The 277,101-nt window shown below is 41.9% G+C and overlaps 31 protein-coding genes, 2 long non-coding RNA genes and 2 other non-coding genes across 66 annotated transcripts; 13 read left to right on the top strand and 22 right to left on the bottom strand.

Annotated features, from left to right (window-relative positions):
* Positions 1-16,144: 16,144 nt before the first annotated feature.
* Positions 16,145-18,285, bottom strand: LOC108605950. Its single transcript, XM_017995771.1, has 2 exons — positions 18,038-18,285; positions 16,145-16,936 (listed from the first exon to the last, which is right to left on the bottom strand). Exon 2 carries the CDS (start codon positions 16,898-16,900, stop codon positions 16,259-16,261), a length of 642 nt encoding a protein of 213 aa, XP_017851260.1. The 5' UTR covers positions 16,901-16,936; positions 18,038-18,285; the 3' UTR covers positions 16,145-16,258.
* A 4,187-nt stretch (positions 18,286-22,472) lies between these two features.
* On the top strand, positions 22,473-90,390 carry LOC108605671 (neurotrimin). Of its 9 annotated transcripts, none has more exons than XM_033294303.1 (10): positions 22,473-22,488; positions 75,312-75,637; positions 76,085-76,254; positions 80,660-80,845; positions 83,241-83,433; positions 83,502-83,630; positions 86,347-86,466; positions 87,110-87,280; positions 88,465-88,547; positions 88,706-90,390. In XM_033294303.1, the coding sequence occupies exons 2-10, from the start codon at positions 75,346-75,348 to the stop codon at positions 89,096-89,098; spliced, it is 1,737 nt and encodes a 578-aa protein (XP_033150194.1). In that variant the 5' UTR covers positions 22,473-22,488; positions 75,312-75,345; the 3' UTR covers positions 89,099-90,390. The 9 variants fall into 9 exon arrangements, with proteins under 9 accessions (XP_033150194.1, XP_033150200.1, XP_033150198.1 ...); XM_033294309.1 differs by lacking the exon at positions 22,473-22,488 and adding an exon at positions 55,994-56,074 and having other exon boundaries at positions 76,115-76,221; positions 88,477-88,547; positions 88,709-90,390; XM_033294307.1 differs by lacking the exon at positions 22,473-22,488 and adding an exon at positions 55,994-56,074 and having other exon boundaries at positions 76,115-76,254.
* A 25,270-nt stretch (positions 90,391-115,660) lies between these two features.
* LOC108607074 (protein misato) lies at positions 115,661-117,867 on the bottom strand. Its single transcript, XM_017997693.1, has 3 exons — positions 117,747-117,867; positions 116,950-117,673; positions 115,661-116,889 (listed from the first exon to the last, which is right to left on the bottom strand). The coding sequence occupies exons 1-3, from the start codon at positions 117,825-117,827 to the stop codon at positions 115,976-115,978; spliced, it is 1,719 nt and encodes a 572-aa protein (XP_017853182.1). The 5' UTR covers positions 117,828-117,867; the 3' UTR covers positions 115,661-115,975.
* A 177-nt stretch (positions 117,868-118,044) lies between these two features.
* Positions 118,045-118,687, bottom strand: LOC108607076 (mpv17-like protein). The gene has a single exon (XM_017997697.1). The coding sequence runs from the start codon at positions 118,592-118,594 to the stop codon at positions 118,085-118,087; it is 510 nt and encodes a 169-aa protein (XP_017853186.1). The 5' UTR covers positions 118,595-118,687; the 3' UTR covers positions 118,045-118,084.
* A 7-nt stretch (positions 118,688-118,694) lies between these two features.
* Positions 118,695-120,106, bottom strand: LOC108607075. Of its 2 annotated transcripts, XM_017997695.1 has the most exons (3): positions 120,090-120,106; positions 119,966-120,025; positions 118,695-119,903 (listed from the first exon to the last, which is right to left on the bottom strand). In XM_017997695.1, exons 2-3 carry the CDS (start codon positions 119,981-119,983, stop codon positions 118,998-119,000), a joined length of 924 nt encoding a protein of 307 aa, XP_017853184.1. In that variant the 5' UTR covers positions 119,984-120,025; positions 120,090-120,106; the 3' UTR covers positions 118,695-118,997. The 2 variants fall into 2 exon arrangements, with proteins under 2 accessions (XP_017853184.1, XP_017853185.1); XM_017997696.1 differs by lacking the exon at positions 120,090-120,106 and having other exon boundaries at positions 119,966-120,043.
* Positions 120,107-120,262: 156 nt separating this feature from the next.
* On the top strand, positions 120,263-122,546 carry LOC108605632 (probable ATP-dependent RNA helicase DDX56). The gene is made up of 4 exons (XM_017995415.2): positions 120,263-120,374; positions 120,440-121,194; positions 121,396-121,947; positions 122,010-122,546. Exons 1-4 carry the CDS (start codon positions 120,312-120,314, stop codon positions 122,431-122,433), a joined length of 1,794 nt encoding a protein of 597 aa, XP_017850904.1. The 5' UTR covers positions 120,263-120,311; the 3' UTR covers positions 122,434-122,546.
* LOC117134968 lies at positions 121,235-121,322 on the top strand. The gene has a single exon (XR_004458936.1). It is a non-coding gene; the product is annotated as a small nucleolar RNA Z30a (small nucleolar RNA).
* Positions 122,547-123,843: 1,297 nt separating the features above from the next.
* Positions 123,844-133,257, bottom strand: LOC108606315 (proline dehydrogenase 1, mitochondrial). Of its 5 annotated transcripts, none has more exons than XM_017996321.1 (13): positions 133,123-133,257; positions 130,106-131,076; positions 128,136-128,257; positions 127,385-127,471; positions 127,138-127,322; positions 126,212-126,250; positions 125,723-125,787; positions 125,479-125,657; positions 125,241-125,415; positions 125,018-125,179; positions 124,769-124,960; positions 124,516-124,693; positions 123,844-124,412 (listed from the first exon to the last, which is right to left on the bottom strand). In XM_017996321.1, the coding sequence occupies exons 2-13, from the start codon at positions 130,664-130,666 to the stop codon at positions 124,207-124,209; spliced, it is 2,151 nt and encodes a 716-aa protein (XP_017851810.1). In that variant the 5' UTR covers positions 130,667-131,076; positions 133,123-133,257; the 3' UTR covers positions 123,844-124,206. The 5 variants fall into 5 exon arrangements, with proteins under 5 accessions (XP_017851810.1, XP_017851811.1, XP_017851809.1 ...); XM_017996322.2 differs by lacking the exons at positions 128,136-128,257; positions 133,123-133,257 and adding exons at positions 127,743-127,864; positions 132,626-132,956; XM_017996320.2 differs by lacking the exon at positions 133,123-133,257 and adding an exon at positions 132,626-132,954.
* Positions 133,258-134,262: 1,005 nt separating this feature from the next.
* On the bottom strand, positions 134,263-137,634 carry LOC108606314 (putative mediator of RNA polymerase II transcription subunit 26). The gene is made up of 3 exons (XM_017996319.1): positions 136,731-137,634; positions 136,579-136,660; positions 134,263-136,078 (listed from the first exon to the last, which is right to left on the bottom strand). The coding sequence occupies exons 1-3, from the start codon at positions 137,573-137,575 to the stop codon at positions 134,723-134,725; spliced, it is 2,283 nt and encodes a 760-aa protein (XP_017851808.1). The 5' UTR covers positions 137,576-137,634; the 3' UTR covers positions 134,263-134,722.
* Positions 137,635-137,670: 36 nt separating this feature from the next.
* Positions 137,671-144,405, bottom strand: LOC108606316 (translation factor waclaw, mitochondrial). Of its 2 annotated transcripts, none has more exons than XM_017996325.1 (4): positions 143,932-144,405; positions 142,452-143,873; positions 142,193-142,392; positions 137,671-138,031 (listed from the first exon to the last, which is right to left on the bottom strand). In XM_017996325.1, the coding sequence occupies exons 1-3, from the start codon at positions 144,343-144,345 to the stop codon at positions 142,267-142,269; spliced, it is 1,962 nt and encodes a 653-aa protein (XP_017851814.1). In that variant the 5' UTR covers positions 144,346-144,405; the 3' UTR covers positions 137,671-138,031; positions 142,193-142,266. The 2 variants fall into 2 exon arrangements, with proteins under 2 accessions (XP_017851814.1, XP_017851815.1); XM_017996326.1 differs by lacking the exon at positions 137,671-138,031 and adding an exon at positions 139,686-139,701.
* A 974-nt stretch (positions 144,406-145,379) lies between these two features.
* LOC108606317 (septin-1) lies at positions 145,380-147,553 on the bottom strand. Its single transcript, XM_017996327.1, has 4 exons — positions 147,468-147,553; positions 146,684-146,876; positions 146,360-146,618; positions 145,380-146,304 (listed from the first exon to the last, which is right to left on the bottom strand). The coding sequence occupies exons 1-4, from the start codon at positions 147,483-147,485 to the stop codon at positions 145,683-145,685; spliced, it is 1,092 nt and encodes a 363-aa protein (XP_017851816.1). The 5' UTR covers positions 147,486-147,553; the 3' UTR covers positions 145,380-145,682.
* Positions 147,554-148,227: 674 nt separating this feature from the next.
* Positions 148,228-155,611, bottom strand: LOC108605200 (calpain-D). 3 transcript variants are annotated; one of them, XM_017994794.1, is made up of 8 exons: positions 154,930-155,611; positions 153,594-154,321; positions 152,429-153,494; positions 151,411-151,673; positions 149,299-151,340; positions 148,970-149,236; positions 148,765-148,907; positions 148,228-148,690 (listed from the first exon to the last, which is right to left on the bottom strand). In XM_017994794.1, the coding sequence occupies exons 1-8, from the start codon at positions 155,298-155,300 to the stop codon at positions 148,513-148,515; spliced, it is 5,058 nt and encodes a 1,685-aa protein (XP_017850283.1). In that variant the 5' UTR covers positions 155,301-155,611; the 3' UTR covers positions 148,228-148,512. The 3 variants fall into 3 exon arrangements, with proteins under 3 accessions (XP_017850283.1, XP_017850282.1, XP_017850284.1); XM_017994793.2 differs by having other exon boundaries at positions 151,411-151,676; positions 154,930-155,610; XM_017994795.1 differs by lacking the exons at positions 152,429-153,494; positions 153,594-154,321 and having other exon boundaries at positions 151,411-151,676; positions 154,930-155,603.
* Positions 155,612-156,003: 392 nt separating this feature from the next.
* LOC108605204 (probable ATP-dependent RNA helicase DDX10) lies at positions 156,004-158,606 on the top strand. Its single transcript, XM_017994806.1, has 2 exons — positions 156,004-156,428; positions 156,484-158,606. The coding sequence occupies exons 1-2, from the start codon at positions 156,075-156,077 to the stop codon at positions 158,539-158,541; spliced, it is 2,412 nt and encodes an 803-aa protein (XP_017850295.1). The 5' UTR covers positions 156,004-156,074; the 3' UTR covers positions 158,542-158,606.
* A 1,604-nt stretch (positions 158,607-160,210) lies between these two features.
* Positions 160,211-170,031, bottom strand: LOC108605201 (rho GTPase-activating protein 190). Of its 6 annotated transcripts, none has more exons than XM_033294295.1 (15): positions 169,936-170,031; positions 166,555-167,847; positions 165,800-166,485; positions 165,145-165,730; positions 164,799-164,977; positions 164,490-164,732; positions 164,348-164,416; positions 163,040-163,084; positions 162,546-162,703; positions 162,266-162,482; positions 161,965-162,198; positions 161,379-161,834; positions 161,182-161,313; positions 160,980-161,124; positions 160,211-160,904 (listed from the first exon to the last, which is right to left on the bottom strand). In XM_033294295.1, the coding sequence occupies exons 2-15, from the start codon at positions 167,835-167,837 to the stop codon at positions 160,706-160,708; spliced, it is 4,632 nt and encodes a 1,543-aa protein (XP_033150186.1). In that variant the 5' UTR covers positions 167,838-167,847; positions 169,936-170,031; the 3' UTR covers positions 160,211-160,705. The 6 variants fall into 6 exon arrangements, with proteins under 6 accessions (XP_033150186.1, XP_033150187.1, XP_017850289.1 ...); XM_033294296.1 differs by having other exon boundaries at positions 162,266-162,449; XM_017994800.1 differs by having other exon boundaries at positions 162,266-162,703.
* A 497-nt stretch (positions 170,032-170,528) lies between these two features.
* On the bottom strand, positions 170,529-184,547 carry LOC108605073. The gene is made up of 7 exons (XM_033294409.1): positions 184,507-184,547; positions 180,627-183,902; positions 180,236-180,552; positions 179,450-180,193; positions 177,599-179,377; positions 173,874-177,001; positions 170,529-173,617 (listed from the first exon to the last, which is right to left on the bottom strand). The coding sequence occupies exons 2-7, from the start codon at positions 183,856-183,858 to the stop codon at positions 170,812-170,814; spliced, it is 12,006 nt and encodes a 4,001-aa protein (XP_033150300.1). The 5' UTR covers positions 183,859-183,902; positions 184,507-184,547; the 3' UTR covers positions 170,529-170,811.
* Positions 184,548-185,497: 950 nt separating this feature from the next.
* Positions 185,498-187,042, top strand: LOC108605214 (26S proteasome regulatory subunit 6B). The gene is made up of 3 exons (XM_017994823.1): positions 185,498-185,609; positions 185,681-185,761; positions 185,822-187,042. Exons 1-3 carry the CDS (start codon positions 185,586-185,588, stop codon positions 186,941-186,943), a joined length of 1,227 nt encoding a protein of 408 aa, XP_017850312.1. The 5' UTR covers positions 185,498-185,585; the 3' UTR covers positions 186,944-187,042.
* An 84-nt stretch (positions 187,043-187,126) lies between these two features.
* Positions 187,127-189,420, bottom strand: LOC108605206 (signal recognition particle receptor subunit alpha homolog). The gene is made up of 3 exons (XM_017994809.1): positions 189,157-189,420; positions 188,427-189,089; positions 187,127-188,365 (listed from the first exon to the last, which is right to left on the bottom strand). Exons 1-3 carry the CDS (start codon positions 189,271-189,273, stop codon positions 187,259-187,261), a joined length of 1,887 nt encoding a protein of 628 aa, XP_017850298.1. The 5' UTR covers positions 189,274-189,420; the 3' UTR covers positions 187,127-187,258.
* Positions 189,421-189,721: 301 nt separating this feature from the next.
* Positions 189,722-190,775, bottom strand: LOC108605239 (protein transport protein Sec61 gamma-2 subunit). Of its 2 annotated transcripts, none has more exons than XM_017994852.1 (2): positions 190,683-190,775; positions 189,722-190,239 (listed from the first exon to the last, which is right to left on the bottom strand). In XM_017994852.1, the coding sequence occupies exon 2, from the start codon at positions 190,209-190,211 to the stop codon at positions 190,005-190,007; it is 207 nt and encodes a 68-aa protein (XP_017850341.1). In that variant the 5' UTR covers positions 190,212-190,239; positions 190,683-190,775; the 3' UTR covers positions 189,722-190,004. The 2 variants fall into 2 exon arrangements, with proteins under 2 accessions (XP_017850341.1, XP_017850342.1); XM_017994853.1 differs by having other exon boundaries at positions 190,690-190,707.
* A 297-nt stretch (positions 190,776-191,072) lies between these two features.
* On the top strand, positions 191,073-192,520 carry LOC108605225 (CCR4-NOT transcription complex subunit 9). The gene is made up of 5 exons (XM_017994836.1): positions 191,073-191,231; positions 191,308-191,385; positions 191,442-192,011; positions 192,084-192,175; positions 192,243-192,520. The coding sequence occupies exons 1-5, from the start codon at positions 191,217-191,219 to the stop codon at positions 192,424-192,426; spliced, it is 939 nt and encodes a 312-aa protein (XP_017850325.1). The 5' UTR covers positions 191,073-191,216; the 3' UTR covers positions 192,427-192,520.
* A 136-nt stretch (positions 192,521-192,656) lies between these two features.
* On the bottom strand, positions 192,657-194,581 carry LOC108605224 (pyridoxal phosphate phosphatase PHOSPHO2). Its single transcript, XM_017994835.1, has one exon. It carries the CDS (start codon positions 193,948-193,950, stop codon positions 192,994-192,996), a length of 957 nt encoding a protein of 318 aa, XP_017850324.1. The 5' UTR covers positions 193,951-194,581; the 3' UTR covers positions 192,657-192,993.
* Positions 194,582-194,822: 241 nt separating this feature from the next.
* LOC108605240 (supporter of activation of yellow protein) lies at positions 194,823-205,677 on the top strand. Its single transcript, XM_017994854.1, has 12 exons — positions 194,823-195,402; positions 197,536-200,177; positions 200,276-201,458; positions 201,537-201,790; positions 202,671-202,768; positions 202,837-202,998; positions 203,063-203,512; positions 203,586-203,858; positions 203,916-204,093; positions 204,158-204,377; positions 204,442-204,630; positions 204,688-205,677. The coding sequence occupies exons 2-12, from the start codon at positions 197,577-197,579 to the stop codon at positions 205,407-205,409; spliced, it is 6,330 nt and encodes a 2,109-aa protein (XP_017850343.1). The 5' UTR covers positions 194,823-195,402; positions 197,536-197,576; the 3' UTR covers positions 205,410-205,677.
* Positions 205,678-207,034: 1,357 nt separating this feature from the next.
* LOC108605226 (pyridoxal phosphate phosphatase PHOSPHO2) lies at positions 207,035-208,005 on the bottom strand. Its single transcript, XM_017994837.1, has one exon. It carries the CDS (start codon positions 207,965-207,967, stop codon positions 207,158-207,160), a length of 810 nt encoding a protein of 269 aa, XP_017850326.1. The 5' UTR covers positions 207,968-208,005; the 3' UTR covers positions 207,035-207,157.
* A 1,079-nt stretch (positions 208,006-209,084) lies between these two features.
* LOC108605220 (dual specificity protein phosphatase MPK-4) lies at positions 209,085-210,921 on the bottom strand. Its single transcript, XM_017994828.1, has 5 exons — positions 210,435-210,921; positions 210,231-210,362; positions 210,068-210,167; positions 209,334-210,001; positions 209,085-209,278 (listed from the first exon to the last, which is right to left on the bottom strand). Exons 1-5 carry the CDS (start codon positions 210,568-210,570, stop codon positions 209,175-209,177), a joined length of 1,140 nt encoding a protein of 379 aa, XP_017850317.1. The 5' UTR covers positions 210,571-210,921; the 3' UTR covers positions 209,085-209,174.
* Positions 210,922-211,108: 187 nt separating this feature from the next.
* On the top strand, positions 211,109-212,786 carry LOC108605234 (N-alpha-acetyltransferase 20). 2 transcript variants are annotated; one of them, XR_001915376.1, is made up of 6 exons: positions 211,109-211,214; positions 211,290-211,405; positions 211,579-211,708; positions 211,768-211,904; positions 212,009-212,491; positions 212,645-212,786. XR_001915376.1 is itself a non-coding variant. In XM_017994847.1 (6 exons), exons 1-6 carry the CDS (start codon positions 211,162-211,164, stop codon positions 212,687-212,689), a joined length of 543 nt encoding a protein of 180 aa, XP_017850336.1. In that variant the 5' UTR covers positions 211,109-211,161; the 3' UTR covers positions 212,690-212,779. The 2 variants fall into 2 exon arrangements, 1 of the variants encoding a protein (XP_017850336.1); XM_017994847.1 differs by having other exon boundaries at positions 212,009-212,070; positions 212,645-212,779.
* A 594-nt stretch (positions 212,787-213,380) lies between these two features.
* Positions 213,381-217,989, top strand: LOC108605208. 4 transcript variants are annotated; one of them, XM_017994814.1, is made up of 3 exons: positions 213,381-213,604; positions 215,913-216,877; positions 216,957-217,989. In XM_017994814.1, exons 2-3 carry the CDS (start codon positions 216,085-216,087, stop codon positions 217,733-217,735), a joined length of 1,572 nt encoding a protein of 523 aa, XP_017850303.1. In that variant the 5' UTR covers positions 213,381-213,604; positions 215,913-216,084; the 3' UTR covers positions 217,736-217,989. The 4 variants fall into 4 exon arrangements, with proteins under 4 accessions (XP_017850303.1, XP_017850300.1, XP_017850302.1 ...); XM_017994811.1 differs by lacking the exon at positions 213,381-213,604 and adding an exon at positions 213,979-214,726; XM_017994813.1 differs by lacking the exon at positions 213,381-213,604 and adding an exon at positions 215,367-215,455.
* Positions 217,990-237,335, bottom strand: LOC108605245. Its single transcript, XR_001915379.1, has 3 exons — positions 237,324-237,335; positions 222,197-222,198; positions 217,990-218,531 (listed from the first exon to the last, which is right to left on the bottom strand). It is a non-coding gene; the product is annotated as an uncharacterized LOC108605245 (long non-coding RNA).
* Positions 219,677-223,397, top strand: LOC108605207 (alpha-(1,6)-fucosyltransferase). Its single transcript, XM_017994810.1, has 3 exons — positions 219,677-220,297; positions 220,638-221,606; positions 221,677-223,397. The coding sequence occupies exons 1-3, from the start codon at positions 220,038-220,040 to the stop codon at positions 222,314-222,316; spliced, it is 1,869 nt and encodes a 622-aa protein (XP_017850299.1). The 5' UTR covers positions 219,677-220,037; the 3' UTR covers positions 222,317-223,397.
* Positions 226,565-227,071, top strand: LOC108605237. The gene is made up of 2 exons (XM_017994850.1): positions 226,565-226,689; positions 226,749-227,071. Exons 1-2 carry the CDS (start codon positions 226,587-226,589, stop codon positions 226,982-226,984), a joined length of 339 nt encoding a protein of 112 aa, XP_017850339.1. The 5' UTR covers positions 226,565-226,586; the 3' UTR covers positions 226,985-227,071.
* On the bottom strand, positions 227,768-235,554 carry LOC108605213 (phosphorylase b kinase gamma catalytic chain, skeletal muscle/heart isoform). 3 transcript variants are annotated; one of them, XM_017994820.1, is made up of 10 exons: positions 235,279-235,554; positions 233,698-234,540; positions 232,955-233,133; positions 232,614-232,898; positions 232,466-232,556; positions 232,267-232,403; positions 232,103-232,200; positions 231,396-231,479; positions 228,037-228,195; positions 227,831-227,965 (listed from the first exon to the last, which is right to left on the bottom strand). In XM_017994820.1, the coding sequence occupies exons 2-10, from the start codon at positions 233,787-233,789 to the stop codon at positions 227,831-227,833; spliced, it is 1,260 nt and encodes a 419-aa protein (XP_017850309.1). In that variant the 5' UTR covers positions 233,790-234,540; positions 235,279-235,554. The 3 variants fall into 3 exon arrangements, with proteins under 3 accessions (XP_017850310.1, XP_017850309.1, XP_017850311.1); XM_017994821.1 differs by lacking the exon at positions 235,279-235,554 and having other exon boundaries at positions 227,768-227,965; positions 233,698-233,789; XM_017994822.1 differs by lacking the exons at positions 231,396-231,479; positions 235,279-235,554 and having other exon boundaries at positions 233,698-233,789.
* On the top strand, positions 234,644-235,285 carry LOC108605243. Its single transcript, XR_001915378.1, has 3 exons — positions 234,644-234,732; positions 234,870-235,035; positions 235,177-235,285. It is a non-coding gene; the product is annotated as an uncharacterized LOC108605243 (long non-coding RNA).
* A 203-nt stretch (positions 237,336-237,538) lies between the features above and the next one.
* On the bottom strand, positions 237,539-249,546 carry LOC108605203 (serine-rich adhesin for platelets). 2 transcript variants are annotated; one of them, XM_017994805.1, is made up of 6 exons: positions 249,444-249,544; positions 247,754-248,057; positions 243,992-247,170; positions 242,003-242,176; positions 240,237-240,558; positions 237,539-237,573 (listed from the first exon to the last, which is right to left on the bottom strand). In XM_017994805.1, exons 2-6 carry the CDS (start codon positions 248,037-248,039, stop codon positions 237,563-237,565), a joined length of 3,972 nt encoding a protein of 1,323 aa, XP_017850294.1. In that variant the 5' UTR covers positions 248,040-248,057; positions 249,444-249,544; the 3' UTR covers positions 237,539-237,562. The 2 variants fall into 2 exon arrangements, with proteins under 2 accessions (XP_017850294.1, XP_017850292.1); XM_017994803.1 differs by lacking the exon at positions 237,539-237,573 and adding an exon at positions 237,714-239,164 and having other exon boundaries at positions 249,444-249,546.
* Positions 249,547-249,795: 249 nt separating this feature from the next.
* On the top strand, positions 249,796-250,903 carry LOC108605229. Of its 3 annotated transcripts, none has more exons than XM_017994840.1 (3): positions 249,796-249,846; positions 249,902-250,640; positions 250,714-250,903. In XM_017994840.1, the coding sequence occupies exons 1-2, from the start codon at positions 249,815-249,817 to the stop codon at positions 250,605-250,607; spliced, it is 738 nt and encodes a 245-aa protein (XP_017850329.1). In that variant the 5' UTR covers positions 249,796-249,814; the 3' UTR covers positions 250,608-250,640; positions 250,714-250,903. The 3 variants fall into 3 exon arrangements, with proteins under 3 accessions (XP_017850329.1, XP_017850331.1, XP_017850328.1); XM_017994842.1 differs by having other exon boundaries at positions 249,902-250,643; XM_017994839.1 differs by having other exon boundaries at positions 249,902-250,903.
* Positions 250,904-252,201: 1,298 nt separating this feature from the next.
* On the bottom strand, positions 252,202-254,473 carry LOC117134900 (tyrosine-protein phosphatase 10D-like). Its single transcript, XM_033294312.1, has 2 exons — positions 253,505-254,473; positions 252,202-253,278 (listed from the first exon to the last, which is right to left on the bottom strand). The coding sequence occupies exons 1-2, from the start codon at positions 254,448-254,450 to the stop codon at positions 253,247-253,249; spliced, it is 978 nt and encodes a 325-aa protein (XP_033150203.1). The 5' UTR covers positions 254,451-254,473; the 3' UTR covers positions 252,202-253,246.
* A 25-nt stretch (positions 254,474-254,498) lies between these two features.
* LOC108605072 (tyrosine-protein phosphatase 10D) lies at positions 254,499-263,277 on the bottom strand. Its single transcript, XM_033294408.1, has 13 exons — positions 263,236-263,277; positions 261,781-262,030; positions 260,659-260,940; positions 260,451-260,498; positions 259,149-259,821; positions 258,657-259,081; positions 258,164-258,595; positions 256,688-258,085; positions 256,483-256,500; positions 255,699-256,381; positions 255,341-255,599; positions 255,152-255,280; positions 254,499-254,803 (listed from the first exon to the last, which is right to left on the bottom strand). The coding sequence occupies exons 1-13, from the start codon at positions 263,275-263,277 to the stop codon at positions 254,523-254,525; spliced, it is 4,920 nt and encodes a 1,639-aa protein (XP_033150299.1). The 3' UTR covers positions 254,499-254,522.
* Trnag-gcc lies at positions 260,995-261,065 on the bottom strand. The gene has a single exon. It is a non-coding gene; the product is annotated as a tRNA-Gly (tRNA).
* Positions 263,278-277,101: the final 13,824 nt, after the last annotated feature.

Below are 277,101 nucleotides of genomic sequence, written 5' to 3'. Positions count from 1 at the left end.
AAAATGGCCATTGAGCAGAGCTGTACGCCAAAAGCCAATGAATGGTGAGTCTGGGGCATGTGGAACGTGCTGAAAAACCACGTTGTGGCAAATAAGTAGGAGCAACATTTTGTTGCGGGGGGCGCAAACTCTCTACAAATTCTGTAAATTCGCCGTCAAAATGATGAGATGCATCTGCGAATCCCCAAAAAGCAACAGCAGCAGCAGCAATGACGTTGAACTGAATCATAGCGTGGGGTGGGGTGGGGTGGGTGGTTTGCATATACATATGTGCATAATTTACCGCAAGCGTGTAACGGCAAAAGCGTTGAATAATCGAGTGCTGTATAAATGCAGTGACTGAAACAACTCAACGTTACGTTATATATGGCATGTTAATTGAATGTCTGCTCCAGCTGAGCAAAAGTTTTTAAAAATAGTCGAAAAAGGAAACATTAGTGCAAATCAGAAGTTTGGCTAAATTGAATTGCCTGCGTTTGAGTTTTGCTCTGGCTAGAGCTCTATCTATCAAATTTTCTCTCTCTCTCTCTCTCTCTCTCTCTCTATCTCTCTGAATTTTGATAATGCAGTAATTAAGCTTAAATTATTTATTTACGCTTAAATTTCAAGCTAAGCCTAATTACTTAAAACTCTTAATCTTGTCAATTTGTTAAGCCACGCGTTGCATTTTTTGTTGCTGCTCATGAAAATGAGTAGAATTTAGCTTATCATAGCACTGTTGATTTCCTCCTATATCTATATGTAATTGTAGCTAAGGGAGGCGGGGCAGACGGGCAAACAAATGGCGTAGGCCGCTGAAATTTGCGGGCAGAGCTGACGCTGGGGGACGACGACGTCGAAAATTTGCGTTTTCGTTGCTTGGGTTGGGTATGTAAAGGTGGCATGCATGTTGGGCGATATAGCGCCATATAATGGTAACGGTAACATCGTAACTGTTGTTTGCATGGCCATCGCTGTGGGAGCTGTGACAATATTTGCGTAACGTGTTTGACAAAGAAATGAAAACTGAAAGCGCCAGCTTGGAAAATCAAATGAAAGCCATGCACATAGGCGCTGCGATAGGAGAGGAGGTGGCCAGGTGTGTATGTGTGTGTGTGTGTGGTTGGTGGATTGTTGAGACAAGCGAGCAAACAATGTAGCCACAAACTCACAAATCAAATAATACCGGCAAAAAATAAAGCAAGCCAACAATATAGCGCATAAATAAATAGTCTGCTATTAATATAAATCGGGCCATGGCTGTGCCTAAATAGATTGCATTATATTCATTACAATTGCATTGCGTTTCGATTACCGCTGCTTGATTAAAAAACAGCAGTAACTGTGATTGGAAGTCCACTTGATTAAGACTGTTTCCTTATAAAATCGATTGTTGCCTGTGGCAGGCAACAAGTGTGACAAGTCTTGTCTTGTCTTCTGTCACAACTCGCCACATGTCGCACTTTTGATAAGCGCGCTTATTGCTTTTTGGCGTGCCTTTCATTTATTTTAATTTACAATTGTGTCACACACACACACACACACACACACACACACATAGCGAAGCACACAACAAAAGAAGTAGCAAACATAAATAGATTTCAATTTGATTGATAAATGCGGCATGTGGCACAAGCGTCTGTTGCAAGGCGAATACAATAAAATAGGGACACACACACACATACAAAGATAGAGATAGAGAGAGAGAGAGAGAGAGAGAGCGAAGAGACAAGCAAATGAAAAACTTGTTAAAAAACTTGCTGGCATGCGGGGCTATGTGCAAGTAGGGGGCGTGGCAATCACAATAAGTGGCTGTTACATTTCACACCAAGCATTGATGGAGCGACGGCCAATGGACTAACGAATCCCCAGGACAAGCGTTGAGGCTGCCAAATGGGTATGAAAATGGCTACAAGCGCTGCTCGGACGGAGGAGCCAACCGAACAAGCCGCAGAATAGTCGAGCAGTTGTGGCCAGTGCCACATTGGGTAAGCGGCTGGGTTGGGTTTGGGTTTGGGTTTGGGTTTGATGCTTGATGCTTGGATGCTGGGAAACTGTGTCAGCTGGCTGGGAAGCATAAAAGAAAATCACAAAATTTCACAAAGATGTTTATCATTTTCACTTGGAAAAGTTTTTCAGCGTCCGGTCGTCGTCGCTGGCGATGGCGATGGTGCTGGCGAGTGGGGCAAGAATCGAAGGCTGTTCAGACCATCGTGTGGGGTATAAATGGGAAATATTTTCTGCATACAGATTTTGCAAGTAGATAAAGTGGTAAAAGCAACAAAAAAAAATATATATAATATATATATATATATGTATATAATATAACAAAAATTTAAGCAACTAAGTGTGTGATAGAGCGCGGGAGCAGAGCTGAGCTGGGCTAGCGTGGGACACAAAATTAAAGCAAAAGCACCCAAAGGACATAATCGGCAATGGACGAAACTGAAGCGGACGTTGTAAACTGCCAAGAAGAAAGCGCTCAGAAACCCGCAAACGAACCATAACAGCAAAGCGAAAAAAAAAAGATACGAGTAGAAAAATGTAATAAGTAGGAAGAGAAAATCTGTTGTCTGTCCGAAAATCGGAAATAGCGTCAAACGGCAAAAGTAGCAGTTAAAATTGTGCTGGGAATAAATCTATCATATAATGCAACAACATTACGAGCGGGATTGGATATGCGATTGCCCGGTTGGGGAGCTGTCTGCTAAATTTGTTGTCATGCACAGCAAAACAAAAAAAAATAAATAATATCAGTTGAGACTCAGTTGAAATTTAGGCATAAATTCGGAAGAAAAGTAATCAGTATAAATTCATAGCATACTTTTGCGCGCAAGCAAATTTTGACAATTCCAAGACTAGGCATAGGATCAATTAGATGCTCCTTTAACTTTCGGCAGTTGACCTTATGGCAAGGACACGGTTGCAATAACCGGAAGCTAAGCCAGGCCAAAAACAAGGACATGACATTTACGTGGATAAGTGCAGGGTGGCATGGCCGGGAGCGTAGCCACAATGGGGTTAGTCATTATTTAAACGATTCCAACACACACACACACACACACACACACACATATTCTCATGTATACAGGACGTTGGCGCATATCCTGCAGCACAATTGAATTAGGTTAGTCATGCTTTAATGCACATCAGCATACGTGCAGCCAGGCAGGACATGCTACTTTCGCAGCTTGTTTGTGTCTGTGTCTGTGTCCGTGTCTATGTGTGTGTGCGCATATGTGTGGGTGTGTGGGCTTTCTCATAAATCTCATTGTCAGTGTTTAACTTTCTTGTTGGTTTAACTTAACTTGAAGCAACAACGACAAGCAACAAAGCAAAAGCAAAACTCATTTGTCATTTCAGTTGGCAACACACACACACACACACACAAACAAATATACATACGCATATATAGTCACATATGCATATAAACATTTATAAATATTTGCGTATTTTTAGTAGCAGCAACTAGCTGCATATGAATTTTTATTAAATATCTATAGTCAAGTATGCAAAGAATATATGAAATTTATTGACACAAATTATTTGCACAATTTTATATTGATTTTGAGAAAAAATAAATATACAGTCTGTAAGCTTTTAATAAAGTTGCCAGTGCTGTATAAATTTATATATAATAAATTTCGATAACTTGACTAGCAATCAACAAATTCTTTAAGTAAAATGCATTCAAATGCACTATTTAATTATTAGAGCTTTAAAAGATTTTAATTTTTAACTGATTCATACATTTTGAAGCTGAATTTGAATTACGCTTAATGAATTTTATAGACACAAATTCGAAACATTTTTCGTAAGGCTGCACTTTTTTACGTGTAGCTTGACTGCTTTGAACTCTATCGCGAATTAAAGTTGAAAATTATAAAATTTAATTGCAGTTGAGATTAAAGTTGCAAACCTGTTGATAAATAAATAAGTGGTTTGGCTGTCTGTTGCGTTATTTATGCTGCGCTTATGTTTGCAGTCAACTCTCACATTAATATGCAAGCATAATGCGTTTACACACACACACACACACACACACGCATAAGCACTTGTACATTGATAGTTGAATTATCAAAGCCACTTGAGTTAATTAGCTGCAAATTAGTTGCATTATATCCGTCTCATCAACAACAACAGCAGCAGCAGCAGCAGCAGCAGCAGCAGCAGCGGCGGCTGCGGCGGCGGCATCATCAACATAATAATTTGTTGTGCAAGTTGTTTGCGGTTTATTTTGTTGTTGTTGTGGTTGTTGCTGCCGCTCTGAATGCATTCAAGCCTTAAATGCAACAAATCCATTATGTTAATGGATCCCATAGCGTGTGCAAAGCATTGCGGCTAACAGGATTGTTAAAGTTTGAGTTCCTAACCCTTACATGCTACTCTGTCTGTGTCTGGATCTGCTGCTGCTGTTTCTTAGATGTGTACGGCTTATCTGTATAATTGGCTTAAAAACACAATTAATACTCAAATTAAACTGCATATACTGCTGCTGCTGCTGCTGCTGCTTTATTATTTGAGCTATGCACATAATTAAACCATTGCTTTTGTTTTCGTATGACGAAATTCGATAATCGCATCAATTTGATTTGATTTAAGCTGAATTTCAGCCTGTAATATAAAAGCTGCCGACAAATTCGAGTATTATTTGACTAGACTGCTCTACTGTCGAGTGCTGGGACTGTTGGGCTGTAATTCATTTTGGAATAATTGCCTGTTATGTTGCATACTTTGCCAACAGCTATTGTTGTTATCCCAAACGTAATTGAGACACTCTGCACACACACACACACACAGAATAGTTTGTGTAAATGCACTGCGATAAAATGTGAACGCATTCAAACTCATAAGCTGTACTAATTGAACAGTTTCTGATTAGAAATAGTTAGAGTCAAGGCAATGATAATAAGAGCAAGCAACAGAGACCACTTAAGTGTTTACTCGTAAGAGCACAATATGCTTGCTTATCGATCTTTTTCAGAGTTGCTAACGATCGATAACTTAGCTTATGAATTAAGCGCTTACTATTTGGATAGAAGCAGTTTTGTTTTGACGCTTTTTAACCGTCATATGTGGCTTTTTTGAAACTGTGAATGCGGGAAAAATTTGAAAACAGCGGGCAGCTTTTTCAATCTGACATTTTTGTAAAAAATGGAAAATGGGTATTATGAAGTTGCTCAATGTATGTAACAGGAAGAAGGAGGCGTGGCAGATTGACTAAAAAAAAGGTTGCGGGCTATGTTTTTGTGTGTTTTTTGTGAAATTTAAAAATCTGGAATAAATCACAAAATTGCCTAGTCATGTTTTTGACCGATTGTGAAAAATTCAGAACGATCGGATAAAAAACTTAGGAATTATTGCTTCACTTTCTCTCCAATTTTCCAATTTATTCAAGCTTTTTTCTTTCTCGGATTTAGCTTTTTTTCCCTGATCAAAAGTTGGCAGCACTGCTTTCAGTCTTTTAGTCTCTGCTTTGTTGCTTGTGTTTTCTTTCAGTGTATTAAACCTGACGATTGTGAGCCATTGCTCTGCGTCATTTCCATATCTAACCGATGGCAGCTTGCCTTTTTGTTAAGCTCCGAAAAACAATGATATGGTCTGACACTTCTGCCCGTTGTGTTAATTACCAGCAATAAACTCAAATCAAAGCCACTCACCATATATACATGTACATAGATATATATATATATATATGTTTGTTTGCGATTGATGGTTGCAACCTCTCTAATCCCAAACACTCAAGCTGTGTGTGTATGTGTGTGGACAAAAATATATAAAAAATATAATAAAAAAAAAAAAGCAGAAAGGGAGAAACTTTTTCGATTATATGCTCGTAAAAGTTTTTGGTGTTTGTGCAAACCACCCAACTGGGCATAACCACAATTTAACCACAGAACAAGCAACAGCAACTAAAATGCTCATAGCTGTTGTTGCTGTTGCTGTTGCTGTTATCGTTCTTGTTGCTGTTGTTGTTGCTGATAATATTGGAGTGATAAAGAGCCTTATGGCCCCAAAACCAAACCCAAAGGCTAAGCCCGAACGCAAAAGCAAATGCAAACGCAAGCTAAAGCCAAAGCCAAGGGCAAAAGCAAAGCAAACCAAACCAAACCAAACCAAACCAAAAAGCGAATGCGAAGCAGCTCGTAAACAAGCAATAAAATTGTAAAAAGGACAACCCGGCAAACATTGCCACCAATTGCCATTGTCAAAGAGCGGGCAAGTGTGCGAGTGTGTGTGTGTGTTAGCCATGAGGACGCACTTGGGCAGCAAACTGGCTTGGCATTTCGATAGTTTTCACTTTTCGTTACATAGTTTGGGGCCATAAGGGCAAACGATAGCAGCAAGCACCACATCTATATAAATATATATATATGTATTTATATGCTGCACACTGGTTCGAAGCTGATATGATAAAGCGCTGGTAGCTGTATAATTATATTATATTATTTTAAAGTCTTTGCTAGTTGTTGAGTTTGATTTTAAAAATCTGTAAATAATTTAATTTTAAAGACTTTAGCCTGATACTTTTTGCTTACTTTGTTGCATATTCTTTTAGAACTATTTGTGTTGTACTTTGTATTGAAATATGAAACAAATAAATATAAAGCATAATTTTTGAGCTACAGTGCAATTAATGATAGAACAAGCGGCAAGTCGCTGTTGAATTTAATGCTTTAATTATTTCTAATTTTTTGGCAATTATTACAATTATTACAATTATTACAATTATTACAATTATTACAAATATTACAATTATTACAATTATTACAATTATTACAATTATTACAAATATTACAATTATTACAATTATTACAATTATTACAATTATAACAATTACAATTATATTTCTATTGATTTATTATTATATAATTATTTATATTTTTTTGGCATATATATTTTTGGCATTTAATGCGGTTTTGAAAATCCACGTAACAATCAATTGATGCCCACTGTGCTGAGCTTTTGGTTTTAGTTCATGTTGAAGTTTTATTAAAAGTGTTTTCTTTGCTTATCTTGCACACACACACACACACACATTATACTCCTTTGCTGCTTGGTCAATGTACAAGTCCCTGGGGACATGCAGGGCATCCCTAGCCTTCGATACTGATACGTATGTCGGTGCTCTGCCTCTGATTTCGCATGCCAGCGGCGTGTGCTTTGAAATATTTTAATCAAGCCCAAGCCCAAGCACATTGTAGGGTATTGAGGCTTGTGGAGCTGGAGCGAGAGCGTCTTAAGCAATTTGTGCATTTTTAAGCGCAGCTGACCGGGATGGGACGAGCTGTCAGCATTGCTTAATTGATTAACACCTGAAAAGTCGCTCCATTATGCTTGGCTGCAACGATAAGCGGCATAGGAGTCCCCCGTGGGCTGCGGTGACGCGTGCCTTTGTCTTCGGTTCCATGTTTGCCACTTACAGAAATTAGACAGCGCCCACTCCCCCACGCCCACTGGCTGGCTACCTGATATGCGCTAGCACGCCGCAAATCCACACCGAGCAAGGACAGTGGCTAAGGCTTTTAGCTGGGCGGTATTCGTAAAATGTTTCGCGACGTTTCGCGTCTCTAAATGTGTCATTAAAAAATTAAAAGCAAATTCCTGCACGAACGCGACGACGACGACGACAACAATGTTGATGCCGCTTGCTTGCTTCGCGGACAGGCAGACAGACAGACAGACAGACAGACAGTTGGGTAGACTTGCTGTGGAATAAAACTTAAAGGTCTCTGCCGCTTTGGTTTGGTTGCTGTGCGATGTGCGAAGCAGCGGGCGGCAGCTGCGCGGTTTGGTCATAAAGTGGCCTCAAAACGAACACCACAGGAATGCTGCCAACAAAGGACAACACATTGTAGTACAATGCAAGGCGCCCGCCCATGGGTGCCGCAACTATTGAAGGCATTCATCAATAGTCGGCCAGCGTTAGCTTTGATCCCAAACGCACTTTAAACTCGATTATGCAGCGAACTATAAAATTTATATATATTTAATATGCAGCTACACAGCAGAAAAATTTTCAATTCAAAATGTTGAAGTACTTGAATGCAATATTAAATACAATGTTAATTAGAATATATTATATATGTATTGAATTGCTTGATGTATTCGCGCTTAGCTTTTGCTGTGCACTCGCAGCTCTGTCGCTCGCTCGCTCGCTCGCTCTGTCCAAGCGTTAGCTATAAATGAGAGTTGTCGTTGACCGCTCGTTCCACAAAATCAAATTACATGCTGCTGTCACTCAGTAGCGTTGATGCTACACATTTCCGCTCAGCCGCACGCCACACGAAGCCGCCCGCCGCCCGCCGCTCGCCGCTCTCCGCACTTCTCACACCCAATACCTGTGGCAAAGTCCAGGCAGGTATTCCCCAGCTGCATTGATGCTGATTGCTTTTAGTCGAACTGTGGTCCATGCGCTTTGGCTTTTGGGGGCGTTGGCAGCCAGCGGCCATTGAGGTTTTCGGGATTGCGGCGACTGCGAGCGGTTGGCAGCTTTTATGATTTTTAAAACATTTCAATAATTAAACTATGCATATTGCGGTTAAAGTGTTGCGCATGTAATTAAATCGAACAGCCGCCGCATTGACTTTCAACTAACACCAGCCAGACATCAGACGCTTGGTCAACGCTTGCAACAATTTGCAGCAAAGTGTTAAAAAGCAACACAGACTGCCCGCCCTGCCGCTCTCTCTCTCTCTCAGTCATTCACTCAGTGTGGGTAGTTGTTGGCGGTTGGGCTGCTGTGTTGGAACTTTTTGCCGTTGACAAAGTGTCGCCGGAAGTTTCGATTTATAATTAGCATGACACACACTTCAAGTGAAAAACTGTTAAGAAGTCGTCGACGTAGTCGAAGTCAAAGTCTGGCGAAAAATGCAAACTTTGCCAACGAGTTTTCGACAGGCGGCAAAATGGAGCAGCAGCGAGAGCGGAGCTCACTCAGAGTGTGGGAGCGCTGCCTAGACAAGAATCAATATTTCCGTAGGGCATTTTAGGTTTGCTTTGCTTCGGTTTAGTTCGCTGCTGCCTCCTTGGCCTGCCCCTTGCCCTGGCTACGCACTGGCTTCATCTCAAAGACAAAGCTTGCAATTTTCGTACCTCAATTGGTTTTGTGCCCAGGCGTTGACGGCCTGTGCTTCAAGAGCTGCGATTTGCCTCCAAAAAAAAAACAAAAAAAGTAAATGAAACGCAAACCTCAGCGATTTTTGTAAGCAAAGCGTTTCCATATACCCTGGCCCAGCAACCAAGCACTGGGAACTGTCAATTTGTTTTAACAAGTTGTAAAACATTTATAGCAATATTTATTGAAATCACACACACACACACACACACAGACTAAATGCATTGTGGCGTCTTCAACGCTTTCGAGTTGCGTCTTTGTCTTTGTCTTGGGCTCAGTTAATTAGCAAATTAGTTTGCTTGCATTACGCCTGCCGCTTTCAATTACAATCAAAACATTTGAGACTGCAGCAGTCGCAGCCACTCCGAGCTTGCCACTTGGCACAATCAATGGGCATCAAGTGTATGCAATGGTCCGAGATCCTTGGACTGCAGTTCCAGCGTTTTGGCTTGTGCAAAATCGAGCGTAAAACTTTATCTATGGCCCGTGGCGAGTCTACGAGTCAAGATTTCTGCTCTGCTCTTGCTATTCTATTTCGTTTTTTTTCTCTTTCTCTCTTCTTCTCTTTTGGGGGTTTTATGTTAGTTTTAAGTTGCTTGGCCCCAGCTATTGTGAACTACATGACGCTGTAGCGGCATTTAAAAAGTTTATCTAGCGCGGAACTGTGAACTGGGACTGAGGCTTTATGGCTTTTACTTGGGAATTTCCCTTAGCTTTTGCTTTTGGGCAAAAATAATTTTTTTACCGCTTTCCGCCCGCACACCAAAGCAATGTGCAACTATATATATCTATATATATTTTCTCATTTAATTTAATTTTTTTTATTCTAAAATTTTATGTTGTTGTGCATGTTGAAAGTTGCCTTGTCTCTCTTAAATTGCAGTACAAATTAAAGCGTATACTAGTTTAGTTAGTCTGTCTAGCACTTGCACTAAAAGGATTTGCTGCAAGCCTGGCTCAAAGCAAACGCCGCGAGCCTGAACAAAACTGTTGTGTATATAGGCGAGCGTAACTGATTTTACATAGCGCACGTTAAAATTGGGCGCAGCCAACTGTTTTGATTGAGGAGAAAAAGAAGCTAGAATAAGCTAGATTCAAAATTTGCTTCAAAACTCATGTAAAGACCAAAAAAAAAAAAGGTCGCACAGTTGAGATTTGAAGTCGAAATTCGAAATGAAATTACAAAATGACAAATAGTAAAAAAAAAAGTTTAAGTAACAAAAAAATAAAAATTAAATTGTGAAGGCAATTGACCATTGGGCATAGTAAACCATGAAGCTTTCAAAAGGGCTATATTTCCCGCTAGTTTACAATTTATCCCGCTATTTGCTTTTGAAAACAGCCACATATAGCGGGCAAAAGGCTAAAATGGCAACGCTGCTAGCGTTAGTGCTTTTTGCTTTTAGCTGTTTACATTGCCAGAATTTCATAGCTAAAACGCTGCATATAAATAGCTAGAAATAGCTAAAAACTACATAAAGCAATCGAAACTACTTTTTAAAGCAGCTAAGCTGCAGCTTATAGAAAATTAGTATTAGTGCTTACTATAAAATAGCAAAAATGCTGCACAATTTACACGCAACATTTCTTTCAGTGTACACAAACCACCTTGAAGTTCCATTGAGTGATTCTTCGGTAATTAGCTGCTGACTGAATTTTCTTTTCAAGTCAAAGCCACACACAACTCCAAGCGAGCTATCAGCAAAAAGAAATCAACAAAAAAGAAATGAACGGGACATTAGCAGTGTCAATGGCGTGGTGAGAATTCTATTAGGATATTTGTGTGCTGACAACTTGATGAAAGTCATTAATGATTAAGCGCAGCTAAACAATAAAATTAATGCGTGGGCCAAACCAATTGTTGAGCTTGTTAAATGTTTGTAGACGCTGCAGCTTTGTTTATGCAAATTGAAAGTGGCTTCAATTTAAACTAAAACTCAATATTGAATGCAAACTTGTATTAATTTTATATCCTTTGTATTGTGCTCTTATTATTAGCCTCGAGTTTATTCAATGGAAAATTAGCTCAATACTTTAATGGGCTGCCGCCTCCGCCTCCGCCTCCGCCTCCGCACTCTGTTCTCTGCTCTTCACAAACTCTGCTTGAAAATCTCTGTTACGCTTAACAGTGAGGCGCCAAAAACTTCAAAAAAGACTTTGATTTGTTGTTGGCGTGCATGAAGCTCTTTCACTTTGTTCTTGTGTGTGTGTGTGTGTTTTATTTTTTTCCACTCACCGAAATTGAATCCTTTCACTTTTTTTTTGCGCTCTACAAAGCTGCCTGACTGGCTGCGCCTGGGCCTGGGACTGGGCTCAAGGCAGCTGAACACGCGACGTTGTCTTAAGGCTGCAAAATGGCACAAGTTTTTGATCTTTTGTGAAACTCTTTGCTACGGGTTGGCTTCTTAGTTCGCTAGTAACAAAATACAAAAAATAAAACACAACAACAACAACAGCAGCGGCAGCAGCAGCAGCAAGAAAAGAAAGTAAAAAAAAAGTAAATAAATAAGTGAAGGAAAACGCTGAAAACTTAATCGGATTTGGCATACGCGGCGTATGCTTGTTGTTGCTGCTGCTGCTGCTGCTGGGGCGAAGAAGAGAATTTTAAAATTCAACCGGCATAAATCAAACACTGGGTCGGCAGTTTTTCGTGCGTTGCCTAAATGTGTGTGTGCGTGTGTGTGTGTGTGTGTGTTGGCCCGCTCGCGGAAAGGATAAAAAGGCAGCAGGCAAAGATGCCAGCAGCATCAGCTCGAGCGTCAGCGTCAGCGTCAGGATTCCAGCCGTTTTGCCACAAAATATTTACGCCTCACAAAACTTTTTTCCAAACTCATATTTAAACTTTGCGTGTGGGTAACATGGCAGAGGGTTAAGAAAACAGGCGAAACATAGACAGAGCAGCAGGCGAGGTGGAGATTGGGATTGGTATTGGGATTGGGATAGGGGGCTCTGCTGGTTGTAAGAATGCTCATGACTCTCACTAATGTTGTTTGGCATGTGTGTCTGTGTGTGTGTGTGTGTGTGTGTGTGTGTGTGTGTTTGCCTTGTGTTGTTGATTTTGAAAATCTAATTTTGACTTTAAATTGATTTTTACTTGCACATTTTTCTTCTTTGCGCCAAGCGCCAAACTAGAAACCAAATGAAATTCAAATATATATATTATATATATGAAACACACACACACACACACACACACACACACACATTTCTTGTCTTGCGGCTTTGTTTGCCTGTGAGTATCAAATTTATTAATATTTTTCATGTTTTATGCTTTAGTTTTGTTGCTTTCATGTCGAAGCTGCGCTTCAATGCGTTTTCAAACCGAAAATCCTTTAGTGCGGTCACTTAAGCAAATTAAAGGCAAGACTTGTGGCTATCAGCACATGTAAGAGTGTGTAAACATCAATAAATTGCTTATTTTAAACTATTATAATGCATTTAAGGCTTAGCATAGAATTAATTATGCTGCACAATGCTGCGTATGCTTAATATACAACTAAACAACAAGCCGGCCTAAAAACTGATGACCCACAAAATGTACAAAATGAATAATTTAAAATAGAGAGAGAGTGAGAGAGAGCGAGAGTTGTAGATTTTTTTTGAATGCTTTTTGTTGTTGCTTTGTAAATGACACAAAAGGTGCAAATAATGAAAATTCTTGTAGTGTGTGAGTTGCGGTATGCGGGCATGTGGCATGTGGCAAGTGGCAAGTGGCAAACGAGCTGCGCTTTGAATACCAAATAAATAAATAAAATGAATGCTACTTGAATAGCCAAGCTATTCGGCTCGGCTCGGCTCGGCCCGGCCATTTTAAAGGCCGCAGTCCACAGCTCTGTGTGTGTGTGCTCCCAGTCACATTTCCCCAGCAGTGTTGCATGCCACACAGGTGATGGTGATGCCCATTGTTGTCTGCTATGTTCAATTTTTAGCCAGCCAGCTAGCCACAATTTGAAATATTTCTCTAGCATATTTGACAGACAGCTAAAGTTGTGGTCTGCTGCTCGTCCTGCGCGAATTCTAGCGGTTGCTGTGGGTGGCAATGTAACACACACACACACACATAGACACAGACACATACGTAATTGCAGCAGCAGCAGCAGCAGCAGCAGCAGCAGCAGCAGCATCATCTCTAGTTTGACCTGTGGCTGCGGCTGGTTCGGCTCCCAATTGGGGACTAGATTTTGGTGCGCTGGCCACGTGTCCGTTCAAGCGAGTAGACACTGTCTACACTTGCAGAAATTTATCTAGCTAAATATTTGGAATTAAATTCGTTTAAGCCGCGTTAACACTTAAACTCTAAAATCAAATCGTTCGTAAGAAATGTGCAAATGAATTTAGTTGCTTATTTGCGTTTTATAGAAAGTTAGTTTTCAGTTTAGTCGCTTGCACTTTACTAAGCTCAATTTCGTACGTGAGTTCATCAACGAATGCATTTATTAAAGCAAAGATTAATAATTAAGACGCTCAAGTCTTGAATTGAACTTAAAGGCAGCTCAAACTAATCGAATGGAGCAGCAGCTTAGCGCATCAGTTGAGGGTTAAAGCGAGTTGTGCCCAAAGCTGTGCGGTGCGCTTTTAGAACACTGTGTGTGTGGTTGTTATTGTGGTTTGCTTGGTGGGTCATTCGCTTTTGTTTTCTCTGCCGTGTGTGGGGCACAAGTGTGAAAAGAGAATGCAAAAAAGCACAACAAATGAAATGTTGGCCATTTGTTCAATTGTTGTAACGTGTGTGTGTGCTACACACTCGTAGGTACTTTATGTGGCGCCCCCATTGTGTGGCAACAACAGCAACACGTGCACAATCGAGCGTAATAATGAAGTGGGTTTTTGATGCTGCCACACGAGCAACGTGGCAGCGGCGGCAGCGGCGGCCTGTCTCTTCGCATTACAACTACAATGGCTAAACTAACGAGTTTGTCCTGGGAAACGCACAAATAAACTCAAAGGACAGACACATGCGCTTGCTTTATGTGATTTTCGAGTTAAAATTCTTCAAGGAATGTGCTCAATCGGTATAGCTCTTTAGCTATATCTATAGCATATATATGCACTCGATTTTGCGTTGTTATTTGTGCTTTGCTCTGCGCTTTTGTCTATTTATTTGTTTGCCTGTTTATTTGTTGGCTTATTTGCTCATTCCAGCGGCGCAGCTACAATCACAGCTCTCTCTATGTGTGTGTGTGTGTGGGTGTGGGTGTTAGCCATTTGGTCAGTGCACAATTGTGTGAAATTCCTTGCTTCCACTTCATTTGGCAGCACCAGGCAAGGCACACTCAGCAAATTCACTTGACTTGACCAAATCACAGAAAATATTTGCGTTCTCTTTATGCTGATGTCGTAGCTTTGTCTAACATTTTTTTTTTGTGCTTACACCTAGCCAATATTAAATTGTTGCTGCTGCTATTGTTTTATATAAAGTGCTGCAGCTAGAGCTGCATCTGTAGCCACAGGTATTCCTTTATTCATTGAGTGACACGACTGCTGGACAAGTAAATTAATTTCAAATTGCTGTCCGTATGGCAACCACACTGATCTGATTGTAGCCTGGCATCCAGTTGCGCCTAACTTTTCTGTGTGTTGTGGCTGTTGCACTTTAGTTGGCTGTTGCGCTTGCAACAACAACAAAGTTTGCTATTTATTAAAAAACTTTGTAAGCGCAATTGTTTTAATTTGTTTAATTCATAACTCATTCATTATAATGTCATTTAATGCTTTGTGTTGTTTGTTGCTCCACATGCAGTCTTTGTGCCCAGGAGCAAAGAGTCAAAGCTGGGCAGGGGAGGGAGGCTGGGCTCAAGATAAATGGAGCACAAAGAGCTTTTACCTGGAATCATGGCTTTGGCTTTGACCAAAAAAAAAACGCGCAACGGGAGGCTCTCGATGCACTGACACTGGCAGTGGCGCCATCTGTCGGCGGGTCGGTCGTTGAGTCTCGTTTGGTTGTGAGTGAGGTTTTTGCACATAGAAAGTCATTCACTAATGGCTGCTCTTCAGTGTGTGGCCCCGCTGCATGTTGCATGTTGTGTCGGCCTGGATGAATATGTGGCTGGGGCACAGGAGCAGCAGCAGCAGCAGCAGAAACTAAATGGATAGTGTGGCAGACTAGCAGGAGCGGCAACTCTAGCATTTCCATATATCCATTTGTATTTGCACTTCTATTGGCAACATGTGGCGCTTTTATTAAAAATTCATTTGCTCATATTACACACACACACACAGACACACACACGGACACACACACACACACACACACACAGTTATGAGCGACATATAGGCTCAGAGCTGTGGCGTAGTCGTGAATGGGGATTCACTGCATCTGCAGCTGTCTAGGCAACAGCAATTGCTCCTGCGCTGACTTTAGCTTTCGATTTTTGGTTTTTAATCTAAGTAACCCCTTTTTTGCGCTAGTTTGCTCGCTTGCCAAGCCCATTGACCTTCAGCAGCTGCAACAGCTGCAACATTTTGCTGCATATTCCTTTAGAGCTTCATTTGAATGTGCGCCAAGTGCGCAGCGGCTCAAATAAATACATAAAAATCTTTTATTGGCAACTGCTGTGCAGCTGTCGTCGGTTGCAACAGCTGCCAGCCAAAATAGACTCACAATTAATTCTTTAATCCTTTCAGGCCGCGCATTATGTTTACATGTTGATTAACATTATTTAAATAAATTAACTTTTCTGCCGAGTGTTACTTGAATTAGAAGAATTAGTAGATATAGACAAGTTTGAAAATTGCTCGCCGCAGTTTGACAAATTGTTAAGCTGGATATTAACAATTTCTTCTCTTGTCTGCGCTGCAAGCTCAAATTAAATGGCAACGATTAAATTGGCTGGCTGGCTGTAAAGAATCTTCCACTTGGACAAGTGATGCTTGAGTTTGCTTTATGATTTGCCATTGTCAAGCGGCAGCCACTGAAGCGTGCAAAAGTTTGCTTTATGCAATTTTACGTCGCTTGTGCCAAAGTGAATTTTTCCACGCGACATGCTTGCGGCAGCTTTCCAACCGATTTGCACTATAAATATAGCAAGAGGTGCTGTTGGCTGTTAAGGGGGCAGTGGAAACAATTTACGTCACGCATTCAATTTATTCGTTAAGCAGTTGAGTGTTCTCGTGTTTCTTGTAATGAATGAATGAATGTGTTGCAGTTGTGTGGGTCTGAACCTAACTGAAGGGCTCCAGGCGCGGCAGATGATTGCTTAACCAGTTGCTAATACGCAGCCAGAGTGATTGACGATGACGACGACGCTGGCGTCGCTGCTGCTGCTTGTCGCCGCCTGCTATTGCCTCAGCGGGTGGCACCTCAGTTAGTGGCTGCTCAGCTTTGGCTTTGGCTTTGGCTGCTGCTGCTGCTGCTGCTTCTCCCATGCCCGCAGCGCACTGGATGGCCAGCGTGGACTCCTGTCCGGCGGCCGCTCGCGTCTCGGTGCCAAACACATGAATGTGCAGGCTGGGCAGCTCGTTGACCATAATGCTGCCATCGCCACGCACCAGCACATTGTAGCTGGGCCGTCCAATGACAAGGTCAACGCCCAGCTCTGTCTCTGGCAGTATCTGAATGCGTTGCAGCGATGTCGTTAGATTGTTTAACAGCTCCAAGTTGTTGATGCGCTCCTGCAGCAGTGAGATGCCCGCCGTTTGCTCCGACGGCATTAGCTGTCCCAGCAGCGGCCAATCGAAGATCGATGGCAGCAGTCCGCTCTGCACAATTGCTGTGGGCACCTGTATGGGAAATTCTCTGGCCTCCCAGCCGTGACGCAGCTTGTCAATCTCGACCAGTCCATAAAGCATCGAATTCTGCTCCATATTTGCTAAAAAAATTCTCTACGATGTGTACACAAGCTGAAAAGATAGAGAAAAGAGCAGATCAAACTTTTCGATCTGATTCTGAGTCCGAGTCCGAGTCCGAGTCTGCTGCTGATTACGTTTGGGCCCCTGGCTGAGACTTCTGACAGCTTTAATTGTGTTTATTGTATTTAAATTAACTTATTTATTGTTATTATTATTGCCAGCAGTTGCGCTGCTGGTTAACCGAATGCCCGTGGCCAAGGAGCTGACCCCAGTGAGTGCCCCAGACCAACAGCAACAGCAACAGCAACAACAACAACGGCAGAAGGAAAAAATGTTAACAATGAAAGCAATAAAAACTGAAATTTGTCGCCGCTAGTAAATGGAATTGTTTAAAGGTGAAAGCGACAACAGCATCAGCAACAATAAACAGAGGCAAACAAATAAACAAATTAAGAGACTGAAGATGACGCAGGACAACACAACACAACACAACACAACACAGCACAGCACGTTGCCTTGTTTGTCCTGGCACAAAATCCGCAACGGATACGCATTATTTTTGCCAGGCCAGCGAACACCAACAGCAACCAGCACCAGCAACCAGCAACGGCAACGGCAACAGTAAGAGAAACTGAAACAGTCCACAGTCAAGAGCCGAGCCGAGCTCGAGCTGTGGCAAGGTGAGTGTTGGGGCTGGGGGAGGGGTGACCAACAGTCATCAGGAAGAAGCCAATGCCACAACAATAAGCCAAAGCCAAATCTGAAAGGGATGGAAGAGGGTCTGGGTCTGGGTCTGGGTCTGAGCTTGGGACTGGCTAAAGGGCAGAGCTGGCAAAAACGTCTGGGAATTGCAGACGATGTCGGCTCATGGCGATTTAATCTTTGTAGACATTTTTATTCAAATTTATTTTAATATATTTTTCTCTCTTTTTTTACTGTTTGCTTTCTACTGCGGATGCGGACGCACAATGCACGGGAATTATGGCAACGACAGTGGCAACAGCAATAACAACAACTGCAACTGCAATAATGTGGCAAGCAATGCCAACTCGTTGCACATTTAATCATATGACAGCCAATTCACCTTTAAACGGAGCCAACTGCCAAGCACCGCCCTGACCTGACCGCTTAATGGTTACAGCTTTCACTTACCGCCATAAAATTGATGATTGAACGAAAGTAAGTTCTTCACAAAAATAATTGAAAGTGTATGCTCCGAAATGTGAGGGCGCACGTTAATTTAAAATTTGTCAAAATATTGTTTAGCTAGCTCAATTGATGGTATTTGATTCACAGCATTGTTTAGTTTAGAAAGTAAGAAAAACAACTTATAGGCTAAACGCGCGTGAATTAACAAAAGCAAAATATGTAACGAGCCCAAAATTGAGACTGAATTTTATTCAACAAATTTTAGAAACCCAAATTTACAAATCAAGGCTAAATTGTTGTCGAAGCTTTGACAGTAGAAGGCAATGCTAGGGCGCTAATTATAAAAAATGTTTAATAGTCGTATTTTTGCTTTTGGCAGTGTCGCTGCTGCTTTTGGTCACCCAGACCCAATTGCGTGGCCCAAATGGTCAGCCTAATGCGCTTAACTGTGTGCGACAGTTTACAGCAATTTAGCAATAAAAAAGGCAGCAACAACAAGAAATGTTAAAACAAAGCAGCAGCTGTGCCGCCAAAGATTTTGTAATTGCCTCCAGCATACAAAGAAGTGCACACAGCGCGCTATGCTCTATATGAGCTGAAAGGCTTTCCAGCGAATTTGAACATTAAAGCGTATGCATTAGTTCACACAAGGAACTGGTGGTGGTGGCTCATCGAAGCAACGGCTAGGAGTTGGAAGTAGCAACTGGGCCAGCTGGTCAGCTGCTTGCTTAGTTGTTGGCCAGTTGGTCGTTGGTCGTTTGGACATGTTGTCAACTTTGCAAAAAGCGGAAGTTGGCAAATTTCACAGTACAGACTTTTGTTGCTGCTACCAATGTTACGTTGAATTCATTACGGCGTAAAATGTAAAAGGCATAAACAGCATCAGCACAACATCCGTATGTGCATAGACTGCTCCACCCTCTGATATATATACACACATGTACAGGCAAGGGCAGGACACCGGAACGGTACTCCAGACAACTGGGTTCGTAGTATTTGGCATAATTTCAAGTCTGACTTGCTTCTCTCTCTCTGCTTCGTTTTGTGCCCGTTCTGTTAAACTCACTGCCTGTGTCTGCTTAGTATGCTAAATACTTGAAATGTTGTACAAATTTAAAGCACGTGGCCAAAGTTACGCTAAAAATTGCAGCAACTTAAGCAAACTGCAACATTGTGCAATTTTCTGTTACTCTTCAAGTTTCATAACGTATTTCTTTAGCTTGCGATATACATAAGTGCTGTAAACTGTCTAAGCGATTAGCGATCGTTGGCAATGTTATCGAGCAGCTTAAAATTTGAAATCTTTCGATTAAAGTGTTGCGTGAGCGTGAGTAAACGTGAGCAACGATCGATGCGCGATAGTCAGCTTTAAACCAGTGCTGTCTAACACACACCCACACAAGCCAGTCTCTGTGTGTGTGTGTAGCTGTATGCAAATGTCAGCAAATTTGTGGTTAGCAACGCGAAGTGAAGCGCAAATCGAAATCAAAATGAAAATCTACAACTTGTTGGCTGGCAAAGTCAGCAAAGGAAAGCATGAAAAAAAATATACAATTCGAAAAGTGCAAAAAAGAATAAAAAACTGACTTGTTAAAGCCAACACGCTTGCTGCTCCAGGAGTTGGGGCTGCGCGCTGTCTGCCATCATTGGTATGTATGCTTGTTGTTGTTGTTGCTGTTGCTGCTGCTGCTGCTGCTGTGGGTGCCGTTATCGACGCCAGCATTGTCAGGCTAATTCATGTGTCGCCTGCAGCAGGGCTGAGCTGCTAAATCGATTAAAGAGTCAACAGATTTACAAATGCAAAGCACCAAACCAAAGCCAATGCTAAAGTACTACAGTGAGTGCCCAGGCTTATGAAATATGTACATACTACATACAAATACATGCAAACAAACATATGTATGTATGTATGTGAGATATGCAGATAGTGAGTGTTAAGGCCACATATGTGGGTGTCTGCAATTGTCTGGCTGCTGTTGTATTTTTACACAAATCTTGTACAGATTCGGATAGTTAATTGACCAGACAATTGACATTGACCGCCCGCTCGGCCGGGTCGGGCCGGGCCGGGCCGGGCCACTGAACCAAAGCAGCTTGATAAAATGCGCCTACTAACTGTTGCCTGTCTGCAGCCCGAACACAACAAATGCAATTCAATTACAATAAACATATTGCCATAATTGAATTAACAATAACAACACACACACACACACATATATATATATGTTATGTTACAATTACCAGTTACTCTGAAGCGAATAGTTGAACAATTAGTTGTGAGAAATATGTTTGTTTGCTTGTTTTGTTTGCTGCATTTTTCTCATCAAATCTAGTTATCAATTTGATCTCTCTCTCTCTCTGTGGCTGTGAATACAAAGCAAATTGTAAATAAATATAAATTGATTGCATTGTTTAAAGTTCTCGCTTGTTGTCAATTGCTTAACCCACGGATTAGCGACGACATTTTCGCAGCAATCCAATCAAATTCCCTTTGCGCCTTTTAATTGTTTATACCGAGTGCTTCAATTGTAAATTAAATTGGCTAGCAAGCTAATCCGACGGTTAAATTTTGGCTTCTTGCTTTCACATGTCAAATTGATTTCAATTAAACTTGGAATGTACATTGCTCTGCTAGAATTTGCTTAAAGGCATTGTACATGTGTTAGGTAATTTGACATATGCATGATGCAGATATTTTAGGTCAACACCCACACACACACACATACGTACACAGACGGCAACACAGACACATAGCCTACGTAGCCTTAAACACATGTTAAATAACAACAAGTTGTTGTTGTTGTTGTTGTTGTTATTGTTGGGGGGACTGTTGTCATTGTAGCATTTGCTTTATGCTCATGAAAGGGAATATATAAGAGTTGAGCTCTTGAAACACACACACACACACACATGCATATACATATATATGTATAGGCTCCTACACCTGATATAAATCCAGAGCTTTTGTGCGCGCCAACATTTTTAACATACTAATTAGTCTTTTGTAAGATTCATTATCATAATTGTAATTAACAACAAAAACGCACACAACATGAGCTCTACACAGATACATATATACATAGGTGGATTCCAGAGGTAGAGGCGTGTAGATAGCTAGCTGGCTGACTGACTGGCTGGTGGGTTGGTTGGTTGGCTGGTTGGATGGCTGCTTGGTTGGTACGTACCGCAGCTGGGGGCAAGGGATTTTATGCTGTTGAGGCTTAGCTTATTCATGTTGTCGGTCATGTCAACAAAAAGTGTTTGCCAACAAAAGGCCAACACACACACACATGCACACACATAGCCGCAACAAAATAAAATAAAAAAAATTGAAGGCAGGCGTAAAGGCAACACATTGACTGCTCTTCTTTGGCCTCTGCCTAGCTTAGGTCCTGTTGCTGCGGTCGCCTAAGCCGCGTCACAGATTTGGCGTCAGTTAGTTACCAGGGCTGGCGAAAACAAAATTAGCTCATGCGTCTGGCTTAGCAATTCAAAAGAATTACATTGTTTACTCTCAGATTATTTAATGGCTTCGCTTTCAGCACTAAATCGTTCTTTGGAATGTAGCTAGCAATCGGCTTGGTAGCATTTAGTTCGCTGCATTGGTATGTGTGTGACTAAGAACTTAACTGTTGTTTAATTCCTGTTTGTGTGTTGCTAAAGCTTTTAGCGCCCATGGCTTACCATAGAAAACACGTAAGAGCAAAGAGAAAAAAAGAAGCGTAAATCATAAATTTCTACGGAATCTCAGCTGTAAAGCATAAATAAATATGCATATGAATTGATTGATTTAAATTGAAATGCAATGCCAAATTAGCAACAAATTTTGCTTTTAGCTGTAAAATTATTTGTTTGTAAAAATGAAAACTCTAGTGTGGATAATTTATCATTTATTATTCCTTCAACAAATAAGCCTAATCAAGACTCTGTAGCTTCATTTGTGCGATACGCATACAAACATTTATTCATTGCCTATTTCTGTGTTTGTGTGTGTGTGTAAACAATCCGCTTAGTCCAAATTATATTTAATGTCATATAAATGAGAGATATTTAACGGATTAAATACATTTCAATATTGAAACAGGTGGTTAACAGCCCATTTTGTTTGTTTGTTTGTCAATTTGTATCGATGTATGTGTGTGTGTGTGTGTGTTTCCAGTTAATGGCTTGGAAAAACAATCATAATCACATTTGACTGTCATTTGGCTAAAATGTAGTGTCCATGTCCATGTCCATTTCTCCCCTCTTTTCATTGCTGATATGTGTCCAGCAAAAATCAGCAAATTGATGATAATTTATTATGTAATCGTTTTAATGAACTGTAATTGAATAACAGTCTCAACATGGATTTGCGGGTATCAATATTACATATTTAACTTGGATTGATTTCAGATCGAAAACTGCGACTACAGCGACATGTCTGTCAGTTATTTGTGTGCTGACAGCCCAAAAATGTAAGTTCATATTCATTTATATATTTGCATTTTAATTTGGCATATATAGAGCTTGTTATGTATATGTTTAACTATTGAATTTAACAACGTAACAAGAGCTGCATAAAATTTCAATTAGGCATAACTATGCAAAAAGCAAACTCAGGGCACAACATTTATACATTCATATATCTTTGTAATATACTCGCGTTCCGTTTTGCACCGCGCTCCACCTCTAGCCCGCTCCATCTCTGTCATTCAACGCAATTTGCAGCTTTGTAACATGAAAATTAATTTTCGACAATTTACTGCGCAATCTTACGCAAAAGTTGCTCGAACAAAAGCGACTATGAGCGTCTCTCCCTAACGTCGCACAGTCAACCTCACGTGACCTAGAGCTTTGCGCACCCACAGAGCCCGCGACCTTTAACCCGCGACTTATTTCCATGCATGTGTATACGACTGGGGCTGAGAATCTGCGTCGACGTCGCGTTAAACCAAACAATCTGCAGCTCATTCTGTCTGTCAGTCTGTTTGTGTGTGTGTGTGTGTGTGTGTGTGTGTGGCCCCCCGAAAATTCCTTTACACTTGGACTGAACCCAACGCCTACAACAACAACAACAACAATGGCAATACACACTGCAAGAAAAATGCACGCAGACACACAAAAAATTGCATAAAACTTGTTGAAAAATTGTTGAGCTCGCTCGGGTAGCAGCATATGGACTTTAAGCAGTTAAATTCAATGGTGTTTGAAGCACACCCAACTACGCTATACACTTTGCGAGTGATTTGCTTGAGTTTATTCGTCTTTAAGCAGTGAAATTCATGTTAATTCTCAGCTAACTACGCTATACACTTTGTATGCATTTTTATGCACAAATTCAAACTCGACATGCTCTCAATATAAAAGATGCATATACAGCTGTATTTAACTGCCTCAGAGTGAGAGTGAGAGAGAGAGAGCACGGGGTTGTCCCCTCAACTTCTCTTACGTTGGATTTTCAACAACATTGTCATTTAATTTTGGCAATAAATGTGCGCCGCCTTCGCTTTCGTTGCCGCCCACAGACTGAAAGCTCAAGCAGCCACGACGACAACGACAACGACGACGACAACATTGTGTGCAAACTGTCTGATAATCGCCTTCCGCCTATTTTAACGTGCTCTCCAGCTACAGATTGAGCTTCATCAGCAGAGGGCCACATGTGTGCACGTTTAAATTATTCAGCGGAAGCTGCTTCAACTTCAGCTACGACTTGTTGACTTCCTTTCCTTTTTCGTTTCACTCTTGCGCTTGTAGGCGCGCGCGCACTTGTATGTGTGTGTGTGTGTGTAAGAAATATGATATTATGCTGCTCAAATAAATTACGCGGAAAATGATTATGGCCAATACGATGCTGGGCTCGTCTGTAGCTGCAGCAGCCAGCACTTCATATAATAATTGTAATGGAAAATTAATGCAACTTTCTCTTGTTCGCTGATTCGCTCTTATCATTTGCAATTGGCTTTTATTGTGTGCTGTCGCTTAAAATCAGTTTGCTATTGTTAAACGCAGTGCGCTGCTGTCTTGGGGACAAAACAGAGTTAAGTTTAAGCTAATTGTATGTTTAGTTGCAATAGAAGAGAGAGAGAGTAGCTTGTAATTTGATGCTGCAATTATTATTTTCTAATTCGAAATGCATTCAGTTGGTGTGGAGTGAGCAAGGATTTGCTTGGGCCCAGCTTGTTGGCTGCTCATTGACTACTAGGGACAGTTTAAAATGTGGGCTTGCCATTAACCTCGAGAGCACCACAATCAAATATTAGCACAAGGGTTAGGGTTCTAAGGTTGCTCAATTGGCTTTGGCAAGAACTATGGCAGGACAGGGCCTCGACGCCTATGGCCAACAGCAGGACAAAGAGACAGACGACAAGGCACAAGCAGTGTGAATAGTCGTCCAGGAGCAAGCGCAAGCCGAAGCCCAAGCACAAGTGCGTTTGCCATGAAATGAGCTGCAAATCCTGTTGCCAACAATTCATGTGCTACCCAAAACTAAAGCTCTGCCAAAGGTCAGCAACTGTAGCTGTGTGCGTGTGTGTGTCTGTCTGTCTGTCTGTCTGTCTGTGTGTGTGTGCTGAAGCTGCTGTAATCTGTACGCTTACGTCAGTTAGGATGAAGTAGGCCTGCTTGGTCGGTCGGTCGGTCGGTCGGCCCACTACTTACTTAAGCTGAGCATCCTTTTGCTTACTTCTACTACGACTGCCGACGACGCCAGGCAGTAAATATTTATGCTTGTGTTTTATTTATTTACATTGTCAAAACCAATTTCGCCCAAGGGTTCAATTGTTTTTCACTTTTATGCCGGCTACCCCAGCACTCTGCCCAGCCCTTGCCCTTGCCCTTGCCCTTGCCCAATGCTGTCTTTGCCACTTTGTTGGCTGCTGCAATGGCTGGGGGCCATGTTGCTTGCTGCCACGTAGGTCAGCGAGGGCGGCGGCTTGTCAGCGACACGCATGCAAACAAACATTTTTAGCCTGCGCCACCCTTTCGCTCCTCCTCCCTCCCCACTCTGCAGCTCCAAAGTTGCCTTCAACAAATGGCGCAAGTGTTGTTTGCTTTCAATTAAAAACCTTTGCACACTCTTCTCATCATCTCGTCGTCCACGTGCTAACTAATTCCGCTGGCGTTACCGTTTTTAGCTATCTTCAAGTCCTTAACAAACCAACTTTCTCCCTCCTATTCTCACTCTCTTTCAATCTGTCTCTTACTGTTGCCGCTTAACTTTCGCTTTCAGTTACAAATTGGTCCCTAGCTAGCAGTCAACCTGAATTGCATTTGCTTTCAAACAAAATTGTGAATTATGTTTCAATTAGCAGCTCTCGGTGCTGCTCATGTGGCATCATCTAACTGCTCTGTGGCAACTTGACAACATTTTGTATAACAGTTATTGCTTTTTAGCATTGAATTGCTCTATCAACCATTCAGATTGAGCTCTCAAGCAAAGAAATAGATCAGAAGTGATTTCCAAACAAAGAATTTGCTTCTCTGTCGCTATAATCAAGAAATATTTGTGGCATTCATCAAAAAGCTGCACTTTATATTGCTTTCAGTGCTTTTTGACATTTAGATATGCATGCATGTTTGCATTTTACAATCTGTCCAATCTACTTGTCTATCTAGTTCTGCTTGATAACGATATCCTACTACAAATTAGGAACTAATTACAGTGCCTAATTAGTTCATCTTTCGTGTTATGTCCAATGTTTGAATACTGCTTGATATACAATAGAAGCATTAATATTATTCTACATGTCAATCTTCGGCAATTCAATTGAGTACCGCCAAACTATAAGCAATTCACTAAGAGAGAGTAATACTGCTGCTTGGCTGCCTATGGGTGCTTATGTGAAGGTCTTTATCATGTTAATGGACTGAATGAAAAGGCTCTTGATTCTCGTGGGCGGGCCGAAAGGATAACTGAATCATTTGTTGTGCTCCCCTTGTTGTGCTCTGTGTCTTTTGTTGAATAAAATGAAATGGAATAAAATTGAAAGTAGTCTGTCATCCTTGCGTAAACGCATGTCTACCCCAAATGCCTCTCAATTTATACAATAATGAGCACAATCAATGGCCGTGCCAGCAGCTGCTTTGACTGCAGCCCCAGCACAACTTGCAGCTTGCCTCATTGTCTTTGCTGCTTGTGTTGCAAGGCAGTTTCATTATGCGTATGGAAGCAAGCAACTTTAATCCCTGCGTCTGACTCGAAACTCGATTAACACTTGGGCTCAACTGCTCGCTGCAAGTTTTTGCCAGGCGTTAGCTTTATGCATATTATATGCATAGCTATATGGCTAGTAAAGAGATGTGGGAATCTGTTCAAGTGAATGAAACTTTTTTCAACTGCGATCGCATTAAGGCGCACTAGAAACATCGAGGGTTTCAATTCGTCCAAAGAACTTTTCTCGGGTTCCTTTTATATGAATTCTGCGGTGCTGAAGCTAAGAATGTCAGCTATATCTTTTAAATATTACCTAACCAGACAGAAATTTAGTCCTACCTAGTGATAGGAAAGGCCCAATCTGGCGATGGCTTCAATTCGAGACGAGGGTTTCAACTCGTCCAAAGAACTTTGCTCGGGTTCCTTTTATATGAATTCTGTGGTACTGAATCTACAGCTATATCTTTTGAATATTACCTAACCAGGCTTATTGTAGTAACAATGAAAGAAATTAAGTGCTACCTAGTGATAGGACAGGCCCAAACGCGCTCGTCTAGGTGTCTGGGCTTCAACTGGCGATGGCTCAACCAAAATTCAATTAGTGGCCACAATATGGTGACGGGTGCTGAGTAGTTTGTTGGGCTCTGCTCTCTGCTCTGTGCGTTCGTTCGGCTGTTGCTTTTATTGATGTCAAAATGTAAATGGAAAATGGAAAATGGAAAATGAAAGATGGCGACCACAAGCTTCAAAAATCACTAATGGATTTTTAATACAATAAATAATATGCACACACTCTAGCTCTCTCTCTCTCGCTTTCGCTCAGATGGGGTTAGGGTAGGGTAGGGTAGGGTAGTGTGGTATTGTGGCTATGATATAAAAAATAATAATAATAAAAATATGCCTGTCATCCATTAAAATGACATACGAGCAAGTGTTGTAACCCAAAGGACCGATGGAACTAAAAGCAAAGAGGGAGAGAGAGAGAGAGTTTCTCTAACGAAGTCAAAGGTAAAATTTCTATACACACAACATTTAATGGGGGTATTGATATAATTGAATAGATGCGCCTTTATTGTCATTAATGCGTTTGGCAAAAAAGAGTCTCACACACACACACACACACAAAGGGTAGCACACAAAAGTTTTCTATAAGCCGCACTAAAAGCAATGCAAAGCGTATACAAAGAGCGTCAATAGATATAAAGGGATGTATTATATATATAAATGAATCTTTGTTGTGCTTTGTTTATCAATATCAATAGACAATTGGTCAATTTAATTTGCTGAAGTTGAAGAGCTTTAAAGTCTTGTCACTGCAGTTTGTCTGCTGTTTGTTGTGGCTCTTGTGGCATAACTTGCTGCACGTAATCGTAATCGACAACAATGTTGTTAACAAGTGGCACATTGAACACAAACGAAACAATGAATGAGCGCGAGACTTGCTTAGCAGAAGATAATAACTGCCAGTCGCGTCAGTCTCGTCAGTCGCGTCAGTCGTCAGTCGTCAGTTTGTGAGTTAAATACGGAACGCAAGTCAATTGGGTGGGACAGTGCAGCGCTGTGGAGTGGAGCAAAGTGAAATGCAGCCAGCGCCGAAATGTTGGCCAAGTTGTGGACGCGCGCGGGCAAAACAATCAAGGAAGCACTTAACCGAATGAAACACAAGTAAACAAATGAAAGTAAGCAAACAGGCAGGCAGGCAAGACAAGCCATACGGCAAATAGCCAAAGGAATGGCAAATGCAATGAAAGAGAGCGCAAGAGTGTTGGGGGCGGGGCGGGGCTGGCGAACAAAGAGCAAGTTGAATGTCTGCTGCCAAAAGAGACGCGTACAGCAGAAGAAAAACTTGAGCAATGAAATAAAATCAAAATGAAAATGAAAATGAAAATGCATTAAGTATGCAGATGGCCTGACCGTTGGACTTGCTGCTGCTGCAAGTTGCAGAATGTTGCTGGTCCCCTCAAGTTACTAAAGGCCGAGACGCTGTTAAATAAAGACGCTAACGGCCATAACGAAGTTGCCACTAGGCGACCATCAAATAGAAAAAAAAACGCAAACTCAGACTCTTAAGCAAAACACATAAAGCTAAAGCAAGTCCTGCTCGTCGTAGTCCTGTCAGCCAGACAGTTCAACCTTGCGACTGCATTTAAATCATTTTTATATGTCACACGCCACTTTGAGTGGAACAACTTATAGCTGAAAGCTGCCAATAAATGTGCAGTAACCAACCCAATACCACCCCACCCCACCCACTGAGTCGTCCTTTATCTTTGAATATTCTCTTTGTGTGTATCTCTTACTGTCGCTGGCACTGCCTTGGCTGTTTCCCCTGCTTGGCAACTTTTTCTATTAGCGCAATATTTTGCAATTTTGATCAATTTCTGATGCGTCTTTAATATCTCAACGCTGCTGTCATCAACAGCAACAGCAACAGCAACAACAACAACAGCAGCAGCATTAAGCTTAACAACATCTGCGAAAAAGGCAAACACATTTGCTTGATGAGTTGCACTGAAATATTGGCAAACATTTTTCAAAACAACACTTTGCCAAGGCTAAGGACTTGACGCCCTTAGCATATATCCACCTACTGTTTGTCATTAGATCGCTCATATATATTTTTGGCTTTATCGATTGTATTGTCAAGCAAATTGTGTAACTTACAATTCTATAGAATTAAATTTATTTAAATACAATGAATTACAATTCAGTATAAATAATTAGATAATTAAAACCTGTGAGTAGTCAAATTGAAATCTAATCTAATCTAAACACATTTCATATTGCTATAATCATTTCAACTATATATAGTATTTATTCTGAGCTGGCGGCAACACCAAATGAAGCTTTTAAACTTATTGCGTTGTGTGGTAAGCGGTGGGTTGGGTGGTGCGGTGCTGTGCTGTGCTGTGCTGGGGTCTCTCAATTAATTGATTAAAACTGTATGCTTAATGCTGCTTGCGTATACAAATATAAATAGGCAAACGTACAATTTGTGCGTGGCAGCAAAAGTTGCAGCATTAACTATTTGCTGATTGAAGCGCCACCAATGGCTCTGTGTGTGTGTGTGGCATAAATCAAATGCGTTGCGGCAGGCGTTGATTGCGTTTCTATGAACTCGACACTCGGCTCTTTGCCATAAGTATAGCAAAGTTACAATTTTGGTTGCTGTTGTTGTTGCTGCTTTTACGAATTCTACTGCGGCTGCTGCTGTTGCTGCTTTGGCAATGCAGCTGTGCTCCTAATTTACTAACGTTAATTAATGGCTAAAATCGAAAATGTTCGCTTTGAACTTTGCCCTTGCCGCAGTCGCAGCCGCGACAGAGCCACTTAAAGCGCTGCCACAGCACCCAGAACTAAAAAAAAAGAGGTTGGGGGGCGGCCGCCACCCCGTTTGTGGCCCACTGGCATACAAAGGAAATGAACACTTTGCCGTTTGCCGCCAAGAAACTTGGTTATCGCTGCTCCGAGTTGTGGCATAGACTGGAGCTAAAGCTGGAGCTGGAGCTGGAGCTGCTGCGGTCGCAGGACGAAAGTTGCAAATTGACTTTGGCCCCGGCGTCTGGCAAATGGAAAAGGCTTTTAAGTTTTTGGCCTGGCCAATGTTGAAGAAGCACGCAATGTCCCGTTACCGTTACCGTTACCAATACCAATACCAATACCGACTGCCTCAATACGTTTTGATACGTTTTCGATTTCAATGCGTTGGCGTTGCGGCTGTTGAGCAGCTAATTTATGAGCACTGAAATTGAAATAGAAATAGAAATGAAAATGCCAGCGGAGAATAGAAATAGTGTTGGAAGAAAATACTTAATTTGCTTTACTAAAGCCAACAACTACTTTAGCAGCGGCTCCCAAATATAATGCGTGGCGTACAATGGCCAACGATTTGGGCTTGAGTGCCGGAAACGGATATGACAAATAGCCGCCAGCAGCGTAAGCTGAAAAAACAGCAAAGAGACGAAGGAGCGCAAGGTGCTTGGCCAAGGTCTTCAAACATTTGATTCGACGCTGTCAACTGCGTCGTCGTCGTCCTTTGGGACTGGCTCACTCTAATTTTGCATGCAGCGCACAAAGCGGCGGCGGCGTCGACAACGACGACGACGGCATCAAAATAAACTTGAAAGCAGCGAGCGGGTTGCTGCAGCTGCAAGGAGACGCGGCATAGTTAAAGTCACAGTCACGCAGACGATTGATTTGAAAGCGAACCATTGTCACGCCGTATACAATCGACACACGCACACACACAGAAATATAGAAAGAAAGAGAGAGAGAGAGAGAGAGAGAGAGAGAGAGAGAGCGAGAATAGGAATAGAATAAACTGGACTTTGGTATGGCAGTGTTGTTGAAGTTGAAAGGATTTGCTTAAAGTTCACAAGCGCAGCAGACACAGAAAATAAACCCGAGATGAGACTCAACTCACATTAAAGTTCAATGGCGAGGGACAGCGCTGGACTCTGTACGCTGCCAGTCTAATGTAGACTATCATCGACACGTACGCATTTGCGATTGAAAAAAAGGCACAAACAAACACACACACACACACAGACACACACATACGAGCAGCACTTACCCATGTGACAAACACACACAGACAAATGCAACGTGGGGGCATTAACATGAAATGAAGTTTGGTAGTTTAGACACGAAATATTTTATTATTATATATAATTTGCCATTATGATGATTATACGTGGGGTTGGGACTGGCGCTGGCACTGGGATTGCTATTGGGTATAGAGTATTGGGTATTGGGTATTGGGAGCATTGAGGCTTTTGGCATTTTGAAATTCAGTGAGCATCAGCGTCGGGTGTTGCATACTTTATGGCGCTAACTGTGATTACAGCCCAGCTTCAAGTGGCAAACTCAAACACACACACACACACACACACACACACATACATACACACACACATACACATACATTTATAGACTAGCACAGCTGATGACGCTCAGTTTTCTGCACTTGTTATTGGGACTTAAAGCGTGTGCATGGCGTATACGTAATATTTAGTATAAAGCTTTGAAGTTTCATTTGCAAGAGAGAGTCTCTTAGATTCTTGCAGAATAAAATAAATTTCGAGTTAATTTTGCAACGATTCGATAAAGTCAGCAGCCAGGCGTATACGTAATATTTTGCTTGAAACAGTTTTGTAGTTTGTTTGGCAGCCATGCTTCGCTCGTCTTGCAAGTTTATTTTGTAATGAAGTGTGTTTTGCATATTTATAAATTCTCTTCTCGATTTGCTTTGTTAATTGTATATTTTAATGCTATAGAGAATGCTATAGGAGCGTGGGGCGAGGGGGCGGTGGGTTGCATTGCAATTTGTCTAGAGAACGTCGCGACTGAGCTGGGCAATTAGCTCTGAGCATTATCAAGGCTGGAATCGTCATCCGATTATCAGACGCTTTGACATGCAGCACATCATCAGCGAAAAGACGACCCCGGAATTGCTTGGCGCATAAATTAAAAAGCTTTAACGCTGCAACTGGCAGCAAACCCCGACTTCTCCCAAAAGCATGAATAAGCGTCAAATAAACTCAAGTTGCACTTAATTAACTGCAATAAGAAACTGAAATTAACCCCAAGCCGAGGCCAGAGACAGAGACAGAGGCAGAGACAAAGACAGGCGCAAGTTTCATTGCTGATGCTAATGATGATGGTGATGATGGAAAGTGCAACAAAGGCAAATCACTGACTCAATTTATGTATATATATATATCTATGTGTGTGTGTGTGTGTGTGTGTTTGTTTGGCTGGCAGTTGCTGGGCGTGGACGTGGGCGTGGTCGGCAGACAAACTTTGCCCGCTCATAATTCCGTTAACTAATTTGCGTCGTTAGCTTTAAACGCAGCGACGTGTCAAGGCGGTGTCTTCTTCTTCTTTTTCTTAGTCTTCTTCTTCTTTTTGTGTTGCTGCTGCTTCTTTTAGTTGCATAAAGCTTTATGCTTTACGCTATAATAATTACTAATGGCCAATCATTCGAATGTCGTCTCAGCAACATGTTGCTAACGAGCACACACATTGCTTAGCAACATATGTTGCTGAGCAACATGCTGCGCTGCTTGGCGTTAGCAACGCAGCGTCGTCCCTCATTGGCAGTCGCTATGCGCGCCATTCGTGCGTTTCGGCTTCGTGCATTCGTCTTCGTGCGTTCGGCACCAACTTCGCTGTGGCTGAGCCTCAGCCATGGCATAGACGCCACGCCGGCTCACAGTGCTCGTGCGACCACGAGACGCATCGCAACGGCCCAGGCTGCCAACGAAGCCCCAGAGACGAACCCCTTGGCGCGCTTGGCCATACGAAAGCGAGTGCGAGTGGGCTTACCCATGCTGCTGGCTAGGAGGAGCGATCCTGCTAAGAGCATCTTCATGTGCGTGGGCGATTGACGCAATCGGACGGTTGCAGCTTAATGTTGTCGTCGCAGTGGCAGTTGCAGTTGCAGTTGCAGTCGCAGCTACAAATGTACACCTCAGTTCCGAGACCTCGGGGGTGCCACAACTGAAAGGTGGCTCAAAGCGTTGTTTGGCTGAACGCGTTGCAACAATTCCAAGTATTTGTGCTGGGCGTAAGTGGCTCGAATAGGAGCAGAGCTGCTTCTGCTGCTGCTGCTGCTCCTGCCAGAAGGAAAGCCTTTTTGCATTCCGCGAATTTTTCGGCACGCAATGCGAAAGCGAACAGAGGCAAATGGCAAAAGGAAATACGAGAATAAGACCCCGAAAAAAGCAAAAATACAGCAAACAAAAACAAACGAAAGCAGATTTTATAGCAATCCTGTTGAGCTCTCATGCCAAAAAACCAAGCGTCTCGATTCCAATGCCAATGCCCGTACCAATCTCAATGTGGCTACGACTTGTGGGTGACTCCTTCAATTGCTTAAAGTGTTTACAGCGAAATCCGCAGCCGCAGCAGCAGCAGCCGCAGGTCGCGTTGCTCGCAGTCACACAAAAGCCGCAATAAGAATTACCAATGAATTTTCATACACATATTTATTTATTTACTTTTATTTGCAAAATATCCGAATGCATACGCAACACGCGTGGACGCACGTACGCGCGCGCGCGCGCATTAATGCCAATTGTAGTATGTTAATTATTTTAAAGCTTGTCCAGTTAAACAATTCATAAATTGCTGACCATGCAGTCAAGCATAATGGACAAAACTGAAAGCACTTGCCGCTCTGTCTGTCTGCAGTGCATAAAAGAGTCAAGAGAGATAGCGAGTTGGGGGTAGAGTCGGACGGTTAACGTTGTAGGCACTTTGGCAATTTAAGCTGAAAGTAATTCCACTAAAATGTTTTCACAAATTCAAATACAAATGGCTGAATGCGAAGCTACTACCGACTCCTGACTACAGACAGCCAAGTCTGGGGATGCGAGTGCGAAGCGACAGGTGAAACGAGACAGAACGATGCATAACGTGTAACGGTATATGGGAATGGGTCTGAGCTATGGTCTTGTGTGTGCTTGTGGGAACTGAAGGTAAAGAAGAAACTGTTATTTACCCCGAATAGAATGTCTGTGTGTCGGTGGGGTAAACGTAACAGAGAATTGGGAAAGTGAAATCAAACAATGCGCAAAATAACTTGAAAACAATGGCAAGTGCTTTGCCAGCTAGCGAGAGAGCAGTTTCATAACGAGAGACAAATGGACAGAAAGTTGTTAACTTGAATGTAAATTGGATTAGTTAAAAGTTTAGCAATAGACGAAGACGAGTTTGAGTCGTTGAGCTCAATTGAGTGTAACAGCGAGTGGGCAAGCAGCGAGTAGCGAGTGGCTCAACAATGAGAAGCGCATAACTCGCCACGATTAGCTCACATTTTGCTTGGCAATTTCTTCAAGTGTAGCAACAATTTGAATTTGTTTTGACAACGGCAATGATTGTAGCTGGCATTGCTGTTGCCGCCTCGACGACTGTTGCTTGAGCTGAGCGTCCTTGAGCTGCCTCGTATTTGTTGCACGATACATAAACCGCAACAGTTGCGGCGACACTTTTGTCGCTTTGAAGCGGCATGCCACTTGACTCTCAAGTGCAGCTAGCATTCCTCGTGCCACAGTGCCAAGGGGCTAGGCGAACGAACAGGCAGCGGCATTTTTGTCGGCACACAGACAGGCCAACAGGCAGGCAGAGTGAGAGCGCAATAGCTTGCGAGATAGAGCGAGAGCAAGTCAAAGTTAACTTAAGCAGCTGCCAAGTGACTTGAAAGTACTTGAGCGCATCCTTAAGCAGGATATCAACTGGCAAAAGCATTAAAAACTAAACCGCGATGCGTGTAAAAAATATATACAATTATATATATATATATATATATATTAGTGTGTGTGTGTGTGTGTATGCAATGCATGCAACTAATGTAAGCGGGGCGTAGCAACAACAACAACAACAACAACAAGAGCAAGAGCGTAACTTTAACAATGGCAATAGCTTAAAGACGCAGCAGCAAAGTCGCTGACGGCAAATCTCAGCCAATGTCAAGCAAATACACACACACACACACACATATATATGTGTATGTATGTGTATGTGTGTGTGTGGCACGCATGCCGCATAGATTGTGTCCACATCCGCTAGTCACCCACAAGCGTGCTGTCTTCTAACAGCTACAGCTCACATTCCTCGCGCCTTCGGCCCAGTTACACCCTTGGCCTGGTCTGGTCTGGCCTGGCCGCTCTTTGTGTGTGTTGGTCGCGCTCTGGTCGCGTTCCTAGCACGTTGTGTGTGTGTGTGTGTGTGTGTGTGTGTGTGTGTGGCATTTTATTAGATACGTGCTGTATCTTTGTTTACCAACTTTGATGGTGTTAATGCTCTTGTTGTTGTTCTCTCGTTGCTGCTGCTGCTGCTGCTGCTGTTGGCTTTTGTTATTATTGTTGCCTTTTTGTAGTTGCTGGCGATACACATCTATGTCAACCAGACACACAACCAGACTCCTAGCCACATGCCCTATAAAGGGCGCGCTTAAAAACTGCAGCGTATGTGTTTTCCACCCAGCCCCTGCCACTGCCCCTGCCCCTGCCCCTGCCCCTGACTCTTTAATCTTGAGCTTTGTCTTAAGCAGTCGAAACTTTAATCAGCCTAAACCGTTTGCCCAAAATCAAATTAAATTCAATTGAATAAAATGTAATTAAAATAACAATTGCAACCAACACATATACATGCCACATATGTACAGCAGCAGCAGCGCAGCACTGCAGCAACTCTTGGAATCGCATTAAAAATTTAACGGCAATTGTGTTTTGAGTTCAAATTGGAGGTCGTGTGCGGCTAAAGACACCATGTGGTTGCCCGAGAGCAGCTTTCTGACCAGAGTCGGTCAGTGGCCAGTGGCGTGGTGTTTCAAAACAAAAAAAGGGGCTCAAATTGCAAACAAAGCTTTGCTGCTGTTAAACTGTTGACGCCTCTGTTTGCGCCTTTTGCTCCAAGGACATGCAGCTGCGGTTGCTGCTGTTGCTGCTGCTGCTGCTGCTGCTGCGGTGGCAGCAATCGCATCAGCCGGAAATGCGCAAAACTAACGGATAATGTAAAATGGCTTTAGGTTACTGTAACTGCAGCTGTAACCCTAACTGTAACTGTTGTGGCAAAGGCAAACAGAACTTAAGCGGCAAGAGATGCGTTTAGATGAGCTGATAGTGTTGATTGTTCCAACAGCTAAATAAACTGTGTGAATATTCAAGCTTCAATTAATGCCAAATAGCGAGCAAAGGCAATTTGCTGTTTGTTGTGTAGAGCAAATTCGATGTTTGAAATTTAAATTAAGTCAAACTACTGCAGCAGCAGCTGAAAAGCAGGCAATGAATTTATGGCTTTAAAGTCGATGAGCTAAGAGCAGCAGCAGCTGAAAAGTAGGCAATGAATATCCAATGTATATGAGCGCATCAACAGTCGAAACGAAACGAGTTCGACTGAACAAGCGACTTAAGGACTTTAGCAGTTTGGTTTGCATGAGCGTTAAGGTGCTTCATTGACCTAATTGCTATGCTAAACATGTTGCACTTCCTTGTTGCCACACACACATACACACACACACACACACAGACCAACATTATATAACTTGGGGCTTGGCACGTTGCGATAATTAAATTATGTGAACTTGTATGTGACGTGTTTCTTACAGCTTACAGTTGTGTCTTGCCATTGTTTCAGGTGTGTGTGTGTGTGTGTGTGTGTTAGCTGCTACATGTTGCACATACTACAGTCTGTGGTCAATTAGGGTTGTCTCTTGAGTCTCTGTACGACATTGAAAGACCAGGCACAAGAAGATTCAGGGTTGGCACCAACGGCTTGTTAATTACCCTACGTGCTCAAGGACTTTTCAAGTGTCAATAAACCAGTTAGCAATGAAGTCAAGTGCCCAAAGCAAGTGACGCTGCTCTGGGGGCGTTCGAAAGTAAACCATTTTAATATTAAAAAATCTATTAAGCATAAATGCATGCAAACCAAGCTTTAATTTTAAAATAAAGCTACTAATTGTTGTTGTCAAACAATTTGTGATTTGTCAGCTGTGGCCAAGACACACTCAGAGAAATGCCAAACAAATGGCATTTTCATTTGCAATGACAACTACTGCAGAATTATTTGCAGTGCACTTGCGACTCTGCTGTGAGTCTCTGGCAACAATTAGATAAACAAATATGCAACTACTGCTGCTGCTGCTGCTGCTCCTGGTGCTGCTGCTGGGTGCGTAGCATGTGCTTTTATTATCATGATGACTGCTCTTTGTGCACTGACATTGGCTTTTGTCTTTGCCACATACAACAAAATACATGACTCGAAATTTATTTGTATTCATTTATTTACTTTTGCTTTTTGTTTGCTCTGCTGCCGTCGCCCACAGTGCGGGGCTAAACTTCTAATGAATTTGCTCAGCTCGTCACACTGCACAACATTGTAAAATCCAAATGCACAGCTATGCATATACCAAACAAATCAGCATACATTAGTCTCGAATTTTGCACGCCTAATTAAATCGGTGCAGCAGCAAGTGGCTAATGCCACAGTTGCAACTTGGCATTCAACTGCCGCCCGTTGCCCCAGCGCATAGAGAACTCAACTATTTATGTTGGAAAGTTGCGAGCAGTTGTGCTTAAGCTGGATTACCCAAGTTCCGCTCTTGAATGCTGGACCGACTGCATGCATTGCATGCCGCTTCTCTAATTAGACTTCCAATGAGCGCGAGTTGCTTGATTTCCCGGAATGGTAAAGCTCCTGGGCACAGTTTTTCTACAACTTAAAGCCACAGCGTCGATTGAGTTTTCCACGAAATTTTCAAAGAACTTAAGCCTGCTTTGCTGCGTAGGGACGGGGCAATTAAAAACTACATAAGTCTCAAAGAATATAAATCTTTTGCATTTTATTCATAAAAAAGGGAATCAACTCGCAGTTGGCTTGAGGCTGATTTATAATACTGCGACCAAACTACAGATATTTATATTTGAAGTTAATTTGCTTTTATTGAATTGATTACATTAAAACAATTCAACTGTAGCATTATGACTAGTGATGGCAAAAAATATGCACAATTCGATTATTGAATCATATGATTAATTGAAGCCGTGCGATTATTAAGTGCAATTAATCGAAGAAAAAGAAAATAATCGATTCATCAAATGATTTGCTTCAAACTGCAATTAAATGTGCATGTAATGCAACTGTAACAATAATAAACAAGTAACTAAATTGCACAATATTAATATATTTTTTATTTATTCAATAATGAAATAAGGAAGAGTATTTTAGACATACGTGAAGTAGTCAATCTGTTTCTCTTCTCGGTAGCCGTAGCACCCGCCGGTACTGAAGTGACAATAAGGAAGCAATACTGGCAAGTTATAACATAAAGCTTAGGATAAGTAGTTTTTCACATAATTGGCACTGCACTTCTTTATCATATAATTTTTAATGATTCAATTAATCGAAGCCCATTTGTGCGATACAATTAAATTAATTGAATTAAAATAATCGATTAATGTGTATCATATGATTAATCGTACCATCGCTAATTATGACATTTCACAGATGTTTAAGAGCGGCAATTCGTATGCTCTTAAAGACAAGAGTTCGATTGTTTAGAACATGTCTCAGCTTTGCATCAAAATATCATTGTGGAAATGCATTAAGCAGTTCAATTAGCAATTGCAATCTGCTTGAACCCGTGTGTGCTACTCATTTGTATTGAGTGTCGCCTTCGATGCCACGAAATTGTTTCTGGTGCCTGCCTGCCAATTAAATGATTAGGTAGCTTGTCGCTGGTGTCTTGAAGGCGACACATCCTAATCCTTTGGCCTGCGCGCATTAATTTCGTCATGCAAACTGCTGTCTATTGACTGTTGACAAAGCTTTAGCTTTAGCTTTAGCTTAGGCGATTCATTTGTTTATATTAGAAAGGCTGCTGCTGTTTATCTGCGGCGATCTGCTGCTGCTTTGATGTCGCTAGTGGCGTTTGCTATAATGTCTTCGATTTTATTACATATCGTGAGTTTATTGTCACACACACAATTTCGTTAAAAATATATATGTGTGTGTGTGTGTGTGTGTGTGTGTATAAATAAATAAAAAACGAAACTAGTTTGGCAAATCATTGCGCACTTCTCTATGCGAAGTTAGCATGCACTACTTTGGCTACAATTTTAAGCCACTGACTGCTCGACTGGCTTAGTCTAAGCTACTCGTAGTTAGTGTAAGCGCTCTAGACAACGAGAAAGACCAAAAAAGTCAAAGGAAAAAGGCGAAATGCCCCTGAGCCCAATAAGGGATGATGGGAATTTTGCTAAGAATTTTTCATTTCCTTTTAGCGCAGCAGCTATACAGCCATATATATGTGTGCGTGCGTGTGTGTGTGTGTGTTATTGCTGCCTCAGTACATAGCCAGGGCCCAGCATCAACTGTACCGCAAAATTTACCAATTTCAATCTTTGCTGCTGTCCCTTTTGCTCACAGTCACAAGCAGCAGCAGCGAGATCATCACAATAAGTATATATTTTTTATTGGACAAAAGTATATAATTTGTATGGCATATTGTCGTCATATATATATACATATGTATTATATATATGTTTGTATGGCATGTGGACAGCCAATGAAGTGTCCAACCAATGGAACAACTGCGTGTGTGGCGCCACACACACAATACAGAGGCTGCAAAATGTGAGCGAGCAGATTTGTCAGCAACATGTGTAAATTGCATACAGCATAGCTATGTAATTAACTTCAAAAAGAAATAAATATTGTATATTCTTCGAATCAATTTGATGCTTTACTTTGAGTTCTTCTGTTAAATTCCATTGCCATAATCATTTTTATGCACTTTGAAAGCAGCTCACAAATGCCAAAGGGGCTGCCTAAATTTGTGCGCCAGTATGTAACGAAGTTAAGTACAAGATCTTAGATTAGAGATAATGTCTCTCTATCTATTTTACATACACTTTGCTTATCGAATGCTTTTCTATCCAAATCTACAGCCAAAGTGTATAACAAGTTGGCTGCATTGAACTTTTGCTGCGCTTTTATGATTTTCCTTATTAATCAACTGTATATTAATATTAAACTGCATGCCAGCTGTGCATTGAAATTATATTAAAAATTAATTTGAATTTTTCTGCTGTTTCAACTTCAATTCAAAGTGTTGCAAGTATTTCGTAGCTTCGGCATTTATCATTTATTTAATGTAAGTAAGCAGCCCCCTTCCACACCCATTTGGGGGCTGTTAACAGTTTTTGTTCACATTTATTTTTCGATAGCTTGTTGGGATTGGGGTTGGGGTTGGGGCGCTGCTGTCATGTACAATAAATGAAATCAAAATGGCAAAAACCGATTACAAAACTTGTCAAAGTTGTGTTTGGCTGGCCGACACGACAATCTACTGATAATTACTATCTGGGGAGCACTAACTTATAGCAGCGACATCTCTCCCCACACTCTAAATTGTTGCTGTACACTTTTGTGGCAACTCTAAGTTTGTTGTTGTTGTTGTTGTTGTTGCTGTTGCTGTGGCGGCAATCAGCGAATCGCCAGCGCAGCGACAAAACGTGCGTCAGCAGAAAAGCTGTGAAAATCTAAGACAACTGTGAAATTGACAAGCTGAGCAACTGAACTGAGAACTTGAGCTGCTGCGTTTGCTTGTTACAAACTTACCACGCCCATACGCCCATACGCCCACACGCCCCCTCTCAGCTGGCAGCTGAGAATTTCAAGCTGTATGTTTGTTTGATTATTTTTGTTGTATATTTAACTTTTCATAACTCATATAAACTATGTGACTAATAATGCAACATAACGGCAAATATTTGTTGACAACATGCAACGTAAAGTGTTGTAATCAACACAAGCAGCGTGGCATGCAACGTGGCTTAGGCACATGACACATGCCACACACACACACACACGTCTGAACATTGTTGACTTGGCTCAAAGTGCTCGCTCGTCGCCAAACTCTCGACTCGACTCGACTCGACTCAACTTAACTTGCAACTTGGCATTACTTCTTTGCCTTTTTTTTTCAGCGTAGCTTAAATTACTTTATAACTGCGACAAGAGTGCAATAGCAACAGCAACAGCAACTTGCAACAGCCAGTGGCAAGACACATCTTGTAGCGCTCTCTTTGCAATATCTTATTTCGCTTTGCCCACGAATGCGCTAACTAATTAAATATGATAAATATGAGATGCGCCAAGTTTTGCGGCGCATGTCAACAGCTGAGACCGAGCAGGATAGTCCGATTAGTGTCCCCCCTCCACCCCCCCTCACTCACCCACTAGCAAAGGAAACTTATTAAGCTGCCAGTTGCCACAAATAAGCTGCCAGCCTCGCATCCAATTTCTGATATTAAACGCTCCAGGCCAAAGCAAACGCATCAAAGACATGCGATTTATATTTAGATTATAGTTGATAGCCAGTTATGAGATTAGAATTTAAGCAGAAAAGAAATTTTGGCAAAATACTTGCAATTTTAACAGAAATTCACTTGTAGCTAAATGTTCAAATGCAATTGATGCTAACAGAGAAAATTCGCAGTAACGAGTTGAATGAGTTTTCCAAAGACTTTTAAGCAATAGATAAATTGCAGCTTAGCATGTAAACTAATAATTTTGAACTGCATTTAGCTCAAAAGTGTGCAGCTGACTGCTGTGAAATCAAAACTCACATTAAGCGTTGTGGGTTCTGTGTTGTGGGCAAGGACAAGGAGGCAGAGCAGTTAGCACTTTTGTCATTGAGGCTGCAATGAGCGAATCCCAAGCCGTTTGTCTAACTAAAGTTGCAATGAATTTGTAACGCGCTCTAGTTAAAGCTGTTGAGCAGCACGTTTTTAGCTAATTAATTGTTTTATTAGTTAATTAGTTGTTCAACTTTTGTGGTCATTCTTATGCTTCACATTGTTGTTGTTGCTGGAAAAGTCGAGGCACGTTTTGTTTCCAGCGCCAAGCACAACAATGAAATGAGCAACAATGACAGCAAGCCAGAGACATTTGCCCAGGGCATGGGGTCAAAGTCCATAATCCACACATACTACAGCCACTTCACACACACACACACACACACACACACACACAGAGCTTATGTGTGTGTGCGAACACAGTTGCCAAGCTTGAAAATTTATTGTTCGCTTGAGTTTTTATTGCGCTTTTCTCATCTGTCTTGCCAGTTTGCGTGTGTGTGTGTGTGTGTGTGTGTGCGTTGAGCTTGAAGTGTGTGTAGTGTTTACTTATGCATGCAGAGACTTTAAAGTCGTCAGCTCTCTCTCGCTCTCTCGCTCTCGCTCTCTCTTTGTCTCTCACTGCCTACACAAACAAGTCATTTTTAATGCAAATATTTTTCTTTATTTTCACATTTTGGCCTCACAATCATCTCACAGTTCAGCTTCAATTTGATTCTTTTTTTTTTTTTGTCGGCTCAGGCGGCCGTGTCAGGTGGTGTGTGTGTGTGTGTGGCGTCAACGCCGACGTCGACTGAGGCCCGATCAAAGGTTAAAATAAACTGGAGCACGTCATGTAAATGTTTACACATCATCACCAACATTCAGCTAAGCAAACATATCGACCTCATCGAGCTCTCTCGCTTGCTGTCAGCTACTCATCCCACCCCACCACCCATCCACGCTTCTCTGTGTCTGTGTGTGTGTGTGTGTGTGTGTGTGTGTTTGGAGGGTACATTATTGGCGCATATGTTCAACACAAATTCCACAGATTGATGTTGGAATTTTTTTATTAGCATTTCTATTTGCCATTCCAGGCTACCCAGAGCGGCCCAAATCCCGACCAGCTAGACCCACATAGCGCCCATTGCAGCCACGCCTACATGCGCGACATACAAGGCAATTGCTACAACTATTGTTGTTGTTGTTGTTGTTGTTGTTATTGTTGTTGTTGCTTTTCCGCCAATGTCCTTTGTCTGCAATTTTTAAACAAAGGCATTTTTAAATCGTGTGTGTGTGTGTGTGAGTAAGCCTCATGCCACTATTGACGTACTTTCATTTTGTATGTGTGTGTGTGTTGCCAAAAAGCGCCAAAGGAGCGTAAATCGATTGATTTCATGGTGATTACCTTGATTTGTTGCTCTATTGTTTCATATTGTTGTTTTATTAAAGCCGCTTAAAGCCATCAACATTTGTTTTGCCAATTCAATGCGAACTCTCTCCAACTCCAATTGTTCACCAACAATTGTCAAATTGTAATCGAAGCGTTTACATAAAGTTGAGAGCTATTTACATTTCCCCAATATAAACTTGATAGCCAAACATTGTGTATAAGCAAGTTCAAAGAGAATGGGAACTCCAATGATTTTTCACCAACACGATGGCACAACAATTTTAAATGATATTTGAAAGTCAAGCGTTTAAAAGTTGATATATATTTACATATGGAAGTCAGCTGACTCAACAATTTCTGTCTGCTCTCTTCAACGATTATTCACCAGCACAGCACAGGCACAACAAATTTCAACACCAACGCATTTTCACCAACACTATGGCACAATAATTTTGTATTTTGCAAGTCAATCGTTTAAAAGTTGAGAGCTATTTACATATGGAAGTCAGTTGACTCAACAATGAAAATATCTCCAACGATTGTTCACCAACACCAACAGCTAAACAATTTTAAATTCGCATAGCAAGCGTAGCTGGGAGATATTTACTATTCTAAAAACTGTACTCCGTCAAACATTTCGCGCTGTGTAGGAGAAAGGCCAAAAGCAACAGCAGCTAACTAACAATTTTACGGTATTAACGATAAGCGTAGCTGAGAGTTTGAGTTTGCCAACCACAGACCGTAAGTCGATTATAGAAAACTTGTAATAAAATTTTCGTTAGCCCAAAATCCAATGCAACCAATTGGGTTGCTGTTGCTGCTGCTGGTGGGCATGACAGTTTGTGGGCAGTTGGGGGGTTGGTGCGAACGCGTATTGCATATACTAGAAGAAGAAGAAGAAGGAGCAGCGTAAGAAAAAGCAAAAGAAAACTTGCAGCGAAAAGCGGAAAAATGAAACAGCAATGCGCTGTGGTTTAGCGGATAAGAGTGAGCGAGAGCGAGACAAGGAGGAAGAAAAGTGCAATTGAAAACTATGAAACAAGCGACCACAGCGCAAAAGGGTTAAAGTGGTTCGATGAGGGCGGGGGCGTGGGCGTGGGCGTGGGCGTGGGCGTGGGCGTGGGCTGAAGTGCAAGGCAGCTGCGAAAATTGTGTTTATTTTGAAGGCAGAATAAAATCTGCAGGATGACGGGTGGGGTGGGGGCCGTGGGCGCTTGGTTAAGTGGCGAGCAAGACGCTGTTTTCAAGATAAGCAGCATTTATGCGCTAAATTCGCTTCAACAACAACAATTGAGTGGGGAAAAGCCAATGAAGTGCCAGGCGCCATATTTCAAGCCCAGTTAGTTGCTTCTTATAAACAAGAAGCGAACCTGAGAAGTCTCTGAGCCAAGAGAACGCAGCCAATTCACTTAACAACTTTATTATCAGTCGTTGCAAGTAGGCAGCTTTATCACACACACGCACACAAACAGACATATATATATATATATATATATATATATAGAGATAGGTTGGCGTAATTTTCAATTTCATTTCGAATTTGAAGCGAGAAGCGCTTTGTCAAGCGGCCTATACACGAAACGGGCGTCTTACCCCTATATCATTCTTATCATCGGCTTGGCATCATCATTGAGTTCTGTTCTGTTCTGTCATTGTCCTTGGCACTGGCACTAGGCAAGAGCAGGCCTGTCATCATCATCGTTGTGTCGACATAGAAATACTGAAATCCGGCGTACGTGATTTTCAGCCCTAATGCCATTTTTTAGTTGACAACCTCCTGACAATTTGGCACACACTCCACCCCAGTCGTGGGTCGGTTATCGGGGGTCGGGGGTGCTGCAACCTTCAGTTTTTCCTTATTTCACTTACTTCAAGCTTCGACTGCTGCTGCTGCTGCTGCTGCGCTCATTTCACTTTGTATTTTCTATTTTCATTTCTATTTCACCGTTTTTTTTTTTTTCTTGAGCCTCTAACCCCCTTCAGTTGACACTGAGCATTGGAATGACCTCGCTGCCCCCGCTTCCGCTCTCTATCTCTCTCTCTCTCTCTCTCTCTGTTGAGCGCCTAATCCATTTTGGTTCGGTTGCCTGTTTGGCTTATCGTGCAAAGTTTTTAAGTTTCGAGTCGTGTTTGGCATACGTAATAGAAATTTTGACATGCCCCGCTACGCCCCGCTGGCTTCTTTCTTCGCTATAGCTACTTACTTGCTTTTTGTCAGCTTAAGCCAAGTCAGCTACTTTTTTTTTTTGTTTATTTGCCACTTGCAGATTTTACGAAAATGTTGCCATTCAGGTCATCATAAAGCTCAAATCGCTCTAACCCTAAACCTAACGCCAGCCCCAGACTATAAATCAATCAATTTCAGCAGTTATTTGTTCTCTGGCTAAGCTCAGCTGTGAACTTTCTAATTAATAAGGAAACTCAAGCTGCAATTTCAGTTTGCTTAGAGATCAGCAGCAAATATTTTGAATTGAGCCGCACGCCTTTGACTTAATAAAATGCTTGCTACTTTAATTTGTAATGCAGCATGGAAAATCAAATTATAATTTAATGTCAGATGCGCTTTAATTTAACATTTTTATTTGCAACAAATAAATGTAATTTGCGTTGTTGTTGCTGCTGTTGCTCGTTGACTTTGCCATGTTAATGCTGCTGGTTTACGCGTGTCCATTATGTTAAACACTTAACAAATCCACACTACACACACACTCAGCATGCGCGCGTATGTGTGTGTGTGGCTGCTACTAAACAATGCATAGATAAAAGTGTATAACACACTAATTAGTCGTGTGTGCGATTCATAATGATAGCAGTAATTAAAATGTGTATGCATGTGTTAGTTATGACTGTGTGTGTGTGTGTGTGTGTGTGTGAAAGATATTTAGAGCCAAGAGCTGACAGTGTCTGCTGCTTCAGTACGTACACAGCAAAAAAAATAAATAGAGCATATAAATATATTTAGGATTTGCTTTGCCAAGACGAGCGCTGACTGAACTTTTATGCTAATGCTAATTCGTATATAACATTTAAGAATTTATTTATTTATTTTAATTGTAACAGGGAATTAATTCTATATGACAGAGCAACTGAGATATGCAGGCGATTTTAGAATTTGCAGCATTTTATATTTAAACATTGAACTAATTAATTAAGACTAATGCACTATTTTAAGCAAGTCAATCAAATAATTGTTTGTACTTTTGTTTTTGTCTGTGTATAGAAATTTGTGGTATTTGATTGCCTTGTGCCTTTAATTGTTGCTGTTGTTGGTTGCCACGTGCCGCTGCTTTCTCTGTCTTTGCAGTTAGTCTCGCTGTCGTTGTCTGGCTTTGCACAAAAAGCCAAAGCTGACTAGTCGCACACACACACACACACAGAAAGATTCAAAAACATACGCACACATACACTTGCCACATAGTCCCAGCCTTTGGCGCTTGTTAATGCCCCACTGCAGCCAAAGTGAACACACACACACACACAGTGAGCGAGACAGAGCATCGCAGTCTGAGGCCCATTTGATCCTCGAAGGATGCCATGTCATGTTTTCATTATGCTCATGTGTCTAAACAATTATCCTGCAGGCATAATTATGTCTGACGTTTATAAGCTTTGACACTTTCGGTTTTCGGTAACATGTCTAATTCATGCCGAGCACACACACACACACACACACAGACATGCATGCATGTGTGCACAGCTTGTGAGGCTTGGCAACACTTTAAAGCGCGCCACGCTTATTGAAATAATTACAACTAATTACCAAGGAGAGCGCAACTAGAAATGGCTGTAAGTCGTCCCAGCCACACTTGCTACAGCAAGTTGCATGCCCCACTGCCCGCTGCCCGCTGCCCGCTGCCTGTCTGCCTCGTCTTTTGGCAGCGCTGCTGCTGCTGCTGCGCTTGTGGTGAAAAATTACTGGCCTGGCCGAAACTTATTTTGGCGTAAAATTGAAAAATTCTTGAGTATAAGGAATTAAGAGTAAGTTGATTCCAGCTTCAGCTCCAGCTCCTGCTCCTGCTCCTGCTCCTGCTCCTGCTCCATTGCTTTGTAGTTCGCTTTGTCTTTGGCACTGTCCTTGGCTACACAGAGGCAGCTGCTGTCTGTCTGTGTGTGTGTGTGTGTGTGTTTACGTGTTTTATTATGCAAGAAACAAAAGTTTCATTTGTTTGTCCCGCTCTGCGTTCAGAACAACCATCAATCATTCGCCGTGTTGTGCGACGTCTTCCAGGACAACGACGACGACGACGACGACGAAAAATAACCAAAAAGAAAACGCTGCTCGCATTGAAGCAACGAAGCAAGCGTCAGTAAACCAAAAAATACAAAAAAAAAAAAAAAACAGTACATAGCAGTGAGTAAAAAATGTTTCATTTTCACACACTAAACAAATTGCATGCTGGCACTGAGTGAAGTACGCCCCCAACCTCAGCCCCCCTGCTGCTGTCCATAGACTCTGCTCTCACTCTCACGTCAGTCGTCGCATTCCGCAAACGCGTTCGTTCTCCACAGTTAGGTGGCAAATAGTTGCCATTAGACGAGTATGTGACTTTACACACACACACACACACACAGACGCAGACGCAGGCAGGACATACGTTTCCTTGTCGCTTACGCATTCTCGTTGATCATCTAATGCAGTGTATATAACTCATCGCTAGCAATGGATCGCATATGGCTGGAGTTAAGACAATTCAGCAGTTGTTAGGTTAGGTTGAATAGTCTGAGGCAAATAATAATAAAATAGCAGTAGCAATTGTCGAATTAGTAGTAGAAAAGTATGCAAAGAAAAGTTTTGTAATTTAGTAATTGTTATAGATAAAGCAGTAAGTATTAAGCTACTAATAGTAGCTCTAAAATAGTAGTTAAATATTGTAGTAGCAGTAGTAGTAGTAGTAGTAGTAGTTGTAAATAGTAGCAGTAGTAGTTGTAAATAGTAGCAGTAGTAGTAGTAGTTGTAAATAGTAGCAGCAATAGTGTAGTAGTTGTAAATAGTAGCAGCATTAGTGTAGTAGCTATTTATATTTAGTAGTTTTACTAGTACAAATGTTCCATTTGTTGCTAAACAAAATTCAGTTCGTGGCAATTGTTGCTTAAATTAATAATTTAATAATTAGCTTAAACTTCATTCCCCACTATCATTTTAAAATGAGCTTATAATATTAATTCACAATAATTCAGTTAAGTCAAGCATTTGATTAACTGGCAAACATTTTCTCAATTATGAATTTTATGTTTTCCTACAAATTGCAATTGTGGTTTTCATTTGAAATTTGCTGCATGCAACTTACTTCAGTTAATGCCACAGCTTGCGAACAAAAATGAAATGAAAGCTGCAACGGCTTGAATGTTTTTCATTGGAAAAATCTTGCAATCTATAGAGTCAAAAGAACTAAATTAAAATCTGATGTGATTTGCATTTGAACTTTACTGCGATTTTTAGCGCAACTCAAAGCTTTCATATTTCTAAAATTGAATTTCGTAGAAATTTGCATCCTTTCGATTTGCAATGTAAGCAAAACAAAAAAAAAAAAAGAAATAAACATCTTTGACATTTGTTTATGCGCTTAGCTATTTATGGCGAGTTTAGCAATAAGCAACGTAATAGAAATTTAAGTTTTTCTTTTTGTATTTTATTCAAATGGGCTTTAATGAAATTTATTAAGCTTGCAATCAATGAAATAAAATATACTAGTTGAGCTTATTCTAAGCAATGCTAACGCTTAAAGATGTTAGCTGTATGTGTGTGTGTGTGTGTGTGTGCAGCATTGTTAACGACATTTTGCGGCTTTGGTCAAAGTTTGGCAAACAGTTTGACTGCGATGCGTTTTATTGTTTTCACCTTGTCAACATTTGACCTTCAGGTTGAGCTCTCAGCGCTTGAGTTTAGAGCTTGGGTGGGAGGAGGTAAATTAAGTGCGTGTATAATGTAAAGGGGTGTGGTTGTTGCTTAGCTGAGGCAGCAATTTATTTTGCAACTAATAGCAGCCCCCAGCGCTCGACACTCGACACTCGACACTGGAGTCATGCAACTTAAATTTATAGAGGCACATTAAACTTTTAAATGATAAATTGTTGAATATAATTTACGTGCCCAGACACACACACACACACACAGCCAAGCGCGCACAAATGAACAAGGCTGAGAAAGGGAGAGAGAGAGAGAGAGTGCGAGAGTGAGTGAGACAGCATGCGTGAGTGAAAGGTACGTTGGGTGCCGTCTGTGTCTGCAATTGTGGCAGCCAAGTTAATAACTCTTTTGCCGCTAAGCTCGTGGTTAGGGGGGCGGAGCTGCCTGGGTTAAGCTTCTCACGCTCTTTTGTGTGTATGTGTGTATGTGTGTGTGTGCCTGTTTAGCTTAACTGTTTAATATGCACGCAATGTCGGCGTAAATGTTTGTTGATTAGTGTGTCCTTAGTTTTTAGTGGCTTTCGATGCTCTCGCAGCTCTCGCAGCAATTCGCAACTGCCAACTGCTAACTGACGAATGCCTCGTCGCTCTCACTCACTCACTCACTAGCTAGCTGTCTCTGTCGCCGGCTGGCTGGCTGGCTGGCTGTTGTGGGTGGCGTGTAGGCGTTTGGCTGACAGCCTCAGTCGGAGCCAGCGTTGGTATCCACTTCATATTCATGCTCATTGACAGCACGCTAACGGCATATAAATTGACAGTCAAGCGAGAAGTCCTTGCTCCTGTTACCAGTTACCAGTTGCTAGTTGCTAGTTGGTCGAGATGATTTTTATGTAAGGCCCCAACAAGCCCATCTTTTTCCCCCCCCAAAATTCCCCGCCCCCCCCCCCCCCTTTAAAAAAAAAAAAATCTGCTTGGCGCACTCTTTTTTTTTTTTTTTTTTTTTGTTATTTTGCGTGCACTGCTAACATGTCCCTTTGTTGTTTTTGCATTTTCATTTTCAATTACAAATGACACAAGTGCCTTACGCTCCAGTTTACGCCCTCAAGCCTCACCCCGCCCCCTAGACACCCCCTGCATGCCGCGACTCTTATACGTGTATTTGAGTGGCTTTTCGGTTTGCCATAATAATAACAAGCAGCGCAATTTGTTGCTAATAGAGGCGCTCTCTCTCTCTCTCTCTCGCTCTCGCTCTGTCGCTGCAACTTATCACGTATCCTTTTGCCCCTGTCACGTGTTTTATTCCTGCAGCTCATCTTGCTGCCGCTTGTTTAATGTGCCAAGTAAAATATCAATTATGCCAATCAATGGCAACAGGCTAAAAGTAAACGATACAACTTACGGCTTAATGAGTTGGCAACAAGTCATTGGGCGCTTGCTCAGCTCATGTGACGTGCGGCACTTGTTGCTGCCACAAATCTGTTGCAATTACGTAGTTTGTTGCCTTTACCTTTTGCGCTTTAAGCCCACAGCGCAAAACTTTGCGCAGATTACAATTTGATGCGCTGTCTGTGCTGCTTTCTTTTTTTTTTTTTAGTTTGTGTCACGCCCATTTGCGTTTCCGTTTCCGTTTTGTCCGAAAACGCTGCCCAAAGAGCAATGCAAAATCTTAAGCCTTAAGCGTACTTAGCCCACTAAGCAGTGGCGTCGCAGTGGGGGCTGCAATCTAACAAAATAGCTGCAATAAACTGCAAATTGAAATACAATTTAAATTTTGTAAATTGCAAGCAAGTTATAAATAGTAAATGTTATAAACTACGCCCATGGCTCACTGCGCTGCGCTCGTTCAGTTTCATTGTTATGCTTATGTCCCACCCACAACACATTGTCGTTGAAACTTTTTTTTCCGCCAACTTTAAGTAGTTGCTATATAGAGAATTATAAGCAGTTTTAAGCGCAGCAGGGATCAGACACAGATTGGCAACTGATATGGCTGCGATTTAGTGTTAGCAATTAAATGAAGTTTGGGCTGCATTTAGTGGCGCATTAATGTTAATTAACAGTTAAGAATATGCAGCATTGCTTCGACTTTTGGCAACAATGAAATATTTCATTGGCAGCAGCAGCAGCAGCAGATAAAACTTTTTTTCAGATAAATAATTTATGCATGCATTTGTTTGTCTCGCTCGCACTCGCTCTCGCTGTCTCTCTCTCTCTCTTTGTGCATACTTTGCTGATTGCATTGTCAGTAAGTTAATAAATAACTCAAAGGAGTTTTGGCTCACACACACACACACATGGATCGAGCGTAGGCGGGGGCTGCTTTATATGCGAATTCCTTAAATAAATTTTATTTATTTTATTATTTGCTTTCATTTGGTTTGTGTTTGTCGTGGGTGTGCAAATTGTTGCTGCTGCTGTTGCAACAGAAATATGTCAGCAATGTTGGTAAGCCACCCAGCACCACCCACCACCCACTGCAGAGCTGCAACGATTGTTCTGCTGGTGAGTGCCATTATGCAAATTAGTTTTTGGTAGCTGCAACAAAAGCAAAAATAAAAGAAAAAAAACTCGCACGCACACACATGTAAATGGGCAAATACTCACATATACAGGGTGTGCTAAGATCGCTAAAAAAAATATGCTAGCTATTTGTTTATAATAATTTAGCTGGCAGCGTTTTCGCACAAATTTGAGTTTCTGTGCTGCAAATTTTCAATAAAAGTTGCAGACCCAAAATAAAGCGACACTTTTTTTTGTTGCAAAGCAGTTAAAAATAACTAAAGCAAGCAAATTTGATGTATCTATCAATTAAATTTATTTTATTTATGAGCTTAATTATTATACAAACTAATATAATAACTAAAAGTGGTGAAACTAGTTACTGCTTAGTATGTTATTATAGTCTAAGAACTTAATTAATAATTTAACGTTATTGTGGGTAGGTGCGGTGAGAAGCGATGCTGCTTGGATCTGGCCAAAATGCTGGATCCTCGAGTTGCTGCATTTGGAGCAACTGGGTCTGGGTTATCCTTTTAGCTGTTGCTCAAGGGTTATGGTGGTATGTCCAGTTCTGAGCCGGGTCATCACATCACGGACTGTTTCCTAGTTGGGGTCCAAAGTTTTAACATTTAATATTGACGCATATAAATTCAGCAAATGTGTCTAAGTTTATGGCACACCCTGTATATGTGTGTGTGCGTGTGTATTTACAACAACACTGATAATAGTGTTTAGGGCAACACAACATAGAGAAAGAGAGAGTGAGAGCGAGAGCGAGAGAGAGCGCACTAGCCACAAGAATGACGATAAAATGATGACCAAAAACGCAGTCAGCAACTTTCTGACTATTTACTCATACACACACATACACAGAGACACACACACACACACACACACATATGAGCTTGCCCTGAGGCTGTTGCATGACTTGGCATTGGTCAAAAAGTGCAATTGAAGTTTTGCCAAAGGCAGCAACAGTGCACAACCCTTTTATATATATATTATATATATATAATATATATAGTGTATACTGAGCTTAAGGTAGTTTAATGAATTAAACAAATGGCAGAATTAAAACTTTTGGAAATAAATGTTGCAAATTTGCAAAAATTCAATTGAAGTAGAAAAATTCTTTTTCTAAGAAAATTATGTGATTTGAACACAGTGCAGCAACTGAAACTGCACTGCATACACATGTGTGTTTGTATGTGTGGTGTGTGTGTGTGTGTGTGTGGCATCAAAATTGACAAAAATGTAAATTTATTTACGACTTTGGGGCAGCGTTGAAAGCGTTGACGGCACGTCACATAAATGAATTGCAACAACAGCAAACTCGGCAAAAATCAACATGCAACATAGTGGAATGTACACACACACACACACACACAGACACAGAGACACACAATAAATAGTCAGTCGAGAGCTGCCAAATGTCGTCGCCGGCAGCGCATTTTAGCAAACGTGGCTACAACAAAATTTGTTAAAACGTTTGTCACTGCGCTGGGGCGCAACAATTAATGGGCGTGGTTAGCAGCAACGCAACAAAATAAACATGTGTGGCAGGCGGAAGGTGGGGGGGGTGGTGTCCGTAAAATGTTTATATATTATTTTGAAACTATTGCCGTGTCTTAGCCAAATGCATTTTTAGTTTAAGCAGCTAAATGCCCATTAAATTATTTTAATGCAACAAAATTTAGCAGACTTTGATATACATATAACTGCAATCTATGCCACACTCCTTGCAGTTTCACTGCTCTCGCTCTCGCATTTGCTGGCAGCTGCTGCTGCTGCTGCTGCTGCTGCTCCTGCAAAAGGATCACTGAATTTTCAATGCTTATTAAGTTTAATTCAATCACAAGCTGTCTGGCATTCGTTGCTTGGGTACTTAACACATGCTGCTCGAGAAATGCATTAGCATATTTTGCAGCATTTGTATGTGTGTGTGTGTGTGTGTGTGTCACTGTTTTTTTTTTGCGCTTCCTTTTGTCCTTTTGCTGATGCCCACTAAATTATTCATGGCACTTGATAAGACTTGTAAGCGTAGCTTGGGCACCAGTTGAATGCAGTTGAGAGTTGTGGGCTGAGTGGGCGGCAGTTGGTCAGCTGGGCGCTTGACCCAACAAGCTTAACACTTTTGCACTTTTTGGCTCGAAAACTTTGTCGACAGAGGAGAGAGGAAGAGAGAGAGAGAGAGAGTGAGATAAAGTCAAATTAGCTGTGTTTGTGTTCTTACAAAACGCAACGAAAAGCGATTAAGTGAAAAGTTTCCAAGCCAACCACCCACCCACCACCCACTTTCGTTGCAACATTGCAAGCCTCAACAGTTTTGTATGTCTATGTTGCTCTGGGCAACGTTTTCCAGTCCATTTGTTGGCCAAAAGACGCAAAACGTTGAAAATTGTATTTGCATTTGCCTGTGAGAGCTGCAGAGAGTGAGAGAGCGAGAGAGAGAGAGCGATGAAGAGTGTATAAGTTTGCTGAACTAAAGTAATAACCCCACTACCAAGGTCGTGAATTTATTGAATACGCACTCAGAGCAAGAGAGAGAGAGGCAGACCGAGCGAGCGAGAAAGCAAGCAAAGGTTACGCATAGGCTTAAAATTCAGACAAACCTTTCGATGTGTCTACAACTGCGCTGGGGCTTTAAGTTTGGCAAAAACACACACACACACACAGACGCACACACACACAGGCAGACGCATACTAGTGGGCAGATAAGGTGCGTGCGAGCGAGAAAGATGCTGAATGTCGTGCTCAGCGTTTGCCGGAAGTGGCGATGATAACACGCCAAAGAGGAAATGAACACTTTTTGGGCATTCAGTTGTATGCGCGGTGAGTTGAGTTGAGTTTGGGGGTGGGGTGAGGCTGACGCATGTACAGTTAGAGCAACAACAAAGCGCCCAAGCCAGCGAAATTTATGAAGCAATCGCATTGACTGAAGCTCGTATACACTTTATTTTAAGCGTTTAACTCTGGCACTTTCTTTTTCATACACACGCCCACTCTCTCTCTCTCTCTTTCTTATGCTTACGCAACATTTTTGGCGTAGTGCAAATATTATTGAGGCTGAATTGTAAATATGCCGCAGTCAAGCAAGAGCAACAAAAACTGTGTGCAGTTTAAATGTCTGTCTGTCTGTGTGTGTGAGTGTGTGAGTGTGTGAGGCAACGAGAAATGTACGAGAAATTAAAAGCATTTTATGCGCAAATGGCGCGCGCCATTTAAAATGAATACGAAATATGGTAACACGCGATTTGGCTCAAACCAACCGCCCATAGACTTTACACACAGTCACCCTTCGTAACTGTGTGTGTGTGTGTGTGTGTGTGTGTGTGTGTGTGTGTGGGTAGCTCGGTAGTCCTCGATGCGTATAATTTATGTGGCATTTAATGAAAATGGAATTGAAATTTAGTGTAAATTTATTAAATGATTTTAAATGAATGTTGGTCGCTGAACCGCACAGGCTGAACCAAAAGCAACTACCGCACACTTCCTTTCGCCTTTAGGCCACAGCTTTGAGCCTTAAATTGCATGCAGCTAATAGAAAAATAATACACAATTAACTTGAAACTCTAACGCAGCGTTTTACACTTTCAAGCGCCGACTTTTGAATTTTGTGCCACAGCTTGAGTTTCATTTATTTTGTAGCATACTGCAAGGCGCTGCTATTTACTTACTCAATACCTCATGCAGTCATTAAGTCAATTACCAAGTCGTTTTATCCAAAGACTTTTTGATAGTGATAGTGATAGTGAGTGAGTGAGTGGGGGGGGCGGTAGGCGTGGCAGCATGTCAATATGCAATGTAATTACGTACAGCTAATTAAACGTAATTCATCAATTTGTAAACAACAGCGAGTAACGGTAACGCGAATGATAACGGTAAAAGCAGCAGCAGCTCGTTGCAACTGTTTGCGGCAACGTGTTGATGATGATGAAGGCATATGCTGGCGGTTTTGTTGCAACATATGTAACTGTATATGTGGCAAAAATAATTTACAAAACAAAAAAGCAAAAATTGCAAACTGCGCAAAATGGCAAAAATTTTGTGCATTAATTAAATTTAAATGGAATTTTTGCCAATACGCGCATCATTAGAGCAGAGTAGAGTGTAGTAGAGACTGAGCGAGAGAGAGAAAGCTCTCTCGCTCGCACCCCAAGCCACAAACTGTAAACTTGTTGGTCTGGTCAGCTGCAGTTTCGCGTTCATCCAATTAAATTGTATAAATTAACAAACTGTAAATACAAACGCTTGGTTTTGTTTTTACACATTAATCAGCTTGTTATTAAACGCAGTTAATCTACAATTATTTTTTTTATAAATTACATGTATCATTGAATCATCATTGAAATCAATCAAGCAGCTTGCTGCTTACACTAAGTAGCCCCCCTGCAACCCGCTCCACCCCTTCGCGTGCTCGTGCTGTTGTCATCTTGTGTGGCATTTGGCGTTTAATTTCTGTATTGCCGCAAAATGTTGAATGTGAATGTGAGTTATTAAAATGGTGCACAAATTGTTTTCATTTTGCAATTCCGTTCAGCATGCAGCCAAGTTTTGTTTTTGTTTCTTTTTTTATATTGCCTGCTTTCTTTTCCATGCATTTCTTTTAGGTTTTTCTGTGTGTTTTGTTTTATTTATTTATTTCATTTTTGTTTGCTGCCTCTGCCCCGCTGCTGCTGCTGCTGCTGCTGCTGTGAACAGAAATTCCAACGTTTATTGTTGTTATTTGCATTTTGCATTTGCCGTTACTTGCTTTTGTCTACTTTTTATATATACATACATATATATGTGCACATTGTTTTTATATTTTTTATATATACATAGACATATTTGCAGTTTGCTCTGTCGTTTTCTAATTTCTTTCTTTCTGTAGCTTTTGCAGTCGTCGCAGCAGCTAGAAATGTGTTGACCCAGTTCTGTTCTTCGGCACGCGGAGCGTCTAAATATGTTTTATATACAAGTTCGAATGTAAAACAAATTGTATCTGCGCCTCAAAGTCACGACTTTGAAACTGTGAGTGAAAGCGCCAAAGCTAAATCGCAGTAAGTAATACAAATATATAAAACTTACAATGCAATTTTGAAGCTAATTTCGAATTTAAGATTTTAGTTTTTAACTTAGTGCAAAGTATTTTAAGTTAAACACATTAGGAAATTCTTTTAGCTGCTTAGTTCGATTCTTAATTCTAGTCACATTACTTATTTCAAAATTTGTATAATTTGAATGTAATTTTTATGCTAATTTCGAATTATGTTCGAATTTAAGATTTTAGTTTTTGACTTAGTGCAAAGTATTTTAAGTTAAACACATTAGGAAATTCTTTTAGCTGCTTAGCTCGATTCTTAATTCTAATCAAACTATATTCAAAATTTGTATAAGTTTGAAGAATTTTTATGCTAATTTCGAATTATGTTCGAATTTAAAAATTTTAGTTTTTGACTTAGTGCAAAGTATTTTAAGTTAAACACATTAGGAAATTCTTTTAGCTGCTTAGCTCGATTCTTAATTCTAGTCACATTACTTATTTCAAAATTTGTATAATTTGAATGTAATTTTTATGGCTAATTTCGAATTTAAGATTTTAGTTTTTAACTTAGTGCAAAGTATTTTAAGTTAAACACATTAGGAAATTCTTTTAGCTGCTTAGCTCGATTCTTAATTCTAGTCACATTACTTATTTCAAAATTTGTATAATTTGAATGTAATTTTTATGCTAATTTCGAATTATGTTCGAATTTAAAATTTTAGTTTTTGACTTAACACAGGAAATTCTTAAAAGTGACTCTCATGCGCTTTTTAGCTGCTTAGCTCGATTCTTAATTCTAGTTATATTAATTATTCCAAAATGATGCAATTTATTTTCGAATTAAGCGACTTGAGTTCGAATTGCAGCTTAGCGTGCTGGGCTTGGATTGGCTTCCATTTAGTTTCTAGCAAAATGTGCTAACTAATTTCGCATTATCACTTTTGATATTGAACGCAGTGCAAAGAATTTGGTAGCTAAGCAATAAGCTGATAAATCCAAGTATTTATGCAAACAACGTTACACCATTCACATTCTTAGTTAGTGATGTAGTCACACTTTTAACAAAGAACAGAGAGACAAAGGCAGGCACAACACAACAATTTGGTTGCAAGCTGCAAATATTTCTATTTGGCTCTGCCTTTTTTTGTTTGTTTTTTTTTGTTCATGTCATTCAAACGGTTTGACTTGACGAAACGTCTGGGATTGAGTTTGGCCTCTGGCGCGTTTCTAATGGTAACAAACACACACACACACACATAGATATATACATATGTGTCCAGAGTTGGGGCATTCATTATTGCAACGACTGCTGCTGCTGTTGCTGTTACTGTTGCTGTTGCTGCTGTATTGTGGCACTTATTAAAAATTTTCTGCTTCCTTTAGTATTTTCTTTGTTTTGTGTGCGCTGCTGCGTTGCCTTTTGTCTGTGTGTGTGTGTGTGTGTCTGTCTGTGTGTGTGTGTGTGTGTGAGTCTTGTGGCATCGCTGGGCGCTACACCCACCGGGGCGCTTGTGCGGCACAAGCGGCTTGTAAAGGAAGCAGCTTCTGTCCGTCAGCTGAGGCAAGCGTGCGCGGCAGGGTCAGTTTTGGGGGTGGGGCGCGGGTTGGCTGCTGGCAGAGCACAGCAAGAAGCTGCTTTTGTTTATTTATCTTTTCGCTCGGTTTCGAATAACAAATCCTTTTGGCTTAACACATATTATGCGGCGACATTGCCACATTTGCCACCGTTTCTCTCTCTCTCTCTCGCTTTAGTGCTTTGTGCCATGTCTGTGTGTGTGTGTGGCTGCTGCAGTTGCAGTTGACTCCACTTTTGTGTATTGTATTGTTTCAGCGACAATCTGCCTGCCCGCTCGCCCCGCCCCGCCCCGCCCCAACTGCCGCGCCTACTCTAAGCCCTGTTGCTGCTCCTGGCTGCTCTCCCAGCTGGCCCAGCCAGTGACTTCGACAAAACCATTCTCAATGCAGACGCTTTGGCTTCGCAGCCAACGACGGTTTAACATTTTGGTTCGTTTCGTTTCGTTGTTTGCTTATTTCCTTTTTTGTTCTCCCCCCTGCCCCTGCCCCTGCCTCGCCCCCACTGCACTGCACTTATTGTCACAAATACGTGTACAGTTCTCTTTTCTTTTGCTTTGTTTTCTGCATTTTTTTTATTGTTTGTTTTTTTTTTTTTTTTGTTCGTGCCTTAGATACATTTTATTGTTTTTTGCTGGCGCTTTTTCATCAATCTTGGTTGGCTTTCAACCACAACATGGCCAGAAGCAAATGGGCGTTTGCGGCAGTGGGCGTGCCAGTGCATCGGCTGGATGGGGCTCAATGCTGTATTGTCATTGTCGCCGCTTAGAACAATTTTACAGTTGTTATGTCTACATAAATGTCAGCATGAGGCATTGTCTCTGATCCCAGCCCAACCCACACGCTAAACGCGCCATATATATAGCGTCTATATAGCATCCAAAAATGTGCTGCACACAACGCTCAGCCAACGAGCTCAATTCGTTTGCTAATGTCACAAAAGTCTCCTCAATCGGCTTAGCTGTAAACAATTAAAAGTTAGGCAGAAATTCAAATTTATTTGTTGTATTTTATAGTTGCAACAAAAACTGCAAAGTTCATTCAAATCGACACGTTTTTAATTCCAAAACTCAAGGAAAAATAATGACAATATTTCTTGCTATAAACAAACAATTCACCAAATTCGATTGAACTTCGGATTTAAATGTTGTTCATCATTCAATCATTTCTCAATTCGCAAAGCGGCTTAGCCTTAAATATTTTCTATTCATTCATTGCTCAGCTGCAAGTGTTGCAAGCGGGGCATGCAACATCATTATTACTCAGAGTCAGACATTTAGGCAGCTTGTCGTTTCGACCAACACGCATGCACATGCATGTGTGTGTGTGTGTGTGTGTCTGCTCATAAAACTTGTCTAGGCAGCGCTATAAAAACCGCAGCTTGGCCGCGTTTTCTTTTCAACGTTGTGCACCTTGAATTTTTGTGGTCTCGCCTAAGCGCCAAGTTTTCGCATTTTCCACAATTTTCCGTATTGCCCCGGACGCGGACTCGGACTCGTGGCGCTTGCCTCGTTTGATGGCAGTGGCAGTGGCAGTGCCTCTTATCGCGTCGCCGGGCTGCGCTTCACGCTCGACAGCCAAAACCGGATGTGACATCCTTTTAAAGTCGGAAGTACTTATGCTTAAGCGTGCGTCGGCAAACGCCAACGGCGCTAGCGATGGCCGACGGACTTCAAGCAAATGCCGGAGACGAGCTACGCTTCGTGCTCTCCACCTGCCAACTGCTGCTGCTGCTTCTTCTTCTTCTTCGAGTCTCCCCCTTGCTTTCTTGTGCTTGGGCCAGTGAGTGGCTTCAACGTTTAGTGTCCTGGCTGGCTGCCTGCCGTGTCTGATAACCCTTCGTCCTGTGTGCCCTACTTAAATATTATTGCCAACATTAAAAACGTTGTGCGCGCTGGGCTCTCAAAAAATACAAACATAGGTGCAAAATATAAATAGCCATAGCTGAATATTTCCAATATCTGATTCATTCATAACTGTGCATCAGCCCGCTTGGACTTAATATAGAAAAAATGCAACAAATTTGATTTATTTTCAACAATTTGTTTGCATAAGCAAATCGCGTTCCTAACTTCGAAACATGCAAACCCCAATTGCTGGCGCTATCTTAAGTTAGCCCAGCTCAAGTATTTATTGAAATAAGACACGCGACTGCTGCATATTTTATAACTGTTAATGTTTATACCCACATTTAAATTGCTGTCCATGCTGTTGTCTGTAATTGAAATACATAAAATTATAGCAAATGTTAAGTTAAGTCAAACACGCATTACAAATAATAATTCAAAAATGTTGCAATGAACTAATAATAAACTTTTATGCATATTTAAGTTCAAATTATAATTTAGTATTAGATATTGCTGCATTTATTTTTTTTTTTTTTGTCTGTATGTGTTTGTGTTGCTCAGACGGCGGTCTGAGGCCACCAAGGTGTTAATGATTCAATAACATTTGCCCTTAATAGCTGCCAGCAGGCGAGACGAGCGACATTAATGCGATTGCTGAGCAGCAGCAGCAGCAGGCAGGACAGAGCGCACATAGATGCGAGGGACAGCCAAGTTTTGTATGTAGGGGGCGTGGAGTTTGCCCACTGACCACAACAATGTTACTTTCCATTTCGATGCGGCGACTGATAGCACTTAATGGCAATTGCAGGGGCAGGCGGGGCTGTGGTGGGGTCTGTCGGTCAATTGTTGCGTGACTTTCAATTAGAAAATATATAAAAATAAGCACATAAACATACAAACGCGAGCGAACGAGCGCGGGCGCGCTGCTCGCGCTTTGCTTGATGCGCTCTAATGTATGCTACATTTTTTTTAACCTAATCAATTCACTTGTCTGCTGACACGCCTGCCACAATGTCAATGCTGCGAATGGTTAAGTGTGCGTGTGTGTGTGTGTGTGTGTGTGTTGTTGGGGCATGTCCTGTGGCTAGGACACACGTTAGCTGGAGCGCAAGCGACCATTGAAAGCAGTCATTAACTTTTGAATGAAGCAACGGAAACGAGATAAGCACGTGAAGCGAACCGCGACATGCCGCATGCCTTCGCACTTGCCCAGCCCCCCCCCCACCCGCCAACCTATTGCTGACTTGGTGACACTCTGGGCGCCGTCGAGTCTGAAACTCAACGATTGACGCTTGTGGCCATTTGTGATTTTATCGCTGACACGCCCGCTGAGCAGGCCGCCGTCGCCGTTGCCGTTGCCGTCGCGCACAAAATGAGCCATAATTATTCAATAAGAAATAATAAAGTAGACGACGACTGGCAGGTACAAGCGCCGAAGCAGCGAGCGAAGAATGAGAGGCGTTGTAACGATTGCTCAACATAAATTCTTATTGATAGACAGGCTCACACACACACACACACACACACACACACACACACAGACACTCGGAGTTGGTGTTGGTGTAGGCCATAGGTCGTCATGTTTTCTCCCTTGCTGCTGACCGTGTTGCTGACCCCTCGGCAAATGATTGTTGCGTGACTTGCAGCTTTTTGCTTTCGCTTGATGTCCTTGTGCTTGGCCTGTGTATGTGAAATTCCTTAATTTGCCAGGCTGCCCCTGCCCCTGCCCCTGCCCCAGCCCATGCAATGCTAGTTGAATGCAAAGCAATGTGGACGCTGTTAAATTGTTACATTTTGCAGCGATTTGTCGAAAACAGCAGCAAAGGGTGGCAAACTAAACGACTTTGAGTTGTTTATGACTGCGAAGAGAACAAAAGAGTGAGACGATAAGTGGACAAGTCAAATGGCAGTCGAAACTATTTTGAATAACTAGAGTAAGCTTCTTTGCTTGTAAGCTGATCAGCTCAGATTAGTACTGAGTGCTCTATTTTAAGCTCTAACCAGGTTCTGCTTAAATTAAACTGCACCCGCTACGTTTTGAATTAAATAAGCGAATTAGTACTAACTTTAAATTTGTTGACTTCAGTCATTTATTGTAGCCTCGAACTAAATTCTATGGTACAATTGGTATAGCCAGAGCAACAAAGGACTTCAGGCTAAGTTCAGTCATTAGTTCTATGCATTATATGAATTAAAAGAATTTTGGTTCAATTTTTCCCTTCTGTTCAAATTTAAATGCTGAGCATTTGCCCTTTGCCTCTTTGCGTAGTGTGAAGCGCTTGTCAAAATCTATTGATAACTATTAGACTTGCCGCTTCGGAAAGTGGAAACGCAAGTATGAGAATTACACAATTTCGAAAAGGGTCGCACACAAAATCAACAATAAATTTGTTGTTGAGCAAACATTAAAACCGAAGTTGGAGGTGGGGCGAGGACAATTACAAAAGCTTCGTAGCTTGGTTGGCTTTTCATAAATAAAACTAAAACGCGTCGACACAACAGATCGACAAAATTAATGAGTCATCGTTAAAGTTAACAACTTGCACAAAATTTGTTTATCTTAAGTGCCAATGAAAGGCAACTAACTACCAAACACTTTATAAATTGATGTAGGGATTGATAAGAGAGAGGGAGAGGGAGAGAAGTGCAAATCTTAGAGTTTTGGGATTGGGCTCTATGCACACGCACACGTAATCACTTTTTAAGTGTTAGACAATTTATGATACATGAAAATGTTGTTTTCCTTTGCCCCGCCACCGCCCACACCCCCCTGGTCTGCCCTTAGAGTCAATGACACCTGCCCCTCTCGACAGCCTCAAGCACACACATACACAAGTTGTAAACATGTGAAAAGTAGAGAGAGAGAGAGAGAGAGAGAGAGGGGAAGCAAAAAGTGGGTTGACACTAAGACTCAAAGATTACTTTGCCTTTGGCTGTGGAGTAACTCAAAGGGTTGCTTTAGTCCTTGCTCCTGCTGCTGCTGCTGATTCCACGTCAGGCGCTTGTCTCCTTGTCTCTTGTGAGCGCAATAAACACCTCAAAGTTGATGACATTTCATTAAAATCAACGCTGGAACGAGAGTCTTGGAGTTTGTCGTAGGCGCCCAAGCGTCGTGCTGTCGTGGCGGGGCGGCGATAGGCGTGGCAAATGAATTTACTTATGAAGCATGAAAGTCGGTTTCATGGACAAAATTTTGTGTTCATTTGGTAAAAGGTTGCCACAGCTCTAGCTGCTAGCTCTAGCTCTAGCATCGACGCAATGAATTTCATTAAAGTAAGCAGCAAAAGTACTTTGCTGCATGCCACACACACACACACGCACACACAGACACAGACACATAAACTTACAGTTGGCGTTGGTGTAGAGGCTTTTTGCCTTTGCTTTCGACTTTATTGGTCTGCTTGATTTGTGTAAGTAAAGTGCTGCACACACACACACACACACACACATATATATATATGTAGATGCAACAGCGCAGACAGCAACGCTCTAAGGCACACACACTCAGACACTTAGACATATTTACAAGGCACGATAACGAATTTTGGGTAGCGCAAAAGCGACTTTGATTGCAAAAGCCGCAGTTATTTTAACTGCGTTTTTAATTATATTTTGGCGGCGGCAGCAGCAGCAACAACAACAACAACAACAACAAGTTGTAGCAAATGCAAATGCAGCAAAGCTGTTTATTTTTAGCTGCCACATGTGCAACAAATTGAAATGTGCGGCTTGCTGCCATGCATTTCATTTATAAATTAATCATTCAAAAGCATAAGCGTGCATTTTATATATTCAAGTGCGAATTTTAGCGCTATAACTTGTGAATTTCTTACGCTAAAGCGTCCGCAACATTTGGCTAGCAACATTTAAATGTTGCCAGCAACATGTATACGCTGCCAACATGCTGCGCAGCATTCGCTGCTACCAGCCCCCAACAGACACGAAGCGTTGTAAAGCGATTAGGCATTGAGACTTTGTCGCTGGCGTTTATTCGTTATTTGCGCTTCGTTACGTTTCGCGCTCGGCACTGGCAGCGAACATTGCGCGCGCTTCGGCCCTCGGTTAGGCTAGCCGAACTGCCTGATAGTTGTGTTAGGCTCTGCTGCTGCTGCTGGCGCTGGCGCTGCTGATTCTTATCCAATGCGAGCCTCGCTCAGTCAAGTTCAGTGCTCGGACAACTTTCGAACGCGTTGGTTCATACGTTGAGCACTGCTCGCAAACTTTACAACACATTCAAGCCAAAGACACAAGACAAAACAAACGCAAACAACAAACAGTTACAAGTGATTGCACTTTCTGCTGTTATCAATAGCAAAAGTTTATAAAAACAACAATAGTTGTACGCATATATACATACATATTTTTTTTTTTTGGGAAGTGATCAAAGCGTCCTCAAACATTATTACTTTTTATTTTTGAAGTGATATTACAAGTGTGCAAACAAAAACAAACTAAAGAAATATAAACAATTACAAACACTGATTGCTACTAAGCAAAAGGTAATTGATTATGGTGCAATGTTTTATAAATATTTATTGAGTTTATAAATTGTGCGATCGCGTTTAGTTGGGCGGCACAGACTTTAAGTCTCTGCACATTGTAAATTTTATAAAACGGGCAAGTAATACGAATTTTTGTTATTTACATTACCCTGCGCATTTTTCTTTATCTTTGCTGCTGCTGCTACTGCTGCTTCTCTGCTTGTTTGATTAACAGTTAACCGCACACAGCACAGCCAAGCACGTCAGCCAGACGCTGATCGGGGCACCCGCATTCGCTTCTTCTGCTTCTTCGCTTGTTCGTTCGCCACTTCTCTTTCCATGTGCTTTATCCTTTAAGCGCGCGCTGCCCACGCAACTTTGTCGCCGACTTTGCAAACTTTTTTACTCTTTACGCTTTACACACAAAAGACACAAAAACTGCAGTGGGCTCTCCCTCTCCCTCTCCCGCTGCCGCTCTCCCGCTCAATTAGCTGGCGCTCTAGCTATCGCTGTTGCTATCTCGCTCTAGCGCTAGCGCTGGCCGCTGGCTTTGTCAAGTTTTTAGTCGCTGTGATTTATGTTTTATTAATATTAAAAATGATTTATTAGCCATGAATGAAATTTCCGCCAGGTGTGTGGGCTCTTCTGCACTCTCAGCCTGTTTAATTACAGAGACGCGGGCTCAACAATTTGGGCACAAGAGCTGTTAGCCAACTCTCTCACTTTATTTTTTACACTTTCCACTTGCATTCGCTGGAGGTGGGAGGTGTGAGGTGGGAGCGGGAGCGTGTCTAGGAATGCGTTATTATACTTGTGCATTGTGCTCATTATTTCGAAGTCAACTTAAGCTAAACTGCAGAGCAAGATTAAAATTTTAAATGACAAGCAGACTGACAGCCGTAGCAAGTGGCAGCAGCTGCAGCAACTTAAAATGCAATAAGAAAAAACAAGAACAACGGGAAAAGAATATATGCGACAACAAAATGTTGCCACTTTGTCCCTTTTTTGTTGCAGGACATTCGGCACTCAGCAGCAGCAGCAGCAGCAGCGAGGTGAGGGGCATGAAGTTGGGATTGGGGTTGGGGTCGAGGGTCACGTGTAGCTTGTCGAGATTTTAATGCAAATGAATTAATTAAATAAATTTTTACACAGTTGCCAGCCAACAAGCAGACACAGACACACACACACACACACACAGTGTCTATGTGTGTGTGCACTATTTTCTTATTTTTTAATGGCATAAATTAAAAATATATATGCATGTGTATTTATATAAAGTGCAACTGATAAAGCCAAGGACTTGAAAGCTGCATCATCATGCTCACATATTTAATGCAAAACCAAGCATCAATCTATCAATCCATGCAGTTGGCTCAATGCACACAATATTAAGAAGTTGAACGAACAACTCGTTTCACTCACTGAACAATTCAATTACATTCGTATGTGTTTCTGTCTGTGTGTGTGTGTGTGTGTGTGTGGTCTGTGGTCAATGTCGAGCGTGGTCGAAAGTCTCTGCTAGGGAATTAAAGCAGTTGCTTTTTACGGATCAAGAAATTCCGTGCACTTGAATATCTGAAAACAGTTTCGAATTAAATGCAGGCATTAACTTTCGACTGTGCGCCATAGAATTTCAAATCAACCCACAAACGAAACCAAACCCCAAATAAGCTTCAAGTTTGTCTTAGACGAGACACAGGCAATTGCCACACTTGATGATTCATTTCTATAAATTGCTAGCAAAGTTAAAATAAAATCTCTACCTTTTTTCTATAATTAATAATAAAATAATTTAATTAAGCAAGCAAATAAAAAAACTAATTAATTTTAATTGAACAGTATTAGTTTCATTTGTGCTGCATTTATTATTAACAATAACGTTAACTTATGCTAAACTGTTAGTCTCGAAAAGTAGCAAGTTCAATTCAAATTAAATAATTAGTAATTAATGTTGAAAGAAGAGCTAGAGCGGCGGATTGGAGGGCAGCCAATGCGCTCATTAAATATTCAATATTAAATTTTACAGTTAATGTTTCAAATTAGCTCAATTGAGTAGGGACGGCAACCTATGATGAGCCTCATTGAGTAGAAATTAGTAGTAAAGCCCGCCCGCCCGACCGCCCTCCCGCTTCGCTTGCAGCTCGGACTGAAGCCACTGGCGACTCTTTCAAATGCGAACCTTGTTGGCTCTCGCTAATTATTCGGGAATTAGACACGATGAATGATGATGATTACAAAAGGCCAGGGAACAAACGAGGATAATGCAAATGCACTTCGCTTCGCATCGCTTTCGATGCGTTGCATGGCATGTGGGCCAAATATGCTTTATTAGCCAAAATGTTAGCTGATTGCGGTGCAGCTGCCGCTGCCTACGCGTTAATACGACGAACGGACGGACGGACGGACGCAGTGTGGGAGTGACTCGCATATCCGACAAGCATTAAAAACAAATTAGCATACATATTGCGGTCAGTGGGGTGGGGGTGTGGGCTTGGGGGCGTGGCGCAACTTAAGCCTTTTTTATTATTATTATTATTATTTTTTGTGGCCACTCGCTCTGTATTGCAATTAAAGACTCTTATCATCTGGCCTGACCCCATGTGTGGGAATCTATATGGAAATCTGGCGCTGGCTAACAAAAGAAATTGAAGCAGTAATTATGATGGCACACAATAAACAAATAACAACAGCATGTGTGTGTACGGGGAGGGGGGGGGTGAGTAACTAAATAATAAAAACAAGAGCAAAGTTCAACCGCTAAAAGTATCAAATGGCAAAAGCTATGGCCCGTGGTTCGCGTTCGCGTCCTGTTTGTCCCTCTTGGCAAGCAACTGTACACAAAGGACTTCGCTTGCTCCTGTTGCTGCTGCTGCTGCTACAAATTATTGTTGCAAGTCCATTGTGGTGTGCTGTGAGCTGTGAAGAGCGCGCTTTATGCTCTGCGGCGGCAACTCATGCGATATTATGTGCTATTATTATAATAATAATTATTATTTTATTATTGTACATTTTTCAGCATGTGTGTGTGTGTATTTTATTGTTGTAGTTGTTGCACATAATTTTCTCTCATTTTTGCATTGTGCTTACGCAGCGTATGCGTAATGTGAGCTGCTGGCTATAAGCAAACGCATATAAATCACAACTTGATATTGTTGTGTGTGTGTGTGTGTGGCAACAAAGAGGGGCAGGTTGCACTTTTAAGTGCATCAGCTAATAAATGACGTGTGACAGCGAAGCGGAAATAGGCGCAATTAAAAATGCAACACTGAGCGGCAAGCGGCAAGCGGCGCAACTTGACGTTTGTGACGTACGTATACGTAATATTTAGAGCAAGCCAGCAGCAGTTGTAAGAGCTTCGCACTCGCGCACTCGTAAGCAAAGAATTTGAATTTTCGAATATGCATAACTTAGCTTACAAATATTTATACATTTGTCTTCATGCCACACACATTAAGTTGTTTACCGCATGTTTTAGTTATATTTTTACTCATGCGTTTATTGTTTATGCAATATTTTGAATGGGGTAATCAAAGGCCGCAGCAAACTGCTTCAAGCATTTTATGACCCCCAATGTGGCCTGTAGAAGTTGCAAGCGCTACGATTGTTCACTGATACTAACTCAAAAAGTGAACGAATGAACAAATGAACTGACTCATTGTTGCGCTAATAAATTCGTTCGTTCATGTCCAACACTGATGATCATTACATATTTGCTACTACGACTATGATTTAAATAAAAAAACAATAAACAAATTCAAAAGCAGTTAAGCAAACGTTTTGAACTGCAGTGAGTTCGATTCTATGTTCTATTGCTATTGCTATTTCTATCCTATATGAGCGTAAAGAGAGATCCTAACCTATGTAACTTTGAGCTAATTTCATCTCTGACTGAACTAAATGATTAGTTCCAATTTGCTTAAGCTGTTCAAACTGTTAAGCCAACTGAACAACTTGAACTTAATGCTTCCATTGAACTGACATGAGCAACTTTAAGTGTGTATGTGTCCGTGTGTGTGTGTGCATTCGTGTTCTCACTCTCACTTTTTATAGGTTATCTACCACGGCTTGTGGCACTTGAGCTGAGCTGCGTGTGCTTTTGTGCTTGACGCTTTACGCTTTGTTTGCGTTTCGTTAAGCATTCCTTGCTTGCTGCCACACACACACACATGCGCCTGTGTGTGTGTGTGTACTCAATGCAAATGATTGTGTAAACGATCGGCTCAACTTGCCTTATTACAGCTAGACATGCACACACTCACACACACATGCACTTTGTTGTTGTTGTTAGTTCGAGTCAAAACTGTCGCTTATGTGTAGACAAGGTAAACACACACACACACCAACAACTGCTTGTTAGTGGCGCATTCTTGGCCTGACTGACTGACTGACTGACTGACTGACTGACTGACTATCAATGAAGGCAATATTCACATTACAAGCTTACGGGCCAAAAGGCAATTGGGAGCCAATCAGCTTTTCTGCGAACTGAGACTCAAGCTGTGGTAACGCATCCTTCATACAATTGCCTCTAGCTCTGACTTGTAATTATTTTTCAGCTTTAGCTAGAATTTTTTGCATTAGTTTTGCATATTATATTTATTGCCAACGCGCTGTCTCGTTAAAATTGTTAAAAATTTAAGCGCATTGCCCTTTCAAAAAATATTAAAAATTCATTTATGCCATTTGAATTCCTTTGCATTTGCCTTTTGGCTAAAGTCAGTTTCAAGATTTGCCAATTAGCAATGCATTTAATTTCTTCATTTCGATTGCACAGCATTTAGCCAACTGTCTATGTGTGTGTGTGTGTAAATGTAAAAAAATAAAAATACAGCAATTATTTGAATTTCGTTGTTGCAACTGCTCATGGAATTTAATTAAAAGAGCAGTCAGTGCCAGAGATTGGTTTGGCGCCAAAGGTGGCCACGAGTCAATGGGACTGAGCAGTGACAGCGATAAAGAGTGTGAGAGAGGGTGAGTGGGTGGGTGAGTGGGCTGAAGGGGGTGGGGGAAGTTGGGTCAACAGTGAAATTCTTTTGCACGTTCCTCGTGGCGTTTGTGTTGTCATTAATTTAAAAATTTGTCAGAACCCTTTTCAACTGACAAAATGTAGCAATATGCAGCAAGTCACTAACACACACGCACATATGTGTGTGTGTGTGTGCGTGTGCGTGTGCGTTTTGGCTTTGACTGAAATAAAACTTTGCTTACATTTGAGGTTTGCGCCAGGCAACAACGACGACAATCGTAGCGCGTGGCAACAATGATTGAGTTGAGTTAGAGGCTGCCCCAGCCCCAGCAGTTGCAACACACACACGCACACACATATGCAGCTGGCGGCAACATGAAAAAGGATGTGCAGGCAGCGACATTGACTCATTGCAACTGGAATAACAACAAGCTAAGCCAAGTGCCGGACTGCTGACTGTTTGGGCTGCTGGCCTGGCCCTCCCTAAGGATGCGGCAACATGTCGCTGCCACAGCCACTGCCACCTGCCTCTATCTCTGAGTTGTGAGCTCTGAGCTGGGGCAGTGTTTAGCTTTGTGCCTGCTGCTGCTGGAATGTGGCATGCGACTATTTGTGGCATTTGCCATATTAATAGAAATCCACACACACACACACACACAAACAACAAACAGTTGAGTGCCAACACACTTTGTCCAACTGTCGGCACTTGTGTTGCTCTCTCGCTCTCGCTCTCTGATGCACTTGACACTTGAAGTTGAAGTTGAAGTTGCAGTTGCAGTTGCTTTGTGGCAGGCTCGAACGCTTGACCAACAACGACTTAAGTCGCGGCCATTAAGCAAACACAATAATTGTTGCATGTGCCGCAAAATGTAATTAAAACATTTGCAATCGAGTTAACAAACGCATTTGTGTGATATGCAGCAAACAATGTGGCTGCCACACCAGCGGCAGCAGCAGCAGCAGATGCAACATGCTGTTGACAAGCGACAGCGCGCGCCAGTTTATGCAACATGTATTCAATCAAGCCACACACACAGCTGGCAGCACAGTTGCCACGCAACATGCCACACACACACACACACACACAAGCCAGATGGCTGCAGCGTTGCATGTGTGGCAGACAAGAGTCCAGCAGCATCCGCTTTGCCATGTCCAGACGACAGTTAATTTCCTATTCGATATTTGCTGTTAATCTAATAAATTTGCACGCTGTATAAATCGAGACAGACAGCAGCTGAACTGAGACAAAGCGACAGAGAGAGCGAGAGCGAGAGACAGAGATTTGGCGAGCTGTTCATTTTGATAGTCATTAAATGGAAAATCCAAAGAAGCAGCGAACGAACGAGCGACTGCTGCTGCTCACGCTTAATCTGCAAATTAATCTTATTTAGCCTATAAACTGCAGTGGCACGACATTGTAATGGCCTGTGGGTGGGGTGGGGTGTGAGTGGGGGTGGGGCAGCAGCTAGACTGTGAAGTTTGTAGTGGGTGGTTGGTTGGTTGGTTGTGCTGGAAGTGAAAAGCTGACACAAGTAACTCCCTTGTAATCCTTTTGTCACAGTTCATGACTCTGCAGCTTTGTGTGTGTGTGTATGTGTGTTGTGCCCCAAAAAGTGGCACAACCAGCAGCAGCAGCAGCAGCAGCAACGATAACAACAGCAGCAGCAACCAAAAACAAAAATTTGTACAAAAGTCTCGCTGCTCATAAATTCCGTTTCCCAGTGCGAACATTGCTGTAGACTAAGGATTGCTGCCACACCCACCCACACCCCATTCCTGCGCCCCTTTTTGCATATTGGTATATTTCGTTTCTATTTTTTTTACGGCTGCCTTTACCAATTTTTTCCGCTGCATCTATAACAATTTTTTTATGCACATATTTGCGTATAGTCTTTATATACTTTTTGTGCTTTGCATTAAGATTAAAACTGTGTCTAACGCACAACCTAGAGAGAGAGAGAGAGAGAGAGAGAGAGAACTCGCTGCTTTTTTTCATTGTCTGTCTGTCTGTCGGTCTGTCTGTCTGCGTGTTTGCTCAGCTGGCTACCTGGTGATAACAATAATCCTTGACAAGCCATAAACATCTTAACGTGTCCGCTGCTGCTAGTGCCAGACACATAGACAGACAGACGCAAGGACAGGGGGGGCAACAAATGGAGCGAGGCACGTTGAAAGGACAACAAGCCAACTCAAAAGTCAATTTGAATGCTTGTCGTGTCCGCTTTGCTTTGCTTTCGTCGCTGCTGCTGCTTTTTGTCCAAGCAGCTCAGCCCGCCTCAATGGGCGCCCCTCAGCTACAGCTTCAGCTTCAGCTGTAGCAGCAGCTAATTCGTTTATTATTTTTATTGTTGCCTTGACATTATTTACACAAGCCATTATTTGCCCAACTCCAACTGCCAACTGCCGAAGGCCCAAAGAGTTAACTCGTCTCGACCCCCGAACTCTCTTCCGCTTTCATATCGCTTACACATTGCGCTGCTTGTCGCTTTTGTTAATATACTTAGCTATTGATATAGCTTATTATGTGAGCGAGAGACGCTCAGCACTCAACAGCACTCGACACTCGACACTTGGCGTTGCCTTTGTTGCAAGTTTGGCGGCAATAAATTGTAATTAATTAGCTTTGATTTATATTTGCTACAACACAAATTGTTGCGAATTATTTGTTGTTGGCAATTAATAACTCTCGACTGTGTAAATACATTTAGCAGGCAGTGTAAATAAGTGCGCGAGAGCATCGAAAGTTCATACAAAATGCGCTGGCCCTTGATCTGCTTGCGCTGCACAACACTGCCAAATAGTGTGCTCAACTGTTGAATCGACATTCGGCTTACCAAAAAAAAAAAAAAAAAACATGCTCAAAAACCAAAATGCCAAAATCGAAAAAACTGTCTGTATGGCATTAAGCTCCAGTGACGAAGCACTCCAATTAGAACGACACTGTGGCATAAGCGCCGAATAGAAAATGACGGGGGGTGAGATTGGGTGAGTTGCTGACTGCTGCAAATTGGCTTAGCGGGCAGTGAGGAGACGGAGACTGCAAATAAAAATATGAACTACACACATGTGCTCATGTTCTCTATGGCTTAAGGTCCAACAAAAACCTTTTGAGTTGAACGCGGCCTAATTAGGCACTGGCATGCGTTACTGCGGTACAGCAATGAACTAATTAGGTTTTCAAATATCAAAGCGCTTCGTTTCGACATTAGCGATCTCGAATTAGCAAGTTTGTTGCCTTAAGCTGCTATAGTGTTGAAGATCTTGCTGCTCATACAGGCAGACAAAGCGAAATCTAAGCCAGGGCAGCGCATATTTCATTTTCAATAATCAAAAGTGAACTAGCTCGACAATAGACGCAGTTACAAAGCAAGTTTGCTGTCTCTAGCTGTTATAGTTTGTAAGATCTTGTTGCTCATACAGACAGACAAAGCGAAATCTAAGTCAGGGCAGCGCATAGCTCGACTATAGACGCAGTTACATAATAAGTTTGCTGTCTCTAGCTGTTATAGTTTGTAAGATCTTGTTGCTCATACAGACAGATTTACTGCTATGCACTAAACTTGCTTTAAGAACATGTCAAAGAGCTTTAAATCTTGCACTGGCTTATTGTCCAATACTAAGCTGACTTTAGTTCAAAGCATATTCATGCATATGCCATAGTTACATGTGTGCGTGTGTCTCTCTGTGTGTGCGTGTGTGTGTGCGTAGGTGTTAGTGAGTGCAAGTGTGACAATTGCGCCGCTGGCTATGACTGCTCATTTACACTTTTACTCATGACTCCATGGCGAGAGTCGCATGTTCCAAAATGTGTCGCATCAGCAGAAACAGCGACGAGCGCTTCATGATGATGATGATGATGATGATGATGATGATGACGGCAGCCAGACAGACATGAAGCTGAGCGTAGCGCCGGCGGGCAATGAGATGTATCCACGTTGCCCTCAGTCTATTATATTTATACATATGTATGTGTGTGTGTGTGTGTCTATGCCAGAGTAAGGTTAAACAAATACATTTACGGTTAGTGGACGTGGTAGAGCTTTGGCTGCAAACTTTTGCTGACCATGACAACGAGGATGGAACGACGATGCTGCTGCTGCTGCTGCTGCTGCTGCTGCTGCAAGAGGCGTGGCAGTTTGGCCATGTGTGTGGGTCTTGGGGCAGCTTACATGCTGCCAAGTTGCAAGATTGCAAAGGTTTCGTTCTCACACTCAGTTGTCATTTGAACAGAACGCTTCTCAATCTCAACTAGCCACACTCACTCGCACTCTTTCTTTTGCTCTATTGCTATCTCTTTCGCTGGCTGGCTGTGTGGCGTCTCTGTTTGCTTAATTTAGTTTACTTGGCAGCAACATTTTGTCTCTCGCATTCCCAAGTGTGTAATTTTAAATGTCAGCAGCAATAAACAAATACAATCAAAAGAGCACACACACACCACACACACACACACACACACACACTGAGGCTTGGCTTTGTTTAACTTAAAGTTGTGGCCCGCAACAAGAAGAAGAATAATCTATAAAATTTTAGTCATATTTGCTGTAAGTTTGCTAAGAATTTTTTGCTTTGTTAAACTTAATCAAAAAGCTTTTATTTGCTAATATGCTAATTGATTTATTTAAATATTTTTGCTTTCGAATTCTTTACATATTTATGCGCAGCATTTGATTTTTATTATGTGATGACATTTCATAATAATTCCATGCCCAAATCCAATGCCAACCCAACCAACAAGTTCATATCACTTTTTTGAATTTGAATTTGCTGCTGCTTTTCTTGTTTGTGTTTTTTTTTTTTGGCCAACAGTTAATAACAGACATAGACAAAGCGCTCTGGTCGACATAATATTCATGGTATTCAATAAACAGTGGATGCATATTGGATTTCCCCAAAAATGGACGCCTGCTGGTTCAGCTCTATGAATTCGGGTGCGCATAACTTGTGATGCAGTTCCTAGTCCGGTTGGATGACGAGCACAAAGAGCATATAAGGCTTTGGCTCAGCAGACAGATCTCGATGAGGTTTTGCCAAACTCTCACATACGGTGAACGGTACCAGGACGTGGGCGGTCGAGGGGCAAGGGGTTGTGGACTGCAGCGAGGTGTCGTTCTGCTGAAATGTGTTTAACAGCACACAAAGGAGCAACGGAACCGAAGCGGAACGCTATATTATATTATACTGATTATTAAGGGGTTGGGGATTGGGGGGTTGGGGGGACTGAATGTGGTGCGATAGATAGGACACGTATCTAATAAAGCGACGTCACGCGTGGGTTAGTCCTTCGTCGTTTTGTGCCACGTCCTCGACTGTTCACATTGCTTTTAATGTGCTCACTTCGATCTGTGGTGAGCAGCTACTAAAACCCACCCAGCTCCAGCTCCAGCACCCGCCACAGTCACTGTCACAGTCACTCATATTTGGAGAGAGGCAAATATTTGGCCATGCTCTGAGCTCAGTGCGGTGGCAATGCAGTGTGTGAGCTCATTAAATGGCATCCAAGTAAATATGTGTGTGTAGGCGTTGGGCGCAGGCTTTGAAAAGACAAAGCCAGAAGGCAATAGGTGCCCCCAGTGAGTGTGGCATGCAACACGTAGCAGTCGCCAGCGCTGTGCATGGCATTCGCACTCGAAAATTGCTATTGGCCGCATTCAAAGCAAAACTGGCAATGACAAAGGCAAACGACAAGCGGCAAACGGCAAACGACATATGCACTTCCTGGAACAGTTTGCGGTTGCGTTTGCTTGCCTGCGCCTTTTGAATTTATTACGTGCAAATGTAAATAGCCGCACGTGCTGGCAAACGCCAGAGCCGCCGCCTCACGCCTTCTCCTTAGCCCCGAGATGAATGCAAGTGCAGAGTCCTGCTGCTGGCTATAAAAATGTTGTTGGCGTGCCAAACAAAAGGCAGGGCAGGCAAACGATAATGCATCTGCAAGATACAAGATACAAGATGCCAGCCACAAGATACAGCCATGTAAACAGCGCATAATATGCAGCATTCAAATTATTTATTATTCCCCAAAGTCTCTCTCTCTCTTTCTCTCTGTCTCTATTTCTCTATTGTTTGGTTTAATTTGACAGCTTTGTTTCGACAATTGTTTAACTTTAGTCAAGTACTTATAATTCTTTTAGTTCGCTTTGCTATGTTCTCTTTATTTTGCAATTATTCATGAAGTAATCAATCGCTACAGTTTATGTTTATCGATTGATTGATAGCTTGAGCGCATTCATCGATGATTACTATCTTAACTTGTAATACTTATGCATAATTTTTGTTATTTAATATTATTATTATGCACTTGCAATTATTTCTTTTAAATAAAAAATCGTTCGATACATATCGATATATTTGAATATTTATTTATGCATTTCCATTTGCGCTCAACAGGTTCGAGTAATGTTAAAAGGAACTTAGATCCATAATGAGAACGGTAGCATATCAGCAGCAGCAAATCAAAGATAAACGCAGCAGCGACAATTACAATCGTTATCGAAACACCAATCGCGCCACTTACAATCAGAGCAAAGTGCTGAGCAAGTTTGAAAAGCAGCAACAAGTGCTGCAGCTCAAGTTATCCGTCTATCGATCCACATACAGTCGAAAGCTGGCGCTGTTCAATCGAAATAATCTCTTAGCAGGAGCTGGAGGTGGCCGCCTCGTGGGAGCCTTTCGACTGCTATTGCTTTTGCTGTTCCTGCTGAGCAATTGTATTGGTAAGTGGAAGCGGCAAGTTGAGATTGATTTATTGATTGATGTTGATGTTGAAGTTAGCGCATAATCGATAACGAGATCACTTGGATCAGTGATTTATGCTTATGAATATCTGAATATAAGAATGCCTTGGATGATTATTACTGCCAATTGAAATCTGAGCGCAAACGGGTTTCTGTGTTATCGGCCCATCGACTGGCCATGCTTTTTGCTTGCTAATTGTCTTGTGATCGCTATCGATTTATTTTCCGCATATGTATGTGTATTTTTGCTTTTACATGTTGCCTATCTTTACTATCAACAACTCTTTTACAAATCTAATCTAAACTACACTAAACTAAACTCTATCAAAGCTGCAAGAAAAAAACAAAACAAAAACCAAAAATTGTGTTAATTGTTCTTCAATAAATGTGTTTTCTCTTCATGGCAATTTAACCATTGAAATGAAGATATTTCCGTTTCAAACAAAATCTCCTCAGTGGGCGCCTTCGAGCCGGACTTTGTCATACCGCTGGAGAATGTGACCATCGCCCAGGGACGGGATGCGACATTTACCTGTGTGGTCAACAATTTGGGTGGTCATCGGGTGAGTGGTGACGGTTCGTCAGCCCCAGCCAAGGTATGTATCGGTTTTTAAAACGCAGCGTTTCGATTTACCAGCCCCACAAAGAAACTTTCTGTTCCATATTCATTTCGTTTCTCGTTACGTTTCAGTTCGTTTCTTTTGTAATCGATTTAAAAAAAAAAAAAAGAAAAGTTTACGTTTTACGTTTCGAAAGGTTTTCAAGTGCACCAATTTCGAAAATGCACAATAATAATAATAAACAAGTAATATTATATACTAACAATAATATTATATATTATATATAAATTAACAAGTACGTAATATATTTTTGGCAATTCAGCTAATGAAGCCAAACTGCACAAATAATCACAACTATGCGCACATATCTTAAATATACATAGCCAATATCCATACATATATATATATATATATATATACTTAAACAAAATATATACATATAATATAGCACTTTGCTAATTTAACGCACTAATGCACCAACAACAACAACAATAATAACAATAAGTGTTTGGATGTAATTAACAATAACACAGAGAAAGGAAAACAAGAAACCAAAAGTGAACAGAAACAAAATCAACATTGCCAATTGGTTCAACGATCAAACGCACAATGCAAAATGCAAAATGCAAAATGCAAAATGCAAAATGCAAAACTGCAGCTTATATTATTTAAATTATCAGCAGCGTATTGTTGTTATTAGCACTCACAAATAAATTCAAAGGCGGCAGCTACGACGAGAGAGAGCAAAGCATAAACTATGCAGCAGTTTGAAGGCAAACAATTGTTATTAACAAATAGTGTGTATAAATTAATAATCAATCACAAAATGCAAATCGAAATTCATTCAGCTTCAAGCCAATCAATTACAACATAACAATAAACAACTGTCTGGGCCAAGTTAGAAGTAAATGTTGAAATTATTTATGTGCGTGTTAAGTCTGTTTCAATTAAAAGCTAAGCCAGCCGCCCCCACCCCCACCCTCCTGCCACACACATTCTAGGGTATATCAATAGTTCGGCTTGTTGCCAACTTCAACAGTCTTACATACTTAATATAGCATTTTTCACAGGCATTGCTGCTTTATTGTTATTATTATGCATTTTTGCAATGCACACACACTGACGTTTTGTTTTCCTGTGTGTGTGTGTGTGTGTGTGTGTGTGTGCCATGTACGTCAAAGAGTGTTAATCAACGAAATGGCATCATAAATAAAAACGCCATTTCATATAAATCCTCGGATGTTTCAATCAAACAAAAACAACTCGAAAACTTTGTAGCTATAAAATGCAAAAGCGAGCGACAGACAGACAGACAGAGAGAGAGAGAGAGAGAGAGAGAGACAGCGAGCTGCAGTCCATGGAATGTCGACATGGAATTCACTGTATGCTAGTTATATTTATTTATTATTTTTTGTTGGCTGGCCTAGCATTTGATGTATTAAAATAATAAATGAATTACAACAATAGCAACTCATGTTCAACATAATGCATTAAATTGTTAAACTCAAGCGCTGCACTAACGAAATATATTTAAAAATGCAGCAAACGTTTGATTTGATTTCATTTAAATATACAGTTTATGTTTTGTTTATTTCAATTAAGCAGCAAAAGTTTTAAATCTCGAAATGTGTCACAGCATCCGAAGAGAAATGGAGCAAACGAATTTTATAAAATATAAAACACACACACACACGCACACAGACAGACAGACAGACACACACACATGCATATGCATAATGCATTGCATAAATATAAAATAATGCATAATTGAAAATATTCTTTTGCAACAGCAAGACAGAGATAGAGAGAGAGAGAGAGTCAGAGACTTGCCACACCAATTGAAATGCAACAACGAAATAATCGCCGCATTGTTATCGAACGCGCTTTCGATTATTTTCATTTTGAGAATTTACAAAAAAGAACAATAACAAATTTCGCTTAATTTCTTTTATGTCTTTTTGTTGATTTCTTTATGAATTTGAGTTTTATTTCGAAACAGAAAATATTAATAAATATAAATTCAAGCGCACCGAGTTAAAACCGAAACAAACTTTGCACCGTTTTCACTGTTTTGTGTATATTTGTGTTTGTAGTTTGTATACGTATGTGTATTTGTATTTGTAGTTGTAGCTGTAGCTGTAGTTTGTGTGTATGTCTCATAGTCCGTGCTGTATATTTGTATTAAGTGCCGTACTACGGCTCTACTCTATAAGTTTATGTATATATGTGTATGTGTGTGTATGTGTAGCTTTGTAGCCTTTGCTTTATGACATTTTGCTTGCTGGGCTTTATTTGCATTTACATTTTGACATTTTTGCTTGACTTTTTCATTTATTTGCCTCACCGCCTTTTCGCATACAAACAGAAGAGAAGAGAGCGAAAGAGAATGAGAGCGAGCGTGGGATCAGGCCTGTGTATTACTCAATAAATTTGCTTTATTGTGTAAATAAATAAAAGGACAGCGACAACGACATCCAGGGCAGGCATACTGCACCCAGGGCATCGCTATTTATTGGTTTACAGCAACATTTTCGCCAATTTATTTAATATTGACACACACACACACACACACTCTAAATGCTGTTTTACTCTCCAGTGCGCTAATTGATTAATTTAAATTATGACAAGCACTTTAAGCAACGCGAGCACATTCATTAGATGGATGCAAACTAAACTTGACTAATTAGGCAAAATTGTCAAGTGTGCAATAGTTTGTGTAACAATTTAACTAGCAATTATTGCTAGGCAACGGGCAGCGAGCAGCGAGCAGCGACTGTGCTGTCCTTCCAACTAAGCAGCTCAAAGAGAAACCGAGAGACAAAGCCAGAGCCAGAGCCAGGACGCTCTGCTGTTAATGAAATTTGTCCACTCAAGCAAAATGGCAAATGCCCAACTAAGTATGCAACGCTTTTCCACTTAGGCCTGTGCTCCTCTCGTTCTCATTTGTGTGCGTGTGTGAGTTACTATTAACTTTATTTGTTTGCTTTGCATGACGCACCGCCCAACTGCACTGCAATTATTTTATGGAATTTTATTCTTTTTCGATGGATACTTTTGAGTTTGTTTTAAATGTGTCAAACTGCAATGAAAGCAAATGCAGCTGCGGAAATATTAACTAATTGCCAAATGTTCTTCCCGTTTCACACACACACACACACACACACACCATACACACGAACACATGCAAATGGGCAACGGTGCTGCAAACCGCAAAACCAATTCCACTAATTGCACTTGAAATCTACCGATTTGGTATCCTTGAAAACGACAACAACAACCAAATGCTCAACACCCAATGCCGACGCCGACGCCGACGCCGCCGCCCAATAACAATGCACTCACAAAAAACCAAAAACTTGCAAAAACTTGCGGCATCAACAACAACAACAACAATAATAACAACAAACTACGCCTGCCGCCTCGCCTGCTGTTCGTCCTTGTTTGGCCCTGCAACAAAATGAAAATGGCGTCAAATTGCGCTGACATCTGACGATGCCAACGACTAACGCAACTAACTGACTATCAACGTTGGACATACCACACCCGCTCCGCTCCGCTTTTTTTTTGCTATCCCCCCCCCCCCCCCCCGCCCCCCCCCCCCCCCCCCCCCCCGCCCCCTCCCCCTGCCGCGCCGTCTGCCCCGTTTGCCAGAATTGCCTGTGCGACGTCTGCATTGCCGCCATTGTCAACGACACTGACACCAAACGACACCAACAAACGACCAACTTTTGTATTCGTGGACTAAACCCCCTAACCCCCCCCCCCCCCTCGCCTGTGTAACTGCCGCGCTCTTAACACCCAAAAACTGGAATGGCAACGCCAACTGGCGCCGCAACGAAACTTCCAACTAAATTCTAATACAACTGCAAATCGATTGCCGGCAACAACAACAACAACAACAACACCAACAACAACAACTACACCAATGACTTGGAACGAACCTTTTACTATTTGTTAACGAATAAAAAATAACCGGAAATTGCTCAATGTGCCGCTGATGACGATGACGATGCTGATGATGTCCGTGGACTAAAAACTGTATGCGACAACAACAACAACAACAACAATCACACCAACAACAACAACACTTACAATCAAACACATTTCAACATTGACAATGACAATGAAATTTTTGGCGAATTTCGTTGTAATCATCTACAAATTGTTGCTGCTCTTGTTGTTGTTGTTGCCGTCGCTGCATTTACTATCAAAACGCTTGGAATTACCGCTATGTGTGTCTGCTGCTGTGTGTGTCTGTGTGTGTGTGTGGCTGCCACAATCAACATGAAACAACAATTGCTGAACTCAACTTAATACTCGCTTATGACGACGACCAAACGAATATCAAACTGCAATTTGAACACATCTGTCGCACACGCAACAACAACAACAACGACACTCGCCACATGCAACGAATGGACGAACGAACGTGCAACAATAGGTTGCCTGGATTAAAGCCGATGCTAAAGCGATTCTCGCCATACACGAGCATGTGATAACCAACAATGATCGATTGTCTGTTACCCATAACGACTTCAACACTTGGACATTGAATATACGCAGCGTTAAGATGGAGGATTCGGGCAAATACATGTGCCAGGTGAACACCGATCCGATGAAGATGCAAGTGAGTATACAGAGCCAATCAAATATTACGCATACGACTCGCGATTCCAATGGCAATTTCTGATTTTATTGAATTTCATTTCCCTTCACTCTTTAACTCATTGCGCAAATTGATGATTTTTAACATTTATACAAATCGTTTCTGTTATTGGCTGCTAATGCCGATGCTGATGCCGATGCTGATGCTGATGCTGATGCTGATGCCTTGGGGAGATCATAAACCGTTGTCATGTTTATGACAAACAATTTTGTAGCTGCCAACTTGCCTTTGTTTGCGTTTGGCCTGATTGTTGCAAAAAAGTTAACAGCATAAATAAAAAGAGTCGAGTTGAGTCTGCAGCCAAAATCAAGTTGAAATAAAAGAGTTAAATTCGAATGAAATTAAATTACTTTGGGGCTGCAGTTGTCATATGCCTTTGACTCGTTGCCAGCGGCGCTTGGCAAACTGTGCGGGCATGTTACTCCATCTCCATGTGTGTGTGTGTGTGTGTGTGTGTCCGTCTGTGTGTGTGAAGCTGAAGAGCGCAAGGGTTTGGTGACATTTAAACGCGATATATAAACAATGAAGCACTTTAATGACGAAAATAAATAACAAACAATGCGGCGGCGCAGCCGACACACATGTGTGTGCCTGTGTGCGCGTGTGTGTGTGTGTGTGTGTGTGCTTGCAACTTGCTGCAGCGCGTTTCATTCGCATTAAATGGCTCCCTTTACTCCCAGACTCATGCACATGGCCACGTTAAAACGATTGCGTTTTCAATTTCATTTCGTTTCTGACGTGCGTGTGCCAGTGGCGCCCTCTGACGGCAACGGCTTGTAATAAAATCAACCTAACAAAGCGAATTGAGTGAAAAGCAAATATGAGACAAATAAAATGCAAACAAGCAGGCGACTCAACTCTGCTGCCAACTCTTCAGACTTCTGCTCTACCAGCCGACCACCAACCCTCCCCTCCCAACTCTCATATTTTCTTCTTTTTTTTTGTCTCGTCTCATTCGAGGCAACGCATATAAATTTCGCGCTCTGGTCGTTTTGGGGTTTTTGTGACGTTGACTTTTATTTTATGACGCAACTGTCAACGGCAGCAGCAGCAGCAACAGCAACAGCAACAATAACGTAAATGACAATAGCAACAACAATAACAGCAATGTTAATGACAGAGACAGCAGCATTGATAACCATTGTCATATATATGCGCATATATCCCTTTAGTACCAGCAATTGTTGATTTTGTTGGTGAATTCCAATCCAATTCGGCTTCCAGCTTAACTGTATGAATTTGAAATAGTGTTGCCATCCAAGTCTTTCGCCCATTGGATTACAATACTGCATTTAACCCTGAGAATTTCAACAATTCTATTCAATTCATATTGATGTAATTCAAAATAAAGTACACCAATGTCTAATGTTTAAACAGTCTTGATGATTTCAAATTCAATTTCAATTGAATTTAATCCATAGCTAATTTCAATCTATTGTGTACTATTAACCTTCAGAATTTCAACAATTCTACATAATTTTCATATTGATTTAATTAAAATTAAAGTACACCAATGTCTAATGCTTAAACAGCCCTGAGAACTTTAATTTAAATTTCAATTGGATTTAATTCAATTATAAAATTTAACTAATTTCAAACTATTCTGTACATTTAACCTTTTGAATTTCAACAATTCTACAATGCTTTTATATTGGTGTAATTAGAAAGTCTATGCAGCTGCTTTCTATCTATATATATGTTATATATATATATATTATGGCAACATTGTTAAAAATAAAAGCAGTTGCTTATTGCTGAATTTTAAATGAAAGTACACCAATGTCTAATGTTTAAACAGCCTTGAGGATTTTAATTTTAATTTCAATTGAATTATAATCCAATCATTCGATCTTTTCTGTCCTTTCTACAATTTCCTTCATATGTTATATACATTGTTTAAATTAAATTAAAGTACATCAATGTTTAAACAATGTTTGAATAGCCTTGAGAATTTCAATTTCGATCTATGCTCTGCTGCCATTTCAAACTCAGCAATGTTTTGCATGCAAAGCTAGTGCAAGGTAACTAGTAGTGAGTCGTACTGCAGGGCTATTCACATATGTGCGTGTGTTCGTGTGTGTGTGTGTGTGTGTGTAAAAACCGCAGGCGAATTCACTTAATGTCACATAAATTGATATTTAAGTGCTGGCCGAGCTATTAAATTAAGCATGAGCTAAACAATCAACTCTTAATCTCGATGCAAATAAACATCAGTGTGGAGAGTCCGAATTGACAAATTGCAAATGCATCAAGTCCAACGCTCCACATCTTGATGGCCACACACACACACACAAACGAGTGCAACAGGTGCCTTGAATTTGCTTAAATTGCATGTCGCTTGCTTCTCACTTGACAGACGGCCACGTTGGAGGTTGTCATACCGCCGGACATCATCAACGAGGAGACCTCGGGCGACATGATGGTGCCCGAGGGTGGCTCGGCCAAACTTGTCTGCCGCGCTCGCGGTCATCCCAGACCCAGGATCACCTGGCGCCGCGAGGATGGGCGCGAGATAATCGCACGCAATGGCTCGCATCATAAGTCGAAAGGTAAGCTAACCCACAACTCCATGCGCTCTCACTCACTCTCATTCGCTCCCTCTCTTTCTCTCTTGCAGCTATTTCAGTTGAAGGTGAAATGCTGACGCTGTCGAAAGTCACGCGATCGGAAATGGGCGCCTATATGTGCATCGCCTCCAACGGAGTGCCGCCGACTGTGAGCAAGCGCATGAAGCTACAGGTGCACTGTAAGTAGAATCCACCACCCACCACCCACTTGTGTATTGATAAATGACTAGAGAGCAGGCAGCAACAGCAGCAGCAGCAGCAGCTCTGCTATAGGCACAATAATAATAATAATAATAGTAATATATTAAGCAATAATAAGTTGCGTGCTGCCAGCGCGTTGAGGCGCCGCCGCCAACTTGCAACGTGCAACCAACTCCGGCGTGATGCAATAACGTGAGCTGCAAGTGTTTCCGTTTCGATTTCCGCCCAACCTTCCTGCATTGCAGGCCAGCAAACTTTCCACTTGCAACATGTATGCATGTGTGTGTGTGTGTGTGGCATGTGGCGAGCTGTGAGTGCCGCTAGCTACGCTGAATTGAACGTGCTCACGTTTCGCTACTAAAAGTTTGCCTGCCACCCAGCGGCTTTAAGCTTGCTGCGACAGCCACGCCCACCTCACAGCGCCCCCAACGCCCACCACGCTTGGCGCATTAAACTTAATGAAATTTCCAAAAGGGGCAACAAGCTGCAAAGACGACACACAGACTCTCTGCGTCTCTCCCCCTCCCACTTCGGTCTCTTTCTCTGATGTGTGTGTTTTGTCTGAGCGCAAAGATTTTATCTACAAATTATATTGACACGGCAAAATGTTCACACCTCACAATCTCAAAGTGTGTGTGTGGCGGGCCAACCCAACCACCACCACCCATTCTCACCCCTCATTCAATTTAAGGCTCCCCAAGCGTGCTTGGCTCTCTCTCTCTCTCTCTCTCTCTCTCGTAGCGTCTCGCCACAAAAATTAATTTCCATTTTTTATCTGTGCCAATTTTCGTCTTTCTCTAGATTTGCTTTCTCATTTCATTTCATTTCGTTCCATTTGGCTTGTCATTTCATTTTCAGTCCGTCAGTCAGTCAGTTCGTCCGTCCGTCCGTCTTGGCTCAGTTCCTTTATTGCTGCCGCTGCCGGTGCCGCTGCCGCTGCCAGTGCCGCTGCCTTTGTTAACCAGCAGCAGCGACTGCGTCTCAATTTCAATTTAAGCAAAAAATAAAAGAAAATAGGAACCCATATGGGTGGCTTCGCATCCTGCCCCCTCCTGGCTTTTTGTGCGTCGTCGCTTCAAGTGATTTCGTCAGCATCAAAGTTGGCATACGAAAGTGCCTGACACCAGCATCTCGACTCAGCCTCTGTCTCTGTTTGCTGCTGCTGCTGCTGCAAGTTGCACGAAGCTCGCTCCTTGCCACCTGCTTTGAAGCCTGTCACCTTCGGCTCCGCACTCACTCACTCTGCTCGCTGATTTCTTAAGTTGATTCCACGCTGCGCTTGATTGATTTTAATCAGAAAATTAAGTGGCGCTTTGACTTTGACTTGAGCAGAAATTCAGGCAAAATGTTTGCGGCTTAAAGACGCAACAGCGCTACAGCAGGAAATAGCAAGCAAAACGCAAATGTAAACACAAATGCAAATGCAGTTGTTGTTGCATCAATTTTACAAGCAAATATTACGCATACGCAGCATATGCTGCGCGCACAATATCAACTGCTGACTGCAGCTGGCAACAGCAACAGCAACAGCTACAAAACTCTATTAGAGCAAATTGAATTTTCAATTAGTGATAGACAGTGGCAACAATAGCAACAACAACAACCAAACCAAAAATGTTTTGGTGGGATTACAGCGACACTAACAACACTTGACATATGCTACATTATTTGAGACAACAGCAACATGCAACAGCAGCAGCAGCGTAGGTTGGGGGCATGTGGCATGTGTGTGTGTATGTGTGGCATGCACAAATCCAATAAATTGACCAATAATGAACGGTTGAACGCAGCCAGCCAATGCACAGGACGGCGGCGTCGAGAGTAGCAAACAAAACAAAAAACCAGCAGCAGCAGCAGCAGCAGAAATCAAACACAAAAAATGGCCAAAGTTGAAAAGCCAAAAACAATGATGGTCTGGTCTGGTCTGGTCTGGTCTGGTCAGTGGCTTGCCCCAGGGCCATGGCCCAAGACGCCAAAGACACGAGAGAGAGAGAGAGAGAGCAAAAGAATAAAAAAAAACAAAAGTTAGCAAAAGCCCCAAAACTGACACGAAAAATAACACAGAGCAAACACGCAAAAGCAAAAGCGAAAGATAAATGTGCAAAGTTTTGCGTTTATTAAAACGACTTGAGAAATACACTGCCCAACAATGTTGAAGGCACAAGAGCAAGTTGCCAGCGGCGTTGTAACGAAATTGTAGCTGACTCTGTGTGGCAAGTTAGTGTAGCACTTGCCACATAACATGTGTGGCAGCAGTCTGTTGTCAGTATTTGCAATTTGCTGTTGTTGTTGTTGTTGCTTTTCTTTTCTTTGTTTTTTTGCGTGTTGCTCGCTCTAACAACAAAATAATTCATTTTCAATTAAACTCGTATCAATTGGTGCATTGGCGGGTCCATTAACAAATAACGTTAGTGTGTCATGATAAACAAAGACAGACAGACAGACAGGGAGAGACCGAGAATCAAAGCATCAACTGCCCCCCCTATCCCCCCTCTATGCAGACATTTAGTTCATTGTTCGCTGCCTTGACTATGAAGCTAATTGGCAAGCACTTGCAACATCAATGGCCATGGCAATGGCAATGGCAATGGAATTGAAATTGCAAATGCGCTTAAAACTTGCGCTCCCTCTCTCTCTCTCTCTCTCTCTCTCTCTTACTCTTTCATGCGCTCACTCTCTCATTTCTGCTTTCAGTTCATCCGCTGGTGCAAGTGCCAAACCAATTGGTTGGCGCTCCGGTTCTAACGGATGTCACATTAATTTGCAACGTTGAGGCATCACCAAAGGCCATAAATTACTGGCAACGCGAAAATGGTAAGTCGCTGGTCTCTCTGTGGTTATTGATCCCTCTCCCTCTCCCTCTCTTTCACATTTCTTTTATTTTTAGTTTTATTTGTTGCCAACTTCGGCGCTTCGTGTGCACAACAACACAAATTCTTTATTTCGTTTCTCTTCTCCTTTTTTTTTTCTCCATTATTTGCACGTTCGCTGTTTGCCCTTTCTTTGGGCTTTATGCTTCTTTTTATTTATAAACCCTTCAATGGCACAATTTGTCTTTATTTGATACGTGTTGAATGCTGCAAATATCTATACATATACTATATAGTCTATATACATTTGTGTATGCAGCTGTTTGAGCTGTTGTGTTGGCTCTCTAACGCTTGCTTTGGGCCAAAAGTGCATTTGACATATATTGCAAACGTGACAGCAGCCACAAGCTGCTGGCTGTGTGGTCGGTCCGCCAGTCAACACAGACATCTCCAGCTCCAGCTCCAGTTTGAGCGCCAGCATCATCATCATTCAAAAAATGCTCTGCTGAAGTCGCCTTAGGTGGCAGTTGCCAAGTTAACTCGTTGTGCTTTCCCCCCCTCTACCATTTGCCATTTGACCATTACCTTATGCTCATTTTCATTTTCATTTTCATTTTCGTTTGCATTTTCGATTTGCAATTTCGCAGGTGAAATGATTATTGCTGGAGATCGCTACTCCCTCACCGAAAAGGAAAACAATATGTACTCCATTGAGATGATATTGCATATTAAGCGTCTGCAGCTCACCGACTTTGGCGGCTATAAGTGCATATCGAAGAACAGCATTGGCGATACCGAAGGCACCATACGCCTATATGGTGAGTAATCGAATATACATACGTACATATATCAAACAAAATCTGTATATTAAGCAATGGAAGCAGCTAAGCAAGCGCTAGTTTCATTTTACATGCATAGTGAGCTGAATTGAAATTTACAGCAAATTGTTGTTTTAAAGCAAAGACAATTTAATTTCACTTATATACAAATATTTTGTCTATTTTATATTTTATACAAATTTGTTAATATAATAATATATAATAATAATATAAAAATATATAGTACTGATAGGTTTTTAGGTTATTTCCATGAATTGTCAATAGTTTCATTGTAGACAAAATCGACAATAAAGTTATGCTTCAAATAAAAAATTTTACTTAAATAGCATATGCAATTCAAACATTTGAATTTCTCAATGCTTTGTGCTTCAATCGCTGATTTTTCGTTGTGCGCTTCTGCCCGCAATCAAAAAGTAAAGCCCAGCCCATTATACAATGCAGCACTTTGAGCGCCTTATCAGCAACAAAAGCAAAGCAGCGGCACTCTTAATAGGCTGCAGTCGCAGTCGCAGCAGCGATCAATAAGAGCGAGAGTGAAAGACGCGAGCCGCGCTGCTTGCGCAAACGCTGAGAGCACAAGCCAATCAGAAGCCGTTGCTATTGCTTACGCTCTCTAAGCAGCTTATGGCAGCGCTCTTGCTCTTGCCTACTCTCTCATTATTTGCGCTGCTATCAATGTGTGAGTGAGAGAGGCTGGCAGCAAGCGAGCGAGCGACTTGACAGATTAGTTAGTTGTGCATGGGCTGTTGATCGCCAAGCAGTGTGTAAGCAAGCAGTGCGCAAGCAGTGAAGAGTTGAAGAGTGAGTTGCCTGGCATATTATAATGATAATAATATAATTAATGTTTTCTCATATTGATAAAAACAATTGTGAACAAATTGAACAATGCTGAAAACTAAAGAAAATGTTTTTTTAAATTTTACTCGTGTCCATAGGTCTGCTAGGAAATAATATAAGTGACATTGAGGCAGAAAGAAGTAAATATATATTTCAACTAATATATGTGTATTTTTTTTTGCTGATTTATTCGATACATAATCATGTCAATTTGATTCGCCTGTAATAAGTTGTCAGATTAATTTCAACCAAATTCATTTATTTGAATTTAAAGCGTTTTTGCGTGTAGAGTGCTACAAAGCTAATAATTTATTTCATTCGTGTTGATCTCCTTGCAGAAATGGAGCGTGAAGAGGCCAAGGGCCACAAGAAAATTGTACGCGGTGGTGAGGAGGCCAATGAAGTGGGGGTAAGTGCCAGGTTCAATATCTTAAACACACACACACAACAAGCTTACACACACATATGCACACACACACATAAACGAGCACACAGACAGACAAATAAATCGCATGCTATTGGCCCCATTGTACCGTTGCCCATTGGCGTTCCATTGACTCGTTAAAGCAGAAAACCAACGAGGTGGTGGTCAAAGACAACCAGAGACCAGAGGATGGCTCACGCAACCAAAACGGGCGTCTGTACAAGGAGCGCAGCCCGGAGACGGAACCAGCGGCCACCAGCGCTGGCGAAAGCGCCACAGCAGTGATGAGAACAATGCAGCTAATAAAGATATTTGTATTAGCTGCATGCGTATTAGTGACAACAATGGGATGTCTGACCAAGGGACAGCCAGCAGCCGATGCTGATGCCGGTCCTGGCGCAGGAGAAACAATGACAATGGACGACATGAGTCGGGCGCTTGGCAACAATGTAAACCGAAGCAAGGGCGCTGACAACAACAACAACAACAACAACAACAACATTGTGAAGAGCAACGCTGAACTATTAGTGTTATAATTAGTTAATTAAATTGTTCAAATAAGACGACATCAAGGAAAACACGATCTACAGGACTACAGAACAGCCAAACGCCAAAAGTATCAAAAAGAAAGACACTTATGATTGGCCCCTACCCCTCACACACACTCAAAATCACAATGAAATGAAACACACAAAAAGTAATGAATGTAAACTTCTAAGTAGTTAAGATAAACGCGTTTAAATGTTACCTCGTTAGTGAAAAAAAAACAAAACAAAAGAAAACAAAACAAAATACAGTAAATGTCAACAATATGGTGTTCGATTCTATGGAACGGCTTTAGCTATACTATACATGAAGAAGAAGAAGAAAAGAAAATCTTAGGCATACATATTTATATATTGATGACTTGACTACATGATATGTTACATATATACACTTTAGACAAATGGAATCACATAAGCTTATATGATAAGTGGAGTTAAACATTGATTTAAAGTTAATTGCCGTTTGTGTTTGTTTGTTATCGATTGATTAGGATTATGCATTTTGTCAGCGATTCTGTATATAAATTGAAGATTAAATCGAACGAAGCGACATATGGCTATGGCTAAGGGTGTAAATATATTTGCAGCTGTGCAGCAGGTGTGATCACTAAATTAATTCATTTCGATATAATTGCGATAAGTTCGACTCTAAATTAATTATATTGTATGTATATCGATTATATAGTTGCCTATAGACTTAAGCTTACGACAATTGCAAACAAAATTGCGCTTCAATCCAACTCTCCCCCCTACCCCCTATCACCTAAATTCAATACCGACCTATACCTACTATAAGGATAACGATAACGATTATATGCTACTATGCCTATGTACAACGTGTATACAGAATGAATATATAGCATATATATCTAGTATCTAGTCCTACCCCTACCTAGCTCTACCCCATCACTGTCTCTCTCTCTCTCTCGCTCTTTCTCCCTCGAACCCTCGGAGCAGCCGTTTATGTGTATTGGTGTTGACTCATCTGTGTGTATTCAATATTCTCATATGTGTGTGTGTGCGTGTGTAAAATTGTGCCAAATAAACAAGCAACAAATAATCTGAATTATGGTATTCAACTTAAAACAATTAACTTAACCAAACGTATTCAGTATTCAAGTATTCAAATATTAAATGAAACATATACAATTGTATATTGTGTATCCTTTGTCAGGATATTGATTGATTGACAAGCAAGCGAGCATAAGCCCTTGCATTTAACTTAACCTAAACACACACAGCCCCCAGCCCCACCCCCCACAGCAGCAGCAGCGAACTTCAAATACGTAAACAATTTACAAAAACTAAATGTTTATAAATTTAAGAACGAAATAGAGAGAGCAGCGCAGACGGCTAGAGACAGAGCGAGCGAGAGAGAGAGAGATCGAGTTAGAGTCAGAGTCAGAGTCAAAGGGGGCGAGGCGCTTGAAAAACTTACACATTGAACAATTAAACAATGTCTAGTTAATAAACAAACATATACATATACATATACATATACACATATTGATGTAATTAGCGATTAAGAATGCGTGTTAATATATGTGTGTAATTTTTTTCGAATTTTTTGTATATGTCTGTAATAAACGCATAGAAAATCAAAGTAAAAACATTAAGACAAATATACAAGAAAAACACAAAAATAGCGAAAATTTGATTCAAACTAACTGTGCGCATAAATACAGCACTCAGTGTGTCAGTCACAAAAGCATATACATACTATATATATAATGGCATTTGAACCAGCTACATAACAAATCCGATTTATTTAGCTATGCGTGGTGGTTGTGGAAATTAAATAAAAGAAGAATCCTTGATAAACAAAATCTGCGCCAAGACATCAAATGTTGCAACAACTAAAACTTGCACAAAAGCAAAGCAAATCAGCGAGCAACAAAAGCGTATTAGTTTAAACAAATGAACAGAAATAAATAAAAACACTTGTCAAACGTTTTTTGTGTGTGTGTGTGTGTTAATCACAAAGAGATAAAGAAAAATAAATGAACTCTAGTATAACTTACGTTCATGTGTATATATATATATATACTTCAATATATATATACCATATTGTAAAGCCCAAAAATCTACCCAATCCCCAATTCATATTCATATATATATATATATATATATATATATATATATTTATATATATATATGTGTGTGTGTAAGCAGCCAAAGAGCGCACTCTCTACTCCTGCAAAGGATTTAAAATACCAAAATACAAAATACAAAAACTTGAAAATAAATGGAATTACATACGAAACATGCACAACGGTTTTTCTCTCTCACTCACACTCTCTGCATCTCTTTCTCATCTATTTGCAGACTAATTCATATGGACGAAAAGTAAGTTTTGTGCTTCAGACAATTGCTTAATGACTTAAAGTCGAGAGTAAAGAGTTTGCTGAAAGCTTTGCACTGTCTGCAGCAATCAATTTGATGCATTTGCTTAGCACACACACACACACACACATGCAAACTGCAGAGCGTAGACAACATCAAATAATTAGCAGAGCATAAACCGTGAAACCAGAGACAGAAACGTGGAACGAGGCAGTTATGCTAGATGAATTTCAACTAATAGCTAATCCAACCAGCCAACCAGCCAACCACCCAGCCAGCCAGCCACCCACTCACTCTCAGCTTTACAATTTAGCGTGCATGTGTGTGTGTGTGTGTGTGTGCTTTGCTGTTTATTTCTTGGCAGGTGCATTCCTGTCTGGATTTAGTTCTGCTTGGCATATCCCACACATTGTCTAGGTAGCCCCCCCCCCCCTCCTGCACCACCATCCTGCAGAAATGCACAGATTTATTCTTTAGTTTTTTTTCTGTTGCTTTTATTTTCATTTGCATTTACATTTGTTAGAATCAAAAGCAACCAACTTCAAACTCCAGCTACAGCTACAGCTTTAGCTCTCTCTCTCTATCACACACTCTCGCTCTGTCTCTGTCTCCCTAGCAACATTGTCATACAAATTATTCATTTTGCACTCGTCTCTTGTCTTTGGCTACACTCTACACTCTAAAGCGAAAGCGCAGTTGCAATTAGAGTTCGTCTGGCTGGCAACATGTCGTATGCTTGATATAGAGTAACTGCAAGTTGTCTCGAATTCGCTTTCTTTGCTCTTTTTGTCGTTATGTGTATGCAAGCATACAATATAAATAACTCTCCTCTCGACTTGTGCATATTTTGTAACTACAACTTAGAATAAATACACACACACAGACAGACAGAGAGACAGACACATGCATGTGACAGCAGCATGTTGTAGTCCTTGTTGTTGTTGTTACCATCATTTGACCAACAAAACATACAGTAACATATTTGTAGATGTGTTTGGCTTTATTTGCATTTCGGTTCAGTGCAGGTGTAACTGTGTCTCTCTCTCTTTCACTCTCTCTCTCTTTCTCTCTCTCTATCTCATATGTGTTTATCCCTTTTCGAAACAAATCGAGCCCAAATGGCATTGCCCGTTGTCCTGCCTGGCTGCCTGCCTGCCATGCCATATCCTGGCTACTATGCAGTTGCGGTTGCTGTTTTTCAATAATCAAGGCACGTGTGGTATGCTCTCTCACACACACACACATACACACTGCTCTGTGTGTGTGTGTCTATATGCGGTTCGTCACTGGCCACTTTGTGTGCGTTAAATGTGCAAAAAGTTGCACTTTTCTCTTCCAACACACACACACACGCACACACACACAGACATCAATTATTTGCACACATATGGCAGTTGAATTGTTGTTCGTTTTTGTATTTCTAAACGTATTAAAAATATAAGCACGCACAAATGGCTTTATTCAATATTTACTTCATTAAGCAGCAAATGCTTTGCCAATGACTTTTTGACACAACAGAGCGAGACAGAGAGACAGATAAACAGAGAGACAAAGAGAGAGAAAGCTAAAGAAATTTGCAGGCCAGGCTGCTGCTTTGCAAACTGAACTGCTTGCTGATTATGCATAGCATGCTTTTCAGCGCAAGCAGTGCAATCTACATAGAAATATTCAACAATTACTTTATTGTTTATTATGCTGGCATTTAATATTTGGCACACGCGTAGTTAAGACTAAAAATACATAAAAATTGTTATTTGCGCAACTTATAGAAATGGTAACTGAATAAACAGCCACTATGTGTGTGTATGCATAGAAAAATTATAAAAAAATGCTGACCAGCTTTAATATCTACTACTCGCGCTTGTTTGTCTGTAAACATGTGTATCATGCACTCCCCATCCCCTCCCTCTCTCTCTCTCTCTCTCTCTCTCTCTCTCTCTCTCTCTCTCTCTCTCTCTCTCTCTCTCTCTCTGCCATTCTTTCACTGCTTTGCTGTTGTTTTTGCGTTTTTTTTTCTACAGTTTTGGTGCAAATATTTGAGAGTTTTAATCGCTTTGTTGCAGTTATTGTTGCTGTTGTTGTCGCAAAGCGCGAGTTGTGAAGCGTGTATGTGTACACACACATACATTCGTACGTGCATTTGTATGTGTGTCAGTCAGTATGGAGATGAAATAAGAAAGCAACAGCGAGCGGGTCGTGGCCAACATAAAACTGCAGCCAACAGTAGCAAAAGCAAAAGCAACAGCAACAACAACAACAACAACAATAACGAATGTGAAAATATTTGAACAATTCCAAAATGCGATAGTAAAGTGTTTTAAGCGGTTTTTGTTTGAATGCGAACGCGGCGAAGTGAGTTGCAGTGCCAGCGCCAATGTACCATGGGCATATTCAGCACTTTTTCGCACAAAAAATTAACAAAGTTGAGCGTTCGATCAGTTTGCTTTAACTACAATTGTTGCAACTATAAATTGCCATTAGCTGCAATTTGTCACTTTAACATTTTGTTAACATTTCTATGTTATGCAAATGACAGAAAAAGTGCACAAAGTTCTTATGGTGCAAATGCAAGCGAAGCAAAAGCGTACGAATACTTTTAGGCTCAACTGTTTGCATATATTTGCAGCTGGCCGCCCTCTCGCTCTCACTCTCTCACTCGCTCGTGACCTGCTCTGTTTGTTTACATCACACACACACACACACACGCACAGTCAGAGTGTGTGTGCATTTATTTACTGTGCGCATGTTTTATTGTTAACATTTAAAATATTTGCGCCTGCATAACAATTTCTTCCTTTTTTTTACGCTCAGCCTGCATTTTATTTGTTTGAAACTATTTTGTTGTTGTTTTTAATGCGTTCTTTTTGTTGTTATTGCCGTTTGTTTGTTTGCTTGCCATGCGCGGTTTATTTACTTGCCGCTTGCCGCAGCTGGCAGCGACTATTTAAATTTAAAGTTGAATGTCTCGATTGCTGCTGCTGCTGCTGCTGCTGCTGCCTCAGCAGAAGCCACAATGCAATTAAGATTAGAGCAGCAACTACGAAGTGCAAACTACGAAGCTTAGAAATTCACAGCACAGAAATTCGATATAGCAAAATAATTGCTTGGACTTCAATGAGCAATTAACAATATTGGATTACCCAGAAATTGGCATTATAAATGAAACTAAAGATTTCTCGCCTACGCCTTGCACTTGGCCATGGCTCAAATGCCTTAGTGCTAGCCTAGGACTCAGTTCTTAAGCAGCTTGCCTTGCATTAGTGCGCGTAAGTGTATTAAGGATAATGGATGCACTCACAGATATCTTATCGCTGCACCTGAATATGGATGCGAATAATACAGCGCAGCTGCTGTTAACGATGAAGCGCGCAATGGAGACGACGCTGCTGCTCTCAGCTTGCAGCTGGAGTCAGGCACTGGCCAAGCCACACGATACATAAATTAGAGCAGCAGCCCAGCCCCCACAGACTTTTTTGTCTCTATCCTATCCTGGCTGCGTTTTTTCGCTTTGCATATGTGAAAGTGTTGGAACTCTCTCGATTGCAATTGCAACAATTAAAAAGCTGTTAACATGCAACTGCTTTAATGTGAACTAAGCTGCGTGAACTGTTAACAACTGCAATTTGTATAAAAGGAAATGCTTAGAGCATTCTCATGCCTTGCGATACAGATACAGATACAGCTACAGCTACAAATAGAAATACAGCGAGAGCTACAGAATGTAATATTGAAAGCACTTTTATCTGCTCATCATTGTCGGCGCGTATTGTCATCATAAATATTTGATTGTTGCATCAATAAAAGCTTATGACACATAAATTCCATAATTTCAATTGTCGCCCACAGCGTTTGGCAACGCAACGACGAGAAACGGATTCTCAATCTGAATCTGAATCTGAATCGGAATCAAGCAGCGAACAATGGCAATTGGCTCTGAGCGGGAAACGGTTGGAAGCTGCAGATGAAGCTGAAGCTACGACAAAAATGGAAAACGGAAAACGGGGAATGACAATCGGATCAATCGGTTGCCATCCAAGGTTAACACACACACACACACACACAGCCAAACTGTCAGCAGTGCGACAATGCGCCCACTCCCGTTGCCACTCCCACTTTTGATATCAGCATAAATCAACAAACTGCGCTGCGACTTAAAACGAAAGCAAAAAATATTAAAACGTTGCGCGTCGAACTCATAAAACAGTTGGCAAAGTTTTTTAGCCTCTGCCACCCATGGCGTATGAATAATAAAACGAGCTCCGTACATTTGCTAGTCTCCAATGTAATTAATTAGCCAGCACAATTATTTTGCAAGTACAGAAGCTGTTCATATGAATTTGCAGTCGCAGTGTGAAGTCAAGAGTTAACTAAATTAACTTCTACGTTTATTTATTTACAACGTTGAGCTGGTCAAACTTTTCGTGACAATTATTATTAATTCGATAAGCTTGACATATAAATTAAGATCATTAAAGTTCAATCAATGGACTAAACTAAATGCAATCTATGATAAATGAATGGCGACACACACACACACACACACACACACACACACTAATGCATGTGTGCAGTAGATACATAAATCAAAATTTATGGCCGACTCTCGGGCCAGGCTATGGCAAACGTCAAGCGTATCAGTTTGAAACGTTCAAGACAGCAGCAGCAACAACAACTAAGACAACAACAACAACAACAGCAACAACAATCGACGGGTAATTGTGGCGCCTTTTAACTGACAGAGCACGGGCAGCGTCGAGTGGAGTCGAGGAGCTTAGTAGGTGCGTGACTTGCACTTTGTTTAAATGTTAATAAGCAACAACAGCAACAATTGTTTGCAAACGTCAGCGAAACTTGCAACAGCAACAACAACAACAACAGCAACAATATTAACAAGTGCAGCACGCACAATGTCAAAATCTCACGCACAAATGCAGAGTTAGGCATAAATTTTAAATTATACACACGGACACACACAGACACACACTGTGCGTGTACAGTGAACGCTCGCAAATGCGCATTTAAGCTGCGCACATAAACAACATTTTAAATTTCAATACATTTATATTGCATTTAGTTCTTTAGCTTAAACTGAAGTCTATTTAATAGAAGCAGCTGCAAATTTTATTGCAAATATGCAATAACAATAACAGAATAATCCATAATCATTTGATTTAGGTCGCTAACCTTATCTGCATCCTTAGTTATTACATTAGTTTGCATAATAATTAAACTCGTAAATAAATAAAATAAATAACGCTGCGCTCTGCAAATTTAACTCTTTGACTTCATAAGCTAAGTACATTTGATTAATATCAAATGTTAGTTAGTCAACGCTGTTTGCTGCTTCAATTAAAGAGAAAATACTTGGCTGTAGTATGCGCTGCTTCGCTTAAGTCTGCCCAATTCAATTTAAATTCAGTTCGATTATTTATTTGTATTTATAAGATAAACTGCCAACAGCTAAGCCCAGCGACTCGACAGTTCGATTGCTTCGTAAGTTATTGATACCACAATCAATGTTTTGTATTAAGCTGAACTGCTGATCAAGTTTCGAATGTATACTGAACTATATTTTATAATTTGTTCTCAATTTGCTATGCATTTATTTTGTTGCTCGACTGAAAGTCAATTACTTGCTGGCCTGGCCCCAGTGCAGCGTTTAATTTGATTTGAAAGCTGAAAACTTAAATCACTTTTATGCTGGCTAGTGTATTTTATTATCGACAACACTCAGCTGCAAGCATTGCCCCTTTTTTGTTGCTTTTTTGTTGCTTTGTGTTGTTGCCTTTTGGGCCGCGCTGCTGCTGCTGCTGTTCGTTGCTTTTCTTTGTATTTCATTTAATTTTTTGCTCTTTCACAGATTCACTCGCCTTTTTTTGTATTTTATTTTATTTTAATTTTAATCCAATTTCAGCACACATACGTAAACGAATGCCGCCCGTAAAAGCACAATGTGTTCTGTCGCTCTCGCTCGCTCGCTCTGTCTCTCTCTCTCTCTCTCTCTCTTTTTATTTGCTCTTTTTTGATTTTCACTTTAGTTGCTGTTGTTATTTTATTTTATTTTATTTCATTTTTTCGGCTTGTGGCAAAATATATTAAAAGCTACTTACAAAGTGCACGACCAGACGAGGGCGTGTGTGTGTGGGTGTGACTGCACACACACACACACACACATAACTACAGTGCTGTGGTTTCAGAAAAAAAAGGGGTTTGGCTGCTGCTGCTGATGACGATCAAGAGCAACATAATGATGATAATATTCTTGTTGCTGCTGTTGCTGTTGTTGTTGTTGTTGTTGATAATGATGATACAAGTGATTCATGCGGAAAACGAGCAACAATTTTGGTTTACCAGACAGACAACAACAGTCGCTGGCAACAATAGCAACAACAACAACAACAACAACAATGTTGCACATGTGTTTACACATTCCCGTTATTGTTATTGTTTTTGTTGCTATTGTTGTTGGTCGCCTGATGTTTCAATTTTATTATTTTCATGATTTAAACAACAACAGCAATAGCAACCAAAAATGCAGTTTTATTAAAAATGAATTAAATCAGCTGCAAAAATGTTGCTGGGCTGGGCTCGAAATTTTGCCGGCTATGCCACATGCCACATTGGCGCAGTAAATTGCCAATAGGCTCTAATATGCTAACATGGCAAACAAATGGCAACGAATTTGTAATTGTATTACTAGGCGTATGCGTAATCGCCATTACGTATACGCCAGATGTAGCGAGCACATGTTGCTCTAATCAGAGTTGACCTTCACTCCCAAACATTAGTGCATTCATTTTATAAATACGTCAATAGCTTTGCGTCGTATTTTTTGACTCCAGCTGCCTAAGTGTGGGGGGTGGGGGGTGGACATGTAAAGGAAGTGAAATGCACTCGTGTGTATAATTCGATATGGGGAACAAATTGTTTTTAAACACGTTTCATTAGATTTCCCATTGCAAATTCTATTCCCACACAATCACACATGCAGGCAGGCAGACAAAAGGACGAAAGGACATACAGGCAGCCAGACGAATAACATTTAAATTTTAAACAACAACAAACAACAAGCAGAGGAAACGTCAAACGACAGACAAACTTAGCAAACTAACTAACTGAAGCTCGTAGCTCGCTCTCGCTCTCTCTCTCTCTCTCTCTCTCTCTTGTGCTGCTCTGCAGTCACATCATCCTGGGCTCGTCCTGGCCTGTCTGTCCGCCTATCTTCGCATATTGTTTTCTTTTTTGTCTTTGACAACTGAAAGATTGAATCGAACTTTGCATTCGTGCGTCGCAAGTGGGGGCGACTGGGCGTTTGTTTGCGGCATTTGGTGGTGCAACGTAATTGTAAATTGATTGCTCGAGTGTAGCGAAACTCACTGGAGATATGTAAGAGAAGCCTGCCGAGCGAGCGAGAGAGAGACAGAGAGCAAGCGAGAGAGCGAGAGCGAGAGCGAGTGCATGCGATTGAATGCGATCAATTCTGGCCGTTGACATTCAATGCGATTTGTCTTGTGTCAGATTTGACTGACAGAGCAGTTTATTTTGCCCGCCCTCGAAGCGCACATGCAAAAGTAAAAGATAAAATAAAATAAGCACTAGACACACACGTTGCATGCCCCAAGCAGGCGACAAAAATGTCAGCAAAGCTAAGCTGCAAACTATAGTGAGGCTAAGCTCAAGTTTATACTATAATCTAATTGACACTTTTGTCGCCTGGCATAATTCTAGGCAACAACTACTACATATAAGCAGTTGCTTAAGACGCTCTGCCCTGCGGACTGATTTAAGGCACGTGTGCCGAGCTATACGCCGGATTACGCGCCTAACTGACGCAGCAGCAGCAGCAGCAGCCCAAGACAAGCGCGCTCGTTAAGTGCCAGAAAACAAAAAATAAAAAAATAATAATACAACAAAATAAAATAAAAAATATAAAGCAAGTAACGTGAGTTCATGAGGCGGCAGACTGCGCGCTCTTCTCATCTCAAGGCGCTTCATTCAGTGGCGGCGAGTGCATTAGGGTGTCTTATATACTCACAATGTGTGTGTGTGTGTGTGTGTGTGTGTGCACTGTTTTTTAATGCCACGCCCACGTGGTAAGCACTCAAGCCACTTGCTACTTGCCACACGGCTACGCTGCCAAACAAACTTCATGCGCTTCATATTTTGGCCAAGAAGCAACTTGTTGTTTTTATTGTTGTTGTTGTTGTTGTTGTTGTTGTTGTTGCTGTTATTGTTTGGCCTTATTGTATTATGAGTGTGTATTGTCGTCCTGATCCTTGTGCTTGTTGCTTTAATCTTCCTCGCACTCTCGCTCTCTCTCTCTCTCCCTCTTGGCGCTGCGACTCATTATGCGCTTAATTTTCGCTTTTCATTTTCAATTGCCATAATTTAGTTTTATTGCGCCATCCCCTGCCCACCGCTCAACCTCAGTGGCGGCTCTTCAATTCACCTGGGTACGCGTGGCAGGCAAAAGTTTTGCAACAAACACAAACACAGAGTGAGAGAGCGAAAGAGCGAGAGCGGCCCACATACATATTTTCATTTGAAACCCAAGCTGCGTCTGATTACATCATAAGAAATGCGTAATAATTGCGTTAACATAACGGCTCTCGACAGCAGCAGCAGCAGCGCCGCTTGGTCCTGCTCCTGCTCCTGGTGCTGGTGCTGGCAAACTTCACCTGCAAGATCTCACTCGCCTCTGCCACGAGGCTATAATCACATCCACATCCTGGCCACATTAGCGCAATGGGCGCAAAGCACGCAATGGGCGTGACAGGCAGCGTATAAAAATAAAATGCCTGAAACAAGGACATAACAGCAGCACTACAAGGATGCGCTTCAACTTTCTTTCAAATTTCATTTCATTTCAAAACAGCAGCCGCAATTGCTTTGCGCCTTGCTCCGTCTTCATTTTCATTTCGCTTAATTTTATTTATAACCAAGTTTCTTAGTTCTTTCCAACTTAAGCCATTCCCCCTCGGAACAAACTGATTTGCTATCGATAACAACTAAGGCTTAGTGTTGAATAAAAGTTTTCTATTTTGCAAACGCAAACAGCGTAAAATATTTATTTGTTTTTCAAATTATCAAATGTGCTTTAAGCTTTGATATTTCCAAACAAATTGTCTTGTTTGTTCAAAACTTCGCTAAATTTATATCATGCAAATTTATACTTATTTAAATTGTGCTCTCCACGCCAATATAAATTTGAATAAAACGTGTGGATTGGTTTATTTTTAGCTGAGTTATAGCTTCGCAAAGCTTGAAATTAAACAAAAATTATGATTGCAGCATCAGTTTTATGTCCATAATTTTGTCAAAATAATTTTTTTTGTAAATCAAACACAGCAGCATCTGTTTACTAAGAAAAACTCTTCAGTCCGATTATTTTTAGCTGAGTTATAGCATCTCAAAGTTTGAAACTGATAAGAAATTAAGTTGGGCAAAATTTTTGGCAAAATATCGAAAATCCTACAATTTCCAATTTTTAATGCAGTTTTGTTCAGAAGCATCTCACGAGTCTAGCGAGGCATAAAACTCTAAAATCAGACGCCATTTTGCTGAGTTACAGCTTATCAAAGTGTGATATTTCACAGAAATTTGTCTTGTTTGTTTATTATTTTGTTCATAACTCCGCCAAATAATTTATATCATACATTTTTCTGCTCATTTTAATTGTGCTTTCGACGCCAACATATGTACGTAAAAAAACAGTTAAATCGGATTTTTTTTAAGCTGAGTTATAGCTTCTCAAAGTTGGAAAATAAACAAAAAGTCAGGCTGCAGCATTGGTTTTATTAGCATAACTTAGTCAAAATAATTTTTCCATGAATCAAACACAACAGAATATGTTTATTAAGAAGCTCATGAGTAAATTAAGGTATAGAACTCTTTAGTCTGATTTTTTTTTGGCTGAGATATAGCTTCTCAAAGTTAGAAACTGATGAGAAATGAAAAAGGCCTGATTTTTGGCAAAAATTCCATCAGGGTTACATCACGTTTTTTTTTGCCAAAAAATATCGACAAATCGAGATCTTTCCAAGTTTGAACGCCAGTTTTAATTCTTATGCAATCACGAGTCTAACAATGCATGAGACTCCGAATTCGGATGCAATTTCGCTGAATTACGGCTTATCAAAATGCGGTATTTCACAAAAATTTGTCTTGTATGTTTACTATTTTGTTCATAACTTCGCCAAATAATTTTTATATGAGCCCTGTTTAAGCTCATTTTAATTGTGCTTTCCACACAAACATAGGGACGTATAGAACAATTAGATTTTTAGCTGAGTTGTAGCTTCGCAAAGTTTGAAATTAAACAAAAAAGTTACTTTCAGCATTGGTTTCATTGCCATAGCTTTGTCAAAACAATTCCTAATTGACTCAACCAACAGCATATGTTTATTACAATATCATGAGTATTCAGCCAAAAAAAACTCTTCAATCCGATAAATTTTGGGCTGAGAATATAGCTCTCAAAGTTAGAAACCTGAATTAAAAATGAAAAAAGGCCCGCAAAGGGGTTACATCACGTTTATTGCCAAATAATCGAAAATCTTACAACTACCAAATTTGAATGCAGATTAAATAAGATGCTTCTCACTAGTATCACAAGGCATAAAGCTCTGAAATCGGACATTCTTTTGCTGAGTTACAGCTTATCAAAGCTTGATATTTCACTGAAAATGTTCTGGTTTGCTTTGTTTTGTTCATAGTGTTTAAAAATGAATTCATCTAATAATATGTTTTATTTTCTAGATTACTGTACAATTTGCTTTTCCCTGCAGCGAACGCAGGGCTTCATCATACACGATATCTGGCTACTACAGTCGGATCTACATCTTGGAGAGTTACCGGAGTTAATTGGACTAAGGACTACAACATCAGCTTCAGTGGCAATAACCACAACAATAGCTGATAGTTATGCTTGAAAGGATGCTGAATCAATTAGTTTTATTTAAATGAATGCATTAATACGTTCTTTGTATTTATATTGTTTATAATGACTTAACTTTAAAGTTGCTTTGTTAATGTTTCTTTGTTTGTATTAATGTTTCCTTATTTGTATTCTTTTGTATGTAGTCCTAATTGTTATTTGGGATAACAGCATTTATGTTTGCTATATATAATGTTATTAATTGTAGTTGTAAGGCTTAGCTGCTAAGTTGTAGTATAATTAACAAAACTCTGCAATAAATGAACAATTATTATACAGGACACGACTTCTTCTTATTATTTATTTTGGATACAGGCTTTCAGGCTTTGCAGCTTAGGTGGCAGGACTATTTGCAGGACGAGAAAATGTGGAATTGCTTTCCAAATGAAGAAGCTTGATGTATGGTCCGCAAGTTCGTTGCTTAAGTCTTTGTTGTTTACATTTTATATGGAAAATTTCCATGCAAAAACGGTCGTTTTTTAGCTCCTGCTCCTTCGTTATCCTTCCAAGCCCAAAAGGACATATGTTTTTGTGCTCCTGGGCATGAACTCTATCGAGCTGCATACCAGGATGACTAAGATTGCACAGAAAAATTTTCTGAAAAAATTTGCAGGTTAGTCGCAAAATGTGGCCCGAAAACACAAAATGTCCTTTTACTCGGAAACTACAAGGACTACATAGGATGTCATTCTGGTGTCCAAGTAGTGCTCCTTGAGAGCTTTCAGAATATACCACTCTGAAGAACGAAAGTCCTTACAGGATCTGAGAAAAACAGTAGTTTCCGTATACAGAAAATAGCCCATATCTCCTGAGTCCTGGCCAGGATCAGGACGAAATCAGTGCCAAACGATTCCTATTTAAAAGGACTATCAGCTGGGTGAAGGACATCCGGATCGTCCTTGTAGTTCTGGAGGAAATAGGGGTTTTGTGTTTTTTGCCACTTCATTCGCGTCTGGAGGCTGAAATTTTCCAAGTTGATGGACAATTAGATGACCCCATATTTTTTTGACGCAGATCGATAGAGTCTCGTCCTGTGAGTGCCGGAAACCAAGAATTTTGGAAATGCGACCCAATCCTGCCAAGATATGGTCACTTTTCTTTAGAGGATTGTCGGCGGTTGGCAGCCCTTTGTATATACCTTTCGGTATATTTTGAAAGCTCTCAAGGAGCACTACTTGGACACCAAAGGACAAAGGACTTAAGCACCGAACTTGCGGACCATACATCAAGTTTCTTCATTTGGAAAGCAATTCCATATTTTCTCGTCCTGCAAATAGTCCTGCCACCTAAGCTGCAAAGCCTGAAAGCCTGTATCCAAAATAAATAATAAGAAGAAGTCGTGTCCTGTATAATAATTGTTCATTTATTGCAGAGTTTTGTTAATTATACTACAACTTAGCAGCTAAGCCTTACAACTACAATTAATAACATTATATATAGCAAACATAAATGCTGTTATCCCAAATAACAATTAGGACTACATACAAAAGAATACAAATAAGGAAACATTAATACAAACAAAGAAACATTAACAAAGCAACTTTAAAGTTAAGTCATTATAAACAATATAAATACAAAGAACGTATTAATGCATTCATTTAAATAAAACTAATTGATTCAGCATCCTTTCAAGCATAACTATCAGCTATTGTTGTGGTTATTGCCACTGAAGCTGATGTTGTAGTCCTTAGTCCAATTAACTCCGGTAACTCTCCAAGATGTAGATCCGACTGTAGTAGCCAGATATCGTGTATGATGAAGCCCTGCGTTCGCTGCAGGGAAAAGCAAATTGTACAGTAATCTAGAAAATAAAACATATTATTAGATGAATTCATTTTTAAACACTATGAACAAAACAAAGCAAACCAGAACATTTTCAGTGAAATATCAAGCTTTGATAAGCTGTAACTCAGCAAAAGAATGTCCGATTTCAGAGCTTTATGCCTTGTGATACTAGTGAGAAGCATCTTATTTAATCTGCATTCAAATTTGGTAGTTGTAAGATTTTCGATTATTGGCAAAAAACGTGATGTAACCCTTTAAATTTTTGCCAAAAATCGGGCCTTTTTCATTTTTAATCAGTTTCTAACTTTGAGAATCTATATCTCAGCCAAAAATGATCGGACTGAAGAGTTTTTGGCTGAATTAACTCATGATATTGTAAATAAACATATGCTGTTGGGTTTGATCAATTAGGAATTGTTTTGACAAAGCTATGGCAATGAAACCAATGCTGAAGAGTAACTTTTTGTTTAATTTCAAACTTTGCAGAAGCTATAACTCAGCTAAAAAAAAATCGATTCCAATGCTTTATACGTCTGTATGTAGGCGTGGAAAGCACAATTAAAATGAGTATAAGCTAGTATCATATAAAAATTATTTGGCGAAGGTATGAACAAAATAGTAAACATACAAGACAAATTTTTGTGAAATATCGCACTTTGATAAGCCGTATTCCGAATTGCATCCGATTTCGGAGTTTAATGCCTGGTTAGACTCGGATGCATAAGAATAAAACTGCGTTCAAACTTGGAAAGTCTACGATTTTCGATATTTTGCAAAAAACGTGATGTAACCCCTATAAATTTTGCCAAAAATCAGGCCTTTTTCATTTCTCATCAGTTTCTAACCTTGAGAAGCTATATCTCAGCCAAAAAAATCAGACTAAGGAGTTTCTATAACCTTAATTTACTCATGAGCTTCTTAATAAACATATTCTGTTTGTGTTTGATTCATGGAAAAATTATTTTGACTAAGTTATGGTTAAAACCAATGCTGCAGCCTGACTTTTTGTTTATTTTCAAACTTTGAGAAGCTATAACTCAGCTTTAACAAATCGGAGTCAGATGTTTTTTACCTCAAATTGTTGGCTTTGAAAGCACAATTAAAATGAGCAGAAAAATGTATGATATAAAATTTTTTGGCGGAGTTATGAACAAAATAATAAACCAAGAAGACAATTTTCTGTAAAATATCAATCTTTGATAAGCTTAAATTCAGCAAAATGAAATCAAATTCGATAGTTTCTTGTGTTTTAGACTAGTGAGATGATGCTGAATTAAAGTTTATTGAAAAACATTGAAGCATTGGAAGGGGTCTGTTTAGGATATGGTAAATTAAGCCTGGTAGAGGCGCAGACCAGTGCCCCCCATTAAATTACATGCTGGCTACGCCCTTGATTTCCACGCATACGCCACGTTCTCAGCCAGCCGTAGCGATCTGAAGCTGAAGCTATAAATCAGTAGCAATGAAATATCATTAGCGCCAGACCCAGTCAAAAAGTAAAAGGAACAAAATACATATGTACATATATGTATATAAAAAAAAAAAAAGACTTAGTAAATGCGGTGTGGCGGCAAAAAGCGTAACGCATGCAACACGACTCCTTGCACACACACACTCACACGCAGAAATGCATGCACGCACACACACATTTAAAGGCAAAGTGAGGGCTTTGGCTTTTTGCCTGCGCAGCGGCAATAAAAAGTTGAAAAGTTGAAAAATTGATTGAGCACGTGAATAACAGCAAGTGAAATGGTGGCGAGCGGGGCAGGGCGGGCAGGCATTAGATACATGTTTGCACACACAAATGCCAGTATCTGCTACAAGTTGCAAGTTGCAAGTGGCAAGTGGCAAGTAGCAAGCAACTCTCAGCTAAGCTCAATGCAATGCAAGTCGAGTCATGTCGAGTCGACTGGAGTCTCTGGCAATAAAATGTACAACATGCGTGGGAGTCAACGGAACTAAATCTCTACCTCGGCACGGCAATTTGCGCATTTGTATGCCAAACTCAAACGAAGCAACAAAAAGCCAGCCAAGAAAGGAAAAAACTAAATAATATACACATAGCCATGTAGTCAGTACATATGTACAACAAAAAATGTTGGTGCGCCTCTAGCCTTGGCTAAGAGATACTCTAACATGCAAAATGAAATATAAAACGAATATGTGCTGCTGCTGCCATTATTTCTTTAGTTTGCGCATTTAACGTGACTTTGATATTGATATTTAGTAAGTTGCACATCGTGTGTGTGTGTGTGTGTGTATGGCATGCCCCACCAAAGCTTGAGAAAGTAATACAACTTGTCTTAGGGCGCACAAGTTCTTGCCCGCTGCTGGCAAAAGAAAGCAGAGAGACAAACAGCTAGCAGTGCTAAAGAAGTGATACTTACTCACAAATACACGGACGGGCGGACAGACAGACAGACACACTAACTCAGTTACATAGAGCAACAGTATCATTTTGCCAGACCGCCTACACTCCGCTCCTGATAGTTAGTTGCTCTCTGGGGCGGAGCAGCAGTTGTACGCCCGCCCACTCGCTTGACTGCCAACTGCCAACTGCTAACGTTGCAACTAGCAACTTACAACTTGCAACGGCGGCAGCAGCACGTAGCTTTGTAGCTAAAACACCACGTAGCATTATCGATGTAATCACCGGATAAGCTAACAAGTTGCCAGGATTTTCACGCATACTACATTGCAATGCAACTGGACGAGGCAGGGAGCAGCACCAAGAGCAGCAGCAGCAGCAGCAGCAGCAGCTGCAGCAGCGTGTGGATATAAAAACAAAAACGAAAGCAAAAACACAAAAAACTCAAACTTCTTTTTTTTGCCAACAACATTTTATAGTTTCTTGCAGTCGATAGAGCAGCCCAATGAAGCGTTGGACAAGCGAGAGAGAGACAGAGTGTGAGTGAGAGAGAGAGAGAGAGAGAGAGCAAGCATAACTGTATATGTGTGCTTACTTACTTAGTATGGATAAACTGTTTTGATAACTAAAAACGTTCAAGTTATTGATATTGAAAATATTGTTTGGAATTTGTTTTTATGCGCTTACGCAGCCGTGCGACAGAGATAGCAAATAGAAGAGTAAAGCGCAACTTGATATACAAAAAAAAGCAACAAACTTGACTTAATCCATTAAGCTTTTGTTATTAAGCAAACGTTTGCTTCATCACAACATTTTGAATATCATGTGATCGATTAATTTATTTTTAAATAACTGACCAAGTTGTAAGTCAGGTGCTTAGTTTTCTTTCCAGCGAATCGATGGACTATTAGTATAGCAATTTATAGTGCAATGTATATACATGTGTATGTGTATGTGTATGTGTGTGTGTGTGTGTGTTTCGTTCATGTTCTATGACAGCAAAAGCCGCTGCAATTTCGGCTACAAAATATACCAGACAAGCATGCGAAGGACTTGGAGTTGGAGTTGGACTAAGGCTAGCTAGACCAACGAAGTTGGTGAGGGCGTGGGTACGTGGGCGTGTCTATTGCAACATGTTGCCATGATATTGTTGTTGCTGTTGTTGTTGTTGTCTGCTGGCCCTTATATTGTTAAGCTGCAGCGCATCAATTTCGTGGCCAACTTTAAACTAAATAAAAAGCCAAAGCAAGCGCTACTGCTAGCAAAAGGAATCAAAAGGGGACTAGAGCTGGGACGGGGGGTTGTGGGTCTGGCATTGTGCACTAGTATACATAATATCAAATTTGAAAGCACACACGAGGCAAAGGCAAGGATAGTCGTAATGCAACAGCGCCAAGGATTCCCTCGATGCGGGCGCTTAAGAAGTTTCAGACATGAAATCAATTTGTCTTGCACAACTCCCACGAAAATAAAAACGAGCCAAACGAAAGGCAACTCAGAACGGAACGCAACACCAGTTGAAAAGAAAAGCAAAAGAAAAGCCAAAAGAAAAGCAAAATGCAGCCGCATATCAAACATCATATTTAAATGCTCTATAAATTGTTTGACAGTTGCTTGCATTTCAAATTGAATTCGGCACTAGGCCAAGTACTAAGCATTGGGCATAGTTTGTTCTAAAAAAACATTTAACTGCAGACGTTTTATTTTTGGCTTAGAGACATTCACAGCCAGTTGGACTTGGACAAGTTGCTTGAAAATGATTTGTGGTGGGGTGTGTAGACTTATGGCCGAAATGCGAGGCAGTCATGTGTAGCATGCAACACACACACACACACACACATGTCTGTGTGTGTGTTGCATGCACGTGAACGCTTCTGGTAACTGCAATAACTTGTATTTTAAGTTTACTCACTGCTGGGATTCGAAATTTAATTTCATAGTGCGTTGCGTTGTTATTATTTTGCATAATAACATTTCCCAGACAGAAATATCCCAGTGGCACTCTCTCTCTCGCTCTCTCGCTCTCTCGCTGTCTCTCTCTCTGTCTGTCTGTATGTGTATGTGTGTGTGTGTGTGTGTATCTGCGGCCAACTGAGCTATTCTAGCTTTATGCTCTTTTATTTTTTGCTCTTTTTGTTTGGTTTGTTGCTTTTGGTTTGACAGCTACGAAATGTGCCACAATTCTGCATGAGCTTTCATGTGTGATCCAACAGCAGCCACATTCTCCACCCCACAACAGCAGCATATGTTGTGCTGATTGAGCAATCGCATCCTTGCTATTAAGCAACGGACAGTACAGTGGCTCATCAACTTTTTGACATTTGATTGAGCCCGCTTGTAAGTGAGCGACTGATTGGGTAATAATTTGTTCAAACTTTATCATTAAGCTCTAACAACAACGCCACACACTTGCTCCAGCTTCGTGTTTGCTCTTTGTGTATCAAAGCATTAATAAATAATATTTGAAGCGACTGCTTTTTGCAATTGCAATTGATTGGCTAATGCAATTCGCTGCTGGTTTGCAACGTAAGCAATAAACAATAAAAGCCATGCACACACACTTAACGTTGTTAGTTGAACAATAATAATCAATAACTATGAAGCAAACCAAGTGGCAAAGTCTTTTATTTGACGTTAGCTGGAAGCAGCAGAAAGGGCAAAGGCAAAGGCGAAATGCATTAAGTCGTTACCCAATGCCAAATGGGAAGTCAGCAGGGAGTCTTGGAATGCTTGGGGCTAACTGATTTCTTTAAAGCATCAAAATTGTTTGTTTATTGACAATTCACAGCACGCGCCTTGGCAAGAGATCATCAAAAGTTATTACGCGCACACACACACACACTCAGATATAGATAGAGATAGAGATAGCGATACGCTGATCCCAAGAAAATGTTTGACAAGTGCTTGCGGTTCTGTAAATAGAAACATAGACGCCGGAAAAGTCAAAGCCAAGCGAAAGTGTCGCCGCGGGAGCACGACGAGCGTTGCGTGGAGCTGAAGCTGGCAAAGCTCTGGCATATGGATATACGGATTCCCAAACATACGTATGTGGGTGTCAAAAGTTTGAAGCAACGCATCTCTGTCCGTCCGTCCGTCACTTTGTCTCTCTGTGTGTGTGTGTGTAGCCACATTTTGAAATATTCATAAGTGAACGAAGCAACTACCACCCAGCCCAGCAGCCTCACCTCCAGCTCCACGTCATGCTCTTAACAAGCCTTCAGCATCAGTGCGTGTGTGTGTGTGTGTGTGTGTGTGTGATCCAGCAGCCAAAACCAAAAAGGCACACAAAAGCAAAGTCATAAAGCAATAAAGCGAAATCATGTGCAGAAATTTTTATAAGTTCTTCGCCTTTTTCACTTCACTGTTCCAAGTGGGCGGTGGGCTGAGGGCTGTGGGCTGTGGGCGAAACTTTCAACTTGCATTTGCGCAAATCCAAGCAAAGGGCTTAGGGTTAAGCACCCCCACTCAACTACGAGTCGCTTTATATTGTCAGACAGCAGCAAAATCATTTCTCCATCCAAAGAGTCTTGTGCAAATAAAAAGCCAGAGCACAAGGCTCGAACATTTGTTATGAACTTTCAATGCTTTCTAACAAAAAGTTATATTAAGTTATATGCTATTAGGCAAAAAGTGCACAGAGCACAGCATTATTAATTAATTAATTGCAAATTAGAAATTGCTAAATACCTGAGACCAAACCGAGCGACGATCCACGCTGCGCTTTTAGTTATCAGCTCAGCTCTGCAGCTCAATTGCAAACACAACGCAATTGCTATTAATTTATAAACAAATATTTGCTCTTATTGATATAAATATATTTATAATGAGTGTTGATCAACAAATTCATCAACACTCAACTCAACAGCTGTGCAGGCAAAGCGGCGAGCAGCGAGCATGCAAACAAATAAATTTATGTACATTTGTAACTACGTAATTTGCAGTAATTGTAAATGTGGTTGCGTTAATTGAAATAACCAAACTAATTTTGTGTTTCATTTCATCACAAATGTTTGACAGCAAAAATGCTTAATTAAGCATTTTTTACACATGTATGTGTATGCGTGTGTGTGTGTGTGTGTGTGTGTGTTGCATGCAGAGCTAAAAACAGCTAAAAGTTTGCTATTATTTTTCGTAGTTGAAGTTTGTAATGAACAGAATGTCGAATGGCACGCGGAGTGTCTATTTGTCTGTCTGGCTGTCTGTCTGTCCATGTGTGTGTGTCTCTGTGTGTGTGTGGGTGTTGTTGGGTGCACCTGCTGTGCACGACACATGTGCAATGAGAGTGGGCGTTGGGTGGGTTCATTTTCAATGCGCTGCATTTGAATAAAATTAAAATTGTTTCAACTTTGTTATTGTCGCTGCTGCTGCTGCTGCTGCTGTTAGTGTAGCTATTACTACTATTGTGTTGTTGATTGTTCTTGCTGCTGTTGTATGTTTGTTTATTTGTTTGCTTTAGCTAAACAACAACAGCCAATAATAAGATGAACAAAGCGAAACGTTCTGCAGTTGCTTTGCTTACAGCATTAAAGGGTTAAAGCTTAACCACTTATTTGCATTTTTCTTTGACAGCAACAACAGCAAAGTGTGGAAAGTGCTGCCAACTTGTCTCAGAAATTCATTTCTTTCTCTATCTATTGCTTTCTCTGTCTTACACGTGGCCATGATCATATGAATGTAGCTTATAAACAATTGAAATGAATTTGTTTCCGACAGCAAGACACACGCACACACACACACACACACACACACACACTTATACACATGCATGGCTTGGCTGTGCAAATACAAAAAAGTTTGCCGACAAACTTTGACTTTGGTTATTGTTACAGTTGAACTTTGTTGCTCTGCTTTGTTGTTGCCTCTCTCTGTGGCACAGTTGCTATTGTTATTGTTGTTATTCTTGTTGTTGTTGTCGTTGACACTGTAGACAACACACAAAGCATAGAGAGCAACAGAAAAAAGAAACTTTTCAAATAAAATGATTTCTTGCTTAAGCAGACGATTTGGTCACGCCCTTGCCCCGCCCCCCGCAAAGTAATAAAGCTAAAATCGTATGATATGATAATTTTGCTCAATACAAACATACAAAACATACATCAAAGGTATAAAAAAACACGCACACACACATATTCTTTGCTAACAGCAGGCCTCAAATTGTGTGGGTGGAAAATTGTTTACTATTTAATTTTATTTGGTCAATTTTTGGCAAACAACATGTTAACTTGTTGGCAAATGCACCAGCAATAATAACAACAACAAGGCCAAATGGTCAACACACAGATATAGAAACAACAAACAGAGAGTTCAACGTGCAACGACAAACGACAAAGGATTAGAGGTATTAAAAGTTATAAAACAACAAGATTATGGGTTTAGCAATACAAATACAAATACAGACACACACTGAAAGCCAGCACTGAGCACATGTCTGTGTCAGTGGGTGGACGCTCGCTTCCGCCCACTCTGGCTGCAATATTAAGCCCAAAAAAGTAGGCTCTGTAAAATGAACGATGCTCAGGCAACTAAATTGAAGTGCGATAAATAAATATTTGTTACTAAGCAAATTGGCATAAAATTCAAGACAAGTCAAGTCAAGTCAGTGGCCATTGCATTGATGCATTCATTTAATAACACTGACGAGCCTGGCAGCAATCCGCTTAGCCCGAACAAGCGCTCGCTCAGTCAGATAATAATGTTGCTCATTCAAGTGCACTTGACTTTTATTCACTTTTAATTTTTAGAATTTCCTGGCACTTAATCATGAGCACAACAACCATCGGACAGACAAAAGCAAACACAAACTTAACAAAGTTAGCTTAATTTAGCCAAAAGGCGTCACTTTAACTCTGAAGCTGAAGCTCTGACGTTTGCAAAATACTGTCGAATACCCATGCACAGACACTCTGACAGACAGACAGACAGACGGACGGACGGAGGGACGGACAGACAGACTGACTGAGAATCTACGCTTTAAGTTGTACCCAAGAAGCCACCCAAACCACTGAGCGCGAACCCAAACTCGTTGTCGACATTTTCAATGCCTTTTTAATCTAGAACAAAAGCAAACTTAATTTCCCACAACAACTCGGATGGGCACAAGAAGAGCAAAACGTCTCCATCTCACCCATCTACATCTCTCCATTTACAGCGTCTTCGTCTTCGTCTTCGTCTGCGTCTCTGTCTCTGTCGCGCTCTGTGACTATAACTCCAGCAACATCGTCGACGACGACGACGTCACTTGGCACATAATTTAATTACAACAACACTTTTGGAGGCGCCCCCAGACGCGGCCGTGTCGGTTTTGCTTGGGCTTGGGGTTATTGCTGGGCAAATTGCTACTTTGATGTTCTTCAGCACAAGCAAAGAGGGAAGCAGCAGCAAGGAGCAGGCAGCAGTTAGTTTCTTGCAACCTTGTCCCCATCCAACGCACTCCATGCTCCATGCTCTGCATGCAGCACTTGGCGCGCTCGTTCACTTCACGAGTGTTGAATGAGCAACAACTTTCGAGTGCAACGCGTCCTGAATTATAATTAGTGCCAGACGCGAGCGAGCGAGCGAGGCTGGCAGCCAACTACGGCGTAGTCAGTAAGCCAAGCTGCCTGCTACGGATAGCATACACGCTATGAAAACGCGAGCTGCTTGCCCCCCCTCCCCCACCCCCTCTCTCACTCTCTATTCCTCTCCTGGTCAGCAGCAGCAGCAGCACCAGCAGTCTGACGACGGATGCTTCACTTGATTTGTGGAGTGCGCATTTGTAATTGTTATTACGTGTAAAATGTAAAAGTGTCCCAGATACTTCAATCCCCCTCCCCCTCTCCACTCTCTTTCTCTGTTGCATGTGCCTTGCATAAATTTGTTAACAATGCTAATTGTTTAACGTTTGGCGCGTGCCTTGATTGGCTCCGAAGAAAAGAAAGCAGCTCGTTGCTCAGTTTCATTCAATTGCTCGGCATTCAATTAGGAGCAGCCCTTGGTCAAAGCAATGCCAATTGCATTATACAATTTTATTAAGCGATCATTAGTCGCTTTAGTTGCTCACAATGCTCAAGTGCCCACAAAAGCATACCTGTGTCCTAATCCGAACCGGAGTCGGTCGGAGCATCTGTTGGAGCGTCTGTGGGTGCGTCAGTTGGTGCATCAGTTGGAGCATCGGTTGGAGCATCAGTTGGCGCATCAGTTGGCGCATCAGTTGGTGCGTCTGTCGAAGATCCAGTGGATGCATCTGTTGTGGGGTCCTCTGTGCTGCTGGCAGGAGTTGTGGTTGTGGGTCTAGTTGGCTTGCTTGGACGCGGTCCATGACCGTGATCATGTCCATGTCCATGACCGTGACCATGCCCATGCCCATGCCCATGAGGGGGACCATGAGGACCAGGACCTTTAGAGCCATCAGGTGGACCTCGATGAGGATCCCTTGGACCTCTTGGCCCCTGAGCACTGGCAACAGCCACCAGAACCATAAGGCCTAACAAGATATAGGAGCGCATTATGAAGTTAGTAATGTTCGACTTTCAATTAGTTTATAACTTACCGCAACAGAATGTCCACTTTATATAGCCAATCAACTGCGTCATTTGGAACTGCGTCTTATGAAGAGAGCAGCTGTTCCATTATGCAAATTGACGTCAGATTCTACTTAGAATACTTGAATCTTTGTAAACAACTTTACTGCGACTGCTCCTCTGGTACTGTGAAAAATTTATAAACAAATTGTAGTATCTTAAATTTAAAGCTCTAATTTAATTGTTAGAAAGCCAAAGCGCACGGCATTATTTTTTCTAATAATTTTGCAACTATTGCAAAAGTGCAAGACGCCTGAATTGAACGTAGTTAGATTTTTTGACTCTCTTACATTTAAATCCGCTTTTATTTATTATTTAAAAGTTTGCACATTGCCCAAATTCTGAGGAATATTTTTTAATTATCATCAGCTGAACTGAAATTGGAATTTATTGGCAGCAAAAATATTGCATAAGCTGTCGGAATTCAATTGTAAAAACTTTGAATGTGAAATGCTACAAACGTTGGAGGACTAGTGTGAGTTGTTGCCCCATTCAGAGACGAAGTATTGCATATTAATGCAACAGTTGAAGCTCCACACATACACAGGCACACACACACAGGCACACTTGTTGTGTGGCATGTAATCTGCCAGTTGTAAAGCAAACGAAAACGAAATTAAACGAATGAAATTAAAAATAAAAATAACAAAAATATGCACGCAGAGCAGTCGAAGTCGAAGTGAAATTGTCGAATTTGATATTCCAAGCACAACTTCCATTAAAGTCGTTGGCATAATTTTAATTTCAAGTTCTCTTCTCCTTTTTTTGCCTTCACAGCTTCAGCTACTCTGGTTTGGGCCACAGTTGCGAGCCCTTTTCTTGCCAGCAGCTGCTGCTGCTGCTGCCGTTCGGTGACTTTAAGGCACCTCAAGGAGCTCAAGGAAAATTTAGGAACTGTGCCAATCAAATTGAAATTTAATTTGCACAACAATGTGGTAGCCAAAGGTAGCTGCAAAACAAAAAGGGGACCCGGTTAGCTAGCGTACAACTAAATCGATTCGGCTTGAACCCAACTGACCCAAAGGCTAAAGAATTATTAACCTCATCATATTGTGTACTACACACCTATTGAGCGGGAGCCGGAGCCGGAGCCGTAGCGGGAGCGGGAGCGGGAGCGTTCCTTTGACGACGCCGCTTTGTTTTCATGGACCAGCAGCTCGCCACGCAGTCCATAAAATTGTGATTTACTCCAGTCGAGATTTCAATTACTGCCGCTTTATTGGCAATAAATTTTCATATAAATTAGGCAAACGAAAAGTTCGTATCACGCCCACGCTTCCCCGCTCCACAGCTACTGCCCCATCAGCTTGTGTCCTTAGCAAAAGGCTTAAGCAGCGGCGCACGTAGTCAAAGCCAAAAGGACTGGACGACAGGAGTCTCTGGAGCAAAAAAAAATACAAAAAATTAAACGAGCATGCTGCTTCTTATAAAAACTGATTGCCATGCAAATAGCGCACAAGGAACTTTCTTTTCCCTTTTTCACGCATATTATTTGAGCATCTTTGTCGTAAAATCAATTGACGCATTTTTAAATTAGACCAAGCTGTAGGCTTGGCAGTAGTTAAATATGTTTATTAGTTAATATTTTAAGCTTTAGATAGTATTCTTCCAAAGTTTAGTCAAGCCATAGATTATAGAGTCTTTAGTCTTTGGCCTAACTCAAGCTCTTTTTGCATATTTAGACTTGTAAATACCCCGACAGTTAAGTTTATAAATAGGCATGTAAAAATAATTATTGCCAACTGAACAAACATAGACGGCAACAACATGTTATGTCAATAAATAAATCGACGGGCATTTCTAGTCTATATATTGTGAAACAGTTGTTGCTTTCCATGCTGTTAAGCTGACTTACAGTTGAGTGCGTATCCTACATTCTACAAATAGTGTGCGTCGGCATAGTTATCGCGAAACTCGAGCAATTGTTCCAGCGCAGTTTCATACTCATCCCGCTCCAGACCGGACTGTGAGTAGCTCTGCAGCTTGGCCAGCTGTATGCGATGTGTTTGCCCATGCAGCGCATCAAGATGATTACCAAGTTTGCTGGAGTTTTGTACGGCAGCCAATGCGGGTGCGCTCGCCACACGTTGCTCCACACTGCGGTGCTCATCGTCGAGCAGCTTGAAGCCATTGCTAGCGAAACTCGAATTGAAAATCTCATAGGGAAAGGGTAAATGCGTCTTGAGCGGCAAAGGTGTGGAGCTGGCATGCGTCTGGCTGCTATGATAGTTGCATTGATAATATAGCTGCAGCATGTGGGAGACACTGTCGCATTTGTAGGCGGCCATTTGCACCTGCTTAGCAGCTTGCTCTAGCGGCCGCTTCAGCCGCGAGTCGGGTATGCCACGCGCCACCAGTGACTGCAGCACATAGGAGCTGCCTGGCTCACAGCCAGGTGTGAGCTGAGTCAGCAGCGCATTGCTGTCGGCTACATTCAAATAGTCAATGAGATCCTGCTGCTGTTGCATGCCCAAGGGCAAAGCCAGACTGGCTGCTGTCAGCTTTCGTCCAGAGGGACTAACGCGATCACAGAAGCGCATTAAGCTTTCGGATGTCTCACGCAAACGAAAGCCAAGCGTTACAGTGTCCAGGTAGGCAGCCAGCACAGCTGAGGTCTGATAGAGATTGTTCGCTTGGAACTGCAGTCCTGTCAGGTTGCGTGACTTCAAGGAGCTGTTGCGCCAGATAGTCTCCAATGTGGACAGCGGCGTAAACATGCTGGCCTGCTCACTCAAATGATAGTAGCTTAGCACACTGTTTACTACGCGTATGCTATGAGCGGTGCGCATATCTAAAGAGAAACTTGCAGCTTAGAAATAACCATTACCATTACATAAACAGCGCTACTCACCCGCTTGCGCATAGGAAATGTTTTGTGGATAATGCAGTGGCAGCACATAGCTAGCGCGAGTGTATTCATCATTTAGGTGCTCCAGGCACTTGCTGGCCATTCCGCTGAAGCCATCATCAATGTCAAACAGCAGCTGAAAGCCTTGAAGTGCATCGCATTCCTCAGCATATTGACGTATGCGATCACAGAAGTCTTCATTGAATGCTGTCGAGTGCCACATTTCAACACCAGCGCCGTGTGTAGCCAGCGACTGTACATCAGACTTTCGTGTGATGCCTTGCAACATGCTAAAGGTGCGTGGGTGATAGCGAGCATATAGATAGTCTGCCCAGCTATTGCAGCTCTCGGCCAGTTTGTAGTCCTTGTCCTGGGTGTTAAGCGTGCCCTTGAGCAGATCACGCTGGTACTCGGACATGGGGGCTGTTGGTTGCTGAAGCACATCCAGCTGGCCAGATGTCGAGAGTTTGTTTTGCTCAGCGCCTTCCTTAAGCTTTTCTACTATATCATCAGTCGGCGCCTCATCTGCGCGTTGTACATAATTGCCGTAGAGCTCTCCAACGATAGGCAAGTGTGCCAATGTGCCGGCTAAGTCCACAGACAACAAGCGAGGCGTGTAGGTTGTTTGCTTCTGTTCATTTCGTCCTTCTCTATACAATATGTCATTATTCGGATACTGCTCCACAGCCACTTCATTAGCTGGGTCATCGTAAACAAAGTTCGCCTCCTGCAAAAAAAGCACACCGAAATTAATGTGAGTGCTGAACGGCTGTGACTTAAATGTCGTTTTTCATAGCTACCTGCTGGTTCCAAAAGTGTGCGCCAACATAATTTGCGTAGGTACCAAACTGAAAAGTAAGAATCTCACGTGTATGATTCATTTTGGCAACAATTTATAATTCTCAAAGTTGCAAGTAAGGCGCGCTGCGAAATAAACTTGAGAACAGCTGTTGGAGCAAACACTTTATTAAATGTGCATCGATTAATACGTATCGATAGCTATCGATGAAAATTTAAAGTTGTCAATTCAAACAGCTGATGTTTGTTTATATGTACGCTTAAAAGCTGCACGTGCGTTTCGTAACCAATAAAGACACAAATAGTTGTAGTTTAATTTGTATTGTATTTCGAGAATTCCCTAAGAGGACTTGTTCAGCATCATTGATAGGAAAGAATTCCAAGCAAGTGCAATAATCTGAACATATAGCACCTGGTATTGCAGAGGCACCAAAGTAAAGTTAACGATCTGCGCCAATGGCCAAAGCATATAGCCACCTTTCATTATTGTGAAATAATCCTCCTTGATGCGACTGATTATTTTATCAGTCTCATCGCCATTCATATATGGTATGATGAATGACAGGGCTAAAGTAAATGGCGGCGCAAATAATGTCTGGTCAATAAACATTTTCTTGAATCCACGCTGTAGCGTCGGCTGTTTCTTAGCCACCATCCCGTCCAAAGTCATGTACCATTTGCGAAGCGCTGGTCCAACCACCACCAAGCCCAAGGCACCAAAACGGGCTGTTCTGGCATAATTCCACTCATTAAAAGATTTCTTTTCAATTCCAAACTGTGCTATCATGTCACCGCCTCCCATTATAAGACCCACTTTAATGCTCTCACGAAAGTAAGCACTGAGCGCCATAGCTGCCAAATACGAATGGCCGAATAAAATTTACAAATTAAAAACTCTACTAATCTGGAATTTAAATCCTGTTAACTGACAAGTTTCATTCTATGTACGATTTTTATTTGCTTGCTCAAATTAAGTGATGAGAAATTTCGTAAAGCGATATTAATTATTATCGATACATTCCAAACAGCTGCTTAAATCTTTTTTGTTACTTAAATATAAACTGTTTATTTCAAAAGCGGGTTCGCACGCATATTATGCTTATCAACTATTTAAATTTATATCCATTATACATACATACATACATTGAACAACAAAATTACGCTCCTCTTACATATTTCACTTATTCAACTCTTTGCTTTTTTTTGCTAATTTTTGGCGGCTTCTCTGAACTTGGGCTTTCAGTTTCAGTATTTCAATTGGACTCACGCTTCTTTTTCTTAGGCGTTGCCTCCGCAACAATGGACTGTGCGTCAGCCTTGCCATTGGCCTTGCGCTTTTTACTTGGCTTGCTAAGTGCCTCATCTTTATCATCTATCTCAATGACTTCGACGACTTCATCATCGTTTGAGCCATTTAAATAGTTAAGCTGTGCGCCTTTAGCCATGAACTTTGGCGCCAGACCAGTCAGCACCGACTGCCGTACATCGAACTCTTTCTCCTCCAGCGTCTGTGTTGTTGCCAGCAGCTTGTTACGAATTTTATAAAAATTGTTTGTTTTACGGAGATTAGCACACGTCTCTGTATTCTTTTTGTCCGCTTGTCGCAGCTTCTTCGCCACACGCTTACTAACTTCAATGCGTTCTTTATAGTCGCGTCCAAATAATGGATGACGCACAGGGAGCGTGAATTTTTGCGGCTTGACAACCTCCGGATACGTATCGACTTGCTCGTCGGTATTGGGCTGCTCCATATTGAGACGTTTGCTAATGATCATATTACCAACGAGAGGTAGACGTCGCAATGCGTACTTTCCTTTACTGTTTACATAGCCAATGGCCTGGCTTATTGGCTCCTCGTAGTGGGTTGCACGCACTTGTATGTCGCCCACATAACGTCGACCAGGCATTTTAATGCGCTTGCCTTCCAATGCATTGGGATTCATGCCTTTGGGACATTGCACTATCCAGGCATCGTGGGTGGCAGCGTCAAATTCATAGATATCCTCAGCTAACTCAGCGGTGAAGTTATTTGTGCTGACCTCGTTATACTCATTGTCGTCAAGAAAATCTTTTTTAAACTGCTTCAAGTATTTACGTGCGGCCTTTTTCCCATCGACATCCGATTGCTTCTCCAACTTGAACTTCGGATCGCTTGTAGCCTGTAAAAAAAATATACTTTAAACATTTCTACGAATCGTAGTTTCAATAAAAATGATTTTACCTTAAATTCTTTAACCATTTTTAAGCGTAAACAACAAGCATGTGAAACTCTGCACGTGGGCTATCGTTAAGAAGAAGACGTGACTGTATAACGAAAAATCGATATATTTATCAACTAGTTTTACCTCGCGTAATTTGTGAATGTTCGGACTATTGATATACCATTGTCATGTATAATATTTAAATTATTTATACAATAAATATAAATATTCACAGCAACAGACACAACCAAACATTAATAGTCATCGATATATCGCAACATCTTCAGTTTTCCATCTCTAGCGAGAATTGTCTTTTCATTTCGTGTTTTTGCTACCGCATGTGTGTTCCGAATCTGTAGACGCAGCATGAGCAAGACACAACAAATGCTACAGTTCCACGAACTGGAGCTGGACCAGCGCATTCTTAAGGTAAGGCTAATTACGCAAAGTTATGGTCAAAAACGTACTTAATTTGTGGCAATCCTCTATAACAGGCAATTGCGCAGCTAGGATGGCAACAACCCACGCTTATACAGTCGACGGCGATACCATTGCTGCTTGAGGGCAAGGATGTAGTGGTCCGTGCTCGCACTGGCTCTGGTAAGACGGCCACCTATGCTTTGCCGCTGATCCAAAAGATACTCAATTCGAAACTTAATGCCAGCGAGCAGTGCGTGAGCGCTTTGGTACTAGCACCAACCAAGGAGTTGTGCCGGCAGTCACGTCAAGTTATAGAGCAGCTCGCTGAATCATGCGGCAAAGTTGTGCGTGTAGCAGACATTGCTGGCAGCTCAAACGATGCTGTAACACAGCGGCATGCGCTTTCAGAGCGCCCAGATATTGTAGTCTCGACGCCAGCAAAGATTCTGGCACATGCTGAGGCTGGCAGCAGTGTGGTCGACCTTAAGAACATACAAACACTGGTGGTTGACGAGGCAGATCTAATCTTCGCCTTTGGCTACGAGAAGGACTTTAAGAAGCTCATCAAGTTTTTACCGCCTATCTATCAGGCTGTGCTCGTTTCTGCGACCATTTCAGACGATGTGGTGCGCATGAAGGGTCTGTGCCTGCATGATGCCGTCACGCTTAAGCTCGAGGAACCCGACTTGGTGTCGCTGGAACAGCTTACCCATAACCGCATACTTGCTGAGGAAAACGACAAGCCGGCCATTCTCTATGCGTTGCTCAAACTAACGCTCATACAAGGCAAAAGCATTATTTTTGTCAATAATGTGGATCGCTGCTACAAGTAAGTGTTTTCATATACACTAAAAACTCGCTTTAAGTTATACAAATGATGAAATCAATTAAGTGGGAGTGTGCATCTGGCAACAGTTGGCGCACGCATGACCATATACTAATCTTCTCGCTGATGGCAAACTACAAAATCTAAACATACATACCCATTCTATATAAGAAGATAATCCTATGTTTATCCTTTACTATGCAGAGTGCGTCTATTTCTGGAGCAATTCGGCATTAGATCCTGCGTGCTTAACTCTGAGCTGCCAGCAAATATACGTATACACACCATCAGTCAGTTTAACAAGGGCACCTACGACATCATCATAGCCTCCGACGAGCACATGCTAGAGAAGCCCGCAGGCAAATCACAGCACAAATCAAAGCACAGCGATCACGAGTCGAGCGCCTCCCGTGGCATTGACTTCCAAGGCGTTAACAATGTCATCAACTTTGACTTTCCACGAGATGTTACCTCATATATACATAGAGCTGGCCGCACAGCACGTGGCAACAACAAGGGCTCCGTGCTATCCTTTGTCAGCATCAAGGAAGCACCCATCAACAAAGCTGTGGAGCAAAAGTTGCGCAGCTGCTTTGGCAAAGAAATGCTTGTCAAGAAAGACATCTTGCCAAAGCCAGTGCCAGTTGCCATAGACCCCAAGCAGGGTAACAGCAAAGCTGTTGATCAACTGCGACGCACACTTGCCGATGTGGATGTGTGTGCGGAGGCTAAGGAACCATGCGCCGATATTATTAAGTAAGTATACACAAACGGGCAACTTACCAGTCATACATTTAATCTTAAACTCTCTTCAACAGACTCTATCAGTTCAAAATGGAGGAAGTAGAGGCGTTCCGCTATCGCGCACAGGATTGCTGGCGCGCAGCGACGAGAGTCGCGGTGCACGATACACGATTGCGTGAAATCAAATCCGAGATACTCAACTGCGAGAAGCTGAAGGGTTTCTTTGAGGAGAACCAACGTGATTTGCAGGCGCTGCGACACGACAAGCCGACGAAAACCATCAAAGTGCAATCGCATCTTTCCCATGTGCCCGACTATATACTGCCCAAAGCGCTTAAACGTGTGGCAATCATGAAAGCGCCAGAGCCTGCGGCCAGACAGCCACGCAGCTCGGGAGCCAAAGCTGCTTTCCAGCGTCAAAGCAACGATCCATTGATGGTAAGCGAGGTGGACTATGGAAAACGTCGTGGTGCGCCCAAGCGTAGAAAAGTTAAATAGTTTACATACTAACTTATGTTCTAGTAGTTCGTAAGGAGCATTAGTTATAAGTCTGCCTTTGAATTGTTTTTAACATGTTGAGCTGTCGCGTTAATAAAAGCGCAAATTACAAAAGAAATTATATTTACTGTGTCTGTCCTATCGTGCTGCTGTCTTAGATTTCGAGTATTATAATAAGCTTTAATTGCAGTGGATGGCTTTTTGTTGTGCTCATTTTATATCCATATTTTTATGTATATAATTTGTGATTTGAAATAGTAACCTTCTATACATTTATGCATTGCATAGTGCTAGAATTTGTTTGATAAATTTGTCTTTGGTTGTATTCATTATTTGCTCTAGTGCTAATTATAATAATGGCCTTGGTGTTATTAGTTTGAGTGATTTAGAGCTCGTGACTTGCACATGTGAGTTCTTAAACTGTGTGACTCTAGAAGTAATATACATTTATAAAATACATAACATTATAAATGTATTTATATGCGAATAATTGAAATAGCTTTTGCCTGCGCACGCTGGAAACAATAACTAATGGCATTAACGAACTAACGAAAGGGAGGAATATGCAGTGGTTTTAAATCTAAAAGCAATACAAATTAAATGTTTATAATACAATACAAATTATATACGTGTGTGTGTGTGTGTGTGTGTGTGTGGTGTGTATTTATAAAAACATACAAGTTAAATTTAATGTTATCCCTGGATGGCAATTTATTGTATATTAACTATGTCATAACAGCATAAGGCTCTCGGACTTCGACTTCACACACATTTTTGTCTAAATAGAGTTTTGAGAGAGAGTAAGGAACCAAATGCAGCGACTAGGGCTGAGGCATTCAAAATATCAATATTAAATACATACATATATGCTCGATTCTATAGAAACTATAAAGTTAATGCTAAAAGCAGGGACATTTTTAATAAAATCACACTATTCAAAGAAACTAGTTAAAGCAGGCAAAGAAGTCTTGACTAAAACGCAGCACATATGCTAAACACGTTAAGAAGTTGAATATATATCATACGTAATTAGTAAGCTAAGAATTTAATTTGTTTATTACTGTTTTTGTAACCGCATACGTGTTCTGCAAGCATTTTACATTTAATCTTTTACATATGTATGCATATAGCTGCTATTTTACTATTTTTATCTGTTTTTTTTCATTATTTTTTTTTTTTGGTTACTCGCATACTACACTTACACACATAGCTCGCTTTTTTTCTAATCGCAAACGGGACATACAAATATTATACATTTAGATTATTTTGTAATTTGTAATTTGCCAGCAATTTTGTTGCAGTTAACTAATATCAATGCGTTGCCAATTGTTCGCTTTTCGTTTTTATGGTTTGCCCAAGAGATTGGCTCGTTTTTCGCATACATACGTTACGTTTTATTTTGTGTCTGTCAATTACTTAATGGTTCTTTGCTTCCTAAATTTAAAAAAAAAAAAAAAACACTATTTTTGTATATATGCATATACATATGGTAGACCCCTCCAGGCGTTAAAACATTTAGAATATAACAAACAAACAAGAAATATAAATAAACATCATAAAGAATTGAATCTCTGTTTATGATCAATGCGCTTAATACGCAATACGGAGCAACTGTGTCTGTCTGTCTGTATGTGTGTGTGGTGTGTATGTGTGTGTGTCTGTATGTGTGTGTGGTGTGTGTCTCTCTCTGCTTGTTTACTTGTCAAAATATATATGGTATTGAGTGTTGTCTTTTCGCTGTATCCTGCAGCTTTAACTCACTAGACCGACCACTTAGATGGGCACATAGTTGCCCTTGGGCGTGTAGAAGAGCTGACCACGCATCAGGCGTCGACGAATCTCGGCGAGCAGCAGACGCTTCTCCTTTTGGATCTTCTTTAGCACACCCTTATTTTCCTGCGCGCGACGCGACAAATAAGGCAGCACCTCCTCAACTGGACCGTACGGTATATACTTGTAAGCGGAATAGCCAGCCTGACCTGCAAGCCACACGAGACAGACAGACAGAGAGAGAGAGAGAGAGAGAGAGAGGGAGAACATTAAAGATAATCAACATTCAATATATGGCTTGAGACTGCTCACCCAGTGGGAAGGTGATGTAATCACACATGCCCAGCAATTGGCCAAAGCAGATGACCTTATCCTCTGGCGAGATGCCAATCTCCTTCATTTTCTCAATGGCAAAGCGCACTGTATCCTCGTTGTGCGATGCAACCATAATGCCAATCTTTTTGGCATCGTCACCACAATCCTTCAGCACCTGCGCCATAGAAAAAAACAAAAACCAATCAGTTTTGACATATTAAAAATTATAACAAAGCAAACCGGTTGGTACCTTAATGCGACGCAGGCACTCGGCGAGTGTCTTGTGGTACATATCTGTGGTGGCTTCATAGTTGGGGTTGACGGGATCTGGATAGCCCAATGCCTGGGCGCGTGCACGCTCCTGTTCCATGTAAGCGCCGCGCACCAGTTTGGCGCCGAAGTAGAAGTTCTGACGCTTCGCTTGCTCCAAATCGGTGCCCACCTGAATTGAAACTTAATCGTGAACCAATTTCTATAGATTGTGTGTATGCGTATTTACCTCACGGAAGGACTCGCGCAAATAGCACTGATAGGTATTGAATACTATGGCCTTGTCTTTATTATACTTGCGCATCATTTCCAGCGTTATGCGCGATATGGCTGGCTGGAAATAGGTCTGCTCGGCATCAATCATAATGCGCACATCCAGATCAGCAGCAGTCTATGGCAAACGCAAATAATAAGTATACATATATCTAAATAAATGATTGGGCATGACGCACCTTTACAATTGTGTTTAAGCGACGAATCATATTCCTAAACATTTCCTCTTCTTTGGGCGGTATTTGTGAGATCAGTCGACGCATCTGACCTGTCTTTGGATCGGGCACACGGAATGTATCGCTCAGCTGTGAGTCCTCATCCACAATGCCCGACCAGGGGAACAGATGCAATATGCTAAAAGTTGTATAGATCGTTATAGAGATCGCGTAGGCATAATATAATTATTCTATATAGTACCCCTCCTTATCCGATGTGACGTTCTTTAAGAAATGCTGGACATCCTTGTTGTCACCAACGGTGGCATAATACTTCTCGAGATCCTTGATCGTCTTATGATGGGTCAACACATTGCCCTGACCACCCACAAGATCCTCCATGTATTTTCGTGTGCGCATAATAACCTCAGATAATTGCAGCTAATTAAAAGTAAGGGCATATAGATTAGTTTAATAGCAATCGACAGACTGAATGAACTACTCACCAACAGCTGTGGACGGCCCAATGCGGTCAATTTAATGGCTGTGATGCCAGTGCCAAAGGTGGCGCCTGTTTGTTATCGTCATTGGGGGTAAACGGGAAACGCCATTGAAATGAATAAAGCATTTTTGAAGAAAAGCAATTGAGGTGACAAGTCAGTGAACAGTTTACAATGAGCAAAGTGTGTGAGCAAAGCGAGACAACAGCAAAAAAAAAAAGCAAAACAGAGTACTACTATTGCTTCCATATGTGTATATAGATAATAATCAATATAGCTATATATTGCAGCTAGTTCAAGCGACTACTAAGCAGCTAACTTAACTAAATACACACAGACATACACACAAATGCATTCAAGTTTAAAACAATACACTCAACGCAGAACAACAAAAAGCAGAATCTTTTCAAAATAAATGGAGTACTAAGAGCTTTGTCCATTTATTTATTTGTTTTTGTAATTTAGTGTATTTATAAATATTGTTTTAGGGCTTACCACCCAATTGCAGAGCTCGCGGCTCCTTGGCATCGTCAGCTTGCAATTGACACACAAAAACACACAAATACGCACACACACACACACGCACATACACAAATTTATAAATATAGACACACAAGTTTCACATTTCGCATTTTGATTTGTTCGATTTGCGGTTTGAATTTCGTAACGTTTCGTTTGAATGATCATCATATCGTCATATATAGCGCATAGTTTGAGTTATGGTTAGTGATAGGTTCAAATACATATATATTATTGTTTTGGGTGCCGTTGAGATTTGAGATTTAATGCGTTGCATAGGCCCCCACCACACAGATAGACAGAGAGTTCGATTTCGATTTCGTAGCGTTACGTATACGTTAGGTATTCAAATTGGTTTTTGTAAAAAAGAAATGCATTCGAGAGAAAAATTAATCAAAAAATTATAATGGTTTGGATGTTTAAAATGTCAAAGGTTACTGTCTCGATCTACAAGTCAAACGCTAGCCTAGACTATAATGAACAAGATATAAACTAAATCGAATATAAAGAGCACATGCGCAAGAGGAAATCTTTATAGTACTTTCTTAAAAGATATTAATTTTAATTTCTATATATTTTATTTAAACTTGTGTTCCTATGTCCTTACAATTGTTTTTAATACTTTTAATTGCAATATTAAGGCAACGAAATTAAAAACGCTCAACTATAAATTATGTTTTAAATAAAGTACTGCTGAGGCCATTCTCAATTTTTGGCACATCTTTGAAAATCAAAGGACTATTTATGTACTTTAATTGTAGATTTGAAAAAGAAAATACGTGCAACCAGTGAATACACACAAATGAATACAAACAAAGGAATAGGAATCCATGCCATATACACATACATATATTATATTATGTTTACTAGTTAAGGAAGTACGTGTAAGTTAAGCAGCTTACCCGAAACAGCCTCAAGACACTTGATGAACGTTTCCATGTTGCGCTCACAGGTGGCCTCATTTAGATAGAAATAGGTGCGAGCACTGCTGACTTTGTAGCGACGATCAGCGAAGGATTTATCGACATGATACTGCGGCATGGAGCCCTCGTCTTTTACACTATCGCCCGCGCTTGAAACTGAAGCTCTGAGGAGAGAAGGCACTAGATATTGAATGCTGCGCTAAGATTCAGTTATGTGTAGACTTACTCAACCTCACGCTTCTCGGCCTCCTCTTGGCTGATGTCCTCCTCCACGGAGTAGTCAAGAATGGGCTTGACGCCAAACGAGCGAAGTCTGCATTGGGAAAAGCAGAAAAGAATTAATTAATTTGCTCTAGCGTATGCAAGCAGGCAGAGTTAGCTTTAGATATAGATAATTTTGAGTTTAAGTTAAGGGGTACAGAGCTGACCGAATTGGGTAGCAACAGTAATTGCTGTGCATGTAATTAAGTGCGCTGGGTATGCATGCCACATGCCACATGAACGGGATTTGAGATATTAATTGGGGAGTTGAGTTGAGCGTATGTTTGTTATTATTGTTTCTTTGTTTGTTCTGACGGGCACACCTCTCAAGCGTGGGCACAATCGTATGACGATTCTCGCCGGCCACAAAGTGTCCATAGAAACTGGACTTCATCAGCATCACAAACAGTTTGCCCCCAAGCAAGGAGCGGGCCAATTTCAAAAGCTATTTAAAGCGCGCAATGTTTGTTTGTTTGTTAGATAGCAGGCAGAGGCACAACAATAAATTCCAGTCAAAGCCGTTATGATTCAGCGAGAACATGTTATCGATATATACATATCGTTATCGTTTGTCAGGATTTGTTTAACAACCAACGCGAGCGCGCGTTGAAAAAATGGTTTTCAACAAATCAAGAAATATAAAATAAAGAAAAGAAAGGAAAAAGAAAAAAGAAAAGCATTTGTTTTAGTGCGTTCAGCTCTGATTTATCAATTACCTTTCCAGTGTGGGTATAATCTTGATCTGATCCTCGCCAGCAACAAAATGTCCATAAAATGTCGCCTTCATCATCATCGTAAACAGCTTTGCACCAAAGATTTGCTTGCATATTTTCATAAGCTGCATTTTTAATGTTAAAACATAAGATTTTGTTCATTGCATTAATAAAAGAGCGAAAACTAGACGGTTCTTTACCATAGGCAATCAAAATTCAACCAAAATATATAGAAAAACAGAGGATAAAACAAAAGTATATAACAATATAAAACGTATCCTAACTAATAAGAACTGCTGTACAAAATCCTATATAAGAATCTAATTAGAGCTTTCAAAGTGTTTGCAATTCTTCTTAAATTAAATTCTATTAAACTGGTTTAAGAATAATTAAAATTTTAAGATCGATTAGCTCATTAGTTAGGATTCTTTTAACTATTGCAATTGCTATATCGCATTCTTCTCTCATAGCATCATTAGTTAGCCAAAATTCTTGTTTTTTTGTTTTGTAGTTGTTGTTTTTAATATTTCAACGTCTGTCTATTTTTTTGCGCATACAAATCAAATTAACTGGCAAAAAGCCAAAAAGAGCATAGAAGACAAGCAAAGAAGAGATTAGCAGTCAGGAGTAATGATCGTGTCAAGGCCAAGTCTGTTGTCAACGCAGAGATTCGCAAACGAGCGAACAGAACAAATAATATAAAGTGCAGGTTAAATGCGAAGAGGCACGTGTGCGTCTTGTCAAAAAAATAAAAATAAAATAAAAACCAGTTAGAGCGACAAATCGTTAATTTGTCAAGACTAAATGTGCATGAAGAGAGAGAGAGAGAGACAGAGAGAAAATACAGCTGCGCATACTTGCAAAAAAATAAAACAGGTTAGCTATAGATTTTGAAATGTATTTTTTTTCTGCTGACTTGCCAAATAATTAAATACTACAAATATATGCATTTGTGTGTATTTTTGTTGGCTGAAGACAAGCACAGGTGTTAGCTTTTGAGTGCTGCCCACGCGTCACGAGACTTGCAACCATTTGCTTGAAATAGAAAGCACAAAATAAACCGACAAGAGGAATTGTATGTTGTATACATGCAAACATACATATACATATACATACGGCAAACTCTACACACACACACACACACCACACACACACATGAATATATGTACACACTTATGTGTATAACAATCAATTTGCCTTTTAATCGATCAAACTGCACACAGATTAAACAACAACAGCATTAATCGATAACCAATCATAGCGATGACAAGAGCAAAAATCAAGCATACGCAAGGCCTACACGTAATATTTATGCATACATATGCATATGCATAAATGCGGGTGTGTGTGTGTGTAGAGTAGAGAAAGAGTAACAAAGAGAGCAAGCAAGGGGGCTTGTTGCTGCTGCTGTTGTTGTTGTTATTGCTGCGTTTTGCATTTTGATTGGCGGCAGTTTTGGGGGCCTGCCTGTCTACCACTTTATCTATGCACACACACACAGCCGCTTACAGCTGTAAGTGTGCGTGCGTGTGTATGAGCAACTTACAATGCCGCTTTGGCGCCTGCTTGGCTACGACAAACGTCTTGACTAAACGCCTCCAGCTTAAAAAAACAAGCTCATAAGAACTGCATTCAATGAATGCACTCACACAACCGATTCATTCACTTATTCATTCAATTTATGGGCTAAGCTTCTAGTTTGCAATTAATATTGTATTCATAGTATGCAAATTTTCTTTCCAGTTGCCATGGTAGCTAATTTTACAGCAAGTGTGAATAGAGAGGGGAGGGGGGTAGCTAAAAAATTACATAAACACCTATTTATCTATGCATGGCAACAAAGAGAAAGCTTTGTAAAAAACGCATCAAGTACAAAAAGAATACTACCAAAAACAAAGATTGGCCAAGTGCATTTAGATCAAGTTGTTTATACCGGTGGTGGTTTCAATTGTTTTTCAAATTCGTTTACTCACCTGCATATTGTGCTCAACCAATTTCTCACTGGAACAGATCATATAAACAAGATAGGCACGCAGCAGCTCCCACGTGGTCTTGCTTTTGAACGCCGCTATGGGATCGTTGAAGCTGACATCTAACGGATCACGCTGCGGTGTGCCAGCCGGATTGGGTTTGGCCGGCTCCAAGTGTACGCGTTGCTTGTCCTCGACGGCGAGCTCGGCGGCCGCCAGCTGAGCCTGCTGCTGGCGCGGCATCGAATGCACACCTCGTACAGTGCCATGGCCGGCTGCGAGGATTTGTAGCAGCTGCTTGCGCTGCTGCTGATGATGATGATGTTGATGATGTTGATGTTGCCGCTGTGGCAAGGCGTCTAATGCGCTAAGCAGAGCATATTCCTCATCGCTGATGCTATTGCTGGCACAGCTTGCGGCCTTTCCTGAGTGTTGTCTACGCTGGTCTCGCCTGCAGTTGGCAACAGCAGTAGCCGCTGCCAAGTTGCTTTTATTAACACTATTGCGACAATAAACCAAATATACTGTTGAACGTTGGGCGCTCAAGACACGAAGCAGAGCCATTACAGGAGAGAAGAGGCGTCAATAATCTCGATTTCAATCAAAGGCAGCGTCTTGTGTTTGTTTTCGATTCGCAAAGCAAATGCAAGCGGCAGCAACTTCTAACGTTACCAAATCCGTTGGCTTTTTGCTGTTTGCCTCTCTTCTCGTAGTCGTTTGTTTTACACAATATCAATATCAATTGTCCGTCCACATGCACGTTATGGGAGGGGAGTGTAGGGGAGAGCAGCACACATACAGCACAGTTTTATAATAATTTTCAAGACTCTCTTTCGCACAGCTGATTTCGAATTTTCGCCTGTGGTGTGATGTTATAGTGATAGATGCTTGCTGTTTACTGTTGAATTTCCGAGCTTTTTGTCTCTTCCACTCTCACACTGTCGTCCGTCGTCTTGCTCTCTTTCAGCGAGATGCTGTCCATTAAAGTGTTATACAACAGCAGAAATATAAATAATAAAAGGGGAAGAAACAGGAAGAGAACAAATGACAGAAAGAGAATATATATTAGTACACATCAAATTGACACACAACTAATTCTCACACACGCGAGTCTACACATACATACATACATACATCATAGGTAACACAACATACAACAAAATATGTGAGCAAAAATTAAATTAAAAACGAATTTCAATTTTCAGCTATTAAGCTGTTGCTAGCTTCAATTGTTAACATTTGTGTGCTGTCTGAATCGCACACTTATGTACACGTGCGTGTCTGTGTCTGCGTGCGCGTATATGTGTGTGTGTGTGTACATACCCATGAACATATTTGTATACATGTTATGTTGTACCTGCCTTTTTTTGTTGATTGCTATTTGCTGGTCGCTCTGATTTTCTTTTTTTTTTTTGCGATTTGCGCTACGTACGCCAGAACGTTTTGCCGCGGCAAAAGCACAGTTTGAACTGTCGTTTCACTTGCGTTTTTGTTTTTTTTTTTTTTTTTTGTTATCGGCAGCTTTTATCCCCGTACGAATAAAATGTCTAAAGAATGAAACAACAGTACAGAAACTGTTAAGGCTCTGTTGTGGGGCGAATGTGCGCTGTTATGTATTTGTTATGGCATTTTCATCCTGTGCGCTCCTAACAGCGTCGTCGTCGCTTACATAATCGTTGCCAAGCAGCAACCCAACCACCCAGTGTGGCGTGGCGTGACGTCACGTGTGCCGTCAATACCAATCCTTATTTTCTTCTTCTTCTTCTTGTAAACAGGGTGTTGTGGCTTATAGTATTTGCGAAGTTATTTTTGTTTGGCTTTTAATTTAAATGCGCCACAAGTGATGGCGAAATTAAATGGAGACAGAACGCAATTGTATCCAGACACACAAACACACACTAATTGATGTTAATTAAAAAACGTGCAATCTACAAGTAATGAAATTAACACACACCCCCTTTTGTAGCCGCTACACGGAGACACGGAGGCAAAGTTTCTGATTGCCGCTACTTGGGGCTCTTTTAATTTATTAGCGTCACGCCAAATGCACAGCAGACGAGATCGAGACATACTCAGAGAGAGAGAGAGAGTGAGAGAAGAGAAGCCACAGTCAGCGCAATCAAATTAAAATCTAACTTTGCGGGTTTCAATTGCACACACACAGATTTCATTACAGTTAATTATTATTATTGATATTTGCCAAAGATAGACACTTGTATACAAGTGTATCTATGTATACATACACATACGCATATCGGTATACACACATGCATAAGTATTATGACAGCAAACGCAAACAAAAATTGCAAATTCATGAAAAGAAATTGTTGTTGTTGCTAACTAGAATTTCTCTGCCACTCACTCTCAATAATTTTTTGATACGGCAAATAGCAATTGTTATATAAACTTTCAGTGCCCACACTCTTGTGCTCTCTACGTCAATGAGAAATCCTTTTATTAATCTTAGAGAGACACACACACACACACACACTAATGCCCCGGTTTGACAATTTTGCAACCCACCGTAGAATATTTTCGATTTACTTTTGTCAGGTCGTCGCCGTTGCCCGTTGCTTCTGCTTTTCAGTTTCTTTGGCGAATTTTCATTTATCAAGTCCGTATGTACATAGATAGATGAATGAACATACAATTCTGTACATACATTCATACATACAGATGCGCTCCTCGTCTTCCTCTCACTGCCTTCGTGCAAGACTTACACGAATATATACACACACACACACATGCAAAAGAATAAAACACTTTCAATTTTCTAATTCCGCCTTTTTGTCTAATGCCGATACACGTACGTGAAAATTTAAAAAACAATGAATGATTTTTTTGTTATATTTTTGTTTAGGTTGAGAAAAATAAAATGATGTTTAGCTAAATTTGCAGCTCTCTTAATGTAATTTAAAAACAAGTTAAAATGACAAATTCTGACAGTCAATGCAATGGCAACATATGAATGTATCTAAATATACATTGCATACACATGATGGATCGGTTTTTGTATATACCTTTCGTTATATCGCAAATAATCTTTTAAGTTTTCTATGTGCAGTTATTGCTGTTGCTGCACGTATGCTTCCTTAAGCTTGTCTGTTGACAGCATGAAATAACGCGAACTATAAGGGTCCGAATGCGCGAACAAACTAAATTAAGGCCAACAGTGAAGCAAAACTGATGGCGAAAGCTCGCTCGCAGCTTGCGAATGGGTCAAAACCGTAAGAACCTACACACGTACGTACAAATATACATGTACAAACATACACATGTCTACGATGTATGACAAATGCCAGCTGTTTGTTGATGTAGCCCCCACAGACAGTGGATTTGCACGTGAGGTTTAACAAAATGCGACTATATCACGCGCGCGCCATTTTTTTCTTTGGTGGTACTGGGAGGCATGTTTAGAATTTTGTCCAATTGGAATGCTTACGCTTATCAAGCAGTTAATGGTTGGCTGCCACAGTTTTTACAATCAGCAACGTTATCTTTTAAGGCAACACAGGCACCAAACACAACAAACAGACCACACGAGACCTTTATGCGCGGCACCGGCAGCTTAGCATTGCTGTTACGCACTAAGTCTGGCAACTCCATAATTGCAGACAATGTTGCCAGTGAGTGCAATTTGACAACGATTTAAATAAAGTTGCGCGCGCGATTCCTATCGATTGCCACCTTTGAAAATTCAAAATTCAATTCAAATTTAAAAACGAATTTTTATGAATATATATATATATATTTGTATATATTATGTTTATGTATGGTGTATGTTTGCATAATGTATCCACTTTCACAATAGATAATAAATTATAGCTACATTACAAATAATTAATTAATAATATTAATTAACAGTCAATAAGCGCAGTAAAATTGCATTTTGTATTAATGTTGTAGGTATGCGAACGCCGTTCGTTATCAGTTTATCTTTCTTTAAACTTAACAAAAACAATATAGAGAGAAAAACAAAACAAGTTAGATTTAAAAAAAAAACCGTAATCGTAGTAATTTAAAAAAATGATTACTGCTTAAAAAAGAGAAAAAAAAAACAAGAAAAACATCCAAAAAGTAAATTTAACAAAATACTATCATTATGCAAATGCATACAAATATATCTCTTGCTTTCTATGTATGCATGTATATATTTATGTATGTGTGTGCATGTTTGTTTGATTTTTTTGGATGCTTTTGTTGCATACGTGTTGTGTGTTTTACATAAAATATTGACTAAATTGTAGATCAACGAATGTCTCTATGTACTCTTCACATGCTGCTGCTAGCACACGTTTGTATGTGTGTATTGGTGAGAGTCTCGATTTACAGCTATAGTTACAGCACAGGCACTTGGCGCACGTATGTATACATATATCTATATATGTATATCAATCGTTATCAAAGAATTTAAAACAATAACAATTACCAAACATAAGTACACCCGCAAAAAAAAAACAATTTTCAATTATTTGCTGCGGGTCGCCTAATAACTAACAACAAGTGCTGGTGATTGTTAAATAAAGTGGGCACGGGTGTGGATGTGGATTGCCTTTGCCGTTGGAGTTGGAGTTGGAGTTGAAGTTGTAGTCTGATCAGTTGATGCTGCACAGCCTTTTGCTAGTTCGAGTTGCTCAGCTCAGTGCTATTGGCAGCAACTTCGGCTAAAATGAGTAGATCTGAGGTAGAGGTGACATCGTAGTTGGCTTGCTCATACACAGACGCTGAGGACGATGATGATGAGGACAATGGTGATGACAACACACTGTTCTCCTGGCCTGCTATAGCAACTGCTGTTGTGGCCGTTGTTGTCACTGTGGCAGGCTGCGAATTCGACTGCACCTGTGACTGATTAAAGTAGTAGCAACCGTTGATTGTCAACGGCAATATGGAGGCCACCTCCAGCTCAATGGCGCTGACATCGCGACGTGTAATGCTCTCTTTGCGCGCCTTGCGTTTCTGACTGCCCACAGCGGCTGCTGCAGCCGCCGCTGCCCTGGCGCGCATGACTTCATATATTTGCTTGCTGTTGTTGCTATTCCGGGGCGTCTGCTGCTGCTCACCTTTAGTGGTGGTGATTGCGCCGCTCGTGCCTGTGGCACTGCTGCTGCTATTCGAGTTGCGCACCTTTTTGCTGCTGGTAAACTTCTTCTTTTTCTTGGTGCTGCGCTTGCGCTGCAAATACGAATCCAGACTCAGTGCTGGCAGCTCTTTAATGCGTTCCTCCAAATCAAAATCAGCCGCAGCAACATTTACGTCACAATTGTTGCTGACAGCAGCAGCGTTGTTGTTGCCCAACGCCAGTTCCAACAGTTGGCAATCTGTGGGTGCTGTTGTTGGTGATATAGGCGGCGTGTTGCTGTTGGCGTCCAAGGTGCCGCTGCCGCTGCCACTGCCTCCGCTGTTAAGACGGCACTTGTTGCTCTTTTTGGCCACAGCGGCTAATTGGCCTGAGTTAATGAGCTCCTGATAGATCTTGCCCTTGCACGATCGTGATGTTTTCATCTTTTTGCTCGGCGAGCCGCGTTCGCCCTCCTCGCTGGAGTTACTGGCGCTGTCTACCACACGGACTTGTGTGGTGCGCTTATTGCTGTTGTTACGATTGTTATTATTATTGTTGTTGGTTTTACATGGCATGGCATGGCTCATAAACTGTGAGGTTTCGCTCAGAGCCTGCTGCAGCGCGTAGTCCTTGTATTGCGAATTATTTCCCTTATTGCTGCCACTTAGCAATGCACTCAATTCACCCATTTGCGTCTCATCTGCAAACTTGAATGCAACATCAGTTGACTCCCAATGTAATTGCTGTTGTTGGTGTTGTTGCTGCTGCTGCTGCAGCAGCTGTTGTTGTTGTTGGTCCTCAGTTAGCTGTGTGGTGGCTGCATTGCTGGGACGCGTTGCAAGCGTGCGCAAGGGCGGAGCTGGCAACTTGTACCATTTAAAGTTGGGATTGGCATTGAAGAAGGCGTCCTTGTTCTATAATTAAATAAGCATAAATTAATATTGATAGTAAAGCAAAGTGTGTATAAATAGAATAGACAGAACATGAGTCAACGCGACAGTATGAAAATGAGCGAGATAGATAGATAGAAATAAATGTGGGCGTTGTGATAAACAAACAAAATACTTAGTTTTAATTTATTTTGCATATTTGCACATTGGTCTTTTATTTGTTATTTCTATTTTCTGCATTACATAGAAATTAATAATAATTGCTGGGTGCAAAGTTCTTTTAAGCGTTTTGAACAAAGAGATCAACAAAATCTGAATCTAACAATAGATTTCTTATCTTCTCCATTTCTTATCAGGCGCTTTTATTATATTTGAAGCTCTATTCCTGTTGTATTTCCTTAATGCAATCTATATAATCGATCACTTCTTGTATAGTTCTTTATTTATTAATGCCTCTACTTAATCCAATAAAATCAAAAAGACTATATCTGTTGCCTATCATAGCGAATATTATGTCAGCTTACCTGTTGTGCCAGATCGGTAAAACATTGTTTCTCCAACTCATCCAGTGCGGCCCACCAATCCCCCAGGATTTTAGTAATTGCTCTAAATAATGTAATGGAATAACGCAATTTAGAAGAATTTTTGATTTGGCTCTGATTTGGGCCTAGTTTACCGATTTTCCAAGGACTTGTAGCGCTCCTTGACAATGGCACGATGGCGTTTGCAGAATATGAGAAATGCATTCATGGGACGGCGTGCATGATGCTCTGGCCGCATATACTGTTCAACAGTTATTGATTGCTGCAGCATTTGCATTTGTTGTTCTTGTTGTTGTTGTGGTAAGGCCGGTGGCACTGTGACAACATCGACTTCGACATGCTCCTCCGAATCTTCATCGTTGCCTTGCTTGGAGCTAATGGGCACATTAGCGTTATGCTTTTTGTGTGTTTGCTTAATAATAATATCATGATCATCATCATCATCGACATGCACATGCAATTCAGTATCCTCTTCATCATCATCCTCCCCCTCGTCATCATCCTCATCATCTTCAACCTCACCTCCATCGTCAGTTTGGAGTTTGGCATAATTGTGCACATCTTCAATCTGTCGAAAGGCATTTTCTTGGTCTTCAGTACGTTGCTTTTGTTGTTGGGGATGCTGCTGATGTTCAGGCTGCTGATGCTGCTGCTGCTGTGACATTGTCAATACTTCAATAAAGGCACTTTTGGATATTGCTCTTGCTGTTACGGTTGTTGCTGCTGGTGCAGGCGATTGTTGCTTATCTTTAATGTTGCTTGACTGTACGTTGCTGACTTGAATGCGCTGCGGTTGCGATGACTCTTTGGTGCTGGCTGAGGTGCTTAGATTAACTTTTCCTGATTTTCCACTTGACAACCAATTAATGGCTATCCCTTTTTGTTGTTGCCTTTGCGGTTGTTGTTGTTGATGATGTTTTTTTGGATAAGCCATTATAAAATGTTTCGTATCCACTTCGCCCTGTGTTATTTTAAACATTTTTGCTGTTGTTACTGGGGCGGTTATGTTGATAATTTTGTGGCTTTTGTGCTCATTTATTCCAGTTGTTATTGTTGTTGCTGCTGGCGTTTCAATTGCTGTTGCTGTTATTATTGCTGTTGTTGTTGTTGCTGCTGACATTGGTTCGTGTCCTGAATAAATTTTAAGGCAGTTATTCTTATTGGTGTTGCTATTACAATGGATCTTATTAGCATTATCATTGCCATTTATCTTATTGTTGTTTTTATTATTCTTGCTGTTGTTGTTGTTGTAGTTAAAGTGCAGAGTTATTGCAGTAGTAGCAGCTGTCGCAGCACCTGCAGCTGACTGCGAGCTGGCAACACTAAAACCGTTGATCATATTATTAACACCAGAGCGCGCTCTAATTGTAAGTGTAATTGTGTTCAACGTCCTGGTTCAGTAGCATGTATTGGTTTCAATTGATATTGGTCGTGGCTGAAATGCAGAAAAAAAACACAAATAGCACAATTAAATAAAAGTATGAATTTCACAAATCCATGTCACAGTATGGGTGTAAGTGTGTGTAGATGACTGATAGAGCTGCCAGGTAGCTGTAAAATTCGATCTGGCAGCACTATGCTTAGTTGTTTACGTGAGTAGGAGTGGGTGGCTAGTGAGAGCGAGAGCCAAGTGAGCGCGCGCTAAATGATATTTGCAATCGCTCATTTTACATACGTATGTATGTATGCATATATGTATGTAGTATGTATGTACGTATGCGTGTGCGCTAAACACTAGCAACCACAGAGAGAAACGAAGAAATAATACGTATCAGCTGTGTGACGTTTGACGTTTTATGTTTGCCATTGGCACTGACGCGCCTGTTAGTCGCATAACAAAAATAACATAACATACGCACACACACACAAAACACTCATATTAAATACATATGCATGTATGCGTGTACATTTGATAATTCGTTCAGAGCATAAAAATATTCAAGATAACAAAAACAAAAAGGGACCAACAAACTTGCATACAATTTCAATTTACATTCACTCTCGCTTTCATTTGGAAATTTTAAATAAATTACACATGCACACAGCCACACACACACATATATACATAAGTATCTACGTATGCAATACACAATTGCAAATGTGTGCACGAACAATGCACAAAAATTTAAACATACATTATACATATGAATGTATACATATGTATATGTAAGTATGAAAGTTTATATAAACGTAAATTGCACTTAAAAGTTTAGTTCAATTTCTGTTTGGTGTATGTTTTCATGAACTAATATACGTACATATGTACATATTTACAAATAAACATAACTCGAGCGAACGCAATGCAAAAACACAACAGCGGGGGACAACCGTAAAGGCAACTACGCAGGGCGAAAAAGTTTCCAATTCCCATTGGCAAATAATTTTGCATTTCACAACACTGACTGCTCAAATTGGCAAAAACACTGCAAGTTCACTGCAAGTGTCTGATTGGAATCAATTATAAACAAAATAAACTTTACTACATTATTTAACAGTCATTTTTCGGATTCTCGTTGACGCTCACCGACTTTGATTCTACGAGTATTGCACAATTTAATACAACAACAATGAAAACTAATAGACACTATATTGCGAGCACTGCTACGTGTACAGCTGTTGACGTGCATGTATGAATAGGTGAGAGTGCGAATGCGCGCAGTTTCTGCACATACATACATACGTCAGTGTTTGTGTGTGAGTGTATGTATGCAACCATACATATGCATATTATATGTGTATAGAGATGCCGATGTCATTTGCCTTTATTTTGAAACTTGATTGTGATGATTGTTTGTATGCGTGTGCGAGAGTAGAGAATGTTGCTTAATTGTTGTTGTTGGTTTGATCTACAAATGTATTAATTTAAAAGGTTCCCAATACACTGCGTGGCGTTGCCACCTGACGCACTTTATAACAGCAAAAACTGCAGTTACAGCGCAGCTGTCAGCTGTTATGTATCTTGTTGCTTTGTTGTTGTTGTTGTTGTTGTTGTTGTTGGTTCAGCCGTACACGGTCAAGGCCAAAGCGAAGACTGGCAAACACTGCTCTGTGGGGCGGTTGGAAATGGGGTGCAGAAGAAACTGGCAGTTGGCGCCTCAACGTAACCTTCAAACAATAAATTCTTATTCTAGATTCATTGCATTTTCAGGTTAGGTTCAATTATTTAGGCATTAAAAATTAATAAATACAGCAATGGAACTGACGTTACGATGCGCTCCAAATGTTGCTTTTTGTGCACACAAAAAATAATTTTATTTAAATAATTTCATTTTGACAGCAAAGCACATAATAGATACGAATGTATTTTAAATGCATTTATACATTGATCCGAGTAGATATAAAAGCACACACATACAGATGTATATAAAAGAAATTATACATATGCATGTACATATACATTTGAACAACGTAAGCACGCGCACACACTCGTGCATACCTACACACATACACTAAAGCACATACTCATACAGACACAAAAACAGCTGATGACGTTTGTTATTTTGTTCGCGCTGATTATATTGTGCGAAGAAATTGAAGTGAGAAAAAAGCAAAGAACACGGCATTATGTATTTAGAAAAAAATATTATGACAATTTGTTCAATGAAAACCATATTGATTGAATGGCGCATTAATAAAGGACACTTTTAAATTAATCATTGAATTAAATCATTTACTTTTCAATATTTATCTCAAACTTTATATCCGTGTATTCGCCAACAGAATCAAACTTAAATTGCTCTTGTTTAATTAAATTTCAATGTTGATGATGTCAAATGAGAATGAAAACTAACTTGACTGTTTTTGTGTTGTGGCGGACAAACAGAGGCAAAAAGGCAACGGCAACCCGACTGTGTTTCGTTCAATTGAGCGCAGCAGCAAGCAAAATAACGAAATGTATTTGTTTTTGCTTTTGCCTGTGTTTGTGTTTGTGTTTCCGCTCTAGCTCTCCCCGCCATCCAACAAGTACGCACACACACACACACACACTCTCGCATAGGAGGCTATAAGCTCTGTCGCTCGGAGTCGCGCGCTGAGAGTATCTTTATCTTAGTTGTTGTTGTCATTTAATATAGAAGACTCTCTCTGACTCTCTTGCACTTGCGTGCGGGGTTCAAGACTCAGCTGTTTGGGTTTCTGCTGCGCCTGCCTTTCATACATGTATGTACATAATATATTGTTGTTGATGTAAAAACAAGTGCAGCTGATTTTCATTAGGCAATAATAAAATTTGTGTACATTGACACATACAAACAGACGTTTAATTTAAATATTTGTCATTTGGGTAAATACAGTTGTACTTGCATTTAAAACATATGTATCTAAAATAATACACATGTAGATGCTTGCAACGTTCATCTTAAGCTCTTTAACCTCTGACATTTCAGTAAATTTGTAACATTTAGAATGCACATACATACATACATACATATATAGCTGTATGTATTGAAATGTTGCATAATAATTTTAACAGTTTTGCTCAATATTTTTATTTCGTTTGCATTGTGCAGTTGAGTCTGCCTCGCTCTTCCTTGCCTATACAGCAAATCAGAGGCACAATGTTATTATTTTTCAAGGTCACCAACACATAGACAGCATTAGAAGCGCATATGCCTCCAAAGCGTCCCCACCGTCACCCACCGACCATCAATTAGTTACTCTCCGCACTGCTTTGCTCTCTCACAGTCTTTCTCTATTAATGATTGGGGGCTCTCGCAAACAAACTTTACCGGGAGCAAGACACAAGCAGACCAATTTCTACATCTGATACGTTCATGTTACCTGTACAGTGGTGTATCTGTATATATATGTGTGTGTGTGTGTGAATGAGCTTGTGGATAGACTACGCTGGCAACGGGAAGATACCGTTATGACAATTCAATGTATTTTGTGTATGCGTGCTAGTTTTCAGGGTCAGGGAAATTCGATTTTTATTCCGACAACACATACATACATACATCACATGTTGTTGTAGGCTGTTGCTTTGCTCGGCTTTAATTTAAGATAATGATAATTCGTTTAAAAAGAGCGACAATAGTGACGGCTATTAAATAATGTGCACAAATGTTAATGAACTGCTCAATCAGTGAATAATTCAGAATATATGTACATACATACATTGTTGATGATCTACATATATGTATATATACATATGCATATATTATCTTTTAAGCATAATGCACTGTACGTATACTATATACAGAGATATAAGCACGTAAACAAAAGAATATATGTAGACAACAACAAAATTGCTTTTCTTAAAGAAAACACTGCCAAAGCATAAATAATATACATACATACATATACAAACTGATAAGACATTTTACCAGTACGATAGTACTTGCCGATAGGCAAGCGGAACAAAAGAGCGAGAAACAGAGAAGAATTAATCAAATGCTGCTGTATGAATATTCGCGATAAACATTCTTGTGACTGCTGCACTCAAATACAAACAAATTTAATTATGCTATGTATGCTTATGTTTGTTTGTGTGCAGCTGCAGTCTGACCGCTCTTTTATCATAACTTCACGCTAGTTTGAAATGGGCTCGCTCTTAAGCTGAGCTCTGTTAAGTTATCGATTGATCGATAGCACTTACCCTGAGTGGACGCTTCAGCTGTCGCTCTGGTAGTTTGCTTGGATCAGCGTTTTATTAAATGCGACCATTTGGGATTAGCGCTTGAGCACATCGATGAATGTCTCGTGTGGCACGCGTATGTTGGCAAACATGCGCATCTTTTTCTTGCCCTCCGCCTGCTGGCGTAACAGCTTCATGCGCCGCGTCACATCGCCGCCGTACTAGAGAACAATTAATTATTATTATGTTTTGCTTTATGGCAATCACATGAGCAACTCACCAGCTTGGCAGTGACATCCTTGCGGTAGGCCTTGATGGTTTCGCGAGCCAGCACCTTGCTGCCGACGCACGCCTGTATAGCAATTTGTACCATTTGCTTGGGTATCAATTCCTTTAACTTGTACACCATGTGGCGTGCCACACCTGTGGCCTTGGATACGTGCACAATGCGGCACAGCTCCTCCACGGGTCGACTATTGAGATGTATATCCAGGCGTACCAAGTTTGTAGAATGATAGCCATGATCTTCGTAGCTAAAGCTGGCATATCCGGAGCTCAGCGATTTGAGGCGATCGTGAAAATCCAAGATAATTTCGCTTAAAGGCAGCACGTACTTCATGAGTATACGCGATTCATCAATATTAACGGAGCTCTGTTGTACACCGCGTCGTTCCACGCACAGACCTATAATCTGTCCGACGTACTCAGTGGGTGCAATGATGGTGCCAAGCACGAGTGGCTCAAAATACTCTTTAATGCTGGCGGGTTCAGGTAGCAGCGCTGCATTCGATATTTCCAAAGTATCTCGTCCATGTTGCTTTATCAGCTTAGGATTGCGCAGCACAATGCGATATGTGACCGAGGGCGCCGTAATAATGGGCTCAGCACCATGCTCCTGCTCTAAGCGTTGGCAGAAGACCTCCATATGTAGCAGTCCTAGAAAACCCAAACGCCAGCCTTGGCCCAGTGCTGGGCTGGAGTCTACGTTGACTGTGACCGCCGAATCATTGAGCACCATTTTGTCAATAGCGCTACGTAGTGCCACATGCTTGGACTGGTCCACGGGAAAGATGCCGGCAAAGACCAGCGGCTGTTGTGGTTTATAGCTGCCGGCTGCCAGCGCAGACTCATGCTTCAGATGTATAGTGTCGCCAATAATGGATTCTTTACTGTTCCGCATATTGCAGGCCACCAAGCCCACCTGGCCAGCCTGTAGACACTCCACGGCGCACTCAGCAGGACGCAGCACAGACAAACTCTTGACGGGATACGTCTTTTTGGTAGCCAGTGACTGTATATCCTGACCCACTGACAAATGTCCGTTGAGCACATAAATCAAATTTAATGCGCCCCGATATTTGTCAAACCAGCTGTCGAAAATGAGTGCACGAAATGCGGACTCGCGCTGCACGCTCGGTGACGGAATGCGCTCTATTACGCGTTGCAGTACCTGCTCAACGCCAGTGCCCAATTTGGCAGAGACACGCAATACTGTATCGGGCTTAATGCCAAACAGCAGCTGCATGTCCTTGGTAACCTGATCCGGATTCGCGTGCTTTATGTCAATCTTGTTGAGCACGGGCACCACCGCCAGCTGACGCTGCGTGGCTAGATGATAATTGGCAACTGTTTGCGCCTGCACGCCATGACAGGCATCCACTAGGAGTATGACGCCATCACAAGCCGCCAGCGAACGTGATACCTGCAATGCATAAAAGGTTAGTGGGGGAATCTTTTAAAGAGAGGTTAAAAAAAAGTACTTCATTAGAGAAGTCCACATGTCCAGGCGTATCAATCAGATTGAGCAGATATAGTTGATTGTTGAATTTGTAGAATATGGACGCTGTTTGTGCCTTCACTGTTATGCCGCGTTCACGCTCCACTTGCAGATTATCGAGCACCTGATGCTGACCTGCATTGCGAGAAATGGCGCCAGTGAGCTCCAGTAGACGGTCAGCGAGCGTGCTCTTGCCATGATCCACATGCGCTATGATGCTAAAGTTGCGAATACGTTCCACTGGTATCTCATTGAACTGCCGCATCAATGCATGCTGCTCCGCAACTTCGCTGGATTTCTCTTCGAAGCAAACTGAGCTTTTGCAGATAAAACGGCATGCTGTCCAGCGCTGGCTGCTGCAAAGACCGCTTGCGCGTAGTAAAGTCTTAAGCATCATTCTCCAGTTCCTATCCCATTTCCTTTTTTCACTTGCAATCAAAACTCAACCGGCTGTAATTGTTACCGCACAACATGTGAGTTTGAAGTATGGGCCTGCCAACTCATTTTAATTGATATTAAGTGTGACCGTATGCTGGGTTGCTCAGCAGGCTGACTGCGCTGACAAAGAAGACGCGGACTACTAGACGGTTTAAATTCAAATTTAAAAACTACTGTAATTTGTTAGCAAATTAAGTCAAACGCGCATAGTTTACAAATTGTATAAAAAGCATATATTTTAAAGAAGAAATATGTATATATATATATATATATAAAGTATTAATTTGTTCATACACAGATACAGATATAGGATAGGAATAATTCACATTACATTAATAATGCGCTTGAGTTTGACTTTAAGCAATTGCATGCATAGAATTTATACAAACACAAGTACATAGATAAAGCAGTTAAAGCCTTGTTCATAATCATTTACAAATATAATAGTTAAAAGCTGCAATAGTTTAATGTCCAACTCAAATTCATACATTGATTTATGTACGCGTTTTATAAGTATTACAATAGTTATTAAAAAAAAAGAGTACTTAATGTAACAGATGTTATGCCAAAGGCGTTTTAGGTTTCGAATCAGTTTAACATTGAATGGAGTTTTTTTGTTTGGTTTTCGTTGATTGACTTAACTTAAAAGATTGCGTTACATGAAGTACAACACACAACAAAAAAATACACATAATTTATCATTAATATCGACGAGGCATGTCTCTAAATACATAATAGGAATACAGTTTTTTTATGTTCAGTTTATATAGGAGTGATATGAATAATTGTGTGTGTTTGTTTATGAGATTTGAATTATCTTTCGAGGTTGCATTTGCATGCATTTTACTTGTATGCATGTGTGTGAGTGTGTGTATAAAAATCACGATATTTAAATACATAGTAATATGTTTTACATATATTTACATATATGCATAAATAGAGTATATATATATATATATGTGTATATAATAAAATGCCAAAATTAAACAATTGTACGCAAAATTCGCAATCGCAACTTAAAAACTGCATACAAAATATATATCTGTATATATATGTTTATATTAATATGTAAATTGCACAAGCGTGCGCTACTTTCCCTCTATATTTCTCTCTCTTTATCTCTCTATCTCTTTCTCTTCAACTATGTATATAAAAATTCTTAAATTTTGTTTCTTGCTTTGTTTGCTTACTATACCATCTTCATCCCTGCTGTGTGTATATGTGTGTGAGAATCGTTGAGGCAAGCACCTGTGGGAGCGTTCGAAGTCCCATTTCCATTCCCGATCTCACTTGCACTCACTTCTGTGCCTGCATGCGTGCCTGCATCTGCGCCAGCATTTCCTGCATACGCCGCAACTCGGCCTCCTTCTCTTGCAGTATGCGATCCTTTTCATTGAGAACACTGCTGACACCTACTTGGGTGGGCCCATTGTGATCCCGATCCGATTTGATGCCGTTCTCTTTGCCTTTAATACCCTTGGCCAGACGATCGGAACGATAGTTCTCATAATGCACCTCCTGTGTGACCTCCTGCAGATCCTGCATGTGCGTGATGAGCATGGTGCGTAGCTTGATAAAGTCACAATGCTCGGGGTTCTCAACCTCAACCACGCCCCAGGGATATAAGCGACCACGCACCTTTTTGCCCTTGACCTCAAGCAAAGTGTTGGCGCCGCAGACGGCGAAAGGCACTGCTTCCTTTAATTGCTTAACTTGCTCCTTATAGTCTTCGTCCTCATCGGAATCACAGTCTGGCAGTGGATAAATCTTAATGCCATGGCTTTCAATCTCCTGCATAATGCGGCATTTCAAGCGTAATATCTCCTTCTTAGTTATACAATCCGCCTTGGCTATAACGGGCACTATGTTCACCTTCGAGTGCAGCTTTTTCATGAACTCCACATCCAAGGGCTTAAGACTGCAATTCAAACCTATTAATAGGCTGTGTAAGCGTAGGGAAATCATTAACATACCCATGTCCAAATGGTGATATAAAGTAGAAACAACAATGTATGCGATTGTCCACAATGTTCCGACGATTAAGGCCGCTCTCATCTTGGAGAAAACGTTCGTATTGCTCATCGATGTACTCGAGTATGGCACTAAAACTATTTGAATTGTCAATGGCGTCACCAAAGCCAGGCGTGTCCACAACGGTCAGACGCAGCTTCACACCGCGTTCCTCAATCTCCACTGTCGACGCTTCCAGCTTAACTGTCTGCATTTGTTTCTCTGCAAGGCGAATACAAATACATATGTAACTATGGTAATCATAAAACTTGGACTCGGAAACTTACCTACGGCATCGGGTATAATGCGTTCCGGATATAAATCGGTTAGAAAGAGACTATTGACCAGTGTGGATTTGCCCAAACCAGATTCACCCACAACCATAAGCGTAAATTCAAAGCCTTTTTTAACAGACTTTCGATGCACTTGGTTTGGAAGATTGGCAAACCCCACATAGCCGGGAGTCTCGATGCTTGAAAACTGCAACAATAACAACAACAGTTAAGATCAATTAAAATCAATTGAGCAAGATATTTTTTTGGTGCAAGCGGGCAAATATTTTGAATGCTAGACACGCGCGAGTTTCACTTTGCATTACAACATGTACTATGTATGTATGTGTACATATATTTATGCAGTTAAAACAGTGAAAACAGTAACAATGCTTTGTACGTACACACGTACATATGTAGGTCATTTTGGCAGTAAATAGTTAGAGGGCGACGACTCCTGCTTTTGTTTGCCGGCTTATGAATCATTCGGCTGCAGTTTTTTAAGTTTCTTGCACTAAATTAACATTGCACAGTCACTCAACATATGCATGTGCATCCAAAATATGCAGTTGTATATGTGTGCGCGTGTGAATAAGTGTGTGTGTTCTGTTGCACATCCTAAGCCGCGAGCACAGAACGCCATTATTAGTATAGGGAAGCGGCTTAAGCACCGCTGATTTAAAGCCGCGCCCTATATACATATGTCTGCTCACTTATCTCTCACATTTCTTGTAGCACTCGCGTTATATATTGTAAATGCATATTTGCATACGCAAAGACAACAATGCACATTACTTACGCCCTTGGTATCAGCCATTTTTAAAAAACAAAAATATAATGACGAACAGAATAAATTGTTCAGAATAAGTTCTATTGAACTACTTATTCAGTTGTTCCGTAGCTCAGTTGCTAGTTCGTTTTGTTCAGTTGTTCGCTCGTTCATTTGAGCACACTATTATATCGTTTATAATTGAGAATTGAAAAATTTGGTATTCATTATTTAAATGAGTGACAATTAAAATTAGATTAGATTCTAATAGAAAATTAAACAGTTCTGTAGAATATTATTTAGTTGATTAAGCTCGCAGCAAATAACCGAGTATCATCTGCAATAATGTTATGTGAGCAAACATATTTTGCGACGAGTTGGCAGCACCGAATCTTTTACCGTCTTTTTTTAAATGTTTTTTTTTCATTTAAGACTTATTTTAAACCTGTCTTTTATAACTGGTAGTACTTTATTTCTTTTTTTTTATATAAACAATAGACATATTTCTGATGCACATGCACTTAAATACAATATAGATTATGGTTGAAATCATAGATTGATAGGTTCAAGAACAGGCCGCTGCACTATTACAATTATATATGTTCATTTTTATGGTTTTTGGAAATACATATGTACATATATGTATTAATATACGACTGCAACTGCAGCGCTAACTACTTTTATAGTATACAAGGTATATATAATATATATATATAATATATATATATATATATATATATATATATATATATATATATATACGTATGTACATATATTTATATGCATAAGTGTACGTATGATGTTGATAAGACATCGACTAGAATATGCAATAATGAAACAAGACAAATTATTATTATTATATATCGCTTTGTTTCACGAACTATGCAATTGAACACCGAATTAAATTAAAATGGCAACTGCAGAGTAATACATATACATACATATATAACTTTTGCTTTGATTTGTTTATAGTTTTTCGTTTTTTTTTTGGTAAGTTACGATTTGAACTAACGCACACGGTTTAACACAACCCTTGCAACCCGTACCCCTTCTGATAAGTTATTAGAATACCGACCTATGTTATCAGACGCGGCGCATGCAATCCGTGGACATTCTCAATGGGTGGACAGTGTGTAGCGCCAGGTGGTCCCCAGTCGTGCAGGCCACGCGAATTGGCCAATCTATGTGTAAGCCGATGGGCAATGCTAAAGCCACCACTACCTTCCAGCTGCGTCAGCACTATGATCACTTGTCTATGTGAAAGAAGGTGAATAATAAGATGAATTAATTGATTGCAAAAAGATATTTATATATGCGGCAGACTTACCTCTGCAGCGGCGGTACCGAGTCCACTGTCTTGAGCTCACCACGTGTGGACACCACATTATAGCTCTCCTGGCAGTCACACTTGACATGTATCCACTTGTTTTCATGCCGATTTTCCACCATGACCACCAATCCAGCCCAGCCCTTGAATCAGAAGAAAAAAAAAATTAAAAATGGTGTAATGCTTAGTCAAGTGGCCTGTTTACCTTGGTTAGATAGTAAGCCGTCATGCCCTCGCGACCCTCATGTCGCTGTCCCTTGGTCAAGGTCAGGCTGATAATAGCGTCAGCAAGCAAATGGGGCGAGGGTGTAATCTGCTCCACAAGCAATCGCTTGGAGCTATGTATGGCTAGAATGCACTGTGGATATTGATGCGGATCTTCGATACCCGTGTGCCAGTGATTGAAGGCGAGGCAAACAAGCAAATAGATATCACGCTCCAGCATCTTGTGGCAGCCCACAAAACCACGCACCTGTATATGAGGTAGGATAAGAATAAGTAGAGCAGAATTCGGGACTGGTAGAGTAGACTCACCTGACGCTTGCTATGCTCGACGAGCCGTCCAATCTCTGGCGCCGCCGGCGAACGAGTGCGAAATATAACAACACACAGATCGAGTTGAGAGCGCTGTGACTTTTCCGAGTTGCGCTGACCCTCCTGGAAGAGCGTAAACTCAGCCTCCGTGGGCTCGAGCACGGTGAGCAGCACACAGGAAATTGAGCAAAGTGGTTGGAGCGTGCCCTGCAGACGCACTTCGTTCCACCCAGAGCGCACCTTGCAAATGTCAATGCAATCAAAGTAGTTGAGCACATCCTCAAAGGATATCCAGAAGACTCCCTCCGAGGCGCCATGCGGCATGAGCGCGTCGCGCAGATCATCTGTCCAGAGCGACGAATCATCCGACCAGTCGCCGCGCCAGGAATAATGGCCCCAAGGATTGCGCAGCTTCAACAGCCGATGTCCTTGTATGTCCTTCACATCCAGCACGGAGTAGGCATGACGTGGACGTAGTCCCTTCTGCTGATACTCATCCTCATCGACTTTCATGTTGCCACCACCGCAGCTTGCGCCCATAAGAAAGCGCACACAACGTGAGCTCAGCAATTGCGCCCAGATCAAATCCTTATCGAGCTCATCCTCGCTGGGCATGGGTAGCGAACTGGCCTGCAGTGGAATGCTCTCACAGGGCGCGCCCGTCAACGTGGCTAAACCCTCGATGGCGCGTCCCGAGACAAGCGCTTCGTAGCACCCATGGATTTTGGCTACTGCCTTCTCGATGAGCGGCACCCAGAGCTGCTTGCGCTTGGCCTGCGAGTAAACCAAATGTCCACGCTTATCGCAGGGCAACAGGTCATCCACCAGCACTGTGGTCCACTTGCCATCCTTGCATAGACGCACCTGGTAGGCGCCCTGTGCGCATATTTCCTTTGTTACCAGCACCTCCTTGACTAGATCCTCGCGCTCTGCAAGCACAGCCAACGCGCTCAGCAACCAGCAATTGCCCAGCACTCCCTGGCAGATATCCGAGGGCAACGGCGTGCGAAAGACAGCCCACGGCGGATATGCACCGCCATCGCAGTTAATCTCATGAGGACGTCGCCACTGCACGACTGGATTGCCGCCATCGGCAGCGCTGGCGGCTGGATTATAGTAGAGGCTCTTGGGCGCCGGCGGAAAAGAATCATCCACAAATAGCTCATTGTTATCTCGACAGTATTGTATAATGTTCTGCCATTTGGTTAGCGCTTCGGTCTCCTCCAGCTGGCGCAGGTTCTCCATCAGCTTGCTCTCCTGCCGGATTTCTGTAAGAGCAGCAACGCGCAGCGATTTGCGCGCCAGCTCATTGGTTAATACTGCATTGACCAGACCACGCGGACTCGAGCAGATCTCACAGACCACAGAGGCAGCGCAGTTATCATAGGTGCAGGCTGGACATTGCCATTTCTTAACGCCACTGCCAGCAGCTGCAGTGCACTGTAGATTGTATGAGGAGCTGGAGCTGGGCGCAATCGACGGCGGCAGCGCTAGGCCGGCTATGGAAATGTTGCGCGGCACAATGGAGCCGCCCGTGCTATGGCGCTTGGGTATGGCACCCGAGGAGCTGCGTTGCAGCTGCTGCTGCAACTGTTGACTAGAGGTAATGCCCCCCGCTGCAGCAGCTGCGGCTACCGCTGCTGGCAGTGGATTGATGCGGGGTGAGGGACTGCGCGAAGTGCGATGGGGTGGTAGCTGCAGCTGGCTGCTCTGTTCGCCGCTGGTCTGTGTGCTAGCTATATCCTGCTCCTCATACGACTGCCCATCGGGTCGTTCACGCACTGTGCCCACGGGCAGCGGCAGCAGACGCAAGGATTTACAGGCGCTGCACACGCCGACGGAGAGCGAATTCTTCAAGGTGCAGTGACTGCATTGCCAGAACTCGCCCTTGCGCAGCGTCATGTCCTCAATGGAGGAGATGCTCTTGAGCTTAGAGCCACCGCAGACAACACAGGCCATGGCTGTGGAATAGTTAACCAGCGTGCATTTTTTACAGGTCCAAGGCTCGTCGCTGCGTGGCTCGAGCTGTATGGCAGCCAAAGCTGAAAGGCAATAGGGAATGAATAGTGAGAATTTAACAATTTACTTTGGAGCGTATTTTAGAGTACTTACCCGCTATTTGCTCTGGCAGCTTATTGGAAGTTGTTGCTGTAGGTGTTGTTGTTGCTGTTGGTGGTGTGGTTGCCGTCGTCTCACACATTTCACAGGCCTCGGACCAGAGACGATTGTAGGCATAGGAACATTTGCTGCACGTCCACATCTTGTTTCTGCTGCCCTGCAGCATTGAATGTGGTTTATTGTCGTTGCGTATGGCTGCTGTTGCTGCTGCTGCTGCAATGAGGCGATTGCTGGCCGCTGCTGCCTCATGCGTGCTGCTACTAAATTCAAATACACATTAATTGCCAATTATTTTAAAGAAACATTATATGCACATGTATTAGCTTTGAGTAAATAAAAACCATAAGCCGCTATAAAATAAAATGAGTGTTGATTTGCACATAAAAGAACTAAGAACAGAATCGCACACACACACACTCTCACACACACGAAGGTGCCTGCAAAGCGCAACAAGCAGTTGGGCTTAACACTCCAATGGCGAAAAGTAAAAACACTAAACAAGCAGCCGATTGAAATTAAAATATTAACATAAAATAAATTATGGTAAATTTATTAATTTATAATTTACAAATTGATTTTTATAAGCTGCAAAAAATAAGCAATACACACATGTGGTTGTTAGAGGGTTAAGGTAGTGAGCAAGTGCCAAACGATAACGGAAAGATAAGCACGCACTCTCTCTCCTACTCACACACGCACACACACACACACACACATATACTCATGCTTGCAATTGGTGCAGCAATTGGAAAACTATAAGACTAAGCAACAACATAAAAAGCAAGTGCAAAAATTAAGTCGAGTCAAGTAAAACTCAAAGCTATAACACACACACACACACACACGGATATACTATATACATATGTGTATATGTGCGTAGCAAATTAATTTACAAATCAAGTGCAAAATGTATGACTAATGGCAATAATTAAAAGCATTTACGACGCCAGCGAAATATTTGATAAGAAAAAAATAAAAACAAAATAATGAATGTATATTTTGTATTCCATACATTTTCGATTCAGTCGTTTTGCGCGGTCCCTTCCACACCTTGGCGTATATTGAGTGCTCTGAAGCATTATAAAAATCACTTGTTGTTACTAATGCTGCCGTTGCGGCTGCCGATGAGATGGACTCTAACTCATCGCTGTTTGATTCGCTGCTCAGCTCTGCTGTAGTTGGTTCGATGCTATTTTCAATAAGTTCAAAGCTACTATTGTTACTATTCTGATTGCTATTGTTGTTAGCATGAAGCACTGAGGATGCGTTTGCTGTTGTTGTTTCTCTCTTTTTATTGAGCTTGTGCTGTTTGTTCACCTGAGCATAAATCGGCATTATGGAGTCTGTTTTTATTTGATGTTGTTGTTGTTGTTGTTGTTGCTGCTGCTGATGTTGCAATTGTTGTTGCTGCTGCTGTTGGATAGCAATACATTCATTTTCATACAGCTGCTGATGCATTTTATTGCTATGGCTGCTGCCGCTGTTGTTGTTGCTGCTGCTGCTACTGCTGCTGCCGTTGTTGCTGCTGCTGACGCTGTTGGCTTTGCTGCTGCTGCTACTACTGCTGCTGCTGCTGCTGTTGTTGATGTGGTTGTTATTGTTGTTGTTGTTGTATGTTTTATCACAGTGCTGCATTATGGCTGCGTTTTGTTGCTTATTGATGTGGCGTGCTGCTGCTCCGGCGGCGGCTACTGGCGGCGTGGGCGTGGGCTCTGCCCAATCATTAACCGCTATAAAAACGCCGTTACGCGGTATAGTAAACTGTGAGCTGCCCGCCACGCTCGCTGGTACTGCGCTGACTTTGCTTGACGCAAGCTCCGACTTGAGCTTGGGCTTGTGCTTCGCTGCAGCAGCAGCCACAGCCGCAGCCGCAGCTGGCGTTGGAAGCGCAACGGCGTTGGCTTTGCCTGATCGCGACAGCGTGGTGATGGTAAAATTATATTTCTTTTTGGCACAGCCCTCGCGCAGTACTTTGTTGTTCAGATTTCTGTTGTTGTTGTTTTGCTTGCGTCGACAGAACGTATCGTTGGCAATGGCGAAGCGCGAATTACTGCAGGCGATGGGCGCCGCCGATGTGCCTGCAATAGAGAGAGATAGAGAGAGAGAGAGAGAGAGAGAGAGAGAGAGAGGAAGTCATGTCAAGGGCAAAAGCGTGCCAAAAGCTTATATTTACTCACTGTTCTTCTGTTGTTGTTGTTGTTGTTGCTGCTGCTGCTGCTGCTGATAGCTTATTTGACTGGCATCAATGGGCAGATTAAAGATATCCTTGCTCAGCTTGCTGACGTAACAAATGTGACAGCTGCGACCCGATGCCGAGGACGCGGCAACAAACGAACTATAAGCTGCGCTATTGGCGCTTGATGAGCTCTTATCGATGGCGGTGCTTAAGCTTTGCGTGCGTCGTATACAAGAGTTCTTACGCGCCTTGGCGTGTCGCCTATTGGAATGATGTTGAATATCCAACAGCGACTGCTGTTGCTGTTGCTCCTGTATTTGCTGCTGCTGCTCCACTTCACGTTGCAGCTCCTGTTGCTTATCATTCAGTTGCTGCTGCTGTTGCTGTTGCATATCCAGCTCATGCCGTCGCGTGCAAAGTGTCTCCTTGTAGATGGGCGCCAGATAGCTGACCGTGTCACAGATGACACAGTGCCATGTTACCGAATTGTTATCCGTGTCGCATGCGCGACAGATCCAGCGACGATTTAACGCCGGATTTGAAAAATGACGATAGAGTTCAATGGAGCTTTTGATATATTTACGCGTCTCCTCGCAGTCCACACAATTTCCGGGCAAATTCTGACTATTGCGTTGTGGACGCTTCAAGCAACCACGCAGCAGCGACTTGTACACATGTCCATGTGACGCCTGCCCCTGACCTAAGCCGTGCTTGTTGTTGTGCTCATTTCTGAAAACATATGGGGGATAGACAGAATGTTGACGAAAAACACACACTCACACACACAGCTATTTATATTTTTCCAACTAATTCTATCTATATTTCAATTATGAAAATATTTCCTAACAATTTTTTAGCTGCTAGCAAGCTGCGTGCCAAGCACGTACTACTAACAGACAAAAAGTCTAATCAATAAAATTGTAAACAATGTTTGTTGGGGCTATGTTTTAAATCGATTTTCCCAAAAATACTACGCATACATATGTAAGCAGGCTACATACAAACATATGTATATATATACCAACATATGTATGTATGTATGCTAGTTTTTGCTTTGTTATTCCTTTTTTTTTGGCTGGCCAGCTTTGTTGTTGTTGCTACAGCAGTTACTTCAATTGTTGTTGTTGTTATTGTGTACACAAAAAAACACACACACACGCACTTGCACTCTTAGATACAGAGCAAACGACAGAGGAGAGACTGAGAAAGAAAGCTATACACCTGATCACACGCACACACATGTAATTCATATTGTTTTCTATGTAACTGTAAAAAGTTAACTACTACACCCACACCACACACACGGCCCACTCTGCGTTCTGCGTAATATCGCTTACCTGGCCACAGGTCTATGCTTATCAACAATTGACGCGACATCCACCTCCTCATCACATTCGTCGGCCAGCTCTGTCACAGGCTCCACCACCCCCGTTGTTGTTGCGCTCAAGTTCTGCAATTGGTTTTCATTTTGTCGTCGCTGAATTTGTTGTTGTTGCTGCGGCTGCTGCAATTGTTTCTGCTGCTGCTGTTGTTGTTGTTGTTGCTGATGTACCCAAGTACCTTGGCTTCTCGACGACGATAATGTTGCGGTAGGACTGGGGAACACTCTTCGTACGGTGCCACAATTATAGCATTTAAGTGATTCGGTTGGATTTATTGTGTTGCACTTGGCACACGACCACTGTAGTACCGATGATATGGTGCCCATATTGCAGAGATAACTTAACAAAAATTCTTTGAGATTCACACATTCAATCCGATGCGCACAATTCTCGCTGGCTGTTGTTTATGGCGAGTGAGGTATACAGGCCGTTTGAGAAGAAGGGGCAGGGCCGGCTGGTTGGCTGGCTGGCTGACTGGAAGGCGGGGGGAATCGAGACCGAGACCCACTAAAAGCTTTGATGCTGTTGGGCGTTTGCAGGTGCTGGCATTCACAGCCTGCAATTGTCTATTGCATTAAACTCGCGCCCGCGCCTCAATTTAATATTTTTAACTGTTGCACCACAACACATATTTAGTATAGAAGAATACACCGGAATCGGCAGGTATTATCCGCAAATTGCGTGCGAGCAGTGCAGTAATAAAACATTCCTATTGATCCGGGCGAGATGCAACAACCACATATCATCCACAACAACAGCATGCGAGCGTTGCAGCAACAACAAAACTTTTTTTTTCATGTGTGCGAGCGAGAGGTACTTTCGTGGTGAGTTACAAGCACTGTTTTTTGCGTCCAACAAAAAATATATATAATTAATTGAAAACAGATAAATAAAAGATAATAACTGGTTAATAAATAATAGCTTCGATTATTACTTATCATATTTTGCGGCTTCAAATTTCCAACACTGCTTTTAGCACATATCATCCATGTTGGCAGCTGTCATCCACGCACTGCTGGGAAACGTGCTTCGGAATTCAATATTTATATTGTCCCCATATTATTAATAAATAAATATTTTAAAGGAAATTCAGTTGCGGCATGCAAAAACAGAAACCCAAGGGTCCTAAGAGGCCCGGCTCACGACCACATACAGGCAAGCCGCATGGCAAGCAACCTCAAAAGCGTTCCAAAGAGCATGCCGCCTCAAAGCTGGCTGCTACTGAACTGGAAATTGGTGAACTGAAAGCCAAATATGATGATATTGATGTAAACAACATTAAACTATTTGCTGACTTTCCGTTGTCGCAGAAAACTCAAAAGGCACTCAGCGAGTTTAAATTTAAAGTGCCAACCGAGGTGCAGCGTCAAAGTATTGGACCCGCTCTGCAGGGTAAAGATGTGCTCGGCGCTGCCATAACAGGCAGTGGCAAGACGCTGGCTTTTCTAATTCCTGTGAGTAAGAAATAACCTAAATTACGAAGTTATTTGATTAAAATTAATTTAACAGGTGCTGGAACATCTTTACCATAACAAATGGTCCAGGGGCGATGGCGTTGGTGCCATTATTATCTCGCCCACACGTGAGCTGGCCTATCAGATATTTGAGACACTGAAGAAAGTGGGAAAACATCATGACTTCTCAGCGGGTCTTATCATTGGCGGAAAGAATCTAAAATTTGAGCGCACACGCATGGATCAGTGCAATATATTAATATGCACGCCAGGACGTCTGCTACAACACATGGATGAGAATCCGCTGTTCAATACAACCACCATGGAAGTGCTGGTGTTGGACGAAGCAGATCGCTGCCTGGATATGGGTTTTCAAAAGACACTCAATTCGATTATTGAAAACTTTCCGCCACAGCGACAGACACTGCTCTTCTCAGCAACACAAACAAACACAGTGCAGGATCTGGCACGTCTCAATCTGCAAGATCCAGTATACATAGGCTATGGTGCTGCAGCTGGGATCAAGCCAGGTGGTCAGGAGGTAGCCACGAGCTCAACTGCGGTGCTCGCCCTCCCGGAGCTGTTGCAGCAAAGTTATGTGGTGTTGCCGCTGGAGGAGAAGATTACTATGCTATGGTCGTTTATCAAAAACCATTTAAAGCAAAAAATTATTGTATTTGTATCCAGTTGTAAGCAGGCCAAGTACCTATATGAGATATTCTGCAAACTGCGTCCAGGCGTCAGTCTGCTGGCGCTTTATGGCACATTGCACCAGGATCGTCGCATTGCCATCTACGAAGATTTCCTGCGCAAAAGCCATGTGGTTATGTTTGCCACCGATGTCGCCTCACGTGGCTTAGACTTTCCAGCCGTCAATTGGGTACTGCAATTAGATTGCCCTGAAGATGTGTCACAGTATATACATCGTGCTGGACGCTCGGCCCGCAATAAAACACGTGGTGAATGTCTGCTGGTGTTGACCCCCAGCGAGGAGGAGTATATGCTGACGGCGCTACGTGAGCAGCTTAAAGTGGACATACGCTGTGTGCTTATTGATCCCAAAAAGTTGTTCTCGCCACGTGTCAAAATTGAAGCGTTCCTCGCTCAATTCTCGGAGCTGCGTGCGTCGGCGCAGCGTGCATTCCTCGCCTATTTGAAGTCTGTTTTCCTCATGCGCAACAAACGGCTGTTCAATGTGCTTAGTTTGAATCTGGATGCATATGCGCAGTCGCTGGGGTTGGCGGTGACGCCACGTGTGCCATTTCTGGAGAAGTTTCTTTGGCGGCAGAAGCAGCAGCAGCAACAGCAGCAGTCAGATGAGGTGCAACAGCAGCTGCCACAGTCGACAACCAGCTTTGGTGGTGCTACAGTCGACAGCGATGAAGATGATGATGATGAGGATGACTTTATCAAGATTAAGCGACGTGATCATGATGTTGAAGGTGCCCCAGTGATCTTGGAAGGATTATCTGCAGCGACTAATGCTGAAGCGGCATTGGACACCCCACTGCAGGTGCCCAAGCGCGAGAAACTTGTGACCAAAGCAGCGCTGGCCAAGAAGGCGATTAAAAAGAATTTGCAAGTCAACTCGAAAGTCAAGTTTGATGAGGAGGGCGAAACGCTGGCGGATGAGCGCAATCAAATGAAGGCGCTGCGTAAGGAGCGCAAACAGCAAAAGGACGACGATGGAGGCATTAATCTAATGCTGTCCAAGGCGCTTCTAAACGAGGAGGATCAGTATGATAAGCAGCGTTTCCGAGAGCTAGTCAAGAAGCGACACAAGCTGCAGCGTGAGAAGCTGCGACGCAAGGCTGAGCAGCAGGAAAGTGCAGATGAGGAGGAGGCGGAAGACGAAAAGGAGCAGGATGTTGCAGACAGTGATAGCGAGCAGTCTGTGGATTTATCCTGGCTGCCTGATCCGGATAAAATATATAAGGGCAAACACAATAAGGCGGATCAGCAGCCTGTGGATGATAGAGATGATGACGATGACGATAATGACGATATTGACGATGAGGATGACGATGAGCCTGCATATAAAAAGTCTAGATTAACGGATAGGTTAACGCTGCTCGATACAGAAGCCATTGCGGCCAATCTGTTGGGCAGCTGATTGTTTTAGATTTCATTGTTCATTGTATAAATAAAAACTGCAAATTTGAAATTGCTGCACAAATATTTGGAAAATGCCCACAAGTTTATTTTTTACCCACAAACACACACACACTTATACACTTGTGTGCGTGCTCAGTTGCATTTGCATGCAAGCTCTGCCAGTTTTCTTTTGTTTTATTGTTGAAGTGTATCGAATGGGAAGTTTGTTCTTTGCTTCGTTTTTTGTTTGGCTGGGTGGGGGCATAAAATTTGATTTTAAAAATATCATTACACATCACGTCAATTACATTTTTTTTTTGGTTTTTTTTGCTTTTAAAGACAATTTTTTTTTAGTTTTTTTTTTGTTTTCTTTTTTTGCATTTTAGCGTATGTAAGTATGTATATAGATAAATATGTACGTCGTGTACAAATAATGCAATAGACACACATCTATACAAATTATTCTATATGTTGGTTATTGTTTAGTTGTTTTTTTTTTTTTTTTGGATTTTTTTAATGCTTTGCTCTCATGTCTCACGTTTATCTATCTCTCTCTTAACTGTGTTGCGCAAATAATTTATTTTGCTTTTGTTTTAATGTCTTTGATTTTGAGGTCCGTTCAGACACAAGATACACAATTTATATAATTATGTTGTATATAAAAAATTAATGCTCAATTACAAGAAATAACACTTACGCTTATTTTGCCTACATTTGAATTTGCTGCTTTGCTTTTAAGGTTTAGTTAAAATATTTGTATTATATATATTTTATGCGTTTAGAAGTTGTATACACGATTTGCCAGAGACATATGTATGTATAAGAGTAGCATACATACACTTATTATAGCTGAGAGCTTTTTATAAGAGACGAAGATAAACGCAAAATAGGTTTGTTTATGTTTTCAATGCAATTATCGTTTAGTTTTTCCTATAACAGGGTTGGCTGGATCTGAGGGGAAGGGTAGGAAAGGTGCACAAGGAGTTTTTGTTTCTTTTTGTAGTTTATTTTTGTTGGTGTTTGTGTTTAAAGCGCTATTTTCTTAATACAGTTAGACACAATTTGCATTTTGACATTACTTATACATAATAAATATGCACGTACAATACAAAAACACATATACATATATAAAGGACAAACATGCACAGTCACACACACACACACACACATACACACAAGCGCGCACATAGAGATTCACATTCAGTAGCTCAAAATTAATTATTTTTATTTATAATATATTTTGTGGTTTTGTCAAGTTGCCTCTTTTTTCTTCACACACTAATACATGTGCATATAGTATAAAATGCCTATATGTATTATAAATACATGTACGCATGTACACATTCGAGTTAATTCGTAATGAATCGAATCTTGTCATTAATTTACTTTTAACATACATTTTATAATTGTAACATACAATACACAATAATAATTAATTTGTATACCTTTTTGCTTTTGCGGTATGGCCATATATCTACTGATTCAGATCCAGATCCAAATGCAGCTTTAGAGGCCCGCAAATACACGCACACACACACTCACACACACACTATGCGTTTACATATATGTATCACGAAAACACAACAAAGCCATTAATACAAAATAGATATACATAATACATATGCATGCAGACATATTTATATGTATGTAACAAAATATACATACATATGCATATACACATATACAAATACAGTTATATCGCGATATACATTCAAATTACATATACATATACATATAAAAAAATAAATATACCCTACTTAACTACGGCTTCTGGCTTCTTTCTTTTCTTTTTTAATTTCGTTTGCATTTGCGTTGGCGTTTGGCGCTTGCATTTTCTTTTTCCATTTCACAATATACGAATACTTAACAGACATACACGCGCGCATAGTTATGAACATATACACACACATATACATATGAAGTATATAAGAGTATGGAGCTTATACTGTTGCGTTTACAATGAAGACAAGACAATTTGCAAATAAACTGCTGTCTGTCTATATGAGAAATAATAAAGATCTTTAATTCGATCGATGGGTTCCATTCCTTTGCGATACGTTTCCGTTGCATTCCAAGTTATTCGTTCTTTTTGAGCTGGCGGCATGGTTGTCATTGTTGATGATGATGATAATGTTGTTATTGGCGTTGGTGTTATTATTATTACGGTTATACTTTGAGCGTGTCTAGACCATCACAAAAGCGTCCTTGCCGCAAAACAAGTATGGAAACTGATCGATCATGGTTTGCACAATATCCTCCAGATATGGCCGCAGCTGCTCAAAGTGCCCCATGTCGGTGAAATCGATGGGTATCAATGTGGGCCACCAGCAAATGGCCAAATTCTTGCTATCCATGCTATTTAGCTTGGAGTTGTCCGAAACGCTGCAAAGACACACAAGAGACACATGCTTAGCCATCGGTATGATCGATAGGTAGAGTAGATAATGTTCGACTTACTGCACAAAGTGCTGGAATATATATTTGAGTATGGCAAAGTTTATGGGTGGTAGTTTCTGTAGCAATGACTTTAAAGCTATTAAACGGCAGCTGCGATCTGTTTTCACCTCAACGTTCAGTTTGGAAGAACCCACGCCTCGTGAGCCTGCAACAGACGTAGAGTTTAAGTTCAAGTTCAAGGACTTGACGCTTGCAATCATACCGGCAATCTCCTCCAACTCCTTGATAATATCCTTGCTGAATAACGGTGGCAAGCGTTTCGAAAAGAAATCCTTCAACGCAGTGGCCACCGCATTCACCGGTATATCGAGAACATCAATAATTGTATTGGTATCTGCAACATGGACACACAACAATAAATATAAGGGTGACTTTAGTTAAATTAAGCTGGAATTTTACCTTCTTCGAACCGCTGGAAGAGCATATCCACATGCGCTCGACTGCCGGGCACGCGATAGATGCCCTCCGAGTCCAATCCCTCCTTTTCGATAAACTCCACGCATTTGATAAGGAATATGGGTATCTCATCCTTATCGGAGGTTATCATTAGCTTGCCAAATTGCGCTTCTGTCGTCTCGGTGAGACCCTTTGCAGCATTCTGCTTGAGCTTGCGCTTGAGCTTCTTCTCCTGCTCCTTTTCCTTCTCCTGCAGCTTGCGCAGTCGCGCTGTCTCCTCTTTAATGCGACGCTTCTCCAGCTTCTCAAAGTCCTTCAAGCATTTGGCATTCATATTGTACTCGGGCAAATTTTCAGCACCAAATATGCCCGCAGCTGTCAACTCCGGCACCATTGAATACTCTGGCGATTTGTCGCTCTTCAAAAACTCGGGCATAATGCCACCACCGTCGCCTTTTTCTATATGACAAATAAAAAAAATCAAATAAAAAAGTTATAGAATAAAGAGATATGTAGAATATAAAGGTATGTAGCATGCAGGAGTGGAGGATGTGGAGTTGGGAGTTAAAATAGAGAGTACGACACATACTTTTCTCACCTCCAGCCGCCGCCACAGCGGCCATGCGCTGATAATGCAATGGAATCTCTGGCGGACTGACATACGCACCAAATGGTGGCACTCTTGGCGTCTGCACCGGAATGGCCACCTTCTTCTTTTTGTTCTTCTTGTTGGTGGCAGCCTTCTTGTTGGCCTTGTAGTAGGCATTCTGCTGGCGCACACGTCGCTCTGTCGAGCTGGCGCAACTGTCCGACTCGGTGCAGTCTAGAAATGAGAATCAAATCAAATCACAATCACAATTTGAGGCTGTTCAGGGTTGAGGCCAGCTTACCTTCATTTTCATAGATTTGCTCATATTCAGCTAGCTCCTCAGAGTCCTCATCCTCGCCATCGAGCTGTGCATGATCGTAACGCTTGGCATCCTTGTCGCCCGGTTCGCAACCTGCTAGATAGGATTCCCCCATGCTGCCGCCGCTGCTGCTAAAATTCATTTTGGCCACTGCATCGCTGACAAGCTGAAAGTTTTTCATATTGAGCTTGCCAGGTTGCTGTGTGGGTAGCGTGAAAGTTGAGCTGCTCATGGCACAGTTGCGACTGGGCGCATCACCCACCTTCAACGTTTGGCTTGGCCCCTTTGGCCTAATTTTGTTCAAATTGGAGTCAATGTGACGCCGTCCAGTGGTGTAGGCATGTGTTGACCCGCTAAAATTATTCCAAATGGAATTCTTGTTCATGCTCCGACGAACATCGTTCTTATCCTCCAGCCACTCTGTAATTGTAAGTCAAAAGATTGTTAACTAACGTATAACTAACATTGCTAAAAATCTAAATCGAAAAGAAATTACATAAAGCACAAGTTCTAAACTACAAGCTGGTCACATAGGCAAGAGTTGGAGTTTGGGGGCGTGTGGGTGTGGGTGGGCGTGGGGCTGAGCATGCAAGCAGGCAAAGGTGTGAGGCCAGTTAGGCATGAGTTCGTTGTGTGTATGTGTGGGTGTGTATGATTATTGCTACAATTCGTGCGTGTATATATATATATATATATATATATGTATGTATCTAAGGGGTTGTCGTGATTAATTTAAATTGAAACTTTAGCTTTAACCTGCATCATGAGGGGCCAATGAATCCTTAGACCCGCTGACATCCGCTGCTTATGAGAATGCATTATACAACAACAAAAAATATATAATATATGTGTATGGTGGGGATGAGAACAAAGCATACAAGAAGAAGAGAAGAAGAAGATCGCGAATATATATAAAAGACGCATTAAATCGCTTCAATTATTTGAGCAAAAGCTAAGCTAAGCTATAACAATTGCATAAAAAATAAATGCAAACATATCAAAATAAATCAATGAAATTTCTTTTTCTCTTTCCAATTCACATTGGCATAGATACACAAGTGCAGACATATGTATGTACGTATATGATGTATGTACAAATGTGTATGTATATGTGTGTGATTTACATAGTATGTGTGTATGAATGTTTTCAAAACTTTACAGTTTACAGTTTGCTGTATTCGGTTTTTGAAACAGAGAATCGTAAATGGAACATAAGCATTGAAATCAAAAGCTATAAAATATGCACGCTAGAGAAAATTATAAACGAGTATACATAGGAAAAATATATTCAATTAGTTAGATTACATGTTATTTCTTCCAAACTTGATTCTGAAGCCGAAACGAATTGATTTGAGAAAACACAGCTTGGCTTTTCTAGGAATGGCACCGAAGGATCTGTGAACATTTGATACATTTTTTGTTCTCCTATATTTGCGTAATATAATTTGTCTTACCACAATTGCACTTTGGTATTTTTTTTGTTGTTGTCAACTTACAACACAAATACGCACACAGAGATAAATTGACATTAAAAAAAATAAAAAAAAACACACATTTGTTATGATTAATCATTAATAATAAGTTGTATAAATATTATGTTAATAGTACGAGGATTAAATTTTATATATGTATATATAAAGAATATTTTTTTTTGTTGGGTTGGGACGCTAGTTCATATATAATATATATGTATACCCTGTACCCAGTGCAACAGTTAGTAATATTAACACCTTAAACCTGCAACAATGAAATAAGTAATTGTTTAAATTTTGATATTCAGTTGTACTAGCACTTGGCAGGAAGTGTTGGGTTAAGTATAGGTTGTGTCTTTTATCCCTCCTCCACCCACAAATTTATAGAAGATTAACTTCTCCTCACCAAACCCTGCTCTACATATTTATTCTTGGGTACAGGGAGGAAGTGGGGGGTTAAGGACAGCACACAATGCTTAGAAAATCTTAAATGCTTTCGAATGAGTGGAGCTTGGTTTTCAAATTGTTGGTCGAGGGGGTTGAGGGTGGTGGGAGTCAGCTGAGCATATATGTGGGAAATGTTGAAACTCACTTTGATGTAAATGTTTGGGTTTTTCGTTGCTGTCATCATAGATTTCATCTAAAGATATATCTCTTTCTTCTACAATAAAACCAAACAAAACAAACAAAATACATAGATTTAAAAAGAAAAAATGAAAATTAACTAAACTTGCCATTTAATGAGTTGAGAGATCGAGTAGGAAGCATTTCGTAATTCTCGCTGCCGGAGCCATCGGTGCCAAGCGTATTGGATAGCATGTAACTCTCATGCCGTGGCGGTGGACGCGGCATCTGATTAACAGAATTCTCAAGCGTGCCCTCGCCCGAATCTAAAGTAATTGACTCCTCCACATGTAAATTCTCCACCTCGTATTTGTTATCCCAGGCTGTCTTCAGGAATGGATTATAAAAAGCAACTGCAAACAGCGAAAATAAACATCAAATTAAGCACAAATAACGGCTATCGGCTATATAATGCTTACATTTGACATACTGATCCGCCGAGAAGGTCATAAAGCTGCCCTTGTAGCGATCCGCCAACGTATTGCCCTCGGTAATGAGGAACTGACAGATTTCATTATTGAAAAACGCATTCATGCCACCGCTCTCGGTGACGGCAACAAGCTGCAATGGAATGTTCGCATTCTGCGCGGCCAATATGCTGCAAGAGTAAAGAAAAATAATAATAATAATTGCAATCGACTTCGATATACATTTCGTTAAAGAGCCAATTACATTGCTTTTCTTGAAATTTGAAAACAAATTCGATATCAGTCTTGATGGTTCAACTTGAAAGTGTATATATTGGGAAATGTAAACTATACGCACTTGAGATTGGCCAGAGATGAGCGTCGCTTGGCCGAGTATATGTAGATATAGCCATGGATAAGCTCATCCCGATACTGATGTGTGCCATGGTACGACGAGAGTATAAACTCCACACGTCGCTTGGCATCGCCAATGAAGACATCCACAATAATCGCACGCTCATTGGCCTTCACAATAGTCGACTCGGCTATCAACGGCTGGACAATATTCTCAATGTCGTACTGATCCCCACAATAGATGCAGACAAGTATGCGCAAGTCTGTATGATTGGCAGATGGATATGGCTCATAGCTTTTCATTTCGCTCAGCTTAAGCGAGAGTATTACAATATTGAGTATATCATAGACATATTTCTGATGATTTTGCGTGTGATCTATGAAGTCACAGTGCAGCATTTCGGACAGACGAATGCCCTCGCTGCGCAGATATTCAACTTCGTTCTCTTTGAGATCTTGCGGCTGATAGACAAGCACAATGGGTAGATTCTCAAATTTATCCTCCAGCTCTAGATTGCACAAAAGCGTGCGCTCCAGATTGTCCTTGAGCGTCTCAAACGACTGCTGGTTGGAGTAAACGCAGATAAGACCTAAAAGCGCAAGACACAGACAAAGGCATCAAGTATTATAAATAACAAAGGGCATCATAGGCTACTTACCGCTTGAGTATACATCAATGGCCTTGAAGGCCTCCATATCGCCATTGGCAATGCGATAATTTAAATAATATGTTTGATTCTCATATATATATTCGCCCTTGCTGCCGGTGCAGATGCGTATATCGTTGAGCAAATCGCTGGCCAAATGCTCGGAGCCCACAATGAGTAAATTTAATGTACGATCGCCATTGGGAGCACCCACGCCGCTGCCAACACCACCGACTGCAGTCTTGTGATTGCTCACAGACTTGTCGGAGAGCACCTCTTCAATGAGATTATCCACACAGTTGTTGAAGAAGGGGCAATGATCGCGTATGGGGCAGTGTATGAAGCGTAAGTGTTGCACCAACATAACACGTCGCTCCTGATCCAGGCGATCCAGCATCTTGTAGCGTGAATCCTCTTGTATAACATCGGTTATTTGTCGCACATCCTCCTGGGTGATAATGTCCAAGTTTTTGAATTGCAAAAAGTATTGTGCATGCTCCAGCAGCAACTCAACAAAGTTCTGTTTGCTCTTCTCAATGATTTCATCTTGGTGTATATCATAAATCTGCTGGCAATCGTGCTCCGAGAGCGCCTCAAAGCACTCGCGTCCCATGAACAGCACACGCACCTCGGACAACTGTTTGCCGGGCGTAACAAAGCCCGATTCCTCCAGCAGCATTTTGAACTGTTGTTTCCAGCTACCATCGCAATGAGATTACAACAATTAATTTTCGATTACATATATACTACGATTAGGTTTAGCTTACCCAATTTTCTTCTTATCCTGCTGCACTGAATTCAAATAGTTGCGGAATACCGTCTCTGCCTCATTGGTCTCGAGCACATCGAAGGGTATGCGCGACTCATCCTCCGCCTCATCCATGTCCACCAGCTCCGTCCAAGTGGCCTGCGGACACTCGAAGAAATACTGTTCGAATTCTATATGATTTTGCAAGTAATTGCGGGCACACTCCCAGGCATCATCGTCGCTTATATTGAGCGCGCTTATATCGGGCAATAGATACTCGAGGGCCAGTGCGAACTTATCCAAATACTGATGTAGCTTTTTGTTTAAATGATCATCGCGCAATTTCTTCATGTGACGACGGAACAGCTTCTGGCCGGCATCGTGGCCGAATATGTTGAGGAACTCGTTCCATTCGCGATACTGCGATAGCATCTTGGAGCCCTGCGACCACAATATATGATAATCCGTTATCTGATTGCGTATGAGCCTTGTGACAGCCTCGGAGCGTGTGTCGAGCAGCTCCTTGCGCGACTTGGCCGACTCCTGATATGATATGATCTTGACGCGATTCTTAACCTTGTCAATCATTTGCGCCAGCATCAAAAATGCCAAATCGATGTTAATACTCTCATGCGCCGATGTTTCAATTAACTGCACCGTGCTCTTGTAATCCTTGCGCTGACTAATCTTCTCCGCCTCGCGCACATACAGCTCGTAGGCATCGTCATTTTTGGTAGTCACCAGCACAAGCGGCTTTTTGTTTTTCATTATGTTCGCTATAACATTCTGCACAAACTCCACCTGCTTTTCCACGCTGCGATTGGGCACAGGACTCACATCGAAGACAACGACAAAGCCATCGATGCTCAGACGACCATCGGGCATTACCTTCTGTTCGTATTCCTTTTCAATGCCCAATTGGTTTTTGCATATGTACATGAGCTTCTCGGCAGAGAACACTTTGGTGGCGGTGCAGCGCTTCGAATACGGATCCATTTTGCCCACCTTAAAGGCCTGGAATGTGGAATCGTCCATGAACTCTGTCTGCTCGATGATATTGAAATTGTATTCGACGCCCTCGTCAGTTGTTTTACGCACTTCGCCCCAATAGAGAAAGTGGTCATTATTCACAATGCGACCGCTAAAGTCGCTTTGGCTGAGCACTGATATGTGATCTATAAAATAATCATCGGCCATTGGCCGCATGAATCTGTTGCAGAGGCATGATTTACCGACACCGACTTGGCCGCGATCCTTTTCGGTCCCAGATAGTCCAATGACCGAAATATTGAATTGACGCATTTTGACGCACCTGCAAGCAAATTTGTATACGTATTAGAAATGAATATGCTATAAAATAAAATATTAATAATTAATGGGATTTATTTGTTAAAAAAAATTGTCTTAGAATATTTGTAGCAATAACAACAAAATTCAGCCCGCACAGGGATACATCCACATCCAAAGAGAAAGAGAGTGCGAGCAAGCGTAAGAGAGCCTGCGCCTGCTGAGAGCGTATCAGAGAGAGAGAGAGAGAGCAAATCCTGCACATTGCCGGCGCAGCCAATGCAAATTTCACTTGACTCCGCTCACGCCCCCCATTTCCACATACACGCAATATTTCGGCTTAGCATACTTTACGTTTTATCATTTGTTATGCTTTTATACACACACATACCTATGAACATAAACACACACACACAGACCTTAGCTAAGCAACATTGTCTGCCTGTCTAATTAAAATTTGAGTTTTATACAAAATTGTGTAAAAAATTTTGCTCCGGCTGCTGCTCCTTTTACTATCGACTACGGCGCAGTTCTAAGAGCGAGAGAGCAACATTACAGGCTTTTGCCGTTAAATGTGGGTGGCTTTCTGTTCTGTTCTGTTCCTGCTGTTGTAGTTTACCTTGCCGCGGCTGTTGTTGCTGTTGCTGTTATCTTGCGCAATTTTAACAGATTGCTGTTAACGCTTGTGAATGAATGAACTCGTATTCAGCTACACATCATTTGTAGAATTTTATGCATATACACAAGTACATATATGTATATAGTATACGCATGCATCAATGTGGGTGTGTGCTTCAATAAACTAATAGCACTCAAACTTTAATTGACGCTTTCCGGCTGCACAAGAAATTACAAAAATATGCAACAGTAGCAGCAGCACCAGTTGTTGAAAACCCCAAACTGCTCTATAGCATAGCAGATAGACAACAATAATCCATGTCCCCCTTAAGGCCGCCCTAACTCTCCACATCACAACGCCACCTGCAGCGAGACGAAGCATAAATGCAGCACGCAGAATCTCCAAATGCAGAGATGTTTGTGTCAAGTTTTCCCAGCAGCATATTCCCTGTACAATATACTACTATGCACATTTGTATGTACATACTTTCCCAGGCTGCAACAGTAACAGCAACAGCAACAGCAACAGCAGCAGCACTAGCAACAGCATCAGCAGCAACAAGAACAACAACAAGTATCACGATAACGACGACGACCCTTGTTCCAATCCCAAACTCTCACTTGCACTCCCTATTTCGCTCGCACATTGTTGTTTTTGTTGTTATTATTATTGTTGTTGTTGTTGTTGTTGATGTCTCTCAATTGTCTTGAACAACAGCCACTGCGGGGGAGTTACAATTGCATATATGCATATGCATAATAAATATTTAATGCCACCCGTCTACTACCATAAATGCTGTCAGTTAGTTCAGTTAGTTGTGTTTTATCGAAACATTTACGTATAACGTATAATTTGTATATTCCAACTGCAGGTGGATAACAAACAAGAGGGGAGTGGATTACCTGCAGTTGCGCAGAAAAAACTTGCCGAGTGGGCAGAAAAAGCAACGAACAAACAACACACAGGCGCCTTATGTTGGACCGACTCACCAATACCACCGATTCCAATTTTGTCTCGTTTTATCTTGGCTTTGTTTCGCACTATTCGATGATGCTGCGAATGTTAGCCAAATATATTATTTTCACAAACTCCACTTTGCTTAATATACACACATCATATATGCATACACAAACACTGTTTTGATTGAATTTTTATTTCACAATGTGCAGCAAATTCAAGTTGTTGTAAACTTAAGTACGTAGTTATTTATGTCCCGTATGTGTATTTGCTTGGATTATTTTCTAACCAGCCCAGAGCCAACAGTAGTTACATACAAACACATGCACACGCGGGCGGTAAGAGAGAGTGAGTGAGCGAGAGAGAGAGAGACTGTATACAAGAAGACAATTACGAATCAGCATCGTAAAAACACAAAAAAAAAAAAAGAAGACAGAGAGAGGAGGAAAACTTCCGACGCAGTGAAAATTTGTTAGGCGTTCACGTTAATTTTTAATAACGCTTGCATCCTCTTTGAATCCATTGCATTTTACTCACAATTATTGCACTTGCACAGCTCCAATGCGTTTTTAAAACGTTACACAAATTAAGAAAAACTATTTTATATATTCCTCATCCGAGGCTGAGCTTCAATCTAGGGTTGTTGATAAGTAAAAAAACAGCGATATGTGTTATCAGAGTAAAATGGCAAAATCGATGAAACGAATTGCGATAGTTATCTGTAAGTATTGTCAGAGGTAGGCAACACTGTGATTCATCGAGGCAGGGTTGTCGGAGTATTCTAAAAAAATTTGGTACTTACCGGTTAACCGCATGTCATAGAACAAAATGTTATTCAACACTGCGATTGTTCTAGGCAGGGCTGCAATAGATTGATGGGCTTGATTGATTTAAATTTTTTTTACTTACGTCCTCGTCCCAACAATACACAGAAGAATATTTTTAGCTGGTATCATGGTTTTATGCTTAGCAAACATGCTGTTCTTCTCTCAAAACCAAAAGTCACCTCAATGTACATATATTTCACCATTTTATTGTAATATTAAAATGCCGCCAAACTAGCTTTTGAAAATACTTGCATTTTTGTTTGTTTATTAATTATAAATACATTTAATAAAAAAAACCTAAATTATGTAACGCTTAGATGTTTAAAAGAAAGAAAAATATTTTTTGTTTCTCCTTTAATAACTCGTATGCATTATAAGCCTTGTCGTCTGAGATGCGTTCGCTTTTCAGTGGCAAAAATGGATGATAAATGTCCCTGTGAGTGGATGAGTGATTGACTGACTGACTGCATGGCATGCATGGAAAACGAGAGATAGTCCTGATGATATTTATAATGAAGACAGCGACTGCTGCCCGCGCTGCCGCTGCCTTCCAAATAGCAACATCGCCAACAGTTGCTGTTGGCCCCTAGCACTTGCGCTTGGGCGTTCGTCGTTGCTTAACGCCGCAATTGTCAACCTTCTTGCTGCCCTTGGCAATAGCTAGCAACTTGACGAGCTTCTTGTGCGAGTCACCGACAATCCAGCCATGCTTCTGATACTGCTCGCTGTCATCAAAGTGCTTGGGCGCGGGCAAGGGCTGTGGATGTGGCTGCTGCTGTTCATTTTGCTCTTGTGATTGGGCATCAATTGAGTTGTCAACGTCAGCATCGGCATCAGCATCAGCATTAGTTTCAGTTTCAGCAGTTTCAGATGGTGAACCATCGCCCTCACCGTCGGCGCGTCCGGAGGCGGATTCATCATCACTTTCAGAGCTGCTCCAATAGTACAACTGCTTCTCGCTGGCCGGACGCTTCCTGCGCGCCGGCGACTGTCGATTTCCTTGCGATTTACGTTTCGATTTTAAATTCTTATTGCTGCTGCTGTTGTTGTTATTATTATTATTATTGTTGTTGTTATTGTTCATATTTTTATTGCTATTGCTGTTGTCGTAGCTCGCAGCTGTCGCATTGCTGCTACCGCTGCCTCTGGGAGCAGCAGCAGCAGCTGTTGCTGCTGCCTGGTGTTTACTATGACTATGACAATTGCTGCTGTTGTTACTGCCTGCAATATTGCTGCTGCTGCTGGCGCTGCCAAGACCAGCACTACGTGACTTTTGCTTGCTACTTGGCTTCTCGTTGACTTCACGATATGCGGGAGCATTCAATGTGTTCGTTGCTGCTGCCAGTGGCGATATGTCGCCGGTTGCTGTGGCAATTGTTGCTGCTGCTGTTAGCGTTGGTCGAATTTGCCTTTGTGGTCGAGTGCTGCGCGTGCGCTGATTAGCCGCACGCTTTGGCTCCAACTCAACTGTCTCCATATCTGGCGACTCTGGCGACTCCAGCTCCGCAAATGGAATCGGATGCAGCTCTGCTTGCACCTCTATTTGTATTCTCTGCTGTTTGCCGCTCTTTCTTTTGGCTGCTGCTGGTGGTCCAGCTGTTTTCTTTGCCTTGCTCCTGCTGGCCTTGCCACGTGACGTCTTGGACGTGCTGCTCTGGGCCACAACGCTGACATCGGCAACACGTTGGCGCGAATGCTTAGCCTGTTGCTGTTGCGGTGGTGGTGACTGCTCGTGTTGCTCCTGCGGCTGCAACTCTTGTGGCTCTGGCTCTAGCTCCGGCTGCTGTTGCTGCACTGCTCTGCGATTCTTGCGACTTTTGCTGTTGGCCCTGGGCTGTGTCGCCGCCGCTGGCTCCTTAACAACAGCAATCTTTGCAGCAGCTTTGCTGACCACTGACGATGGCGCCTCGGATGTTTGAGTGCTAGCTGCTTCGCTGGTTTTGCGTTTGCGTCGCTGCTCCTGCTGCTCTTTTTGCTCGATGAGCGCTATGATATCCTTGGTGGACAAGAACTCCTCATACTCATCGGAGCTCCAAGTCTCGACAAGTTTCTTGGGTCGATTGGTGGTGCAGCGGCGCTTGGACTTGCGTTGGCCCTCATCGATGAGCTGCTCAATGTCCTCGGTGCTCATGCCCAGTTCACTCTGCAGCTTGGCAATATCTTTGCGTGGCGCTGGCGGCTTTGGCTGCCTCCTACGCTTTGCGGCTGCTGCTTTGGGCTTTGCCTTGGTTGCTCTTTTAGCTGGTGGTGGCTTTTTGGCCGCTGCTTTGGACTTGGGCGCTGCCATCACTTGCTGCTGCTGCTTGCTGTTGCCCGCAGCAGCAGCTACTGCTGCTGCTGCTGTTGAAGTGGACGATGCGGCTTCTTGGGGCTTGGCAACGCCACGCAGCTCATCAAAGAGTTGATCCAGCTGCGCTTTGTCCTTGGGCGCAGTCTTGACAAGCGCTGTTGTTTGTGCTGTCGCCTTGGCATGCTTAAAGATGCGACCCATGATCAAGGATTTATTCTCAAAGGTCTTGGCTGTGGCACGACTGCCGCTGCTGCTGCTGCAGCTGCTGCTCTGCTGCGATGAGGAGCCGGAGCCGGAGCTGCTGCCGCTGCTGCTGGTGCTGGAGGCGGTGGATGAGAGCGCTGGAGCAGCCGCAGCAGTCGCAGCTAGCTTTGCCACATGTTGCTGCTGCTGCTGCTGCTGCTGCGCAAGTTGCGCCTGCTGTTGGGCCTCATTGGTCAGCTCCACATCCTCGCAGCTGAGAGTGCCAAAGTCGTAGTCATCGCGATCGGAGTAGCTGGCCGTGGACACGCTGTTGTTGTCATCGGTTAACAGATTAAGGCTCGTCGTGGGCTTCTGAAAGGTAATGCTGGCCTTCTCCTCCAGTCCTATATCCTTGAAGGGACGCTCCGGTATAATAATGCGATGCGATGACCCAGCCGGCAATTGGCCAGTGCTGGCAGCAACTGTTGCTGCTGCTGCGGCCGCCTTGATTGAGGCTGCATGCATGTTGGTCTTGGACGACGTGGAGCTCTGCTGATCTGCTGATCGTGGTTGTTCCACAATGGCGACCGCAGCAGCAGCAGCAGCAGCAGCGGGCACTTCAACTGGTAATGGCAATGGCTCATTGTTGTTGGTGTTGCTGCTGCTGCTGGGCGTGGGCGTGGGCACAGACACGTAATCGACGCCCGGCGGCTTCTCGCTGCCCAACGCAATATCCGCCAGCTCGGTTAGCTTGCAAATCGCGCGCGTTGACTTGGCCATTTCCATATCCACAGACTGCAGACTGGGCAAGGGCATGGTCGACTCGTAGCCCTTCATGGCAGCCTTGGTCTTGAAGCGCGACGTTGTGCCCGAGAACTGCGAGATGCCCGAGTAGTTTGGCGACATCCTTTGCTGATGGTGATGATGATAATGTTGTTGCTGCTGCTGCTGCTGCATATGGTGATGATGATGTTGCTGCTGCTGCTGCTGCTGCTGCATCTGTAGCTGCTGCTGTTGTTGCTGCTGATGATGATGATGATGATGATGATGATGATGGTGGTGACTACTGTAGATTGAGTGAGAGAAAGTATATTTTTGATATTTGTTTAATTATTTGTATTCTTTCAACTTACGTAGCTGCCAGCGGGGGCGAGGGCGTGGGTATGGGCGAGGGCGTCGGTATGGGCGAGGGCGTGGCCGAACGCGGAGGATTGCGATACACTTGCTGTATGACCGGCTGATGAGCAACTGTTGCTGCTTCTGGATAGCCTGCTGCTGCTGATGTTGAGGCTGCTGAGGCCAAGTCTGGATGCAACGGCTCCAAGGACTTGCGGCAACCTGCGCTAACAATCACTGTTGGCGTGGGCGTGGGCGTGGCCATGGTGGCAGCTGCGGGCGGCGGGGGGGCACTGGCCACGCGCGGAGTCTCGGCGCTCTTCAGAATGTTGCAGCATTCGTAAAAGAGACGCTCGTCGGGATTGAGATTAAGACGGGCCGTGCTGTGGGCGGGACTAGATGGTGGCTCCTGCTGCTGACGCTGCTCCTCCTCATAGTTATCGTGCAGCCGCAGACTCTCCTCGGTGATGACAACACGACGAGGTGGTGGCGAATAAATCGAAGGCGCTGATATATACGCCGGCGGCATGAGGACGGAGGCGCGCAGAGGATACTGCTGATGCAAGGGTAGAGCATCGAATGCCGCTCCCGGCGGCTCTGGACTGGGCGAGCGGGGGCAACTGGGCAGGCTGCGCGGACTATGCGGACTTGGCGGACTAGGCGCCGCCTGGCTCTTGGACTGCAGATACTCCAGCTCTGACAGCTTGGATACGTGCGCCAAGGTCATGTTGTGCTTGGCCAGCGATGTGGAGGTGAAGAAACTCTTGGCACACAGCTCGCAGGCATACTTGTCCAGCTCACCCGCCAGCATCGCCGCCTTGCGTGCATTTCGCTTCTTGGGCCGTCGCGTCAGCAGCACGCTGCGTCGCCGGCGACGTCGACGACGACCACGTCCAAGATCCTGCGAGTAGCTCGTATAGACGCTCATTTCATCATCCAGATCCATGTCCATCAGCTCCGTATTGGTGTTGGCATCGTCGTCGTCGCTGCCAAAGTTCGAATCATTGAGATTGGGCGCACTTCGCACGCTCAGCGAGGTGGGCGGACGATAATATTCGTCCTGCTGTGCCGCCTTCTCGCGATTGAACTCATCGTTGGCAAACTCGAAGTCCTCCTCATTGGCGGCCGACATGATTTTCTCATTTACATTCTTGGCAATTTCTGTCAAATAGTTGTCCTCCTCCTCCAGCTCGGCATGTGATCTTTGACGCAGTTGCTCATGTTGCTGCCGCTGCTGCTGGTGCTGCTGCTGCTGCTGATGATGTTGTTGCTGGTGTTGTTGTTGTTGTTGGTGGTGCTGGTGTTGATGATGTTGGTGGTGATGGTGGTGGTGGTGATGCTGCTGCTGCTGCTGCTGTTGGTGATGATGATGATGATGGTAACGGTGTTGGTATTGTTCCTGTTGTTGTTGTTGTTGCTGTTGCTGTTGTTGTTGTCGTTGATGGTGCTTCTGCTCGGACTGCTTGTGTATGTTCTTGTTGAGCCGCGGATCACGATTGTAGACGGTTTTGATTACCTCGGGTTGTGTGACCACCAGGATGCTGTGCTGCTCTAGCTCTCGCTCCTGTCGTTCCAGCTCCTGTCGCTGCTCTAGCTCATGTTGTTCCCACGCCTGGCGCGCCCGCTCTCGCCGCTCCAGCTCCTGACGCTCCAGTTGCTGCAGCTCTAGCTCCTGCAGCTCCCTCTCCTGCCGCTCCAGCTCGCGCAGTTCCCGCTCCTGCAACTCGCGCTCCTGCAGCTCCAGCTCCTGCAACTCCCGCTCCCGCTGTTGCTGCTTCTGCTCCAGCTCCTGCAGCTCACGCTCCCGCTGCCGCTGCTTGTGCTCGAGCTCCTGCTGCTTCTGCTCCCGCACTCGCTGCTTCTGTTCCCGTTTCTGCTCCCGCTCCCGCTGGTTCTGCTCCTCTAGAAGCTGCTGCTGCTCTCGCTGCTTCTGCTTCTGCTCCTGCTGCTGCTGCTTCTGCTGCTGCTGCTGCTGCTGTAGCTGTTGCTGTTCTCTCCTGTGCTCTCTCTCCTTTTCCTTTGCCACATTGCACAAGATGCTAGGACGCAATATGGGATTGGGTGTGCTTGCCGCTTTGCTCGCGGCTGCTTCTTTAGCTGCTGCGGCTTCCTTTGCCTGCAGCTGCTTCTCAATGCCAATGGAGAAGGACTCGAGCGATGACTTTAGCATGCTGATGTTCGTCTCCGCACTTAGCGCTGGCGCCTTGCCACGTCCACGTTTATAGTAACAGCTCTGCCGGCGCTTGGGTCTGCCACGTCCAGTGCTGGCTGCCGGCTCCTCCGTGGACTTCTTGCGCTTGGCCTCGCTCGCAGCTGCTGCTGCTGCCTGCGCCTGTTGCTGCTGCTGCTGCTGCTGGCTGTGCAAGGTGGCACTGCGTTTGGTGCTCGACATCAGCAACATGCCCGTGAGCAGAAGATCTTCGCTCTTCTCGTATGCCAAGTTCTCCAACTTCTTGAGATTGTCGCGACGCGCATTATCGATTTTAAAGCTCTCCAGCAATTGATCCGCCACAATGGCAGCCAATTCATTTTTGCGTCTTCGTCGCTGCTTCTTCTTCTTGTCCTCTGGCTTGGGTTCTTCTGGTTGCTCCTCCTGCTGCTGCTGCTGCGGCTGCTCCTCCTCAGGCTGTTGTTGCTCCTCCTCTGGTTGTGGCTGCTCCGGAGGCTCTGGCGTTCGTTGCTCTATTTGCTCCTCAGGCTCTGGCGTTTCTTGCTGTGGTGGTTCCACATAAACTTTCTTTGGTTCCTCCAGAATATGATTCTGCTGCAGTTCGTCTGGCGATTCTGGCGAGTCTGTGGTAGCAACGACGCATTCATTGGGCTCAGTCTCCACCATGAGTCGTACGTCTGACTGCGGCAGACTGTGGAAGCCCGACGAGGTGTTGTTGTTGTTGTGCATGTTGCTGCTGTACTCATCCATCAAATGGTAGCAATTGTGGGCAGCACACAGACGAGTGGGCGTGATGCTGCGCCTAAAGGTCGCCGCCAGCGCAGGCGCCACAGAAATGACAGAAACGGGCACAGCAGGCGCTGGTGCTGCATCCTCCGGATCTGGACTCTCTGGACTCTCAAGAGGCGTGCCAGTGCGAACCGGCATGGGCGTGGCAGCAGCCATTGGCAGTAAATTTTCAGACTTATGGCACATACTGTTGTTGGCTGCTGCTGCTTCTTCAGCTGCTGTGGCTTCTGCTGCTGCTGCAGCTTCTTTTGCTGCTGCTTCTCTTGCTGCTGCTCTCGATTTGCGGCGGCGGCTTTTTGCTGCTTGTGCTGCTTCTTTTGCTGCTGCTTCTGCTGCTGCTGCTTCTTTCGCTGCTGCTGCTTCTTTCGCTGCTGCTGCTTCTTTCGCTGCTGCTTCCTTCGCTGCTGCTTCAATTGCTGCTGCTTCTGCTTCTGCTGCTGCTGCTGCTGCTGCTGCTGCTGCCTCTGCTGCTGCTGTTCTTGACTTGCGGCGGCGTCTTTTTGCTTCTTCTGCTGCTGCTGCGGCTGCTGCTGCTGCTAGATCTTCTACCACTGCTGCTTCTGCTTCTACTACGACTTCTGCAACTGCTGCTGCTGCTGCTGCTTCTGCTTTTGCTTCAAGTGCTGCTGCTTCTGCTGCTGCTGCTGCTCTTGATTTGCGGCGGCGTCTTTTTGCTTCTTCTGCTGCTGCTGCTAGATCTTCTACTACTGCTGCTTCTGCTGCCGCCGTTACTGCTTCTACAACGACTTCCTCCACTGCTGCTGCTGCTGCTTCTGCTTTTGCTTCAAGTGCTGCTGCCTCTGCTGCTGCTACTGCCTCTGCTGCTGCTGCTGCTCTTGCTTTGCGTCGGCGCTTTCTAGCTGCTCCTGCTGCTGTCTCGGATGTGCTTGCTGTTGTTGGAGTTGTGTCCATATGAGCAGGCGGCAGCGGTATGACTGCTGCCCCATTTATTTGCGTCTCAATGCACTGCTGTGGGTCTGGCTCTTGCTGTGGCTGTGGCTCTGGCATAGGAATCGGCTGTGGCTCTGGCATATGCGTCAGCTCTGGCATGGGCGCTGGCTCTGGCTTAGGCATGGACGTGGGCGCTATCGGCGTGGCCAAGGACAGCGGCGCAATTGTTGCTGGCAGCTCAGCGGCCAGCAGCAGCGCTGAGCGGCAATCGATGGTTTTGGAACGCATGTTGCGCTTCTTTGGCGTCAAGTTTCTCATAGACGGAGCAACAGCAGCAGCAACGGTTGCAGTTGGAGTTGCTGCTGCTGCTGTGGAGAATAAAACTCCCGCGCTGGCGCAAACTGCTGCTGCAGGCGTTGGCATTGGCATTGGCATTGGCATTGGCATTGGCACTGGCACCGGCAACTGTTGCTCGTCATCATCTTTAGGCAGGCTTGCCTGTACCGCCATGATAACCGAGTTGATGGCATCATCAATATGATTATTGATGACTGCATCCATGCGTGGAGTACACTGCTTATCCTTCTTATGTGCCACATCACTGGCGCGCTTCTTTGCTGACTTTGGCGTGGCTGTTGCTGTTGTTGCTGCTGCTGACAGCGTCAGCTGAGCTGTTGCAGCTGCACCGGACACTATTGGCACCGCCACGTTTATGGGCATCGTAGGATTGCGCACTTGCGGTATTTTCAGCAGCTCCAAATTGGAATAATAATGAGCCAGCGCTGCTGCTTCATTGATGCTGCTGCTGCTGCTGCTACAACTGTTGCTGCTGTTGCTGTTGCGCAACAGAGGCAGCGGCAACTCCTGGCAGCTGTTGAGACCAAGCGTCGCCACAGGTGCTGGCAATAGTGGCAGTGGTAGTGGTGGTGGTGGAGGCGGTGGCGCAGGCGGTTGCTGCATATGCTGTTGCTGCTGCTGCGTCTTCTTGGACAAGTCCAGTGGTTGCATTTCATCCAACTCGTACAAATTACGTGCCTCAAAGCTACCGATTGTTTGACGACGCGCGGGCAAGGCAGCAATGCGCTCTTGCTCCAGCTGGTGTTGGTGTTGCTGTTGCAGCTGCTGCACATCAGCAATTGTTGGCATGCCTGGCTTGACATGGCTGAGATTTAATGGTTGCGGTGGATCCAGCATATAGTCGGCTGCCACCACAGGCAAAGGCAAATATAATGGCATATTGGACATCATCAATGAGCCTGTAGTTGCTGCTGCTGCTGCCGCTATTGGCGTTGGTGGTGCTGGTGTTGGCTTCGGCGGCAGTGGAAGAGCAGCGGGCATTGACATTGGCATGGGCATTGGCACTGGTAGAGGCATATTTAAAGGCATTGGCAACGCTGGCAGCGGCAACTGTTGCTGTTGCTGCTGTTGAAGTTGCTGTTGCTCTAGCACATATTTTTTCAGCTGGCTTTTGGAAGGAGCAACTGGCGCTGCCATTTGCTTGGTTGCTGCCTTTGTGGGCGTGGCACGCCGATGTGTTGCCGGCACAGCTGCAGCTGGAGCTGATATTGTTAAGCCGGCACTAGCAACAGGCTTGTATGCAGCAACAGTTGCTGTCAACATTGGCTTAACTTGAGGTTGAGTTGGCTCAAAAGTTACAGTTGCTGTTGTGTTTGCTGTTGTAGTTGCCACTGTTGCAGTTGCTGTTGTAGCTGCCACTGTTGTTGTTTTTGCTGCTGCTGCTGCTGCTGCAGTTGTTATTGTTGCTACAATTGCTGCTGTTGTTGCGACTATTGTGGTTGCTGCTACAGTTGCTGTTGTCGTTGTTGTTGCTGTTGTTGCTACTGCTGTTGGCTCAGCGCCCGTTTTTATGATGCGTCGACACAAAGCTTTGCGTTTTGGCGTCTTTGGCGTTTGCTCTGCAGTTGCTGTTGCTGCTGATGGCACTAATGGTTGCTCTGCTGGCAGCAATTGCTCTTTGATTACTCTTGATGTTGTTGGTGTTGTAACTACTGCTGCTGCTGCTGCCGCTGCCGCTGCCGGCTGTTGTTCAGTCTTGAGCTTCTCCTCCAACTTGCCAGTTAGCATGGCAATGCAGTCGCTAATGCGTTTGCTACGCTTAACAACATGCGAGTGTTGCTGTGGTGGTTGTTGTTGTTTCTTGACTGCTGGTGGTGTTGTTGCTGCTGCTGTTGGCGCTGGTGTTGTTGGCGGCGTAGGCATAAGTTGCTGCTTGCCAAGCGGCATGGGCGAGGTTGCTGTTGTTGTTGTTGTCGTAGCTGTTGTCGTTGTCAATGCTGTTGTAATTGTTGCTACTGCAACTACAACATTGGTGACAGCAACTGTTGCTGTGCTTGTTGCTAACACATTTGCAACATTTGCTGCTTGACTGGCAGTGTTTAAAGTGGAAGTTGTTGTTGTTGCTGGCGTTGCTTTTATAGCTGCAGCAGCAGGCGCAGCCACTTTTGTTGGCTGCTGCTGATGTTGCTTGCGGCGACTGCGTTGCTGTGGCTCGTCCGTTGTGCTTGTGCTTGTGCTTGTGGTTGTGGTTGTTGTTGCTGTGACAGTTGCTGTTGATTTGGTTGATGTGGATGCTGCTGCTGCTGCTGGTGTTGCTGCTACTGTTACTGCAGCTGCTGTCGGCTTGCCACGCACCAGGCGTGAGCGCGTATTGCGCAGAGCATGCTGATGATGCTGATGAAGGTGATGCATGTGATGCGAATGATGATGATGATGATGATGGTTGTACAACTTCTTGGCATTGCGCACCAATTGCTTCTTGGCCGCCTTGCCCGCCTGCTTCTTGGCACGCTTCTTGTTGTCCGTGGGGAAGATCTTCTTGCAGACGCGTTTCGCCGGCAAATTCTCCAGCATCTTACGTATGGATTCCGCTGTTCCGCGAAACAGAAAGAGAGGGCAATATATAGTGTGAGCTGATTCAAATTCAATGTAAACAAGCACTTACCATCGCTGGGACGTTGTCGTGGCGGTGTTTTGGTTTTGTTGGAATTGGAATTCTCATTCGAATTGGAATTTGAGTTTGAGTTGGAGTTGCAGCTCTCCTCGGCAACATTTTCTGTTAGTTGCTGCTGCTGCTGTTGCTGTTGCTTCTTCTTTTTTTTATTTTTGCTTAGAAGCTGCGCAAAGTGTTTGGCGGGCTTGTTGGTCGCTGCAGTGCGTCGCTTTTTGGAGCCGCAATAGTAACGATATTTGCGCTTCTTGGCCAGCGACCAAACGTAGTCACCTGAGCAGTCCAGCATGTGCCTATAGAGATCCATTAGGCCGCTGCATTTGCGTCCACATTTGGTACAGCTGGAAGGCGTGTTGCTGCTGCTGCTGCTGTTGATGCTGCCGCTGCTGCAGCTGGGGCTACTGCTGTAGCTGGAGTTTGCGCTTAAACAGACGCTGGCGGGAGAGCAGGCAGTGGCATTGGAAGTGACTGCAGCAGCGAGCGCAGCCGGAGTTTGTTTCATATCGCGACTGTCGTTGTCCTCTAGCGAATGATTGTTGCTGCTGCTGCTGCTGCTGCTGCTACGGCTTGTGCTGGTGCTGGTGCTGCTGCTGCCTGTGGCTGAACTGGTTGCTGTGGAAGCCGTATTAAGGGAAGAACTTGAGCATGGCGAGCCGCGCACCAAGCCCAAGCCAAAGCCAGAAGACTCTGTGGATGAATTGGAAGAGCTGGTTTCATCTTCGACAAGTGTGCGCTCCTGCTTGTGCAACAGTTGCAGCTGCTGCTGCTGTTGCTGCTGCTGCTGGTGGTGCTGATGGTGGTGCGCAGCATAGCGACCAAGTGCACGCTTCGGTATAAACAAATGTCTCAGTAGATTGCAGGCAAGCAGCTCCCGTCCCACCAGCTCATAGTGCGTGGCATAGATATGCGAATGGCGAAAGGTTTTGTGCTCCTCGAGCGCCTTGCGCTTCTCAAATTTGGCACCGCAGCAGACGCACAAATAGAGCCGTGGACGCGCCCATTCACCACTGAGCACCAATGTGGTTGTGGTTGTTGTTGTTTTGCTTGCTGGCAGGTCATGTTGTGGTTGCTGACGCGGTTGCAGATTCAGCAGCGTTAAAAATCCGGCATCGGCAAATGTTTGCGACAGCAATTCCACATCCGCTGACTGCTGGTGGTGGTGGTGTGGGTGGTGACTATAGTATGACTGTTGCTGCTGCTGCTGCTGCTGCTGGAACAGCAGCATGTGTTGCTCCTCGTGCTCGCTTTTGATTATGGCCTGCTCATTCTGCTCCAATATAATGTGGGGCAACAAACGTCGATCGAGCAACATGTTCAGCTGCTGTTGCTGCTGCTGTTGCGTTTGCTGCTCATGTGAATGCTGCTGCTGCTCGAGATCATGTCGCTGTCGCATGCTCAGCTGCGTCCACATATCCAAGCGCGACAAATCACGCAAACCCATAAAAGGTTGCTTCAGTTTCTTAACCAAACGCCCGCCCTCATTGACAACGGTGAACTTCTTAACATAATCCCATTTCCACTTCCAGCTGTGCTTGATATGCGGCCGTCGTGACGACGACACCTTGACCAGCGGCAGTGGCAGCGTGTCCAGGCTCTGACAGCCATCGCCACCAAACTGTTCGGCGGTCAGCAACGTGGGATAAACGCTGCCCAGCAGCAGCTGATTGAAGCTGTTGCCAGTCGCCAGCGAGTCGCTGCGCAAAGGTTGCGGCGGTGCTGGGCCGCTGCGCAGACGACCATCGAGAAAATGCTGCAGATTGTGGCGCACATTGAGGACCACATCCTTGTAGAAGTTGTCATCAAACACATTGTTGCACTGGCTGGGCATTCGAAAGTGTGTATCGTCTAGCGAGGAGCAGCTGCCGCTTGTGGTGGCAACAGCAGCTGCAGTCGCTGATGTTGGTATTGTTGTGACTGCTGCTGTATTACTGGCGGCAACTGTGGCTGTTGCTGCTGTTGTTGCTGTTGAAGGTGTTACCACTGCCGCTGGCTGACGCTGAGCAGTGCGATTGCTGCTGCGTTGCTGCTGCTTTGTGGTAGCAACAGTTTCGGGCTGCGCCTGCTGCTGCTGCTGCTGCTGCTGCTGCTGCTGCTGTTGTTGTTGTTGCTGTTGCTGTTGCTGACTATTGCAACGCAAGCGAGCGCTACGATTGCGTTGACGCTGTCCCGGCAAACGATTTTGTGCAAGTCCCAAGCGAAACAGCACAGGCTCCTGCTGTTCATTGTCAATTATTGAGGTTTGACTGTTGTTGCTTTTGGCTTGCAGCATTTGCTGCTGCTGTTGTTGTTGCTGCTGCTGCTCATGCAACTGTCGCATATGGTTGCTGAGTTGCAGAGCATCAGTGAAACGCAAATGACATTGCTGACAGCCAAAATATTTATCCGCATGGCTTACAATTAAATGCTCAAATAAATCCGCCAGCTGCTTGGCAGGCAAACAAATTGTTGGCGTTGCTGCAGCTGTTGTTGCTGCTCCTGTGCTTGTTCCTGTGACTGTTGCTGTCGTCCCGGACTGCTTGGACTTATTGTTGCAGTGCTGGCAACCTGGAAAGTTGCTTAAGCCATTCTGACCATTACTGTTGCTGCTGCTGCTGTTGTTGCTGGCGGTGGATCGATTGCTGCATCGCCGCTCTTTGCGCTCCGTATGGAATTTATCAACATGCTTTGCCTGCAACTTGCTCGACACAAATTTTTTATCACAGTACAAACACAAGACTTTAATAAAAGCCGCTGCTGCTGCAGCTGATGCTGCTGGTGTTGTTGTTGTTGTTCTTGTTGCTGTTGCTGTTGGATGTTCACTTTTTTCGAGTTGCTGCTGCTCACGTTGCTGCTGCAATAGCTGCAATTTCTCAATGAGGCGCGGCAATCGCGACAGTGGCACATTACAAACTAAAGATGTCGGCAATTGCTGCTGCTGCTCTTGTTGCTGTTGCTTGTCCAGCTCCAGCTCCACATCCAATAGCTTCGGCTGAAATGGCGGCGGAGCCTCTATTGGTAGACTGTGATTACGTTTTTTACGCGGCAGCGGCGCCTTTTGTGGTGTTGTTGATGTTGATGTTGTTGTTGCTGCTGCTGCTGCTACTGGTGCTGCTGCTGATATTGGTCCAATTGGGCTGCTGCTGCTTGTGCTGTTGTTGTTATTGTTATTATTGTTGCCATTTAGCTGCTGCTGCTCCTCGGAAAATTTAAAACCACGGCGCAGACCAAAGCGCGACATGGTCTTCATGTCGCTCCCCTTTTTAGTTTATCTTCTGGTCTGCCAAATTTTTACTTAAAAGAAAACAAAATAGCGTAAAAACAATCAGTTTTGAAGTATCAGACACTTTTTACCAATTGCAACTCGCTCCAATTGTATATAGTTTGTACCATACATACATACACATGTATGTGTACATGTGTGTGCGTGTATGCTTTTTTTGTATTTATGTGCGTGTGTGTGTGTGTGTGTGTCAGAGTCAGTGTGTCCACAAATGCACCAGCATCTTAAAATCAATAAAAGAACAAATGCCAAGAGCAGCACAATAATAAACAACAAATGAATAAACGAAATCTTAAAGCCGAGCGCACATTTTGTTGACGAATGGCCAGAAAAACGCACAAAATTGACGAAAATGAGCTGGGAAAACAGTATATAAACAAAAAACTACACGCACACAATTCACCACATACACACATTGAAATATACAAACTCACATAAACGACTGTGTGTTTGTGTTTGTTTGTTTGTATGTGTGCGTATCTGTGTGCATGTAAGCATGTATCTATGTGCGTGTGTGTGTCTGTGTGTATATGTGCATGCAAGATGTAATGAAAAATTATACAATAAACATTTTGTCAACATTATTATTACTGCTTAACTATTTATGCATTTTACCCAATGTGTTCAATATTTATTTATAATTTTCTACGTGTTCTGTGCACTGTGCTGCTGCCGCCTTTTTGCAATTTATTGTTTATTTTTCTTTTAGATTTCTTTGATTATATAGTATATGTATTCTTTGCTTTTTTTTTGCTGTTGTATTTGTTAGCCCTTTTGTTTTGCTGTTTGATTTGCGCCTGTGCTAGCGTTTTTATATGCTTTACTTGTTAGTCGCTTTGTTAATATTGCACTTAAATATGTTGTTGTTTTTATAAATTGCATACGCTTGGCCATGAATTAATTGAAAAATGCACAGCATTTCTTTATTATTAAGTACTTATTTTTTCCACCCTAACAACTGGCGTTAGGAGGTATCTAACGTTTAGCCCAAATCGATGCGTGCGAAGACGACGGCGACGGCAACGGACAGCGCGACAGGACACTGAGTTAGAGGTGGTGAACGATTTTTCTCTGGCCACAAGCGTATGCGGTTTAAAACATTCCATTTCCATTTCACTAGCCGCATTTATAATTTTAAGCCATTTGTGTATGTGTGCACTTTTAATTCACTAATTATGTTGGTTGCAACTATTATCTATGTATCTTTTAATAATTCTTTACACACATACATGCACACATACATATTTTATTTCACACACATTTGCCCAAAATAAATGTGTTTTCTTATGAGAAGAATCGAAAATCGTCTCGAATATGATTGGAACAAACTAGCAGTGTGTACACACTTGTTATAAAATTGAGAAAATATGTCTGATTGGCTATCGATAAGTATACATTTTTACAAAACAGTATCAAATACTTTCAAACAGTGCCCTTGGCTAAATGTATAGTTTATTTGTGGATTAAGTTTTTAAAAACATTGCCAGACGACACTTATTTTAGCTTAGCAAAAGCGTATCGATGTTTGGTAGCCGCGTTTACAAGACAAGTCCTATCGATACTAATATCGCATGTCATCACTAAATTCTCAACTTGTTTTTGACGAGTCATTTGCTTTTATCGTCCGAATTTTTATTAAAAGCAAAGCGTTCGTTCAGACATTGCATTCTAACAGTAAACCAAAATAATACAACATGGACGTACTAATGGCAGATAGAGTAAGTACTGTGGAAATAATTCACCCAAAACATAGTAAAACAGTTTTTGCGGCTTTCAAACAATATTTTAGGATGAACTTGATTTAAAGCTGAAAGATGCACACAGTTCGTTGGACGAATTGGATAATGATGATTTGTATGTGCGCTTTAAGGTAAGTTGTTTATGCAATATCATGTCCGCTAAAACTTAAACTTATGCGTATTTTCTGCAGAAACTACAAAAAACATTAGAGTTCATAGAGGTGCAAGAGGAATACATAAAAGATGAGCAACGCAATCTAAAGAAAGAATATTTGCACGCACAAGAGGAGGTGAAACGCATACAGTCGGTTCCTCTGGTAATTGGACAATTCCTAGAAGCTGTGGATCAGAACACAGGCATTGTGGGCTCAACAACTGGCTCAAACTACTATGTACGCATATTATCTACCATTGATCGGGAGCTGCTGAAGCCTTCAGCCTCGGTGGCGCTGCACAAGCACAGTAATGCGCTGGTCGATGTGCTGCCACCAGAAGCAGACAGCTCCATATCAATGTTGCAGCCAGATGAGAAGCCAGATGTCAGCTATGCGGACATTGGTGGCATGGATATGCAGAAGCAGGAAATACGTGAAGCCGTCGAACTGCCACTCACCCACTTCGAGCTCTATAAACAAATTGGCATTGATCCCCCGCGTGGTGTGCTCATGTACGGTCCACCTGGGTGTGGCAAAACCATGCTGGCCAAAGCGGTTGCTCATCACACTACTGCATCGTTTATACGCGTCGTTGGCTCTGAGTTTGTGCAAAAGTATCTTGGGGAGGGACCACGCATGGTACGCGATGTGTTCCGCCTGGCCAAGGAGAATGCGCCGGCGATTATATTCATTGATGAAATCGATGCAATAGCCACAAAGCGTTTTGATGCACAGACTGGAGCCGATCGTGAGGTGCAGCGCATATTGCTGGAGCTACTAAATCAAATGGATGGCTTCGATCAGACGACCAATGTTAAGGTAATAATGGCTACTAATCGTGCTGATACCCTGGATCCTGCACTGTTGCGTCCTGGTCGCTTGGATCGTAAAATCGAGTTCCCATTGCCGGATCGCCGACAGAAACGTTTGGTCTTCTCAACAATTACATCAAAGATGAACCTTAGCGAGGATGTTGATCTGGAAGAGTTTGTAGCTCGTCCCGATAAAATTTCTGGTGCTGACATTAATGCCATTTGCCAAGAGGCTGGCATGCATGCGGTCCGCGAAAATCGTTATATTGTACTCGCCAAGGACTTCGAGAAGGGTTACAAGAACAACATCAAGAAGGACGAACAGGAGCACGAATTCTACAAATAGACAATGTTAAGCGTATTTTTCAATTTCACCTCAGATCAGTTCGATTGTAAAACTTTATTCTGAAATACATATATACTTACATATAGAATGCTAAAATATATATATATATATACATGTCAAACCAAGACATTCATTTTTAAACTATTGAATCCAGAGACCTTAAGTAATTGTCCGATAAAATGATTGTGGTCCCAGTAGCAGTAATAGCTCTTAAGTCAAACGCAAACATTAAGCAAATTAGGTATGTATGTATTAAAAAATTTAATTAACCAAAAAAAAAGGAAACAATAGAAGCCTATCCGATTTATATATGCTTCACTTCATAAGCGAATTTACTACGGCATTAACATTAATGGCTTTGAGGTCCGCATAGGTTTGTCCAGTGCCCACAAAGACAATGGGCTGGCCAGTAATATACGTCATTGATATCGCAGCGCCAACCTTGTCGTCAATTGTATCGAATTTGGTTAGCACAATGCCATCGATAATATGAGGATTCTCGTTAGATGAGTAGTCGGCCAGGGATTGATTGAACTTGACCAGTTGATCAACGGCTTCGTTGCCGACAAGCGCCTCGCCCACAAACAGCACTAAATCAGGATTGTTAACCTTGATGAGCTTGGAAAGGGAACGCATCAGTGGCTCATTATCCTGCATGCGACCAGCGGTATCCACCAGCACCACATCCACTTTAGTATCATGCGCATATTTGATGGCCTCCATGGCAATGCCAGCGGCATCTTTGCCGTACCCCTTCTCGTAAAGTTGCACCATAGTGCGATTATTATGTTTTGTTGCTGGATGCAGTGCATTCAAATGACGCGTATGCGTGCGTAGTTGCTCCACAGCGCCCGCACGGAAGGTATCACAGGCAGCTATCAGTACATTGAAGTCATTTTCTATAAGCCAAAAGCAAATCTTTGCCAGATTGGTGGACTTGCCCACGCCATTAACGCCGCAAAAAATAATTGTGTAAGGGCGCCCATTGCGCTTGCATTCCAGCGCATCACGTATGATGTCAATGCGTCGCTTGGGCGATAATATACGCACCAAGGATTGCGTCAACGCATCCTTGACCACATTGGCAATGCTATCAAATGTGCCCATTTGCTTACCCTCCAGTGAGGTGGCCACAGAATCGCAGAGCTTGATGGCAATCTCAGATGCGACATTTTTTGATATCAAATGATCACGCATCTTCTCCAGCGCTGGCTGCAAATCATTGAGTGCCATTGTCTTCGCACCTACAATGCCCTTGAAATAGGATAACAGTCCACCGCTTTTAACTTTCTTCTGTGCTACATTGTTTGACTGACGTGGTTGCTGCTCATCATCGCTCCCGCTGTCGCTCGTATCGTTCTCGTCATCCGTATCGCTTTCCACTTGCAAGTCACGTATGCTGCCCTGCATGGTGCCTACCAGCTGATCAAAAAAGAAACAAGTTACTTAGAAGTGTAATTAAATACATAGACCTTATACTCACATCATTATTGATGCTTTGCACCTGAACATCCTCAGGCGCATCCTTAGAGCGATCCAGCAGCACTGCGTCCTTGGAACTGCCGCCCAGATCCCAAACTCTAGGTTTCTTACCTGCCTTCTCCTTTTCTGCAGTACTGCTTTTGGTGACCTTTGTAGCCTCAATGGTCACCTTTTTGCTGGGTGGCGTCAGCTTCTCACGTAGCTTGCGACGATTTTCCTGAATAATATCCTCGGAGCTGCGCGGTGATGATTGCAATTTGGATGGTGGTGGACTTTCCTGAATGTTAACTCGCTTCTCCGTCGGCGCAGACTTCTTGTCGTCCTGAATCATGGATGCGACGGTTTTCTTCGATTTCAAAGACTCATTATAGCTACGCATTGCCTTTGGCTGCTTTCCTTGTTTTACGGAAGCCTCCTCAGCAGCGCTCAGAACGCTTCTAAACTCTTCCTCGAACTCATACTCTTCAGCAAGACGCTCTTGTGCGGAAACTTGGCCAAACTTTTCTTTAAACGCCAGCTGCATATTGGCCAGAAAGTCGTCCAGGTAGTTAAGTTTGATAACTTTTTGGAATACCGCCGCGTAGACCAAGTCGAGTTCATTGTCCAGCTTAAATTGAACTGCCAAATGATCCTCTTCAAAGTATTTTGACTCCGTATTTCGCTCCTGAAAAACAAGAGTAATTTACAATTAGCATAACAATAACAAATGCACGAGCACCAGCAGCACTTACCTCCAATATAACGCCACGTATCAAGCTGTTTATACAGTTTGAGAAGTTTTTGCCCGATTCATTTGAATTCCACAGCACTACGCCTCCTTTTGTAAAGACAACCACAAAGTCTAACATTTTAGTTACAATTCAGCTACCAAAATTTTTAAAATAACCCAGGACGAAGCCACGTAAATAATTACATTTAAGTGTAAGTGCGACCAGTACTACTGCACTCAAGTGTGTGCGTGCGACGGAGTAAACAACAAAATATGAAACTTTCACACTGTATTGTTACTTGTCACGAGTACAAAAAAGTAACGAGTCACAGTTGTCACAAATATCTGCTGGCATTGTATTTTTAATATTTTTTAAGCATTTCTAAATATATTTAGTTTTTTTATATTTGAAGCATGGATGTAAACCTCAACTAAAGATCAGCTCGTACTTAAATTTATGAGCAAGCAGATACTTTATTAACAATAAGTAAAGAAAATGATTAATAATTTATTTTTTTTTATTGAAATTAAAGGACATCTTTATGAATAAACTTTGAAGCACAACCCAAGAATAAAAACACAATTAATTCAATTGATTTTCGGTTTTTTACTATGACGCTTATTAACTAACTTCATGGTTGTGAATGGAATTTTAAACAATTTTAGCAATACATTTCACATGCATGACAATTTTGTTACAAAAGACATTCGCTGAATGTAATAAACAAAAAAAAAAAAGAATGTGTAAATATAGTAATCGCGAAGAGAAATATGCTATTTAAATTGATGATTATTATTGTTCTGCTTCTGCCTCTGCCCGTCGACGACGGCGGTATGGAGGAGCCGGAGCTTATACACATTCGCTGGTAATTAAGAGCCAACAATGATGTTGTTGATGGGAATGTGTATCAGCTTGACGAAGAAACCAATGAAGCCCATGATGCAGAAACCAATAGCGGTAGCAATGGCAATCTTCTGGAACTCTTTACGGTCAGGCTTCGTGCAACGCTTGACTAGACGAATCGAGTCCTTGGCGAAAGCGCGTCCAGGTTCGGCAAATTTCACAACTTTGTCCATGGCTATGTTTCAGGTGCGTTTAAGCTAACTGCAAGCAAAAGAAAATCAACTTTTATTTGTTTGTAACACTGTTAACAATGTATGCCATCAGCGCCACTTTCACACATCACAGAAGGCGAGTGCAGCGTCAACGTCACAGATTGACGACGTGGCAGCCGATAGCAACGTTGACGTCGCTGTAAATTCTACATAGTTATTGAAGCCGCAAAAGTACTCAAATTCAGCTAATATTGGTATTACACCATTCAACTTGTTTAATTTATTAGATTTTTTTGCTTTCAAAGGAAATTTTAGCATTTGCACAGCGCATTGGTATAAGGTTTTAAAAGCTCAAATACTATAAATTTACTGAATTCTCAAGCTTCAGTGATGTCTTATTACACGCACAATGCGAATATTGCAATATATTTGATGTTTTTATTGATTAACTTATTTATTTAGTTTCAGTAACTGATTTAAACAAACACGCACCTCTTACTTCTTGAAAATTTTTAACACGAATGATTACTCGGTGTACGAAAAGTAGCATAAGTGACACGACTTTGTTTTGACAAGTGTCCACGTCAAAACGTCAAAAGCAACAGGGTTGCAATGAAGTAGTTGGCGATTATAAATAATAAATTGCTTATGTGTGCGACCTATCGATGACTGGGCGCGACAAAGTACACTTTTGAACGAGTTAAAATGAACATTGTGCAGGCTTATGATAATTTAATTAATAATAATTATGAGCTAATCTACACGTTTGACTTAAGATTCTTCCTTGTCGCCCAAGAGTCGCTAAAAAACAAAAATTAAGTATCTTATTTAACTGTCATTTAAGTCACCACCGTGTACTGTCATCCAGCATAATTGATCAAATTGAGCCAACAAACAAAATTTTCCGACGGCATTTTGTTTGCCATTTTTAGTAATTAGCAGAAAATATACATTGTTTGTTTGTACAAAAATTGTCTTGCATCGCACGGAGTGTCGTATATATACGCACATTTGCTACTCACTTGCATGTTTGTTACCAAAGTAAGAAAAGCTTCTAAGCATTTTACGGTACTTTTGCAGAGTACGCTAAATTCCTTTAATCCCGTTGTGGTTGCAGCCAACATATGTATGCACAATGAGTGCTCAACCAAGTCCCTGCATAAACCCGCCTCATCCGCCAACTGAGCAGGAAAAGGTAAGAACATTTCTGTTGCATATAGTAAACAATGATAACAATGAGCTATTGTTTAGGTGTACCAATGGATCAACGAGTTGGCGCATCCGGATACGCGGGAGACAGCGTTGTTGGAGCTAAGCAAGAAACGTGAAACGGATTTAGCACCCATGCTGTGGAACAGTTTTGGCACTGCATGCGCTTTACTCCAAGAGATTGTTAACATTTATCCATCCATAACGCCACCAACATTGACAGCCCATCAATCGAATCGTGTATGCAATGCGCTAGCACTGTTGCAGTGCGTCGCATCGCATCCAGAAACACGAACTGCCTTTCTACAGGCTCAAATTCCACTATACTTGTATCCTTTTCTATCGACCATCTCCAAAACACGTCCCTTCGAATATTTGCGTTTGACCAGTTTGGGTGTCATTGGCGCCTTGGTCAAGACTGATGAACAAGAAGTTATTACTTTTCTGCTAACTACGGAAATTGTGCCACTATGCCTTACCATAATGGATAGCGGCTCAGAGCTGAGCAAAACAGTTGCCACCTTTATTATACAGAAAATTTTGCTGGATGAATCTGGACTGTCATATATATGCCAGACTTATGAGCGCTTCTCTCATGTGGCCATCACACTTGTAAATCTTATAATACACACACACTCTCTCTTCCTGTTTTCACACACACTTATACTCGTATTCGTTTTATAGGGCAAAATGGTGATACAGCTTTCCAAGGATCCATGTGCTCGCCTGCTTAAGCATGTCGTGCGCTGTTACTTGCGTCTTTCGGACAATACGCGGTGGGCAACAAGATTATTCCCAATTTTATACAAAATAATAACACTCGATCTTTGCATCTTTTTATAGCGCACGCAAAGCACTTGGACAATGCCTGCCGGATCAATTGCGCGATGGCACATTTACTCAGTGCCTGCAAGACGATAAATCCACCAAGCAATGGCTGCAAATGCTTATCAAGAATCTAGAGCTTGGCGTTGTGCAGCCGTGCCCACCCGATCCACGTCAGATGGGTATGCCGCCCATGGGCTAGATTAATAGTATTTACTAACGTTAGTACAATATGTAATAAAAAAATAATATTAATAAAGTCAACTACGTAGCCAACTGGCATGTCCGCATGTGGTTGCAACATTTAAAATCCTTTAATTGCTTTTAATATACATATAATACATATAAATATATATTTTTGGACACTTATAAATTTCATTAATTACAACATTACAAATATAAATACATTTAATATTAAGAAAATACTACTTAGCAACAGCTGCGAGCATAAAATATGCAAAACAGATACATATGTATATATATATGCATATAAATTATTCTGTAAGTATTAACAGCATCACCATACGTCTTTGAAAGAGTGTGGAAGTATGAGTGTGTGTTGTACAAATTAATGGATATATTCGTTATCCATGATCCAAACAAGTAATTATTGAACATATTTTGTTCATAATCAAGGCCTCGACTTACACGCCCTTCAATGGCGAGCGACCCTTGCAAAGAAAATGCCAAAAAATGATTTGTTGTTGCATATTGTGCAAATGCATAGTGATATGCACAGATAAGTCAACAATCTGCAAAAAGTGTTGGTTTATTGCGGCGACTGTGTGGGACCAGCTGCGGCAGATGCACGACGAGCCATTTCAGCCTTGCAATCGGCGTTATTCAAGGCCAATGATTGCGACTGAGACTCAACAGTCGCGCCTCCTGGGACGGTTGGCATTGACAATTTGAGCTGTTGCTGCAGCTGGAGCTGTGGCAAGGCGCTCATTTGTTCCAGCAATTCGAAACCGTTGCGCCAAATTAACAAATTGGCACGCAACTTCAATTTGTTGCGATTTTTAATCAAATGCTTCTCCATGGCAAAGCCTTGGCGTGCGCAAGCAAAGTCGCAGGCACGCTGGCGCAGAACGGGACAAATATCATTGTTGCCATCGCCCACATAAAAGACATGATCATAGCGTATGTTGTGGCGCAAATCCTGCTCGATTACAAAATGCTCCAGAACGCGGCCCTTGCACAAATTGCTGGCGCTCAACTTGCAGTCTGTCTGCTGATGATGCGGACGCACTAGCAACAGACCATTCTCATCAAATTCAGCTGGATTGGTGAAGATGGCCTGGAAACAATCGGACAAATTATGGGCACGTACCCATTCATCAATAAAAACGCTATTGGAGTCGCTTATGATGATCAAATCAAAATTGAGCTTCTTGTGCAGATGCTTGATTAGACGCACAAACCCTGGCACCTCCGGTATGCCACGTATAGTGTCCCTTATGCGCGCCTCAGTGACTTGTTGCGCATGTAACATACGAAAAACCTCAGCCATGTACTCGGTCCAGCTATCATTTTCCAGCCTGTTGAGTGCATTCGATGTAATTAGCTCGGTGGGCAGCAGATCCCTCACCACAGTGTCCGTATTTTGCGACACAATTGTATGGTCAAAATCAAAAGCGGCCAGGCGACGACGCTGTTGCTTGCCAAGTCCACAGTTGGCTGCTACTTCGGCGGAGACCGTAGCAGCAGCTGATGATGACGACGACATTTTCGGCACCTTAACTATTAAATTTTTCTAATAATTTTTTTTGTCTATCATTGATTATCTACGACGTATTGACAAGATGCGCGTAAACTTTGGCATTTACAGGGGGTTCAGGACACAATCGATAGCAACGGAGCTATTGCAATCGAATATTTTTTCATGGTCACACAATGAGCATAAATCAACTTATAAAGAAACTATAAATAAATATGTCCTATTTGAATTTAAGCCAATTCTTATTCAGACGGCTCGATCTAAGTAACCCTAGTATATCCAGCAGTATTTTCCCTTGTTTTCGTATTTTTTCCTACTCTTTTCTGGCGTCCACCAAGGATAATAAGGGCAGACTTTGCTGTGGTTTAAACTGTAGAATTTTTTCCACGTATTTTATTATTAAGCAATTCGGAATGTTGAAATTGTTGTTTGTGAAACTTTTTAACAATCTGAGTCAGTCTTAAACCAATAAAACCATTTAATTAGTGCAAAGTCCTGTACAATTTCGTGCTTAGCTTTTGGTTACATTTAGATATTTACAAGCCGCCACTATTGTTCGATTACGACTAAAATACTGGCGCTTTTGCGATGGATAATAGTTGCTGATTTCTTGTTTCATGTAATTTTACTATACACTGGTCGGTTGCTTTTGCTCTGGATAACAGTTGCTAATTCCGTTGATCACTCAAACTAGAAAAAAATATAATTTTCCACATCATTTTATTAGTTAAAGTAAATTTATAATCAATATTATAGAATATTAATTTGAAGGCCTTTCGGTTTAGTTTTTCATCGAGGTATCGAATAATAAGCATCGATAATGGAAAATTCCCTCGGACATTAATTTTATCGATAGTGGCCCGATGTTTTTGCAGCTCTAGCGTAAAGAAAAAAACACTAGCAGACAGCGAGCAGGCGTTTCACACTTTATAATGTTGTTAAAACGATAGGTGCGCGCCGAATAAGTTTGCGTATGCATTTAAGCAGTTAAAAGTTAACAAGTACCGATCATTTTTTTTAAATAAATACATTTAATGCGTCGTTGTCTTGTCTGCTGCTGTTTCAATCGTTAAAAAGTGCGTGGAAAAGTGTACGAAACCAATACACGGAAAGTGGGACAACCGAGCGCTTCGCTTGTGGCTGTATGTGTGTTGTGTTCTCTCTATGTATGCGTATATGTGTAGTGTATGTTTGTTTGTGTGTGTAAGCGAGACGAGTACGAGTACGGGCAATTTGTACCGACTATAGGTCTCCTAAGTAAATGTATTTTATATATATTAAATAATTAATACGAAAAAGTGCAACGAAATGTTTACAAAGTGTGCAAATAACAACAAAACATGTTTCATGTCTTAACACAACGACAAAGACACGCGCACACCAATATACACGCGAATTGCATGCAAAGAGAAGGCGCTCAACTTCTACTCCATCTTCTTTTGTCTGACGTTTTGCCGCATGGTGAGTTTATTGCCTGCCTGATGTTGTTGCTATTGTTGTTGTCGGGTCAGTTTTCGGCGTCTTCAGCTATATAACTAAAGTTTTTCCTCACACACTGATTTTAAATATATTTGTGCCTTTAGGCATGCAATACATACGTATGTATGCATGTGCATACATATACATACATCATACATGTCTGCCTGAGTTTTTGCCGCTGTAAGACTTATTGTTGTTAGGTAGGGCCGTGCTATTAGCGGGCATTTGCGCGGGGTAGACAAATGCATTTGCTTGTTATATGCATACATGCATGTTTAAAAAAAAAGTACATACATCTGCATATACATATGACTTAAATGCATATGTGTGCGTGTGTGTGTTTCTATATGTATGTGTATTTTTCTCCATGCAGCGGCACGGGCGATTGCCTTTCATGCTAGTGTTAGTGAATTTGAGCATGTGTGTGTGCGCTGTGTCGTGGTGAATTTCCAACTGTGTTGAATATAAACAGTGTTGCCAACATACAATAGAAACAGCATCGACGTTGCCGCCGCGCTTCTCTGCTGCTTATTTGTTGTTGTCGTTCTTGTTCTTGTTATTGCTTTTACTGTGTTGTGTTTTTGTGCGTTCCAATGTGGCGCGGTTTTCTCAACTCCCTGCTGTTGATGCTTCTTCTTTTGCTATAACCGACAGCTGTGTGCCGCTTGCACAGTTTCCACGCTTTACAATTTGTACGCACACACATTTATTTATTAACAATTAATGTTGGCGCGCTGCGCTCTTTAATGTTTTGCGGATATTTTTCTTTTTGGTTATAAAAAGCAGTTTTGACTCGCATTTATCATAATTTGGCGAGCCCTCATGCATAAGTACATAAAAACAAATTGCAAAATACATCAGCATGTAAATTTGGAAGTATGTATGTGTGTGTGATGTTGTTTATCTTTGGCAACTTTATTTTATGTGAAATAGCAATGTACAATAAGAGTAACACAACCAAAACAACACAAACATAGACAAATATACATATGTACATGTGAATATGTCCCCCATATATGCACTAACAGTTGAGAGTACAATATGTATTTATTTAACTTTATGCGCGTGCTTAAAAAATTGATTCGTAAAAGTATTACAAAATTGTTCATTCACATACGAGTATTAAATATAATTTAATCAGTTGCTTATTTTAATACAATTGCATAAATTACAGATAATTTAATTTTTTTTTTGGCAATTTCTTTACTGTTTACATATACACAAACGTGTGTTTGTGTGTTTACACATATGTATGTATGCATATACGTTTGTCTGTCTGCCTGTGTGTGTGTGTACGATTAGAGTTCAATGTACTGCTGTTGGTACTCTGTTTTATTTAAATTTCTATTGACTGCACTCTTTATGCTGCCAATCAGTGCTTGTTGCATCAAAATCCTCCTCCAAATAATTAAGCATAGCTGCATGTTTGGGCAATGCTTGCGATTCGATTCCAAAGGTTCCCAACTTCTCTTCTTGTTCGCTGTCTATGTCATCAGCAGCAGCAACAGCAGCATCATCAGCTTCATGCCGCTTCATGCATATTGCCGGCTGTTTATCCTCTGCAGCTAGTTGAAAGCAAATGACACGCAACAGCAGCCAAGTGCCTGCCAATGCCAACATCAACTGTTCCGTATGGCCAAAACGAGACTTGGTGCTTAGGGCGAGAATAAGATTAGTGCCGGGCACGCGTCCACCGCTAGCCAGAGCGCGGCAAATATTCAATTGTTGCCGCAATGGTTGCCAAAGAGGCGTTAAGAGCGTTAGTAGTACCATTTGACTATTGAATTTATCACTTCTTTTTATCTGTGTTACTTTCTCAAATTGATAAAATTAAATTTCGGTAGTAAACATTCCTTTTTTGGCATAGTCTACTATAGCAATGAAGTTAACACTCAATGAAATGTAATTCAATGTACATGAATAGCTAACGGATTATGTTTATATTGCTTCTACCATAAACTGTTGCAAAAATATGAGAACGAAAACAATTTGAAGCTTGATTGCTATTTATAAATATTAAAAAAAAAATTGAGTCAAGTTCTATCCGTTAGAATAATAAATTGCAGCTTGTTATTTTACCTCACTAATTTTGTTTGTTTTATTTTGTTGTTGCAGGTAGAAGCCTTAGCAATTGGCGTGGATAACGGTAGAACGCAATGAATGATTTACGCCAACAACAAGTACAGTTAGCAGCAACATCATCAACCACAGTAACAGTAAACCTGGAAGCAACACCGCTCTGCAGCAGCTCCAACAACAGTACCAGTTCCAACTCAAGCTCCAGCAGCAACATAAGTCCGCGCTCAAATTCGAATTCGAACTCAAGTGCGAGTGCCAACTGCAAGCCGTCAACAACAACAAGAACAACAATTGACAGTCCGGAGCAAGAGTTGCTGAATCGGGCTGAGCACCAGCACCAGCAGCAGCAGCTGGATAAGGATCAAGGCAGCCAGGAAGTTAGCTCGACATCGTCGCCCGCACAGCGACAGCAATTGAATGTGTCGCCCGCAGCTGAAACAACTACATCAACATCCGCAGCAGCAGCAACATTGCAACAGCAACGGCTGCGCCGTCAGCAGCAGCAACAGCAGGAGGAGGAGCTGCCGTCAGTGGGACAAATAACGAGCACAACAGCATCGCCGCCGCAGGAAACACTGCGCGACGATGCGCATAACGAGCAGCAGCTGTCCAACAACAACAACAGCAGCAGCAGCACCACCAGGAATAGCAGCAACGATAACAGCAGCAGCATTAGCACTGCAACATCAGCAGCAACCGTAACCACAACGGCGACATCGACAATGGCTGCCACCGCTTTGGATCTAAATGGCGAAGAGAAAAGCAGCGGGAGTGGCAGTGGGAGCGGGAGTCATAAGATCATATTAAAGCTATCGAAGCACAATACGAGTAGCGAATCTCTGAGCAACGATGAGCGGCGTGTGGAGCCCTTGCGTATACAGTTGCCACAAGCACAAAGTCCAAAGGGGCAGGGGCAAATGATGGAGGAAGGCGTGGTGCCCAAGATAACAATACGTCCATTAAAACCGCAGGATGCCGATGGCTGTGCCTCCTCCTCCTCCTGCTCCTCATCCTCCTGCACCGAAGAAGAGCAACTGCAGCCAAGCAGCCAGCCCCAAGCACATATTGTGCCCAAACTCACCATTCGTGCCGCCAATGAGGAGCGTGTGAGCAGCGTTGTACCCAAGCTGTTTATCAAAATGAACGATGCGGGCGGCGGAAGTGGAGGAGGCGATAGCCCCACCAAAGCGGCTGCAACGGCGGGCGCCATCGGGGTGCTGCCTAAGCTAACCATTAAGACTACCAAGCTGGAGGGCAATGGCAGCGAGACGCAATTGATGAGCTGCAGCCTGTCACCCGCCTCAGCATCCTCCAGCTCAGTCTGCTCTTCCACAGGCTACTGTTCCGCTGAACTGCAGACGCAACCGCCACCGCCAGTGCCCAAATTAATGATAAAGACCACACATGCGGGCAGCAGCTGCATTAGCAGCGAGGAGCAACAACAGCCACAACAACAACAACAACAGATACCAAAGCTTACTATTAAAACAGCGACAGGCAATCAGGAGCAGCAGCAGCAGCAGCAACACCAAGTGTTTATGACGCATGATGCAAACAATGCACAAAGCATACCCAAGTTAACCATCAAAACAAAGTCCATAGAGCTGGAGGATGAGCAGCAGCAGCAGCAACAGCAGCCGGAGCAACAGCAACAGTTGGTGCCCAAACTGACAATCAAAACAAACTGCGAATCGCCGCAGCAACCGTTGCTTAAGCTTACCATTAAGAATCTTTGCTCGCCCAAGCATAAAGTGCGTGCTGTGCTCGAAGAGAAGGTCGTCAGCTCGAGATTGACGTTGACCAACGGCGGCGAAGTCAACAATAGCATCGAGCTGGAGGAGCCGCGTCGCAATTCCGATGACATGGATATTGATGATGCGCTTAGCAAGGAGCATGATCCTAAAATATTTCATAATCCACCGCCGCCAACGCTCACCAGCAATGGCATCGAAGCGCAAACGCAGAAGCAGTTGCTGAAACAGCAGCAGCAGGCACAACATAACATTGTGGAAATGGTGGATCTGACATCTTCGCCCTCGCCGGGCTCCTCACCCGCACATGCTGCCAGCACGAACAACAACTATGCGCCGCCCACCAAGCGAGCTATGTCGCCAGCGCAATCACAGAATTTGCTGCTCAAATGTTTTCGCATGCAAGCGGCGCAGGCAGCAGCAGCAGCAGCTACGCCAACAGCAGCAGCAGCCGCCACAGCAGCACCCACCCCGTCTTCTAATTCGAATATACTGCTCAGTCAGTTAACAGCGCCGCCCAAAAGCTTTAACAACAGTTTGAATTCCGCTGCTGCTGCCAAATATCCGCAACTAACTGAACGCCTTCTGGCCAATGGAGCTGGCAGTCCAGCAACTGTTGCTGCTGCTGCGGCACAGCCCATTATTGATTCCATTGAGATACTGGACACACCCGAGGGCAGTCCACAGCTAATGTTCATGCCAAGTGCCTACGAGATGGAGCCAACACCAATAGCAATAGCAGCAGCCGGTGCATCAGCAGCGTCGCCGTTGCCTTTTTTAAAACTTAATGCGAATCTTAATCACAAGTCTGACAATCAACAGCAACAATTGCAGCTGACCAACAACAATGAGCATCAGCTGAAGCGTCAGCAGCAGCAGCAGCAACAGTTGCTGACAGAGGCCTGCGCAGAATCTCTAACAAGCGGGGTAAGTTTCAAAAAATAGTTAAATCGAAATTACCAAACGGTTTACACAATTCCCTCACCAATGCCAACTACAATGCGCGCTTATAATTTACCTTGCAGTTACCGCCCAACAAGCAGCGACGTCTGGACAACAATGAGAACGACCAGCAGACGCATAATTTGGGCAGCGGCGTGGCAGCCCCAGCGCCCGTGCCCATTGTAGCACCAACTCCAGCAGTCCAGCAGCCGTCGCATCGCAGTCGTAAGCAGAAACATGAGCGCATACTCAACACTGAGCTGGAAGAGCCACTGCAGCAGCTGCATCAACAACACCTGCACCATCACCACCACCAGCAACACCCAATGCACGCTGAGCATGGGCTAAGTAACGGTACATTGCTCCATGGCTTTGACGACGCCAGTGACAATGCAATGACGGCGACAGCAACAACAACAACAATAACAACACCAAGCACAGGCAAGCGACGTGGTCGCCCCAAACGCAATGCTGCCAATGAAGCAACACCCACAATAATAAACTCAGCCGCCGCAGCAGCAACAACCGCTGCCGACAGCGCTGTCAAGTCACGACGCGTTCAGTTGCTGCGCAAACGCTTGGCCATCGATATGGTTAGCGCCGAGCAGCCAATGATGCTTAACTCGGAAGCGTTGCCCGCTCTGGCTAATCAGGCGGAGCTTAATCAGCTGGAGCATCCTGAAGGCGGCGATGATGATGCCGCTGTGGACGCTATTGGCGGCATGGCAACAGCAACGGCAACAGCAGCAGCGGCGGCGCAGCTAACGGCAACCGGCATGCGTACGCCAAGTAGACGCGCTTCGCGACGCACAACGCCAGCGACGACGCCAGCAGCAAAGGGAACCCGCAGGCGTCTGAGCAAAGCAGCGACGCAGGCAGCGGCCGCGGCGGCAGCAGCAGCAGCAGCCGCCGCCGCCGCAGAGGCAATGGCTGCTGCTGCAGCGGAAACAAACAACAATAGCGATAATATTAACAATGTCATCACATTTGGTCAAATTGACCTCACCATGTGCTCCTCCTCCTCATCTACCAGCAATGGCAGCGCTGCAACTGCATCAGCAGCAGCATCATCATCAACAGCTGCAATGCTGCCGCCTACAACAATTTTGTCCTCATCGGATCCACTGCCGGATGTCATCTTTCAGCCAAATGATTTCTCATCCATTATGGCCACACAGCAGCTGCGCGCCAACAACAACAACAATATTCGCTGTGATTCACAAGATGAGGACAGCAATAGTTATAGTGGGCTTAACAACTCCGGTGGTGAGTATAGCTTCCTGCTCTACCGGAGATTATTTCGTATACAATTTCTTTAACGCCGGCTCTCTTATTTAATTGCAGATGAAACTGCGAGTGCTTTGCCGCCTGTAACGCCAACACGTGGACGTGGGCGTGGCCGCGGCTCTAGAGGCGGCTCCACCGGCAACTCGTCCAACTCCAATCGCGCGAGCTTAACTCCCGGACAGCCGCGCATGCCACGAATGAGCCGTGGGGCCAGTGCAGTGGCCAAGGCAATAGCCCAAAGTCGACCACGTTGTGTGGGCGGACTCAAGCATCAGCCAGATCCGGAGCGACTTAAGGGTTTATTTAGTCCGGTTAGTATAGAGCAACAAGTGTAAGCATGTATGGATCATGTGTACATACGTACATACATTTGTATGAATGTATGACATACATGTTGTATTTAAGATTGCAGCTTGTTTATGTTTTATTACGTAAAATGTTGCTTACAAACGCCGCACATACACATGGATGCATTTGTATGTGTATGTGTGTGTCGTAATTAAAATCTAAGGCGCGCGCGCTGCATTCATTGCCAACTAGCAAAAAATAAAAATGATTGCATGCAGTTGCAATAAGAAGCAGAGCAACAAGCAGCAGGCGCATGTGTATGTGTGTATGTGTGTGTGTGTGTTTTAGCAAATTGTCTCTTCACCTGTGATTTTAATCAGCTGCACATTAAATTTACCTTTTGCCTCTCTTGTGCTGTTGTTGTCTGTCTGTGTGTATGTACTTATGTGTGTGTGTGTGTGGGAAACAACATCAAGCAACTGAACAGACTTCACCACACCTGCTGCGCTGCCTATGCGCTCGTGCTCTCACACACACTTGCACGGGCTCTCTCTCTTTACTTTACATGTTTTGGCTACGAGCGAAACCTTACATTGGCGCTATTTACAACTGTTGTTGTTAGTGTATGCGCGCTTGTCACTTTTCCCTCACACATACATTTGCACATAGTGCTCTTATTTTTTATACATGCTGGCAATGCCGTCACTTACTCTTGACTTTGCTGCAATGCTTGGATTATTAAAGCTACTGCTCTTTGCTCTTGTGCGCTCTCTTTGCTTATATGCGGTAGCTTTGTGGCATTGCCGGCTTGTATTGTTAAACCTAAAGCAATGCAGCAGCAGCGAATTTTCTCCATGTTTTCTTTATTAATTTTCATTCTTTTTTTGTTTTGCGGCTTTGCAGTCGCCACAAGTATTTGAGGAGGATACGCGCATGAGCGCCGATTTGAACAACAGCAATCAATCGGTGACCAGCATGGAGCCACCGTTAACACCACAAAAGTAAGTGAGAAGTCAACGAAGAGTAACTATAAATTATTAAACAACATTGTAAACCTTTCGCTTTATAGACAACTAGAGTTTCTGAACAATGAGGAATCACAATCGTCGATGTTGAGCAGCGTTAGTAACAGCATGCTGGACTCTAATCAGGGTTATTCCATCGATTCAGTAATCAGTTCAGCGCTCAAACGTCCAAAGAAGAAGAAAATGGAGATCTGCGTGGCGGAAGAGTAAGATTAAAAAATAATATTTAATATTTGTATAATTTATATAATTGTTTGGTTTGTTTTTCAGCACGGTCTTTTATGCATCCACTATAGCTGAATATGATTGGCCGCCTCCCAAAGGTTGCTGCCCGTCAAAGAATCGCGACACATTTATGATCCAGGAGCAGGTGGCACTCTATTTGGGTATCACAAGCTTTAAGCGCAAATATCCCGATTTGCCGCGACGAGCTATTGACATGGAGGAGCGAAATTGGCTGCAGGAAAAAGGACTTGTCACAGAAAAGATGTGCGATCTAGGCATTACGGCCGTCTGGGCATCGGACATTCTCGATATAATGTATACGGATTTTTATGACAAGTACGAGGAATACAAGGAGTACATACGCCAAAAGCATTTACGTGACATTGAAGCTAAGCAAAAGGCGCTCGGCCTTACAGTTGGCACTGGACGTGGACTCCAAGCACGAGATCGCGCCATGCTCTCCGCCAGCAAATGGAACGTGTACTTTAATAAAACGTAAGTGAAGATCATATTTAAATATTAAAAAAGTAATGTAAAATTATATTAAACGTTTCCTATGCGTATCCAGCCGCAAGGAGGAGCGTGTTGCTTGCCTGGATCTGCAGACATTCACTATAAATACGCCCGTGGAACGCACGGCACCTGGCTCAACGTTGTTGCAACGCAGCGTTGTTAGCTCGGTGCGTGATGCAGCTCAGGCGGAGAATATACCTGAACCACCCACGCTGCTGAAGCCGCGAGACTCTGATGCCTGCCCTACTGAGGATTATGTCTATCCCCTGGCACTTGTGCCAGGCCAATTTACGTCCAACTATCACCAGCCAACGCCCGCCGAGCTAAGGTAAGAGAGAAGAAACAAGCGTGTGATCATTACTAAGTAGTTTTTATTTATTTGCAGAGCGTATCCCATCAATACGGTGATTGAGAAGCCAGCGCCGCAGCAAGCGCAACCGTCAGAATGGAAGTTGGCGCGACGCATGCAGCGCGCGCGTCATCGAAATGCCAGCGCCTACAATTCGTCCTATGATGAGAGTAGCAGCAGCAGCAGCAGCAGTGCCGGCAGCAGCGGCGAATCTGTAAGTTCTTATAATTTATCTTATATTGATGTGTGGTCTGCTGCAACATTTTATTGTACTACAGGATAACGATGGCAACGATAGCGACAGCAGCTGCAGTAGCATCGCCAGCAGTTGCAGCAAAGCGAGCAGCAACAGCGCCAGCTCAAGCTCAAGCTACGGGTCCGGTTCCCATGGCAGGTTAATATCCTCAAGAGGCTGTGGCGTCTGTCACCGCAGTCAACATCGCAATGCACGCGATATGCCCGAGGCCTTCATATGCTGTTACAGCTGTCGGCGCAAAGGTGAGAAGCCTTTAACTATACAAAAAAAACATTAATGCTAATATACCCTAACATTTGTTCGCAGTTCATCCTAGTTGCATCGAAATGCCCCAACGCATGGTGGGACGCGTGCGCAACTACAATTGGCAGTGTGCCGACTGCAAGTGTTGCATCAAATGCCGCAGCAGCCAGAGTCCCGGCAAGATGCTCTATTGCGAACAATGCGATCGTGGCTATCACATTTATTGCCTTGGTGTCAAGACCGTGCCAGATGGTAAGACTAAATGGAGTTGCTGTGCGAAGATCTTCAACTAAACCAAATATATTTTAGGCCGCTGGAGCTGTGAGCGCTGCTCGTTTTGCATGCGCTGCGGCGCAACACGACCTGAGGGACTGCAGAATGTGGCGTCGGCATTATTAATGTCACCCGGTGGCGGCGACAAGAGCGCCAAGCCTGTAAAGCACAAAAAGGTGAAGTGGATGAACGAGTACCGCATTGATCACATCACCAATCTGCGAGAACACAGTGGCATGCTTTGTGTGCCCTGTGCACGTGCAAAACCCACCAAGCGTACACCTGCAACCAATGGTAACAACAGTAGCGGCAGCTGCAGCAGCAACAGTGAATCGCCCATTGCACCAGATACAGTTGCAAGTCCAGCAGCGTCGCCAGTCCCAGCAGTACAGCAGACAGAGCTTGTAGCTGCTCTCAGTCCGCTTGTGCCCGCTTCAGTGGTAGTGGCAGCCACAGTGGAGCCGGCTGGAGCTGGCTGTGGCACGTTGACCACAGTAAGTGGGAAGCGTACGCCACCGCAGCTGCTAAACAAAAGTCAGGACATCGCCACAATGCAATGTAGCAGCTTCAATAGAAATAGCAATGATGATGCCGCTGCTGCAGCAACAGCAACAACCATTGCCGCCGCCGCCACAATAACAACAACAGCAGCAGCAACACCCGCCCTAACTAGCAGCAATGCCATCACAACGGCAGCAACAACCACAAAGCCAGCAAACAATAGCATTGGCATACCACCGCCTCCAGTTGTTGCCTGAGTGGGGGTTATACGTTATTGTGCCAAGCGCACTTTAACGGACTTGTAGTAAGGCGCGGGTCGCGTTTCACCAACACACCAACACACACACTCACACTCACCCACATAAACAAACAGACTCACACACACACAAACACATGCATGCACGCCTATGTGCATAGTATTAAAGAAGCAGATGAAAGCAAAAACAAAGCTATCTATGTATGTATATGTATGCAGAGTTTAAACGCGTATGTTAATAATTCTTACACCTAATTATAAATATATATATATTTTTTTGTTTTTTTTTTTCACAACGCTAATTTTAGTTATTTTAAATGCTTAATAATTGTAACTATAAACTAATTTTATGCCCCATCCTATTATTACGTTACTTAAGCAAAGGAAAAATCATGCTCTTAACAATCACATGACAACAACAGTGAGAGCAATTGTAACTACAACAACAAATAACTACATTTACATACATTTAATTTCAACAACAACAAAAGTCGTTTAATGTTTATGCTTTAAGTTGAATTACTTGTTTCATTTAGCGTTTAGTCAACATAATTATATATTATATATACATACAACACTGCAAAATACATTGCAAAACTGCAACAAAAGAAAATTGAGTTGAATAGCTCCATTTTAGTTCAATTTAGAAGTGTGTGTGTGTGTGTGTGTGTGCATTGTACCTGCATATGTATGTATGCATGTTGGTCAGTCAATCAATATTGCGTTTAAATTTCTCATCTAACTGGCAACGCTGTACGCCCTTTGCTCTTGGCGCTGTGTTCGCTCTTGTTTAATTGTAACATTCACTAAGTCGTTGTATGTGATTGGCAATAAATTATATGCCCTGCAGCTCTAAATACAATAATTAGAGCGTAACATTTTTTACTTGCAATTTATAAGCTAAGCCTTAACTAGAATAAAATACGAAGCGCCAACAGCAACATCCATACATATTTATGTATGCGCATGCACACATTCATACATACATACATCAAGTATGTAATTTTGTAATTCATTTTGTACAATTGTCCATTTAATATCATACATACAAATACTTTTTATATATATATATATTTTTTTTTGGACGGCAGCTGTCTCTGTGCTCGATTCTCCTTATTTGTTAACAAAGTTTAATACATAAATATTCTTAAGATTGTATTATACATGTAATTTATGATAAAGCAAAAACTTGTTCATCCTCACACACACACATACATACATATAAATACACATACTTAAGCACAAGCAAGAGCAAGTTGAAGCAAACTATGAAAACAACATAATATACATACTTAATTTTGTATACATACGTACGTATGTATGTATATGTATGTATTTGTTTTTAGTTAACAACAAATTGTAAAATCGCATATAATCACATATTTTCTCTAAGTAGAAATAACTAACGTTAAACTAAAACTAAAACTACAATTACAAAAGAGTTAATGAATAAATATTGTCTACTTAAGCCACGTGCAAGCGCAAACAAAATGCAAACTTGGACAAAAATCTAATTTTTCAAAGAATTTTAAGGACACATAAGTAAATTCGTATGTATATACATACATATATATATAGTGTATATCTATATACATATGTACATATGTATAAACAACAAGCATATATTTTAAGTCAAATAAAAACAGCAGCATTAATAATTTTGCCTTATTACCAACTGTGCGCTCCCGCTGTCTTGCTTTATCTTTCACTCTCTCTCTCTATGTCTCTCTACGCTCTTTTTGGTAGGTACTACAAATTCCTTAGACAATCATCAAACAGCTGTTGCTCCAGATCGTCGCCATCGCGCCAATGCAGTAATTCGCATCGCAGTTGATGCTCATGCGCCGGGAGTTTGGCATGCAGCTCCTCACCACACCGTATGCAGGCTATATCGCCAGGTCGTAGCGCCACGATGGCGCACAGATCATTGCAGCTGTCGCCCACATAAATGATACGCTTATAAGGTACATGGACGGCTGCCATTAGATTTGCCATGACGCCGCCTTTGCAGAGATTCGGGGGACACAGATCGCAATGTGTCTGTTGCTCGTAGGGCATTATTTGCAGCAGTTCATTGCAATCCACACTGGCCGGATTGGTGTGCACGCCGGCGAATATGTTAGTCAGCTGATGTGCCTCCAGCCAATGCTCGATGAAGAAGGAATTGGCATCGCTTACAATGTGCATGTCAATGTGAGCCCGCTGAGCGGCCAGGCGGCGTAACAAGCCCAAGATGCCCGGCACCGCCGGTACTTCACGCACCTGCTGAGCAATCTTGGCAGCGCCAATGCCATGCTGCTGATGCAGTGTCTCCAGTACCTGCTGCATAAATGCAATCCATCCAGACTCTTGTATTTGGCCATATAACTTCTTGGTGCGCTGGTCTGGCGGCAGCAAGCGGGTTACTGCCATATAAGAGTCTTCCTCAATGATGCTCAAATCAAAATCAAAGGTGGCCAAGTACTTTTGCTCACAGCTCCCTTGAGTAAGTGCACGGCGGCTCGTGAGCAAGGTGCACCTGGGCAGCTTTAACAAAAAGCCAGGTAAGAGCGCAATCATTTCACACACTTAAGAACACAAATGCCAATTTGATTATTGAGAAAAGCAAACTCTGTTTTGATGTTTTATTTTTACACACAGATTGAATTTAAATGATTTAATTTGGTTTTACATTTTGAATTACGTACATTTATATAACAAATACATTTGCAGTTTAAATATGTGCAATGTTGGTTATGAAGCGAAACCGTTTCCACTTCCTAAACATTATTTGTTGCTCCCTTCAATGATAATCCTTTAAACTTCAACACTCATCTGGAGCAAAATACTCCAGAATCGTTGACAGGAAGACAAGCTTTATCTAATAACAACGCTATATTTTTAAAGAACTCTTTAACATTTCATAATTTTTGGAAATTAAAAGCACATTTAGTAGACAATATCACATGCACATATAACTTGAAATGCTTATGTTTGAATTAAAACAAAATTCAAGAGATTTCTTTTCATCATCGTAAATACGGCGGCCGGCCTTTCAACAAAAGCTATTTGTTGATGAAACTACTGAGCTATCACAAGTTTGATTTCACAAATTTCACACAACTTTTCATAGTTTCAACTTTTGATTTGTTCTAAATTGCAATAGCCAACGCAAAGAATAGTTGTCAGAGTAGGAAGAGCAAGCAATTTAAGTTCAATTTGGTGCAACAAAAGGAAGACAATTCATTTTCATGATGCAACATTATAAATATAAAGCCTGTGAATCGTTACTCTGACATTATTCCTAGACTGTTTAGCAAAATGTTCCTAGTTACTTTGATTTGCGCTCCTTTTCTTTCTCGTGTAAGCAATTGGTTTCTCTTTCTAAATTGTTGATGCAACATTACAAATACAATTACAATTACAACATTTAAGACGAAAGCGCTTCATTTTAAATTTTAAATATTGTCATTGAAAAAATCTTAGGCTTTAACATTTATGGTTTTAACATTTTTTTTCTATGGCCTTTGACCAGACCACACACAACAATGCGCAAAATACTTATACAAAAGTTATGTAAATACATTTTTTGTTTTTGGTTTAAGCAGAATGCAAAAGCGAAAATTCATATACATATATATGTATATATATATGTACATACTACATACATATAATAAATAAATTATTTCAGCAAATTTCGAACTACATTTGCTATTGCGCAATGTTATAACATTAAATAATGTTGCTAAGTATTCGTGTATCGTTGGAAAACATGAGCGAGAGAGCTTTAGACAGTTGTCTGGACATTCTGCACGGCCTTGGAGAGCTCTACCTTGGAAGGTATTAAATAAAATGCAGGTGTCATGGTCTCGCCACACGGACATTGGCAAGCTGCAAGGTAAGATCATGAGAATTATTTACTTGTCCTTATATTTGAGTTACTCACCATTGATCCAGCTAAAGTTGCCGAGCTTCTGCTCGCATTTGGGACAGTAGAGGCGTCCTTGAGTGTTGAGCATAATGCGTGGCATCCACGCAATGGGCTCCACAAACAATAGGCTGCGGCACTGATTCGATGCCCCTGTAGAATCATGACTAGGCGAGCCTAGCGATGACTTGCGCATACGATTCGCCAACTGCTCCAGCAAACGCGGTTCGCTACTGCTGCACGCAGCTGTCATTGGCATGGCGTCACCTTGAGTGGTGTCGTGGTTTGCTGACATTGTCATGTTGCGTGGTCTGTGCTCAAGCACATGCGATTTGGAAGCGAGTATGCGCCGACAGCGACGACAACGATAAACACTTGGCTCGGGGTTCTCGCGTGCAATGTCTGGATCAGGACGCACCACATTGTGGAAGCTCTGTGGCAATATCTTTGCCTTGCGCATCTGCTCACCAGCAAGACGCAAACGATGCATTGTGTAGCGTTGAAAGCTGTGATCTATCTTGTAGCCCATGCGGCGAAAGAGCTTCAATTGGGCCACAAAGCCAGCGTTGGGCTGCACAAAGCGACGCTTGTTTTTCACCAGCTCATACGCTGGCTGATAGTCCAGATTGTGACGCTTCATAATATACGCAATTACGGCCGAGGAGCTGCGGCTGACGCCAAAATAACTGCGCCCAGATAAATAAAGTGAACAAGTAAATCGATATATGAAGTATAACATGGTAGGGACTTACCAATGCACGAGCACATTGCCACCGTGCTCCAAGGCTGCGACTATAAAGTCCACACAAGCCTCTAGATGCTGTAGTATATCCTCGCGTGTCATGTCGGCAACTGCAACGAACGTATGTAATGTACTTGTAATGTTAAGAGATAAGTGTTACGAGTCTTGCATACTCTGCACGTATTTGGTGGTCAGGAAGCTCGCCTCCACTATGTGCTGGGGGAGTGGGACCGAATCCAACGTAAGTACATGTGTTATCTTAAATGACCTGAGCGTCTCCATGTGTGTGGCTGCAGTCAGATTACCTGTGGGGCGGCATATCATATTCCAATTAGCACTTGACTAGCTTGACTTACACAGAAGAAGAAATTGCGTACCTAGAAAGAGACCTGGCTCGATTTCGTCGATGCTAACCGGCCCGCCGTCAAAATCATCGCGCGTCAAATTGCCGCAATCCCGCAGCTTGCTTTTTGCCGCAGATGACAGCGCACTACCACCTAACTGCAATTCCATGCTCCACACTATATTTGCATATGCTCAGACATATGTAACATATGCAACAATTACAATGGCAACTGTTGCACGCTTCACTGTCGCCTGCTCGTAGAGCTTACTAAATTATCACTGTGCACACACTCAAGAGCAATATGGCATATTGTGAGCCGTATGCATGTATACACTAACTAAAAGCTAAACTAACAAACTGCAAATGACTTTGTTGTTGCGCTCAACTCACTTCCTGTTGTCCTTTTGCATGGTTGGAGGTATAACAATTTCGATGCTTCGGCGAGTTGTCCTGTGCGTGACGTCACAAATTATCAAACGTCTATCGCATAAAGTCAAAATGCTGCCGCCACTCAAGTTAATCTCTAATAATAGTATATAAAAATATAAGATGGCTGAATTTTAAAAATTTATATAGCAACTGAACGCTAATCGTCAAGACATATTTATATTGTGACGTCATTGTGTAGCCAACCTCCATCATTCAGTGGCTATTAATGTTATCGGCCTATCGATAATAAATTTCGCTCACGTTGTGTGATTGCAGGTAAGGCCCTTGGCACCGGTGGGACAAGACTAATTTAATTTAATATAACAATTATGACAACATTGCGACCATTCACCTGCGACGATCTTTTTAAATTTAACAATGTGTAAGTAATTGTAGTTTCATCAGTTGCCGTCGAACTGTGCGCTGTCTAATGTTATTAATTGGGTCTCCGTTTTAGGAATTTTGATCCACTCACGGAGACTTATGGCCTTTCCTTCTATACACAATACCTGGCCAAATGGCCGGAGTACTTTCAACTGGCTGAGTCGCCTAGTGGGCAAATCATGGGCTACAGTAAGTTTTTGCTTAAATGTAAACGTGCATATTCTAAATATACATAATACATGTCTACATTTATAGACATATTTAGAACGCTATAAATGGAAGTATAAAAATAACAAATTTTTTGTTTATTAAGTTCTCTGTTGAATGGTTTATTTTATTAAAATCTTTCCATGCGTTTTCAGTCATGGGCAAGGTGGAAGGACATGGAGACAATTGGCATGGACACGTAACGGCTCTAACAGTCTCACCGGACTATAGAAGATTAGGGCTGGCGGCCCTACTGATGAGCTTCCTAGAGGATATATCAGAGAAGTGAGTACATAATTGTAAGAATTGTAATTGTGTACAATTGTAAGCATTGTAAATTATAGAAAACGCGCATACTTCGTGGACTTGTTTGTGCGTAAGAGCAACCAAGTGGCCATAAACATGTATAAGAATCTAGGATACATCATCTATCGCACTATACTCGAGTATTATTCGGGCGACCAAGATGAGGATGCGTATGGTGAGTAGCTATAGCTTAAATAAATATAAATACATTCATATGTATATGTACATATATGCATTGTAAACTTTTTATTATTCTTTGCGTATTCTTGAATCTTGTAGACATGCGTAAGGCGCTCTCCCGAGATGTGAACAAAAAATCGGTTATACCATACACGCAACCAGTACGATTGGAAGATATAGATATGAATTAATATCCACCCAAATACAGCCCGCATTCGCATTTATGTTTACTGATCACCATGATAATTACCTTAAAACATAATTGGCACAATTGCTCATACTCGGCACAGTCATGCCGATCTCCAAATTCTAGTTATTTAAATAAAAAAAATGTATCTAATCCGTAGTACTGGAGCATTCTGTTATGTTTAAGTACAAAGGTCCTAATTTTTTTTTTGCTAACTTAAACCCGACATCCTAGCGAGCCTACGCTCTCCAAAACTTGGATTACGTATGATATTACATTCATGTAATCCTCTGTTATGTACGTAATATTTTATTTTATTCATTTTGTCATCAGTTCTAAGATCTTTTTAAGACGATTGTAACTATTGCAAATGAAATACTCACTGATCTTTAAAGGTAAATAATATAATTAAATTTTTATATGTTGTTGTCATGCATATGACAAAATGTATCTAACAGACTATGTATCTTGATATTGCAGTTTCAACCGTATCACCGTAGAGCTTACTTGTAACTTCTTTATTCTAATTTATTTAATATATTTTTCAGATAACAATGCGAGAATTACGACACCAAATAAGACACGAAGGATAAAAATCTAATCTTATACTCTACATGCATGAATTGTATATATATATATATATATGAGCTGAATCTGCCATTAAGCCCTATTCAGTCTCGAATAGGGAGATCAAAGTAACTTTTCTTTTTAAATAAATATAAAAGAGATCACAGAATGGGAGTAGGTTTTTATTTTAATTATTTTGTATTTTTTATTTTCACATATCTTACAAATGTTTTCTACATTTATTCAGTATTAAGTCGATCTTTTGTTGGCCAACCCAATTTGTTGGCTTTTTCCATGAACACAGCTGTATGTACAAACAATAGTGGATTTCAAAATAATTTCCTGAGTATTAGTTGCGTGTATTAGCCCGTGGCTCACGAACACCACCATTGTGCATCCGTGTGTTACGCCTTAGCCCATACTACACGCTATAAATGTATCTACGGCTTTTAAACTTTTGTATGTAGTTAGCTTTCGCTATATTGCAGGGTATATTTGTACAAAGAGCGATAGAACGATAGAGGAATAAGAGAGAGAGAGAGAGATAGAACGAGAGAAGCAGCGACCAATGTCGTCGTTCAACCATCAAGCGTCGCATAATTATAATTATCATTAATAATTTGCAGTGGCAGCAGCAATTGTTTCTTTCATGCAATTGCTGGCAATATCTGATTCGAATTTCAGATTCATATTCACATTTCGTACATGTAAAACTCGTTTGAAGTTGATATTAACGCTCGATGTGGCAACCCTGCTTCAGCAACAGCAACAACATGTGTGTATGGAACGTGAACATGACGGATACAGATGTGAGCGTGTGTGTGTGTGTGTGTGCATGAAACGAACATAGGGTAAAAATAAGCGAACCACAAACAGTCAACAGCTACAGAGAGCGAGCTAAATTGCAGCTGCTATACGCGTCGTCAAAATCGACGAATAGGGTAAGTATAAAAATGAGCCAACAACAACAACAGCAACGACCAACGACAACGAATCAGGATGGCAAAGCGCAAATGACGCTAAAGACGACGAGAAAGCCGCAGATGGTAACGAACGAATGCTAGCGAGCACACGACCATACAATAACGAGCGTACATCCATGCATATGTATATACACGTACACTACACACATGCACATCCATAGCATTTTGAATGTGAATGTATATGAAGCGATAAATTGGCAGGGGCGCCGATAACAGGGACGCAATTCTTATTTCGCATACCGGATTAATGCCATTGTTGATCGTCAACTGATGTGTGTACACATGCGTATTAAAAAAAAAAAAAAAAAACAACACAAATAACTACAACAGTTGCAACCCCCGTAGGACGCTGAGCGACGCCGGTGTCAAATGCTACACTGCCAGTGAATGCGAACAGCGACAAACATTGAATACGAATGAACGTTTGAAAGTGGAAACGACGATAAAGCGGTGCGTACACAACCATAGCTACAGCTACAGCTATAGTTACACACAGTCGTGCGGCAACAAGGGGTGCGCTGCTTCAACTGTCAAATGCAAGATACAACAGCTTGAGTGCCAGTTGTGGTAATTCGGTTCGAGCTGTAGAGATAAGGGGCGCTCCTGCAATTGTTGAAGTTTTTCATTTTTTGCTGTGTTCTGTTCTGTTCTGTTGTGCTCTGTTGCTGTACAGCTGCATCCTTCTGCATTACAACAGCCCCCGTTCGGCGACGCCACTGTGCTATTGAGGCAGAGGCAGAGCGACGACTACTACGACTGCCAGCTTTATAGCTGGCTGGCTCTGACTCTGGTTGTTTGGCTGACTGCCTCGCTGTGGACAGAACGAAAGACAGGCGGCAACTAAAGCGGCGGGTCGCAAGCGAAATTGTTTAATATTCAATATAAAAAAAGAGATACTTAGTACGAGAAAACGGTCGTAACGCATTACAAGAAATTATAATTAAATAAGAATAACATACACAATAATAATATAAAGCCCAGCCAAGAGCGTCTAAGCCTTGACACCGAGAGAGCGGCAAGCAGTGGAACCACAGAAGCAACAAAACATTTTTTTGTACAAAAAAAAAAACAGCTTTAAAGGTAAGCACACAGCAGCAGCTGCATTCGCATATACGAATAAATATTCACGTTCGCGTTCGCATTTCGCTGGCCTCTGGCTAAGGCAACGGCTAACAAGACTGAAACTGACTGAAATTGAGACTACGGCTACGGCTACGAGATTGTGATTGCGACTGCCTGCGACTCCGACAACAAACAGCTCTCAAACTCAACAAACTGTGCCTCAATGATGTTATGTTTTAGTTTGTTAGTTTGTGCAAAATACACAAATGTAAATTCAATTCGTCGTATCGCGCTTTTGATGAATCTTATTATTTGGCTGGTCGGTCTCTCTCGCTGGTCGTTGCCGCTGCGCTGCTACAAGCAGCAGCAGTACACAGTTGTTGCTGCTATTTGTTGTTTTTGTTGTTGCTTTCCTTTTTCCCATATTCAAAATACAATATATGAAAAGAAATTTCATTGCCCCGTTTCGCATTCATATATAAATGTGTATGTGTGCATTTATGTATGTCGTGTGTAAGTGAGTGTGTGTGTGGTGGTAGTGTGCGTGCTGTTTTTGTGAGCGTGTATTTGTGTGCATGTTTGCTGGTGTGCGTGCGAAAGACCGACAACGAAAGACTGAAAAGAACCCGACTGCCGACTGACTGACTGTGTGTTGTGTGGAACTACGGCTACTGCTGCTTTAGTGGAGAGTAAAAATTCGATTTGGTGCTGTGCTGTGCGCTGAAAATTGCAAATTGCAAATGAAATGTGATTATCGTTTATTGGAAATGTTGATAAATTGCCAGGAAGAGAGTGTGAGAGAAAGAGAGTGCGAGAAGCAGATAGTTACAGTTATTAAAATTAACAATTATTTAGCCAAAGCAGACGTACAAACTGACACAAGCTACACACATGCAAATGCACAGACGCATATGTGCATTGGATATATGTACGCACTTACATTTGTACATACTACATACATATGTACATAGATGTATGTATGTACATATGTATGAATGTAAATGTTGTACTGCTAATTTGGTTCTCTTTTGTTGAATATGTACATATGTATGTGCGCCTTTTTGCTCACTAAACTAACCTATTCTTCTTCTTCTATTTTCATGCCAACGTTTCGCCGGCGCTGAACAACACAACGTCAACAACAAAAATATAAACAACAAAAACAAAACGATTGAAAAAACTACGTTCTCTTATCGATAAATAGCATTAACAGTAAAAAGGATAAAAGAATACATATAAAAGACAACAGACAGATCAAGGCACAGTAAGAGCTTGTGGCAACATCTCAGTGCTGCATTCTCTTCGTCTTCACCAAACAACCAACATAACCATCATTATCTCCCAGGCCCCATAGCAACGATCAAAAAAAGAGCATAATGTCGAACGGTAAAGCCACGGCATCGTTTTTCGAGAACGGCAGCACCTCACAGTTCGAATACTGTTACAAGCTGTATCCGCAGGTGCTGAAGATGAAGGCGGAGAAGCGCAGCAAGAAGCCACAGGAGCTAATACGCTTGGATCAGTGGTATCAGAACGAGCTGCCTAATTTGATAAAGGCACGAGGGAAGGATGCGCATCTGGTGTATGATGAGCTGGTGCAGACCATGAAGTGGAAACAGTCTCGCGGCAAATTCTATCCGCAGCTATCGTACTTGGTCAAGGTGAATACGCCGCGTGCTGTTATGCAGGAGACCAAGAAGGCCTTCCGCAAGCTACCAAATCTGGAGCAGGCGATTACAGCTTTATCAAACCTCAAGGGTGTCGGCACCACAATGGCATCCGCCCTGCTGACAGCCGCCGCGCCGGATTCGGCGCCTTTTATGGCTGATGAGTGTCTGATGGCCATACCCGAGATCGAAGGCATCGACTACACGACCAAGGAGTACCTCAACTTTGTGCAACACATACAGTCGACAGTGGAGCGTCTGAATGCTGAGGTTGGCGGCGATACGCCGCACTGGTCACCACATCGCGTCGAATTGGCACTTTGGGCGCACTACGTGGCCAACGATCTTAGTCCGGAGCTGCTCGATGATATGCCTCCGCCCGGCACTGCAATCAACACAAATGGCAGCCTTAGCAAGTCCACCAGCAACAGCAAAGAACTCGATGGCGAGGACACCAACGATGGCGTCGGCGTTGATGTTGACGATGAAAGTCTGGGTGCAGGTATGTCAACAACTTCCCTGCTTACTCTTTGGTAGCTTAGTTTTTCTCTGATTAATTATGTTTTATTGTGTTTAAGCAGGTGGCGGACGCAACACGGCCACAGAATCGGAAACTGAAAATGAAAACACCAATCCGATTGCCTTGACGCCGTTGAGCGCCTCGGATGCCGTCAAGAACAACAGTAACACTGCCGCCCTGCAGGATGGTGACTCGAACTTTGTTTCGAACGATTCAACCTCACAGGAGCCGATCATTGATGACAACACTACACAGACTACAGCCACCACATCGACAGAGGATGGTGAGCCGCTCGGTGGTGGCACACCGCTTGCCTCCGACTCGGAAAGTAACCTGGAGGCGCCACTAAAGACAACTGGCAACCGACTGCCAGCAACAGCAGCCGCAGCAGCAGCAGTAGCAGCATCAGCTGGTACACAAGCTACGCCGCACAATGGTCAGAGTGCTGCGCAGTCAACAGCAACAGAAGTTGTCCCAGTTGCAATTGGAGTAGGAGCAGCTGCCGCCAACGGAAATGGTAATGGCACTGCCGGCAATGGCATTCTTGGGCTTACTAACGCCATTGTTGCGGAGGACGAGGACGATGAGGAGGGAGACGACGAGGATGAGGATGATGATGAGGACGAAGAGCTAGAGGCTGATGAGAGCAACAGCAGCAGCAGCAATTTGCGTGCCAGCAACAAGCTGCAGCATCTGTCAGAGGGAACGACGGCGGAAGCGATGCTAACGGCGCCCTCCATTGGGCAGAAGCGATCAGCGCTGCATTGCGATATGGAGACAAGCGCGAATTCTGCTGTCGGTGATAAATCACCGGATCTGAAGAAAATGCGCAGCGATTGAGCTGCAGCCGATGCCCAGGAGTCCAAACCCAAGCCCGGCATCGAAATCAAAATCGGTGTCCTCTTCGGGTAACGTATCTGCGTATCTGGTGGAAAGACATGTAGTGCAGTTGAGTCGTCGATATAAAGTGAGAGACAGAGAGAAAGAGAGAGCAACATTACCTACACTTTGCCACAACAACATTCAAAAAGAAAAATTACCATTAAGCAACTAATTATACATATAATATATAATATACATATATATACAAAACATATACGAGAAGTGTAACAAACACACCACACACACTCACACACACACACACACACACCACACCACACTAAATACACACCATACACTCACAAACCATACAGCACCCACAACGAGAACAGAATGGAGAACGAATAGAGAACTATAACCAAGCACAGCACAGAGATCACAAGAGCAACACAAGAGTAACATTAACATTAACGTAAGCCGCAGAGCTGCTGGGCAAGTGCATTGCCCGTTAAACAGAAACAGAACCAGTACCAGGATGCCCCATTTTTTTATTAAACAAAAACTAAACTGCACACATCAAAAGAGAATATATAGTAATTAAAAGAAGAAGAAAAACAATATATAGGACATAGTGCGAGCGTAAAAGGAGATTATGATTAAAATGTGGATATATGCAGAAAGGAAAATGGTAAACAAAAAGAAAACTAATAATAATTGATGATGAGAAATGGCCATAACGGACTCTCCTTTATTACAGCAGCGTTAATAGAAAATTAAATGAGTAACGAAATGCAAATTCATACATACAACATAGGAACTATTAAAGCAGAAAAATTGATATTTTTACACAATGAAACAAAAAAGATAACGAATAGTAAACAAAACAAAACAAAAAAACCAACATTTACATATTAAAATTTACAAATGCCGCAGTTGCCCACTACATACAAGAAATGGATTAAAAAATAACAAAAAACAATAATTATAATAAAAGTAATTTATATAAGTATTAAAATTTAACAATAAATCAAAAAAAAACTTGTCGCATGAACTCATCGTCCTTGGCATAATTCTCATGTCCTGCACCCTCTCACTTCTCCCCACTCTCTTATCATCATCATCAACAACAACAACAACAGCAAACAACATACAACGCACATCATATACACTACACATGCCCAACGCACATGCACACTTGCATAAATATACATACACTCACACACATAAACACATTACTCATGGAGCACTAAATGTCGCGGATCGCGACTAAGCAAAACAACAAGAAACACCATCAATTTAACAAACTACAAAAACCACTCATTCAAAGCAGTTCGAAATTTTTGTGGTCGTAATTGTAATAATATAATTTATAATTTATGTGTACGACTTTTTTTTAAAATACTATATATAATACTGAATTTTTTATAATTTATGATAATAATTTTTTATTTGATTTAACAAACTAAATTTTAATTGCGAATTGGCGCCAACCAAGAATTGGCATTTTGAAGTATGTGTGTCAGTCTCGGACCAGTCACGGTAAATTTAAGTTCTACTACTTCGGCGTGGAATTTGAAATTGTTCCCGTTTCTGTAACATGCAAAAACCATCTCAAAATTATGAACATTTTTATTAATAGCATAAGTCCAAATAAATTGTGAAATATTAAGAGTACACCCCACATTTGCACACAAATTCAACGCATTCAACTTCAACTTTACGGTCCACACCGTGGACTCCTCAGGATCTAAACAGTCAGAAATTGACGATGAACAGCGTTTCGTCAGTTTGATTTGCGCGCCTTGGTCTGTCGATTATCCTCACTTAGCTGCCTATCGCGTTATCTGTGCCTGTATCGAATGCGCGATTAGGGATGTGGTTGTCTATCGGATTAGCGAATACATGTCTATATCGATACGATACCGATAGTCTCCTATTTGGCATTATATTTTTATTATTTTTTTCTATTGAGCTCTAATCGTGTGGTTCTGTAATTACCTTACCATTGTTGTTGTTGTCGGGCTTTAAGCTCCAAGCGATCGCCGCGAATGTACATATTGCACTTGTTAAAAACCCGAAGATAGAAAAAAAAGTTGTGACTATGCGCCAAATACGAAAAACTTTGTATAAGAATCCATGATTTATGTGTGCTGCAGGCACCAATACTCTCGGCCTTTGCCACAAGCACCCGCTCAACAATAAGGAGTTAAATAGTAGAACAACAACGTCATAAACACGGTCAAAAATACGGCCAACACGATTTTAGGGGGCGTCGTGTAAGGCGCTTAGGAGCAATTCAAAATTCACAGTTTATTTATATACAATGTTGCTGGTGCGACAGCTGTTTGGCACATCGGCTTATTCATGGGTGCGTGCGCTAATTATCTTTGTATTTGCCTGGATGGTGCTACTCTTTGTGTTTGTACTCAAGCTGACAATCACCCAAGGCAGTCAAGGACCCCTATCACTAACCACAGGTGAGAGCGAGATCAATACGCGGCGCATCAACCAAGCGCTGCAGTTGCTGGAGCACACCAGGCAGCGTAACGAGGAGCTCAAGCTGCTCATTGATGAGTTGATGAGGTGAGTACCTCTTCATATCTGTGTTTGTGTGTGAGCGTGTGTGTGTGTGCCTCTGCGTGCATGTAAACAAACACACCAATCTACATGCCACAAGCGGCTTAAGCTTATCAACAACGCCCCTGCGTTTCATTTTTTCTTACAATATGCAAAAAAGCACTCGTTTAGAATTTCTGTATTCTTTGCTGCTTATGCCACGACACGCTGGCGAATTACGACGCAAGCATACGTAAACACACGCACACATTAACACAGATTCATATGTAGACGCGTATGTATACACATTAATTTACATATAGATTTGTACATGCTAATTGCTGTTATTATCTGTTGGCTTTTACAGCGAGCAGTTAGACAAGCAGAGCGCACAGAAGCTAATTCAACGACTGGAGAGCGATGCGCAAAATACAAATAGATTAATGGCTGGCGGTGATGCGCTGGTCGATCCGGCGCTTTTCGATGTAGCGCAGGCGGATGGCGAAGCAGCAACTGTCGGCTCTGAGCCAAAGCAGGAGTTAGGCGGGCAAGCGGGCGTGGAGCCTAGTCTTGAATATGAGTTGACGCGCCGGCGTGTGCAAACAAACATAGCTGAGATTTGGAATTACTTTAGCAGTGAGCTGGGCAAAATAGGTCGACTGGTGGCTACTGGCTCAAATGGAAGCGGGAAGGAGCTGGAGCAGTCTATACAGCAGGTGCTGTTACAGGGTGCAGAGCACAAGCGTTCGCTGCTAAGCGACATGGAGCAGCTGCGTCGCGTCGATGGCTACGAAGCATGGCGTGAAAAGGAGTCAAACGAGCTGAGCGACTTGGTGCAGCGGCGCCTGCATCATTTGCAAAATCCCACAGACTGCCAAACGGCACGTAAGCTTGTCTGCAAGCTAAACAAGGGCTGTGGCTATGGCTGCCAACTGCATCATGTGGTCTATTGTTTTATTGTGGCCTATGCCACGGAGCGCACTCTGATTCTCAAGTCGCGTGGCTGGCGCTATCACAAGGGTGGCTGGGAGGAAGTGTTTCGTCCGGTGTCGAATAGCTGCCATGATGCGGGCACAGCCAATGCCTACAACTGGCCGGGCAAGTCTAATACCCAGGTGCTGGTGCTGCCCATCATTGACTCGCTAATGCCGCGTCCGCCATATTTGCCGCTGGCTGTGCCAGAGGATTTGGCACCTCGACTAAAGCGACTGCATGGCGATCCCATTGTCTGGTGGGTGGGACAGTTTCTTAAATATCTGCTCCGTCCACAAACTGCAACGCGAGACTTTCTGAACGCCGGCATGCGTAATCTAGGCTGGGAGCGACCCATTGTAGGGTAAGTGCTGAACTGAATCTTTTGTACTGACTGCTTTAGTTTAACATATCTGTTCTGCTTTGCCATTTAGAGTGCATGTGCGTCGAACAGACAAGGTCGGCACCGAGGCAGCCTTCCATGGCATTGAGGAGTATATGACGCATGTGGAGGACTATTATCGCACGCTGGAGATTAATGGAACTACTGTGGTTCGCCGCATCTTTCTCGCCTCGGACGATGCGCATGTCATTGAGGAGGCGCGACGAAAGTATCCACAGTATACCATCATTGGTGATCCGGAGGTGGCACGCATGGCGGCGGTATCCACACGGTACACGGGCACTGCATTAAATGGCATCATTTTGGACATTCATCTGCTGTCCATGTCGGACTATGTGGTGTGCACATTCTCCTCGCAGGTGTGCCGTGTGGCGTATGAGATAATGCAGACCATGTATCCGGATGCAGCGCATCGCTTTAAATCGCTGGACGACATTTATTACTATGGTGGACAGAATCCGCACAATCGTCGCGCTGTCATTGCGCACAAGCCTCGCTCCCACGAGGATCTTCAGCTAAAGGTGGGCGATCTGGTCTCGGTTGCTGGCAACCACTGGGATGGCAACTCCAAGGGCAAGAATACGCGTACTAATCAGGGCGGGCTCTTCCCCTCGTTCAAGGTGGTGGACAAGGTGGAAACAGCCAAGCTGCCCCTCTACGCTGGCATCTGAGCTCCGTCCACTGTCCCGTGCACAGTTCGTTGAATCTCTCTATACTATCTCTCTTTCTAGCATCAGTTGAGCTTGCTCTGTTTACATTCCGTGTTAACATCAGCAGCAGCAGCAATTGAGAACAAAACTAAACAAACACACAAAAATAGTTAGCAACAATTTCGAATCTCAATTCTCGACAAATTTGAAGTCTCTTGTAGCCAATACCTTAGGTTTAGTCAAACCTACATCGTTGGATAACTCATATTTTCTCACACGATTTCCAAAGCATTGTGGCACACACTTTTCTCAAAATTATTGTCCCAGTTTTGCATATGCAAATTGTTTTACATACATATATACTACATATATTTATATATATGTAGTACATTCATACATAAAACAAATTTAAATGGTAAGCATAAAGTTGTGCCGATCCGTTGGGAATCGGATTCAGAATTATTTTAGAAAACGTACCTCTAATTCTTCGCATTCTTTGTAAGACGATTAAAACTTAATGATAAATGTTGACAAGAATATGCAAGTACATATAGAAATACTTATACACAATTTATGTACATATATGTACAAAGGCATATACATATGTGTATATGTATATGCCTGCGATATACATATATACTAAACACATATACTATATACATACATATTTGTGCATTGCTCAAGCATATGCATGTTGTAGGATACAAATACGCGCAATATAATTTATCCCTTGTAACATAGGCAAAAACTCACACAAATAGAAAACACAATATACAAATAACGAGTAAATAAATAGATATGTTTTAATTGTAAACCAAACGTAAAACTCAATTTTTATACTATAAGCATAAATATTATCGGGCTTTAAAGCAAGGCAGCCAGGCCTGATTGCAATTTGCTTTTGTATTTTCAATAATCCATAAGCATTTTAAATATAGATAAGTGCAGCGAACGCAGGACTTCATTATAAACGATACCTGGCTACTCAGTCGGATCTACACACATCCTGAAGAGTTACTCATCCTGAGGGCTACAACATCATCAGCATCTGCGGCAATAACAATAACAATTGCTGCTAGTCCTGTTGAAGGCATGCTGACTCAATTACTTTTATTTTAATTAAAGCATTAATACATTCTTTGTATTTTTATTCTTTACAATAGCTCAACTTTAAAGTTGCTTTGTTAATGTTTCTTTATTTGTATTCTTTTGTATGTAGTCATTATTATTTGTGATAACAACATTTATGTCTAATTTTAGTCGTAAAATTGTTAAATTTTAGTATTATTAACAAAACTCTTTGGCAATAAATAAACAATTATTATACAGTACGTGACTTCTTATTATTTTGAGGGGATACAGGCTTTCGGTTCAGCTGGCAAGACGAAAAAATACTGAACAGAATGACTTGGCCAATGAACTTGATATATGGTCAGCAAGTTCGTGCTTAAGTCTTTTTTGTTTACATTTTGTATGGAAAATTTCCATGCAAAACGGTCGTTTTTTATCTCCTGCTCCTTCCTTATCCTTTCAATTCCAAAAGGACATACGTTTTCGTGCTCCTGGGCATGGACTCTATCAAACTGCATACCAGGATGACTAGGATTGCACAAAAAAATTTTCTGAAAAAATTTGCAGGGGGTTGTCGCAAAATGTGGCCCGAAAACACAAAATGTCCTTTTACTCGGATACTACAAGGATAAAGTCTCGTCCTGTGAGTGCCGGAAACCAAGAATTTTAGAAATGCGATCTAATCCTGCTGAGCTATGGCCACTTTTCTTTAGAGGATTGTCGGCGGTTGGCAGCTCTTTAAAGTATGCAATGGAATGATTTTGTTGGTTGTTGTCTCCGCAAATTACCAATCCTAAAAGTATGCAATGCTAATTTGCATTGCAATAGTTTTGCAAAAAGTGTTGCATACCACAAAGGGCTGCCAAGCACAGACAATCCTCTAAAGATACTTGGCCATATCTCGGCAGGATTAGGTCGCATTTCCAAAATTCTTGGTTTCCGGCACTCACAGGACGAGACTTTATCGATTGCCATCAAAAAAATATGGGGTCATCTAAATGTCCATCAACTTAGAAAATTTCAGCCTCAGGGCGCGAGTGAAGTGGTCAAAAACACAAAATCCCTATTTCCTCCGGAACCACAAGGACGATCTGGATGTCCTTCACCAATCTGATAGTCCTTTTAAAAGGGAATCGTTTAGCACCAATTTCGTCCTGATCCTGGCAAGGATTCAGGAGATATTCGCTATTTTCTGTATACGAAAATTACTGTTTTTCTCAGCTCCTGTAAGGACTTTCGTCCTTCGGATGGTATATTCTGAAAGCTCTCAAGGAGCACTACTTGGACACCAAAGGACATCCTTGTAGTCCTTGTAGTATCCGAGTAAAAGGACATTTTGTGTTTTCGGGCCACATTTTGCGACAACCCCCTGCAAATTTTTTCAGAAAATTTTTTTGTGCAATCCTAGTCATCCTGGTATGCAGTTTGATAGAGTCCATGCCCAGGAGCACGAAAACGTATGTCCTTTTGGAATTGAAAGGATAACGAAGGAGCAGGAGATAAAAACGACCGTTTCGCAGGGAAATTTTCCATACAAAATGTAAACAAAAAAGACTTAAGCAACGAACTTGCTGACCATATATCAAGTTCATTGGCCAAGTCATTCTGTTCAGCATTTTTTCGTCCTACCAGCTGAACCGAAAGCCTGTATCCCCTCCAAATAATAAGAAGAAGTCGCGTATTGTATAATAATTGTTTATTTATTGTCAAAGAGTTTTGTTAATAATATTAAAATTTAGCAACTAAGCCTTACAAATGGCAATGTATCCATGGTGTCACGTCCAGCTTCGCTCCATGCCTGCATGATGTAGCTGCCTATAGCTGATAGCAATATAAGTTACTTGGCTGCGTCACCAACTCGAGCCGTTTGCTTGATGTCTTCGACAATTGAAGTAGGTGTGTGTTCGCTGATATGTCCCTGCTATGCTCAACGGCTTCGAAAGTTCGAACTCGGACTCTGAGAGTCTAGGCCACACCCTCAAGTGCGAGCCGCTCATAGAGACTTCGAATGAGCGCACACTGTAATCTTAGTAGAAGCCTCGACTGCGGCATGTGCTGATGCTCCGGCACCTGGGAGTAGAAGAGAGTATTAAGCTTGCTTAAAATATCTCTGGCTCATAAAGATTGAAATCTATATTTCTATGAAGAAGTGAAGAACAAAATGAGAATCGTTCGATTTTCAAGCAAAGTAGGGCTAAAGCATTGAGAGCTTATTACTTTGGTATCATTTGTCGTTTTTAAACAATTATAAGCATATAAAATATGTATTCGAACGCATATATTATATGTATATATTTGGGTGTCATTGCTCCAGGTGATTTGCTATTTTGAACTCCGCTTGTGGGGGCTCTCAAGTTCAAGATCCTCCAAGGTAGACGGTGAAAGTGCACACGCTTCATGATTTGTGTGCGATGAGTCACAGTTGCAGTCACTGTCAAAGTCGCAGTCATGGTCCAAGTTCGAGGGCTCTGGAATGTTGCTGCCGACCGAAAATTCCCAAAACAAAAAATTAATTAACAAGAAACCAGGCGCCAGGCGTCCGACAATACCACGAAGCAGGGGAAATGGAAATGCGAAACGTGATAAGTACAGTGCCCGGATCGGATCGTAAACAATTCACTAAGCTCAAAATATTAAACTAATTACGCACATATTTGTGTGTGTAAGTATTTGTATAAAAGCAAATTATAAATTATTTATTGCGTATTATCAATACACACATGTACACACATGTACACAAGTGCGTATGTGTGATATAATTAAGTACTCAATGAACCGCAGGGAAGTCGCTGACGCCGACGCCGATGCCGCAAACAAAAACAAAAACAACAACAATAAGAATGAAATAAAAAATAACAACAGAGCAAAAGCAGCCAAACAGGCAGCTGGCTGTCAATAAACCGGCATGGGCGCGAAAAGCAGCGATATAGCCATATGCATTGGACAAGGTCAAGTCAACGGCTCAGCTCAGCTCAGCTGAGATCAGTTGGCGACTCGATAAGCCGTCACACGGGCTTTGGGCTTTTGCCTTTTGATAACAGCAATCGCAATCGTATAAAACATTGTCGTCTCGACTTACCCAACAGCACTTGCGGACCAACATCCCAATTGACAACACATCAGCAGCAGCACCAGTACCAGCTCCAGTTCCAGTTCCAACTCCCATCCCAGCTCCAGCTCCAGCTCCAGTTCCCTCAAATCCAACAACAAGCTAAACAACATGTCGGCCTATAGTATTGCTGCTCTCCTCGTTGCCGCCATTGTCATCCTGTCTAGCCATCAGGCGCAGGCGGCTATTGCTCGTGCCGATTTTAGCAATGCTGGTAAGTAATCAGAGAGCTTAGCTACCAAGAATGTAGTTTAACTAACTTCAAACTTACAGCTCATCCCGGCAAGTGTGTGTTGAGCCAGAACTCTGTCATGTCGCCCGGCGAGTCTGGCAAGGCGCCCAACCATCCTTGCGCCGGTATCACCTGCCTGGGTGATGGTCGCGTCCAGTTCCGCACCTGTCAAGCTGTGGCGCCACCCAAGGGCTGCAAGCTGCGTGACTTTGTCGACACAAATCGCAACTATCCTGAATGCTGCGAACGCACCTACGATTGCTCCAAGCACATTTAAAGCGCTTATCGTTAATCGGTAATCGATTTGAGACGATCGTTCGCTGAGCCTTAAATTGATTGTGCCCGTTCTATTTTCAAATTATTGCTTATTTTTAATATCGTTTTTTTTTGCGCGTTTTTGTTTTTGTGTTTTTCTTGTATTTATTTTGTATACTACAACATAACAATTAAAAAGTAAACGCTTAGCATTACAATAAAATAATTTAATAAAATCATTAACAGAAAGTTTCGTATGCATCTATGAATGTACAAATGTACTTATGTTTGCTTGTTAAATTGGGATACATACAGAAGATACACGCATAGTTTATTTGCTTGTAGGTATTTACGTTGATTTGCTGGGTCAATTAATCTATTCTAAAAATTATGCTCCGGAGCTTAATAAACTTTTGTAGGCTTTGTGTGTGTGTGTGGTTCAGCAAACAATTTAGATTTCACTATTTTCTAAACTTTAGCTCTTACACGTTATCTGTGACGACGATTGCCAGCGCATAAACAAAGCCATAAATATATGTATATACATATGTATATGTATATAGTATATGTAGCAAAAAAAAAAACCAAATATTATTTAAAAATACATATGCATATGTATGTGTGTATGCAAGTATGTGTATAAAAATAAGAATCTTCTGATTAGTAGAATTAATTTTCAAGTCGTTTTGGTGTCACTTTTAAAATTCTTCTTCTTTTTCTTACTCTTCCTCTTCAATGTAGTAGTAGTAGTAACTTTTGCTAAATCTTATAATGAGTGATTGCGTGCGTATGTGTGTCTGCTTGCTTGATTTTTATCTTTTTGGATTTGGGCTTGGGCTTGGGTCTGGGTTCGATAGCAGCTTGTGCCCTATCGACTGAGATTATTAATGTAGAGCGCGTGGAGCTCGGTGCGCGGAGTATTTTCGAATAGAGCGGCACGATTCTGGCCCTCACCCTTCTTCACCCAATGACCGTAAACACGGAAGGCACATCCATCTATAACCTGCAATGCAATAATAATATAAATAGAAAGCAAATAAAATAAAGACAATTACAAAGGGAAGTGGATATTACCTTTCGCAGCACCTTGACACGATATGGATCACGTATGGCCTCCTCGACATGAAGCGGCTCAGCCGTAAAGCGCAGGCGGCGTATTCTAATAACAGCGCGTATCACTAATATGGCGAATTGGAACTTTTTGCGCGCATTGAAGCGACTTTGTTTCCGCAGCTAAATAGACAAACAATAGAATAGAATTCATACGTTAATACAAAAGGAATTCAATTCTTGGCGATTTCGGTTAATATTTCAGAGTTACTAATTAGTACGTTTTATGTTTTAGTCCATACGCCATGGGAGTAATGAGTTAATTATTGTTTAGTACAACAAATGTGCCTTTGACTACTACACTGTTACCTTATGGGTTAGTATGTATGTGTGTGTGTATGTGTATGTGTGTTAATTTAGACAGCAGACAAATTTACAATTTTAAGTACGCAACATAACTTGTGTGTGTGTGAGCGCGAATTAGAGCGAGATAGCAGCAAACGAAGTGAGACAGATAGATAGAGAGAGAGAGAGAGAGAGAGAAAGACTCTCTGTATTATTTATTTATGTTTTATGTTTTACATGTAAGCAAAGCAAATAAAGCAATAGCAATAATAAGGGCACAAGAATATCAAAATGTGACATGTTTGTTTTATCGAGCAGATCAAGGACAACACACACACACAGACAGAGAGAAAGCAACATACATATGTATGCAATATATATACAAAAATGTATGCACATATGTATGTGTGTAAATTTACATAATCACATACATATGCATGCTGCTCAATTATATGTAATGTATGGTAATACTGATGGTAATGTAACTGTAACTTGTAACTGTAATGCTTTGGTCAGCTTTTGTTTTTGGTTTACTCACAAGGGAGTCTCCACAACACCGACTTATAGACACACATCGTATAAGGGCGTTGAGACACTGACAATATAGATAGAGAACATGACACACAAAACAAAACGTTTGATATCAAAATCATACAGAGGAGAGATTAAAAATAAAACAGAGAAACATTGTCAGTGATTGGAGTTCTTTCGTATTTTTATAGTAATTAAAGCATAATGCATGCACACACACACACACACACACACGCACGCACACATATATGAATATATAGATGGATATCATCAATAATGTACATATATTTCCCAGACTATAGTATAAAGCGTTTACACGTACATACCAATTTACATATGATGTATGTATGTATGCATTGCTTATGTACAAAGGTGCATATAATAAAAGGAGGTATTTTACTAAATACTAAAATTGCAACAGTAATTCATTAAAAGTTTATAATAATGATATAATTATAATAAAGGCCATGCACCAGGGTCGTTACCAGTACCAAAAACAAATTTTGCATAAACAAAAGCGTCGATTTCATCAAACGATGTTTGTGTGTATGTATGAATGTAACTTGAACCACCCTGTTGCATCGTGAGCTTTACATCAATACAAATTTGTTGTCTGTATTAACTAAACTCAAATGAATAGCGTAGATAGATGAATGAATGAATGATCATATATATAAAGTCTGGAGTCCCGTTACCACGGTACAGTTTGTTTCTGTGTGTGATGTATGTATGTATGTATATGTATAATGACTGCATCTGCTGATAGTACAAAAGTGCTAATTCAAGTGCACTAATCAAATCAACTAAAAAGCGCTAAATTAAATTAATCAACTAAAATAAGTACAACTAAATACGTGGGGATAAGTGACAAATGTCATAATAATTCAAATTAGATTAAATAAAAGTAAAAAATAAAACCTGCCTGATCAGTTGGATACAAATAACTTTTCTCATTGGCGCTACTCTCATAATATGAGTTGGCTCGTTCATTATCCTTATCGTTATCGATAACTCTGACTCTCTCATCGCGCCTGTCAACGACAACACCTGCATGTTGTTGCTGCTGCTGCTGCTGCTGCTGCTGCTGATAGTAGACCCTCGCTGTCAAGGTCATCGAAGAGGTACCGCCGGTTGTGGATGAGGAAGCAGCAGCGGCCGCAGCAGCAGATGTTGACAATGACTGATAGTTTTGCTGCTGTTGCTGAAGTTGATAAAGATGCTGTTGCTGTTGTTGTTGCTGCTGCTGCTGTTGATGTTGCTGCTGCTGCTGCTGCTGGAGTTGTTGTAGCTGTAGCTTTTCTGGATCCAGGTCGCTCGTTGTTACAATATCACGCAGGCGATTCGATGAATACGAACTTTGTGGCGCACTATAGTATATATAGGATCGATCGCCGTAGCGATTATACGGCGCTTGGTTGCTCGTACTGGCGCCAAGGGCGTTCATATTGAGGTATGTTCTTGTATTGGAATGTGGGTGCGGCACTGGGGAATGCCGCGCCAGCGTTAAATCGCCCATAAGAACCTACAAATTATTTATCACATTTGGATTTCGAGAGGATTACATTACGAGCGCAATAAAATGAAGAAAATTGTAAAACAAAATAAAAAACAAATGGAGAAACCAGATCCTTACAATAAATAAATATGAGCTGCTTAGCATTTGCCTAAGTTCAAATACATAATCCTAGATCAGCTAAAGTACTTAAAAACATAATCTTATAATATACAGATACAGAAACATGAGTCTAGTCTATATGTACACAATTTATCGATGACGCGCCTAGTCTTATATGCACCTTTTTCAGTTCGACACTGCCATTGGTTTTTTTCAGAAAACATCCTGGATGGGAATACGCACGCATGCATTATAGACAATTGAGAGATTCTGGGGCATGCACACATACATGTATGTAGGTACTACTATATATTAATATATCGGACATATCGTGTGAACGGAACGTGTGTGAGGGGACAACGCACAAAATACATTCATACATAAATATTTAAACAACGGTTATAATACGTAATCAGAGATGATGAGGTTAAGAGATAGCTAAAAGACGCGATTAACACTTAGACGCGATTATTAAGTATACGTACGTATGTTGGATGTATGTATGTACATAAAAATTAACATATGTATTTGGGGTTATGCTGGCATTCGGGAGACTTGCAACATGAAACGAACGAAGACGATCTTTAAGGCTAAAAGTCTAGCTGTGGTACGATGTTAATAGATATACACATATATATCATAACAGAACGAACATGGCAACATTCTCAATTCAAAAATCGAACTGTAGTCGGATCAACATTCAGAACACAATGCAATGCAATGTAACACGAAATGCAACAATTGTGAATTGAGTTTTGTTTGCTGATTTTATGGCTTTTATTATTGTTATTATTAATATTGTTGTTGTTGCTGTTGTTGTTGTTGTTGCAGTTGTAAGTGTTACATATAGCTTAAATTGTAGTTTGGGGTTAGTCCAGATTGATTTCGTTACCAGTGCGATTTCAGTGATGCGACTCATTCTTCTGGACTTGGTCGACAGGCTGCGCTTGAGGCCATCAATATTTTGCTCGAATAACTTTAATTTGTTCAGTTTAACAAATTTTTGTTTTCGTTATTATCATAGTTTTTTGTTTGTTTGTTGATAAAGTAAATGTGATTTGTGTACATATAAATATATATATATTTTTTTTGGTAAATATATGTAAGAAAAAGAGAGAAAAATGTACGTATATAATAAAGAATTAAATTATAATAAAAGTTAAAACAAACCAACAAAAAAAAAAAAAAAAAGAAAAATGGAAAAGGCGAAAGAAGAAAAGCTTAAGTGTTTATGTATGTTTGTTTTTTCTTTGGTCGGGAGCTTTCTAACTAAGTATGTGGCGTTGTGAAAATTATTTGTAAATGTTAATCGGGCTGCCGAAAGGTGATTTATAGTTTTAGAATTATTTATAGGTACAGCAAAGTTATAAGGTTTACCTAGCCTCGAAATTCAGTTATATACAAATTGGTGTCTGTCTGTGAACTTAGTATATAGCATGTGGTGTGTTTTATGTACTTGCTAACTACTTATGTACATATATATATTTAATTATATATAGTCTATATCTCTCGTATTCCTCATATATAAACTAAGCGCCTAGGGAGTTGGTAAATGCAGGGACTTCCCAGTGTACTGTGGCCTGAGGCGACCTCACTTACCATTTGATTGAAGAATGGATGTCTTAATACTTCCTTGACGGTGATGCGTTGCGCTGGATCCACGACTAGACATTTTCGTATCAGATCTTTCGGATCCTCTGCAAAATATCACATACAATAATAATGTTTAGGCCTATGCCGGGACTAAGGTCTAGAGCATTTACCAGAAATATCGGCCCATTCGGGTGAGGTGAAGCTGTATTTGCCTTCCATAATGTTGCGCAACATAACCATCTGCTTGCGATGCCAGAAAGGCGGACAGCCGACAAGCAGCGTGAACATAACGACGCCGCAGGCCCAACTGCAAATAGATGGATGTGCATAAGTATATATTGATTAATGCCTATAGGATGATGTACTCACATATCCACTTCCTGTGAATAGCCTGGCGAGCCCTCGAACATGTTGCACTTCAGCGTCTCGGGCGCCAGGTAGCCCGGCGTGCCGCACAAATCTGCAGAGATTGCATGTCATAATTGAATGGAATGTGAATGATTGGCTTGGCACTCACCTGTAAGTTTCTCGCCCTCATGCAGCTGCCTGGCAAAGCCAAAATCTGTGATCTTTACATTGTGATTCTCATCGAGCAATATGTTCTCCGGCTTCAGATCGCGATGCACAATATTCTTGGCGTGTATATACTCAACGCCCTCGAATATTTGACGCATAATGGTGCGTGTCTTCTTCTCGGACAGCGTCACCACAGATGTGAGGTAGTCGAAGAGCTCGCCCTTGGGACACAGCTCGAATACAAGGAATACAAATGCATCCGACTCAAATACGTCCTGCAAGTCGACTGTAAATAAAATGAATCGTTTAAGTCTGATTAGTCTGTAGCTGACGAATACTCACTTATGTAGGGATGCCCCATCACTTGGCGTAATATTGAGATTTCCTGTCGTGTTGCCTCGAGCATATGATATGGATTTGTTTCACCCGCCTCCGTGGTGGCGCCCAGATCGATGATCTTGGCCGCAAACTCCTTGCCAGTTTCCTTTTCAATGCAGCGGCGCACCGTGGAACTGATGCCTCTGTATAAGCGAAAGAGAGATAGTTAGTGACGAAGATCAGATCAGAAGGGCTAGTTAGTTAGTTAGTTAGAACATGTTGTTTTTGCATGCGCAATCATTTCATTTATCTAATCCGATTTACAATTTACACGAATTCCAGCTGATAACGCGCCCCAAAACTAATGCGCAATGTAACCCGAGAGGCTGGACAAGTGCAGCTCAAGGTGAACAAACGCCCGCGCCTGCCAACCTTCCCCTTTGACTGACTCATTCAGTTAACAGTGTGTGACCCAGAAGCTCTGACGCGGGCGCAGCAGACAATTCTCACGTAACTGCATGGTGCTCATTGGCTATCGAATGGACTCCGTTGCAATAATTTGAGTCATAGCGAAAACAAAGTTTACATTTCTGCAAGCTATGCAGAAAGATGCGAAAACAATTGTAACACCTGATATGTACATATGTAGTCGATCAGCATTGACTTGGGGTGGCTCAAGTTCGTGTACGGGTTCAGCTTTGGGTCGCACCCGCAAATGCTCTGCACAAGGCAGTTTAATATTTGATTGTAAGTTAAGTTAAGCTTACCTGCCCAATATCTCTTTGGGTTCATATTTGGCATAGAAGCCCTTGGCCGCATCCTTATCGGGCAGCAGATCATCCTCCTCGTCCTTGGCCATTAGATCTAGCGAAATTTTGGCGGCGTTCTTAGAGAGTGAAGTAACAGCAGCAGCGCGTCGTCTACGAGTCTAAATCTTTCCTTTTTACACTCTCTTTATGCCAAGCGCAATGCAGATCCGCAATATTATGTGGGCGGCAGATTGCTCAAATTTGGATTAACATACATATAGTACTACACGCTCTGCTTTCAAACACTGTCTCTCTCTCTATGTCTATGTCTCTGTCTGTCTCTTTTCGCTCGGTCCGTTTCGCTCTTATTATATCTGTTCATTCAACGTGCGTTACTATTTTTAAAAACGTTGCTTGCGGCGTGTTGCTGCTGCGGTGATGAATGCACGAATTGTGCCAAAGTTCTTGCTTGCGACTGCGACTGAAAAGTGCCGCTACTTCTACTTCTACTGCTGTTGCCGCCGCTGCCGCTGCCGCTGCCTGCTTCGATGTTGAGTTTTCCTTGCTTTCAAAAACCAACAGTTCGTTGTCGTTGACGTCGCAGTCGCAGTCGCTGTTAACGTCGCGGTCGCCTGCGGCGGGCCGGTGTTTTGCAGCTTGGTCTGGTGCTGACTTTTTGTAAGAATCGTTGCTAAATTTTTTAGCAATAGAAGTTGTATGCCGGGAACGTCTGTTTCTCTCTCATTTCCACACATGCACCTTCATACACAATCTCTCGCGCTCTTGGACTCAGACTCAGCTGTTGCTGCTGCTGCTGGTGTAGCTTCTTCGCTTGCTGATTTAATTAATAACGAGTGTCAACTACAACAAATCGATTTAAGTAGAACAAAAAATCAAATTAAATTCAATGAAATAGAATAAACATTTGGTTTGTGCATATTTAACAAATATTTAGTACTTATTGAATGATTACACAACGTATGTCCCAACAAAATCAGCCACAAGAGGACTAGAAGACAATGCGCTGCCGTTCAGACTACTTATACCACATATGTAAGTTAATTAATTACACTCACACACACACACACATGCACACATACACATCTCATTCTCGTTTGCTCTCACTCTCTTTCGCACTCTTCTTGGCTTGTTTGTTTTGATCTGTTTTAATGCACATTTACTATCACTAGTTAAAGCTGCCCACTATCACTGACGCTAACGCTGCTGGCCATCGTCTGTTTCTGTTCTGTTCTGCTGTAGCCGCAGTCGCAGTTTTCGCTGCTTGTCTGCTGCTCTGCTTTGCTTTGCTTGCGTGTTATTGCCTGCACCAAAATCACCACCACCTTCGCTCAGCAGGTGAGTTTCAGATGCATTTTTGGCTGCTGTTGTTACTGCGCTTGCTCTTTGCCTCTTGAAAGTTGGGCGTGCGGTGGGCCAGACAGCTGCAGATTCAGGTTCATGTTCACATTTGTTCTCTTTTTCTAACACACAACACAGACAGGCAGACGCACTGTCTCCGCCTCTAGCGGGTACATTTCAATGTCAACTAAGGTTAAAAGTAATACAATTTGCGAGAGGGAGTTCGCAACGTACACCCACCAAGCACACGGCTAGCTGCTGGCGAGGATGCTGCGTATTCGGGCATAACTTTTGATTGGATTCGGCGAATTAAATTAGCTGTAAAACTCTCTATTTTGGACACAACACAATCACAATACAACTACTTTATTTATTTGTCGAAGAGCTCGGACTGTCGAACAAATCGATTGGCTATCGAGTGTTTTGCCACTATCGGCTGCACTTTGCGCATGACTACTCATCGATAATGTAATAAGTACCGATGTATCGTTAAGCTAGAATTATCAATAAGTATCGATGTAACGTTTACTAAGAATTTGAATGTAAAAATCTGTATGTACACTATTCTTTTCTATTATACTTGTTTCAGAAATACTCCATTTTTCATTTTATCAATTCCTAAAACAAATGATATAAATGTGTTAAATACATCCAGTTTATTGAATTTCTTTGAATAAAATGTTTAACTTCAATTTTTTTTGTTGTTTGCTGATTAAGACTCTTTGATTATTTGTAAACGACCATAGTTGAATAATTGTTCATTATTATCTTGCAAAAACAAGTTATAGTTAGACAATTATGCAGTTATTCAAAAATTTCACAAAGAAAAATTCCGTTGACAATGCAAAATCACATATCTAAAATTTCGTTTTTACAATTTGCCATACAATTAGCAGTTTTATTTACTTTTAAATTATTAAATAGATGCGAATGTGATAATGTATATAATTATGTAAAGTTAATGAGGCAAATGTATACATTTTTTTGTTGTTGTTGAAATGCTGTAGGATTGAAAGAGGAATGGGTAAGGAGTTGGGTGGGACTACACCATATTTACTTAGCTTAATGCTTATGGTTTATAAATACTAAAAAACGGATCTTAAATGTGGCTGTCATTTACCAGTGGCTCAACCTCGGTGTTTGCAATTTCTTTTTTGTATCATTTACACAATGGAAAGTACATGAATCGTATGAAATGTATGCATGTAAATGTACTGATATAAAAAAAAAAAAAAAACAAATTATAATTACCATAAATGGAATACAATTACAAATACAAAGTATACAAAGATTAGCAAATACATTTTCATAATAGGGCCTTCGTGCCATAAATACATTACAAAATTATATTTTAGTACTATGTATGTAGATACGCAGTAAGTATATGTATATCAAAAAAAAAAAATAACTTGCAGTTGTATCCTTTAGTTGTACACAAGCCCTACAACTTACAAATAATATCTATGTAGTTCACATATATATATATATATAGATATATTTATAATATTTTATGTATAATCTTAATATGGGTAAGCCAGAAACTGTTATTTTAACTGCACTCTGAGCTTAACAGAACTGCAATATACATATATAAAGCCAAACTGTTCAAAAGCTACGTTGACATCGGCACTCTTTTCAATATAATAAATCCGTCTTTTGGGCTCCCTCGCTGTAAACAATACCAGCAGCAGGTTTAAGATAGTCAGCTGCATCTCCACCGTCGATAACATCCTTGCCAGGCTTCCTGATGAGGCCATCGCTGATGCCAAGAACGCTGCCATTGAAACTGCCACCATTCGATGCTGCTGCTCCTGCTGGACTACCGTTGCTGCTATTACTATTACTATTGCTGTTGCTGCTATCCGGCGTAGTGTAGCGTGTTACTCCCAACTGGAAAAGGCTGTCCATTGGTGAGGCTTTCACAGGTGTATAAAAGCCCAGCGCCGTTGAGCCTGTAATTGAGTAAGCTATTAGTTATCCTCTGCTCTAAGTGTGTGCAAATGTTTTTTTTGTAAAAAGTTAGTAGCAAAAAAAATTGCAGTATAGCACCAAAAGGGTTTGAGACCTGAACACAATGTGCTTAAAGCAAATGTGTGTGTGTGTGTGTGTGTGTCTGTTTGTTTGTGTGCATGTGTATCTGTGTATTAATATGTGATAGTGTGTGCTGGCTAATTGAGGGTTAGTTACCTTATGAAGTAGTTTATGAATTGGCGATTAGTTTTGATTTTGGATTTGTTAGGCACCACCACCAGAATGGTTGCGCAGGTGGTTGTTGCTATCTGAACGATCGGAACAGCAGCGGTGCATATTTGGTTAGAGGTGTTGGAGGCTTTATTTATTGGATTAATTATACGAGTAGTATATCTCGACTCAAACGTCAGCAAGAGAGGGAGAAGATGCTCGCTCGTGCGCTGTTGCCGTAATTTTAATTTGTTTGTGGTTTGTTTTTTTTTTTTAGCTCGGTTATAATATGATTATAGATATTATTATGTAAATATATTTGCTTATATATCTGTTATTACATTTAAATAATATCTGAAAAAGAATTTAGTAAACACAAGAGAAAAAAAGAAAGAGAATACAAGTAAACAGAGAGCATTTATATATAAGTAAGTATAAATTGAATAAACATAAAAGGTATCCCGCAATAGTTTAAAAGAAAGTTAAGAGCGCATGTATATTATATGTGTGTGCGTGTATAAGAAATATGTATACGAATATATATACCATATAAAAAGAAGAAGAGTGAGCAAAAAGAACTGAATGAGTGAGCTATTAAGCGAATGAGATATGAGTTGGTTAATTTGGTTAATTAGATGAGACAACAAATTTACAACAAAGTTAAGTTCAAAGCATGCCAAAAACAAAGAAAAAAAACTACATAAAATTTAAATAATATGCTACAATCGACACACTAATTGTCAGACTACCAGGTGTTGGACTATATATTGATATGGATTCCAGTGAGTTGAGCCTTTATTTACATGAGTGGGGGGTTCTGTTCCGGGTCCAGTATACCAAAGGTACGTTGTGGCTTTGAATGAACACAAGTGTTGCGGGAGTAGTTGTGAATTGTATCAAAGATTATGGAATATATATAAAGCAGCATAGCCGAAACGGGTTTCGGATTTGCTTCAATCCGAAATCAGTTGTAGCCACACCCCTGGCATATACAAATCTATGAATCTTGATTATACTAAACACCGCTTACGGCCTGGCTTAAGTGCTAAATGCAGGGTATGTAAGCAACATTATCCTAGGATCGAGGAACCACAGCAGTGGGGATATAAAACGAACAAAAAAATAGAAACAATGTCAACTGTTTGTCGCCTACGTTTTGTTTAAGACAGGCAGGCAGGCAGGCTGGAAGGCTGGCTGGCTGGCTGGCTGGCAGGTGTTGCAAGCAGTTTTGGCTTTGATTGTTGTTCGGCGGTTCGATTGCAATTCTGTTAACTGGCAGAGAGAGTGTCTGTGTGTGTGTGTGTGTGGAAGGATTGCGTTCACACATAGTAGAGTGTGGTGCCCGGTATGCGTGACTGCAGCAGTGCTGTGGTTGCTGTGGATAGCGCTAGTGATGCCGTCGACGGCGCATGCATGGCAATGGGAAGACTGGCGCGACGTTGATACGAGCTGCCACCTCGAGCTGTAGCTGTAGCTGTAGTTGTTGCTGCTGATGTTGTGCCTAAGTTGTTTGAGTTGTTGTTATATTTACTCAGCTGTTGCTGTTGCGGCTTGGCGGCAAAGGAAGACGCCCGGCGTGCCGCCTGGTGTGCTGAACTGGGAGCTACTGCATCATTTTGCAAAAAGCAAGCGTATTGCGGTTTACACAGCACCGAAGGTCGACGACGTGCCTGTGCCTGGAATGATGGCTGTGGCTGGGATTGTGATTGCAGTTCCAGCTTGAGATTTCGACTGGGTTTTGGCAGTGGCTTTGTCTGCTGCGGCTGTTGAGTAGCCGCTGCCGCTGGCGTTGACACTTTGCGCTGGCTGCATCCTCCAGGCTGAGATTGAAGCTCTTGCAGTTGCAGCTGCTGTGTTGCTGCTGCTGTTGTCGTTATTGATGCTGCTGTTGTTGGTTGTTGCTGTTGCTGTTGCAATATAATACCCCTCCCTAAACTTGGGTAATCTGCAAAAATGCATGATGCTTAAATTCAAAAGCCTTTGACTGCCATCTGCACTGAGCTTTGGGATTGTGAGTGAGTGGACAGCAGGCAGGTAGTGCAGTTGGTGAACAGTTGGTTGTTCGGAGGGTTTGAAGTTAGCATAGTTGGGGCAGAGGCAGGGGCAGAGAGAGAGAGAGAGAGAGAGAGAGAGAGAGAGAGATAGAGAGAACGAGAGCGCTGGGCTGCTTGAGAGTACCTGATGTGCTGCTTTAGCTTGCGCAAGCTGCTCAGTGTCTGCGCAATGCGTGGCGACAATTGGCGCCAGCTCTGCTGCAGCAATGGCCAACAGCGTCGGCGGCAGCAGCAGCAGCTGTGAGTAGCTCTAGTCATAAACGAAACTGAGGCTGAGGCTGAGGCAGAGACTGTGGCTGAGGCTGAGGCAGGGAGAGTAACAGCAGCAGCAGCAGCAGCAGCAACAGGCTGCTTCACTATGTTCTCTGTAAATTGCAGAAATCTTTTTTGTAAGCAAAGATGACAACTCTGTTTACGCTCGTTGTAATGATTTGAAAGTCTGTATTGGTATTGGTGAGTAAGTGTGTGTGTTAAAAATTGATCTACGGCTTTCTTGTTTTCCTGCTCTTGTAAATTATATTAACAGTTATATGTGTATGTAGTATGTGTGTGATGACAAGGAATAACTCAAGAGCACAGCACTACGGCAAAGAAGACACTTAACAAAGACAGATTAAGAGTAAGAGAGCTAAGAACCAACATAGAGTGTTGCAGACATATGCATGTGTGTGAGTGTAAGTGTGTGTGTGTGGTTGTGCGTGTGTGTACGTGTAAGTTTGTGAGTGAGAGTGATAGATAGGCAGACTAACTTGGCAGACAGGTTGAAGTAAAGAGAGATCACTAACAGAGAAAGAAACAGAATGAGAGAGAGAGAGAGAGAGAGAGACATTCTCTTTTTGGTTTCATGCATTCCCCCCAGGCGCATCATGCGAATGCCACAAATTAATACATACATACATTCATACACTTGTACACATGCATGTTGTTGTTTAGGGATATTTTTGTTAGGGTTGTCACTCTTACCTAATGGTAAATTCCCCAGCATGGCGCTTGTCGCTGAAGCTTTATTCGTCGATGTCGACGTCGACGCCGCTGTCGTGCCAGAGGACGACGACGCTGTCGCTGTTGGAAGCTCAATTATCTCATCGGAGGTTACATGATGATGTTGCTGCTGCTGCTGTAAATGTTGCTTTTGTTGTTGCATCAACTGCTCCTCGTAGAGCAACTGATGATGCTTGTTCACATTGCCGTACGGATCAGCGTACGGTGGATCGTCAACTATCTGCGATGCCTCGGAGGGATATTCAAATGTCGATGTTAATGTATCGTTGAACTGCACGCGGAACTGTAAGGACAACAATAACAATAAGAATATTAAATAATTATTCAATTATCATGCCCAATGTATTTGTGTGGTGTGATATCTATAACATTGATTAAATGTACCCAGAGCACACAAACATATAAATATGTAGCCAATATAAGCTCCACATAAGCTCGCCATAAAAATAATGCATTTTGATGAATAGCGCGTGTATAAATATGTACATACATATATACTTAAGATAACATATGAGGAAATACAATTTTAAAAAATCAAGAATATTCTATCGCATTGAATGTCTTTTTCGAATCTACATATGTACTATGCCCAACTAGTTGTATACCCTGCATATCACAATTGAAACTTAACAGCATGTTAAGCAGCTTGACTGAGCTTAACGGCAGTATAGAAATAGAAACTTAAGTGTACGAAAATGATACCATAACCATATCGATGAAAGAATAAAAAAACCAAAAGTCAAATGAGCAGCGTCAAAGCAATTTGCCTGCTTATTTTCTAAGTTTTGCCGCTACTGCCCTCAATTGAGCCACAGAACCCAACAAAAACAAGTTTGCAAACATTTTGACCCCAAGAGAAAAAAGCAACAAATTAAATTAATATGGACTGTGCTAAGCATACATTTCAGCCGTAATTAAATATATGTATGTATATACATAGATATATGCACACAAAAGTGGAGAAAACATGGCATACCCGAACTGCTACAGTGGTTCGGCTTACGTGGTATGGGAAACATGTTCTTTCCGTATTAGATAGTTAGTATGTGCATATGTATGTATGTGTGTGTGTGTGTGTGTGTACATCAACATACATATGAGCACATGTGTCGTTTGGAATGTTACCTTTTTGGTAATGATTGCATTAAGTAAATGTATGTACTTACATTTCTATGTATATACATAAACATAGGTAGGTAGGTAGGTAGGGAGGTAGGTATCTAGGTGTTCGTATTTTGGTATCACAAATTGATAACAGCGCTTTTATTACAATGCCAGAAAATCTTTGATTATGAAAGTCACCGACAATCATATTTCTAAGCAATCTAATTGCTCGACCACAACAAACTTATACTAAATATAATATATGTATATATGTATCTACAATTAATCTTATCGAATCCTTTTCAAACAAATATGAGAAAGCAAAAAAAAAAAGACCAAAACAAAACTACCATAAGAACCCCCCATGCTATCAGTATACAATTTATTTATGTACGCCGCATTCATAGCATGAATTAGTCAGAGGGTCTCAACTGGAAATGGACTACTGAAAACATGAAATGAACGGCACTCAATATGAAATTTAGTTAGTCATGGGCTGTTTTGACGAAAATAGAGTGTACTATGTATGCATCTACATACATATGTGCATATGTATGTACATAAATAAAAGTTGAATATCGACATTCGTTTCCGCACTTAAATAAGGCTATGTGCTTACTCACCGATGAATCTTTGGATTTTTGTCGTATGCTGGACTTGCCATCGATCACAATATTTGCATTTTCGAATTCCACATCGCATGGAGACGGCGGGCACATGGAATAGTCATCATAATCCATATCCGTGGACGTTTCCACGGTAAGATCGCCCAATAATACGAAACCCGGTTCATTTGGCTGTAAAATACAAAGAACATAAACAATAAATTTCAAGCTAAGATAAATTATGTGTATTTTGTATTGTATTTTCTGATAAACTGTGCTTAAGCTCAGCTAAATGCTGGTCCAGAGCATGGCAGACAGAAAGAGAGAGTGTGTGTGTGTGTGTGTGTGTGTGCGGGGGGGATTTATATGAAAGCGAGCGTCTCGTAAATTACAGTTGGCCCATTTCTTGCTTATGACGGCGACAATGCGGCCAGACCCCAAAGCCAAAAAGAACGGCATATAACAGACAGCAGATAACAAAGTTCAGGGCACAGATAAAAAAAAAAAAATATACGAGAAAACAAGAACAAAAAAATAAAATAACAACAACTACAAAAGACAACCCGAATTGAACGTTGAAAAAAAAAAAATTGACAAAATTGAGTTCAGTGCCGAAGCGGACCAAAGCGCAGCAGTACCAACTAAAAAAATATGTTTTCATTTACATACATTCATACATATGCATGCACGTGTATAAATGCATGTATGTACATACATGGCATAAAAAGAATAAAGTCACAAACGGGTTTCCTTTCAGCAAGCACGCCAGCGAGAGAGAATAAATCATATTGAGAGAGCGTTTAAAATAGAGGTGAAAAGACGAAGCGCGACCAAGAGCAAAGCAACGCTTTTTTTAATATGGCTGCGCTGGAAACAGCTGTGCGCGCCCATTCCAAACAATTTCCCCACTCGCTCACCCCTCCCCACACCGCTTAGACTCTCCGCTGACCAAGCGTGCGGTAAACCTTATTCACCAAACGGCGAATTCTCCACAGCAGCAAAAGTAAAGCTCCAATGCGCTGGCTGAAGCTGCTCTTCAGTTGTTGTTGTTTTTTTTTTTTATAATATGTACATACATATGTATGTATGTACATACATTCTATGTATCTTTGTCAGCCTTTGCATAAGCGTAAATGTTGTACATAGGCAGCAGGAAGCTAAGTGGAGAACAAAAAACAAAGAAATATAGAATGTATGAAACGGGTTTTAGCTTTAAGGTCTCTCTCACTTACAGTGCAATGCAAAAGCACATAAAAAATTAAAGAACATTGTATGTACATATGTATGTACATAAATTTAAAGCAACACCCGGCTCGGCCTTGCCAATGTAAATAAATTAAGCATTAATGCAAATAAATATGAAATAAACAAAACCATAAATATGAATTTGTTGATAAATTTGATGACCAAGCCACAGCTTAATGTTTAAAAAGCATGCCAAACAAAACAAATTTTTTGCATTCTTTTCGTTGGCATTTTACGCTATTGTTATTGTTGTTGCTGCTGCTGAGTAAACTTTCCAAAACCGTCATGGAGATCTATCTAATGTACTCTTTTCTGCTTATTGCTTAAGGTCGTCGCATTGCTCTCACACTCTCTCGATCACAACTCTGCGCGCGCGCGCTCTCTCTCTCTCTCTCTCTTACTCTCAGTCGCACAGTCTCTTTTTGCAAAAAAAAAAAATGCTTTTGTCTCGACAATTTTGTTTATATTGGAGCGTAAAGCAACAAATTGCAATTGTTGATGAAAGGGGTGTGCGCTGGGAGTGTGTGGAACCTTGTCAAGATTATCAAGCAATACATGTACACGAGTATATAATACAGCATGAATAATACACGCACACACACATGTGTACAGATGTATGTACACATAAAGGGGACAGGAAGCTTGATAAACAAACAGCTGTCTCAAGAAATCTATAGTTGACTCAAGGCAAGCCAATTGTGTGTGTGTGTGTGTGAGTGAGAAAGGGGTTGGGGGTCTGGGTCTGGGGATTACTTGACTTACCTTGGGCAACTCCCGTTTACGTCTGTAGATCACAACATCGCTTTCAATATAGTCTGGCACCTCCTTGGTGCTCTTGGAGAAATTAAATACCATCGAGGTGTTATGATCCCCACTGCTGCCGACCAAATGGCCACCCGCTGTGACCATGCCGCTGCTGCCTGGATGCTGGCGTCGCTTGCGTAGCGGCCAAATGGGCGATATGCCGCTGCCGCTGGCTAAATCGCTGCCAGATCCAGAAGCTGCAGCATCCGTTTCGCTGGCTCCCTTTGTGTTTATCACGGTGTCAAGACTAGTTAAGCCGGCGGCTGCGGCGGCGGCTGCATCAGCAGCAAGCGCTGTTGATTTTTTCATTTCATTAATCCGATTCTTTTCAATCTCACGTATGGTTAGCGGCTGACAAGAGCCGGAACTAGTCTGGTTGGAGGAGGAGGCGTTGTTGCTGCTGCTGCTGCTCAAGAGCGGTCTTATGACGCCAATTTGTTTCGCTGTTTGTGTTCCGGATTCGTTGCTATCAATGCGTTGTGATAGCTTCTTATAGTTCGAATTGGAATTGTTGCTAAATGATCGCTGGGCAAGGGCGGCGGCGCCTCCTGCTGCTGCTGCTGCTGTCGTTGCCGATGCCTCGCTGCTGAATGAGCTCGTTTGCTTATCGCCTGCCGCGCCCATATTATCGCCAATGCAAACAACGTCGCTGTTGCTGTTGCTGTCGCTGTCGCCGTCGCTGTCGTTGTTGTCGTCGTCGACGTCGGAGTCGTCGACGTTTTCATCATCAATGTTACTGTCGCCTGCGCCGCTAGCGTTGCCATTATCGTTGTTTTTATTATTTTTGCCTGCGTCAGCGTGAGCGTCAACGCCACCGTCGTCTTTGTCGCCGCCGTCGTCGTCGTCGACGTCGTTCTTCTGTTGCTGATCGTTGATAGCTTCGTGCGCTTTCGATCGCTGCTCGGGGTTGCTGCCGCTGACTAAGCGCTGACTATCAGCTGGCCTGGACTCGGCCCGATAGGCCGTAGGCATGGGCGAGGGTATGGGAATGGGCAATATGGGGGGAATGCCATGCATTCGTCCCAGCGATACTGGCGAATCAAATGCACTGCTGGAGTCCAGCTGGCGTGGTATAATATCCGGCACCACAGCGCTGGCACTGCCTGGACGCTGTTTGGGTGTGGAGGCAGCAAAGCCAGCCACTTTGCTTACGCTGCTGCTGCTGCTGCTGCTAATGCCGCCGGTGCTTGTGGGCTGTTGCTCCTTGATTATGGACTTGTAACTGGCCACCTTGCTGGCTACGCCACCGACACCATTGTTGCGTTGAGCAGCACGTGGCCGCCGATTGGCACTCGCCTCAAACATTTTAAGCGTCTGCTTGACCAGATCCGGCGGCGGACGCTCAGTGTCATCAATTATCGAGGTGAGACGCTTGGGCGGAGCCGTGTCTATGCCGCCATGCAGTCGCTCGCGTGCATTGTGTATTTTATCCTCAATGGTGACGCAAGTGGGCGAGCCAATATTGCAAGCTGCAGCACTGGCCGCTGTGGGGCTAGTGACCATGTTGCTGCTGCTGGAGACTGTGGCTGCTTGGTAGCTGGCACGCTGTGTATTCCAGGGTGACTTTTCGCAGAGCAACGCCTCCACGGAACGCGCACGTTTCATAACCTCATTGCCGCGCTTAAAATGACGCGAACGTGCCGTACCGTTGGATCCTTGTTCCGGCTTTGACTGCTGCTGCTGTTGCTGCGACTGTTGCTGCTGCTGACGCTGCTGTTGCTGCACGATGCTGGCGTTCTTATTGTAGCCGGCGATGAGCTGCGGCTTAGCGCTTAATATGGGTGGGGGCACCACTTGGTTACGTGTGTTCACAACGCTGCTTTGCGTGGTAATAAGCTGCTGCTGTTGTTGTTGTTGTTGTTGTTGCTCCTCCTCATCCTCGTCATCATCGTCGTCATTGCGATCGAGCAGCGTGTTCAGGCTGGTGGAGCGCTGTAGACGCTGCTTTTGGCTCTGCTGCTGCGATTCACAGCGTAGCGCTAGACTAAGATAACGGCAGCGCAGCTTGGACACAATGCCTGGACCGTAGCTTAGATCCTCGCTGTGATCGGCGTCCACAAGCTGCGTTTGCATGGCAGCAACATTGGCCTCAACGTCGCTCTCACCACCGTTCTTCAGCGCAAGCTGCTGTTGATGCTGGCGATGATGATGATGGCGATGTTGGCCATTTTGTGTTGTTGTCTTTTTCATTTCTTGCATGGCGACCATTGTCGCTTTTACCGCTACTTTTGTGGGCGAAGCGGTTGTTTGACGTTCCAGTTGCTGTTGCTGCTGTTGTTGTTCTTGTTGATTCTTTATAAATTTATTGCTCTGCAATTTATCAGAGATTTTCGCCTTATTATTAAAGCCGCTGTTGTTAAAATTTAATGGCGAGATCGCCGCTGTTTCAGCACCGCTCTGGCCAAGTTTGCATTTCGTTTGCAATTGATTTGCTGACGACGACGATGTCGTTGCTGTTGCTGTTGTCGCTGTCTCTACTGCTGCTGCGCCGACGTCGCGGTCGCGTTCGCCGTCGTCGCTGTGGCTGTGGCCAACTATAGCTGTTAATGCTCCAGTTGTCGTTGCCGTCGTCGTCGTTGTGCCAGTTTCAACTTCACCACAGCCGCGAGAGCGACTGCGATTGTTCGTCTGGCAGCTATTCAACATGGCAGCGTTAGTCACCTCAGCGTCGATGTTAACGTTCGCGTCACGCTCTCGCTCTCTCTCGCGCTCACGCTCTCTGGTGTCTAAATTTAGAATCTCTTGCTCCTTACTAGTTGATTGACTTCTTGTGTTGAATAAACTTGATCGCTGCTTTGGTATTGGTGCATTGCCAGCAACAGTTGCTGCTGCTGCTGATGCTGCCGTTTCGGTTGAAAAGGCCGCGTTTAAGTCTTTGCCTTGTGTACTTTGGGCTAATGCTGTTTCTGTATTAGTAGTAGTAGTAGTTGTTGCTGTTGCTGGAAGCGTATGATGACCTCCAGCTCTAATAAAACATTTCTCAGACTTTTCCTCTGTTGTTGAAGTCTTAGGCGCTGCTTTTAGTGGTGGTAGTGGTGGTTGTTGTTGGGTTTGGTTTATATTTCGTTTCCCATGCTTCCGTTGTTGTTGACTAGCTATTGTTGCGGTTGCGGCGTTTGCATCAGTCTCACCTGAGTCTGCAAAGAAGTTGGAATCGAAGAGTAACAAAGTAAATACGAATACGCAGCAAAATAATGAAAGGAAGACAGAGAACTATAGCGAACGCCGAGAAGTCAACAGTTGAAAGCAGGTGTCACAACTGAAAATATCTCTGTACTCAAATTCTCGGCAAAACGAAAAAATGACATAAACAAATACACACACACACACACACACAAGTACATGTAGATATACGAACGTTCAAACTTTTTGCAATTAATTTGTGCACTGTTATCAATTGATAAGCATTGATAAGAGTTACAGTCCGTGGCGTCTGGCAGGCAATGTGTCATCGATATCGATAGGCAAGACAATTAGCATATGGCTTCGATGCTCAACTGAGTGAAACAACAAACAGTTTGCCATAATTAAGACTTTTACGCGAAATGTAACAAGAAATTAGTCAAAGCCAGCTGTTTTGCCATTTAATCGATAATAATGATTCGCAGACTAATATGCATACATATGTTTTGCAATGATCTGACTAAGCCTAAACCACACACACAAACAAACGAATGGACATGCACATGCATAGTTAGCTCGAACTCGAAATCAACTCACCTGCCGGTTCTGTTAAAGCCGCAAAGCTACTGTCAGCTGTTAATGCCGACGACGATGACGATGTTGTTGGTGAGCCAGCGGCTGCATTTGTACGTGCCACATTCGTTTTGCGCCGCTGTATCAAATCCTTCTTCCATTGCGGCATGTCTGGCAGAAAGCCAGCGCTCGCTCCCTGCGGTGTTGTTGCCGGCGAAAGGCCTGGCACGCTGCTCTCAGCTCCAGCCACCGATCCAGCATCTGCAGTGATTTGAAGCGAGGGGCGCTTCTTCTGCTCCAGCGAAGACATTTTTGGCTTGAGTTAATGCTGCGAATTGCATTATGCATTAATAAAGCATGGCAAGAGCAAAGGACAAGCAGCTTTATCAATTATGCATATTTATGTGTGTGTAGAAATGTTTAGGGGAACCTATGAAAAGCCACGTCTTGACCCAAACGCGCAACCACCAAGACTGAAATGTAACTGTAAGCTATGGCCTAAACTGCTGACAGTACTACCGCGTACATACATTTAATACATTCATACATATGCATATCATCCCATTTGGCCGCAGACAATAGGGGCCAAGCTGCTACGGACGGGCCCAAACCAAGCATTTTATGAAATACCCAACATGACATTTTTAGCAATATAATTTACATACATATATTGACATTAAACAATTTTGTAATTGCTTAATAATTATAAAAGCGCACATTTAAAAAGGGTTTAAGTTTAAAATTTAATGATTGCAGTGTATACAAAAGTCAACTTTGAAAATCTGTTTTTTTTTTTATTTAAATTGGATTAACTGTTGTTTTCTTTTTCAATAAAAATAAATGAAGGCATGAAAGAAAGAAAGAATATTTTTGTTTTTGTTTTCCATTAACAAAAAAAAAAAAAACAACAACAAATGATGAATATGCTTAAATGCTATATGAAGATATAAAAATGCAAGTGAATAACTTTTCATTTCGTTTTGCGCTTGTTTAACTATTTATGCATATGTATTTGTATGTATGTATGTAAATTTCTAGCTAGCGATCGCTAGATAAATATATTTATATTATATGTATATGAAAATATACAATCACACAAATACATACATACTTATGCACATAGTTCATGCTCATGTACGTAGATAGGAAAGTGTCATATTCAGAGCTGAGCTTAAATTATTGTTTTCAAGATTCTCTGGCTTTTTGTTTTTTTATTTTTCGTTTTATTTCAATATGTGTGTGTGTGTGTGTTTGAAATTGTATCTCTGTATGAGCACTTTTGCATTTGTTTTTGGTGTGTCTGTGCGTATGTGTGTCGCCTCAGGGGTGTTGGGGAGAAAGGGCTGTAAATTGCAGACGAAGCATAAAATAAACAAGCGGCGACGCTGCTGCATATTATCGATTTTTACATGCTGCTGCAAGAATATTCAACCCACACATTCACAGATACACAAACAATAAAAAACGGGCAGCTTTGCAGAGAACACCCAAGTCTCTAACGCATATTGGGTTTGGAATGCAAAAGCCACAAAAAAAAAAGAGTTTCACTAATGTAAATTGTTGTCTAGCGGCATATTTGTTTTTTTCGGTCAATGGGTAGCAGGTGGATTAGCAATGGCCTGGCTTTCAAAACCGGGCTCGGGGCTTGGCCTCAGTCAGTGTTTATTTACACAGGCAAGCATAAACATAAACAGTTTGAATGTGTGTTTCTTACGTTTTGCGTACAATGAAAGTGCAGCCGTTCACTTCTCCTGTTGTTCACATATGCTTTACAACTTTGTATGCATGAATTTAATTAACAATAAGTTTTTTAAATCAATAAACATACGCGCACTCTTATTCCTTTACACTTCAATTAAGTCGCCTTTTTTTCATTAATACATACTGGACTATCGATAAGCAAAAGCCAGGGAAGCACAGCACTCGTACACGAGCTTATCGATGCTGCATCAGCTATCGAATGCAGCTTAACATTTAATGTTAGCTAACAGGTGGAATACATTACTGTTTAATAATTTCAACGAGTTGACAGCTCTGAACTCAATTTGTTTACTATTGAACAGAAAACTGCCTATTGATAAAATTATGAGCATTAACTGGATAAAAATTACCGATCGGTAAGGTCAGTTCTAAAAATATAGATGCATTTAACATTGTTTGATTGCTATATAGAGCCCGGGAGGGCATTAAAATCATAAATGCCTTACCTCACGACACGTTCACAACAGTTCTGCTCTATGTGCATAGGCAGATGAGTCCAAGCAGTGCCAATGGAGGCGCTGGTGCAGGTGGGCTGTCGGGAAACAACGCGCCCAACGTAACTGTAGGCACCACTGTCAAGGAACGGACCGGTGGCGCAACTGAGAGCAGCCACACAAGCAGCGAACCGGAATACACACTCGAGGAGCTCGAACGTTTGGTTAGCGTACCACGCCCAGACTTTTTACTGCTGATAAAAACGTTTTCGTACATTTTACGGCGCATTTCCACGTTCATCATCAAGCCAAGCCATCTGCAACGGGAGTTGCGTGAAAAGCTGCAACTGCAAGATGAGGCTAAGATCGATGCCATCTTGCGTTTATGGGTGCGCCAAACGACTCCAATGATGAACAACCTGGCAAGCGAGCGTTACGAGTCCAATGTCATTGAGGACATGGCCTGGAAGCTGAATGTAGAAATCGCCTCGCATTGTCAACAGCGGGAGAAGACGGCACTCGCAGTGCTGCAGCTGAAAACGGGAGCTGGCGAGGACATCAACTTTGAAATGACACAGGCGGAGTTGATGCAGCTGTACAACCAGTTCGAGAACATCCAATCAGAGCTGGATGCAACATTGGCCAACATGAAGATCAGCGATAAAACCACTGGCGATCATTAGACATGTCTGGTTCACAAATATTTACTTAAAAAGGTTGTTAGTATGACGCACAACTAATTACATATGTATGTTAGTTTTAGTTTAATTTTATTTAAACATTTGTTAGGTTGAGCCGATAATCAAATTGATCAGTGTACTGGGCTATCAATATTATTAGATCGACAGGCAATCGCTATCAGTGCAAGACAACCAGTAAGACATCGAATTGGAAATTAGTTCAGTCCACTTTAATGGAATTGCATTTGATGTTTTGTTTTCGTTTTTTTTTTGTTCATAGCTCTACGATAAACATTACAAATTATTACAATGATATAAGTATGTAAATGTATTATATATGTATATATTGTATATGCATATGTATTTCATATTGTGTATAAGTGTATATATGTATTTATATGTATGCGTTCCCACTAGACGAATTTTGGATCTCACACAGACTTTTAGTTATGTTTTGCATATGTTTTTATAGAATATATGTACTGGTGAATAGGGGAGTTGAGTTCTGTGGATTAATTCGTTGTATCTTTTTGCTTACTAAATAATTTAATTAGTCTTGTCTGCTTGAATAAAATCAAAGCGTTACTATTGCACTTTTCGCAGTTGCCAATATTTACATACATACATTGTATGTTAAAAAACAATTTTTTATAAGCATTTGACTACAGTAAGTACATACATATGTAAATAGCAACAGTGAAGACTCGCAAGTATTCTAAGTTGCTAAGATTTCAGATTTCTGGACGGGTTTCTTTAAGTTTACGATCAAATACAATTTTGTATTTTTATTAATTTTCTCAATATCAATAATTTCGCAAAACTATAAAGGATTTAAACTCTTGAAACTCTAAAAATTTCACTTGAATAATAATAATTATTCCCATTACAGAATTCTAATTTGCGAGCATTCACTGTATTTCATATTGCTTATTTGTATTTCGATTGCTTATGGCTTCTTTTCCATATGTATGCATTCCTTTTAAAAGTGTACATTTGTGTATGTATTTTAGCTTTGGCACCAGCATAATTTCATAATTAACACAGATACATACGTACATATATCAATGCATATGTGCAATATATGTAAATGCATATGTAACTATGCATATGTTTTGTTAATTCTATAAAAATCTACATGTACGTATACGTAATAAAACACAAAAATTACAAAACATATTTGTCATTTATAGGATTTAGTGTAGTGTAAATGATTATCGCCTTAGAAAATGCGTTGGTCATTTCTTCTTGTGCTTTTTGTTTGTTTGTTATTATTGTTGTTATTTTGTAGATCGGTGTACTGTTCTGTGCACATTTGTTGCTAACAAAATTGGACTAAAAGCTGTACTTGCTGTTGCTTGTTGCTTGTTGCTAACTGTTAATAATAGTCTATAATTGTAAATAATAAAATTGTTATATGGAAAACACTGAAAGCAAGTTGTATTCATTTTAAATAAAGTTCTATATAATTAAACAATATTTAAAGTAGCACATATACATACAAAATAAAAAAGAATTTCACACATTTACAATTTTTGTATCGATACAAATTTGACGCTTAATACATAAATTAATAATAACGAGTATATGGTTTAAAAACAAAAAAATAAAAAAAAATTACATACAAATACAATTAGTTGGTTGATTTAGATTTAGATTTATATCGAAAGCTAAAAAGCAGTAGATTCAAAAGTCGTTTATCTAGCGCTCAGAGAGCTCTCTCCTATATCAAATGCTTCAACATTTAAAAAACTATGTAACTGAATTATTGCAAATATACACACATATTATATGTAATGCTCCTATATATATGTACACATTGCTGTTGTATGTATTATTGTGGTGTTGTTGTTGTTGTTCTTGTTGTTGGGTATATGTATGGATATATGTTGGGTATATGTGTGCCCAAGCAGCGTTTCATCGAGTACATATATACTAGACTATGTACACACGTATGTATATAGTATATATATACAAAATGAAACTGTTAAGCGCTTCTGGAAGCTATATATATATATATGGTATATCATATATAAATTGGGTCATTTCAACTAACATTTAGTTTACAAAAAATTGGAAGATAGTATATAAGTTGTATATAACATTACAAAAAAATTGAGGCTAGCATTAAAAAATAGTATTGAATGACAATAATCATTAAAAGTTATGTCTGTATGCATATAGGTAATATCGGTAGTACCAATGTCGGCGTTAATAAAGTACAAATTACAGTAATACCATACAATACATATTGGGGTGGGGTGGGGATTGTTTTGGGGGGTGTTTGGGTGCTTGTATAACTTTGTAGAGTTGAGAGGGAGACCAATAATTTGGATATATATGTATATTGTATAGTCGCTTGTCATATATATCTATATATATTTCTTTTTTTGTTTATAGGCTGACTGATTCGAGTTTTACACATCTAAAGTATATATAGCTATGGCTATATAAATATATGTACAAACATACATATGCGTTTGTGTGTGTGTGTATATATATATATATATATCAAGTATATAATATCAAGCGTTGCTTATGTTTAATTTAAGTAAAAATTAATTATGTAGTTTGCCACATTGTTGGATTGGATTCAGTTGATATCAGTTTGGGGTCTTAGTTTGAGTTTAAGTCGAATCTGTAGCTCACATGCCCGACTCCGCAATGCCTTCGTCATCTGCAAAAAGAAATGCAATTAGTCAAGTTTAAAAGATAAAGCTGAGAGCATAACAAAGAATACGGAGCTACGAACGAACGAAAAATCAAAATTGTTTAACTAATATTGAAGCATGCAATTAGATAATGAAATAAAGTAGCAGCAGCTTTGTTGCATGCAGAGTTTTGTGGCAGGCAGAGAGATGTAAAGCAAGCAAAAAGTTTATGGTAAATTGATGTTTACAAACCCATAAATGGATTGGCATAAATGACGCCAGCGCCACCACCGCCACCACCACCACCTCCAACACCAACACTGCCACCGCCACCAGCAGTAGCAGTTGCAGTTGCAACGGCAACACCTAAAATGCTATTCTTGTTTAGTTTGGTATAATTGCTGCTGCTGCCATCGGCATCGCCAATGAGTGTGGCAATGTCATCGTCATCGCCGTTGCGCGTATTGCAGCTGCTGCCCAAGAGCTGATCATAGCAGCTGACATCGGTGCTTATGACATCCACATCGATATCATCATCATCCTTCTCTAGGCTGTTGCGATTGCTGCCACCCAGCGAACTATGCAGAGCATGCGAGTCCTCATAGCTGCCACCGCCGCTGTCATCATTGGCATTATTCGATTTGGCATCAATGTGAGTTTCAAACTCGTCATGCATATACAGCTCGAGCACTTCCTCCTCGTCCAGCTCCTCAACCTGCTGCTGTTGCTGTTGCTGCAGCTGCAGCTGATTGGCTGGCTCCAGCTGCGGATCTTCGTTCACCTCAATGCCCAGCTCAACTTCCAGCAGCGAGCGACGACGAAATACTTCATCATCAGTCTGCTGCTGCTGCTGCTGTGGCAAGATCATAACATCCTCTTCGGCAAAACTCAGACGCACATTGGCGCGACTAGCGCGTGTGCTGTTGCCGCCATTCCCGTTCGCTGCTCCACCAGCACCTCCAGCATTGTTGTGTATGAGCTCGTGGCTGAGACTGTTTTTGATATCACAGGAGGAGGCGCTAAATGTAATCAGCTGCGATTTGCGTCGATGCTGCAGCGTGGTAAAGCCGCTGTTCCCAGGCAGCGATGTGGTCATAATAACTGCCTGCTGTTGTTGCTGTTCGCTCATATCCATGTTGCTGTTGCCCGCATGGTGCTGCTGCTGCTGCTGCTGCTGTTGATCCTTGGCCAGCAGCATGGAGCTGGGTTTGTTGTCAACCAGCACAATAACCACAGAGTTGTTATTGTCCGACTGGTTGACAACCGAATGTCATCTGTCTGGCGCCTCGTTGGCACTGCCGCCGCCGCTTATAATGCCGAACGAGCTCATCGAATTGGAGGCCAGCACGCTGCCATGTGCATTGTCGATGGCGCTGCCAAAGCTGGAGATATGTTTACTGAATGTGCTGCTAGTCAGCGGCTGTTGGTCGTCGTATAAGATTGCGGCGTTCTCAGCATCGATGGCCTCAGCGGCGGCTTGGTTCAGTTGCTCCTCAATGGTGGCCACATGCGATGACTCCTCGTGTGCGTTCAGCTGAGCTGCGCCTTGATCTTTATGTGCCACATATGCGTATATGTATGTGTATGTATATGATTGGGTGTGTGTGTGTGTGTGTGTTAGAAGAAATAAGAGCATTTTGTATGTGGGCAATTTGGTTAGTCAAATGTTTTTGATTGTGAACCCAGCACCAAGAAACAACATGAAAAAAGTAATAAACAAATGATTAGTAAATAAATCGAAATAAAACGAAAAGGCTCGATTGCAACCACTTGCGCTTGCAGCTGAAGAAGCCTTGAAGCTTGCAGCCACCAGCCACCAGAACAGTGTTGTAAAGCGTGAGTGTTTATTGCTTGGTGTGGTGAATTTGCATTTGAATAAGCGAGCGCGCTCCCTCTCACCTTCATAGCCCTCATTGTCGTGCATCTCACGCGCCGGCCCCACAATATTCTCCTTGCCCTCGAGCACCGCCAGCAGGCACTGATGTATGCAGATATACTGCTGCTCCGTTTGCACCATCCAAACGCGCTCTAGAAAGGATTAACATTCATACACTTGGAATGGGGCGCGCACTTTGCTGGGGCACTTACCTTTGCGCATGGCATAGACAATGCCGAATATGTCCACATAGTCGGACGTATTAATCTGCTGCAAGATGCGATCGAGCGTTATGAATGTGCCCGATCTGCCAACGCCAGCGCTGCAGTGCACCACAATTGGACGCTGCTCGGCGCCAATGCGATCGCGAAAAGCGCGCACAAATCTCACCAGCGTCTGTGGTGGATTTGGTACGCCAAAGTCGGGCCAGGTGGTGAAATGGAAATGCCGCAAAATGCGCTGCTCACTGCCCTAGAATGCAAAGAAAGAAAGTATTCGAAATGTATCCCCGACTACATAAAACACTTTGCTGATCGATCGATCGATCGATCGATCGATCGATTGACTCACTCTGCACAGCATAAACTCGGTCATGACCCAATCGGCGTAGTGGCTATCATTGAGTATTTGCACCTTGATGTCGCCATAGAACACGGGCACCGTATCGTTGGGCCAGTACTGATCGCACTTTTCGCGCCCCTTCTCAAAGCAGCGCGTGAGCATGACTATGGCACGCGAATTGCTCTCCCAGCACATGCGCCAGAAATCGTCGCGGGTGGAGTGCAACGGACCCTGCGTGACAATAAATTCGCGCGGCGAATTATGTCCCGGCACATAGTTGGCATTGATATAATCGGATCCCTCGTCGTCGTCCACGGGCTGCAGCTTGAAGCGTGAGTGATCGTAGGGTAGAATGTTGGTGAAACGATTCTTGGGCCGATTGCAGGGCAGATCGGCAAAGGTGCAGGGCTGATCGCGGCCCACGTGCTTAAGCTCCTCGAACTCCTCGCTGAATCGAAAGTCCGAATCGGCGGACATGAGACGATAATGCTCGGCAAAGTTTTTAATCAAAATTGGACGATTCTGTTCTATGACGCTGTCCGGCAGGGACATGTTGTCATTGGCGCGCGAGTCCTTTGTGGTCTTGCGGCAATTGCTGCGGCGCCGTTTGTAGAATATCAGTGTGACCAGCAGCACCAAAATTATGGTCATGGGCACGGTTATAGCGACAATCAGCGACGTATTGTCTTGATCTGTGTAAAGAGTGCGAGAGAGCGTAATGAGTTTAGCGTTAAGCAATGAGATATTATTTTGCTGTGAGTGAGAGAAAGAGAGAGAGAGAGAGAGAGCTTACCCGGTGAGCTCAGCAGTTCTAGAATTGCGAGCAAGGCAAGGCATGAGTTTCGAAGAAACAGCAAGGTTAGTAAAATATAGATTAGCTCTAAATAGAGCTGTTAACATATCGAGAGTTAGTATCGTTAGTATTGATAGGCAAACATATATTGCAATGTGCTATCGATACTATCGATAGCCGTGCCCTTCGAAAGTTCAACACTTACCCGTTTGTATGGGGAAACTGTACGCGGTGTCCGTGAACTTGTCGGGTCCGGTAAATGCGCGCACCTTAACTCTATAAGTAGTGCCGGATTTCAAAGGCCCATTGCAGTAGCCAATCTTATGATTATCACAATTCTCTGTGCCAATGGTAAAGTCCTCTACAGAGCGATTCTCGAATGGATAGTACGGATCAATGGCCTGATAGGGCAACCAAACGCTATATGACTGCACATCCATCCAGCTGGGCATCTCCAAGCCGGAGGCATTCTTGGCATCATCCTCGGCCACAATAATGGTATACATGCGCACCTGACCGTTCTGGTCGGAGAAGTAGTTCTTGCGGAAACGTATCTGTATGGTCGATGAGCTGCGATAGACCTCGGTGGGCACCACCTGCGTAGCCGGACGTGGTGGCGCCAATATGGGCATCGTTTGCTTATACTCGCGTTCCGGCCCAAAGCCAATGGCAGTCTTGGCTTGTATTTTGAACACATACGTCTCGCCAGGCTTGAGATTCTTGATGAGACCGAATGACTCCTCGGAGTCAAAGCTCTGGCTGCCCGCATCGCTGGCATTGTTTATGTTCGTATACGTTATGGAGAACTGACGTATGACGCCATTGGCCTCGCTCGAAGGCAGCGACCATTCAAAGTTAATCTCGCTGGGCTGCACGTCCATGGGATGGAAGCGTTCCACACGTCCAGGTACCGCCTCATTTGTAGTAAAGCTGGCCGAGAGCGGTGCACTGCTGCGCAGCACCGAGGACTCTGTGCCGGAACGCACCACTACGGTAAAGGTGTAGTTGCGATGCGGACGCAGCTCACTGATGGTAATCTCATTGCGTGTGGTCATATTCTGGGCCAGCAGATTATCCGCCGTGAGGTAGGCAATGTCAAAGTCATTGTACTCGCCCTTGGGCACATCCCAGCGCAGCGAAATCTCCGTATCCGTTATATTTGTAGCATGCAGTTGGGTGATGGGCTCTGGATAAAGACGATCCTGTCGTTGTATGGGCAAACTGGCCACACCACCGCTTACTGTCCACACGGTGATGTTGTAGAGACGTCCCGGCATGAGACCCGTGAACGTCACCTTGCGATCCGTATCATTGGCCAGCTTCTCCTTATCCTTAATCTCGGCATCGCCCAGTGAGAAGCGATAAATGTCGAATTTCGATGAGGATTGCGGCGTGGGCGTGTAGCTCAGTGTAATGGTATCACGTTCATCCTCCTTCTCGCCATTGGCCACCACCACGTCGGACTGTATGAGCGGCATGGTGCGTGGATAGAGACTGGTAATGCCGGATAAAATGCCATACGAAGTGGTTTGTATATCGAATTTGTATTGCACGCCCGGCATCAAATCCCCAATGAGCACACGCACTGTGGACAAATCATCAGCTGCAAAGATTGAAGTTTGAGAAATAATCGATTGACTGACTGACTGACTGACAGACAGACAGACTGAGTGAAGCTTACCCGACTTGTTCTCGGAGACATTCTTGGTCTGCACACGACTGGGATTATCACTGGGCCACCATTTGAGAATATAGGACTCGACACGCCCCTCTGGCTTGGGCCACTCCAGCGTTATATTGCGCGAGTCGACCAGCTGAATAATGTTGGACACTGGATTCGGTGGCACTGTAGTGTTGACCTCTTGCGGATTGGGACTCTCCACGCCATAGCTAACCGTATTCACCTGTATGGTGTACTTCTCGCCCTTGGTCATGTCGGTGATGTCCGCCTCCGTGGAGCGCACGCTGGGCAGGCGCACCCACTGCTGTTCGCTGTCCGTGCGATAGCGTATGCTGTACTCCGTAAATTCGCCGCTCTCCGGCGGTGACCAATGCACCAGCACGGAATTGCTGCGCACTGTTTCGATGGTCATATTGCGCGGAGGATTGGGATCTAGTTGGAGAAGAGCGAGGTGAGCTTAATGCTGGCTGGGATTACGTATGGGATTACTTACACACTGCCTGGAAGTAGGCATGGGGTTCGCTGCGCAGCTCATGGCTGACAGCGAATACCTTGAGCTCATAGCCAGCACCTGGCTGCAGATTCTTGATGACCAGACGCGACTCCTTGGTGATGAGAGTGCGCACCTCGCTGGTGCCGTTGCGTGAGTAGAGCACTTCGTATTGATCCTGCTTGGAGTTGACGTCACTCTTCCAGCTTATGTTCAGGCCCTGGCGTATGCTCTTCAGATCCTCAATGATGGGCGACGAGGGGCGCGTGACCACAAAGATGCTCGTCTCGTTGGACTCCATTTTCTTGGAAACGGCCTGCACGGAGAGCGAGTAATTGCGTCCGGGCAGCAGGCTCTCCAGCGTAAAGCGTGTCCAGTCGGTGGTCAGAGTGCTGGTATCGCCATTGAAAGTCTCCAGCTCGTGGTAGCTAAACAATAAATATACATATGTCATATATCACTTCATAGACAAACAAGGAACTTGTTGGAGCTTACACAATGCGATACTCGTCCTGTGTGCTGGCCGCATCCGCCTCCCAGGTAATGATCATAGTGTTGGCCTTGTCGTCGTTGAAGCTGCGCAAATTGCGCACAGGCAGCGGTCGCAGTGTCACATCGCCGGTGGCCGGCCAGGAGGTTACCTTGCCGGATACGGTCTTGACAATTACATTAAATGTCTTGCCGGGCTCGGCAATGTCGCGGAAGTCAAAGAACGCAATGGGCTCATTGCTGCGCGCCACTGTCGATTGGCGGCGTGTGGTCGACACTGAGACTTGGTACTTGTCAAACTCGGAGACGCCCTTGGGCGCCTCCCAGAGCACACGGAACGAACTGGAGGTAATAAAATCCTTGTCAAACGTCACATTTAACGGTCGCAGCGGCACTGTGCGATATTGCGCGGTAGTAGGCAAGGATATCTCGTCCTCGGACATGGTCTGCACCGATATATTGTAGGCACGTCCCGGCACCAGACCCTTGAATGCCGCCTGTGCGGGTCCCGGCGGTTCGCCCTCCTTCTCCACATAGAGCACACTGTCATTGGCATCGGGCGGCTCGATGGACACTTTGTAGTGCGTATAAATGCCCGCCGGATACGGCGGTTGCCACAGCACCAGCAGCGTTGTCTCATTACGGAACCACACGATGAATTTACCCGGCGTATTGGGCTCTAAGCAGAGTTAAACATAAAGTTTATTATTAGTTATGTTTGATTGGCTGAGCATATAAAATTTAATTTCAAGCAGTTTACAAGTTAGTTACAAGCATAAAGCAAATGGGTTAATAATAATAAATAAAAAAAGAGTCTCTTTAAAATGATCAATGGCTTGCACCAAGGATTAGTCCAAAATAGAATTATTGCCAATTTGAAATCATTTTACAATCGCTTTTGTAAATCTCTAAATTTGTGTAAATAAAAGCTGCAATTAAATTTCTCGCTATGCAAATTTAGAAGGTGTCTGACAAAATTTAATTAAAATCCATGCTAGAGTCAGCAAAATGTTGTAGTATATATCACGAATTGTATAAATTGTTTTACATGCATAATATATTTTTCTTTTTTGGCCAGCTTAACGAATTTGGCTGGTTGCCAATGGTCAACTGGGCTGGTTAACTGGAATGTTAGGTCAGGGCTGATTCAGCAACGCAAATTGGGCCATGCCTTTGGTTAGTTTAAAACAAAAGAAAGTAAAACAAACCATCTGCATACAAAATGCAACTAAAAAAATATAACAACTGGCCTTACATGATGCTGTGGCAGTAGCTTTAAGTATTTTTTTTTTTTATTGATAACATTACCTCTTAAAATTTTAATGTCCAACAACTCTTTATGCCGCGTCCTTCGACCTTTGTTTTGTGTGTGTGTTAATATGAGATTTAGGTTAGCATTACAAGTGTATAGTGGGATAAGAATAACATTTGATTTTTAGTTACATATTCGTACCAACACCACATTGAGTAAATGAAGAAAGTTTAAAAACATGAAATTGGCCAATCTCACACTTACTTGTGGTAAAGTTTCGACTCGTATATGCCACAGACTCCTTGCCATCGTATATGGTGTAGGCCTGCACCTGGTATGTGGCACCTGGCGTCAGTTCCTTGACGCTGTGCTGGAATGTATTGTCGTTGACCTGGAAGGTGCGATTGTAGCTGCTCGATGCCTCCGATAGTCCCAGCACCTTGATCTTGAATGCCGTGTAGCTGCCCTGAGTGGGCGGGGACCACAAAATAATTGCATTCTTGCCGCTGCGCACCTGCACTGATAAATTCGATGGCGGATCGGGAGCTGCAATAGAAAAATATAAACAAAAAAGGTTAATAAAAATGCAAAAAATGAATTTGCATCGGCCGGGAATCGAACCCGGGCCGCCCGCGTGGCAGGCGAGCATTCTACCACTGAACCACCGATGCTTGTTGAATTTGCAAAGCAGATTTGCATATCTCAAGCTACTTGATTCACCTTCAGTTATTTTTGGCAAAAACCTACCATTCTCTTTCTAAAAGTTTTTGGCTTTCACTTTATCTCATTATTGATTTCTACTTGAAAGCCAAATGCCAACAAAATTGCTCATAAATTTTGACCAAATTACCTTTAAGGGCAGTTACAATGCAAACATAAATACCAATGCATTTGCTAATGGCTCCCTTGGGTAATTTATGAGCATGGTGGGGGCTTGGTCAATAGCTTTTTCTTTTTCACTTTTAGCTGCCCTGAATGCATACTGGCTCATATTGATTTCTTTTCAAAAGAAAATAAAATAAATATAAAACAAAAAATTAATTTGCATCGGCCGGGAATCGAACCCGGGCCCGCCGTGGCAGGCGAGCATTCTACCACTGAACCACCGATGCTTATGGAACTTTGCATCGTCAGTGGCGTCTACGCTAAGCTCAAATTATCTGTCAATGAAGATATCGCAGCACCATAGCTGAGCTGACTATCAGCTATAGTTTTTGCTTTTTCCGCATTGCATAAAGATTAAGATAATTATAAAAAAATAAATACTAAAAATAGCTTAGCAAGCTTGTTTATAATTTTGATGCTCGCTTCTTAAGCAAAGATCGATCTGATATTTACTTTGCATGTAATGAATGATTCATTATCAAACTTTGTTTGAACTCTCACCTGTCGTTATGGTCACTGTCCATGTTAGCCAATCGTGGTGCGTGAAATTCGTATAATAAAGCCAGAAGTTGTATTTGGTGCCGGGCAGAGCGCGTGAGAATTGAATCTCGTCGCCAATGTCTCTCGAGGCGATTGTTGTATTGGGTTCCGGATAGCCAAAGGGCGGGCTGTAGTCCAAGCGATATGAGGCGCCATCATCCAGGCCGGGATTGTTTGGTATGCTTATGGCCAAGTCAGCGCTGTGCACATGCTAAAAGAAAAGAGCATAAAAAATGTTAAAAAACGCAACTTTAATGGAAATGGGTGGTAAGGGAGGGAGAGAGAGGTAGGAAGACATTGCGCTTGCTGGCAAAAAGTGCAATGACCAAATGCAAACGAAAATGTATGCAACACTCTGACAATAAAATGGCAACAATGTGGCCTGTTGATGATGTCCTTGCTGCTCCTCTCGCAAACAATGAGCTGCCAGCCAACGCCTCCTGACTGCCACTCCCCCCACCACGTCCCACAGCGATGTCGCATACAAAAAAAAAACAAAAGAGTGCAAAAAGAATCATAATAATAATGCATTTGCTGCAACTATAGCGCTCTCTCTCTTACTCTTTCTCTCTCTCTCGGCCTGGCTTACAGACATTACAAACAGCCCACAGCTGTGACTCCCAACATGCATTTAAGGGATTAAAACAAGGCCCTGGCTATATCCAATATGCAATATTCAGAGACAAACAGCACACACATACATATGCGCCATATGTAAATGCGGAAATGCAGTCAACAATTTCATGTGCCAAATGAAAAAAATAATTAACAAAAATGCTAGAATCTAATTGAAAAGTTTTTCCACTATTGTGCATAGGAGCATGACTAAAGCCATAAGCTTTAGTTTAAATGAGAACAGTAATAACACTCACTATTTTGCAGAATTTTAAACATTAATTTTCATCAGCCAATATTAGCAATATTATAATGTCAGTAAGTTGCTCCAGTCAGTTTCTTCTTCTTGCTTGCTTATGAAGAAATATACATAGAGCTGTGTATTTTACACTGCTTTGCAATTTATTGCTTTCGGTGTTTTATTTACCTAGACTGTGGTCATCGCCATTCACAAACAATTAAATTTATGTGTAACACATTGTTGTTGCTGCCATAGTTGCTAATTTGTTGTAACAAGTTTTTGTTGGAATTTCTTTAATTGCATTTTATGTAGCGCTTTCGCTTCATTTCACTGATCACACACACACACACGCACTGACATACGCACAGGCACAAAAGAAAAAGTTGCAAATGAAATGAAATGAATGTGAAGTCAACACCCCTGCAGTTTTATATACGAACCCACGCAGCCTACACCAGTAGTCAGTCTTTCGACTGCGAGCATGAACTAATGTAAGTTGTAGTAAAAGTCGAGAGGTACGCGCGTTACATTTTCACACTTTCTCGCTCTTGCTCTCTTACGCTCTCGCGCTCGCTCTGACTAGTATTATCATTCACACACATCTTCGTTGCATAATTTGTGCATTTCTATTATTCGCTGTTGCTTTGATCGTGCTAGGGAATTTGTTTTTTCTTTCTTTTTGAATCTTACACATTTGCTGCCCACTGTGCTTAGTTATTAAGCTTATGGTGATCATTAGCGCAAGTAGCATACATTTTATACATGTATGTATGTATGAATTACTTTTGTGTTTGGGCTTACGCAAGTTTACGATTTGCAAGCAGCATTTACAACTCGCAATAAGTCCAAGCTTTACTTTATGCTCTCTTCACACTCTTCACACTTTGTACCTGACTCTCACTCGCTCTCTTAAAAGTGTGCCTGCCTCAACTTATTAAGTTACGTGATCTCGCAGCTTCAGATTTCAAACGCAAGAGTAAGTTTCATATAAACAGTAACCTATAATACTTGCTATATATCTTGTTACAATATTAAATGTATATGTTTGTATGTATTAATATTAACCAAGAAATAATTGCTCACAACCTTCGCTTTTGCTTTGCGGTTTAGCTTTGACTCATTCAGGGCCAACTTAACACACACTACTCTACTCGTTGTGAATGCCTTTTCATACTCAAAACTCTGTTTCGAGCAGTTCATTTAAATATTAAAACATAAATCCAATATTTGTGACTGTGACCTCTAGTAAGCCTGCATTTTTATTTTTTAAGCTGCCACGCTAATTGTTTATCTACGTTTTTATGCAGGCCAGCAATTTTTTGTAGAGCTCGTGCTGTTGTGCAAAGTTTTTGCAAACATTTAAATTATTAACAAAGCAAACGCCAAAAGCTAAAGTAAAACTAATTTGGCAACATGAACTTCATCTCATTGCTGCTGCTGCTGCTGCTGCAGATGATGATGATAGGCAAGGTAAACAACGGTCAAAACAAACAAAGCAAATAAACAAACATGTCAGAGCCTGCAGAAAGGTAAACAGCAAGAAGGCAAAGCATTATTTAAATAATTAAGGTTATTTAACCAAAAGAAAAAAGAACACGATACATACTTGCAGAAATACAAATATAACGCGGACTTCACATATACAACATACACACCCACATAGGTAGAGCCAGAGCACTTGACTTTTGCGAGGGGGCAAAGGGGAGCGTCTGCTTGGAATGGCGCAATTAGCATAAAGTGCTGGACTCTGTCTGACACTAAACATACATATGTACATACATATTTACAAATTATGTATGTATGTGTGTGTGTATGCAAGCATAAGCTTTGTTGTTGCTAGTTCGCTAAGTTAAAGTGCGAAAAGTTAGCAACAAGCTTCAGCTTGACTGCAGCCCAAGCATGCAAAATGAGCAAGAGCGAGAGTAAGAGCGGGAGCGGGAGAGCGAGCACGCGAGTCTAACTGGACTGAGTGAGCGAGAGTTTCGCTGCCCGTTGGGTTTACGTCACTTTGTGCACAGCAAGAAAAAAATGAAGAGAGCAATGGCAGCACTTGCTTTGAACTCATATTGTTGCTTAGTTTTTTCGCGCAGTGTATGCGCATTAGCTTTACATGCATTGCGTGTCTGTCTGGCTACACCCAACAGCACACACACACACACACATACACACACACCTACAATGGCAGCTCAATTCACGTTAATTTATGTTTGCGTTGTCTCTGCATTCACAAATATAAACAACATTGTAGTTGATTAAGCAAACTGTCTCAAGCTAAGCTTCAAAAAATTACACAAATTACCCTAAATTGAGCGATTTACTTAATGGACACAAATTTACTATTAATATTTATTAAAATTATGAAAATCAATTGTTGCAAATTGCAACTTTGTTTATCATCAAAATTTACACATTTCTTTTGTAATTTTTCATTTGCGTGTTTTATGTTAATTAATGCTATTGCTTAGCTACCGTTCTTGTTATTGTTATTGTTGTTGCTGCTGCTATTGTTGATTGTTCAATGTTTCTGTGTCATTCCCACATTCTCATTCCCATTTGCATTTGCATTCTCATTATATTCAACTGAATACACTGCACTGAGGCTAAGCTGGGCTTAGTTAAGTTGAGTGCGTGTGTTAAAATTTGCAGTGCTTATGTTACCTTATGCCTTACACCTTCTTCTTCTTCTTCTTCTTATTCTGCTGCTGCTGCTGCTTTGCTCGTTACTTACATTTGTTTGTTGTTTCTAATCGCAACATAAGCAACAACAAAAAATTGTGCTTGAGATAACTTTGCGCACCCCCAAAGCAACGTCAATAAACAGAAGAAAAAAACAAAACATTTGTCTAGCAACAGGAAGCCTAAATTACAAATGAACTGTACGCAGCGGAAATTCAGCTTGGGGTCAAGTCGAATTCTGTATACGCTTGCAAGGATTTGAGAGAGTAGGCAGCTTAAAATGATTGACTAAAGCATACACTTGATGCCAAATAAATGCACTCAAAGCTAAATATTTTTTTTAAACTTAAATTATATATAAGACCTAAATTATTATTTACTTATTATACAAAATAATATAAGAACTAAAGGAAAAATATATAAATACTAATAATCATGCAAGTTTAGTTGCTTTGAATAATGCACAGAAATTTTGTGAATTAATTATGAAGACAAAATTAAATATAATGATAGTAAATAATGCTTCGATTATAACCTATATTTGCTCTATGCTTATGCCGATTTATTGCACTATCGATTAGCATAAAGCTAATAGCCGAGGAGCTACCTTCTAATTAGTCAATTGACCAATCGAGCCAACTAATCAGCGCATTACAAGTGTAAATGGGCTTATTGATTTGCTTAATTTGGCTTTATTTTGCATTTTCGTTCAAAGCAGCGCGTTGCATGCCACAAGGTAGAACAGTGCGAGTGCTGCAGGTGGGTGGGGCTGCTGCTGGCTGGGCTGGAGTGTTCATCAAGTAAGCGGGGCATGCAAACAGAGCTTTTTGGTTCAACAAACTTTCAATTAATGTCGTTCGTCTAACGCCTTTCTTGTTATGTTTGTTTGTTTGTTTGTTTTGCATGGCAAATTTAACGAACAGCAACAGCAACAGCAACAACAACAACATAAACTTGCAACACTTTCAAGTGTCGGCTGCCTCAATAACGAGCGCAGCGGCACTCTGCGCTTTTATATGCAACAGCAGCAGCAGCAGCGCAGTAGTTTTTTATTATTTATTTATTTATTTTTCTTGCTTTTTTTTTTCAATGAAAGCGGCGCATAAAAAACCATTCAGCAAACACAAACTGAACATAAAAGGGCCTTAACGCATTTCCCATGTGGCCCGGCCCGGCCCGCGCTTGTGGCACCAATCGCACTATCCTCATTTTTTTCCAAGCCCAGCCCAAGCCCCAACCACGCCCACACCCACACCCGCTGCTCTGTTTGCTGTGCAGTTTCTATGAGAAAAAAAAAGTTAGCATAGTTAACAGTCTAAAGGGTGTTTAGCTAGTCGAGCGTGCGCGCATTAAAATGTTGCTTAACAATAAACTATATGTACATATATATATATATATATTCGTATAGTAGGGCAGGGAGCGTTTGCTTGATGGACCGTTAGTTTGCGTTTTTGTTGCTCGCTTTACAAAACAATTGTTTTGTTTTAAATGCTTCATGTTTAGGCATTTGGTGAATGTTACTATTTTTTTTTCTTTCGTTGCTGGGTTTGTTTATAATCAAGTACGCGATTGCCGTTTTTTTATGCTTTTGTTTAGCGCTTTGGCTTGTGCAATTGACAGCTGTTGCAACAAATCGATCAGCTGCTTTACAGTTATATTTATTAGCCAAAGCAAAGATTTGAACTAAATCAAGTTTATTTGATTTATAAATTCTTTTGTTGTCAACGTGTTTTGAGTTTCTTGGCTGCAGCTAAAAGCTTTTTGGCCTAATTATCACATGTGCCTGTCATCTTTAATATTTGTGTCGACTGTGGCATCGTTTCGCTAAGCTGCACTTGCCCCCAGGCTGACTTGTTGCAACCAGTTTGCAATCAGCTATAGCCCACACCTGTGTGCGTGTGTGTGTGTGTGTGCTTGACAGCCAACCCCCAATTGTTATGCAAATGAGAAGTATCGTGTTGCTTTCATCGAATGGGGTAGGCAGCAACTCAACCAAAATGGTTGCCATGTTGCAAGTCCAGACACTCACTTACTGTTGGCCTAGCATTGGCTTAATTAGTTTGCAGCAACAACGCTACGTATTTGAAATTAATAGCCCAAGCCCAAGTGGAGTAAATTCCAACTGACATTTGAATGCCAAAGCCAAAAAGTTTAAATGCACAAAGAAAGTGCCAGAGGTTAAGCCGCCCACTGGGCAATTGGCAATTAACAATCGCTAACAGTTCTAAGGCTTTCGATCTAAGCTGCTAATCAATAGTTGCTAAGCTATATAAAATATATATATGCACTGAATTCTTTATTTAAATTCTATTCCATGGTATGCTATTTATTATAAAAACTGCTGCGCTGCTAGCTGCCGCACATTGTTGCAAGTAGTCTCATTGGCATGTCTGCTACAATTTCCTGTTTTTCTTTTGCTCACACACAGCATTTTCTTTAGCTTTCCCTACGCCCCACTTGGGCTGCATTCTTCGATAAAATTCCTATTGGCAATTTTAAATATATAATGTGGCAAAATATTTGCTTTCTATTTGCAGTTGCTGCTTGCTGTCCTTTTTAGCCAACAAATCCTTTTTTTATTGCGGCTTTTCCTTCGCTTTATGACGCACCATTAAAACATCAAATTCGCATGCCATTTGCCATAAAAAAAAAAAAAAAAAAACATATTTGCAACAAAGAGCAAGGGGTTGACTGTTTGGGGCAAGCAGGACATGCCACAAAGGACTTTGATTTATATGCATTAAAGCGAGACATAACAATGGGAATTTTGCAAACTTTTTGTGCTCGAAATTTAAGCGAATACAACTCCTACTCCCACGCCCACTCTCTCTCTCTCTCTATCTTTTTCTCTTTTAATGCATTTCCCTTGTTGCGCCTATCGCTGAGTCCTTTGACTCCCGTCTGTGCTCTAGCCCCAAGCAACAGCCTGAAAGTGAACACGAAATGTATAAGGATATATGTAGGTAAGAAAAAAAAAAAAAGGAAAAGAAAAGAAAAACAATTACCAAGTACCACATTCACTTTTGCCAGTGACAGAAAAATCACCAACGCAGCTGCCACAAACACACACCCAGGCACACACACACACACGCAGACACACGCACATACAATTCAAATTGAATTTGAAAACAAGTTGTGTAAAAAACTCGCAGAAATGTTTTTTCAAGCGCCAACAGCGACACGCAAAAAAGAATTTTCGCAGCAGGACTAACAACAGTCGTTGGCGAACCGGATGCTGCCTAAAAAAAAACACACACACACACAGTGTAACGGAAGTTTGCAACAAATGGCAACACACACACAAAGAGTTTCAGCAGAAAGTTTGTATACACTTGCTAAAGTGGGAACATCTATGCATAGCAGCTACAGCTCTATATACAATAGAACTCTATGATTCTTATCTTTATATGCTATACAAAATATATATAAATAGTTCTTTGATTTTACATATACTTTGTGCATTGCATAATTGTTGTTAGTTAATTTATTTATTGTAAACCAAATGCCTAACTTTAATTTTATGCTATTTATTTTATTAGATTATAAGATTTCATTATTTACTTGTTTAATTTAATGTGCTAAGCATTATTTCTTCAATAAAATATGCAAAACGAGCCAAACACAATGTAGAAAGCAAACTACTCAACATTTTTATTACGTATACGTCATGTATGCTGCGCCTAGCTGCTGCTATTGTGAAAATGCTGCTCATATACACACATAAAATGAAATAAGAAGTGCTTCGTGTACTTTATGCTGTTGCTTGAGCAGAAGACGTAGCAGAAGAAGAAGAAGAAGAAGCAGCAGCAACAAAGTTAGCTGTTGGTTGTGTCATAACTTAAAGCAACAAAATGCTAGAGCAAAGTGTCTGGCAAAATGTTGGGAGCAGCAACGGCAAATAACAAGAAACGCAGACAACAAAGCGTGTGTAAACAAAATGGAATGTATATAAAAAGGAGCACAGAAAATCGATAGATTTCGGCAGATACACACACACAGAAAGCCAGACACGCACACACACACACACACACACACACAAAGGTAAATTGCCCAACACTTTTGGTTAAGCATATTGTGTATACGCAATGTTGTACACAATAAAGGGAGTTTAAGAGACAGACAGAGAGAAAGCGAGAGAGAGAGAGAGAGAGAGAGAGCGAGAGCGAAAGCCAAAGAGAGTGCACCGGCGCCTTAATATGTAAACATGTGTATATAATATAAACGCTTGGTACATAGGCTAGAGAACTGCCGGAATTTCGGGATTTTTGGCTTGTTTGCTGTGGGGCTAACACAAATATTTGCAAGCAACAGCAACAAATTGCTAGCATGGCTATAAAGAGAGCGCTACAGAGAGTGTGAGAGAGAGAGAGAGAGAGCGCGCTTTTTTATAGGGTATTGCTTAGTCTTAAGCACGTGCTCAACACTCATTTGATTTTTGCGTTTGACCCACTTGTCCACAACGCAAACAGCTCCGAGCTCTTCTCATTGATTATCCTGCTGTGTGGTAGCAAGGTGTCCTTTATATATATACACATGTTCGAATATTCATTGAGCTTGTAGCATTTGCCGTGTGGACTTTTGACGAGAGTGTGGCAGTTAAATCAAGCGGCACTGATGCAATTAAAACACGTCGCTCAGTCTGGGCAAAGGGCGAGTATCAACTGCCAGTGCATTTGTAATTTGTATCTTTGCAGCAAAAGGTTAAAGCCAACTGCATTTCCTGCTGCTGCTGCTGCTCGAAAGACGGAAATATTTTACTGTCATAACAAGGCTGTAGGCTACGTTGCCCTTTGTGCCACGCCCAATTGTCTATAGCGGAAATATAGGCAGCACTCAGTTAGACAAAGAGCTAGAGAGAGAGAGAGAGAGGGGAAGGCAGGAAGCTGGCAAGACAAACGACAAACGACAAATGCAATTTCCTTTGCACACAATGCACTTCATAAAGCGACACCTAGCGTGCATTGCATGCAACAAATTGAAATCATTTTTACATGCGCCTTTTGTTTAAAACAGTTTGGGCCCCCCAACGAATTCCACTAACGATGCTGCTAATGACATCAAATGACTTCAAAATGGCGCCTACAGTGCTGCCAACTTTTCTTATGCTGCTTCTTCTTCTTTATATCTTTGCGCCCAAAGTTGCCAAACAACTGTCAATGGCAGCAATTTGGCCAATTGCCAAACATTTCGCTGCTGCTTGCCAATTGTCGTCGTCGTTGATAATAATGATGCTCAAGCTTATTATGAAGTGCAGGCGTTGGTTGCAAGTTTCAAGTTTTGTGGCAGACGCCAAAAAGTGCAAACTAAGCGAATTGATATTGGCGCTTTTAATATTTCAGAGTCGTTAACTGAAGCACCTCTGCCACAGTATAAATTATATAGCAGCTTAGTTTAGTTTACAGTCATGAGCCAATTGGACTCTAACTGGAGTCTAAGCAGCTCTTAAGGCTGCTTAGAACTTTATGAATTTGAAATACTCTTAAGCCAAATAAATGCAAAAGCGTATTTGCAGTTTGGGCAAAGCTAATGTACTCGCTGGAGCAGCAGCAGTTGGAGCCAAGTGGGAATGAGTCTCTTGTAGATGAAAGCGATAAGAAGGCAAAGCCAATGCGACAGCTGTCAAAGCAAAGAGCAGCAAATGGATGAAAACAAAAATAAGTAAGAATCTGCAGAAAGAAAGGGCTCCAAAGGAATGTGCAAGCGAAAGCAAGAGAGAGAGAGAGAGAGACAGAGAGAGAGCAACTAAAATCCACCCGGAAAAATCAAAAGATTTCTGCAAGCAAACTGGGGATGCCATAACAACAACAACAGCAACAAACACGAAAACAGCGACAACATATAATAATGATGATGATGATGATGATACTGATCATGATGATGCTGAGCAGTTTGTCGACAAGTAAAGCGGGGGGCTGTGGGGGGTGGTGCTGGCATAAAGTTGCGTTTAAACGGATTTCATCAGCTGGCACGAAATTCAATTTAATTTATCAAAAGCAAGCAGAGGCAGCTAAGCAATGCACAAAAACTACCCCAAAAAATAAAATAAAAATTCAACGCTCTCAATGGGGGGGAGATTGTTGTTGTTGTTTTTGCTTTAAATCAACATCTTGAGTTTGCCATTGTTTCGCCTAAGGCCAGTCCAATGCAATTAATCATATGGCTCTTAAGGTAAGCCGCCCACCCAGCCCCAGCCCCACCCCAAATACAAACGCATATTCCACAACAATTTTGGGTCAGCCACAAGCTTCAGTGGGCAAGCGAGCAAAACACAGCAATCGACTCTCAATCTGCAATCAGCTCCCACGCCAAATTAGTTCAATTTAGCCATTAGCTGCATGGTTAGAGTTGCCACCGCAAGTGGCATGTGGCATGTGGTATGTGGCATTATCTGTCTGCTGCATGGCTTACCTGTGTGGCAACTGCGCTTCATTTGCGACTCGACTGACAAAATAAATTTCTACTTGTGTTTAAAGCTCAATTTAATTGCACTGACTGATTTAGTTGCAGCTCATTGCTAACTAACTAACTAACACTTGTTTTAGCTGCTCAGTGCGTTTCATTAGTTTGGCAATTAGGCAGGCAACTGATTGCCACATCGATTGTTTAAACAACCATCAAGCAAGCTCTGTATAAATATTTAATTAGTCAGGGCAGCGGGATGGGGCGCCAGGCAGGCAGGCAGTCAATAAATGAACAGAGGTGCAAATGGAATGCAAAATTATTAACTGCAGTATATACAAAATTAAGGCAATAAATCTATTTGCAGCACAGACACATACAAATACAGGGTGTGCTAAAATGAATAAATTAGCTAGGTAGAATATTTAGTGTTAACGTTTTTACATTATGCATATTTCAAAAAAATGAATTTACGTCAAATTTGCATTTCAAATAATTTGAATTTGGCAAATTGAAATTTGATGTCACTTTCATTGCACATTTTTAATGTTTAATTGATGAATTTATTAAAAGTGCATGCCAAATTATTTATTATCCAAGTTATTCGCCTAAGATCTCTTGCTTGGAACACCCTGTAGCTGTGTATGTGGTATTAATGCAGAGTCTGGTAGCGTATTTAGTTCCATTTTGAAGGACAGAGACTGCGAGAGGCGGCAGCATTTAAAAAAAAAAAAGCGGAAATCAAACAGACGGCATAAATAAAACCACAGCGCCAAGAGCGTAGCCGTAAGCGAGACAGAGAGCAAGAGAGAGAGAGAGCACAACAGGCCGTGAGGTTGGGTGACAAATGCAGCAGACACATCTGCGCCGGACACAGACACGGACACGGGACAGACGCAACAGCGTAGCGGCTATAGACGCTATGAAAAAGCGGGCGTCATGCCACGCCCCTTTGTACTACAGTTAAAGTTTCGCAATGGCAAATGAGCTTTTTGTTGTTGTCGCTTCCTCTCGCTCTCGCTCTGGATAATTGCATGTAAAGTACTTCTCGGCCTGGTAGACGCCACTAGCACTAGCAGCAGCAGATTTGGGATGTGGAATGGGCGCAAACTTCACATAGCTCTTCAGCTCAGACACTTGGCATGTTAATTCAAGCTTTTCTTCATTTCAAGTTCTTAAAAACTTTGGCAAATGAGCTACAGTTAATGAACTTTGCTGTCAGCGCAGTTGGAAAACTAAGTTTTTACTTTTAAACTAAAATTCATATAAAATATAAAATGCTTGCTTTGATTTCTTGCTGTGCATGTAAACATACTCGAGTATGTTATATATATGCATATATGATATATACCTATGCATGTTTAGCAGCTTTGACATCCTTGAGCATTTACATAAAGTACACTTGACTACTCCAAAGCTGCCCCATTGTCTTCATATGACAATAAACTTGAATTACAAGCACGCTGCATAAGTAATATATATATATATATGTATATATATACACATGTGCATAATGCAGCATCTTAAGCTTTATAAGGACAAGGACATGGCATTAAGCTTACCGCAATGTGCTGCAAGCCCCTAAGCGTTGCATGTGCATTAAAGATTAAATAGAAAAAAATTTAACTTCATACCTGCAATGAGAAGGGAAAATAGAGAAATAAATTGCAATTAGTTTGAAACGCTTCAGGCAATTGAAATTCTTTTTGTAATTTATATTTTTATTCTTTAGTTAATGCCCACAATTGACTCAATATATAGCATTGGCTATATATACATTGCAATTTACCAGCAGCAGTAAAAGCGACTTAATTTAATGAAATTGTTATGACCGTCAGTCAAGTCAGTCAGGAGACTAGATAAATATATAATGCTGCCATGCCTTGTTCATTGAGCTATTATAATTGCTCTAAGCATTGTTAATGCCATTTGTTCTGTTCTATTCTGCTCATTGTTGTGCTTTAGCTTCTGCTGCATATTTTTACCCCCAAGCGCGTTCAAATTAGAGCGCGAAACATTTCAATTTGAAAGCCGCCGCCTGCCGGAAAAGTCAGGGGGGGAAATTTGGAAAATTTTTACTTAACATTTTTGGTGGTTGCTGGCCAAATGAAATGATAGTGAGCGCACTGCTCTGGGTGCGGGTGCATTAACCTTTCACATACATCAGGTTAACACCAGCAGCAGCAGCAGCAGCAGCAAAAACAAAAACTGATCTGTTGGGATGCACAGCACCTGAGCTATCAAAGGGATGCGCATATGGTTGTGGAACTGGATGCATTTGTCAACAGATATATTTGCTTTTCTATTCAATAAAAGCATAAAATAAACAACTGTAAGCCTAATGAATTATATAGCATTATAATAAGCAACAAAGCTTAATATGATAAACAAATATTCTATATGCTTCAACTCAAATTATTGTTGGTATAACTTAAATGAAACTTTAAGCGCTCTCAAGTTAAAGCAATTTCCAATTTCATTATGGGAAAATGTAATATAACCAGAAGCTGATATATAGTCTACTGCCATTAGGATCTTATCAGCAACGATATCTACAGCAACAGCAACAGCTTGAACTTCAGCTTCAGGCCAAGTGTTTGCACTTTGGAGAGCCAACCCCTTTGTTCAAGTGAAGAAAACACGCAGCTGATGATGCCGAAGGTGAGATGCTGTTCCCAATCGGAAATCAATCGATAAGCAATAATGCACAGCATCCAACCAGCTAACCAACCCCATATTGTGCAGCAGGATAAAATAAAATATAAATTCGCACAACCCTTGGGAAGTGAGGCGAGTGTTTGTTGTGATTTACTGCGCGCTAGTTGCATTACTTATAGTATATATATTTTTTTATTTTATTTTTCCATGTATTTCTCTATAAAAAAAGCAATAAACATTTTTTGCTTTCGACACGTGTCGCACACACACACTGAGCTCTGTCCAGACACCATAACTAACTGCTGCAATTGCTCCAACCATTAGCTCATGGCAAGCGTAAGACTCAATTTACGCGCGCGCCTAAACGAGTTGTGAATTACAAGTTAATAAAATGTTATCTTGGCTGGAACACTCGGGGCTAGCTGGGAAGAGCAATTTTGATTTCATTAGAAGCAGCGAGGAGTCAATAACTTGCAACTTTCTCCAAAACGGAAGAATTAAGCAATTGTGTCAATTTGTCAATCCGCATTGCTGATCCAGACGCTGTTTTTGAGGTTTCCGCTTTTAATTGCATCAAGGTCAGGGTTGATCTCGCTCTCGCTCTCTCTATCAGCTTAAAATGCAGCCCTTACCCGCATCGACAGCCACACCCACATATTGAGTCTTCAACTGAGCGCACCCCAAGAGAATGCGAACGACCCTGCGAACCTGCGACCCTTGAAATCGCGCATTATGCGCACCCAGCACGCATTGTCCGACTGCATTTTATCCTAAAAACTAATAATTAAAACAACTACAATGTTTGTTAATCAGCTGAGCTGCAAATGGGTGTGGCTTAGCTTCGTATAGAGCTGCAGAGTGAACTATTGAACTTATGGCAGCGTAAATTGGAATATGCAAGACATGAATTCATAGCCAGGACACCTTGACTCTCTCTCTCTTGACTTGACAGCATGCCAGCCCAGCTGATTGACAGTTTATCAAACTAGCTGACAGCACAATGCTCAGACTTCCAAAGCTCAAGCCCCAAAGGAACAGTGCACAAAAAAATATTGAAGCTGTCTAATGGAATTTGTGCGTTAGCGAAGAGTTAAAACATACGATTTATTGACTGAGTCATATATATATAGTGCGCCTAAAAATGCTGATGATGGCATAAAGCAAAAGATTTACAACAATTGCCTGCACACAGCGCGGGCAAATAAATCAGATATAATAAAGTCGAGGGGCAATATCCTGTAATCATAACATACTCAGCACAGAACAATGCCAAGCTGAGCGAAAGAGGCATCCTCAGTGCTGGTGAACGGGGAACGGAAGGCTGTGAATAAGTTCTAGGCTCGTTTCTCAAACAATTGCATTGCGCACTCAATAAATTTCAATTAAGCAAGCCCCCACCCCCAACCCCACTCTAGTTTGTATTGTTTATACTTGGGTTTTGCGCTTTGTGTGTGTGTGTGTGCGGAATAAACTTCAATCAATCTGCGTGCAGACTACTTGAACTCACAGTCAGCTAAAAGTTAAAGACTTTTATAAGCTGCAACTTTTGCTTTGGTCTATGGGGATTACATATGAAAAATATGGTATATATGTATTTTTATATATACTAGCAATACCTTTGTATGTCAAAAACACACCCCTGGGGATGCTCATGATTCATGCTACACTTACAATTCGACAACTAAATAAGTAGTTTGAGTTCGACTTTATATGCTATACACTCCCACATACAAGTACGCACCATATATATATATATATATATTTGTATGGCATACAACAATAATAACATATATGCTATAAAGTCACCCTCGAGTTTAGCAGCGAAAAAAAAAAACTAAACATTGAGAATGTCACTGAGTAAGTAAAAATATAATAAATAAAATAATAAAGTGCCTAACATATTTTTAAGCATTACCAATGCTTTGCACCAAGAGCGAGACTTTTATAATTTTATTTAGATTTAACTTTAGCTTTAGTTCATTATATACCATTCATATATTGCTATAGCTTAAGCACTTGATTTATTATCTCGTATGTTTTACATGCATGTATGTCAGGTATAATTAAGTCAAGTCATGTATGCTAGCAATCCATTTCCGTTCTCAACTTCAAAGAGATCTTTGCTTATGTTGCTGCTTCGCTTTTGCCACTTTGCCTAGATTCATTTTGCATTTGATGCCATATTTCCGGCAATGTGTTGTTGATTTTATGCTATTTTTGGAAAACGAAAAACTGCAAGTAACTTCTAAAAGTGCTAACAAATAAACACACACACACATGCACACTGGGAGATGTTTTAGCAACATTCTTGTCTCAATCTGTATTTAATTGAATTTCTCACACGTGTTGAGTTGTGGGGGTTATCAAGTGTTTAGAGGGCTGGAAACCCCGAAACTAACGCGTCTGTTTTCAATTGCATGAGAGCGTTTTGTTCTTACGCTCATCTTGGGTTCACGACCCGACACGTGCCACAGCGAGAGAAGCTTATCTCAGCCACAATATCTGTGGCAAATGTAATAAGCGTATCGCCTTTTTTTTAATTACAATGTATTTTATTTAATTGCCTTACGTTTTAACTTTAACTGCGCTTAAGTATTTCAACAATTTGCAGTATTGAAACTTTCATTTAATCTTGATAAATGCATAAAAACTAAAATACATTTGATTATGTCACGTATTAGAAGCAAACGCTA

The sequence above is a fragment of the Drosophila busckii genome, chromosome X (assembly GCF_011750605.1).
Source record: "Drosophila busckii strain San Diego stock center, stock number 13000-0081.31 chromosome X, ASM1175060v1, whole genome shotgun sequence".
Classification (NCBI taxonomy): domain Eukaryota; kingdom Metazoa; phylum Arthropoda; class Insecta; order Diptera; family Drosophilidae; genus Drosophila; species Drosophila busckii.
Note: the sequence above shows the minus strand (reverse complement) of the source record. Positions and strands in the feature narration are given on the sequence as shown.

What these genes read in the sequence shown, in the direction of transcription:
- LOC108605950 (XM_017995771.1), bottom strand. Translation starts at nt 16,900, where the DNA reads ATGGAGCAGAATTCGATGCTTTATGGACTGGTCGAGATTGACAAGCTG.
- LOC108605671 (XM_033294303.1), top strand. Translation starts at nt 75,346, where the DNA reads ATGAGAACGGTAGCATATCAGCAGCAGCAAATCAAAGATAAACGCAGC. An exon ending in CCGATCCGATGAAGATGCAA is followed by an intron (nt 80,846 to 83,240) that starts GTGAGTATACAG and finishes CTCACTTGACAG; the next exon opens with ACGGCCACGTTGGAGGTTGT. An exon ending in CTCGCATCATAAGTCGAAAG is followed by an intron (nt 83,434 to 83,501) that starts GTAAGCTAACCC and finishes TCTCTCTTGCAG; the next exon opens with CTATTTCAGTTGAAGGTGAA.
- LOC108607074 (XM_017997693.1), bottom strand. Translation starts at nt 117,827, where the DNA reads ATGAATCATACACGTGAGATTCTTACTTTTCAGTTTGGTACCTACGCA. An exon ending in CACACTTTTGGAACCAGCAG is followed by an intron (nt 117,674 to 117,746) that starts GTAGCTATGAAA and finishes CTTTTTTTGCAG; the next exon opens with GAGGCGAACTTTGTTTACGA. An exon ending in CATTTCCTATGCGCAAGCGG is followed by an intron (nt 116,890 to 116,949) that starts GTGAGTAGCGCT and finishes GTTTCTCTTTAG; the next exon opens with ATATGCGCACCGCTCATAGC.
- LOC108607076 (XM_017997697.1), bottom strand. Translation starts at nt 118,594, where the DNA reads ATGGCGCTCAGTGCTTACTTTCGTGAGAGCATTAAAGTGGGTCTTATA.
- LOC108605632 (XM_017995415.2), top strand. Translation starts at nt 120,312, where the DNA reads ATGAGCAAGACACAACAAATGCTACAGTTCCACGAACTGGAGCTGGAC. An exon ending in AATGTGGATCGCTGCTACAA is followed by an intron (nt 121,195 to 121,395) that starts GTAAGTGTTTTC and finishes TTTACTATGCAG; the next exon opens with AGTGCGTCTATTTCTGGAGC. An exon ending in CCATGCGCCGATATTATTAA is followed by an intron (nt 121,948 to 122,009) that starts GTAAGTATACAC and finishes TCTCTTCAACAG; the next exon opens with ACTCTATCAGTTCAAAATGG.
- LOC108606315 (XM_017996321.1), bottom strand. Translation starts at nt 130,666, where the DNA reads ATGGCTCTGCTTCGTGTCTTGAGCGCCCAACGTTCAACAGTATATTTG. An exon ending in TGCGCGAGTCCTTCCGTGAG is followed by an intron (nt 124,961 to 125,017) that starts GTAAATACGCAT and finishes GTTTCAATTCAG; the next exon opens with GTGGGCACCGATTTGGAGCA. An exon ending in AGTGCCTGCGTCGCATTAAG is followed by an intron (nt 124,694 to 124,768) that starts GTACCAACCGGT and finishes TCTATGGCGCAG; the next exon opens with GTGCTGAAGGATTGTGGTGA.
- LOC108606314 (XM_017996319.1), bottom strand. Translation starts at nt 137,575, where the DNA reads ATGTTTAAAATAACACAGGGCGAAGTGGATACGAAACATTTTATAATG. An exon ending in TACAAGTCCTTGGAAAATCG is followed by an intron (nt 136,661 to 136,730) that starts GTAAACTAGGCC and finishes TACATTATTTAG; the next exon opens with AGCAATTACTAAAATCCTGG. An exon ending in TTACCGATCTGGCACAACAG is followed by an intron (nt 136,079 to 136,578) that starts GTAAGCTGACAT and finishes ATTTAATTATAG; the next exon opens with AACAAGGACGCCTTCTTCAA.
- LOC108606316 (XM_017996325.1), bottom strand. Translation starts at nt 144,345, where the DNA reads ATGATGCTTAAGACTTTACTACGCGCAAGCGGTCTTTGCAGCAGCCAG. An exon ending in ATGTGGACTTCTCTAATGAA is followed by an intron (nt 143,874 to 143,931) that starts GTACTTTTTTTT and finishes TATGCATTGCAG; the next exon opens with GTATCACGTTCGCTGGCGGC. An exon ending in AGGATGTCACTGCCAAGCTG is followed by an intron (nt 142,393 to 142,451) that starts GTGAGTTGCTCA and finishes ATTGTTCTCTAG; the next exon opens with TACGGCGGCGATGTGACGCG.
- LOC108606317 (XM_017996327.1), bottom strand. An exon ending in CATTATACCCGATGCCGTAG is followed by an intron (nt 146,619 to 146,683) that starts GTAAGTTTCCGA and finishes TTCGCCTTGCAG; the next exon opens with AGAAACAAATGCAGACAGTT. An exon ending in ATATCACCATTTGGACATGG is followed by an intron (nt 146,305 to 146,359) that starts GTATGTTAATGA and finishes TTTGAATTGCAG; the next exon opens with TCTTAAGCCCTTGGATGTGG.
- LOC108605200 (XM_017994793.2), bottom strand. Translation starts at nt 155,300, where the DNA reads ATGGGCACCATATCATCGGTACTACAGTGGTCGTGTGCCAAGTGCAAC. An exon ending in GCTGCCAGAGCAAATAGCGG is followed by an intron (nt 151,341 to 151,410) that starts GTAAGTACTCTA and finishes ATTGCCTTTCAG; the next exon opens with CTTTGGCTGCCATACAGCTC. An exon ending in TCGAGCATAGCAAGCGTCAG is followed by an intron (nt 149,237 to 149,298) that starts GTGAGTCTACTC and finishes CCTCATATACAG; the next exon opens with GTGCGTGGTTTTGTGGGCTG.
- LOC108605204 (XM_017994806.1), top strand. Translation starts at nt 156,075, where the DNA reads ATGCAAAAACAGAAACCCAAGGGTCCTAAGAGGCCCGGCTCACGACCA. An exon ending in CGCTGGCTTTTCTAATTCCT is followed by an intron (nt 156,429 to 156,483) that starts GTGAGTAAGAAA and finishes TTAATTTAACAG; the next exon opens with GTGCTGGAACATCTTTACCA.
- LOC108605201 (XM_017994800.1), bottom strand. Translation starts at nt 167,837, where the DNA reads ATGCGTCAATTCAATATTTCGGTCATTGGACTATCTGGGACCGAAAAG. An exon ending in ATCTCTCAACTCATTAAATG is followed by an intron (nt 164,417 to 164,489) that starts GCAAGTTTAGTT and finishes GTTTTATTGTAG; the next exon opens with AAGAAAGAGATATATCTTTA. An exon ending in GGCGGCTGGAGGTGAGAAAA is followed by an intron (nt 161,835 to 161,964) that starts GTATGTGTCGTA and finishes TTTGTCATATAG; the next exon opens with AAAAAGGCGACGGTGGTGGC.
- LOC108605073 (XM_033294409.1), bottom strand. Translation starts at nt 183,858, where the DNA reads ATGAAGACCATGTCGCGCTTTGGTCTGCGCCGTGGTTTTAAATTTTCC. An exon ending in CATCCACATCAACCAAATCA is followed by an intron (nt 180,194 to 180,235) that starts ACAGCAACTGTC and finishes ACCACAAGCACA; the next exon opens with AGCACAAGCACAACGGACGA. An exon ending in ACGCCCTCGCCCATACCGAC is followed by an intron (nt 173,618 to 173,873) that starts GCCCTCGCCCAT and finishes TTATCATCATCA; the next exon opens with CCATCAGCAAAGGATGTCGC.
- LOC108605214 (XM_017994823.1), top strand. Translation starts at nt 185,586, where the DNA reads ATGGACGTACTAATGGCAGATAGA. An exon ending in ACGTACTAATGGCAGATAGA is followed by an intron (nt 185,610 to 185,680) that starts GTAAGTACTGTG and finishes ACAATATTTTAG; the next exon opens with GATGAACTTGATTTAAAGCT. An exon ending in ATTTGTATGTGCGCTTTAAG is followed by an intron (nt 185,762 to 185,821) that starts GTAAGTTGTTTA and finishes TATTTTCTGCAG; the next exon opens with AAACTACAAAAAACATTAGA.
- LOC108605206 (XM_017994809.1), bottom strand. Translation starts at nt 189,273, where the DNA reads ATGTTAGACTTTGTGGTTGTCTTTACAAAAGGAGGCGTAGTGCTGTGG. An exon ending in TACGTGGCGTTATATTGGAG is followed by an intron (nt 189,090 to 189,156) that starts GTAAGTGCTGCT and finishes CTTGTTTTTCAG; the next exon opens with GAGCGAAATACGGAGTCAAA. An exon ending in TGCAAAGCATCAATAATGAT is followed by an intron (nt 188,366 to 188,426) that starts GTGAGTATAAGG and finishes TTTTTTGATCAG; the next exon opens with CTGGTAGGCACCATGCAGGG.
- LOC108605239 (XM_017994852.1), bottom strand. Translation starts at nt 190,211, where the DNA reads ATGGACAAAGTTGTGAAATTTGCCGAACCTGGACGCGCTTTCGCCAAG.
- LOC108605225 (XM_017994836.1), top strand. An exon ending in CTCATGTGGCCATCACACTT is followed by an intron (nt 192,012 to 192,083) that starts GTAAATCTTATA and finishes TTCGTTTTATAG; the next exon opens with GGCAAAATGGTGATACAGCT. An exon ending in CGTCTTTCGGACAATACGCG is followed by an intron (nt 192,176 to 192,242) that starts GTGGGCAACAAG and finishes ATCTTTTTATAG; the next exon opens with CGCACGCAAAGCACTTGGAC.
- LOC108605224 (XM_017994835.1), bottom strand. Translation starts at nt 193,950, where the DNA reads ATGTCGTCGTCATCATCAGCTGCTGCTACGGTCTCCGCCGAAGTAGCA.
- LOC108605240 (XM_017994854.1), top strand. Translation starts at nt 197,577, where the DNA reads ATGAATGATTTACGCCAACAACAAGTACAGTTAGCAGCAACATCATCA. An exon ending in CAGAATCTCTAACAAGCGGG is followed by an intron (nt 200,178 to 200,275) that starts GTAAGTTTCAAA and finishes TTTACCTTGCAG; the next exon opens with TTACCGCCCAACAAGCAGCG. An exon ending in TGGGCTTAACAACTCCGGTG is followed by an intron (nt 201,459 to 201,536) that starts GTGAGTATAGCT and finishes ATTTAATTGCAG; the next exon opens with ATGAAACTGCGAGTGCTTTG.
- LOC108605226 (XM_017994837.1), bottom strand. Translation starts at nt 207,967, where the DNA reads ATGATTGCGCTCTTACCTGGCTTTTTGTTAAAGCTGCCCAGGTGCACC.
- LOC108605220 (XM_017994828.1), bottom strand. Translation starts at nt 210,570, where the DNA reads ATGGAATTGCAGTTAGGTGGTAGTGCGCTGTCATCTGCGGCAAAAAGC. An exon ending in CGAGCCAGGTCTCTTTCTAG is followed by an intron (nt 210,363 to 210,434) that starts GTACGCAATTTC and finishes GCCGCCCCACAG; the next exon opens with GTAATCTGACTGCAGCCACA. An exon ending in CAACTTTAGCTGGATCAATG is followed by an intron (nt 209,279 to 209,333) that starts GTGAGTAACTCA and finishes CTTACCTTGCAG; the next exon opens with CTTGCCAATGTCCGTGTGGC.
- LOC108605234 (XM_017994847.1), top strand. Translation starts at nt 211,162, where the DNA reads ATGACAACATTGCGACCATTCACCTGCGACGATCTTTTTAAATTTAAC. An exon ending in CCAAGATGAGGATGCGTATG is followed by an intron (nt 211,905 to 212,008) that starts GTGAGTAGCTAT and finishes TGAATCTTGTAG; the next exon opens with ACATGCGTAAGGCGCTCTCC. An exon ending in TTATACCATACACGCAACCA is followed by an intron (nt 212,071 to 212,644) that starts GTACGATTGGAA and finishes TATATTTTTCAG; the next exon opens with ATAACAATGCGAGAATTACG.
- LOC108605208 (XM_017994814.1), top strand. Translation starts at nt 216,085, where the DNA reads ATGTCGAACGGTAAAGCCACGGCATCGTTTTTCGAGAACGGCAGCACC. An exon ending in CGATGAAAGTCTGGGTGCAG is followed by an intron (nt 216,878 to 216,956) that starts GTATGTCAACAA and finishes GTGTTTAAGCAG; the next exon opens with GTGGCGGACGCAACACGGCC.
- LOC108605207 (XM_017994810.1), top strand. Translation starts at nt 220,038, where the DNA reads ATGTTGCTGGTGCGACAGCTGTTTGGCACATCGGCTTATTCATGGGTG. An exon ending in CTCATTGATGAGTTGATGAG is followed by an intron (nt 220,298 to 220,637) that starts GTGAGTACCTCT and finishes TGGCTTTTACAG; the next exon opens with CGAGCAGTTAGACAAGCAGA. An exon ending in TGGGAGCGACCCATTGTAGG is followed by an intron (nt 221,607 to 221,676) that starts GTAAGTGCTGAA and finishes TTTGCCATTTAG; the next exon opens with AGTGCATGTGCGTCGAACAG.
- LOC108605237 (XM_017994850.1), top strand. Translation starts at nt 226,587, where the DNA reads ATGTCGGCCTATAGTATTGCTGCTCTCCTCGTTGCCGCCATTGTCATC. An exon ending in TGCCGATTTTAGCAATGCTG is followed by an intron (nt 226,690 to 226,748) that starts GTAAGTAATCAG and finishes TCAAACTTACAG; the next exon opens with CTCATCCCGGCAAGTGTGTG.
- LOC108605213 (XM_017994820.1), bottom strand. Translation starts at nt 233,789, where the DNA reads ATGGCCAAGGACGAGGAGGATGATCTGCTGCCCGATAAGGATGCGGCC. An exon ending in CCCAAAGAGATATTGGGCAG is followed by an intron (nt 233,134 to 233,697) that starts GTAAGCTTAACT and finishes TCGCTTATACAG; the next exon opens with AGGCATCAGTTCCACGGTGC. An exon ending in GTGTCAAGGTGCTGCGAAAG is followed by an intron (nt 227,966 to 228,036) that starts GTAATATCCACT and finishes ATTGCATTGCAG; the next exon opens with GTTATAGATGGATGTGCCTT.
- LOC108605203 (XM_017994803.1), bottom strand. Translation starts at nt 248,039, where the DNA reads ATGTCTTCGCTGGAGCAGAAGAAGCGCCCCTCGCTTCAAATCACTGCA. An exon ending in GGCTTTAACAGAACCGGCAG is followed by an intron (nt 247,171 to 247,753) that starts GTGAGTTGATTT and finishes ACTTCTTTGCAG; the next exon opens with ACTCAGGTGAGACTGATGCA. An exon ending in GTAAACGGGAGTTGCCCAAG is followed by an intron (nt 242,177 to 243,991) that starts GTAAGTCAAGTA and finishes TGTATTTTACAG; the next exon opens with CCAAATGAACCGGGTTTCGT.
- LOC108605229 (XM_017994840.1), top strand. Translation starts at nt 249,815, where the DNA reads ATGAGCATTAACTGGATAAAAATTACCGATCG. An exon ending in TGGATAAAAATTACCGATCG is followed by an intron (nt 249,847 to 249,901) that starts GTAAGGTCAGTT and finishes ATTGCTATATAG; the next exon opens with AGCCCGGGAGGGCATTAAAA.
- LOC117134900 (XM_033294312.1), bottom strand. Translation starts at nt 254,450, where the DNA reads ATGCTGCTGGCCAAGGATCAACAGCAGCAGCAGCAGCAGCAGCACCAT. An exon ending in TTATGCCAATCCATTTATGG is followed by an intron (nt 253,279 to 253,504) that starts GTTTGTAAACAT and finishes TTCTTTTTGCAG; the next exon opens with ATGACGAAGGCATTGCGGAG.
- LOC108605072 (XM_033294408.1), bottom strand. Translation starts at nt 263,277, where the DNA reads ATGTGTGTGAATGATAATACTAGTCAGAGCGAGCGCGAGAGC. An exon ending in GAGTCGAAACTTTACCACAA is followed by an intron (nt 260,499 to 260,658) that starts GTAAGTGTGAGA and finishes CACAAAACAAAG; the next exon opens with GTCGAAGGACGCGGCATAAA. An exon ending in CGACAATGAGGGCTATGAAG is followed by an intron (nt 254,804 to 255,151) that starts GTGAGAGGGAGC and finishes TGGCACATAAAG; the next exon opens with ATCAAGGCGCAGCTCAGCTG.